At 45.9% G+C, this 288358-nt stretch overlaps 1 protein-coding gene across 1 annotated transcript; it reads left to right on the forward strand.

Moving 5' to 3' along the window:
• The first annotated feature begins 99194 nt into the window (after window positions 1-99194).
• Window positions 99195-221787, forward strand: RLIM (ring finger protein, LIM domain interacting). Its single transcript, XM_063937184.1, has 4 exons — window positions 99195-99311; window positions 204010-204212; window positions 215020-215103; window positions 215767-221787. The coding sequence occupies exons 2-4, from the start codon at window positions 204044-204046 to the stop codon at window positions 217530-217532; spliced, it is 2019 nt and encodes a 672-aa protein (XP_063793254.1). The 5' UTR covers window positions 99195-99311; window positions 204010-204043; the 3' UTR covers window positions 217533-221787.
• Window positions 221788-288358: the final 66571 nt, after the last annotated feature.

Raw genomic sequence — 288358 nt, forward strand, 5'->3', positions numbered from 1 at the left:
GGAGCATGGAGCGCAGCACGACCGCTGCATTGTACCTCCGTTACTGAAGTCTTCTGCCGTCACTGAAGTCTTCTGTTCTTCACATACTCACCCGGCTTCTTTCTTCTAGCTTCTGTGAGGGGGTTGACGGCGCGGCTCCGGGAACAAGCAGCTAGGCTAACCAAGTGATTGAACCCTCTGGAGCTAATGGTGTCCAGTAGCCTAAGAAGCAGAGCCCTTGAACTAAGAAGTAGGTCTGACTTCTCTCCCCTCACTCCCACGATGCAGGGAGCCTGTAGCCACCAGGTCTCCCTGAAAATAAAAAACCTAACATAAAGTCTTTTAGAGAAACTCTGTAGAGCTCCCCTAGTGTGTGTCCAGTCACTCCTGGGCACAGAGTCTAACTGAGGTCTGGAGGAGGGGCATAGAGGGAGGAGCCAGTTCACACCCATTCAAAGTCTTATAGTGTGCCCATGTCTCCTGCGGATCCCGTCTATACCCCATGGTCCTTACGGAGTCCCCAGCATCCTCTAGGACGTATGAGAAAATTTGGGTAGCACTGGTCTACCTGATTTTAGTAGGATGGTCTCACTTTTTGGGCACTGTCCCACCATCCCACCCACAGGCCACAGTGTCCCGCAATGGGGAAACAGCAGAGAGGCTTGGGCAGCACAGCGAGGAGCACGACAGTGACACCAACATGTAGCTAGAATGATTCCGGCACTTCTGTGATATTGGTTATTCTGGTGCTGCGCTAACATTGTGAAAACGGGATCGGTATGAAATACCTCCAGTCATAATCCCGACGGTCGAAATCCCGACAGTAATTGACCAACGGTCAAAATCCTGATAAGGTCAAAATCCCGACAAGGACAAAATCCCGACATTTAAAATACCGCCATGGTCAAAATACCGACATGTAAAATGCCGACAGGTCAAAATACCGACATGCGGTTTTCATTGGTTTTTGTGTGTATGTCGACATATGTCGACATGGACACCATATAAGTACCGTGTCCCCTCGCATGGCTCGCTGCACTCACCATGCTTCGGGCACGGTGCCTTACTGCGTTCGGCACACTATTATATTCCCCCTCCAGGTCCACTGGGATGGTACAGTATGAACAAGTCTGTTTCAATGAAAAAATCATGAAAAACTCATGTCGCATTTTGACCAGTCGGCATTTTACATGTTGGTATTTTAAATGTCGGTATTTTGTCCATGTCAGGATTTTGACCTTGTCGGGATTTTGACTGTCGGTCAATTGCTGTCGGGATTTCGACCGTCGGGATTTTGATTGGAGGTAAATTGACTGCATCCCTTGAAAACAAAAGTATTGGTATGGAAGAATTATGTGATAATGTAATAAAAATAGGGTGTTCTAAAAAACCTGCTGGTTAAAAATAATGGTATCAGCAAATAGGATCTCAGTATAATATGTATGTATACCAGTGACGTGCGGTGAGGTCAGTGGCTGGTGAGGCACTGCAGCCATAATGCCCATCGAGTACCGCCGATGAATCCTATAGCTGCCGAGCCAATGCCGCTACTGCTACATCGCATCGCTTTCGCTGGCACCCCTACACACGGAGCGATGTTCTAAGCAATCTAGTCAGATTGCTTAGAAATGAGCTGAACAGCGCTCCGTGTGTACCCCCCTTAACTTTGATCACACTCTGTGTCACATGGCAAATCCAACCTGCATACCCTGGCTATCACTGCGTGCGCCCTTGTTTTGCTGCGGACTTCTCCCTCCCCCCTCTACCCACCACCAGAGCCCCACAGCAGCGGACTCCCCCCCCCACCTCCCCACCACCAAAGACCCACAGCAGGAGACTTCTCCCCCCCTCCTCTCCCCACCACCAGATACCCACAGCAGCAGACCCCCCCCTCCCCACCCCACCACCAGAGACCCACTGCAGCGGACTCCCCCCTCCCCACCACCAGAGCCCCACAGCAGCGGACTCCCCCCCCCTCCTCTCCCCACCACCAAAGACCCACAGCAGGGGACTTCTCCCCCCCTCCTCTCCCCACCACCAGATACCCACAGCAGCAGACCCCCCCCCCCTCCCCACCACCAGAGACCCACTGCAGCGGACTCCCCCCCTCCCCTCCCTACCACCAGAGACCCACAGCAGCGGACTTCTAAACCCCACCACCACCCCAGGAGTCCCGTGGCAGAGGTCTCCCCCCCCCCCCCCCACCACCGGAGTCCCGCGGCAGAGGTCCTCTCCCCCCCTCCTTACCATTGGAGTCCAGCAGCAGAGGTGTTCTCTCCGCAGTGTGTTCCCCGGAGCACTGGCGCTGGATGTCGGCGGCGGACGTCTCTGTGAGGGAGGGCAGGACCTCCGCTTCTAACCTTGCATGATACGGCTACGGCGGCTTTAAACCCCGGCGGGGGGGGGGAGCGCAGCGGGGAGAGGGGATTATCGGCACCGCTGCTAAGATTGGGGGGCAGGGGGTGGATGTCTGGAGTCAGACTCAGCCAGCCCAGGAATTGGGGGTAGTTTGGTGCCGGACAGCCAGTCCGGCCCTGTCCACTGCCCAATCACATCAGTGTTAGTGACAGGGGCGTGCTTTCATATGTGCTGAAAGCACGCCCCTGTCACAGAGGCACTCAAACTAGTGCCGCTTATGGTTTTTTTTAGAATGGACTTCTACAGCCCGATGTTTGGCCCCGCCCCCCGATTCCGGACCTTACATATTGACAGCAGGAGGCACCGACAGCGGTGCCTCCGAACACATGTAAAATGTTTTTTTTTTACATAATTGAAATAATAGAAAGGATAAAGCAGATACTTATGACACAGAATCTGTGTCATAAGTATCTTCTTTGTATTTTAATCATTAAGGACAGGGGAGGCACTGCCTCCCCTGCCTCCCCTGACTGCACGTCCCTGGTGTATACATGCCACGAGTGATGGACTAATCAAAGTCTTAAAGCTGCTTACTGGTAATATATTATTATTTATTCATTATTTATTAACAGTTTCTTATATGGTGCAACAATTTCCATTGAGCTTTACAATTGGAAACAATGCTAAAACAAAACTGAGTAATAAGTCATAGAGGTAGGAAGGCCCTGCTCGCAAGCTTACAATCTATAGGGAAATAGTGATTGATACACAAGGATAGGTTCATAGTTGTCCACCAGATTGCAAAGGCTCTTGGTGGGCTGCATGATATCACATCACAGCAATGATGAACAATGGTCAGGAGAAAGGGAAACAGGGACGTGCAGTCGGGAGGCAGTGCCTACCCTGTCATACTACTCCAGAGTTTTGACTGTAACAATTAATAGAATGATGCAATCAAGATATTTATAACTTACATATCTTCTTTGCAGTATTCTACTAATTGTCATAGTTTCTGCAGGGGGAGGAGGCAGGGAGAAGCCAGGCAGTGGCAGTGAGCAGCTCCGCCTCCTCTCCGTATGTCAGACTGGAGCTGGGGCGGGGCCGTGCTGCAGCCAATAATGCTGCATCGAAAACGGAGCCTGTGAGGCTCTATCAGATCTGCCTCAGGAGAGGGCGTGGTCTGTGCTCTCACTTCCCTGCCTGGCTGCACAGTCTCAGCAGCCTCTCTCCCCCTGTGCTTCCCTCCCCCTTCTCATGCTGCAGATGGAAAAGCCAATCCTGGAGACAGCCCAGCACTGTTGTCAGTGGGGGAGGACCCAGCAGCAGCAGAGAACCCAGGAGCAGCAGGAACCGAGGACCCAGTATTGGTAGCAGCAGTAACTGAGGATCTGCTGGGAGCCTGTGACAGGAGGCAGCAGTATGTGTTCCCAGTACTCCTGCAGCGCATGGTGTAACCCAGCAGCCAGCTGCCACCAGGTACTCTGCCCATCCTTCACCTCCTCCTCTCACTCCATACAGTGCCCCCCTGTGCCATGTGTTACCCTGTGCCCCCTAGGTCATGTGTTAACCTGTGCTCCCCTTGCCATGTGTTACCCTATGTTACCCTGGGTCATGTGTTATCCTATACACCCCTGTACCCTGTGCCCCCAGTGCAATGTAAAAACTTGTGCCCCCATGTATAATGCATTTCCCTGTGCCATATGTTACTCTGTGCCCCCTATGCCGCGTTAATCTCTGCCCCCTTGCCATGTGTTACCCTATGTTACCCCATGCCAAATCAAAACTGCTACTGCTTACACTCACATGCCGGGGGCCACCCAGCACAGGGTAAGGCAGCCCTGCATGTTAATTGCCGCCCAGCAATGTGATCGCAAATCAATTACGATCGCATCGCAGAAATCGGCAGTTTGTGGAAGCCCTCTGCGCACCGCCACCATGTTTCTTATTGCAGGATTCGCAGGCGATGTAATTGGGCTGCCCCGAAAATGGCCATAACACACCTGCATTTCCTTCTTTCCCTACCCCAACGCTGCGTCACCACCCACCAAACACACGCTGTGGACTTTGCACATGCACAGACAGCCAAAAAACGTCCGTCTTCGATGTTAGCAGTTTTACAACTGCTACTGAATTAGGCCCTGTGATTGCTGCCCATTGCTGTGCTGCTTGCAGATGTGATGGACTATATATAGGGTGGTATATGGAATACATTTGGCTCTGATACTAGCCAGTGCCTCCCCAGCCACTGACCTCACCGCACGTCACTGAAGGGAAAGTGAAGGAAGAGAAAATATGGGGGATATAAATGGATAGGAAAGCTTATGAAGGTTATATGAGCAGTTCTGGAATTTGATAAGCTTGTCAGTATAGGAGAGTTTTCAGGGAACGCATGAAGCTTTGGAGACTAGAGGAGAGTCTTATTGTGCATGGTAGGGCATTCCACAGAGTGGATGCAGCACAAAGAAAGTCCTGTAATCGTGCATGGGAGCAAGTAATGACTGTGGATGAGAGACGTAGATCTTGTGAAGAGCGTTTATGTCGGGTTGGAAGATATTTCGAGATAAGCAAAAAGTGTGGAATGTGAATGTGGAATGCAGTACATAGGAAATATCAGGCACTTCCAGATCTGTGGAACGCACCAAGATGCAGCAAACAAAGAGCCATCCTCTCACCCAAAGTGACATTGCGGGATGTCACTTCCAGGCAATGGAATGCAGGTGGAACACACGCGCTTCAGTAGTATTGCACTTCCGCTTCCGGTCCGGTGATATTGGAGATGAACACTGTTATTTTATTTTCTACACTCCACATATGACTATCTTATAAATACTTTCGTTTTTTAAAGACACTTTCACTATAAAATAACCATTGTAAACATGAGTTATGACTTCATGCAGGAAAGATGACATCACTTCCTGTATCATAATGACTCAGGGTATCTGCCCTGAGACTCCACTCTGCATGCCTTGACAAAGATCTATTTAAGATCGAATACATAGGATTTACCGGTGGGCATATACCGACAGCGGCATCTCCTCCTGCCAGAACGCTGGCAGCGGGGCGAGCACAAAGGGTCCCCTTGCGGGCTCGGTGATCTATTCCCACTCTTTGGGTGTCGTGAATACCCACGATTAGGAATAGTCCTGTTTTGCTGGGATTCCGGCTGGCACTATTGATGGCTGGCAGGATTCAGGCATCGGTATCCCAACCTCCGGGATCCCGACAGCTGGCAAATTGAACAGATCCCGCAGAGGGGAGCCTACTTCTCTTTTTGTGAACATTTACTCTAGCATAGGGATTTTTGGACCACTGGGATCCTGATATTTAAAGGAACGTTCACACTTCCATTTATCAGGTTGTATTTCACCTTCCCTTGGCCCTCTCCCTTGGTGGGGTGATGTAGAGCTCCCAAATTTTTATATGTTTTAACTTTACATTGTTTTCAAGGAGATTCTTTTCTTGTATGCATTCCACTTTTTATGTGGCCCTGGGCAATAAATACCTTTTTTTCTACACTTCGGTGACTCCTGAGATGTTGAAAGACACCCTGATGTGTTTGACCCTACCATCTTAATAGTAAGTTGGGATACGCCTATTGAATTTTCTGATGTTATAAAGATTCCTTGATGTGCATAAATCTATAAACATAATTGTGAGTTGGGATACGCCCATGGCCCATGTCTCCAGCAGTGTCTGGTTGCCAGGCGACCAGGACACTTGCGTACTTCTGTCCCCGGCTGCCAGCTCCATGGAGATCAGGGCATCCTGCTTGTAGCGGGTGAGAAGTTCAGATTATTTCTAATAAATATTTAAAATGCCAGTGTTAATATATGCTGCAGACGCAAGGCACATCTTATTACCATATACGATAAAAGTGCGCTGTACATCGCAAACACTACATCCCTTAAGAGAAAACAAGTACTCGCACACATTGTCTGAGGTCCAACGCTCATAGATGTATATATTTGATATTAAAAGGGTATGCATACAATATAACACATGTACAGTATATATATATGGTTAGAGAGTTACAATTACAAAGGAAGCAGATAGTTACAAAAGAATCCATTACAGCTACAGCCAGCATACTTTACCCTGTCCCTCAATGCACAGTAATCTCCATCTTTGAATCTGCATCAACAGCAACTAAACAGAACAGCAAACAGAAACAGCAACTAACTCTCTAAGTCCTAGAAACTGCCTATATCAAAACAGTGGGAGTTAACAGGTTGTTGGTTTCAGGCTCCTTCCATTGGTACAGGAGAGGGAGGTCTCTCATTCATGATGTGCTATTGGTCAGTTCGTATGCAAGCAACATCCAGCCTTGAAGATGACATCATAGGGATTAGCCATGCTGTCTTCCCATATGCTTTCTCAGAAATGTTCTTTGTTCTAATAAGAGTGACTTTAGATTTCATACATTTAATCATAACTAATCGTTGCAATGTGCTACAACCTAACCACAGCTATCAAACCAACACACTCATTCCCCTGATAATTTTGACACCAAGCATGACATGTTTATCTTGTTCCATTTCATTAATACATATATATGATGTTATACTCTATTATATAATTTAATACATTATAATGTCTGGTGCTTGACATGTTTAATTTATGTGTTGTATGAAATATGTGTCTGTGTGCATCTTTATGGCGTTTCTCAGTGATTGCGCATTTTCCTTATGCTACACCGAGAAGCGCCAATCTGTGTGTAGTTTGTATTGTCTTATTTTTCCAACTGTGACAGTCCACCCTTTGACAGTAGACAATAACTGTCATAACTGTCACACTAAACATAATTACAAAAAAATATTTCAAACACATAATCGGTGACCTAGACACACGTATGTATTCATTTCGCAAATTAGAAATTGACTATATTTGGGGAAGACAGGGAGGAGGACGGGACATCCTCTATATGCACCCAGCGGTCACGGGACCCCTGGTTGGGTGTGGGATGACATTCAACCTATAGAGTATGCTGGGACAGTGCTATGGCCTATGATGTCTGATTTGAATGACATACATGTACCTACATCTTTGTACACTGATGTTCGGATTCGATAGAGGTTTTGCTGGGTAGAGGGAGAAAACACAAACAAATCGTGAAAGACATATAAAATTTTCATGGTATATATTTCTATCACTCCCTGAACATTGTTTCCATTTCTGGATCGTATGCTAGGTCTGTTTCATCATTGAACAAGGGTTATTATTTCAGGTAGTGTCCTTCCTAGATAACATAAACCTTCGGAGTTAAGGGAAAGCCATTCGTAAACTTTTCTTCCACATATATTAATGAGCTCTTTATCTGCTATGTGTGAATAGCCATTGTCTGATTGTTCCTGATTACCTCCCAATTTCCTGATTTCCTGAAATTGGTGAGATCTAAACATACCAGGGATTTATCTATGGTACTGGTGGATCTTAAGACTAGGAGGTCTAGTTATATTATATTCCTTGTCCACCAGTCATCCCCCCTCTTCCATGTCATTCAAGTACCTCAGCTAACTCTAAAGAATATGGCACTAATCCTGCATTATTTGGTCTTAGAGGTACCTGTGAGCACATCCAACATTCCGTTTGGTTTAAGACCTTACCCACTAATGAGTGGTAATCAATCAAGGGATGTCTGTCAAATGCTGCCTTATTGCTAGACTGAAACCTCTGGATGCACTCATCTTCAATTATAGGGTCACAATAACTACAAAATACAGTATTCCTCAGACAATAGCCTATCACGTTACCTCCGAACTCCGTAACTACTAGACCTTTGATTTTCTCTGGCTTTAACAAAGTGATAGGCTGATCCTGGGATCCTATAAAGACATCACTCATTTCTCCAGAACCAGTTCCAGTCCCACACTCGACTCCTCATGAAAACCTCACAAAAATAGAATGTCCTGAAAAAAAAATGTTTGTCAACGGGAAAAAGAAAGATAGAACAAAACAAATCTTGCCCATAGCACATCCATTACAATGACTGGTCTTTCTGTAATCCTTTAGTCCGCTCAGGTAGTGTTCAACAGATCCGCCTCTCAGTCTTCACGGAACAGACTCTTGGGTGATACTTCTGTGATCTCACTCCCTTTACGAGTTCCTTCCGGACTACCGACTTTCCTGCGATGGGAATCATGGACCCAAGTCTCTCTCTCGGCTACTTTCACTGGGATCGTGCTGTCAACAAAACTTGGTACGGTCTTTCCCACCTGTCTATTAGGCAACCTGAGCATAAGAACAATCACACAGTCTCTTGGTTCACAATCAAGACAGTTAGTGGTTGGCATACCAGGAATCAACAGTTTCAAGTTATTTTGTTAAGTTCTCAAATGCTGGCTCATCTCGATAAGGTACTGTACTGTCCCCTCATTGGTGTATTTCTGATCATGGTGCGGATCGATCATGACATGAGGTTGTCTTCCAAAAAAACAAAAAAAAACAAAAAAAAAGAGGGTGATTCGTTAAGTGGGGTTCTGGGAGTGGTTCCGGTGCTACATAACACTAGTGGCAGTGTCTATGACCACAATAGTCAAGTTTCAAGATATCACCTTGCTCCTACTCCTACATACCTACACACAAATTTATGCACAATTTTCTTTGCGGTAAACACAGCAGTATTTGTGGTGGCAGGAAATGCCTCTACCCAGTTTGAGAAAACATAAGTGTACACCAATACATTTTTCAAATTCCTACAGAGTGTTAACTGTACGAAGTCAATCTGTATTACCTGAAAAGGTCCATCTGCAGGAGTATGGGATGGCTCTGTTGGAGCTACCTTACCAAATGTTCTTCCTCATGCAAGTAAGACAGGTCATTGCTTTCCTGCTTGCCTGAGAAGAGAACCCTGGTGCACGCCAGTAAGCTCTTACCAATTTGCACGTACCTTCCCTACCCCAAGTGAGTCAGACCATGTTCTGCCTCAGCTAGGCTTGGGAGATACATCCTGGGGCCACTGGCTTACCTTGTCCATCTCTCCAGAGTCCTGAGGACTCCTGACCATACCCCTTCGCCTTCCAGACCTCATTTTCCTGTAGGGAACACAAATTTGCATCTTAATTTAACTGTTGTGTGTTTGCAAATGTAGAGTACCATGAACATAACTAAAAAAAAAAGAAAAAAACATCTCTAGGGGGAAAAAGGAAAAAAAATAATAATATCAGGTCTGCATTCACCAGACATACTACGAGACCAATTATGTTTGGTCTCGTAGTAAAGGTCTGATTCAGATATTCCATACCATCATGCATATCAGTGTCTATACAAAATTTTCCTTCACCAGTATTCTCATCCTCCACCCTTTGTGCATGACAAAGTACACTGCAGTAATATACTGGTGTCACCGTGCTGATGAGACATACCGGGTTCGGGCAGAACTTTGAAGGACCAATACGGCATGTGGTGTATGAACTGTCAAATCATGTACCAGTACTATGTCCCAGGTATTTGACCCTTTTCCTACACAACTGTAGTTTATCCTTGTGTCCTGTTTGGAAGAGATGAAACAGACTGCTTCGTATCTGCTAGGGACGACTCAAATGAATCAGCGCACAACAACAAGTCATCAACATATTGTATCAGCACCGACCCACTCTCAGGCTGAAAGGACTGTAAACAGTCATGTAGGGCTTGGGAGAAAATACTCAGGCTGTCACTGAAACCTTGGGAGAATCGGGTACATGTATTGTACCCCCTTTGTGAATGCAAAAGATGAAGAGGAAACTGTGAAGAAAAACAGAATAGAGGTTGGTGACAGATAGGATTGTAGAGGTGGAGAGGATTTTATTAGAATGACAACTGGATTGGGCACTATGGGGAATTGATTCTTAAATACTTGGTCTAACCCCCTTCAAGCTTATGCTTGCTGTGTCACTACTGGGACTACCTCAGCCATCAATCCAGTGTCCTGTCCATCCTAAGTTCATAGGGAACCCGTTATCTGTGAGACAATTTCCTCTACCTGTGATGGACATGAATCTAGAACAGTGGAATGCAACATTAGTCTTTGAGGAGTATCTAACATACCTTGTACTTCCTGAGCGGGAGTACAATATATGTATTTCACATTTCAATTTACATAACAAAATCTCTGTCGATTAAGTTAGTCAGGGGCCACTGCTGCTAGGAAAAAAAAAGAAAAGGGTTTAGCATCATAGAGGCCCAATCGTAACTTCTGCAGGTTTTGTCAAATGGTAATGTTGCACTTCTCTTGTTCCTCCCATTTGCCAAATTAGTGTTTACCAGTGATCTTATCCTGACTGAGAATTTTCTAGTACTGCAAAAAAAAAAAAAAAAAAAACAAGCTTCTAGGTCATGCGAAGTATTCAGTCAATCCTTCTCATCCCGTACTAAGGGTCTGTACATGGTCTAACAAAAATTTCCGAGCTTATCTAGACAAGGGCATTCCTAGAAATGGATATTTCTTATGTGGTAATTAAAAGAAATACCCGAGGGTTACCCTATCTCTCTCCGCATTCCTACTGGGAAATACTAATGTGCGGACAGGATATTCTCCATTTATGACGTTACTTTCTTGATTTTTTTAATTTTATTTTTGGGTTTTACTATATATGTACTTGAATGACTCCATACTTACCAGTTCCACTGGTCTCAGCCACTTTCCCTGCAGGCTACAGCTCCTCTTTTACTAGTTGGATACTCCTCTGAGTGCATGAGAAATAGCTGAAACCAGAGTTGGGTCACCTTCTACTCCTAAATAAAACTTTGACATTCATTAGTACATATATAGGTTACATTCATATTTTTCATATTTTTATTATTTTCTATAGTTTGTATGCTGGCTGTAACTGTTTCCACATCCACATATGGTGGTGTACTTGCTTTCTCTTTTTACTTATTTATTGTTGTTATGAGTTCAAACAGTTATGTTTTCGTTCTTGTCTTATATGACTTTGGTTAAACATACTACCTGCAATACCTCAGGATCAAAACCTAGGAAATTATGCCCTATCATCAACAGTCATTTGTACCCATTTGTCACAGAAAGCTTCTGCGTGTGGACCATACTTCCCACACATTTTAAACCGAGCAGACCCTCTTGGCCTTTGTTCTCCAGCCTGAACCCTGGCTGCCGAACGTTTCTCGCTTTTGCACTTGGCTCCCATCGTGGACTTTTGACATGAGCCCCAAATGGACAATACGAGCAAATGGTGAAAGTCCTCTGAGTTCTCTCACCAACTCCTTCTCCGCTGGAATGTACCACGGTCCACTTCTGTAGTGAATGCCGCTTACCCAGTGAGGCACCTACCAGACCCCTCAGCACTGGTAGTATTGAAGTATTAACAGCAATAAATTAATACCACACCATTTTCAATGGCGGTTAAACTGCCTGATCTTTTCGGTATCTATCCGCTGGAATTTTTCTTGGGTGAGAAACAACTTATCAATCACCCTATCCAGTGAATGTCCACCAGGAAGATTTCCTGGGAGAGAGTCAGCAAAAAATTCCTTCTACTTTACACAAATCACATCTGCGTATGCTCTACACAGCGCATATGATGACGCAATTGCGAACAAAGAATGCAAATGATATCACGTTACGCCGCGTATCACACACACAGACGTGCGGTACGTGCGGTCCAATCGCACAGCTTATAGATACTTGTTATCTATACGCCCTACGATCACATGAGTCAAATTCACAAGCTGCGCTCCACAACCGGAGCGTAACACCAAAACCTTAAATCAACCTATAATCTATCACGCTACTCCGCACGTTTTAAAACACACACACTACGTGCCTCAATACTAGCCAATAAGCAAGGTCGCGAGCCTTCATGCCGCCAAGCCTCTGCTAACTCAGCGTCTCCCACGGGATCCCGGTTTTGTCTTGGGGTTCAATACATCCACACCTACTTTCAACTCACACTAATACACAATGTTTTCTGTACAGAAAAATATCACTCCCTTTGATTGGTAGCTTGTCCCAGAGGTAGTACACTAATAACAAGATCTTGAGTAATCTGTCTAAAATCGGATAGTTACTTGTTAATGTATAACTACAAATCTTTTGTCCCACCTTAAAATTTACTTCTATTGTGTGGTTAAAAACCTGCGTTCGCTACTTTACACAACCTTGCGTAAGCACGCAACCATGTGCGTAATCAAGCCATGTGCACGTTCCCGTACACTTACCTCATGTACTTTTCCTACCATACCACGTGTACACCGTGCGTTCGCAACTGAATATTTCACACTTATCTCGATCAATGTAAGCAATGCAACAATTTTATGTTTCTACTGCTTTTGCTTAATACACGATACACCTTTGTTCCCTCACACACGCTGGAGGTCACCCACGAGGATAACTTCCATTGTGTGCTGCCCAAACTTTTAGGTTGGAACTGAGAGTTGTATTTGTTCTACAATTTACCCACTTAAACAAATACACAAAATGTATAACAAATAAACGTGTCCGATTCTATGCAGATCTATAATGACTATTGACTATAATTTAAAAGCTATGATTCAGATTGGATAGCTACCTTGCAGAACATACGCTGATATAAATATCCATCTTAATAATAATATAATATATATATACATATATACACACACATTATTTACTACACTTCTATGAAACCCCTCACCCAGCATATGTATTCATATACACATACTGAATGAGTGTAGTTTCTACAGAGCCTCTAATTTGCATATCAAAAGATGTTCACCTGCTTGTACCAAAGTGGTTGAGCAGGTTCATTAACATTTCAATGCCTATCTTGTAGCAAACAGAGTTAGCAAATCCTGGAGAGAAAAAATAAGATTTTAAACCTACCGGTAAATCTTTTTCTCCTAGTCCGTAGAGGATGCTGGGGACTCCGTAAGGACCATGGGGTATAGACGGGCTCCGCAGGAGACATGGGCACCTAAAATAACTTTCTAGTATGGTGTGCACTGGCTCCTCCCTCTATGCTCCTCCTCCAGACCTCAGTTAGAGAACTGTGCCCAGAGGAGATGGACAATACGAGGAAAGGATTTTGTTAATCTAAGGGCAAGATTCATACCAGCCCACACCAATCATACCATATAACCTGGAATACACATAACCAGTTAACAGTATGAACTAACGACAGTATTGGTCCAAGACCGATTCTAACTGTAACATAACCCTTATGTAAGCAATAACTATATACAAGTCTTGCAGATTTTCTGCACTGGGACGGGCGCCCAGCATCCTCTACGGACTAGGAGAAAAAGATTTACCGGTAGGTTTAAAATCTTATTTTCTCTTACGTCCTAGAGGATGCTGGGGACTCCGTAAGGATCATGGGGTTTATACCAAAGCTCCCAATCGGGCGGGAGAGTGCGGATGACTCTGAAGCACCGACTGAGCAAATGCTAGGTCCTCATCAGCCAGGGTATTAAACATGTAGAATTTAGCAAAAGTGTTTGAACCCGACCAAGTCGCTGCTCGGCAAAGCTGTAATGCCGAGACGTCCCGGGCAGCCACCCAAGACGAGCCCACCTTCCTAGTGGAATGGGCCTTTACTGAATGTGGTAACGGCAATCCAGCCGTAACATAAGCCTGCTGAATCGTGTTACAGATCCAGCGCTCAATAGTCTGCTTCGAAGCAGGTGTGCCAATCTTGTTGGCAGCATACAGGACAAACAATGCTTCTGTTTTCCGAATTCTAGCCGTCCTGGCTACATAATCTTTAAGGCCATGACTACATCCAGGGACCTGGAATCCTCCAAGTCACTCGTAGCCACAGGCACTACTATAGGTTTTTTCATATGAAATGAAGACACCACCTTAGGTAAAAATTGAGGACGAGTCCTCACTTCTGCTCTATCCACATGAAATATCAAGTAAGGGCTCTTGTGAGATAAGGCCGCCAATTCTGACACACGCCTTGCAGATGCCAAGGCTAACAACATGACCACCTTCCAGGTGAGAACTTCAACTCCACCGTTTGAATGGGTTCAAACCAGTGTGATTTAAGGAACTGTAACACCACGTTCAGGTCCCATGGTGCCCCTGGGGGCACAAAATGAGGGAGGATGTGTAGCACTCCCTTTACAAAAATCTGGACTTCTGGAAGAGAAGCCAATTCCTTCTGAAAGAATATTTACAGGGCCGAAATCTGTACTTTAACAGATCCTAACTTTAGGCCCATATCCACTCCTGTCTGTAGGAAGTAGAGAAAAATGACCCAGATGGAAATCTTCCGTAGGAGCATTCTTGGTTTCACACCAAGAGGCATATTTCCGCCAGATACGGTGATAATGTTTTGCCGTCACCTCCTTCCTAGCCTTTATTAGAGTAGGTATGACCTCCTCCGGAATACCCTTCTCAGCTAGACCGCCATGCCGTCAAATGTAACCGCGGTAAGTCTTAGAACAGACAGGGCCCCTGCTGTAACAGGTCCTCTCTCAGAGGAAGAGGCCCAGGATCTTCTGTGAGCATCTCCTGAAGATCTGAGTACCAGTCCGTTCGAGGCCAGTCTGGAACAATGAGAATTGTCTGTACTCTTTTTCGTCTTATGATCCTCAACACTTTTGTGATGAGAGGAAGAAGAGGAAACACATAGACCAACTGGAATACCCATGGTGTTACCAGAGTGTCTACTGCTATTGCCCGAGGGTCCCGGGACCTGGCAGAATACCTCCGTAGCTTCTTGTTGAGGCGTGACGCCATCATGTCTATTTGAGGAACTCCCCCGAGACTCATTATCTCTGCAAAGACTTCTTGATGAAGTCTTCACTCTCCTGGATGGAGATCGTGTCTGCTGAGGAAGTCTGCTCCGGAATGAAGACTGCTGACAGAGCGCTTACATGATTTTCCGCCCAGCGAAGAATCCTGGTGGCTTTCGCCATTGCGACTGTGCTTTTTGTCCCGCCTTGGCGGTTCACATGAGCTACTGCTGTGACATTGTTCGATTTAATCAGAACCGGTAGGTTGCGAAGAAGACCCTCCACTTGTCAAAGGCCATTGTATATGGCCCTTAGTTCCAACACGTTGAAGTGTAGACAGGACTCCTGGTCTGACCACAGTCCCTGAAAATTTCTTCCTAGGGTTACTGCTCCCCATCCTCGGAGGCTCGCGTCCGTGGTTACCAGGATCCAGTCCTGAATGCCGAACCTGCGACCCTCTAGAAGGTGAGCACTTTGCAGCCACCATAGAAGAGACACCCTGGCCCTGGGGGACAGTGTTATTTATTTTATTTTTTTGATAATTGTAGATGGGACCCGGACTATTTGTCCAGAAGATCCCATTGCAACGTCCTTGCATGGAACCTGCCGAAGGGAATGGCCTCGTAAGTTGCCACCATTTTCCCCAGAACCCCAGTGCATTGATGAACTGACACTCTTTTCGGCTTTAGCAGGTCTCGGACCATGTTCTGGAGGTCCTGGACTTTTTCCCACGTGAGGAAAACTTTCTTTTGTTCCATGTCCAGTATCATGCCTAGGAACGTCAGTCGAGTTGTCGGAACCAACTGTGACTTTGGCAGATTGAGAATCCAACTCGGTTGCTGAAGCACTCTCTGAGAGAATGACACGTTCTCCAGTAGTTGTCTTGACCTCGCTTTTATCAGGAGATCGTCCAAGTATGGGATAATCGTTACTCCTTGCTTGCGCAGGATCACCATCATTTTCTGAAACTGATAATGACCATCCTGTACCGCGAATCTCAGGTACTCCTGATGAGAGGGATATATGGGGACATGAAGGTAAGCATCCTTTATGTCCAGTGACACCATAAAATCCCCCCTTCCAGGCAGTCTATCACCGCTCGGAGCGATTCCATCTTGAATTTGAATCTTTTTAAGTACAGGTCTAGGGATTTTAGATTTAAAATGGGCCTGACCGAACCATCCGGCTTCGGGACCACAAATAGGGTTGAATAATACCCTTTTCCCTGTTGGCTCAGGGGAACCCTGATAATCACTCGCTGTTGACACAGCGTTTGAATTGCAGCCAGCACTACTTCCCATTCTGGGGTAGAAGCTGCTAAGGCCGACTTGAAAAATCGACGTGGGGCACCTCTTCGAATTCCAGCTTGTAACCCTCGGAGACTATTTCTATCACCCAAGGGTCCACGTCTGCTGAACCCAGACTTGGCTGAATAGTCAAAGGCGTGCTCTCACCTGTGCGGACTCCCGCAGGGGAGCCCCAGCGTCATGCGGTGGACTTAGCGGAAGCCGGGGAGGACTACTGCTCTTGGGAACTAGCCGCAGCAGGTGTCCTCTTGCCTCTACCCATACCTCTGGCGAAGAAAGAGGAGCCCCGACCTCTTCTGGATCTATGTGACCGAAAGGACTGCATCTGATATTGTGGAGGTTTCTTTTGCTGTTGGGGAAGAAAAGGTAAAATGGTAGATTTACCCGCGGTAGCTGTGGAAACCAGGTCCGCAAGGCCGTCCCCAAACAATACATCACCTTTGTAAGGTAAATCCTCCATATGCCTTTTGATTCTGCATCCCCCGTCCATTGGCGGATCCATAAGGCTCTTCTTGCCGAAATAGCCATAGCATTGGCTCTCGAACCCAGTAATCCAATGTCTCTTTGAGCGTCCCTCATATATAAGACTGCGTCCTTAATATGAGCTAATGTTAACATAATTGTATCCCTATCAAGGGTATCAAGGTCAGCTGACAGGGTATCTGTCCATGCTGCTACTGCACTACATACCCATGCCGACGCAATTGCCGGTCTAAGCAAAGTACCAGTATGTGTGTAAATAGACTTTAATGTAGTCTCCTGCCTGCAGTCCGCAGGGTCCTTGAGGGCCGATGTGTCAGGGGACGGTAGCGCCTCTTGGAAAGGCGTGTTAAGGCTTTGTCCACTGTGAGAGAGGATTCCCAACGTACCCTGTCCTGTGTAGGGAAAGGGTATGCCATAAGAACCCTTTTGGGAATCTGCAGCTTCTTATCTGGAGTTTCCCAAGCTTTTTCACATAACTCATTTAGTTCATGGGAAGGAGGAAAATTCATAACCTGCTTCCTTCCCTTAAACATGTGTATCCTCGTGTCGGGCACCGAGGGCTCATCAGTGATATGTAAAACATCTTTTATTGCAATAATCATGCACTGAATACTTTGTCACCCTGGGGTGCAATCTTGCTTCATCATAGTCGACACTGGAATCAGAGTCCGTGTCGGTATCTGTGTCCCCTATTTGTGAGAAGGGATGTTTCTGAGACCCTGATGGGTCCTGTGAGTCGGTGCCATCCGTAGATTGAACACCTGTCGACACCCTGGACTCCCTTTTATGTAGTGAATCTACACTTGCATTTAACATATGCCACATATCCATCCAATCCTGAGTCGGCACCGCCGACTGTGACACACCACTCATCTGTTCCACGTCCTCTTTGGATAAGCCTTCCGCTTCAGACATGCCGACACGCACGTACCGACACCCCACACACACTGAGATATAACTATAAGGGAGCAATTCTCTAAAGAAGGCCCTTTGGAGAGACAGAGAGAGAGTATGCCAGCACACACCAGCGCCAAACTGACCCAGGAAAACCCAGACAGCGATTTTATATATATATATATATATATATATAATTCTGATTTCCCCCACTCATTGCGCCAATTATGTGCCCCCCTCTCTTTTTTCATCCCTCTGAGCTCTTCAGCAGGGAAGAGTCCGGGGAGCCAGCGTTCTCTGCAGCTTCTGTGGAGCAAATGGCGCTGATTAGTGCTGAGGGGTCAAGCTCCGCCCCCTCCAGCGGCGGGCTTTGGTCCCGTTCTGTATCTGAAAATAATGGCGGGGAATCGTTTATTTACTGCCTCAGCAGCCTAATAACATCCTTTTGTGCCAAAACGAGGTTTATTGCTGCTCAGGGCGCCCCCCCTGCTCCCTGCACCCATCAGTGCCATGTGTGTGTGTGTTATGTGGGAGCAATGGTGCGCAGCTTACTGCTGCGCGCTTACCTCAGGAAGATCTGAAGTCTTCTGCCGCCTGACATCTTCTTTCTTTTCTAATACTCACCCGGCTTCTTTTTTCCGGCATCTGTGAGGAGGAAGGTGGCGCGGCTCCGGGACGAACCCCAAGGTGAGACCTGTGTTCCGACTCCCTTTGGAGCTAATGGTGTCCAGTAGCCTAAGAAGCAGAGCCCTTAAACTCTTAAGAAGTGGGTCTGCTTCTCTCCCCTCAGTCCCACGATGCAGGGAGTCTGTTGCCAGCAGAGCTCCCTGAAAATAAAAAACCTAACAAAATTCTATTCACAGAAAACTCAGGAGAGCTCCCTGTAATGCACCCTATCTCCTCTGGGCACATGATCTAACTGAGGTCTGGAGGAGGGGCATAGAGGGAGGAGCCAGCGCACACCATACTAGAAAGTTCTTTTAGGTGCCCATGTCTCCTGCAGAGCCCATCTATACCCCATGGTCCTTACGGAGTCCCCAGCATCCTCTAGGTCGTAAGAGAAAAATACTTTATATCTGCGTGTAATTCTTACATCAAGTATTCATCTCACTATTAACTCTCACTAGGCCCAATTAAAACACTATTTGTAATTGAGTTTGGCATGGGTTAGTTAAATTCATTGGTAGCTTTTAAATGGTGATGAATTTGTACATATATATTGTTTATTTGTGACAAAGGAAACAGATTGTTTTAAACACACTGAAAGTCAGCTGTTAGCTAGGTGGATAGAGTGACCTTACCTAAAATGGCCACTGCTCCTCTCCCTTATTCCCAAGCCATGTGCTTGGACAAAATGGTGGACACACCATGCGGCAAGAATACCATGCGGCTAGCTCTTTTGTCACAAATAAATCCCAATTTATACAAGCACCGGAAGTTTGCTACTTCAGGCCTAGGTTAGCAGTATGCGAATAGGCCTCAGCATGCTAACACAGCTATTTCATTCCTATGCACCAACTCTTAAATGCTCTTTAAATTTACTTAACAGATAAACAATCCAATCTGAATCAAACACAATATGACTTATTGAACCTTATTTTACAACAGTAAAAATACACTGTAGCATTTCAAATATTGTGCATTTTTTTGTATTGTCCCTTGAATTTCATATCACCACCTTACTGATAACACAAAAAACAAACGGCATGCGGTTCAGCAGCATCAAGATGCATTCATCGTTAGCTGATAGATCACAGCAGTGTCTGTACAGCGCATCATTAAGTACGTGATATCCCATCTGCGAGCCCCCAACTGAGAAGTTCAGATTATTTCTAATAAATATTTAAAATGCCAGCGTTAATATATGCTGCGGACGCAAGGCGCATCTTATTACCATATACGATAAAAGTGGGCTGTATGTTGCAAACACTACAACCCTTAAGAGAAAACAAGTACTCGCACACATTGTCTGAGGTCCAACGCTCATAGATGTATATATTTGATATTAAAAGGGTATGCATACAATATAACACTTGTACAGTATATATATAGTTAGAGAGTTACAATTACACAAGAAGCAGATAGTTACAAAAGAATCCATTACAGCTACAGCCAGCATACTTTACCCTGTCCCTCAATGCACAATAATCTCCATCTTTAAATCTGCCTCAACAGCAACTAAACAGAACAGCAAACAGAAACAGCAACTAACTCTCTAAGTCCTAGAAACTGCCTATATCAAAACAGCGGGAGTTAACAGGTTGTTGGTTTCAGGCTCCTTCCATTGGTACAGGAGAGGGAGGTCTCTCATTCATGATGTGCTATTGGTCAGTTCATATGCAAGCAACGTCAAGCCTTGAAGATGACATCATAGGGATTAGCCATGCTGTCTTCCCATATGCTTTCTCAGAAATGTTCTTTGTTCTAATGTGACTTTAGATTTCATACATTTAATCATAACTAATCGTTGCAATGTGCTACAACTTAACCACAGCTATCAAACCAACACACTCATTCCCCTGATGATTTTGACACCAAGCATGGCATGTTTATCTTGTTCCATTCCATTAATACATATATATGATGTTATACTCTATTATATAATTTAATACATTGTAATGTCTGGTGCTTGACATGTTAAATTTATGTGTTGTATGAAATATGTGTCTGTGTGCATTTTTATGGCATTTCTCAGTGATTGCGCATTTTCCTTATGCTACACTGAGAAGCGCCAATCTGTGTGTTATTTGTATTGTCTTCTTTTTCCGACTTCGACATGGGCAGGGGGAGATAGTGAGTTGCCTAGACGCCAGGTACTCACAGGACGTGCAGAGGGGCAGCTGTTGTTTATTGTAATTAGGGAGACTGGTTCTCAGTCTGCTTGCTGATTGGTCCAAGCTCCCTTTATCTTTCTGGTCTGCCTCTCACTTGGTGCTGGTCATAGTTACTGGCTGCAGCTGGAGCCTTTGTTTCTTGAAACAATCTCAGCCTGTGATTCTTGCCTGGTTTTTCTCCTAAAGACTGTTGCTGCAATTCTGTGCCCTGCTCCGTGTCAGCTGTGCTATCTGTCACCAGTATTGTCACTACTTTTGTTTGTTTTTTGCCCCATCAGTCTGTTGCGTGGATACGTGTCTCCTCTGTGTTTTTGTCCTCCTGAAATCTTTCCGTACCTCTCTAACCTATAGCTCCATCAGTAGGTTTAGAGTCACCTGTGTTTACATCCTCCCTGTCTTCCTAAACACTAAAGCTCTAGTATTCACTTGTCTTGTCCTCATCTGGGACCTACCGGTGTTACTTCTTTGGCTCCTCCTTTAATCTTTGACCTGGTAGTGTTGTTCTCTATCTTTTCATTGTGCCTCTTATCTCTTCTTTGGGGTCAGCCTCCTCACTGGCATTGATTCAGGTCGCTCCGGGTTGAGCTCGTACTACCACCAGTGACATAAGTCCTGGTGGCATCCCAGTACCAGTAGGCATATCACACCTTAAGACAAAAGCGGCTATTATAGGCTAGAAGACCTGCTGGTGAATTCTACAAGTCTCAACCCAGGGTGTACAGGGGTCATTGCCCGGAAGACCATTGGAGAACTTAGACTCTTCAAGAAGATGACCCTTCAGTTGTAACAGCCAGTCCATTCTTGGTGTAATAAAGATACCTGTGCATTCCTTTACTCAATTCATTTTGAGTTTGGATACAACAAACATTAACATACAGATGGAGCCACACTAATCGTGGCTCCGTCTGTGCTGCCTTTGCGATGGAGCTGCATCAGATGAGCGCAGTTCCATCTGTAGGATTTAAAGAAATGTTTACGTGCATGTCATTATACTTACCTTTGTGAATATAGTATGCTACTCATCTACTATCAAATATAAAAGGTGGAGGACTCTAGGAATTCTCACAATACCCATTTCCTTTTGAAATACAGTACTACACTATGGTATTTCTTTTTTATTTCTTTTTTATTTGTTTATTAGGAGATCACAATACATTAAGAAAGCAAATACCAGCATTCACAACCCAGCACAATAAAAGGGACATGTGTAAACTTGAATAGAATAGAACTAATACATTTCTGTATGTAATCCATTTTAACCAATCTGTAAAGAATTAAAGAGAGAAAAAAACAACTTCTGGATGATGCGACTATTTAAGAAAATGTTACACAGAAGAACAAGAGGAGAAAAAAAGGGGGGAGAGGCAGAGAGTGAGAAAAAAGAAAGGAAAAGGATAGGAGAAGGAAAGAGGGTGAGGAAGAAGGAAGAGGACAAGGGGGGGGGGGGGTGGACCCTTGATGAAATGAATTAAGAGATCAGGTGACCCTTTATGTTAAACTTCAACTACTGGGGGTTAAGTATCAGATAGCAAAAGGAGAGCTGATTTGCTGAAGGGAGATCCATGGAGACCATATGGCATTGCATTTTTTTGAAGAGCTATTAAGGATACTCGTCATGCACTTGATGTGGTACACGTACCACATACCGTACATTATAGAATGCATAGAAGGGGCAGCTGATTGCTTCCAGTCCATTGCAATTTGGCAGGTAGTCGCAGAGATCACATAGTGCATCAGTTTATTTTTTTGTTTAGATAATGTTGGAATAACTAGTGGTAGAATAAAATATTTGGGATCGTTTGGAATGGGAATATGCAATAGGATTGCTATAAAATCGAAGACTTCTTTCCATAAACTAGCTACCTTGGGGCAAGACCACCATATGTGCATGAATGGTCCCTCTGAGTTGCACCCTCTCCAAGACCTTTCAGCAGTATCAGGATATATTTTACTAAGTCTGGAGGAGACTATATAATAATTTATAAGTGTTCTTCTTTATTTTGACGCATATAGAGCTAGAAACCGCATTGTCCCATATCTCTGACCACTCTTCTTCAGTGAGATTAGAGTTAAGCTCCATTTCCCAGGCTCTCTCTACACTATGGTATTTCTTACTTTCTGTTTTTCATAAAATCCGTTATATGAGAGGATATGAATCAGGAAGCTTAAAGGTGGAGTTATAGAGATATCAGGTAACAAATATTGGCTGGTAGAAATATCATTAACTCTGTTTTAGAAATATTGAGTTTGAGGTGGTGAGATGACATCCAACTTGAAACAGCAGAAAGGCATTCAGTGACCCGGACCAATACAGATAGAGTCAAACCTGGGGAGGATAGGTAGATTTGTGAATAATGTGCGTACAGGTGATACTGAAATCCAAAAGAGCTGAATAGTAGACCAAGAGATGAGGTATAGATTGAGAAAAGCAAAGACCGAAGACTGAGCCTTGCGGTACTCCAACTGAAAGAGGCAGTGGCGTAAGTTTGTCCCAGTTGCCCGGATGCAAGAAAAATATTGGTGCCCCCCCCCCCCCCACCTATATATCATCCGTAATCCAATAACATGCCGTTTTGAGATCCGAGTAAAACCGAACTCGCTCATCTCTTATTCTAACTATATGAAGCTACTACAAAACCCGTTGCAACTAGGCAGATCTATGTAGGGGTCCAACCACACACTACATAGATCTGCTCAATCACTCACAATGCTGATTATTTCTCTGACAATTAATTTGCAAGTGTCATAACCAGGATTAGAACCCACAATCTTTTACACTGGAGGCATGCACCTTACTGGTGAAGATATCTGCTCTTGCATAGGAAGTATGAGAATTCTAACTACAGTATATGAAGTTACTTGTAATTGTCTGAGAAATAATTTCATATAGTTAGTAATAATACATAATTCTCATGTTTCCTTTATAGGAGCAAATAGCATCATCAGTAAGGTGTCTGCTTCCAGTGTATCTATAATAAAGAGGGTGTGATTTGTAAGGTGCAGTGACTAGTGGGGAAGTCGGCTACGGAAGAGATACCGGCTGCTGTCAATTAACTTAATTGATTAATGTTGGTGAACAAACGGAACAGGAGGAGAGGTGCCCCCCTTCAAAGCAGGAGCCCGGCGGCAGCTGACTCCGTTGCCTCCCAGAGTTCTGCCTCTGGAAAAAGGTAGCAAAGAGGCGGTGCATTCAGAGAAGCGGACAATGAAGGAGCAATTAGATAGGTATGATAGGAAACAAGAAAGGGGGATACAGGTATAACAAGTGCGCCAAAAAAACAATAAATGAGTAATGTACTTAACAGATATATGGTGTTCAAAAGGAGAGAACCTAATACTGATCTGAGAACTTAAACAGGATGCTTGTTGTAATGATATGCAGACCAGTGTCATCTGAGTGTCAAATTATATTTTTATTCAAAATGACGTGATATATGCATCTGCTGCATGCATATAGAAGGTAAAACAAGTGAAAAGAAAAAAGAATATGAATTAATAAAGGGGGGGGGGGGATTTCGGCAGTGTAAAAGGGAAATAGTAACAGGTCTGTTACTGTGGGATTGTTGCAGGAGTAAGGCACACTGCAGTGTAATACACTCAGACAGGTGGCGTCCCACCTCTGTAGTGTCTATTGTTCTGCTAGTATTGTCCAGAGCCTATGCGGGTGTCCGTCAGAAAGTCCAATTATTATGAATATGGTCCAGAAATATGTATGGGGTACCCCTGGAGGGCCGCTGGCAGCACGGGATCTGGTCGTGGCTATTAATCAGGTAATTAGGGCTCCGGACGCACCGTCTCCCTCTGCACCCTGATCAGCCGCGGCGTCGCTCTGGTGAGCGCACCGTGGTTCTCTGGACAGCTGGGAGGCGGTCACCGTCTTGGAGAGGGAGAAAGGAAAATGCTTCTAGCCCTAATGGGCTGTCAGCTGTGCCTTCTCCTCTCCTACAGAGTCCCTTACCTTATCGTCGTAGCTCCGTCTGTCCTCCTCTTGCCAGCAGCCTGCTCCACTCTTCCTCGTCGATGTCGCTCCTGGTGTCCTCTCTTTCCTTCCGGGTCGTTCTGGTCACGTGACCGCAATGCGGTCTCGGTACAGGGGCTGATCTTTTTCACTCGTCCTCGTTTCCTTTCTTTCACCTCCAAGGCTCTGTTGAAAGTCAATGTGCAATGTTGAATGTATTAGTCTGTGAATATCTGTTCCAACGCGTATCGGCCAGTTATGGCCTTCGTCAGGGAATCCTTGTCAGCCATGTTTGATGTGGGCTATTTAAGCCCATCTTAGGGGGAGGTGTCTGTACTTATTGGTTCTATACATGATTAAGGGCAGGAGGGGGGTGGATTGATAGGAGGTGATTGAATCTAAAAAACTCCTTGCACTCAATGGAAAATGAAAATAGATGAAAGTAAAATCGAAGATAAAAGTAAAGGTAAAAATATGACTAATAATAAACAGAAAAATCGAAATAAAGATAAATTAGAATAATAATAATAATAATAATAATAATAATAATAATAATAAAATTAAAATAAAATTAAAATTAAAATTAAAATAGAATCAAAATAATAGTGATAATGATATAGAAACTGTAACTTTAAATAAACGCACACTTTGAAATAGATGTGGGTGTTTCTTTCTCTGATAATGAGCTATTAAATTCTTACAGCTTCTCTCAATGTTGAATCTCTATATTTTGCTTCTTGTTGGTAACCTATTTAGTACGATAAATGTATTAATCATTAACCTACAATCACTGACCTTACTTCGTTGTCTAAATTCAACCCATGGGGTTTTAAAGTTTTGAGTGTGAACATCCATTTTAATTCTTCCTTATTTATCTTCTTTGTGAAGTCTCCCCCTCGCCAATTTTGTTTCACCTTTTTGATCCCTAAAATTCTCATCCCACCTGGATCTTGTCCATGTTTCTCTATAAAGTGGTTGGAGAGGCTGTGAGTTTCTAAGACCTTTCATATGTTCCTTATGTGCTCCGATATTCTGGTCTTAAGGGGTCTCACCGTTCTCCCTATGTACTGTAAATGGCAGGGGCATTCTATTAGGTAAATGACCCCCTTAGTTTGACATGTGATATACTCCTTCCTGAATAACAAAAAGTTCTTGTGTTTTATTTGATTGGAAGCTAGAGATGCCCTTAGTTGTGGCGTAGATAAATTTGCAGTATTGGCAACAGTTGCATTGAAAAAAATCTTTGTTACATTTTTTCCCTAATAGGGTGGTTTGTACTGTCTCTTTTCTATCTAAGTGGCTATGTGTCACTTTAGATTTTAAATCTGGTGCCTTCCTGTATATTACTTTAGGTTTCTTGGAGAGTATGGCCCCTAACTGTTCGTCTTCTAAGAGAATGTGCCAGTGGTTACGTATAATCCTTTCTAAGTTTCTGTTCTTATCACTGTATTGGGTTTGGAAAGTGATTTTCCAATCCTTTAAAGCTTTCGTCTGTTCTTTTTTGTTCTTGTATGTCAAAAGGGTTTCTCTTTCTAACTCTGCAGTTTCCTGTAAATCTTTGTCTAGCAACTCTTCTTTGTATCCCTTATTCATGAACTGTCTCTTCATTTCATTAGCCTGAGTGTGGAAATCTCCTATTTTGGTACAATTTCTCCTAATTCTTTTAAACTGACTTGATGGTACATTTTGTATAGCCAGTTAGGGTGGTGCCCGCTGGTCGTGAGGATGTAACTATTAACATCCACACTTTTTTTTATATGTTTTCATGCAGACATTATTGAAGGTAGGAGACACCTTCACCCTAATTTAGAACCCTGCCCTACCCACCCCTCTGATTTTAAATAGTCCAACACTCTAGCCTTTACATTTGGAATGAGCACACTGAGGTAAGACTCCTACATTTTGTTTAATATGGCAGTCCATAATGGGGGGAATTCTCTGGGGTGCGGGGCTCCCTGTGCCTGCCGTGGCTGGGTGTCCCTGGGGCATCGCAATTTAACACTATTTCATAATTCCATGGCACTTATAGTTTGTTTTATATATATGTAACACCTTCACATAATTTTCTTTTACTCCTCACATTATTCACACATGCAGCAACAGCTGCTCCTACCTCTTTAACCCTATATTTTTATCACTCCTGCGATGCCCTGGGGTTGTCTGGCTGGGTGGCTCTGAGGTGTCCTGCCCCCCGGACCTAAACCCCTATAGTTAGTGTTAGGGACTTACCCAATGAGAGGCTACCTTGATGCGGTGGGTAAGCTCATAGCCCTGGCCAGGAATATGCTAAGTGCCTCTGGTTACTACAGGTTGAGCTAGTGTGAGATAGTGCACCTGCTACCTTTTCCCTTTGTACACTTTACTAAGTCTCAAACAGAGTAGCACCTCACTACCTAATTAAGGTGTGCAAATTATGGCCCTTTTCCCTCTGTAACTGATGTATTCATACATTTTTGAAGGTAGGAGACACCTTTGCCCTAATTTAGCACCCTGCCCCACCCACCCCTCTGATTTTAAATAGTCCAACACTCTAGCCTTTACATTTAAAATGAGCACACTGAGCTAAGACTCCTACATTTTGTTTAATATGGCAGTCCATAATGGGGGGAATTCTCTGGGGTGCGGGGCTCCCTGTGCCTGCCATGGCTGGGTGTCCCTGGGGCATCGCAATTTAACACTATTTCATCATTCCATGGCACTTATAGTTTGTTTTATATATATATGTAACACCTTCACATAATTTTCTTTTACTCCTCACATTATTCACACATGCAGCAACAGCTGCTCCTACCTCTTTAACCCTATATTTTTATCACTCCTGCGATGCCCTGGGGTTGTCTGGCTGGGTGGCTCTGGGGTGTCCTGCCCCCCGGACCTAAACCCCTATAGTTAGTGTTAGGGACTTACCCAATGAGAGGCTACCTTGATGCGGTGGGTAAGCTCATAGCCCTGGCCAGGAATATGCTAAGTGCCTCTGGTTACTACAGGTTGAGCTAGTGTGAGATAATGCACCTGCTACCTTTTCCCTTTGTACACCTTGAAGTAGAATGCAAGATCTTGCGTCTTGATAGTGGCTGGTGGGATGGGTGAGGGAGGGTTGAGAAGTGATTTAAATGTATTTAAAAAGTTATTTGGGGTTAGAGGCTTGAGCAGAGATGAGAGTTTGGAAATATATTTGTTTGGCAGTGTCCAGGGTATTACGATAAGTGTTGTAGACAGTCTTATATGTGGGGAACTCACCTAGAATACGAGATTTAAGACACTGAAGTTCAACTTTTACGTGACAGTTTTTGTAGGTGTCTTGTTAATTTAGAGTGCCATGGTTTACATCTACGCTTATGTTGAGTGTAATAGTTTGCTGAAGCCACGTCATCAAGGGCTATTTCTAGAGTCTGGTTCAGGTGTGATACTGCCGTCTCAGGAGATGTGAATGGGGAAATAGGTAAAAGCGGTTGTTGGGGTGAGGTGGAAAGTTTTTGAAAATTAATTGCAGTAATATTTCTGTGGGTTTGATGAGGATTATAAGGCTTCAGTGACACAGAGTTTGAAGGAATGAAGGAGAGCATGCAGGTGATGAGGTTGTGATCTGAGAGAAGGAAAAGAGTGTTAGTGAATTCAATTGAGCATAGTCTGGTGAATACTAGATAAAGGTAGTGGCCCTCCTGATGAGTAGAGAAGTCAGTCTATTAGGAGAGGCCAAGAGAGGAGATTAGAGAGAGTAGTTTGGAGGCATGAGCTGCATTGGACTGGCTGACTATGGAACCGCCTCCTGTTCATTTATATCGGGACAATGTTTAGAGGCACCCAATTCTCCGCACTCACACCTGTAATTATCTGCCATAAGGCACGTTTTAATGATTTGGATGCTGACGGGAGACATGTGATGTTTATGAGGTTAGCTGTATTTCTAGATTGCTGTGAATAAGGTGAATATGAGTGGGGCAAGTGGTTGGGACCTGTATTTGGTGAAATCTCACCAACTAATAGACATAAGAGAGAGAAATAAATATAGGTGTAGGAGGTTTTTGAATTTTTTATGGTAATAGGTTGTGGATGTTATTATCAAAGCTCATGAGTGTTAATAAGAGGTGAATGGATAATTGAGGCGACAATGTGTACAGTGGGGTGGGTTGCAGGGAGAATGAAGGATGTATTTGCTTTGGAGAAAATATCATGGAGAGCAATGAAGTACAACAATTTGAAGTATATGGTGTGTTTGAGAAAGAAGGTATTTAGGCTAGAGCCTAATGAATTTGCAATTTTTTCAAGTTAAACATTCAAATACTTGTTTACTGGTGTTGTTAAGCTGTTCATATACAACTCTTACAGTTATGAACAAATTGTGTATGTGAATGCACATTGACCAGCACAGCTGACCCTAGATTGCAGGTAATGAAAACTATGACTAATTAATACAGGCTACCAGTGAGATAAATGTTATGCTGATGAAATGTGATAGATTACACTGTATTTGACTATGCACACAAAAGCCCAATATACCTTCATTAACTATGTGTTACTGAGTAAAAATTGAAGTAGAGGTATTAATAACTGAATGCAAAGCATATTACAAATGTTGCTAAGCATAAATTGGTTGTACAGTGATCACAGAGTGAGGATTGCATCGTGATATATACATACATTAGAAATTGCAAAGAAGTTTGTCTGTAGTTGTTTTAGGTGTCTGATGTTTTCTTTCAGTTTACATCTAGTTTAAGTACAAGCTAAGTACGGGTTAAAAACACTTTGATTTCTTCACCCTGCTATTCAGCCATGTATCCCTTAATATGTATACCAAATAACATGTGTTCCCTGATTAAGACCCCACCTATCTACTCATGACCCACTAAGGAGGTGTTACATGTGCTGCCTGCAGCTCTGTTCTGTCTGCTTAATTGCTGTGGCAGATGCATGCGATTAGTGATCTTTGGAGGCTTGGCTGCAGGAGTCTGTTGATTGGCTCCTGTTACCTCTATCTTCTGAATCAGAGATGACAATTAACAGGGAAAAGGGAAATGGGAATACCTTCTGCACAAGTTAAAAGTCAATGTGTTCTTTTAAATATGATGAGAGCCCCAAAAAATACACATACTGTGGTCAGTAGCGGATCTTGCCACGGGCAAGCAGGACTTTTGCCCGGGGCGCCGCCTTCCGGAGGGCGCTGGCGCCATCCAGAGGGTGCCGCACCGTGGCAAGATCCGCCACTGCTGCCCGCTGTGTCCCCCGTCCGCCTCCGCTGCCCGCTGCCCGCTGCCATCCCCGTCCGCCTCCTGTGAAGGGAACTAGACGCTATGCGTCTAGTTTCCCTTTGTGGAGAGGACCTTTTGCTGTGCGGTGCGCGATGACGTCATCGCGCACCGCTCAGCATTCAAGCGGCGCTAGCAATGTACAGGGGGCGTAACTGAACACGCCCCCTGTATTAGGCCACGCCCCTTTTCCTGCCCGGGGCGCAGAGCGCCCTTGAACCGGCCCTGACTGTGGTTACTATACCCAATAATGTGTTGGGGGTTCTGCCACAGACAATGAGATTGAGAACAAGAAAAGGGAATAGAAAAGATTGTCTCTTGGTTGGCGCACAGAGAGAAAAATAAATTAATTAATTTTAATCAATCTAAAATATAACTTTTATTATCAGCCAATAAAAATGATGTGAAATATATGAAAAAGTCTTTTTTATGAAATATGTATTTTTTAATGAAATAAAGAATACTAAATCAAATAAAAAATTATTAAATTATATTCACTGTGTGTGGTTTATTATTTTACTGTATATAGTATAATAAGTGTTTATGAAAACCAGGATCACCACACAATTGTCTCACTCTTCACTATAAGGGTAATCCTTAGTGAGTATGGTTTTATATTCAGGGTCCGACTGGTTCCTGCAACCTTCAAATCACTATATATTAATTATCTATGAGGTGCAGCATATGTCACAGCTTCTCCTTAATAATCTAATTTTCATAACCATAACACATTTAATATTGCTCTAAAAAATTATTGTCATTTGCCCTAAGCATGATGTACCTCAAGCTGTCTTGCTGAATAGTTTAATCTATATATCTAGCTGCAGGGGTACACTTGTCTGCAAAGGCTGTGTGTAGACTTTTGAAGAAGAGATACGTTGTGTCTAGTCAGGTCTAACAGTGTTGTGGTTTTGTTATCTGATACCGCAACACTGTAACCACTGAGGACAAATTACATTTGAGTTTCAATCTCTTGCATAGGTACTCACAAACAAGATAATACAATGTGTTTAAGAACAGTTAATTACATCTCCTGACATTGGCACATTGCAGGAATCATTGTGAATATAGCGATCTCCATAAAAAATATACTGGGGCCAGAATATAATATTATATCATATATTGTTCCATTGAATTAGCCACATATAGCCTCTTAGTATGTGAGTTTTTATCTAAGCAGCTTCTTAAGTATATATTACAATGCTACTGCCAAGTTGATATAAGCGCAGTACTGAAAAAATAATAAAGCTATTATGCTATTGCACATTTATATATAAAAAGCCACCATTGAACTGTATTAATTTGTTGCAAGATTGCAAACGTAATTCACATAGAGCTGCTGACATTTGTGTGACATAACATTCACATGTATCTTCTCAGTGCGCAGCGTACTATGAATATATTTAGCTCCGTATAGATAACAAGAGAATGTAAACCCACTGGTTTTTATCTGGCTAGTATGTATTGTGTTGTCCTCCGTATGGTAAATTGACCTATACTAAGGCCCGTCTGGTCGATGGGTTTCAACACATATGCCGCTCCTTGCGTTAATTAACTCTAACTCGTGTGCAGGGATTCCCTGCATTCAGCGGTCTGTAGCCAGAATCAATTTACACTTATGTCACACACAAAACTATGAGATCACCTGTCCTTATTGTGCCGTCTAGGATCTAATGTTGTTCAGCATGCAGGACACAAACGGACCGGAATATCCACGGACATTTGTTGCTTGTAGCTAAGCCGCTTGAGATCTAGCATGGTTCAGTATGTAAGCTGTCCATATACACATATTAGAACTGTCCTCACGTACTTTAACTAAAACACATAGATACATTTACTAAACGCTTTCTAAATAGCTATCCATTCTATTGTATTGATCCTGGTCCTATTATGTACATTGGTTACTATATCTCAATTGGTTTTACACATTTTTTCACAGTGAAAGTTTATAGCTGGCAAATTCATGCCGCTCTGAAACGACACCCAACGTGCACGTTTCACATCCGCTTCTTTATTCTTATTCTTTATTTCATTAAAAAAGACATATTTCATAAAAAAAGACTTTTTCATATATTTCACATCATTTTTATTGGAGATGACTGCAACAAAGTGTTGAAGCACCAGCAGTCGGGGAGGATCTATTGCAGCAGAAAGAGCGAGGAAAGTGGTGAGACCATATATATTGTCTGGCCAGACTAAAAACAAATTGTGCACTAAATATATTGGACTTCCTAATATATGCCGATTCCAAAAGGAATGACTGGATGCATACTAACTGATTTTATGAAATCATTGCCTCATATGTTGTAACAGTCCTCTAAACAAATTGATACGAATTGGACTTTTTACTTTTATACACATAATCTGGATAAACTAGCAAATTGAAAGGAGAGTGCTGCTACAAATATTGCATTTTATCTTAAGTCTATTAAATAATGACGCTCTTTTAACAACCTGTGCTAAGGGATTGATACTAATCCAACACAGTGTTTCCAAATACATGATTTGATCATAAAGTAGCTAAGGGAGAGGAAAGTGTCATTATAAATGTTACATTTGTGGCTAGATTAGTAACCTGATGTATTAGATTAATGTGTGTGAGAGAGTAAAACTGGCCAGGGGTTATCATTGTATTAATCTTTTTATATACTTTTTAAATAAATTGGTTAATTACCTCAATTCCTGTGTGCTGTAATATTGTTCCATGTTTATCTCCTGAATCTGCCCTGCACTGCTTGCTGGTCATAGAGCTTAGTTGCAGTAGGATCCCTTGTGTCAGGTCCTAGTTCTGTTGGAAAACTGTCTTCCATTCTTTCACATCCCAACCATTGCAGCTTTCATTTTAAAAGTCGGTGCAGCCACCAGGTACACAGGGGTGGCTTGGGGGGGGGGGGGGGGGGGTCAGTTCACACTTCCTCAGCAGCTGCTATTGTCTTCAGCTGCTGGATGGGGTGTCCTGCCGTGCTGACCAATCAGCAGGGATCGGCAGCACGGCAAACACTTGGGGAGAGTGCAGGAAGACAAAGGGACCTTCCGGCCCCTCTGAGAGCAGCAGTAGAGGAAATTTTCTCCTCCCTGCATCCTGTGTGACCAGGTCAGGTAAAGCACTTGCTGGTGTGGTCGCATCTGATGTGACCCTGCCAGACAAATGGTTGATTTCACTTCTCCTTCAATGCTCAGTGTTCATTTTCTTTGGGGATGCAGCCAAAAGTGCTGGGAATGAATCACCCTAATATGTGAAGTCCCCTTACATCAGAAGTTCTTCTAAGTAAGCGTTAGGCTTCTGAAATATTATCTCCTGTATTATTTTTTTCTGCGATTTATATGTACTGTCATTCCTGTTCCTTTGTAATCTTTCTATAATCATACCTTGGATTATTTTGTTTACATTAAAAGATAATTAATTCTAGTAGATTCTCCATGTCTCTTGGTAAATTTTCAAGCCTTTTTAGGCCAAAGCTACTAAGTGAATGTGCAATTAATAAATCTGTATGAAGATAACAGCAAGAGCTTACCTAGTGTGGTATCACTAAAGGAACTTTTGCTGGTAGCAGTTACTGGGTTTTCATTAATCAAACATGCTGGGGTAACCATAAGTCACTGGTGGCAATTTTCAGATTGAAGTATCTGGGAAATCAGCCGGCTAGTCATGAAACTTTTGTCACATCTGTCCGGCCGATTTCCCAGATACTTCAATCACGTCACGGTCTTACTTGTGCGCCACTGACCACTGTCTCATTTTGGCGTGAAAGTCCATTAGCATTGCTGTGCTCTAGACCCTTTCTATGCTGAATGGTAAAGTGATATTGTTGGAGAGTGAGACTTTCCATTATCTCCAGAAACTCTGTTAAGCCATACGAGTGGATTATCAGTGATTATGGTGAAGTCTCTTCCATGCAGATTTGGTTGTAATTTTTGGAGACAATGGCCAAACATATTTTTTCAATAGTGGCATAGCCACTTCTCTGGAGAGTAATTTCTTACTTAGGAAAAAGACAGAATGTTCTTCCCCTCCTCATTGACCTGAGTGCAGCGCCTAACCTGTAGTTCGTAGCATTAGTCTGTACAATAAATCTCCTTTTTAAATCTAGGTCTTGCAGCACAGGGGACTGGGCTAATGCAGACTTTAATGCTACAAAGGCCTTCTCACAGTCCTCTGTCCAGTTAACCACCTGTGGCAATTTCTTTTTTGTCAAATCTGTCAGGGGTTTGGCTAGTGTGCTATAGTGTGGCACAAACGTTCGGTTGTACCCTGCAGTTCCTAAAAAAGACATTACCTGCTTTTAGTCCTAGGAGTAGGCCATGCAGCAATAGCCTCTACTGCTCTAAAATGTGAGAATACAGTCTTTGTTATATGTAGTGAGAATTGTTTTTTTCTAATACCAATACCTTTGTTTTCGCATTATAATCGCAGCATCACTATTGCTTGTATTCTGGTTTAAGGAGAAACATTTGAATGTATTGGAATGGCCTAGTTAAAGCCCAGATCTCAATCCAATTGAGAATCTGTGGTCAGACTTGAAGATTGCTGTTCACAAGCGGAAACCATACAACATGAAGGAGCTGGAGCAGTTTTGCTTTGAGGAATGGGCAAAAATCCCAGTGGCAAGATGTGGCAAGCTCACAGAGACTTATCCAATGTGACTTGCAGCTGTAATTGCCACAAAAGGTGGCTCTACAAAGTACTGACTTTAGGGGGGTGAATAGTTATGCATGCTGAAGTTTTCTGTTATTTTGTCCTATTTGTTGTTTGCTTCACAATGAAAAGAAAAACATCTTCAAAGTTGTAGGCATGTTCTGTGAATGAAATGATGCAAACCTTCAAACAATCCATTTTAATTCTAGGTTGTGAGGCAACAAAACATGAAAAATGCAAACGGGGGTGAATACTTTAGCAAGGCAAGGTATTTAATAATATACACATCTTAAATACATAATTCTGCAATACCAATACCTTTGTATTCACATTATAATCGCAGCATCACTATTGCTTGTATTCTGTTCACTTTTCTTGTAAGAAGACAATGTTGTATCTGCACACACACAATTTCTTATATATAGACTCGGAGTCAAGGCTCCAAGAAAAGATCCCCAATTATGTTATTGATAATTATCATTCAATATGGGGGTGCTACCAACTACAGCTGTGGTAAATGCAATGAAGAAAGAGAAAAAAGGGACTGTATTGTTGATGCACAAAAGGAAGAGTAACCTGGTTGTTACGTCGACTGTATTATATATTCTCAATTGTGACGGTCTTGAATACAGATTTTATTATTGTATTCCAAATAAACCTTACAAGACCAATGCATTCACTGTGTAGCTACAAAAAATGCTGAAAAATATGTTGTATTTATGTTCACCAGACTGTATCATAAATGTGTCCTTATAGCACAAGGTGGCTTAAAGAGTTAGCTTTGGAACATTTATTGCATTCATGCCTATTGATTATTGTCACAAGTGCCACATACCACTCCTCAGATAGAAATTGTATTATTCTATTTCAAATAATCCTTATGATTGTATTCAAGACCGTCACAATTGAGAATATATAATACAGATTAAATAAACATATCTACCTTTAGCCATGGCATTATAGCCAGTGACGTGGAAAAATGATGAATATTTAATTGTTGGAGGAGTTTCTCCTCGCAGAGATATGATCGCTGTGATTAGCTGACCATAACAGCAATCTATCTATCATACACGAATATCGGGGAAGCAAGGGAGATATTTACCCCCTGCTGTGTATTCTATATCAGAACTGTATTTGCTTTGAATTTAACCAAATTTACACATTGTGCTTACTACTAGTTAAATTAAGTTGTCGTAAGTCACTATTGAATTTTGTATGATGCCTGACATGGATGCTCTTTACATCTGCAGGGAATCTCATGAAAGCCACGCATACAATAACTGATATCTCTTGGAGATATACTAATATAACTGACTGATACTGTCTATAGTCACAAACTATTATAGTGAATGTGACATTTCTTAGGCAGGGAAAATTACGTGCATTGTACACCCATATTATTCATCACCATATTAATCCAGTGATATAGAATACATATCCATACAAGAGCCTCATCTAGACAAAGAAGAGTAATAGTTATACTAAACTGTGACAAGTGGCTACTTGGGACCAAGAAGGTTTAATATTATTGAGAAACATATTTATTTACATAGTGTTTACAGCAACCTATTGTATCATTAGTACTATCAGTATTGGTACAAGTGGCTAAGAAGACAATTAGAGATAAATTGCTGACAATTAGATAAACTAACATACTGGCATTAAACGAGAACATTATTATATGTGTTTGGGCATTTGGAATAAACACGCGGACACACTTTTTTAAAATCTTTAATCACATCTATTATTCTTATTACACTCCTTGTATGTCTTGTATATGTCAAAACAATTTTTAACCTCTATGTTTCGCCTATACTCGTATTAGTGAATTTCACATCTTTTTAAATCAATAATAATAAAAGTTAAATTTTATGAATTTCCAGGTCGACGTAACAACCAGGTTACTCTTCCTTTTGTGCATCAACAATACAGTCCCTTTTTTCTCTTTCTTCATTGCACTTTTCTTGTAAGAAAGGTATTTTAGTGAGTGTTCACCAACTTGTTATAAGGGTTCTGCAGCTGGTTTTATTATAGTTTGAATATATTTCCTTTTTTATTCATTGATATGTTTGACCTCATATGGTCCTTCATTAGTGCCTGGACCTGTAGGTTTTTGACTATAGTTATTCTGTTAACTACCATATTACATTGTTAAAGCAATTAAAGCTCTTATTTCACAACATGATCTAATAAATTTCGCTATGGTATTCAAAATGAGTTTCTTTCTTTTCCTCAAACTTCTGTCTTCTCCCACCAGTGCTGTTAGGACAGGACTGTTCCCTCCTTAAAGAACCTGCAGCCCCCAACGGACCACCCACCCATGGACAATTGGTGAGGAGGAATGGGGACAGAAATGAGATAGACATTAGGGACAGAGATTAGTGCGGGAGATAGGAAGGTGATGTGGATAGAGATGAATTACAACGAGAAGGGTATTTGAGTTAAGGAGGACAGAGATGAGCGGTAGGGAGATGTGATTGAGACAGATGACACAGGGTGACTGGGAGGTGAGGTGGTCAGAGATGAGTTGTAGTTGCTCTACAGCAGGGGTGGGGAACCTTTTTTCTATCAAGGACCATTTGGATATTTATAAAATCCTTCGGGGGCCATACAAAAATTCTCAACTTAAAACATTACCCTGCCCCCCAGTAGGTCTGCCCCTTAGAAGTACCTTAGCGCGCCAAAATAAATGGGTGTGGCCAATTAAAATGGGACGTGATACACATATGCCCCCAATAGTGCAGTACCAGATCCACAAATGCCCCCACAGTGCCAGATCCACAAATGCCCCACAGTGCCAGATCCACAATTGCCCCCACAGTGCCAGATCCACAATTGCCCCCACAGTGCCAGATCCACAAATGCCCCCACAGTGCCAGGTATAAAAATGCCCCCACAGTACCAGGTATACAAGTGCCCCCAGAGTGCCAGATGATATACAAGTGCCCCCAGAGTGCCAGATCGCTCACCGCTGCTGCGGGTCCATCAGGCGGCGGCGTGTCCCAGCTGTCGGGTCATGGGAGGGAGGAGAGCGCGGCTATGTCAGGCTGCAGCAGCGTGTAGGACCTCAAACCAGCCGCCAGTTCGTGAGCCAATCAGAGCTCGCAGACCGGCAGCGGCGGCTCCTGATTGGCTGCCGGTCCGCGAGCTCTGATTGGCTCATGAACCGGCGGCTGGTTTGAGATCCTACCCGCGGCTACCGGACATAGGGCAGGGAGGAGAGTGCAACTACTAACAGCTGAGACATGCCGCTGCTGGACTGAGCGGCGGCGTGTCTCGCTGCCAAACTAGCGGGTGGGCCGGAGCAAACAGCTTTGCGGGCCATATACGGCCCGCGGCCGGAGGTTCCCCACCCCTGCTCTACAGTATATTATGTGGGATGGGTGGGTTTTATATCTATCTTTTTATGCAGCAAGTAAATAATCAGTTTTTGAAGTTTATGTGTTGGAAGCAGAAAAAATGGGAAAGCTTAAATATCTGTGTGACTGTGACAAGGACCAAATTGTGAAGGCTTGATGACTGGGTCAGAGCATCTACAAAACATAAGGTCTTATGGGGTTTTCCCAGTATGCAGTGGTTAGAACAACCTACCAAAAGTGGTCCAACAAAGAACAACCGGTAAACCGGCAACAGGGTCATGGATGCCCATGGCTCATTAATGCAGATAGGGAAGGCTAGTCCATCTGAGCCGATCCCACAGAAGAGCTACAGTACTGTAGCACAAATTGCTGGAAAAGTTAATGCTGGATATGTTAGAAAGGTACGTTTGTTTGTGAGTTTCTCCGGCGCTGGACATCACACACACATATATATATATATATATATATATATATATATATAAAACATAAGAACAGAACCAGTCCTCCTGGAAGGCAAATATTTGTGGGAATCAACTCGTTATCATCTAATTTATCTCACTATTTGGATATAAAATTGCAGCCTTATGTCCTACAGTTGAAATTCCATTTGAAAGATTCCTCCAGTGTCCTCCAAAAACTGAGCACTGTTACATGGACAGATGACATGCGATGGCTGACCATCGATGTGCAATCTCTGTATTCTACCATTCCACACAAAAAAGGGTTAGAAACTATTGAAAAAAATCTTCTAGAAGATCTGGGAACAACCAAGTCAAGTAGGGAAGTCAAGTAGACATCAAAAATTTCATTCTTGAACACAATTTTCTTTAATACAATCAGAAGTACTATTTACAAGTGCAAGGAACAGCTATGGGGACGAAATTCGCTCTGGCTTACACCAATCTATATATGGGAGTCTGGGAGGAGTCTTATATATATATATCAATCAAAGTACAAGGATAATATATTATTCTATCAGAGATACATAGATGATCTCCTGTTCATTGTGAGTGGTGATCTTTCTAGTATAGATCAATTTCTCACTTTCATCCATGATAACGAATTTAACTTAAAATTCACTTATCAAATGAACACCACTAGCATTGAGTACTTAGATTTAGTACTGATGGGAAATCCTGGTAACGTGGTACATTTGAGAATATATAATACAGATTAAATAAACATATCTACCTTTAGCCATGGCATTATAGCCAGTGACGTGGAAAAATGATGAATATTTAATTATTGGAGGAGTTTCTCCTCGCAGAGATATGATCGCTGTGATTAGCTGACCATAACAGCAATCTATCTATCATACACGAATATCGGGGAAGCAAGGGAGATATTTACCCCCTGCTGTGTATTATATATTAGAACTGTATTTGCTTTGAATTTAACCAAATTTACACATTGTGCTTACTACTAGTTAAATTAAGTTGTCGTAAGTCACTATTGAATTTTGTATGATGCCTGACATGGATGCTCTTTATATCTGCAGGGAATCTCATGAAAGCCACGCATACAATAACTGAAATCTCTTGGAGATATACTAATATAACTGACTGATACTGTCTATAGTCACAAACTATTATAGTGAATGTGACATTTCTTAGGCAGGGAAAATTATGTGCATTGTACACCCATATTATTCATCACCATATTAATCCAGTGATATAGTATACATATCCATACAAGAGCCTCATCTAGACAAAGAAGAGTAATAGTTATATTAAACTGTGACAAGTGGCTACTTGGGACCAAGAAGGTTTAATATTATTGAGAAACATATTTATTTACATAGTGTTTACAGCAACCTATTGTATCATTAGTACTATCAGTATTGGTACAAGTGGCTAAGAAGACAATTAGAGATAAATTGCTGACAATTAGATAAACTAACAGACTGGCATTAAACGAGAACATTATTATATGTGTTTGGGCATTTGGAATAAACACGCGGACACACTTTTTTTAAATCTTAAATCACATCTATTATTCTTATTGCGCTCCTTGTATGTCTTGTATATGTCAAAACAATTTTTAACCTCTATGTTTCGCCTATACTCGTATTAGTGAATTTCACATCTTTTTAAATCAATAATAATAAAAGTTAAATTTTATGAATTTCCAGGTCGACGTAACAACCAGGTTACTCTTCCTTTTGTGCATCAACAATACAGTCCCTTTTTTCTCTTTCTTCATTGCACTTTTCTTGTAAGAAAGGTATTTTAGTGAGTGTTCACCAACTTGTTATAAGGGTTCTGCAGCTGGTTTTATTATAGTTTGAATATATTTCCTTTTTTATTCATTGATATGTTTGACCTCATATGGTCCTTCATTAGTGCCTGGACCTGTAGGTTTTTGACTATAGTTATTCTGTTAACTACCATATTACATTGTTAAAGCAATTAAAGCTCTTATTTCACAACATGATCTAATAAATTTCGCTATGGTATTCAAAATGAGTTTCTTTCTTTTCCTCAAACTTCTGTCTTCTCCCACCAGTGCTGTTAGGACAGGACTGTTCCCTCCTTAAAGAACCTGCAGCCCCCAACGGACCACCCACCCATGGACAATTGGTGAGGAGGAATGGGGACAGAAATGAGATAGACATTAGGGACAGAGATTAGTGCGGGAGATAGGAAGGTGATGTGGATAGAGATGAATTACAACGAGAAGGGTATTTGAGTTAAGGAGGACAGAGATGAGCGGTAGGGAGATGTGATTGAGACAGATGACACAGGGTGACTGGGAGGTGAGGTGGTCAGAGATGAGTTGTAGTTGCTCTACAGCAGGGGTGGGGAACCTTTTTTCTATCAAGGACCATTTGGATATTTATAAAATCCTTCGGGGGCCATACAAAAATTCTCAACTTAAAACATTACCCTGCCCCCCAGTAGGTCTGCCCCTTAGAAGTACCTTAGCGCGCCAAAATAAATGGGTGTGGCCAATTAAAATGGGACGTGATACACATATGCCCCCAATAGTGCAGTACCAGATCCACAAATGCCCCCACAGTGCCAGATCCACAAATGCCCCACAGTGCCAGATCCACAATTGCCCCCACAGTGCCAGATCCACAATTGCCCCCACAGTGCCAGATCCACAAATGCCCCCACAGTGCCAGGTATAAAAATGCCCCCACAGTACCAGGTATACAAGTGCCCCCAGAGTGCCAGATGATATACAAGTGCCCCCAGAGTGCCAGATCGCTCACCGCTGCTGCGGGTCCATCAGGCGGCGGCGTGTCCTAGCTGTCGGGTCATGGGAGGGAGGAGAGCGCGGCTATGTCAGGCTGCAGCGGCGTGTAGGACCTCAAACCAGCCGCCAGTTCGTAAACCAATCAGAGCTCGCAGACCGGCAGCGGCGGCTCCTGATTGGCTGCCGGTCCGCGAGCTCTGATTGGCTCATGAACCGGCGGCTGGTTTGAGATCCTACCCGCGGCTACCGGACATAGGGCAGGGAGGAGAGTGCAACTACTAACAGCTGAGACATGCCGCTGCTGGACTGAGCGGCGGCGTGTCTCGCTGCCAAACTAGCGGGTGGGCCGGAGCAAACAGCTTTGCGGGCCATATACGGCCCGCGGCCGGAGGTTCCCCACCCCTGCTCTACAGTATATTATGTGGGATGGGTGGGTTTTATATCTATCTTTTTATGCAGCAAGTAAATAATCAGTTTTTGAAGTTTATGTGTTGGAAGCAGAAAAAATGGGAAAGCTTAAATATCTGTGTGACTGTGACAAGGACCAAATTGTGAAGGCTTGATGACTGGGTCAGAGCATCTACAAAACATAAGGTCTTATGGGTTTTCCCAGTATGCAGTGGTTAGAACAACCTACCAAAAGTGGTCCAACAAAGAACAACCGGTAAACCGGCAACAGGGTCATGGATGCCCATGGCTCATTAATGCAGATAGGGAAGGCTAGTCCATCTGAGCCGATCCCACAGAAGAGCTACAGTACTGTAGCACAAATTGCTGGAAAAGTTAATGCTGGATATGTTAGAAAGGTACGTTTGTTTGTGAGTTTCTCCGGCGCTGGACATCACACACATATATATATATATATATATATATATATATATAAAACATAAGAACAGAACCAGTCCTCCTGGAAGGCCAATATTTGTGGGAATCAACTCGTTGTCATCTAATTTATCTCACTATTTGGATATAAAATTGCAGCCTTATGTCCTACAGTTGAAATTCCATTTGAAAGATTCCTCCAGTGTCCTCCAAAAACTGAGCACTGTTACATGGACAGATGACATGCGATGGCTGACCATCGATGTGCAATCTCTGTATTCTACCATTCCACACAAAAAAGGGTTAGAAACTATTGAAAAAAATCTTCTAGAAGATCTGGGAACAACCAAGTCAAGTAGGGAAGTCAAGTAGACAGCAAAAATTTCATTCTTGAACACAATTTTCTTTAATACAATCAGAAGTACTATTTACAAGTGCAAGGAACAGCTATGGGGACGAAATTCGCTCTGGCTTACACCAATCTATATATGGGAGTCTGGGAGGAGTCTTATATATATATCAATCAAAGTACAAGGATAATATATTATTCTATCAGAGATACATAGATGATCTCCTGTTCATTGTGAGTGGTGATCTTTCTAGTATAGATCAATTTCTCACTTTCATCCATGATAACGAATTTAACTTAAAATTCACTTATCAAATGAACACCACTAGCATTGAGTACTTAGATTTAGTACTGATGGGAAATCCTGGTAACGTGGTACATACGAAGACACATTTCAAGGAGGTAGACGCTAACAGCTACATCTCCCAGACCAGCTGTCACTTACTGAGATGGAAAGAACGAGTGCCGTATGCACAATTTCTGCGAATAAGATGCAATTGTACCACCCTAAAGGACTACTGGGAACAATCTTCCATTCTAACAGAAAGATTCCTAGAACGGGGATACAGCAAAGAACTTATTGAAACAGCCAAGAATAAAGCCACTAATAGAGAAAGGGAAACTATGCTAACTTCAAGAATCAAGCCCACTGCCAATAGAAACCAATATTCTCGACCGTTCATCACTCAGTACAACTGTGAGAATCATAGCGTAAGAAAGATAATGGAAAAACATTGGGGGTTACTAAAAAAATATCCCATTTTGGGTCCTGAACTACCCAACAAACCGGAATTCGTATTCCGTAGAGCGAACAATTTGAAAAGTCTCATAGCACCCAGTAGAGTGGGGGAGAAAATCAAGACCATTCCTGATCAAGGCGGATTCATTCCATCTAAAGGGTGTTTCCCATGTTCAAAATGCATATGTTGCAACTATATGGGAAAAAAACCATTTAGTTGTGAGATACATACGGGTAAAACTTATAAGCATAACCATTTAGTAAATTGCAATACAGAGTAAGTGATACATAGGATCACCTGCAGCTGCGGGTTATCATATATAGGGAAAACTAAAAGACAAGTTAAAATTAGAATCCAAAAACACATGAGAAATATCCAAAATAAAGTATTCACTCACAGTTTACCCAAACATTATAGGGACAAACATGGGTCAAAAATAGACAGGAACAATTTTTCATTCACCATTATAGAGCACATACAGGTAGATCCAAAGGGTGGAAACATGGATCTCACACTATCAAAAAAAGAAACTTTTTGGATATATACTTTAGACACTCAGATGCCCAAAGGGCATAACGAAGGTTGTGACATTGTTTCTTTTTTATGAAATCTACCTAAGATTGCTACACTTTGAATATGATTGTATTTAACAACCTTTATTGTAAGCGGATGGACATCTATGTATACACCCAGCCAACAGGATTTTCAGGGTACTAAGGTTCACTATAGAGAAGGTTGCACCCCAGGGGTAGGGGACATCACATGTATTGGCTGTAAGGGAGTATAGAGCATAGGTTAAATATAGTTAATTAAGCACGTAGGTTCATATGAAGCACGTAGATATGTAAAAAGGATATTGTATTATATCATTTGGAATACTTAAATCACCATATTTATTAGTCAATAAATTAAGCAATACATAATTATTAAACACTGAATGGTTTAATTATACTAAAGAAGATTCTTACACATTACTAAATTAAATAAGTTAAATTCATAAAAGTAATATTTGATATTTTTAGAAGTTGTCGAATGGGGTAGGTAATAGGCTAAACCCCAGGGGATAGGTAGAATTAAAACACTTTAAGTAATCAACACCCACCCGTTAAATGATAGAATAGAATATAAACTGCATCATTATTTATTATTGGTATAGATTATATTAAAAAGAATCACCCCTTTTAAATAGGTATTAATAAAATTTAAATAAAAATAGACTAAGGTTATAATTAACAAACACCCGTTAATACAAAAAAGGTACAGGGAGTATAAAGTATTTTTTATTCAATGTTTTGTAATAAGTAGTCACTTATTAAGGTAATCACTAATTATTCTCCACTTATCGAGACCGTTACAGGTTAATGAGAGTTAGTGATCAGTCCCTATACGGCGGTACAGAGCCACATATGCCGCTACATCACTTCCGCCTAATAGATCGGAAGTGAAGGCCAGTGGAACGCATGCCGGGGCCACTGTGGAACACATTAATGTGTCCACAGTATATTATAAAATGTTGAGCCCTTTATTATATAAAATCACCACCATCCACCTCTATATGCAAGTGCACTTAGTCACCAGTACGGCTGTATTGAGCTGTACATGCCGCCACATCACTTCCGCCCATGAAACCGGAAGTGAAGGGGGTGGAACGCACGCCGGGGCCGCAGTGGAATGCATGTAGTTATTAATGCGTCCACGGCCCTAAATAGTTTTGACTCAAACAAACTCCAAAGTTAATATAAAATATTATAAAACGTTCTAATATCTGGATTATAACACATCAAATAAGGGTCAGTCACAGGTTAAATAGGATGTTAGTAAAAATCATCTGGGGGACACACAGGAAATGAGGTATTAGACCATCAGGTATATAAACCCACTAATCCAGAACAATGTTCACTGCTGTTCTGGAGAGCCTGTCATTTTGCAAAGTAAGTTACACTGTTGCCACATTTTTTCACCCATGTGTTTGTATTTATATAAAATGTAACTACTCATCCACACTTAAAGACTGGATACTTGTTAGATAATGTAACCATTTATTTACACTGAAACCATTTATTTACACTGAAAGGCTTGGCTGATACATGAATGCTTGTCCATAAAAAAGCTGATTTGCTGTAACCATTGTTAGAAGAAAAGTATGGTAGTTCCTTTGAGATCTGAGACTAATTACTACATTTATCTACTACCTGCAAATAAATATAATATGGAAAAATGTATATATTGAAAATAAAAATAAGCTTTGAACATTGTGACACACATCTAATAGTTTGAAAAATATTATATGATGTTATTAATTGTTTTATAGGCCTGATCAACACAATTGTGGTTGTAACCGGTAGTGAATACAGCGTTAAAACTCCTCTATTGCATTATCATATTGGTATGTATGATTAATCCTCTTAGAGGAAATAATTTCCCCATTCCTATTCTATAAACAAAATGGGAATATAATGCAATTAGGAAAAATTGTATATGTGGATATTATTTCTGTTATAGGCCCGATCCATTGTGAATACTGGTGAACTCAGCGTCATTGTTTTTGTCATCTGGATTCTCATACTGTCACCTTGAGATATGCACAGTACCCTGTAGTGAAAGCTTTCTGTGAAAATTATGTATATTGTTAACAGTGAATTATTAACATCGTTATTATATGAAAATGGTTAGTGCATGAATATTTAATGAGCATCAAGGAAATATTCCACCTCTCCCCGTTCCATTAAACTTACTGGACAATCATCCCCTTCTATAGCATTGAACATTATAACAGAGCTATTCTTCATTAAATTTACTGAAATGTTCTGGATAACCACCCCCTCTTATAGTATTGAGTAATACAATTAATTTATTGGACAATCATTCCCTCTTATAGTATTGAATAATACAATAAATTTATCATTTATATGATATGGTTCTTTCAGATTTTATTTGTGGGAACAACACTACTGTTAAATCGGTTATTGGCCCCATAGAGCTCTTCCAAAATCTATCGAAAAACAGAATAAATGAAGCGCCTGTGTCTGTATTAAACAAGAATAAATAAATAAATAAATAAATAAATAAATAAATTCTTCTTTTTCTATTTAAAACACAAAACACATGAACCCACGTTCACTTCACTCAAGGGGCTGTATACACCCCTAAACTAAAACAATAATTGATCAACAAAAAAGAGAATAGCGCTCATGGGTTCATAGTGAATACCTCATAATATAATCAGAGACGGTAATTAGATAGAATAAAAAAATTATTAAATATACTGCTAAAAATAAGAATTTACTCACCGGTAATTCTATTTCTCGTAGTCCGTAGTGGATGCTGGGAACTCCGTAAGGACCATGGGGAATAGCGGGCTCCGAAGGAGGCTGGGCACTCTAGAAAGATTTATGACTACCTGGTATGCACTGGCTCCTCCCACTATGACCCTCCTCCAAGCCTCAGTTAGGACACTGTGCCCGGACGAGCTGACATAATAAGGAAGGATTTTGAATCCCGGGTAAGACTCATACCAGCCACACCAATCACACTGTACAACTCGTGATACTATATCCAGTTTGACAGTATGAAAAAACAACTGAGCCTCTCAACAGATGGCTCAACAATAACCCTTTAGTTAACAATAACTATTTACAAGTATTGCAGACAATCCGCACTTGGGATGGGCACCCAGCATCCACTACGGACTACGAGAAATAGAATTACCGGTGAGTAAATTCTTATTTTCTCTGACGTCCTAGTGGATGCTGGGAACTCCGTAAGGACCATGGGGATTATACCAAAGCTCCCAAACGGGCGGGAGAGTGCGGATGACTCTGCAGCACCGAATGAGAGAACTCCAGGTCCTCCTCAGCCAGGGTATCAAATTTGTAGAATTTTGCAAACGTGTTTGCCCCTGACCAAGTAGCTGCTCGGCAAAGTTGTAAAGCCGAGACCCCTCGGGCAGCCGCCCAAGATGAGCCCACTTTCCTTGTGGAATGGGCATTTACAGATTTTGGCTGTGGCAGGCCTGCCACAGAATGTGCAAGCTGAATTGTACTACAAATCCAGCGAGCAATAGTCTGCTTAGAAGCAGGAGCACCCAGCTTGTTGGGTGCATACAGGATAAACAGCGAGTCAGATTTTCTGACTCCAGCTGTCCTGGAAACATATATTTTCAGGGCCCTGACAACGTCTAGCAACTTGGAGTCCTCCAAATCCTTAGTAGCCGCAGGTACCACAATAGGCTGGGTTAGGTGAAACGCTGACACCACCTTAGGTAGAAACTGGGGACGAGTCCTCAATTCTGCCCTATCCATATGGAAAATCAGATAAGGGCTTTTACATGATAAAGCCGCCAATTCTGACACTCGCCTGGCTGAAGCCAAGGCCAATAACATGACCACTTTCCACGTGAGATATTTTAGATCCACGGTTTTTAGTGGCTCAAACCAATGTGATTTTAAGAAACTCAACACCACGTTGAGATCCCAAGGTGCCACAGGGGGCACAAACGGGGGCTGAATATGCAGCACTCCTTTCACAAATGTCTGAACTTCAGGTACTGAAGCTAGTTCTTTTTGAAAGAAAATCGACAGAGCCGAGATCTGTACTTTAATGGAGCCTAGCTTTAGGCCCATATTCACTCCTGCTTGCAGGAAATGCAGAAATCGACCCAGCTAAAATTCCTCTGTTGGGGCCTTTTTTGCCTCGCACCATGCAACATATTTCCGCCATATGCGGTGATAATGCTTTGCCGTAACATCTTTCCTGGCCTTAATAAGCGTAGGAATGACTTCTTCCGGAATACCCTTTTCCTTCAGGATCCGGTGTTCAACCGCCATGCCGTCAAACGCAGCCGCGGTAAGTCTTGGAACAGACAGGGCCCCTGCTGTAGCAGGTCCTGTCTGAGCGGTAGAGGCCACGGGTCCTCTGAGAGCATCTCTTGAAGTTCCGGGTACCACGCTCGTCTTGGCCAATCCGGAACCACGAGAATTGTGTTTACTCCTCGCTTTCTTATTATTCTCAATACCTTTGGTATGAGAGGCAGAGGAGGGAACACATAAACCGACTGGTACACCCACGGTGTCACTAGAGCGTCCACAGCTATCGCCTGAGGGTCCCTTGACCTGGCGCAATATCTTTTTAACTTTTTGTTGAGGCGGGACGCCATCATGTCCACCTGTGGTTTTTCCCAACGGTTTACCAGCATCTGGAAGACTTCTGGATGAAGTCCCCACTCTCCCGGGTGGAGGTCGTGTCTGCTGAGGAAGTCTGCTTCCCAGTTGTCCACTCCCGGAATGAACACTGCTGACAGTGCTAGTACATGATTCTCCGCCCATCGGAGAATTCTTGTGGCTTCTGCCATCGCCATCCTGCTTCTTGTGCCGCCCTGTCGATTTACATGGGCGACTGCCGTGATGTTGTCTGACTGGATCAGCACCGGCTGGTGTAGGAGCAGGGATTTTGCTTGGCTTAGGGCATTGTAGATGGCCCTTAGTTCCAGAATATTTATGTGAAGGGAAGTCTCCTGACTCGACCATAGTCCTTGGAAGTTTCTTCCCTGTGTGACTGCCCCCCAGCCTCGAAGGCTGGCATCCGTGGTCACCAGGACCCAGTCCTGTATGCCGAACCTGCGGCCCTCTAGAAGATGGGCACTCTGCAGCCACCACAGTAGAGACACCCTGGTTCTTGGAGACAGGGTTATTAAGCGATGCATCTGAAGATGCGATCCGGGCCACTGGTCCAACAGGTCCCACTGAAAGATTCTGGCATGGAACCTGCCGAAGGGAATTGCTTCGTAAGAAGCCACCATCTTTCCCAGGACCCGCGTGCAGCGATGCACTGATACCTGTTTTGGTTTCAGGAGGTCTCTGACTAGAGATGACAACTCCCTGGCTTTCTCCTCCGGGAGAAACACTTTTTTCTGGACTGTATCCAGAATCATACCCAGGAACAGTAGCCATGTCGTCGGAACCAGCTGTGACTTTGGGATATTCAGAATCCAGCCGTGCTGGTGCAGCACCTCCTGAGATAGTGCTACTCCCACCAACAACTGTTCCTTGGACCTCGCTTTTATTAGGAGATCGTCCAAGTACGGGATAATTAAAACTCCCTTTTTTCGAAGGAGTATCATCATTTCCGCCATAACCTTGGTAAATACCCTCTGTGCCGTGGACAGTCCAAACGGCAGCGTCTGGAATTGGTAATGGCAATCCTGTACCACAAATCTGAGGTACTCCTGGTGAGGATGGTAAATGGGGACATGCAAGTAAGCATCCTTGATGTCCAGGGATACCATGTAATCCCCCTCGTCCAGGCTTGCAATAACCGCCCTGAGCGATTCCATCTTGAACTTGAATTTTTTTATGTATGTGTTCAAGGATTTAAAATTTAAAATGGGTCTCACCGAACCGTCCGGTTTCGGTACCACAAATAGTGTGGAATAGTAACCCCGGCCTTGTTGAAGTAGGGGTACCTTGATTATCACCTGCTGGGAATACAGCTTGTGAATTGCCGCTAGCACCGCCTCCCTGTCTGAGGGAGCAATCGGCAAGGCAGATTTTAGGAACCGGTGGGGTGGAGACGCCTCGAATTCCAGTTTGTACCCCTGAGATACTATTTGAAGGATCCAGGGATCCACCTGTGAGCGAGCCCACTGATCGCTGAAATTCTTGAGGCGGCCCCCCACCGTACCTGGCTCCGCCTGTGGAGCCCCACCGTCATGCGGCGGACTTGGAAGAAGAAGCGGGGGAAGACTTTTGCTCCTGGGAACCTGCTGTTTGTTGCAGCCTTTTTCCCCTACCTCTGCCCCTGGACAGAAAAGACCCGCCTTTTCCACGCCTGTTTTTCTGGGTCCGAAAGGACTGAACCTGATAAAACGGCGCCTTCTTAGGCTGTGAGGGGACATGGGGTAAAAATGCTGACTTCCCAGACGTTGCTGTGGAAACTAGGTCCGAGAGACCATCCCCAAATAATTCCTCACCCTTATATGGCAACACTTCCATGTGCCTTTTAGAATCTTCATCTCCTGTCCACTGGCGAGTCCATAAGCCTCTCCTAGCAGAAATGGACAATGCACTTACTTTAGATGCCAGTCGGCAGATTTCCCTCTGTGCATCTCTCATATATAAGACTGAGTCTTTGATATGGTCTATGGTTAGCAGGATCGTGTCTCTGTCTAATGTGTCAATATTTTCTGACAGTTTATCTGACCACGCAGCGGCAGCACTGCACATCCAAGCTGACGCAATAGCTGGCCTAAGTATAATGCCTGAGTGTGTATATACAGACTTCAGGATCGCCTCCTGCTTTCTATCAGCAGGTTCCTTGAGGGCGGCCGTATCCGGAGATGGTAGTGCCACCTTTTTAGACAAACGTGTGAGCGCTTTATCCACCTTAGGAGGTGTTTCCCAACGTGACCTATCCTCTGGCGGGAAAGGGAACGCCATTAGTACCTTCTTAGGAATTACCAATTTTTTATCAGGGAAAGCCCACGCTTCTTCACACACTTCATTTAATTCATCTGATGGGGGAAAAACTACGGGTAGTTTTTTCTCCCCAAACATAATACCCTTTTTAGTGGTACCTGTATTTATATCAGAAATGTGTAACACCTCTTTCATTGCCTCAATCATGCAGTGAATGGCCTTAGTGGGCATCAGGTTAGACTCATCGTCGTCGACACTGGTGTCAGTATCAGTGTCGACATCTGGGTCTGCGGTCTGAGGTAGCGGGCGTTTTAGAGCCCCTGATGACCTGTGCGACGCCTGGACAGGCACGAGCTGAGAAGTCGGCTGTCCCACATTTGGCATGTCGTCAAATTTCTTATGTAAGGAGTCTATACGTGCACTCATTTCTTTCCATAAGCTCAACCACTCAGGTGTCTGCCCCGCAGGGGGTGACATCCCTTCTAAAGGCATCTGCTCCGTCTCCACATCATTATCCTCATCAAACATGTCGACACAGCCGTACCGACACACCGCACACACACAGGGAATGCTCCAACAGAGGACAGGACCCACAAAAGCCCTTTGGGGGGACAGAGTGAGAGTATGCCAGCACACACCAGAGCGCTATATAATGCAGGGACTAACTGAGTTATGTCCCCTATAGCTGCTTTTTCTATATAATTGTATACTGCGCCTAAATTTAGTGCCCCCCCCTCTCTTTTTTACCCTTTTCTGTAGTGTAGACTGCAGGGGAGAGCCAGGGAGCTTCCTTCCAGCGGATCTGTGAAGGAGAAATGGCGCCAGTGTGCTGAGGGAGATAGCTCCGCCCCTTTTCCGCGGACTATTCTCCCGCTTTTTCCTATATTCTGGCAGGGGTATTTTCCACATATATAGCCTCTGGGGCTATATATTGTGGTATTTTTGCCAGCCAAGGTGTTATTATTGCTTCTCAGGGCGCCCCCCCCCAGCGCCCTGCACCCTCAGTGACCGGAGTGTGAAGTGTGTGTGAGGAGCAATGGCGCACAGCTGCAGTGCTGTGCGCTACCTTGGTGAAGACTGATGTCTTCTGCCGCCGATTTTCCGGACCTCTTCTTGCTTCTGGCTCTGTAAGGGGGATGGCGGCGCGGCTCCGGGACCGAACACCAAGGACTGGGCCTGCGGTCGATCCCTCTGGAGCTAATGGTGTCCAGTAGCCTAAGAAGCCCAAGCTGGCTGCAAGCAGGCAGGTTCGCTTCTTCTCCCCTTAGTCCCTCGCTGCAGTGAGCCTGTTGCCAGCAGGTCTCACTGAAAATAAAAAACCTAATCTCTATCTTTCTTTCTAAAGGCTCAGGAGAGCCCCTAGTGTGCATCCAACCTCGGCCGGGCACAAAATCTAACTGAGGCTTGGAGGAGGGTCATAGTGGGAGGAGCCAGTGCACACCAGGTAGTCATAAATCTTTCTAGAGTGCCCAGCCTCCTTCGGAGCCCGCTATTCCCCATGGTCCTTACGGAGTTCCCAGCATCCACTAGGACGTCAGAGAAAATGACATCAATGTGTAATTTAACCTATAAATGATTAATACATCTCCTATATATTAGGCCAAGTCTGTGACTCTGTGCCTGGCAATAACGCTGGGCGGAGTCAACGGCCTCTCCCCTGTGCCAGTACAACACTAAGGAGGCGGACACAATCACTGAGGGTGACCACGGAAAAGCCGCCACTGGACGGACGCCCTACCGTGCCCGGTCACACGAGTCGGATTAAGGGGGATGGGCGGGGGGTCACTACCCCGGGACCCCCTAACTTAAGGGGTCCCTCAGCCGGAGCTCTGTCCCCGCTATCAGGAGAGATGCTGCTGGCGGCGGAGGCTGGAGATTGCTTGACCTTGCTGCCCGAGAGGAGGAAGCCGCACGCACAGCCCGCACTACTCCTCCCCCACCAGCCTGGATCCCTCCTACCCCGGCAGCCTGGTGTCCTCTCTCCCTGCTGCCGCGCGGCTCCCGTTGCCTGTGTGACCGGGCCAGGTGAACAGCGCGTGCAGCGCGGGGGGGGGGGAAGGGGTGCTGGAAATCGGCGGGTAGGGGATGGTGCTGGTGATCGGGGGGGGGGGGGGAATCGGCGGGGAGGGGATGGTGCAGGTGATCAGCATGGGGGGGTGTTGGAAATCGGGGGGGGGGGAATGGTGCTGGTGATCAGCAGGGGGGGGTGCTAGAAATCGGGGGGGGGGGGAATGGTGCTGGTGATCGGTGGGGGTGTGTGCTGGAAATCGGCGGGGGGGGAATGGTGCTGGTGATCAGCAGGTGGGGTGTTGGAAATCGGGGGGGGGGAATGGTGCTGGTGATCAGCAGGTAGGGGTGCTGGAAATCGGGGGGGGGGGGGGAATGGTGCTGGTGATCAGCAGGTAGGGGTGCTGGAAATCGGGGGGGGGGGCGGAATGGTGCTGGTGATCGGCAGGGGGGGGCGCACTCCTGTTTTGGGTGCCCTGGGTCACCCCAGGACTTAATCCGGCCACGTATACACCCACACCCCACGCCATGGACCCCTCACTTATGCAACCCCATCACCACCTAACACAGGGGGGCCATGCAGACCAACACGCGCCATTTGCACAATGCCACACCACCCACCCATCCCTGCTCACACAACACTCCCACTGCACGCACCATGCTCCGCTCCGCACACAGCTGCCAGCTCACACACACACTGCAGGCCTGTGGAAACGACAGCCTCCTTTCCCGGCAAGACACAGTCACCCAGACCCCAACTGACACCCGCACCCCACACCACGGAAGCCTCCCTCCGCCAAACCCCGTCACCAGCTACCAAATCCAGCTACTGAGGGGACATGCAGGCCGGGAGCCGCCGTCCGTGCAATGGACCAGCACACACCATGTTAACACTGCCCGTTGCTGCACATGCGCCACTGCATCACACTGCAAGCACCCCGCACCTCACTCTACCTCCGTTAGGTGTATCGCCACACCTGCCCCCAGCCCTGCGGGAGACATGTATGTTCCAAGCCACCACCAGACAACCACACTGCGGGAGAAGGGACACGAGCGCACATTCCACATTCTATACACCTAACGCAGCCAGACACTCACAGACGCCCACCTTCCACTATCACCCATCCCCGTATGTGCAGCAATACCTTATGCCCTAATCCACACTCGCATGTCCCCATCACAAGGGGGGGGGGGGGGGAACAAGTGCAGCCTCATGGTCCCAGCACAGCCCTATCACCACAACACTTTACAGCTCCAGCCAGCAGCCAGAGATATACCATCGCCTATCAGCACACAAACAGTGCAACCTCTTCTCCCTTACACACACACACACACACACACACACACAAACACACACACACACACACACACACTCATCCTCCACACTCCTAACAACACGCACGCACCCTCCCACGCCCTCTGCACACACAAAACACCTTCCCCATCCTTCCTACACCCCCACCCAACAACAACCCCTCCTGCCCCCATCACCCTCACACCACATAAAAAACACAACCCTCACACAGCCAACACTACAAATTACAAACAACCCCACACCCACTCAACCACCTGTCCAACACCCGCCGCAAGCCCATCCCACAACCACAATTACCCCATACCTGCCACCCAACCTCTAAATACACCACCCATCCAACACCCCCTGCACCACAACACAACCTTCCCCATCTGCCTAACCCAGTCACCCCCCCTTGCATGCACACACCACAACCCCAACAAAACCCTCCACCCATCCATTCCATGTGGACCTGCTCCACCCATGCAAACTTCCAACTCCCATCCCCCTGCCACCCACAACTCCATCACACACTACACCTCCTGTCACCACCACCATCCCTCACCCCTACCCAAAACATATACAGTCAGCAGCCCCCTCCACGCACTTGCGCAAGCACCATAAAACACTCCCCACAGCATTTTTGCAACCCCCACAGCAAACTACGTTGCCTTCCCAAACAACACTCCACCACGCACATTCCCTTCAACACCCTCCACAATCCAGCCCAACACCACCCTAAACCAATCACACACCCACCTCCCTCCCTCTACAGCCAACTCATTATCTCAAACCAACAAAACACTAGTTAGCGCACAACACTACCCGCATATCCTACAGCCACAAAGATGCAAATCGCAACTCCAACGTCTACCAAACCAACACACCTCAGCCCCCAACAAACACTGTAACACCACATCTTCTTCTCCTTAGCACACAAAGGAAAAATCCACCCACCCCTCCCCCAAACACACCATGCACGGACCCTCCACACATCCCTGCTCGCACAACACCAGTTCCCCATACTTGCAAAACCACCACCCACCAACTCCACCTTAGCAACCACTAACCCTCACAGCTATTAACACAACCCTTGCACACCCACAACTCCAACACACAACAAAGCCCGCCACTACAATTCAACCACACACCTCAATACCCTACACAACCCACCCCATGTAAACATCCCTCAGCCATGGCACCTTCGTCTATCCTCCCCCTAACCCCTGCACCTCCACCAAGTGGAACACCTCCTCTCCCCTCCCCCAAACATCACCCCTAGCCCAAAGTATACAGTGACTGGACCACATCCACCGTCCAACCTCACTCTGGTCACCAACCAACCACAGCATCTTCGGCCCAGCCAACCGAATCCATGTACACCTTCCCACAACACACTCAGCCACCCACAGTCACTTCACCCCCCTCCACAATGCAGCACAAAATCACCCAAAACCTATCGCATACAACATCTGCCCCTAACCGTAAACCACCTCCACCTCAAACCCCCCCCCCCCCCCCCACCTCCACCTCCACCAAAAAAAACACTCTGAAACTACTATCCTACACCTTGACATTTCTCCGGGGGTTACGGGGGCATAGCCCCTTACGACGGTGTGAAGAGCGCCCGTAGGGCGCGATGAATCACCTAGTCCTATATATTATGCTAAACATTTGCTTGCTGGCTAGCTATATTCAAATTGCAAAGATTAATGTTAAAAGCTTCTCTTATGAGAAATCAGTGCACCGAATGAGCTCTGCTGTTCTCTGACAGTGTTTTGTTACTTAGTATCAGTCAGTGAAAATAACTGTTGCACACTGAAGAATATGGAGATGGAACGGCTCTGAGTACTCGTTACAAGTGTCCATTTACCTCCTATGTAGAGACAGCGGTGTGGTCCTGCCCCCAATACCGAGCGTCCTCGGATATAGTTGTGTGTCCACGGGGGTTGCCTTTTCTGTCACCGGCTGTAGATATCAGATTGCTCCACAGGAGGAAATATAAAGGAATACTTGATGCTGACGATTCATCCAGCGTGTGTAATTCAGCTTGCAGCGGGATGGACAAGTGGCAAAGTCCGATGGAATTCCCGGTCTACTTGGCCGTACATCTCCGTCTTTGCCAATGACACTGCTGCAGCTATGGTTGAGTGGGTGGAGACTGACGCGTTTCGTCACGGAACCATGTGACTTTTTCAAAGTAATACCCCGTCACCCAGAGGGATTGCTTTTAAAGGACTTTAATTAGTGCCTTCAGCTGTGGGACTCACAGGGATTTTTCCATTCAGACAAATTAACATGATTGTTAGTAATTTACCGGCTCTGTGAAATAATCTTTCCTAAGTTACATAGACTCTCCAACATAAAAATTATATATATTTTTTATTGTCTCAATAAAATATATGTACTATATAAACCACTGATAATTAATAAAAATATAATATAAAAAAAATGTATGAATATAAAAAGAAACATACACTCGGAGGATCAAAAGGAGCAGCATAATAGAGTATAGAGATTATATATAAATCTATAAGTAGCGCTACAAATTGGTAACAGATCCCATAGTATACGCATAATCTGGTTTTTACTAAACAAATAAAAGACCCAAAACATATTTTTAGAAAGAACCTTACAGAAAATAAGAACCTTATAAAAAATAAAATACAAAAGTTAAAAAAAAGATAGATAATATACAATATACAGTAATTATTATATCCTAATAGATATCTTAGCTATACTCACACAGACTCATTATATATATATATATATATATATATATATATACAAACGCTCGGCTCCTGCACTCCAGTACACAATAACCTGCTAAGGTGCCTTCCCTGTGGGACCAGCCCACCTAGACATGCAAAACGAATTGAGGCGGCACTCAGAGACTTAGTAGAATGGTGAAGCAGGCATCCGAGCAGGGATGCTATTTTTAATCGTGTTACGTTTCGGGGACGTATCCCCTTCCTCAGACAATGACACAGTGCATAAAACAGGTATATATACAATACATAATTAGTGCAACTTACCCCCCTTCCCCCGCTCGCAGCAGCGTGCATCGCGGTCCACCTGGCTTCCCCGTCCGGCACCTCCGGTCTCTGCGTCACCACAGTCCAGGAAGTGACGTGCGTGGGCCGGCCGGTTGCCACGACGACGCGCCGCAAGCTGTAATACAATAAGATGTACACAAATGTACAACATCTAAATATTAGACACGTATAATGCATATTTTAAAAAAACATTGTGATGAATACCAAAACATGACATACATGGAAGCGCTAATACAAGCTCGAGTATGCCAATCACATAAAAAAGTAACAAACAAAGTGATAACAAACATACATTATACTCCTATAGTGCATACACTGAATAATAGGAGCCTTCGACCTGTAATGTGAGTTTTACATAAAAATTAGTTTTACCTATCGTTTAAATATTAAATATTAAATGTTAACTAATAAATGGACTTGCACGCAATTGCTAAATTTTTTACTGGGAGATCATAAGTAACCAGATCTGAATAAATGTCATACCAGTGTCACCTGTTAACCCTGATAGTCTATTGTTATTCTCAAACACAATAGATGTTTACTTGCCACCCTCAGAAAACCTTTATAAGAAGTTGATGAGTCCTAAGGATTCATTAAGGCCCCTTGGTGACATACAATCTAATTTAAAAATCCATTTGGATTCCAATTGGAGCAATTTCTTACCCCTATCGCCTCCTCTTAAAGAGGCTGGGACATGATCTATTGCCTTATATCTGAGGCTGGCTAGATTGTGTCGCTGAAGGGCAAAATGGCGAGCAACAGGCTGGTCACTCGTACCGGCTATTAATGCTGCCCGTATAGTGGACCTGTGTTGTGTCAGTCTCACTTTGAGCTGGCATTCGGTTTTTCCGACATAGTACAGCCCACAAGGGCATACTATGACGTAAATAACAAACCTTGTGGTGCATGTAAGTGGCCACCTGATTTTAAGCCGCTTGCCAGTTTGTGGATGCGGTATGGTGTCACCGATGAGCATATAAGAGCAAGTTGTACATCCTAGGCATTTAAAACACCCATTTTTTCTACTTAGAAAATTACTCTGTGCCCTGGGTTGACAAAAACCAGTTACATCGGTCTTTACCAACATGTCTTTGATGTTTCTGCTACGGGAGTAACAAGGCATTAACCTATGATTTTGAAAACATTTCAATTCCGGATCTGAAGTGACCATTTGCCAAAGGCCCTTCGCCTGTCTTGCGGTCACCGGACTACTGGTATTATATTCATTGACCCAAGGTGTCATGGCTCTGGTGGTATCTTTGTGTTTCTTCCTTAATTTGTGTGCTGCATTAGCTTTAGCTTTCTCACATGCCTTGTGCAATTCCGCTTTAACATACCCTCTATCACAGAAGTTATTAATCATTTCTCCTAGTTGTAAATCTCTCATGACCACATCAGAATTATTTCTACAGACCCTAATGAACTGTGAATATGGCAGGCTGCGTATAATAGACTTTGGATGGAAACTGTCTGCATGTAAAATTGTGTTCCTGTCAGTAGGTTTTTTGTATAACGAGGTGATTATCTTGCCACCCTTTAGTTGGATAAGCACATCAAGGTAACAAACCTCACTTTTGCTGGCCGTAAGGGTGAGTTTAATAGGGCTACTGGACTGATTTTGTTTATCAATGATCTCAATCAGCAACGCTAGATCTTTATTCCAAATAATTAAGAGATCATCAATGTACCTGTAGTATAAGGACATGGCCCCTGACGTTTCAATATTTTCAAAAAACAGACACCTCTCAACCTCCCACATGTAACAATTGGCGAAAGATGGGGCTACCGGTGAGCCCATCGAGCAGCCGGTCAGTTGTATAAAGAAACACCCGTTAAACAGAAAGAAATTATGCTCCAAAGTAAATGCCAATAATTCCATGAAGAAACCAATGTCAGGACCCTCATATAACTTGTTGCCAGTGATCAAACGTGCCACTGCCGCCAATCCCGCCTGATGCGGAATACAAGTGTACAAGCTGGCGACATCCAGTGTGACCAACGTCGCATCACTGGGAACCTGTTTTAACTCAGCCAATTTCTCAAGCAACATCCCAGAATCTTTAAGATATGTAAATATATGCTGTTGTCAAAGTCAGAAAAATATCTCTATGCACACTACCATATTTGCACCTCACACAGGTCCGTGCTGCGCATGCGTACGCTCTCCCGTACGTGCGCATACTCACAGTCGCGGGCACCCGCAGGCGCATGGTATGCGTATTTACGGTAGAGTTTATGTGGTTGTAGCGTACGACTCAATCATTACATATTTTCACTAATAATGTATTTTGTAGATCATGGTCCCTTTGATAGATTCTGAAAGTTTGGTTAATATAGAATGTTTATGAACAGAGGAATCCCTCTTTGTTTGATACGAAGGGTCAGATAGGAGTAATACAGTGGTGTTTAGTATCCATCGGAAGAATATTTAATTAGAAATATTCCGGTGTTGGTTTGAAGCAGATCAATCGCTCGTGCGAATAGTTATGGACATAAGAAGTTTATGAACATTTACTTTATTTGCACTTTATTACCCATGCGGCGGGAAACCCAGTTTCCCTCCCACCTGAGCAGTTGGAAATAGTCACAGCCCACCTGTATGAATCAACCTATGACCTTTTGTTATAATGCGAAGCCGAATTCCTGTGTCCAATGAACAATGAGATTGTAGGGACCATTGAATTGTATTGTGTGTGGGGCATAAATAGCAGGCCGACCATATCCAACTTCACTCTCTTCAACGGTTCTCATTGCTGATAATCGGGAGCTGGATATCGAGGCGCATGCGATCGTTCCACTTGTGCGTAAGTTCTCTCCGTAATCATATTGTCTTACTGTGAGCCATTTCTCTCTCTCCCTCTCTTCTCGTTCTCTCGTATTTTTCCTTGATTAGACTTGAATAGTATTGTATTGTATTTCCTGCATAGTTATCTGGTTAGTTGGTTTATGTTATATTGTAGTGTATGCTTTGTACTGTGATTCTTTTTGCAAGTATGATAGTCATAATACATAATAGGTTTCGGACCCTAAGCCCAGGTATCTGTGTATTCTTTATAGTGTTAAGTATTCTCTGAGCGTCGGTGACGCTCAAACAGCTTTGTAGTTAATCAGGTTACACAAGGTTGCACTTACACTTTGTCTCTACATTAAGGTTTACTGTGTATTTCATTGTTAAGGGTATAGATATAAAGGTTTAACATTGTGAGCGTCTGCATCGCTGGTGATCTCCTCGTGGTCCCGAGCGTCGCTACGCTATAGCGAATCATTACGCTGGTCAACAGCTAATAGCGTGCCTGCCTGTGATCATTTGGCCGTGAGTGAACGTGACGCCTGTGCGTCTCGATCACGGCTAAGCGATCGATACGCAACTAGCGTACCCTTACGGTACTTCTTACGTAGATAGCGTACAGTGTTCTTAGACCTCATAAGGGGATATATATACGATAAATATTTAGCTTTATCAATTGGCGGCTCGTCCTGTCCTTCACATATCTGCACTAGGTAGATCAGCAGACATTATCCCTCAGCAAAGGGCGGGAGGTTGTCTCGTAGTGCTGACGGGATAAGCGTCTGCTTCGCTTAGATAAAAGAGTGCTGAAGGAATCCGGGAACCGGAGGTAAGAACAAAACGCTAGTGTCTTTTAAAACTGTTTATTTTTCTGTCTTGCGTACACACGCACGCACACATATATATCTGCATTTCCGTTTCATTTTCGTATATCATTCTCCTGTCTGCCAGTTTTATAGTTGATAAAAGTGCTAAAAGAGATTTGCTGTTATTTCATAAGTTTAAGAATAGAGGTGATATAGTTAAAGTATAGACAAACACACAGGTTTGCCTGGGAGATAAGGCAAAATCAGTGTGGTGTGCGGTAGATGATCAGGGATCATCTACATTGATAAAAGTATAAATTGTGTTACGGTGGATCTTTGCTTTGCGTACACGTGTCCCTAACAAAAGACTTGTGTACGCAATCCAAAGGCAGACGCACGCAGCGTATATTACGCAACGGAGCGTCCGGTTACGCCCACGTAGCTCAAGTCACGATAAGTTGATTTTTAACGCAACGCGATAAGTAACGCAAAGCGGTAAATAGCGCAACAGGCGATAAATAACGCAAGTCTATTTTTGGAAATCCAAAATTTAAATTAACAGATCCTGCTCCTAATTGGTAACACAGCTGGGCTAAAGAAAAAATTTCTGCGCAGAAATAGAAATAGAAGCAAAAGTGTACATGTGATGAGTGAGTGTTTTTGTATTACATAAGTTTATATAACTTAGAGGTTGAACCAAAAAAGAAATCGAGTACTCGTGAAGGGACATACGTGTAAGTGACGTGCACGGTGGCTAGGGAGGCATCCTTGGTTAAACATAATATTTGAGCATTAGAGTATAGCGGACCAGTACAGTAACAAGACCAGGAGGTCATAGTAGACCAGCAGGTCCAGGTACAGTAAACAGGGAAGTCCGCTATACAGTTTAGAGGCACAACACCAAAAGAAGGGTTGGTGCAAGACCCATATAGGCCGTACAAGCTCTGGCTGAAGGAATTCGCAGTCGTAAGTTTCGATTCCATTGGTCTTTCCGTACATAAGCTTAGTTGTTTGTGTACTGAACGACTGGACCGCACGTAATTGTGTACAGTAGTTAGTAACCTGACCTAGTACCATTAGAGTAAAGGGGTCACAAACGCTATTTGTACATTCTGACGTGATTTGTGTAATTTTTTATTTTTACGAAGGGAAGTTCGCTGGTCACTCAGGAACTATCTAACAACCCCACCTTTACTGGAAAGAGTAAGTGTTCTGCGGATAACCCTCGCATGTTCCAGTAAACAGAAGGTTTTTATAGGTGCCCTGTGTCGAGTACGCCAGCACCATATCGGTGTGATCAGGTCGTATTGGTCGGCGTGGGCGAGTGAGTGGGGTACTCGGTAAACCGCCACCGTCGGCCTATTGTGAACAATCTGGTTTTCTGTAAGGGTTCGCTGAAGACCTTGATATAGAGATCAGAGGTAGAGCAAGCAACGCCGGCAGAGTTATGGGGGCCAGTTGTTCAGGTAGGGGGCGATCAACCTCGGTTCGGGTTGATTCAGTGGTCCGACCAATTGGGTCGGCCAGGTATATCATGTGTGAGAAATATGGAAGTCACACAGAGGTTTTATGTGATGAATGGGAGAGAATGACGGTACAAGACCGGGAGAAATTCCCAAGAATAGGTAGCTTCAGCCCAGAGGTGTTACAAAATTTAAGGAGGAGGATATGTCTCATAAAATCAACAAAGAGACAAATCAAACATTATGATTATTTGCAGTTATGGCAACAGGAAAGTGAATTACAAAGAGATTTAATTGACTTTTCTGACTCTTATCTTGAGAGGAGAGACATGGCAACAGGGAGGATTGTGGTTGCGGAGAGAAGCACAAGGTTGAACAATAAAAACGCTCTTAGCAACTGTAGTATAGATTATAAGAATAAGTGTAATAAATGTAACAATGATTATTGTAATGTTGTTGAATGTACAACTATTAACCTATGCAAGTTGCACCCCATGTCAAACTTCCCTCAGGAATACAAACAAGAAAGTGAGCCCAGCACAATGTCGGCACCTCTTCCAGAAGCCATCCTACAAGACATCCAGGTGGACACGATCAAATCGGTAAAGGCAATAATCAAACCCCCTAACGGAGGGTCAGGTGAGGTCGTGTCCACAGGTACGTACAATGTTTTATATCACGCACCAACAGATGAACCACATATTGTAAAACCAACACCAGATGATGTAGCTGAGTTCGATCCGGTCAGGGTGATTGCAGTCCCCAATGGGAAGACTGACGATCAGGGAATCATTCCCGTCAAGGACAGTGCAATGCGCTGTCTTTGGTCCCGGACCGAATTGGGATCAATTATGTCTGAATTCCCTGATCCTAGGAAAGATCTAGTAGCCTGCCAAAGATTTATTAAAGAACTAGGAAACTCCACAGAACCCACCAACAAAGATTGGCGGATAGTGCTGAGGGTATGTTTGCCCTCCAGTGTTGACCCTGCGAAATTTATTGCTGATTGTAAATTAGACACGGAGGTACCTTGGACGGAGGAACACAATCAGGAATGTATTAAGCAGATCAACCGACAGTTGGAAGTACATTTCCCAGCCATTGTCGAGTGGAACAAAATTTTCTCCATAAGACAAAACGAAAGGGAAAGTACTTCCAATTATTTCCACCGGGCATTGCAGGACCTGACTAGGTATACGGGTATAGAAAACATTGAAACAAGCACACCGCACAGAGAAGCAGCAGTATATGTGCTAATGAATGGTTTAAAGGATAAATTAAGTACAAGGGTACAGACCACCAACCCAGACTGGAAAGATATCTCGGTGGACGCATTAAGGGAGGTCATCATTAGTCATGATCAGAACATCACCAGATACAGAGAGTCGCTAAGTAACAAATTAATAGCAACAAGTATACAGGCCCTAACCACAAGACCAACTCAACAAAAGCCCCACACCACTGCGAAAAATTCAAATATGAAAGTCTGTTATAACTGCCAGGAGGAAGGTCATTATGCAAGAGATTGCAGGTCTAGAAGCACACACAAGGTATATGCACCCCCTAGACAACAATATAACCAGAATATCCAAGGAAGCAGGGAGGTACAGGGAAAGCGGTTGAGGGTGATGAGCATCCAAGCGTTTGAGGAGGCATCAAATCAGCCAAGACCCCAGTTCACTGACACTTGGAGAAAGCCAAGGGTTTGTTACCATTGTAGAAGAGAAGGGCATTACGCCAGCAACTGTGATAACCCACATAAAGTTAGACCCCCTAGACCAAGAAATGAACAAAATCACAACACACACAATTATAATCAAGGATCATATAGTAAGGATTTTGAGCCACACCCATGATAAGTAGTCAAGAAAGGTGATCATTAGGACTGGAGGTAAGCCTGAGGTAACGGTTAATAAATTGGGAGGTCATTCACTGAAGACACAGGAATGACCAGGTGAAACGTTGTAAATGTATTTGTGAAGAAAAATGTTTTTCTCTCTCTCTCTCTACCCCCATCTTTGACGATTATTGGTAAGAATTCACACATTGCATATCCACTTGGTCCTTGCAGAAGTCTACCAAACCCCAGCATGACCTCCGCCACAATGTATTTCTGGCCAGATATAGACAGTGGAGTAATGCAGGTGCTGGTGGGGAGGGACTGCTCAAGGAGACCATTAGACACGTAGATATGACAGCCTGATAATCTGACAATGTTTTCCTAATGCTGAACAATGTTTAAAAAAAAAAAAATGCTTTGATTCTCTTTTCCTATTGATGGTTAATGTCGAGTTATGTAATATATATATGCATATGAATTGTTCTCTATCTCTTTTGTTTTTTTGTTGTTGTTTTCTCTCTCTTCTCACTCATGTTTTCATGGTTTAAAGATGGTATGTCACCCCTCAGTTGGACCAATGGTAATGCCAGATTTTTGCTCCTTACAGAAAAGATCGCTGATTAGGAAGGAATATTGCATCACCAGAATGTTCATTTGGAAGACTGAAGAGACAGCACCTTTTTGAGATGACAGCAGAACAAGAAGAACAACAAGACGAGAGAACTTATTATCGTAACAAGTTCTCTCCCCCTCAAACTGATTTTCTTATACCCCCATTACAAATTTCTTCTTTTCTCCTCCTGTAAGATGGACTTGCCCCAGGAGACTGTGATATGGATTTTCCTGTCGACCCTGATGTTGACCAGAGCAGTCTGTTCCGGCGAGAGTACCATGGAGGTCGATAGAGGTTCTGGAATGAGTTCTGATGATAAAGATGGAGGCGTAGTTTTCCAAGATCAACCTAACCAACAAGCAAAGGCGAGTATCAGAAAACGATCCGATAGCATTGACCATAGAAGAAATTGTGACGGATTGTTAGCTGAAGAAAATTGTATCTGTAGGCTCTGTAACAATGTCATTGAGGATGGGTGCATTAAGAAATGCCAATCCAGTTTTAATATCCATATGGACCGGCATCCATTGAGTGATTATCACTCCTAAGTGGGTAATGTATTAAACAAAACAGATTGTTGGGTATGCTCTCAAGTACCTCAGGGTCATAGCAAATCAGGGCTAGTACCATTTCCTTTAACGATAGGGGAGGTACTTGAGTTAAATGGTGGGAGACCGGTGGACCGGAGGTTTAATATCTCCAGCCCTCCTAGTTTGAAGCTCCACCAATACCACGTGGATAGGTCCCTATTATGTTTTAACATCTCCAATCCCAGAAAGCCGGGAAATTGGGAAGTATCATGGAGTAACCACACCATGACCTTTTCACATAGAGCAGATAGAATGCCTACAGATACAGAGCTTGTACGCCACATAGCCAGTAGAGGAAAATCTTTCCGGTATAGATACACCTTAGGAAATAGGATTACTAAAGTTGGAGAAGTATCACCAGGATACTGTGCACATATCGTACAACCTGATACGTGCATTAAGCAGATGGAAGAATTAGGGCTAGGAGATTTCACCTGGAAGGTGTGTAATATGGTAATGTCTTTCTCCGTCCCATATGTTCTCCCCGATGATGCATATTTCATATGCGGGAGAAAGGCGTACAAGTGGCTTGCCCCAAACTCTGAAGGATTGTGTTATATTGGAAGAGTATTGCCTGAAGTAATGACTGTAACTCATGATAAAATGAAAGACATACACCGTGGTGCCCAAGCTCCTTATACTCACACTCATTACGAGCACCTCGTTAAAAGACAACTGTCAGAAAGGTTAGAGCATCCGGCCTCTGACCTGATCCATGAATCCACCGGGATTCAGGTTCTGGTGGCGTTAGATTTCACTCGCACCGCTCGAGGAGTGATGAATTATAGATACATTTCCGCACTCGCCAATTTGTTAGATAATATCACTGAAATGTATGATGACACGTTTAGATATACTGGAAGAGAACTTCAGGCTTATAAAACAGAACTGGTACAGCATAGAATGGTTCTTAATTACCTCACAGCAGTGACAGGCGGATATTGTGTTACACTGGCAACACAATACGGCGTGAAGTGTTGCACGTATATCACAAATAGCACCGAGGATCCGGTAGAGGTCATAGACCAAAAGATGGACGATATTCTCCAATTAAAGTGGGAATTTCGCCGAAAACACAATCTCACTCTTGCTGCTGTAGGTAATGAGCTGACTGGTTGGGTGTCATGGTTGAACCCGCGAAATTGGTTCTCCGGTTTGGGAGACTGGGCTCAAGGAGTCATAATGGATGTTGGGAAGTTTCTACTATGTATCTTAGGTGTCGTTATATCGATTGGATTGATATTTAGATGCGGGCAGGCTTTAATGAGGTGCAAACAAAGTACCAGAGTGATGAGTTTGAGGAGTGAGGAAACTGTAATTAACCTGGATTTGATTTACGACCCAACGATAGAAACAATGATGTGATGAAAATGCGATTTCTACGGTCCGTTTCTTTCACCTGTTTTTCTGGTTTTTCTCCAAGATAACAAGACCCCCTTGGACGAGGAAGTTGATGAGACGCTATACAGACAACGGATAGACCAAAGAAGAAGTTTTGACCACTTGAGATATGGACACTTGATGAACTTTGCCATGGATCCCCAGTTTCCCTAGAATTCTTAAAATTACGCTAGCCCAACATTTTTTTGTAAATCTAATGGCATTGACAAAGCTTATTGCTCACGCTTAATGAGCAAAACAGCGCACAGAAGACGACTTTCAACTGATACCGAACAAAACTTCAACCGACAGATGTACATTAACCTGACATAGAATACCACCGCATTTACCGTAATTATGTCTTTTCTTCATTTCTACAACCCTCAGGTAATGACACACATAGTATAGGGAATACAGGCACAGATATCAGCAATCACATATTCCCCCATTCATGTATCATCAACTAAAATGTGCTCCCCATTTTGTTCAAAATCCGAAAAGAGCTCGGTAAGTTTGACAGCCCATCCACAGACCTGTACCACGGGATAAGAAGGAATTCAAATGTATACTTCGCAATACCTCGAAGCTTGATATACAACACGTACGGCACGATGATACATGACCCCCCAAACATGGACTCATACACACATGCTTCTGCTATCTCACTAGGTCATACCCTCTTCCCACCTACTCCTCTCTCCTCCCTTACCCAACCATGGAAATGAATTAACCCCTGACATATATTTTTCTCCTTTTGAAATGTTTTCAGGAAGTGGCAGTTATTATTGACTGCCAAAGGGTGGACTGTCAAAGTCAGAAAAATATCTCTATGCACACTACCATATTTGCACCTCACACAGGTCCGTGCTGCGCATGCGTACGCTCTCCCGTACGTGCGCATACTCACAGTCGCGGGCACCCGCAGGCGTATGGTATGCGTATTTACGGTAGAGTTTATGTGGTTGTAGCGTACGACTCAATCATTACATATTTTCACTAATAATGTATTTTGTAGATCATGGTCCCTTTGATAGATTCTGAAAGTTTGGTTAATATAGAATGTTTATGAACAGAGGAATCCCTCTTTGTTTGATACGAAGGGTCAGATAGGAGTAATACAGTGGTGTTTAGTATCCATCGGAAGAATATTTAATTAGAAATATTCCGGTGTTGGTTTGAAGCAGATCAATCGCTCGTGCGAATAGTTATGGACATAAGAAGTTTATGAACATTTACTTTATTTGCACTTTATTACCCATGCGGCGGGAAACCCAGTTTCCCTCCCACCTGAGCAGTTGGAAATAGTCACAGCCCACCTGTATGAATCAACCTATGACCTTTTGTTATAATGCGAAGCCGAATTCCTGTGTCCAATGAACAATGAGATTGTAGGGACCATTGAATTGTATTGTGTGTGGGGCATAAATAGCAGGCCGACCATATCCAACTTCACTCTCTTCAACGGTTCTCATTGCTGATAATCGGGAGCTGGATATCGAGGCGCATGCGATCGTTCCCCTTGTGCGTAAGTTCTCTCCGTAATCATATTGTCTTACTGTGAGCCATTTCTCTCTCTCCCTCTCTTCTCGTTCTCTCGTATTTTTCCTTGATTAGACTTGAATAGTATTGTATTGTATTTCCTGCATAGTTATCTGGTTAGTTGGTTTATGTTATATTGTAGTGTATGCTTTGTACTGTGATTCTTTTTGCAAGTATGATAGTCATAATACATAATAGGTTTCGGACCCTAAGCCCAGGTATCTGTGTATTCTTTATAGTGTTAAGTATTCTCTGAGCGTCGGTGACGCTCAAACAGCTTTGTAGTTAATCAGGTTACACAAGGTTGCACTTACACTTTGTCTCTACATTAAGGTTTACTGTGTATTTCATTGTTAAGGGTATAGATATAAAGGTTTAACATTGTGAGCGTCTGCATCGCTGGTGATCTCCTCGTGGTCCCGAGCGTCGCTACGCTATAGCGAATCATTACGCTGGTCAACAGCTAATAGCGTGCCTGCCTGTGATCATTTGGCCGTGAGTGAACGTGACGCCTGTGCGTCTCGATCACGGCTAAGCGATCGATACGCAACTAGCGTACCCTTACGGTACTTCTTACGTAGATAGCGTACAGTGTTCTTAGACCTCATAAGGGGATATATATACGATAAATATTTAGCTTTATCACTGTACACACGGTTGTAAATAGAAATCTAGATAAATAGCGATAGGCTCACACAGAGACCCCCGGGCGGAGATGATTGGTCTCCCCGGGGGCCTCTGTGCGCCCTTATGTATCTTGGGTAGTGTGTACAGCAACGGCACCACTGGCCATTTGGTGGTTAATTTGTCGCATACTGTTTGCGAGATAAATCCTTTGCTTACAGCATGCTTCAATATGGTATCCAATTTCGGTTTAAATATGGGGGTGGGATCTTGTTCTAAGGCTCTGTACGTGGTCGTGTCCCTTAATAGTCTTTCACACTCCTCTATATAGACTGTAGTGTCTTGAATAACTATAGATCCCCCCTTGTCAGCTGCCCTTATGATGATGTCCCGCTTATTTTGTAGTTCTCTCAAAGCGAGAGATTCTTCCCTGGACAAGTTATGTCTGGTCAAGCTCACCGGTGTGTTGATTGAATTCTCCATCAACCGGTGAAAGGTTTTTAGGGTAGCATTTGTAGATTGTGGATCAAACTTTGATCGTGTTCCCAGTTTTGCCAGTCTGGGAGGTAGGGACAAAGTAGATGTAGAATCCGTTTGTTTGGAGAAATGTTCTTTAATTTTTAATGACCGTGAAAGCTTGAAAGTGTCGACCTTCCATTTAAATTTATCAGGATAGTTCGTGGGTATAAAGGATAAACCTTTATTCAACAACTGTTGTTCCGGGTTGCTAAGCACATATGAGGACAGGTTGAAGATTAGGTTCTCCTGTTTTTGGGCGGTCTTCCCACTGTTCTGCCGCCGCGTTTGGCCTCCACGCCTCGTGTGCCTCGGCCCCGAGCAGTGGGACCTGCCCGGGTGTCCACCCCTAAAGGGGTTCCCTGTCTGCTTCCCGCTTTGTTGTCACCAGGGTCATCATTTTCACTTGCGGAAGTACTCGAGAAGTGTACACGTTGTGGACGTCTATGCGTATATGCGCCTCTGCCTCTCCTGTTAGACGAAGCTGTCTGATTCAACCACATATATACACGATGTTGTGCATAATCAGCAACAACTTTCTTGTGCTTTTCCCTTTTATACTTCAGTAAATCATTTTTGTAAGCATCAACTTGTACTTGAAGTTTGGCAAGCCAATCAGTGGAGGAATCTGCCTTAATTTTATTCAGATGTTCGCCTTCAAACTGTTTGATGTTATCAGTGGTGAGTTTTAATTCTCTTGTAGCTTCCTCGATTACGAGTAAGATCAAGTCCATCGAACATTTGTTCAGGATTGATATCCATCGCTTGCAGAAAGTTGTATTGTAGCGGCCGATGGTCGGGGTATTGTGGACCCGGAATCCCCTGGGTATCTGTTTTGCCCGATAGTAGTCAGATAGAGTTCTACTATGGTAGAAGAAAATAAGAATTTACTTACCGATAATTCTATTTCTCGGAGTCCGTAGTGGATGCTGGGGTTCCTGAAAGGACCATGGGGAATAGCGGCTCCGCAGGAGACAGGGCACAAAAAAGTAAAGCTTTACTAGGTCAGGTGGTGTGCACTGGCTCCTCCCCCCATGACCCTCCTCCAGACTCCAGTTAGGTACCGTGCCCGGACGAGCATACACAATAAGGGAGGCATTTTGAATCCCGGGTAAGACTCATACCAGCCACACCAATCACACCGTACAACTTGTGATCTAAACCCAGTTAACAGTATGACAACAGAAAGGGCCTCTTAAAGATGGCTCCTTAACAATAACCCGAATTAGTTAACAATAACTATGTACAAGTATTGCAGATAATCCGCACTTGGGATGGGCGCCCAGCATCCACTACGGACTCCGAGAAATAGAATTATCGGTAAGTAAATTCTTATTTTCTCTATCGTCCTAAGTGGATGCTGGGGTTCCTGAAAGGACCATGGGGATTATACCAAAGCTCCCAAACGGGCGGGAGAGTGCGGATGACTCTGCAGCACCGAATGAGAGAACTCCAGGTCCTCCTTTGCCAGGGTATCAAATTTGTAAAATTTTACAAACGTGTTCTCCCCCGACCACGTAGCTGCTCGGCAGAGTTGTAATGCCGAGACCCCTCGGGCAGCCGCCCAAGATGAGCCCACCTTCCTTGTGGAGTGGGCTTTTACAGTTTTAGGCTGTGGCAGGCCTGCCACAGAATGTGCAAGTTGAATTGTGTTACAAATCCAACGAGCAATCGACTGCTTAGAAGCAGGTGCGCCCAACTTGTTGGGTGCATACAATATAAACAGCGAGTCAGATTTTCTGACTCCAGCCGTCCTTGCAATGTATATTTTTAAGGCTCTGACAACGTCCAACAACTTGGAGTCCTCCAAGTCGCTAGTGGCCGCAGGCACCACAATAGGTTGGTTCAGATGAAATGCTGATACCACTTTAGGGAGAAAATGCGGACGAGTCCGCAGTTCTGCCCTATCCGAATGGAAGATTAGATAAGGACTTTTATAAGATAAAGCCGCCAATTCAGATACTCTCCTGGCAGAGGCCAGGGCTAGTAACATAGTCACTTTCAATGTGAGATATTTCAAATCCACCTTTTTCAATGGTTCAAACCAATGGGATTTGAGGAAATCTAAAACTACATTTAGATCCCACGGTGCCACCGGAGGCACCACAGGAGGCTGTATATGCAGTACTCCCTTGACAAAAGTCTGGACCTCAGGGACAGAGGCCAATTCTTTTTGGAAGAATATTGACAGGGCCGAAATTTGAACCTTAATGGATCCCAATTTGAGACCCATAGATAATCCTGATTGCAGGAAATGTAGGAAACGACCCAGTTGGAATTCCTCCGTCGGAACCCTCCGATCCTCGCACCACGCTACATATTTTCGCCAAATGCGGTGATAATGTTTCACGGTGACTTCCTTCCGTGCCTTAATCAAGGTAGGAATGACTTCTTCTGGAATGCCTTTCCCTTTTAGGATCTGGCGTTCAACCGCCATGCCGTCAAACGCAGCCGCGGTAAGTCTTGAAAAAGACAGGGACCCTGCTGTAGCAGGTCCCTTCTCAGAGGTAGAGGCCACGGTTCGTCCGTGAGCATCTCTTGAAGTTCCGGATACCAAGTCCTTCTCGGCCAATCCGGAACCACTAGTATTGTTCTTACTCTTCTTTGCCGTATGATCTTCAATACCTTTGGTATGAGCGGCAGAGGAGGAAACACATACACTGACTGGTACACCCAAGGAGTTACCAGTGCGTCCACAGCTATTGCCTGTGGATCTCTTGACCTGGCGCAATATTTGTCCAGTTTCTTGTTGAGGCGAGACGCCATCATGTCTACAATTGGTCTTTCCCAACGGTCTATTAACATGTTGAAGACTTCTGGATGTAGACCCCACTCTCCCGGATGAAGATCGTGTCTGCTGAGGAAGTCTGCTTCCCAGTTGTCCACGCCCGGGATGAACACTGCTGACAGTGCTATCACGTGATTCTCCGCCCAGCGAAGAATCTTGGCAGCTTCTGCCATTGCACTCCTGCTTCTTGTGCCGCCCTGCCTGTTTACATGGGCGACCGCCGTGATGTTGTCCGACTGAATCAACACCGGCTTTCCTTGCAGGAGAAGTTCCGCCTGGCTTAGAGCATTGTAGATTGCTCTTAGTTCCAGAATGTTTATGTGAAGAGACTTTTCCAGACTCGTCCATACTCCCTGGAAGTTTCTTCCTTGTGTGACTGCTCCCCAGCCTCTCAGGCTGGCGTCCGTGGTCACCAGGATCCAATCCTGAATGCCGAATCTGCGGCCTTCTAATAGGTGAGCCTTCTGCAACCACCACAGAAGTGACACCCTTGTCTTTGGTGACAGGGTTATTCGCAGGTGCATCTGCAGATGCGACCCTGACCATTTGTCCAACAGATCCCTTTGGAATATTCTTGCATGGAATCTGCCGAATGGAATTGCTTCGTAAGAAGCCACCATTTTTCCCAGGACTCTTGTGCATTGATGTACTGACACTTTTCCTGGTTTTAGGAGGTTCCTGACCAGATCGGATAACTCCTTGGCTTTTTCCTCTGGAAGGAAAACCTTTTTCTGAACCGTGTCCAGAATCATTCCTAGGAACAGCAGACGAGTTGTCGGGATTAAATGGGATTTTGGAATATTCAGAATCCACCCGTGTTGTCTTAGCACCTCTTGAGATAGTGCTAAAGCTGTCTCCAGCTGTTCTCTGGACCTTGCCCTTATTAGGAGATCGTCCAAGTATGGGATAACTAATACGCCTTTTCTTCGAAGAAGAATCATCATCTCGGCCATTACCTTGGTAAAGACCCGAGGCGCCGTGGACAATCCGAACGGCAGCGTCTGAAACTGATAGTGACAGTTTTGAACAATGAACCTGAGGTACCCCTGGTGTGCGGGGTAAATCGGAACGTGTAGATACGCATCCTTGATGTCCAAGGATACCATAAAGTCCCCTTCTTCCAGGTTCGCTATCACTGCTCTGAGTGACTCCATCTTGAACTTGAACTTTTTTATGTAGAGGTTCAAGGACTTCAGATTTAGAATAGGCCTTACCGAGCCATCCGGCTTCGGTACCACAAATAGAGTGGAATAATACCCCTTTCCTTGTTGTAATAGGGGTACTTTGACTATCACCTGCTGAGCGTACAGCTTGTGAATGGCTTCCAACACCCTCTCCCTTTCGGAAGAGACGGTTGGTAAGGCAGACTTCAGGAAACGATGAGGAGGATCCGTCTCTAATTCCAACCTGTACCCCTGAGATATTATCTGCAGGATCCAGGGGTCTACCTGCGAGTGAGCCCACTGCGCGCTGTAATTTTTGAGACGGCCCCCCACTGTCCCCGAGTCCGCTTGAGAGGCCCCAGCGTCATGCTGAGGTTTTTGCAGGAGCCGGGGAGGGCTTCTGTTCCTGGGAAGGAGCTGCCTGTTGGTGTCTCTTCCCTCTTCCTCTGCCTCGTGGCAGGTACGACAAGCCCTTTGCTCTCTTATTTTTGTAGGAGCGAAAAGGCTGCGGTTGAAAGGTCGGTGCCTTTCTCTGTTGGGGAGTGACTTGAGGTAAAAAAGTGGATTTCCCGGCAGTAGCCGTGGCCACCAAGTCTGATAGACCAACTCCAAATAACTCCTCCCCTTTATACGGCAAAACCTCCATGTGACGTTTTGAATCCGCATCGCCTGTCCACTGTCGTGTCCATAAGGCTCTTCTGGCTGAAATGGACATAGCACTCACCCGAGATGCCAGTGTGCAAATATCCCTCTGTGCATCACGCATATAGATAAATGCATCCTTTATTTGTTCTAACGACAGTAAAACATTGTCCCTATCTAGGGTATCAATATTTTCAATCAGGGATTCTGACCAAACTACTCCAGCACTGCACATCCAGGCAGTTGCTATAGCTGGTCGTAGTATAACACCTGCATGTGTGTATATATTCTTTTGAATAACTTCCATCTTTCTATCTGATGGATCCTTAAGTGCGGCCGTCTCAGGAGAGGGTAACGCCACTTGTTTGGATAAGCGTGTGAGCGCCTTGTCCACCTTAGGGGGTGTTTCCCAGCGCGCCCTAACCTCTGGCGGGAAAGGGTATAATGCCAATAACTTTTTTGAAATTATCAACTTTTTATCAGGAGCAACCCACGCTTCATCACACACGTCATTTAATTCTTCTGATTCAGGAAAAACTGTTTGTAGTTTTTTCACACCATACATAATACCCTGTTTTACGGTATCTGTAGTATCAGCTAAATGTAACGTCTCCTTCATTGCCAAAATCATATAACGTGTGGCCCTACTGGAAAATACGTTTGAATTTCTACCGTCGTCACTGGAATCAGTGCCCGTGTCTGGGTCTGTGTCGACCGACTGAGGCAAAGGGCGTTTTACAGCCCCTGACGGTGTTTGAGGCGCCTGGACAGGCATTAATTGATTGTCCGGCCGCCTCATGTCCTCAACTGACTGTTTAAGGGAAGATAAACCATCACGTAATTCCACAAATAAAGGCATCCATTCTGGTGTCGACCCCCTGGGGGGTGACATCTGCATATTTGGCAATTGCTCCGCCTCCACACCAATATCGTCCTCATACATGTCGACACCACGTACCGACACACACCGCAAACTCACAGGGAATGCTCTAATGAAGACAGGACCCACTAGCCCTTTTGGGGAGACAGAGGGAGAGTCTGCCAGCACACACCACAAAGCGCTATATATACAAGGGATATCCTTATATTAAGTGCTCCCTTATAGCTGCTTTAATATATATATATATAGCCATTAATGTGCCCCCCCTCTCTGTTTTACCCTGTTTCTGTAGTGCAGTGCAGGGGAGAGACCTGGGAGCCGTTCTGACCAGCGGAGCTGTGACAGAAAATGGCGCCGTGTGCTGAGGAGATAGGCCCCGCCCCTTTTTCGGCGGGTTCTTCTCCCGCTATTTTTCCAGTCAGGCAGGGGTTAAATATCTCCATATAGCCCCTATGGGCTATATGTGAGGTATTTTTAGCCTTGTATAAGGTTTATATTTGCCTCTCAGAGCGCCCCCCCCCAGCGCTCTGCACCCTCAGTGACTGCCCAGTGAAGTGTGCTGAGAGGAAAATGGCGCACAGCTGCAGTGCTGTGCGCTACCTTATGAAGACTGAGGAGTCTTCAGCCGCCGGTTTCCGGACCTCTTCACGCTTCAGCATCTGCAAGGGGGTCGGCGGCGCGGCTCCGGGACCGGACTCCACGGCTGGGCCTGTGTTCGATCCCTCTGGAGCTAATGGTGTCCAGTAGCCAAGCAGCAAATCCACTCTGCATGCAGGTGAGTTTACTACTTTCCCCCTAAGTCCCACGTTGCAGTGATCCTGTTGCCAGCAGGACTCACTGTAAAGAAAAAAACCTAAACTAAACTTTCTCTAAGCAGCTCTTTAGGAGAGCCACCTAGATTGCACCCTTCTCGTTCGGGCACAAAATCTAACTGGAGTCTGGAGGAGGGTCATGGGGGGAGGAGCCAGTGCACACCACCTGACCTAGTAAAGCTTTACTTTTTTGTGCCCTGTCTCCTGCGGAGCCGCTATTCCCCATGGTCCTTTCAGGAACCCCAGCATCCACTTAGGACGATAGAGAAATCTAATTCCCTTTTCTTTAATTTAAATAGCTCACGGTAAATATCCGCGCATGAGTCGACCGGATCATCAGACAGGGTAATATCCTTATGCAGTATTTTCTCTGCGTCGACATCCGAAAAGCTCAAGGTCTCGTAGTTATCGCACTCAATTAAGAATGCAGTATAATCCCCTTCTCCCTCCATGGTAGCCATCACAGCTTATGGCAATGTGCAGAAGTCCTGATTACTCACACAGGTCTAAATGACCACAAATCATCCAGTGCAAACGTGCATAAAGTGCTGTAGTGCTATGTGTCGTAAAAAGATCTGCAGGAGGAAATGAATGCTCCAATGCTGGGTGCCTTGAGCTGGCACGACGAACTTATCCACCGCAGCGGTGCGTGGTGCCCAATATACAAACGCTCGGCTCCGGCACTCCAGTACACAATAACCTGCTAAGGTGCCTTCCCTGTGGGACCAGCCCACCTAGACATGCAAAACGAATTGAGGCGGCACTCAGAGACTTAGTAGAATGGTGAAGCAGGCATCCGAGCAGGGATGCTGTTTTTAATCGTGTTACGTTTCGGGGACGTATCCCCTTCCTCAGACAATGACACAGTGCATAAAACAGGTATATATACAATACATAATTAGTGCAACTTACCCCCCTTCCCCCGCTCGCAGCAGCGTGCATCGCGGTCCACCTGGCTTCCCCGTCCGGCACCTCCGGTCTCTGCGTCACCACAGTCCAGGAAGTGACGTGCGTGGGCCGGCCGGTTGCCACGACGACGCGCCGCAAGCTGTAATACAATAAGACAGTGGTTCCCAATCTGTGTGCCGTGGCACCCTGGGGTGCCTCGGGACACTTGCAGGGTGCCTTGGGTTGGTGGTCCAGAACCAATTTAAAATTCTGCATGGTCAATATAAAAACCAAAACCAGTGTTAATGGCTGCCAATCATAAAATATATTGACAATCAGAAGCACATCTTGTCCCTCACCACATAAGTTACCCTAAGGATGACATATAAAAACAATTTACTTAATTTAATATTTCTTTCTAAATTTTTCAATAAGAAACTATTGGCTTAGGGGTGCCGTGAAAAGAATTCTGATATTCTATGGTGCCGTGATTCAAAAAAGTTTGGGAACCACTGCAATAAGATGTACACAAATGTACAACATCTAAATATTAGACACGTATAATGCATATTTTAAAAAAACATTGTGATGAATACCAAAACATGACATACATGGAAGCGCTAATACAAGCTCGAGTATGCCAATCACATAAAAAAGTAACAAACAAAGTGATAACAAACATACATTATACTCCTATAGTGCATACACTGAATAATAGGAGCCTTCGACCTGTAATGTGAGTTTTACATAAAAATTAGTTTTACCTATCGTTTAAATATTAAATATTAAATGTTAAATATTAAATGTTAACTAATAAATGGACTTGCACGCAATTGCTACATTTTTTACTGGGAGATCATAAGTAACCAGATCTGAATAAATGTCATACCAGTGTCACCTGTTAACCCTGATAGTCTATTGTTATTCTCAAACACAATAGATGTTTACTTGCCACCCTTAGAAAACCTTTATAAGAAGTTGATGAGTCCTAAGGATTCATTAAGGCCCCTTGGTGACATACAATCTAATTTAAAAATCCATTCGCGCTTCCATGTATGTCATGTTTTGGTATTCATCACAATGTTTTCTCTGACGTCCTAGTGGATGCTGGGGACTCCGTCAGGACCATGGGGATTAGCGGCTCCGCAGGAGACAGGGCACAAAAATAAAGCTTTAGGATCAGGTGGTGTGCACTGGCTCCTCCCCCTATGACCCTCCTCCAAGCCTCAGTTAGGTTTTTGTGCCCGTCCGAGCAGGGTGCAATCTAGGTGGCTCTCCTAAAGAGCTGCTTAGAAAAAGTTTTTAGGTTTTTTATTTTACAGTGAGTCCTGCTGGCAACAGGCTCACTGCAACGAGGGACTTAGGGGAGAAGAAGTGAACTCACCTGCGTGCAGGATGGATTGGCTTCTTAGGCTACTGGACACCATTAGCTCCAGAGGGATCAAACACAGGCCCAGCCATGGAGTCCGGTCCCGGAGCCGTGCCGCCGACCCCCTTGCAGATGCCGAAAAGTGAAGAGGTCCAGAAACCGGCGGCAGAAGACTTTTCAGTCTTCATGAGGTAGCGCACAGCACTGCAGCTGTGCGCCATTGTTGTCACACACTTCACACCAGCGGTCACTGAGGGTGCAGGGCGCTGTGGGGGGCGCCCTGGGCAGCAATGAAATACCTATACTGGCTAAAAGATACATCACATATAGCCCCTGGGGCTATATGGATGTATTTAACCCCTGCCTGGTCTCAGAAAAACGGGAGAAGAAGCCCGCCGAAAAGGGGGCGGGGCCTATTCTCCTCAGCACACAGCGCCATTTTCCCTCACAGAAATGCTGGTGGGAAGGCTCCCAGGCTCTCCCCTGCACTGCACTACAGAAACAGGGTTAAAACAGAGAGGGGGGGCACTTATTTGGCGATATGATTATATATATTAAGATGCTATAAGGGAAAAACACTTATATAAAGGTTGTCCCTGTATAATTATAGCGTTTTGGTGTGTGCTGGCAAACTCTCCCTCTGTCTCTCCAAAGGGCTAGTGGGGTCCTGTCCTCTATCAGAGCATTCCCTGTGTGTGTGCTGTGTGTCGGTACGTGTGTGTCGACATGTATGAGGACGATGTTGGTGAGGAGGCGGAGCAATTGCCTGTAATGGTGATGTCACTCTCTAGGGAGTCGACACCGGAATGGATGGCTTATTTAAGGAATTACGTGATAATGTCAACACGCTGCAAGGTCGGTTGACGACATGAGACGGCCGGCAAACCAATTAGTACCTGTCCAGGCGTCTCAAACACCGTCAGGGGCGTTAAAACGTCTTTTTACCTCAGTCGGTCGACACAGACACGGACACTGACTCCAGTGTCGACGGTGAAGAAACAAACGTATTTTTCTTTTAGGGCCACACGTTACTTGTTAAGGGCAATGAAGGAGGTGTTACATATTTCTGATACTACAAGTACCACAAAAAAGGGTATTTTGTGGAGTGTGAAAAAACTACCTGTAGTTTTTCCTGAATCAGATAAATTAAATGAAGTGTGTGATGATGCGTGGGTTTCCCCCGATAGAAAATTATTGGCGGTATACCCTTTCCCGCCAGAAGTTAGGGCGCGTTGGGAAACACCCCTTAGGGTGGATAAGGCGCTCACACGCTTATCAAAACAAGTGGCGGTACCGTCTCCAGATAGGGCCGCCCTCAAGGAGCCAGCTGATAGGAGGCTGAAAAATATCCTAAAAAGTATATACACACATACTGGTGTTATACTGCGACCAGCGATCGCCTCAGCCTGGATGTGCAGCGCTGGGGTGGCTTGGTCGGATTCCCTGACTGAAAATATTGATACCCTTGACAGGGACAGTATTTTATTGACTATAGAGCATTTAAAGGATGCATTTCTATATATGCGAGATGCACAGAGGGATATTTGCACTCTGGCATCAAGAGTAAGTGTGATGTCCATATCTGCCAGAAGTTGTTTATGGACACGACAGTGGTCAGGTGATGCAGATTCCAAACGGCACATGGAAGTATTGCCGTATAAAGGAGAAAAAGACAACGTCTTTTCAGCCTCAGTCCTTTCGTCCCCATAAGGGCAAGCGGTCAAAAGGCCAGTCATATCTGCCATGGGATAGAGGAAAGGGAAGAAGACTGCAGCAGGCAGCCCATTCCCAGGAACAGAAGCCCTCCACCGCTTCTGCCAAGTCCTCAGCATGACGCTGGGGCCGAACAAGCGGACTCAGGTGCGGTGGGGGGTCGTCTCAAGAGTTTCAGCACGCAGTGGGCTCACTCGCAAGTGGACCCCTGGATCCTACATGTAGTATCCCAGGGGTACAGATTGGAAGTTCGAGACGTCTCCCCCTCGCAGGTTCCTGAAGTCTGCTTTACCAACGTCTCCCTCCGACAGGGAGGCAGTAGTGGAAACAATTCACAAGCTGTATTCCCAGCAGGTGATAATCAAAGTACCCCTCCTACAAAAAGGAAAGGGGTATTATTCCACACTATATTGTGGTACTGAAGCCAGACGGCTCGGTGAGACCTATTCTAAATCTGAAATATTTGAACACTTACATAAAAAGGTTCAAATCAAGATGGAGTCACTCAGAGCAGTGATAGCGAACCAGGAAAAAGGGGACTATATGGTGTCCCGGGACAGATGCTTACCTCCATGTCCCAATTTGCCCTTCTCACCAAGGGTACCTCAGGTTCGTGGTACAGAACTGTCACTATCAGTTTCAGACGCTGCCGGTTGGATTGTCCACGGCACCCCGGGTCCTTACCAAGGTAATGGCCGAAATGATGATTCTTCTTCAAAGAAAATGGACGATCTCCTGATAAGGGCAAGGTCCAGAGAACAGTTGGAGGTCGGAGTAGCACTATCTCAAGTAGTTCTACGACAGCACGGGTGGATTCTAAATATTCCAAAACCGCAGCTGTTTCCGACGACACGTCTGCTGTTCCTAGGGATGATTCTGGACACAGTCCAGAAAAAGGTGTTTCTCCCGGAGAAGAAAGCCAGGGAGTTATCCGAGCTAGTCGGGAACCTCCTAAAACCAGGAAAAGTGTCAGTGCATCATTGCACAAGGGTCCTGGGAAAAATGGTGACTTCTTACGAAGCGATTCCATTCGGCAGATTTCACGCAAGAACTTTTCAGTGGGATCTGCTGGACAAATGGTCCGGATCGCATCTGCAGATGCATCAGCGGATAACCTTATCGCCACGGACAAGGGTGTCTCTTCTGTGGTGGTTGCAGAGTGCTCATCTGTTAGAGGGCCGCAGATTCGGCATACAGGACTGGGTCCTGGTGACCACGGATGCCAGTCTGAGAGGCTGGGGAGCGGTCACACAGGGAAGAAACTTCCAGGGAGTATGGTCAAGCCTGGAGATGTCTCTTCACATAAATATACTGGAGCTAAGAGCGATTTACAATGCTCTAAGCCTGGCAAAACCCCTGCTTCAGGGTCAGCCGGTGTTGATCCAGTCGGACAACATCACGGCAGTCGCCCACGTAAACAGACAGGGCGGCACAAGAAGCAGGAGAGCAATGGCAGAAGCTGCAAGGATTCTTCGCTGGGCGGAAGATCATGTGATAGCACTGTCAGCAGTGTTCATTCCGGGAGTGGACAACTGGGAAGCAGACTTCCTCAGCAGACACGATCTACACCCGGGAGAGTGGGGACTTCATTCAGAAGTCTTCCACATGATTGTGAACCGTTGGGAAAAACCAAAGGTGGATATGATGGCGTCTCGCCTCAACAAAAAACTGGACAGGTATTGCGCCAGGTCAAGAGACCCTCAGGCAATAGCTGTGGACGCTCTGGTAACACCGTGGGTGTTCCAGTCAGTGTATGTGTTTCCTCCTCTGCCTCTCATACCAAAAGTACTGAGAATTATATGGCAAAGGGGAGTAAGAACGATACTCGTGGCTCCGGATTGGCCAAGAAGAACTTGGTACCCGGAACTTCAGGAGATGCTCACGGAAGATCCGTGGCCTCTACCTCTAAGACGGGACCTGCTTCAGCAGGGACCGTGTCTATTCCAAGACTTACCGTGGCTGCGTTTGACGGCAAGGCGGTTGAACGCCGAATTCTAAGGGAAAAAGGCATTCCGGAAGAGGTCATTCCTACACTGGTCAAAGCCAGGAAGGAGGTGACTGCACAACATTATCACCGCATTTGGAGAAAATATGTTGCGTGGTGTGAGGCCAGGAAGGCCCCCACGGAGGAATTTCAATTGGGTCGATTCCTACATTTCCTGCAAACAGGATTGTCTATGGGCCTCAAATTGGGGTCCATTAAGGTTCAAATTTCGGCCCTGTCGATTTTCTTCCAGAAAGAATTGGCTTCAGTTCCTGAAGTCCAGACTTTTGTAAAAGGAGTACTACATATACAGCCCCCGGTTGTGCCCCCAGTGGCTCCGTGGGACCTTAATGTAGTTTTGGATTTTCTCAAATCCCATTGGTTTGAGCCACTCAAATCGGTGGATTTGAAATATCTTACATGGAAAGTAGCCATGCTACTGGCCCTGGCTTCAGCCAGGAGAGTGTCAGAATTGGCGGCTTTATCGTATAGAAGCCCATATCTGATTTTCCATTCGGACAGGGCAGAACTGCGGACGCGTCCTCAGTTTCTGCCTAAGGTGGTGTCAGCGTTTCACCTGAACCAGCCTATTGTGGTGCCTGCGGCTACTAGCGATTTGGAGGATTCCAAGTTGCTGGACGTTGTCAGGGCATTGAAAATATATATTTCAAGGACGGCTGGAGTCAGAAAATCTGACTCGCTGTTTATACTGTATGCACCCAACAAGCTGGGTGCTCCTGCTTCTAAGCAGACGATTGCTCGTTGGATTTGTAGCACAATTCAACTTGCACATTCTGTGGCAGGCCTGCCACAGCCTAAATCTGTCAAGGCCCATTCCACAAGGAAGGTGGGCTCATCCTGGGCGGCTGCCCGAGGGGTTTCGGCATTACAACTCTGCCGAGCAGCTACGTGGTCGGGGGAGAACACGTTTGTAAAATTCTACAAATTTGATACCCTGGCTAAAGAGGACCTGGAGTTCTCTCATTCGGTGCTGCAGAGTCATCCGCACTCTCCCGCCCGTTTGGGAGCTTTGGTATAATTCCCATGGTCCTGACGGAGTCCCCAGCATCCACTAGGACGTCAGAGAAAATAAGATTTTACTTACCGATAAATCTATTTCTCGTAGTCCGTAGTGGATGCTGGGCGCCCATCCCAAGTGCGGATTGTCTGCAATACTTGTACATAGTTATTGTTACAAAAAAATCGGGTTGTTATTGTTGTGAGCTGTCTGTTCAGAGGCTCCTACGTTTGTCATACTGTTAACTGGGTTCAGATCACAAGTTGTACGGTGTGATTGGTGTGGCTGGTATGAGTCTTACCCGGGATTCAAAATCCTTCCTTATTGTGTACGCTCGTCCGGGCACAGTATCCTAACTGAGGCTTGGAGGAGGGTCATAGGGGGAGGAGCCAGTGCACACCACCTGATCCTAAAGCTTTATTTTTGTGCCCTGTCTCCTGCGGAGCCGCTAATCCCCATGGTCCTGACGGAGTCCCCAGCATCCACTACGGACTACGAGAAATAGATTTATCGGTAAGTAAAATCTTATTTTTTTAAAATATGCATTATACGTGTCTAATATTTAGATGTTGTACATTTGTGTACATCTTATTGTATTACAGCTTGCGGCGCGTCGTCGTGGCAACCGGCCAGCCCACGCACGTCACTTCCTGGACTGTGGTGACGCAGAGACCGGAGGTGCGGACGGGGAAGCCAGGTGGACCGCGATGCACGCTGCTTCGAGCGGGGGAAGGGGGGTAAGTTGCACTAATTATGTATTGTATAAAAACTCACCACTGATAACATCAAACAGTTTGAAGGCGAACATCTGAATAAAATTAAGGCAGATTCCTCCACTGATTGGCTTGCCAAACTTCAAGTACAAGTTGATGCTTACAAAAATGATTTACTGAAGTATAAAAGGGAAAAGCACAAGAAAGTTGTTGCTGATTATGCACAACATCGTGTATATATGTGGTTGAATCAGACAGCTTCGTCTAACAGGAGAGGCAGAGGCGCATATACGCATAGACGTCCACAACGTGTACACTTCTCGAGTACTTCCGCAAGTGAAAATGATGACCCTGGTGACAACAAAGCGGGAAGCAGACATGGAACCCCTTTAGGGGTGGACACCCGGGCAGGTCCCACTGCTCGGGGCCGAGGCACACGAGGCGTGGAGGCCAAACGCGGCGGCAGAACAGTGGGAAGACCGCCCAAAAACAGGAGAACCTAATCTTCAACCTGTCCTCATATGTGCTTAGCAACCCGGAACAACAGTTGTTGAATAAAGGTTTATCCTTTATACCCACGAACTATCCTGATAAATTTAAATGGAAGGTCGACACTTTCAAGCTTTCACGGTCATTAAAAATTAAAGAACATTTCTCCAAACAAACGGATTCTACATCTACTTTGTCCCTACCTCCCAGACTGGCAAAACTGGGAACACGATCAAAGTTTGATCCACAATCTACAAATGCTACCCTAAAAACCTTTCACCGGTTGATGGAGAATTCAATCAACACACCGGTGAGCTTGACCAGACATAACTTGTCCAGGGAAGAATCTCTCGCTTTGAGAGAACTACAAAATAAGCGGGACATCATCATAAGGGCAGCTGACAAGGGGGGATCTATAGTTATTCAAGACACTACAGTCTATATAGAGGAGTGTGAAAGACTATTAAGGGACACGACCACGTACAGAGCCTTGGAACAAGATCCCACCCCCATATTTAAACCGAAATTGGATACCATATTGAAGCATGCTGTAAGCAAAGGATTTATCTCGCAAACAGTATGCGACAAATTAACCACCAAATGGCCAGTGGTGCCGTTGCTGTACACACTACCCAAGATACATAAGGACGCACAGAGGCCCCCGGGGAGACCAATCATCTCCGCCCGGGGGTCTCTGTGTGAGCCTATCGCTATTTATCTAGATTTCTATTTACAACCGTGTGTACAGCATATATTTACATATCTTAAAGATTCTGGGATGTTGCTTGAGAAATTGGCTGAGTTAAAACAGGTTCCCAGTGATGCGACGTTGGTCACACTGGATGTCGCCAGCTTGTACACTTGTATTCCGCATCAGGCGGGATTGGCGGCAGTGGCACGTTTGATCACTGGCAACAAGTTATATGAGGGTCCTGACATTGGTTTCTTCATGGAATTATTGGCATTTACTTTGGAGCATAATTTCTTTCTGTTTAACGGGTGTTTCTTTATACAACTGACCGGCTGCTCGATGGGCTCACCGGTAGCCCCCTCTTTCGCCAATTGTTACATGTGGGAGGTTGAGAGGTGTCTGTTTTTTGAAAAGATTGAAACGTCAGGGGCCATGTCCTTATACTACAGGTACATTGATGATCTCTTAATTATTTGGAATAAAGATCTAGCGTTGCTGATTGAGATCATTGATAAACAAAATCAGTCCAGTAGCCCTATTAAACTCACCCTTACGGCCAGCAAAAGTGAGGTTTGTTACCTTGATGTGCTTATCCAACTAAAGGGTGGCAAGATAATCACCTCGTTATACAAAAAACCTACTGACAGGAACACAATTTTACATGCAGACAGTTTCCATCCAAAGTCTATTATACGCAGCCTGCCATATTTACAGTTCATTAGGGTCTGTAGAAATAATTCTGATGTGGTCATGAGAGTTTTACAACTAGGAGAAATGATTAATAACTTCTGTGATAGAGGGTATGTTAAAGCGGAATTGCACAAGGCATGTGAGAAAGCTAAAGCTAATGCAGCACACAAATTAAGGAAGAAACACAAAGATACCACCAGAGCCATGACACCTTGGGTCAATGAATATAATACCAGTAGTCCGGTGACCGCAAGACAGGCGAAGGGCCTTTGGCAAATGGTCACTTCAGATCCGGAATTGAAATGTTTTCAAAATCATAGGTTAATGCCTTGTTACTCCCGTAGCAGAAACATCAAAGACATGTTGGTAAAGACCGATGTAACTGGTTTTTGTCAACCCAGGGCACAGAGTAATTTTCTAAGTAGAAAAAATGGGTGTTTTAAATGCCTAGGATGTACAACTTGCTCTTATATGCTCATCGGTGACACCATACCGCATCCACAAACTGGCAAGCGGCTTAAAATCAGGTGGCCACTTACATGCACCACAAGGTTCGTTATTTACGTCATAGTATGCCCTTGTGGGCTGTACTATGTCGGAAAAACCGAATACCAGCTCAAAGTGAGACTGACACAACACAGGTCCACTATACGGGCAGCATTAATAGCCGGTACGAGTGACCAGCCTGTTGCTCGCCATTTTGCCCTTCAGCGACACAATCTAGCCAGCCTCAGATATAAGGCAATAGATCATGTCCCAGCCTCTCTAAGTGGAGGCGATAGGGGTAAGAAATTGCTCCAATTGGAATCCAAATGGATTTTTAAATTAGATTGTATGTCACCAAGGGGCCTTAATGAATCCTTAGGACTCATCAACTTCTTATAAAGGTTTTCTGAGGGTGGCAAGTAAACATCTATTGTGTTTTTGAGAATAACAATAGACTATCAGGGTTAACAGGTGACACTGGTATGACATTTATTCAGATCTGGTTACTTATGATCTCCCAGTAAAAAATGTAGCAATTGCGTGCAAGTCCATTTATTAGTTAACATTTAATATTTAACATTTAATATTTAATATTTAAACGATAGGTAAAACTAATTTTTATGTAAAACTCACATTACAGGTCGAAGGCTCCTATTATTCAGTGTATGCACTATAGGAGTATAATGTATGTTTGTTATCACTTTGTTTGTTACTTTTTTATGTGATTGGCATACTCGAGCTTGTATTAGCGCTTCCATGTATGTCATGTTTTGGTATTCATCACAATGTTTTTTTAAAATATGCATTATACGTGTCTAATATTTAGATGTTGTACATTTGTGTACATCTTATTGTATTACAGCTTGCGGCGCGTCGTCGTGGCAACCGGCCGGCCCACGCACGTCACTTCCTGGACTGTGGTGACGCAGAGACCGGAGGTGCCGGACGGGGAAGCCAGGTGGACCGCGATGCACGCTACTGCGAGCGGGGGAAGGGGGGTAAGTTGCACTAATTATGTATTGTATATATACCTGTTTTATGCACTGTGTCATTGTCTGAGGAAGGGGATACGTCCCCGAAACGTAACACGATTAAAAACAGCATCCCTGCTCGGATGCCTGCTTCACCATTCTACTAAGTCTCTGAGTGCCGCCTCAATTCGTTTTGCATATATATATATATATATATATATATATATATATGTATATATATATATATATATGTATATATATATATATATATATATATATATATGTGTATATATATATATATATATATATATGTAAATGAATAGCTATGGATTAGGATAACGAAAATTTGGAATCAGTATCAATTTATTTTTAATTTTAACGAGAAAGCTAGGTATGTGAGATTCTAAAGATCTATTTCTATGGACTCATTTAATCCCTCAGGAACCGGGGTCTTCAATTTATGTATCCAGTAGTTTTCTCTTATGTCACGATCCGGGTATCTGGACGCCATTTCTTACCCATCAGATGCCTCCTAAGGCTGGCTCAGCGCTCCAGGACCGGATCCCATCTGTTATCCTAATGTTCACATTCCTGCATCCTCTCCTGTCTCTCTGAGACGCTGTCACAGTAACGCCTTATTACATCTGGCATGGCGTCTCCCGCGGCCTCCGCCGCCGTCCCTGAGCTTCTGCATGCAGAGTGTCAGAGTGGCGATTACGTCAGCCGCGGCCTCCGCTGTGTCCGCGTGGTTGGATGTGCACTTGTCAGCCTGGCGTCTCCTGTCTCCAGTGGCCGGCGCCGCCATTACTGTTTTCATTACCACATGGATTACAAACCAAACTTCCCTCCAAGTGTCTGCATGGGCGCAGCCATCTTGGATTCTGTCAGCTGATCATTTCCTCCAATCTGTTGTCAGTATTGTTAATCTGCATAATTGCCTAGCCAATCCCTTCCTTGCTGCAGGTATAAATACACTGTGCCTGAGCAAGGAAGGCGTCAGTGCTTTGGTTGTCAAACCTAGTTCCTGTTTGTCTCTCTCCTGTGATTGTCTTCCAGGTTCCAGCTCCTGTCTCAAGACTTCCACCATAGAGACCCGCACCAGCATTCCACCTGCGGTGTAGCCTGACTCTCCAATCCATTGTGGATTCATCTGTTTCCAGCTACAACATTACCTGCTTCCAGCTCAGCTTCCAGCAGAGTACAGCTTCCCTTAAAGGGCCGGTGTCCTTTCTACACTTTACCACTCTCCACCGGTATTATTATTTCTCCGCTCTCAAGTTCTACATTTCAGTTCATATTTCATCGCTCCCAAGTTCATTTATTATTTAACTGGTTCCAGCCAGTATCCACTCCGTGCTAACAACAGTCTGGTTCCAGCCAGTATCCACAGCAGCTGTTTTATCTTCAGCAACCCAGCTTTTCCTGGAACACCAGCTGGCACAATCCTGGGTTATCTCCATTGCTACAGTCGGGCCTGGTAAGGACTTTCCATCTAGAAGATCATAAGAACTATCTCACACTACCAGTGCCCTGTGGCTCCTGCCATCCTGTAGTACCCAGGAACTGTATTTATTCTTTACTGACTTTTACGTTTTCTTTTACTGCTGCTGTGTTGCGGAGTTGTCATAATAAACATCATTGACTTTTATCCAAGTTGTCATGGTCACGCCTTCGGGCAGTTATTATTTATGTTACTTACATGTCCAGGGGTCTGATACAACCTCCCAGGTTCCGGTACATCTCAGCCCCTACAACTGAGGCTGCCTCCCGTCAGCTCAGGCCCTCAGTTGTGACAGTAAGCACTGACCTAATGAATCCAGCCGGAGACCAGGATCAAGCGGCCAGGCCGATGCAAGAACTGGCAGCCCGACTAGAACATCAGGAGGCTGCACAGGGCCACATCATCCGCTGTCTCCAGGATCTCTCTACTCGGCTGGATGGGATTCAGACAACTCTCCGTGGATCAGGCGCGTCTGGTGCGTCAACCACAGTGACTCCAGCTATAACCCCACCCACCTTACCCATTTCTGCTCCACGTCTTCATCTTCCAACGCCAGCAAAATTTGACGGATCTCCAAGATTCTGCAGGGGATTTCTCAACCAGTGTGAGATTCAGTTTGAGCTACAACCTGGCAATTTTCCCAGTGACCGTACAAAAATTGCCTACATTATTTCTCTTCTCAGTGGCTCAGCCCTTGATTGGGCATCACCGTTATGGGAGAGGTCCGACACCCTGCTATCTTCCTACACTGCCTTCGTGTCAACATTCAGGCGCATCTTCGACGAGCCAGGCCGGGTAACCTCAGCTTCATCCGAGATTCTCCGTTTACGCCAGGGGTCACGTACTGTAGGACAATATCTGATACAGTTCCAGATCCTGGCGTCCGAACTGGCATGGAACGACGAGGCCCTGTATGCTGCATTCTGGCATGGCTTATCTGAGCGTATTAAAGATGAGTTAGCTACCAGAGACTTACCTTCTAAGTTAGATGAGCTAATCTCACTCTGCACGAAAGTTGATTTACGTTTCAGAGAGAGAGCAACTGAGCGTGGAAGATCATCTGCTCCAAAATCTTCTGCTCCTCCTCCTCGTCAACTGTCACCATCTAAAGATGAGCCCATGCAACTTGGCCGTTCCCGTTTAACTCCTGCTGAGCGCCGAAGACGTCTCTCCGAGTTTCTCTGTCTCTATTGTGCAGCTCCGTCTCACACCATTAATGCCTGTCCCAAACGTCCGGGAAACTCCAAATCCTAGCTCGCCAAGGAGAGGGCCGGCTAGGAGTAATGATCTCCTCTCCATCTTCTCAAGATTGTAATCTCCCAGTCTCGCTTCAAGTTGCTCAACGTTATCGGAACGTCATTGCCCTCCTTGATTCCGGAGCAGCTGGGAACTTTATTACCGAAGCCTATGTTAAACGGTGGTCCCTACCCACCGAGAGACTTCCTTCGTCCATTTCTTTAACTGCCGTGGATGGCAGCAAAATTTTTGATGCAGTTATTTCTTTAAGGACTCTACCAGTTCGTCTGAGAGTGGGAGTTCTTCATTCCGAACTTATTTCTTTTTTAGTGATTCCAAGAGCCACACATCCTGTGGTCCTGGGCCTTCCATGGCTCCGTCTTCACAATCCTACAATTGATTGGACGACTACGCAAATCCTGGCATGGGGTTCCTCCTGTGCTGAGACATGTTTGTTTAAAGTATTGCCTGTCTGTTCTTCCTCCCCCAGGTCGTCTGATGTTCCACCTCCTCCATATCAAGATTTCACGGATGTGTTCAGTAAAGCTTCTGCTGATATCCTTCCTCCTCATAGAGAATGGGACTGTCCGATTGATCTCGTTCCAGGGAAGGTTCCACCTCGAGGCCGAACTTATCCGTTGTCTCTGCCTGAGACGCATTCTATGGAGGAATATATTAAAGAGAACCTAGCAAAGGGGTTCATTCGACCTTCTTCTTCTCCAGCCGGCGCAGGCTTCTTTTTTGTAAAAAAGAAAGATGGTGGTCTGCGGCCGTGCATCGACTACAGAGGTTTGAACGACATTACCATCAAGAACCGTTATCCTTTACCCCTGATTACTGAGCTCTTTGACAGAGTTAGCGGAGCTACCATCTTTACAAAGCAGGACTTGCGAGGTGCATACAATCTCATCCGGATCCGTGAGGGTGACGAGTGGAAGACCGCCTTTAACACCCGTGACGGACATTATGAGTACCTCGTCATGCCCTTCGGATTGAGCAATGCTCCAGCTGTCTTCCAGCATTTTGTCAATGAGATCTTCAGAGACATTCTATACCGTCATGTCGTGGTCTATCTAGACGATATCCTCATTTTTGCCAACGATTTAGAGGAACATCGTTTTTGGGTTAAAGAGGTTCTGTCCCGTCTCCGTGTCAATCATCTCTATTGCAAATTAGAAAAATGCGTCTTTGAAGTCAAGTCCATTCCGTTTCTAGGGTACATTGTGTCCGGTTCCGGACTAGAGATGGATCCTGAGAAACTACAAGCAATCCAAAATTGGCCGGTACCCTTAACCCTCAAAGGGATCCAGAGGTTCTTAGGGTTCGCCAACTATTACCGAAAGTTTATACGAGACTTTTCCACCATTGTGGCGCCTATTACTGCTTTCACTAAGAAGGGTGCTAACCCGTCCAAGTGGTCTGAAGAAGCCATGCAAGCATTTCATCTTTTAAAACAAAGGTTCATCTCTGCGCCTGTTCTGAAACAGCCTGACATCGACTCTCCTTTCATCTTAGAGGTGGATGCCTCCTCCGTTGGAGTAGGAGCGGTGTTATCTCAGAGGGCTAAAGATGGCCATTTACACCCTTGCAGTTTCTTCTCCCGGAAGTTCTCCCCAGCTGAGCGCAACTATGCCATTGGCGACCAGGAGTTGCTAGCCATCAAGCTCGCTCTAGAAGAGTGGAGGTATCTGTTGGAGGGAGCTTCTCATTCAATCACCATACTTACAGACCACAAGAACCTTTTATACCTGAAGGGCGCACAATGTCTCAACCCTCGTCAGGCCAGATGGGCACTTTTCTTTTCCAGGTTCGACTTTAAACTCCAGTTCTGTCCGGGCTCTCAGAATCGCAAGGCCGATGCCCTTTCCCGCTCATGGGAGCAAGAAAATGAGTCAGAGTCTTCAGACAAGCATCCTATTATAAATCCGTTGGCATTCTCCACGGTAGGGATGGACTCTACGCCCCCATCAGGGAAAAGTTTTGTGAAGCCGATGCTAAGGAAGAAGCTCATGCATTGGGCCCATGCTTCCCGTTTTGCCGGACATACAGGTATCCAAAAAACCCTGGAGTTTATCTCTAGGTCCTATTGGTGGCCAACTCTGAAAAAGGACGTCTTGGAGTTTATTGCATCTTGCCCGAAGTGTGCCCAACATAAAGTATCCCGCCAGTCGCCTGCGGGGCAACTGGTTCCACTATCCGTTCCCCGTCGACCATGGACCCACTTGTCGATTGATTTCATTACAGACTTACCCATGTGCAACAAGTTCAATACCATCTGGGTGGTAGTTGACCGGTTCACCAAGATGGCACACTTCATTCCTCTCACCGGTCTTCCGTCAGCTTCCAAGTTGGCTCAAGTATTCATACAAGAGATCTTCCGACTCCACGGTCTTCCTGAAGAAATTATCTCAGATCGAGGAGTTCAATTCACAGCCAAATTCTGGCGGAGTTTATGTCAAGTCCTTCAAGTCAAGCTAAAGTTTTCCACGGCTTACCATCCTCAGACCAATGGTCAAACCAAGAGGGTGAATCAGGACTTGGAGGCCTTCCTCCGCATCTATGTGTCCTCCTCTCAAGATGACTGGGTTCAATTACTTCCCTGGGCCGAGTTCTGTTATAATAACCAGTATCATTCTTCATCTGCTTCAACACCATACTTCACTAACTTTGGATTCCACCCTAAAGTCCCTGAGTTCCAACCGCTTCCAGCAACTTCTGTTCCCGCAGTGGATATCACCTTGCATCAGTTTGCCAATATCTGGAAGAGCGTACGATCAGCTCTGCTCAAGGCATCGTTCAGGTACAAGAAGTTTGCGGATAAGAAGCGTCGAGCAGTTCCTGCTCTCAAGGTGGGTGATCGGGTATGGTTATCCACGAAGAATCTGAGGTTAAGAGTTCCCAGTATGAAGTTTGCACCTCGCTATATCGGTCCTTTCAAGATTGAACAAGTCATCAATCCTGTTGCTTACAGACTTCAGTTGCCTCCCTTCTTAAAAATACCCAGGACATTCCATGTTTCCCTGTTGAAACCGCTGATCTTGAATCGGTTTCATTCCTCACTTCCTCCAACTCCGAAAGTCCAAACTCAACGAGGCGTTGAGTATGAAGTGGCCAAGATCCTGGACTCACGTCACCGTTACGGTCAACTACAGTATCTTATTGACTGGAAGGGTTACGGCCCTGAGGAACGTTCATGGACCAATGCTTCTGATGTCCATGCTCCTGCCTTGGTCCGGAGATTCCATTCCAAGTTTCCTCAAAAGCCAAAGAAGTGTCCTGGGGCCACTCCTAAAGGGGGGGGTGCTGTCACGATCCGGGTATCTGGACGCCATTTCTTACCCATCAGATGCCTCCTAAGGCTGGCTCAGCGCTCCAGGACCGGATCCCATCTGTTATCCTAATGTTCACATTCCTGCATCCTCTCCTGTCTCTCTGAGACGCTGTCACAGTAACGCCTTATTACATCTGGCATGGCGTCTCCCACGGCCTCCGCCGCCGTCCCTGAGCTTCTGCATGCAGAGTGTCAGAGTGGCGATTACGTCAGCCGCGGCCTCCGCTGTGTCCGCGTGGTTGGATGTGCACTTGTCAGCCTGGCGTCTCCTGTCTCCAGTGGCCGGCGCCGCCATTACTGTTTTCATTACCACATGGATTACAAACCAAACTTCCCTCCAAGTGTCTGCATGGGCGCAGCCATCTTGGATTCTGTCAGCTGATCATTTCCTCCAATCTGTTGTCAGTATTGTTAATCTGCATAATTGCCTAGCCAATCCCTTCCTTGCTGCAGGTATAAATACACTGTGCCTGAGCAAGGAAGGCGTCAGTGCTTTGGTTGTCAAACCTAGTTCCTGTTTGTCTCTCTCCTGTGATTGTCTTCCAGGTTCCAGCTCCTGTCTCAAGACTTCCACCATAGAGACCCGCACCAGCATTCCACCTGCGGTGTAGCCTGACTCTCCAATCCATTGTGGATTCATCTGTTTCCAGCTACAACATTACCTGCTTCCAGCTCAGCTTCCAGCAGAGTACAGCTTCCCTTAAAGGGCCGGTGTCCTTTCTACACTTTACCACTCTCCACCGGTATTATTATTTCTCCGCTCTCAAGTTCTACATTTCAGTTCATATTTCATCGCTCCCAAGTTCATTTATTATTTAACTGGTTCCAGCCAGTATCCACTCCGTGCTAACAACAGTCCGGTTCCAGCCAGTATCCACAGCAGCTGTTTTATCTTCAGCAACCCAGCTTTTCCTGGAACACCAGCTGGCACAATCCTGGGTTATCTCCATTGCTACAGTCGGGCCTGGTAAGGACTTTCCATCTAGAAGATCATAAGAACTATCTCACACTACCAGTGCCCTGTGGCTCCTGCCATCCTGTAGTACCCAGGAACTGTATTTATTCTTTACTGACTTTTACGTTTTCTTTTACTGCTGCTGTGTTGCGGAGTTGTCATAATAAACATCATTGACTTTTATCCAAGTTGTCGTGGTCACGCCTTCGGGCAGTTATTATTTATGTTACTTACATGTCCAGGGGTCTGATACAACCTCCCAGGTTCCGGTACATCTCAGCCCCTACAACTGAGGCTGCCTCCCGTCAGCTCAGGCCCTCAGTTGTGACATCTTATACACAATTTTTTATATCTATCCCCACCCCTCTTGGTGGGATAGATATGTTCTACGCCTATCAGTGTAATGTCCTTAGCATTTTTAGCATGGTGTTCTAAAAAGTGTCTGGAAACACTGTGGAACAGAAAACCCTCTCAATGTTCCTCTTGTGTTCCAGAAACCTAACCCTTAATTTGCGCGTTGTCCTACCAACGTAAATAAGACCACAAGTGCAGACCATAATATAGACAAGATATGTGCTATTACAATTAATAAATGATTTAATAACAAATTTCTCATGGGTAGATGATTCAAAGGTATGTGTGTTGTTTTTGATAAAGGAACATGTAATGCATTTCCCTTGTCCACATCTGTAGCAACCCGTAGGTTTGGATGGGAGCCACTGTGTCGACTGATGTTGATTTCCAAATTCGCCTGCTCTTTTGTCAATGAAAAGACTAGGTGAAATGTATTGTTGTAAACTCTCTGATTTCTTAAAAATCACAGATGGTGCATCCCCAAATTCAGTTCTAAGTACTTTGTCTGAAAGAAGGATGGGAAAATTATTAAACATTATTTTCTTTACTTTTTTGCTGCATTATTATATTTACAGATAAAATGCGGATTATCTTTTTTAAAAGATGAATTTTTTGTTTTATGCACCAGAATATCATCCCTACTTAGTTTATTAACCCTCTCTGTTGCTGAATCAATGAGGGATTTCGGGTACCCTCTCTTTAGCAATGATGAGGTGAGTTCATGAGCTTGAGATTCATAATCAGTATAATTACTACAGTTACGTCGTAAACGACGCAGTTGTCCATACGGGATATTATTTACCCAGGGTTTGAAATGCATACTATTGTAATGTAGAAAGCTCTATCCATAAGGGATGGAAATATTGTGACAAAAACATTTAGGAAAAAGGTAGATAATTATAACTTTCTGCATTACAATAGTATGCAACAGAGAGGGTTAATAAACTAAGTAGGGATGTTATTCTGGTGCATAAAACGAAAAATTCATCTTTTAAAAAAGATAATCCGCATTTTATCTGTAAATATAATAATGCGGCAAAACAGTAAAGAAAATAATGTTTAATAATTTTCCCATCCTTCTTTCAGACAAAGTACTTAGAACTGAATTTGGGGATGCACCATCTGTGATTTTTAAGAAATCAGAGAGTTTACAACAATACATTTCACCTAGTCTTTTCATTGACAAAAGAGCAGGCGAATTTGGAAATCAACATCAGTCGACACAGTGGCTCCCATTCAAACCTATGGGTTGCTACAGATGTGGACAAGGGAAATGCATTACATGTTCCTTTATCAAAAACAACACACATACCTTTGAATCATCTACCCATGAGAAATTTGTTATTAAATCATTTATTAATTGTAATAGCACATATCTTGTCTATATTATGGTCTGCACTTGTGGTCTTATTTATGTTGGTAGGACAACGCGCAAATTAAGGGTTAGGTTTCTGGAACACAAGAGGAACATTGAGAAGGGTTTTCTGTTCCACAGTGTTTCCAGACACTTTTTAGAACACCATGCTAAAAATGCTAAGGACATTACACTGATAGGCGTAGAACATATCTATCACCAAGAGGGGTGGGGATAGATATAAAAAATTGTGTATAAGAGAAAACTACTGGATACATAAATTGAAGACCCTGGTTCCTGAGGGATTAAATGAGTCCATAGAAATAGATCTTTAGAACCTCACATACCTAGCTTTCTCGTTAAAATTAAATTAAAATTAAAAATAAATTGATGTTTCCAATTTTTCGTTATCCTAATCCATAGCTATTCATTTACATATATATATAATGAGTCTGTGTGAGTATAGCTAAGATATCTATTAGGATATAATAATTACTGTATATTGTATATTATTGTTACACACACCAGTGCTAACGGGAGTATACCGGTGTATGAACAGAGAGGGAAGCGAAGCAAACGAACTCACAGACAGTATAACATAACATACACAGGAGGTGATGGAATAACTAATAAACACAAAGTGAACGGAGAAGCCCAAAGGCTCAGGAATTGGGTGTCTCCCTAGTGTCAGGAATGCTCAGATGGAATAGAGCGGACAATGAAGCGAGGTGTAGTGATATAACATGTGGAGCACCTGAAATGATGTTGCTAAGAGCAACAGAAAAAACCCCAAAGGGTTACCAACGGGTGTGGGAATAAACTCCTTGGTCAGAGATAGATATATAGACACAAGGAGAGTATCCACAATCCTAACCCCCACTTGCAGGGCACAGGTTCAGCTTACTGCCACTAAACTGACACCTGGACGCCCTGCACAGTGAGGGAGGATTAAGCAAGCAGGTCTGAGAGTACAGCCGCAAACCTGCTGGGTTCACAGAATAGCAAAAGAACCCCAGCAGGTCAAACAACTGACTCCAGTCTTACTGCTAGGTCCGGATTGGCAGAATGAAATACCGAATCCCAAGGCCTATTCGCAGTAAGCAACAAGTAAATACAAAGTCACACAGTACTAGCAAACTCTCTGGAACTGACTAACAAACAAAGATTCAGCAGCATTTGCCTAGCCTGAGAGGATGGTTTATATAGCAGGTGCTGTCCACGCCCCACTCAGACCTCACAGACTGAGCACAAAACCAGCGCTGGATTCCCTGCCGTGCACAGAGCCTGTAACCACTACACAGTAAAAACCCGGACCGGAGTATCAGCTGCGCTCAGGTTACTTCGCTAACACTTGCCTCCCGGTTGCCATGGCGACGTGGCAGCACAGAGCAGGAGATCCTAACACTGGTGGGTGCCGCTCCGGACTTCCCCCCCCCCACGGCATTATTGTGTTCTCTCACCTCCCCTGTCCTGGATATAGACTGCTCACCTGGGCGGCCCATAGACTGTTCACCTGGGCGGCCCAGGTAAGTAGTCTATATCCAGGACAGGGGAGGTGAGAGAACACTATAATGCCGTGGAGGGGGGAAAGTCCGGAGCGGCACCCACCAGTCAGTCTCTGCGCACGCCTATGCATGTGTAATGTATATTAGCAGCGCAGCGTTGCCTCCGGCAGGGAGGGATCCGGGCGCAGCGCTACTAATATCCAGTATACTACACTACAGCGGGTAGCGCTGCAGTGTAGGCTGCCAATCAGTGTGGGTGCGGATGGTGCGCTCTCAGAGACACTGCGCTCTGTGCAATAACCCATCCGCACACACCTAGTTACGGCTCTGGCTGCAAGTGTCGTCCTGATTTTGTTGTTACACATCTACACTCTGCCTGCCTAATGTGTAAAAAGGGGGACTCTGCCTGCCTGATGTGCTAAAAGGGAACTCTACCTGTCTAATGTGTGACAGGGAACTCTAACTGCAGTACTGTGTAAAAGGACACTCTACTTGCCGTACTGTATAAAAGGGGACTCTGCCTGCTGTACTCTGTAAAAGGGGACTCTACCTGGCATAATGTGTGATAAGGACTCTACCTGGAGTGATGTGTAAAATCGGGCTCTACCTGGTATGATGTGTGTAAGTGGCACGCTACTGTGCGGCGTAATATAGAGATGTGCCCGGTGGGCACATTAGAGGTGCTGTCCCTGGCTGTGGACAGCGCTGGGGCAGCTTGTCTGTCCCCAGCGCTGGGTGTGCGGCGGCGGGTGTCTGGTGCAGGGATCGGATGTTTCCCTGCACCAGGCTGGCGGCGGCGGGTAGCGGCGGCGGCGCTTTAAACTTGGCGCCGTTCTGCCCGACAATCAGAAGCGCCGCCCGCGGCTTTTCGAATCCGGCGCCGTCCGCGAGCCAATCGCGGCTCGCGGGGCGCCGGCCAATCAGAAGCAGGCGTGGCGAGCCAATCGGCGCTCGCCGCGTCACAGGCCCCGCCGTCTGACATCAGACGCCGGGCGGGAGCCGAAGGAGAAGACCGCGCGGGGGAGCGCGGAGCAAGGAGAGGACGCCGGGCGGGAGCCGAGGACGGAGGGCGCGTGGAAGAGCTCTGAAGAGTTCCGGTGGCCGCGGAAGACGCCAGAAGACTCCAGGCTCCGGGAAGATGTCCAGCGGCGGCTGGACGCGGCGAGGCGACGGCGGTGCCGCTGGCCAGGATGGGCCAGCGGCCGAAGAGTGAAGGGGAGCGCCGGAGAGGCCACCAGGGGTGGGAAGGAAGAGAGCTGACGAAGCTCCCCCCTGGTGCCTCTCCCACCGGGTCAGGTAGGCCCTTATCAGGTGCCCTTGTACCCTCTCTCTCCTCCCTAGACCACTGGGTGTTCGGGCATTAGGCCCGTGGGCAGAGTCAGGCCCTTCCGGCCTGCGGGCACCTTTAGTCGGGCCCTCCAGGTCCGTGACCATGCGCAGTTGGGGTTCCACCCGGCCCGTGGCCCTGCTAAGGGTTTGGGGGGTCATCAGGTTGGTGGTTTGGGCGTTAGGCCCAAGCCACCCAAATGGCGCGGTAGGCGGGCATTAGGCCCGAGCAGCAATCCAGGCAATAGGCCTGTGGGGGCATTAGAGGGCATTAGGCCCTAGTCCAGTTGGCGGCCACTAGGAACATAAGGTGACCCTGGGCACTAGGCCCAGGTCACCCAATGGGCAACAAGTTAGGCGGGCGCTAGGCCCGTGGGTGAAGTCAGGCCTCCGGCCTGTGCGCAGTCAGCGGGCGCTAGGCCCAGTGAGTAAGTGCCCCCCAAGGTGAATAAAGGTGGCACTGGGCACTAGGCCCGGGCCACCCTGAAGTGTTCAGGTGGGCAGGCTGTGTGGCGCCCACCCTCTTCCAGCGGTAGGTAGGGATTTAAAGGGACAGCACCGTGGGATCTTGTAATCCGATATTGCAGGGCAAAGTGTCTGTTTGTTTTAAGTTTGTGCATAGTTGTGTTGCACCACCCACACGAGCTAGTTTGAGGGCTCTGTTTATTTAGCTAGTGTAGCGGACGCACATTAGGGTAGTTCTTGGCCCTGCACGGCTGTTTTCTCTTTACCTCCTTACAGGGACCTGTAAGTGGAGAAGACCGGAGTGCAAGACTTGTAACGGTGAGTAGCATCTGTGTACGTTTGTCCCTTGTCTGTCCCCGAGCGACGGAATAGGGATTGCTCACGGACGTGAGAATCCCCTTCATCACACTACGCGCGAGAGTGCGAGTGTGTGAAACCTGGGTGGCTGAGGCTTTGTGCCAGTGATGACCTTTCACCCAACCGGTGACGGTCGCCGTCACCCCTGGGGTATCCCCTTTTCCGGTGGAAGAAGGGTTGTTACCCCCCTTAAGGTAAACTATTTTCTCCTCAGCTCGGTCGTCGGTCAGCTCCGAGAGGGAATCGCCGTGTCCGGATCCGACTGAAGATTGCCAGGTCCGTTGAAGGTTCCGGTACCTGAAGGTGAGAGAGCGACGTCTGGCGAGTACCGAAGCTACACCTGCACGGCAGCAGGCACCACCACACGCACCGCCGCACCTCTTACAGTAATTTGAATAATGGAGACTTCTATACAGTAGTTCTATATAGGTTCATGTTAGCAGCTTTTATTGCATTCCTTAGGTGTAAGTGCAATGCATTCTATATAACCTCAGACATACCTACTGTAAATCCTACACACAATAACAAAGCATCTATTACTGTACTGTGTATATCAGCTGTCTTCTATGAGCAGTCGCCAAGGCTATAGGAACACAGCACAGCTATATTGTACAGTTTTCACTAGATGGCGCAGTGTTATTCGTCGCTATTAATCTAGTGCCACAACCAATATGGCGATCGGACGTTGGCCTGACAAAAATGCTGCGGTAATCACGCGTTCTATCGCGTTACTTTATTATCTTACTTCTCTGAAGCCACGCCCCCTCCTCTCACTTCCGGACTGCCTTCGTAACAATGGAGAAGATGGCGGAGTAAGGAGAGGTCTGGGCGGAGGAGCCGGAATACAGCGGACAACAGAGCTAGCGAGCTCTCTTCACGGTATGTGGCCGCGGAAAATACACTGGGGAGGGAGCGGGCGCCCCACAGGCCCTGTGCTGAGCAGCGGGAGGGCGCAGAGCATGGCTGCCGTGCGGTGTGAAGTTGCGGGTTAGAAACTACGAGAGGCCGAGGCTTTTCCCGAGTAGGTTAGGCCTGGTCTGTCCAGAGCAGGATTCCGGCCAGCTCAGCAGTCGGGAGCGTTATTACAGTGGGGAGCTGTCCGGATAACGTGTCCGCTTCCCGGCGTGCGGTGTCTGGGACGCTGCTTATATAACCATTATTATTGCTGCCTCCCTGTGCCCGCAGTATTCCGTGTGTGCCCGAATTATACCCCTCCGTCTCTCCCCTGAGCCTGCCCCCCACCTGCACCGGGAGCGATTGTCACAGAAGCGTCGGCAACAGGGATGTCTATGCAGACATCTAGCTGTTATAGTGTATACCTAATAAGCTCTGATGTGTGTGTGTGTGTGTGTATATATATATATATATATATATATATATATATATATATATATATATATATATATATATAGTGTGTGTGTGTGTATATATATATATATATATATATTTCTTCCCCCAGGTAATCTCGTATGATTGTAGTGGTGTATGTACTTGGTCCAAACATCATTATAGTGGAGGGATGAGATGCTCACGTTAGTGCTGGGGATGGCCTACTCCTGTTGTGGCCACATAGTAATGACTGTGCAGTATGTTTCCTAAGCAACAGCGGTGTTCCATTAGCAAGCAGCACTGTGACGTCAAACAGCGTGTGTGATGGTATAAGATGGAATGCAGGAAATACAGCAGCGCCTGCTCCTTGCGTGCTCCTGCTGTGTGTGAGGAATCAGGTCTGCCATGGCATGACATTACGCAATGCAAGTAGCCTTTGCATAGTATTTGGATTGCGTAAGGTTGGTTGTGCTACATTATTCCCTACTAATTCATTTATTTCTGTTTTTATTTACATGTACGATTCCTTCTATTTTATAACTCCTGTATATAGATTTATATGTAATGTGTCCGACCTACAACTTTGCTAAAAGTATGTACCAATTCACTCTCTGTTTCTATTAAATGTATTTCCCGAATAGTCAGATATTTTCAGGAAAATGAAGAATGAATCGGTGCTGCTTTTATTGTTTTTAAGTGTTTAACTGGAGGAAACTATGTGAATTACTTGCAACTATGTAATTGTTTGTGTACAAACGCCTCACACATCTGCCATTGTAAAAAGATTCCATAAAATAATTAAAAGTACACCACCCAATATTAGAATTACTAAGTAAAGCCACACGTGTTTAGACTGTTATCTCTCCCCACTGACTAGGATATGATTAAATATTTCACACAGTGGGCCTGAATCAGTGATGGATGCTACTGCATCTGTAATACTGGGTGCTGTAGGAACATAGGTAGCGATAATATGCGAATGTCAATCTTCCCTTAATGTTCCTGCGTGTGATGGAGAGTACTGGTGCTGAAACGCCCATTTTTAGTGTCCGTGGACAGTGCAACTATGTCGGAGGTTCTGAGCACTCCACTGTCTGCATGACAGCCTATATGGGCTGCTCAGCGTTTCCTTCTCGAATTTGCATTTGGGAACTCCGCCACATTCACTGATATACCCGTGACATGTCCATGAGACTGTTTTTTTTTTTTGTAAACTCTTCAGGACACCGCTTATCGGTGTGTGCCGCAAGCGCTCGGAGTCTACTCTGTACACAACAGTAGTGTCTGGGGAACATGTGCGCCGTAGGGGTTTCCAGGACTTTTCACACGTGTGCAATAGCAAGTAATCACTTAACTGTGCAAACATTGGCATTGCGTACACCTCTGAATTAGGCTTGGGAAAATTGTGGTAATTTTATTTTGGGGGGGGCGGTAAACTGATATTAGCTGTAAAGAAGGGGTAAGTGTTTTAGTGCTTGCCTAGCTCATCGATGATTTTTAAGACCACCATTTTCAGTGATAACATCTATAAATTCATTTTTTTTTTTTTTCTCTTTTTCCATCTTTCCTGTTCACTGGGATATGTAAGAGGAAAGTGTAACATCTGCTTACATGAGAGTCATATGATGTGTGTTTACACTGTTGTCACTTTCTCATCACAGCGTTCTCCGTCTTCTGAATTTAATTTTTTCTTGTACTCCTGTATGACGCTCAGGGTGAACTCAATTGTTTCTTTTTTTTTTTTTTTGTGTCCGAAGCTCCCGTCCAGTGATGGCAGCAATTCAAATGTTTGTGCTGCTAGGCGTGAGTGCTGTGGGAACCTCAGCTTATTGCTTATCGCTACCAAATGCACCAGGATTAGCTGCGTAAGCACATGCAAACTACTGGGAGTGCTGCTGTTTTGGTGCCCATATGGCAGTTAAGTTTCCCAAAAGCCTGACTTTAGACTGATTTTAGCTCGCTCCCAGGTGCACAAACGATTGACTAGCTCCTGCCACATATGCCGTGAAAAAACATTTGACTTTCCCCTTTATTGTTTATGAAGTTTTCCCTAAAGCAGCAAAGTCCACCTAATATACTTCAATTAAATGCAATGAGGGGCGGCTGCGTACATTGCTGATATTTACTATAGCACTACATGGGGTTATGATGTAGAACAAGCGATGTGGTTATGAACGTTCCCACACTGATCTGACGACTGCTGGCTGGGTGCCGAAGGTCAACTGGCTGTTGCCCCTTTGATGCCTAAAGTGGTGTTCGTTTACAGCTATTCAAAGTACCCCAATATTGAAGTAAAGTTATGCTAAAACCATTTTTGTTTTTTTCCGTTCGTGATTTTAAAAATATTCCATCTAATGAGTATATTTTAAAATATTGTATTCATTATTAATAATCTTAAATTATATTTAACATCCCACAAGTACGAGAGGTGTGCAATAAGTTTCTTATTTACAAACAAGTGAACATTACATTTTTCAAATATTTTCTAGAGGAGTCTATGTAATTTTGCATGCGCTCAAACCACTTTGTGAAGCAGCTGGACCAGTCCGAAGCAGGCATGTCGTCTTCATGCTGGATGAAGGTCTCCGCTGCAGCTTCCGTTGACTCAAAACGAATCCCACGCATCTTGCTCTTGATTTGTGGGAACACAAAGAAGTCGCAGGGGGCCAGGGCTGGACTGTGCAGCGGATGGCCAAGTTACTGGATGTGTTCATGGACCAGAAAATTCACCACTTTGCTGGAATTCTGAGCAGATGCATTGTCGTGATGGAGAACGGCATCTGGAAATAGCTTCCGGCACTTGCGGCAGGCATTGGTTTGCTGTCACCCAGTGACTGTGTGCTGCTGCGTGAGCGCTGAGGTAGCTTCATGACCAGTCTTGGCCACAAAAATGGCTAACATCTGCTTGGCCACACTGTATTCACATCAGAACCTCTGTGGCGGCGCTTCTCCAAATGAAGTCCACTGGGCCGATCAATTTTTCTCTTTTATCTCTGGGCCGAAACTGTAGATCCAGAATTCATCACCACTGATAATCTCTCAGACAGAGTTAGAGCGACCTCCATTAAACCTGGCCAGCATGTTGTGGTACCAAGTCACTCGAGCCTCCTTCTGCTCTCGAGTCAGCTGATGGGGCACCCACAGTGCAGAAACCTTGCTAAGGTTTTTGTGGCGTATCAAGCTGATGGATCCTGCCGAGATGCCTATCTCCTTCTCTAACTAGGCCATGGTCACTCTGGCGTCCACATCAACTATGGCCCACACAGCAGCAATAGTGTTCTCTGTGGTGGCGGACACAGGTTGGCCACAGTGCTCCGGGTCTTCCGGAGACTGTCTCCTGTGCTGAAATTCTGCAAACCACTCAAACACAGTGGTTCAGAACAGTGCTTCTTCCCCAAAAGCATCTCGCAGTTGGTCAAATCCCTCCTGCTGTTGCAGCCCATTCTTGTAGCCGTAGAAGATCATGGCTCTCCAGTGGCCTCTGTCGATCTCTGTAATGAGTTTGCGAAGGAAGTGAACCTTTACAAATCAGTACAGCAGCAAAACAATTTAACCAATAACGCACGGTCTCTTAAATTTAATGTCATTTTGAATTTAAGACAAAATAAAAGGTTGTAAGGATGTTGTTTACTGTAAATAGTGATATGATGCAAGGGAGAAACGCCCCCCTGCTGGTGATTTTTCAAACTCTTTTTTTTTTTCTTCTGTAACCTCATTATGACGTACTGAACATTAGGAGCCATTCAGATAAGTAGTATTTGGTGTAGACTGCTTGGAATAGGTGAACTTTAAATATTATTACCTTTGGCTCAATTAAATTCGGTAGGATGTTGCTGTTTTCAGGAGTTTTGGGAACGTCTGTCACCAAAACAAAGTCCCACTAATTCAATTCCTGGAGATGTCGCCCTGTAGTTGGAGAAGTTTTTACAATTCCTGACAATTGTTATCTATAGCTTATAAGGGCCAGACCAATTCAATTAAATCTCGGTTGTGGTGAGAGTTCTAATTCCTGATAATTTTATTCTAAATCTCTCCATTTTTTTTTTCTCTCATCCCCAAAGGGGTGAGAGTTTACAAATTTTTGTTTTGAATTTAATACTAAGCTATTAGAAATGCTGTAAATAAGTCTAATTTTTCAATCCAACATGTTTATATTCTCACTGGCTAGTTTAGCAAGTGGTATGTCCCTCCCCCATCTCAGTTGTTTCAACTAACCTATCTTGCTGCAGTAGAGGGTTTCATCTGAAGAGGGAGGACAGCATGAACCTGAGTGGAATTTGAAGAGGATGCGGATCAAATCTTATCGTATACGATTACACAACAGCGATTCTGTTTTGTGCCGCGGCGGGGCAGTTATGTCAGAGAATGCTGGTTCTCCCGACAAAACAGCAGGTTTAAGTTGCGAGAACCGGCATTCAACTTATGGTGCACTAAATTGATTAGCTAGGAGTTCCCTCCTGGCACTATTCAATCTGTGCTGCATTGAATTTACCCCATAGAAACACAATTTACTTAATTTAATATTTTCTGAATTTTTAAAAGAAACTTCTGGACTTGCTGTGCCGTGAAAAAAATTCTGATACTCTAAAAAGGTTTGGAAACCACTGCACTACACTACTAAATTAAATAAAACACTACACTACTGCTGCTACTCTACACTGCTCACACTACTGCTGCGAATCTGTACTCCCTTCCCCACCTAAAATACACTACCTCTCATCCAATACACTACTTCACTCCCTCTCCCCTGCATACGGTTCCGATATGAAAGATAGATAGTGTCTAGTTAGACAGTCAATAGATAGACACCATATGTTAGACAGACATTAGGTCGACAGGGTCAAAAGGTCGACATGAAAATGGTAGACACCATGTTTTTTGCGTTTTTTTGGTTTGTGTGGATAGTTTTGTCATCTGGGACCCCCAATTGTAGGAAGGCATACCCTCGCGGGGCTCGCTTCGCTCGCCACGCTTCGGGCACGGTGGCTCGCTGCGCTCGCCACAAGGTTTATAACCAACTCTATGCCGACATGGATAAAGTATGAAATAATCCAAAAACATGTTACATTTAATAAAAAACATTTGTCTATCTTTTTTATGTCGACCTTTTGACCCTGTCGCCCTTTTGATCCTGTCGACCTAATGTCTGTCTAATATATGGTGTCTATCTATTGAGTGTCTAACTAGACACTGTCTATCTATCAAACGGATAGGATGCATACTGCCGTCACTACCCTGCACCCCCATCCCCACAAACCGTATACTACAGCCACTACCCTGCACCACCCCTGCCCACACTTAGTACACTAGGCCGGGCAATCGGTTGATCAGCAGCTCACGTTACCATATTAGTACCCTACTCTAAGACCAGAGACCCCTATTTACTATATGAGAACATTTGCACAGAGGCAATTCCCAAATTGAAAAATGCAAACATGTGCATTGAAAAATGTACTTCAGGTCAAGATTTTTGTAACTTTGGAAGTAATTTGGAGTTGGGTGTACACCCATTTGCATAGTGAAATAGTCACGTTTGACCTTCGCATGCCTATCTCTCAACCAACACCCCCCTCCCCACACACAGTACACTATCACCTTGCATCCCCCTCCCCGCAAAAACTACTGCAGCTACCCTGCACACACTACTTCTCACTGTGTACACCCTCCCCGGCATACTACCGCCGCTATCCTGCACCCTATCCCCACACACATTGCCGTAAACTACCACTGCTACTGCCGTTACTCTACACCCACCTCCTCACACACACTAAACTACCACCACTACCCTGCACACTGCACCACCCACACAGTACACTATCCCACTCACATCCACCCTTTCTCCTGCCTGACAACCCCCACTCACATCCTCACCTATCAATTTTCCTCCCAGCACCTTCTCACAACCATCACGCAAACACTACAACTTTTGCCCGGCACCACGCTCCCCGCACACGCTACACCACCACCGCTACCCTGCACCACCCACACAATACACTACCCCACTCACATCCACCCCTTCTCCCTGACATCCACCCTTTCTTCTCCCCACCCACCAATTTTCCTCCCAGCTCCCTCTCCTAACCATCACCAGCAGACCTTTTGGTGGACTGCAGCGCCTGCGGACCTGATGGGGTACTGCAGTGCCAGTGGACCTGATAGGGGGCTGCAAAGGGGATTTTTGTGTGAACCATAGCTTGCTTTGGGCAACCCAGACAGCAGCAGCCTCCTTGCCCAGCGGTAAAAGTGTGTGTGTGTACCCAGAGCCACAGCTGCCGGCTGCTGCTGGGAGATGCTGAGCTGCACGCTCTGTGCATAGTAACAGGTAGAGTGTCCGGGGAGACGCTTTCTTTTGCGGATGGCCACCGCTTCTTCCCGGGAGGAAGAAAGGAGCAGGAAGGCTAATCTCCGCTTTTCCCTTCCCGGGAACCAATTATAGGGTGACCTGTTTTACATATCACGCCCAGAATTTAATTAGGGATAAAACAAGTCAAGCAAGGCTATTGAACGCCCGCAAATATTCTAAATTGGGGGAAATAACTGTACATCAGTCAGAATAGAATTGGCCCTAATGAGTAGATAGTATAGCATTGTAGATTTGTGGTGCGTCATTGTGATTTGGAACCTGATAAGAGTATGGCCAATGTAGTCTAAAACTGTAACAGCATACAAACTAGTGAACTGTTTTACTGTGAGGTGAAGCTATATGAGGGCTTAGAAGTAATTAGTGGGTGCTTCAAGCTTACTGCAACAATGGATCAAACAAATGAAATATTCAGGCCAAATGTCTGAACTGTTGCGTGTGCATTGCGGTGCATGTGCTGCTATGACCTGATCGTCTGCTGTGCAAAAATGCACAGCAGCGATCAGATCTGAATTACCCCCTAAATGCGGAAAAAAACAAGTACATTTTTACTGGAACGACACCTGTGCAGCTAAACCTAGATGAACAAGTGGATACCTTTTTTAAATACCTGGGTTCAACTATCAATGGTCAACAGATAACCGCTACAAGTGACATCACGAGTCATAGGTTGTGCCACAGCTGCCTTTGCATCTCTGAAAAAAGGCCTCTGGGACCAACAGGACATTACCATTGCCACAAAAATTAGGGTATTCAACATATCAGTTAGAACAATATTACTTTATGGTTCATAACAATGGAAATCCTTAAAAACGACCTAACAAAGCTGGAATGTTTCCAAATGAGGTGCTTACAAATATACTACAAGTAAAACTAACAGACCAAAGAAATTAAAACCTCCGAAAACAATGCAAAGATCAACCCACAGTTGAATCCTATATTAAAAGACAGCGTTTACAATGATTCAGACATGTCTGCAGAATGGAGCCTAAAAGCATACCATACCAGTGCCTAAATACTGTAACACATGCCCGGAGGGATGGAAAATAGTGAGTGATACGCCAAAGAAAACCTGTCCAAAGTTGATTCCTCAAGACCTTCAACCATTGCACTTCCATATTGATGATGCCAAGCAAGCCGCCCTAAACCAATCCCAGTTGCGTGTGATTATTAGAGATTCCCTGAGTTTGGCTGTTACGGTGCCAGCAAGATTACCCTACTGGTACCAATTACAATTAAGTCACATTATAAAGCGATGATTGATATTTTTCCACACTTCCACAGAACAATATACTGCTTCCCACTGCTGCTACCATTCCTTTCAGGTCAGTACCAAAATGGTTGTGGCTTCTTCTCCCAAATCTTGCCTTATATGATGCACAGGAGTTTGCAAAGTCAGGAATTTGAAGACAAACTCTCACTGAATAGAATTGACCCCCTTGTATATCTATATGCTTGGCCAAAGGTGACTTAATTTGTACCTCAGTCTATTTGATTTAACCACCTGTGCTGAGCCATGGATATCCTTAAAGCCTGAACTGTTAACCCTGTTTGGGAACCCTTTGACCTCAGTCACTCCCAAAAGTTGATTGTGCTGCAGTCTTGTTTTTTGTACATTGACTACCTGCTTTCTCCAGCGACCTCTTGGCCCCTTTGGATATTAAGCATACCACAATGTAGATAGTGAAGTGCCTAACATTCCACAATAATATGCTTGATACCATTCCAGTGGCACCAATAATCCTATCTTAGTAAACCGACAATTAATACATTCTCCCTACCAGAAGATGATTATAAAATCGCCTGTCATCCCCTCAAGGTATTTGGTAAAACTCAACTTCTCTAGCAGCATCAATCTCTGCTTGTAGCAAAAAAACAAGGGAGATACTAACAGTGCAGCACCATTAAAAAACATTTATTTAAAACCTAAAAAACTGTTACAGACCAGCAAAGATATAATGCACATCAGTATAAATATAATAGAGTTCCTGCTAGGATGCGGAGATGGGGTGCCGGGGTAGTGCATTTGCGTGGGCGGCCAGGGAGGGTGGTTCGGTTCCATTGGCGTCACTATTGGGATGTGCAGTAGTTGTCGGCATCACTGATGGAAACGTCCCCATGCTCTCCCTGTAATGTAAATAGACGACCTGCGCATGGCATCTATTCACACGGCTGCAGAAAAAGGCAGTGGGCAAGCTGTTTTAGTAGGGTGCCGCTAAAGGGGCAGGACACATTTTTGCTATTTCAAAATTGAACAGGGCGTGGCGCCCTGCTAAAACAGTTAGTGTGAACACCAATATAAAAGTATGCTTCCTTTTTCATCAGTTAGTGAATGTGCATACCAGATGGAGAGGTATATTGAATCACAAAGTCCCAGACACAGTGATATATTCCGATGGCGTCCTCCTGTCTTTGGTATTAGCGCTCCGCCGACTGACCCTCTTCTGTCTATGTTTCGATTTATCTTATGAAGCAGTACAAGAAGTGTATGAAAATCAATTGAAAATGAAAAGGCACTTTTGTAGATACTTTCTCCATTTTTAGCACCAGAAACTGGAAATGGCATACGGTTTAACTTCGAAGTATGGTGGTCATTATGCGAATCAACTGTATGGGAATTTATTGGAAATGGGTATCTTCAAGTTAGTTATTAACTGGTCTGCGGTCCGTTTGCAGAAGAGGATGGGTAGCTTGTGTTCCACAAATAAGATAATGAACTTGTTTTATTTTGCATTTCATTGGCATTTATTTACGAAGTCAATCAATCATATGGTTTGCCAAACAAAATAAAATGTATATGTATGTGTGTGTGTGTGTGTGTGTGTGTATATATATATATATATATATATAAGTATAAATGGCAAAAAATTCTCCCAAGCACAGAGTAGGATTTAAAATGTGCATCTTGTTGTACAGGAAAACATTTAGGTTCAAAATCTGCATATAAGCCTCTTGGTATAGGCTTTTTACATTTTGTGTGTGTATTCCAGAGCCCTATTTCTCCATGTGTTAAGACACCTGTCCAGTACTCCAATGCTCTTAATTCCTGTTTTACGACAATTATGATAGTACTTAAAGGGGGCGATTCAGTTGTACCACACGCTCCATGCTGAGCATCTATACTAATGGGTGTGAGTCGAAGCGGTCTTATTGTTGCTCTCTTGAGACACCCATTAGGATTTAACGTGAGTGACGGTGTGCAGCTAAACCCTTCTAAAGTAATCACTTGGGTGTCTAAAGTCGGGGTTTGGGCGCCCAAACTACGGACTTTTCACGCAGTTTTTTTTTCTTGCACTTCTGAAGACTGCGAGAAAAAATGTCTACGCACTAATGAGCGTTTGATTGGAGCAACAATGGAATAGCTCCGATAGACGCTCCTTCGTATAGTTGCCCAGCAGCGGTCATGCAGCACAGTTGATTGCCCCCCAAAGAGAAATTAACTGTAATCGGTCATTAAGCTTTTTGTTATATGATAGATGATATAGAGATGCAAATTTTTAGAGGTCTGGTTGTTTTACTGATGTAAAAAAAAAAGATCGCATTCCAGGGCATAGACCACATTCTTTGAATCGATAAAATGATTCACCTTTTCCATTCACCATAAATGTCATAATTTTTCTTTGTGGAATTTGAATGACCAGGCCTGGGGAATCCCCCTTAACCAGTTTTAATGTTGACTCCATATATTTACGTATGGATTTAAATCGGTCCGCTTCCTATGTTTTTTTTTTTTTTTCTCCCACTGATCACGCTAGGGGTGAGATTCAAATCTCCTCCCCCTATTGCGCCTGCTGGCAGTATTGTAATGTTGCTGCGGTCAGGCTCGACAAGTTCATTACAGCTCGGGTAGCGAGCTGAAATGCACATAAAGAGACCCGTTTGAATGCCCAAACTGTTTTTTTTTTTTCACGCTGTCGCTCATTACTTGAGTAGGGTTTAGGCTTTGCACGCCTAAACTCGAGTGTAATGGGCGCGATTAGTGGGGGCATTTGTATCGCCTTGCATTCTCCTGTCACTTTAGATCAGGCATGTCCAAACTGCGGCCCTCCAGCTGTTGTGAAACTACATATCCCAGCATGCCCTGACAGTTTTTCTGTCAGAGAATGCTAAATCTGTGTCAGAGCATGCTGGGATGTGTAGTTTCTCAACAGCTGGAGGCCCGCACTTTGGACATGCTTTAGATGATGGAAGATCGGGGTGCAATAACATTTTAATCCCCCCCCCCTTTCCCCTATATGTATGTTGGGGCAATTCAGATTTTTTGGGGGGAGCCCAAAGTAATATATGTGCATCAGATCAATTCAGTTGTTGCACTAATCTGGTCCCCATTTACTTTTAAGCAGGTAGTCCTGACTAAAATAGTGCCCGCAAAGTACCTGAGAGTTCACACATTTCTGCTCACCACTTCAAGAGGCTGCGAGCAGTAATGGCAATGGAAATGAACCCACCCGAACAACAGAATTGCATTGCCGCTATTGGGTGCCATCCAGTGGGCGGCACCTAAACCACAGTTGAATCGCTTATGTCTATTTTGTCTGTATGTGTATATTTATATTCTGGCGTCTGTCTCATGACTGCCGGGATCTTGTCCGCTGGCATTACATTCCATACCCGATTGGAGGATCCTGGTGTAAAAGATGGGAGAAAGAAAATCATCCAGACAACCTGCACACGACTCGTATAGTCTACGTATAATGGGGTTCTTTAGCCCGCAATATTCTGGGGATTTGTACCTCCAATATTACCATTTATACCACCAGTGTAGTAACAGCATAGGTAGCGCCATCTTTCTTACACCACCACCTTTTGTCTGTTAGTTTTACAAAGATCACAGGGATAGATCCTAGGTGCTAAAGGAGTAGCCGCCACCTGTTAAGGTCCCAAATTACCTACCAATCCATTTGCAGTTAGGAAAGGTGTTTCTTGACTTTATGGGCCCGGACCAAAGCATATGACAAGGACTGGCACAATACAGAAGTGCCTTCCATGTAGGAAGCGCCTCTCAAGTTCTTCGGGGTGAGGCGGGAACGGCCTTTTGATATCGTCACTAACACTAATATACTGCATACCTGTGTGTATGTAGCAAATACAATAGAGGGGATTTTGTCATATTTTGATAAAAATATTTAAGCTTACAGTCCACGTTAAAGGACCTCACTTTTCTGCAAGTCCCTACCCTAGCATGTATGCTCAGCACACCATTACATTGCAGTTACATGTACTCACCTCCCAGATATAGAGGGGAACATCAATACAGGGCTGTCCTGTGAGCCACACCCAACTCAGCCTATTATATCCTTCAGAGAAAGCTGCCATGATAGCACAAGGCAACATTTTTTGAAATATAACAAAGGAAATCTGCCCGTGCTCGGTGTTACCCATATTGTACATGGTAGCAGCGGTATCTGTTTGGATGGTCGACCATGTTATGGTCGACAGTCATTAGGTCGACCACTATTAGTCGACATTGACATGGTCGACATGGATATGTCGCCATATGAAAATGGTCGACACGTGAAAAGGTCGACATTAATTTTTTTTAAAGAAAATATATTTATTTTGGGGAACTTTTCCATACTCTACGATCCACTTGGACTACGATTGGGAATGGTAATCTGTGCCGAGCGCAGCGAGGCACCTTGCCCGAAGCATGGCGAGCGAAGCGGCACACTAATTGGGGTTCCCCGTCACTTTTACGCAGAAAACGACACCAAAAAAATGTAAAAAACCCCTCATGTTGACCTTTTCATGTGTCGACCATGCCAATGTCGACCAATAGTGGTCGACCTAATGACTGTTGACCATAACATGGTCGACCATTCATACCTGAACCTAGTGTTCACTCTAGGATTTTTTTAGGGCAGGGTGCTGAGCATTGAAGAGGGCACATTTTTATTTTGAAGGGCACATTTTTGATGTGACGCTTTGCGCACAAAGCATAGCGCATATGTTTATAGTTTTTGTACATACATTTTGCCCTTAGTAAATCATATACCCATGCATACATATGACACCTAACATCTGTACTGAGAAACATACTGTACATGTCCAGTCTTCTTGAAAGATCGGCTGTAGCATATACATAAGTAGATAATTATAAATGTCTTTTCCAGTGCTGAAGTAGTTATAATGCATATGTGTTATAAAACAGAAAAATTAAACAATGGGTTAAAATATATAGGGAAAAAATAAGTCTGTTCTACTAGGGAAATATTGTAAGCAGTACATGCTCACTGATTACCCTGTTCTTTCCCTCTTTATCAGAGTGCTGTGTTATTTACAGTGCCTCCTCTGCCATCCAGTTGACTGAGGATAGAAATTGTGTTCCAATTTCAGAGGTGGGCAAGGAGTAGACGACAACATTGTAACACGCACTCTGACTGTTGCATTCTGTATACAAGGGGGCAATTTATGGTCCTGCAGGGTGCACTGAAAAAGGGCAGGGTGCTTTTTCACATTTCAAAAATGGGCAGGGTGCAGCACCCTGCTGAAACAGCCTAGATGGAACACTACTGAACCGGTAGCAGCTGCATGCCAATATTTATGCCCTATGTGTACATAACAGACTTTTGCTATCTGCGCTACTGATAATATACTGCATACCTGTGTGTACGTAGCAAATAAAATAGTGGGGATTCTGTCATACAGTACCAGCAAAAGTTTGGACACACCTTCTCATTCAATGGTTTTTATTTATTTTAATTATTTTCTACATTGTTGATTAATACTGAAGATATCAAAACTATAAAAGAACACATATGGGATTATGTTATAAACAAAAAAGTGTTAAATATAAAACATTTTGATTTGTTTTAGATTCCTCAAAGTAGCCCCTTTTGCTTTGATGAACGCTTTGCACACTCTTGGCATTCTCTCAAACAGCTTCATGAGGTAGTCTTCTGGAATGCTTCTCCAACAGTCTTGAAGGAGTTCCTAGAGGTGCTGAGCACTTGTTGGCTGCTTTTCCTTCACTCTGCAGTCCAACTCATCCCAAACCATCTCAATTTAGGTCGGGTGATTGTGGAGGTCAGGTCATCTGACGCAGCACTCGATCACTTTCCTTCTTGATCAAGTAGCCTTTACATAGCATGGAGGTGTGTTTGGGATCATTGTCTTGTTGAAAAACAAATTATGGTCCCAGTAAGCGCAATCCGGATGGGATGACATGGCGCTGCAGAATCCTGTGGTAGCCATGCTGGTTAAGTGTGCCTTGAAATTTTAATAAATCACCAGCATAGCACCATCACGCCCACCTCCTCCATGCTTCACAGTGGGAACCACACATGCAGAAACCATCCGCTCACCTCTGCATCTCACAAAGACATGGTGGTTGGAACCAAAAATCTCAAATATGGACTCATCAGACCAAAGTACAAATTTCCACTGGTCTAATGTCCATTACTTGTGTTTCATGGCCCAAACAATTCTCCTCTTGTTCATCCTTAGTAGTAGCTTCTGCGCAGCAATTCGACCATGAAGGCCTGATTCACGCAGTCTCCTCTGAACAGTTGATGTTGAGATTTGTCTGCTACTTGAACTCTGTGAAGAATTTATGTGGGCTCTAATCTGAGGTGCTGTTAAGTAGCGGTTTCTGAGGCTGGTCACGCTAATGAACTTATACTCTGCAGCAGAGGTTACTCTTGGTCTTACTTTCCTGGGGTGGTCCTCATGAGAGCGAGTTTCATCATAGCGTTTAGTTTTTGCAGCTGCACTTGAGGATACATTAAAAATTCTTGATATTTTCCGTATCGACTGACCTTCATGTCTTAAAGTAATGATGGACTGTCGCTTCTCTTTGCTGAGTTGAGTGGTTCGTACCATAATATGGATTACACTGGTAGTCAAATAGGGGTGTCCACTGTGTACTAACCCTACCTCTGCACAACACAACTGATGGTCTCAAACACATTAAGAAGGCAAGTAATTCCACAGATTGACTCTTGACAAGGCACACCTATTGACGCTGATTGAGAAAATGCCAAGAGTGTGCAAAGCTATCATCAAAGCAAAAGGGGGCTACTTTGAGGAATCTAAAATATAAAACATATTGATTTGTTTAACACTTTTTTGTTTACCACATAATTCCATATGTGTTCTTTCATAGTTTTGATGTCTTCAGTATTAATCTACAATGTAGAATATAATTAAAATAAAAACCATTGAATGAGAAGGTGTGTCCAAACTTTTGACTGGTACTGTCTTTTAATCAAAACATTTAAGCTTGCAGACCACGTCAAGGGTCCCCAATTTTCTGCAAGCAGTGTTTGCAAAAACGCGCTCTAGCGCATATTTTACCCTATAATTGATGGTGGGGACCCGAAAATAAAAAAAACTCTGGGACCCTCAGGACACGCTCTGACCAATCAGCAGCGCTGTCCTGGCTGTCAGTCAGATTCATTCCATAAACTACAGAGGAAGGGGAGGAGACCATGGAGAATGAGATCTCCCTCCCCTCACACTCTGCTCTGCACGGTAGCCGGATCATCCGGCCTGTTGTGCGTTGCTGGGGGCGGTCACCTCCGGTCACAGGATGAGACGGTAGCGTTCCGGAGTGAGCTGACAGGCTCACACAGCAAGGAGCAAGCTGAGTGAAGGACTGAGGTGGCCGTTCACAACCCAGCCCCCAGGAGGTGGGCCGCACATCAGTGACCATTGAATCAAGAGCAAGGTATTCCCGCTCAGTGTCACTGGCGCCTGCATCCCTCACTAGCAGACACCACACTAATCGGAAAGAGACAGCAGGGGAGAGCTCCACATACTGGCGTGCGGACTCAGGAGGTGACTGAGCAGACTCTGAGGCACAGAATGGGAGAGAAGAGGCTGTGCTGGCAAAAGTAATGGTACTGTATTCACCACAGTCCCTTAATTCAAACCTCCAGTTATGCGTGCATGTACAGTACTAATAGATTGATGGCTGTGCAGCCCTGTGGTTGTCACCCCCCACTTCACACTGTACACCGTATTACTGTATTACCGTATTAGGAGTGGCAGAGAAAGTAATATTATGGAGCATGCAGATAGGACTACATCTGGTCCAGCCAGGTTGGGTCGGGAGTCACTGAAGATGCCGGCAGTCTAAATACTAACCCCGGAATCCCGATATTATTTTAATCCTGACAGATGCTCAACAGGAATGGAACCCTAACTATCCCCTCCCACAGCCTAAGCTAACCCTCCCCTTCCACAGCCTAACCCACTTCTCGTAACCTAACCCTCCCCTCCAGCAGCCTTAAGGCCCATACACACTTGACGATAAAATGAACGATGTCGTTCATTTCAGCCCTCATGAACGACGTCGTTCATTATATCGTCAAGTGTGTATGCATCCAACGACCAACGATGCGCGGCCCCGCAGGACGTTAACGTCCATCGTTCATCTGTGGAGCATGTATGCTCAATTTCCACTATGGTCGTTACCGACCAGAGACGACGTTGAATGTGTATGGTGTGAAAGACCAACGACCAAGCCACTGTTCACCAGCTCATTATTTTAATAAACTGTTCAGCTTGGATGCTTTAACGATGAATGGTCTATGGTCTTTGGTCTTTCATCTTTCGTCTTTGGTCGTTGGTAGTGTGTATGCTCATGTGGTTTGCTCAGCTGTTCAAGGGAAGTTCAAGGGAAGTCGTTAACGACGGTCGTTAACGATGTGTGCATCGTCAAGTGTGTATGGGCCTTTAGCCTCCGTCCCCGCAGCCTATCCCTTCCCTCCCCGGCATATTTAAGCTTGGGATCTTGGCGGTCGGCATTCTGACCGCCGGAATCATGAATGCCGGCATGCCGACTGTATCCTGGTCCAGCCAGCTTGATGATTCTGTCACTAGCAAGTACTAGATACTGTTGATAGCAATGCATTAGGGTACATGTAGTTTTGTGCCAGCGCAGGCTGCACAAAACTGGGACTGTGCAGATACACATACAGACACGGCTAAGATTCAAAGATTCCCCCTACAAAGATTTCACAGTGACCATAAGAAACAAATTTCATGTGCTGTGCATATATTACCTTCACTATAGATATTATTCCAAACAATACTCCACATTTACTCTGTGGCAATAAATCATATTTGAACAATGGCCTAAAAAATTACTAAGACGGTGATATTACTGGGGAAAGCCGCGGTGCCTGTTGGTAATCTACAGGAACCAGAGGACTGAGTGTGGAGGAAGCTGTTTGCGGGGATCATGCCCATGTTAGATTCCAGTGGTAGGTCGCAGGACAGCAGGCGGCTGGGGGTGGTACAGTGTAAGGCTGACATGGGCAAGAACAGTACAGTCCGGCTGGGGAATAGCTGGTGACCGCTTCTGCTGGACCAGGCCTGCCCTTTCATCCCCCTCTAACCTGATTCTTTCTGTTCCTACCCCTCCACCTTGTCACTGGCAATTCTAATTTGCTCTCTTCCTTCTCAACCCTGCCTGCGCCCTCATTCTACCCTTTTGGAGCTCCATAGGACAGAGGAGCTGGGAAGTTATCTGGAGGGATGATCCTAATGGTAATGTGTAGTGATTTAGTGTAGCATATAGGGAGGGGGATATAGTATAGTGATCTAGTGCAGCACATAGGGGCAAATGTAGTGCAGTGTATAGAGGAGGATGTAGTGCAGAAAAGTAGTGTACCTTATAGGGGAACTGTAGTGCAGTGATGTATGTAGGGAGGAATGTAGCACAGCAACGCTGTGTAGTGGGGAACATGTTGCTGTGGATGCAGCATGTCAGTTAGACAATGGGTGCATTTCGGGGCACATAAGGAGCATGTGGGGTAAACGCCTCTGTGGAGTGAGCAAAGCCACGGGCACTCAGTGCAGCCACGTCTAATTTTGCTTTAGCATAGGTGGGGAAGGCATGTCAGTGGGGGACCCAAAGCACAGTTTTTGCACTTGGGCCCACCACTCACTAGTTCCACCACTGTACAGTATATACTGTATCTGCAGTGTAACTATAGATAGGGAAGTCTGAGGACATGTGGGGGATCTGATGGGCATTGCAGGTGTATGTAGAGTGATCTAATGCCAGGGCACGTGGCGAGGCTGAGGTATATTAAAAGGTCATGTAGAGAGGTCTGATGGCCATTTAAAAGATTTAACCAAAATAAATTATGATAGAACCCAAAAAGAATGAAGTGGGACCCCAAATGTTATAAATGATGGGTCCCTGGGACCCACATCATTTTTGTCCCAGCGCGATCACTGTGTAAGTCCCTACCACTCTCCCCTAGCATCGCACCGAAATGGAAGCGGCCACCAGTGATCTTCTTGACTTGTTCCTTCTGCGCTCTCTTTACGGTGTGTGGGCAGCCTCGGTTGACAGTTTTCTTTCGGTATGGAAGACACCGGTCACACTGCCACCAGTGGGATTTTAGCACCTCCTCTTCCTCATAAGGGGGGTACACACAGATAGATCCGTGCTTAAATATCTAAGTAATCTGACTAGATTGCTTTGAAATTAAGCACAGATCTCTCTGTGTGCGCCCAAAGCGATAGCGTCGCTATCGCTGTCTGTAGATTTGGCATGCATGCATTCCAAATCTAGTAGATTGCTCACTTCACTGCTCTGTGAAGTGAACGGCCACGCTGTCCCCCCCCTTCCACTTAACACACATCTGCCCCGTGTGTATGGGGCTATAGAAGTTGAGGTAGATCTTAACAGATAGTAGAAATAAAATAAAGCATAATCCCAGAAGCTAGCCTTTCCTCTCCTCCCAGGTATTGCTGGCTGGTGTGTCAGTCTCCCCTCTCCTCCCGCACAGTGCTGGCCGGTGTGTCGGCCTCCCTTCTCCTCCCACTCATGTTGGCCTTTCCTCTCTCCCACATAAATGGCCCCTTTAATGACTGATTATATGGTTACAGTAACATTAGCCAGTGATTGCGCTGAGCCCAAAGAAAAGTGGGTCCCGGGGACCCCTCACATTTAAAAATTGGGATCCTACCTGTCCTTTTCTGGTTCCCATCGGAATGAAGGTTCTTATTAATCTTATTAATGATTCAAATATAAAAACACAGACTTGATTTGGACACTGTATAAGTGTTGCAAGGGGGAAGAGGGGGGTGACAATGCTGCTGGGCTGTGTAGCATACAGGAAACTGTGCACCAGAGCTGTAACTAGACATTTTGGTGCCCTTTGGCAGAAAGTGAATTTGTGCTTCCCCCCCCCCCCCCTATATTCGAAAGAATGGACTTTTGCGCGCACCAGAATTGTAGGGGCGTAGCTTCGTGGGGAAGGGGCATGGTCACATAATAGTGCCAATTCACATTATACCTCACAGTGGTGCCGCTTACACACTATGCACCAGGTAGAACCTTCTATCCACATTGTGCCAGGTAGAACCTCCTATCCATATTGCACCAGGCAGAGCACGGTATACACTTTGCTCCAGGCAGAGCACGGTATACACTTTGCTCCAGGCAGAGCACGGTATACACTTTGCTCCAGGCAGAGCACGGTATACACTTTGCTCCAGGCGGAGTGCAGGGCAAGGGGGGGGGCAATTATACGCACAGGTGAAAGGGGGAGGGAGGGCAGTTCTTACATCCCACCAGTACTACCCAGCTCCTCTGTCCTGTGGAGATCCAACAGGGTATCATGGAAGAGGGGAGCGGGTGATAGGGTGGAGGGTAAGAAGTGGGTGAGTCTAGTCCTCGGAATGAGAGGAGCCAATTTCAATACAGAGCGGTAGGTTAGAGGGAATGACCGCGGCGAGTCTGGTCCTGCAGGAGCTTCCCTCTACTATTCTCCAGCCTGCCCATGTCACCCTCATGATGTATCACCTGCAGCCGCCTCTTGTCCCGCCACTTACCACTGGCATCTTCCTGCTTCCTCCGCAGTCTGGCTCCTGTAGCTCACCAGAGGGGCACCGTGGATTTCCTCATGTCACCAGCCTGCCTGTGGAGGTCACACCCCCAGCTACAAAATACACAGCAGGTTTATTCTTGTCATGGGCGCGCGACATGCCTATGCCCTGCTCCCTACTCGTCCTTCCCCCAGAGAGAGCAGAGCATGGTGGCCCCTGCAGTGCCGTAGCTAGCGCAGTGCTGGGCCCGGGTCCGTAGTCAGCCTCATCATGTCTTCCCCTCATAGGAGCTGCAGGCACAGGAAGTGATTGCCATTACCTCCTCCCTGAGGTACTTAGCGGCTCCTGGGTGCAGTATCCGGAACTTTCGGTGCAGACTGTGAGGGGAGGGGATGCGGGAGAACACTCTCCATCGTCTCATCCCCTTCCAAGTTCCTCCCCAGTCCCTCTGCTGTCGTGGAGACTGAATAAAACTGAAGAACATCACAGGACAGCGCTGCTGGTCAGGGCGCATCCTGTGGGACCCTGCTTTTTTTTTTTTTTTTTTGAGTCCCCACCATCAATTCAAGGGTAAAATACGCACCATAACGCGTTTTTGCGATCACCGATTTAGTGCCGGTCAGGTTGTTGATACGCTCCATCTCCTTTACAAATTCCTCCCGATGCGCATAGGTGTCCCGTATCCCTAACACATACAGGTATGCATGGATCATCTCATGCAGCAGACTTACCATGATTGCATAGTTTAGGTAGGATTTGTGGAACTACACATACCAGCAAGTTGTATTGCATCTGCTGATTATCTCAAATGAATACCATGATTGCATAGTTTAGGTACATTGAAAGAGTTTTGTATTGTATTTTTTCCCTTTGTAAAGATTTAGTTGCATTCACATGGCAATTTTTCCTATTTAAAGTCTAGTATAAGGCTGGTAGCCGTCGGCTGGTAGTGCTTCCATAGAAGTGCTGACATAAAAGTGTTGTTATAAAATAAGCGTTATACCTGCGTTAAACCGAAGGGAAACCTCAACACACCAACACTACCACAAATGGACTGCCTTAATGCCTCAAAAGTATGTAATTCATCTTATGCATATTATCATTTTTTTTTTTCATCCTATGAAAAGGCATCCCCAACTGCTCACTACATGTATGTAATGATTTGTTTGTAATTGTCATTGCATGTGTGGGGAAGTTGCTCAGTGAAACAGTTTATTATTGCATGCTGACTGGTGTTTACCTCCTTTGATTATTTGGCCATTTGTGGTCAGGTGTACTATATCTTTATATTTAGTGAGGTGTAGTCGTGGTGTAAAGGACAGAGTGTGATTACTGATTAGTAAAATAAAACAAATACCAAACACTGAGCAACATCACCAAGCAGGTAATTTCAACTTTAAGCTTGTAATTTATTTGTACTTTCTCGACATATCTACTAGTAACAGATGCATAGGCAAAATTCTTAAAGCTATGTGTGCAAATGCTAGGAGCTTAGGAGACAAAATTCCAGAGCTAATTGCAATAATGACAAGGGATAACCTGGATATTGTGGCAATTACAGAGGCATGGTGCAATGAGAATCATGACTGGGACACAATTTATTTAGGAAGCATAGAAGGAGGGGTAGCAATGCTTGTGAAAAAAAAGCATAAATGCTACTTTAATACAAAATATTGAAGACAAAAGTGAGGCCCTTTGGGTCACCACAGAAACCGGGGAGAAGGATATTATTCACATTGGGGTGATCTATAGACCACCAGGCCAGGGGCAGGATTTGGACAGGAACCTATTGTTGGACATCACTAAAATGGCTTTAAAGGGAGAAGCCATAATCATGGGAGACTTTAATTTACCTGATGTAAATTATGAGGGGTCTTTTGTAAGTTCAGCTACAAGTGGCATATCTCTAAATTCCTTACAGGGAGCATCTCTCAAGCAATTGGTGAGGGAGCCCACTTGCAAAGACTCAGTATTAGAGGTGAGGGGATCAAACGTTCGCCGCCACAGGGGATCGCTCACCCCAGCAGCATGCCGCCAACCCCTTACAGAGCCAGAAGACGGTGGTAAGTTAGTCATCGGCCCCCCTGGCAAGCGGGGAGCCGGTGTGAAGATGGCGGCAACAGGGTAGGGAGCGCAGTACTAACTGCGCTCCGGGGCTCAGCTGTACATGGTGCGATGCTGTGATCCAGCGTCTACACTGTCCAACAAGCCTGTCAGGGTCCCAGGATCGCTGCCAGCACAATTCCTCAGGCCAGTATAAACTACAGGAGAGTGGGAAGCAGCGCCAGGAAAGGGGGCAGAGCTTCTCCTCAGAGCGGACCCAACAGCGTTCAGCGCTATTTTCCTGCCTGCAGAAGCGTTGACAGGGAGAGCTGTTCCTCCAAGTCAACTCTAGCGATCTTGTACGGTACCAGGGGGTTGTAGAAGGGAGGGGGAGGCTGTGTAAAATCTGTGTAGTCTTTTAAAGTACACAGACAGCGCTGGTAGTGTCATTAGTTCTACCTTAAAAAGCGCTGTGTGTGGGTTGGCTCCAATCTCTGTGGCATACTTGGATGGGGGGTGGGTGGACCTATGTCTGACATTTCCCTGTGTATATGTGTGTGTGTGTGTGTTTACTATCTCACATAGTCATGTCTAGGGACTCTGTGTCATATGCTGCAGAAGATGTTTCCTCTCAGGAGGGATCCATTCCATGTTCACAGGATTGTAATGCTTTGTCTCAGATCCCTATTGTTGAAGCTAATACTGAGACTGAAACTCAGGTGTTGAAGTCTATGGCAGTTTGGTCAGGCTCTGTCCCTATTCCTGCAAAATCTCCTAGCATGTTCCCACAGAAACGTGCACTTGCCCAAATCATACAAGATGACACGGATACCGATTCTGATACTGCAGACGGCGATGGGGAGGTGCTGAGGGGGGCGGCATCCCTTGCTAATGGGGTGCAGCTCATGATTGAGGCCATTAGAGGTGTGTTAAATATTAATGACACCACACCTGAGCAGGTTGAGGAGGCTTACTTCACTGACAATAAGAAAGCCTCGCTAACCTTCCCTGCGTTTAAAGAATTAAACGCTATATTTGAAAATCCTGGAAGAACCCGGAGAAAAAATTCCAGATCCCAAAAAGGGTTCTGATTGCTTTTCCCTTAGGAAGATAGGAAAAAAATGGGAAAACCCACCCATTGGGGACCCATCTGTCTCCAGACTGTCTAAAAAGGTGGTTTTACCTGTCCCTGGATCTACCGCGTTAAAAGAACAGTCTGATCGTAAAATTGACACTACGCTCAAATCCATTTACACTGCTTCAGGAGTGGCGTTAAGGCCCACTATTGCCTGTGCATGGATTTCTAAAGCCACAGTAAAGTGGTCAGGCACATTACTAGAGGATTTTGAATGGATAGAAGTGACATTGAATTGTTTTCACGTAACATACAGGATTCTTTGGGTTTCATGGGGGACTCCATGAAGGACCTGGGGACGCTGACGGCACGGATATCTTCCATGTCTGTCTCAACCCGCAGGGGACTCTGGCTACGCCAATGGTCTGCAGACGCGGAATCCAGGAAAAGTGTGGAGAACCTACTCTACACAGGTCAGGCTTTATTTGGGGAAGCGTTGAATGCGTGGATTTCCACGGCAACCGTGGGTTTGTCACCGTTCCTTCCCTATGCTACACCTTCTACGAAGAAACCATTTTCTTCAGCTGTGCTGCAGTCCTTTCAGCCCGATAAGGCAAAGAAGTCCAAGCCTCCTACCACTTTCTTTAGAGGTGGTCGGGCAAAATCCCAAAAGCCTGCACCCGCAGGCTCCCAGGACCAGAGACCTGCTTCTGGTTCCTCAAAATCCTCAGCATAACTGTGGACATTAAAGCCTGGAGGACGAGCTGGTGGGTGCGAGACTCAGACGTTTCAGACACGTCTTGGTGTCGTCTGGCCTGGATCCCTGGGCACAGGATATTGTGTCCCAGGATTACAGACTGGAGTTTCCAGAACTCCCGCCTCACCGATTCTTCAAATCAGGCTTGCCAGCTTTGCTGACAGACAGGGATATCCTATAGGAAGCCATCCTACAATTGGAAAAGTCACAGGTCATTGTCCCAGTTCCACCTCATATGCAAAACAAGGATTATTATTATTATCAGTTTCTTATATAGCGCAGCATATTCCATTGCGCTTTACAATTAGAACAGTTATAGAACAAAACTGGGCAAAGACAGACAGACATAGAGGTAGGAAGGCCCTGCTCGCAAGCTTACGATCTATAGGGAAATAGGCATTGATACACAAGGATAGATGCTACCTGTTACATAATGGTTCCCCAGATTGCTAGGTTCTTAATGGATTGTATGATATGATCACCCAGCAATGTTGGAAGACAAAATGTGAGGTTATGTGGACTGTACAGAGGGGATGTAACTGGATAGGGAAGCATTGACGGTTATGTGTGTGGGTCTGGAATTTGGCAGGCTTGTCTGAAGAGATAAGTTTTCAGGGAACGTTTAAAGGTTTGGAGACTAGAGGAGAGTCTTATTGTGCGTGGGAGGGCATCCCACAGAGTGGGTGAAGCCCAGGTAAAGTCCTGTAATTTTGAGTGGGAACAGGTAATACATGTGGATGAGAGACGCAGATCTTGTGCAGAGCGGAGAGGTCTGGTAAGGAGATATTTTGAGATGAGTGAGGAGATGTATGATGGTGCAGTTTGGTTAATAGCCTTGTATGTAAGTAAAAGTATTTTATATTTGACACGGTAGAATACCGGTAACCAATGGAGGGACCGACAGAGCGTATCAGCAGATGAAGAACGTCTGGCGAGGAAGATTAGCTTCGCAGCTGCATTTAAAATGGATTGAAGTGGTGAGAGCCTATGTTTGGGAAGACCAGTAAGGAGACTATTACAATAATCAATGCGGAAGATGATGAGTGCATGGATTAGAGTTTTTGCAGTGTATTGTGTAAGATAAGGGTGTATTTTGGATATGTTTTTAAGGTGCATGTAACATGATTTAGAGACAGATTGTATGTGGAACAAAGGACAGTTCAGAGTCGAGGGTGACACCTAGGCAGCGAGCTTGTGGAGTAGGGTGGATAGTTGCATTGTCAACAGTTATGGAGATATCCGGTTGGTAACTACTCTTAGCTGGTGGGAAAATAATTCTATTTTGGAAATGTTGAGTTTGAGGTGGCGAGATGACATCCAAGATGGAATGGCAGACAGGCATCCAGTGACACGAGCCAATACAGATGGTGACAAATCTGGGGAGGATAGGTAGATTTGAGTATCATCAGCGTACAAATGATACTGAAATCCGATGGAGCTGATTAGTTTACCAAGAGAGGAGGTATAGATTGAGAAAAGCAGAGGACCGAAGACTGAGCCTTCTTGCGGTACTCCAACTGTTAGAGGTAGAGAAGAGGAGGTAGAATAAGAGAAGTGAACACTGAAAGAGCGATTAGATAAGTAGGATGAGAACCAAGTAAGGGCTGTGTCCTGAAGACCTAGGGATTGTAGTGCTTGCATGAGAAGAGTGGTCAACAGTGTCAAAAGCAGCAGAGAGATCTAGAAGAATAAGTAATGTGTAATGGCCTTTTGATCTAGCAGTGACTAGATCATTCACTACTTTGGTCATTGCTGTCTCTGTGGAGTGTTGGGCACGAAAGCCTTACTGAAGTGGGTCCAATAAGTTGTGGGAGTTAAGAAAGTGTGTAAGGCGAGTGTAGGCAAGTCTCTCAAGTAGCTTGGAGGGACTGGGTAGCTGTGGAATTTCCAGTATTGACCATTTTTTAATCCCGATACCTGGGATTGAAAAACTGGCCCGGGATTGACCACCATAGCTAACACTGCCATTCAGAAAATGAAATTTAATAGGAATTGATGGGAGGGCTATTCCTTTTAGAGAGAGGGAGACGGAAAGATAGTCAACTGTGGCAGCTGCTCATCCAAAGTGCACATTTGGTAGTCTTTTAAATACGGACTGCCATAGTACTATCTACTCAAAAACCATTGGATTACATACAGTAGCTGGGACCACTTTACAGATGATAAAGAAAAAGAACTTTTGATTCTGAGAACTGAAGATTCAAATGAAGTAACCAATGATCCTGGAACCTCAGTCTGCTACCATCATGAAAAGCTTGTGCTGCTAAGATATAAAGAATTTCAGAAAACATGTTGTCCTTTCTTGTCTCACAAAAAAGGAGCCAGAAAAAGCTTAAAAGTTATATCGCTTCATGCTGTTATTAAGCCAGGATAGAAACTTCGTCCAAAATGCAGAATTCAACTGTCACACTGTAAAGAACAAGTAGACATAGATATGCCAACTAGAGATGAGCGGGTTCGGTTCGTCGAGATCCGAACTTCACCTATTTTACACGGGTCCGAGGCAGCCTTATATCTTCCCGCCTTGCTCGGTTAACCCGAACGGGGCCGAACGTCGTCATCCCGCTGTCGGATTCTCGCGAGATTCGTATTCTATATAAAGAGCCGTGCGTCGCCGCCATTTTCACTCGTGCATTGGAGATTGAACGGAGAGGACGTGGCTACGTTCTCTCCCTGAAAAGCTCCATATCTGTGCTCAGTGTGCTGCAAATATCTGTGCTCAGTGTGCTGCAAATATCTGTGCTCAGTGTGCTGCAAATATCTGTGCTCAGTGTGCTGCAAATATCTACGTTCTCTGCCTGAAAAGCTCCATATCTCTGCTCAGTGTGCTGCAAATATCTCTGCTCAGTGTGCTGCAAATATCTCTGCTCAGTGTGCTGCAAATATCTGTGCTCAGTGTGCTGCAAATATCTACGTTCTCTGCCTGAAAAGCTCCATATCTGTGCTCAGTGTGCTGCAAATATCTCTGCTCAGTGTGCTTTATTTTGGTGACCAACAGTATATAGTTGTACAGTACAGTAGGCCATTGCTGTATCTTGCAGCTTTGTGTCACTGCAAGTATCCATTCCATATCTGTGCTGCATTTTTGTGAGCAGTATATATAGTAGTACAGTGCAGCATTTTGGTGACCAACAGTATATAGTTGTACAGTAGGCCATTGCTATTGATATAATAATATTACTGGCATATACCGTATATACTCGAGTATAAGTCGACCCGAATATAAGCCGAGGCACCTAATTTTACCACAAAAACCTGGGAAAACTCATTGACTCGAGTATAAGCCTAGGGTGGGAAATGCAGCTCTAGCCGTACACAGCCCTCATACTGCCAGATGTGCCCCCACGCTGCCAGATGTGCCCCCACGCTGCCAGATGTGCCCCCACGCTGCCAGATGTGCCCCCACAGTGCCAGGAAGGGTACTTACCCTCCATCGCTCCCGCGTTGTCTTCTGAAGGAGGGACACGGAGGGCACAGCGCGCGGCTCTCCTGTGTCCCTCCTCCGTCTCCGGCGGCGTGTGTGTGTTAAATGAAGTGCCGGTTCGTGAGCCAATCAGAGCTCACGAACGGGCAGTTCATTTAACACACACACACGTCGCCGGAGATGCAGGAGGGACACAAAAGAGCCGCACGCTGTGCCCTCCGTGCCCCTCCTTCCACTGACTCGAGTATAAGCCGAGGGGGCTTTTTCAGCACAAAAAAACGTGCTGAAAAAGTCGGCTTACACTCTAGTATATACGGTAATTCCACACATTAAAAAATGGAGAACAAAAATGTGGAGGGTGAAATAGGGAAAGATCAAGATCCACTTCCACCTAGTGCTGAAGCTGCTGCCACTAGTCATGGCAGACACGATTCAATGCCATCAACGTCGTCTACCAAGGCCGATGGCCAATGTCATAGTAGAGAGTATGTAAAATCCAAAAAACTAAAGTTCAGTAAAATGACCCAAAAATCTAAATTAAAAGCGTCTGAGGAGAAGCGTAAACTTGCCAATATGCCATTTACGACACGGAATGGCAAGGAACGGCTGAGGCCCTGGCCTATGTTCATGGCTAGTGGCTCAGCTTCACATGAGGATGGAATCACTCATCCTCCCGCTAGAAAACTGAAAAGAGTTAAGATGGCAAAAGCACAGCAAACAACTGTGCGTTCTTCTAAATCACAAATCCCCAAGGAGAGTCCAATTGTGTCGGTTGCGATGCCTGACCTTCCCAACACTGGACGGGAAGAGGTGGCTCCTTCCACCATTTGCACGCCCCCTGGAAGTGCTGGAAGGAGCACCCACAGTCCAGTTCCTGATAGTCAAATTGAAGATGTCACTGTTGAAGTACACCAGGATGAGGATATGGGTGTTGCTGGCGCTGAGGAGGAAATTGACAAGGAGGATTCTGATGGTGAGGTGGTTTGTTTAAGTCAGGCACCCGGGGAGACACCTGTTGTCCGTGGGATGAATATGGCCATTGACATGCCTGGTCAAATGACAAAAAAAAAATCACCTCTTTGGTGTGGAATTATTTTAACAGAAATGCGGACAACAGGTGTCAAGCCGTGTGTTGCCTTTGTCAAGCTGTAATAAGTAGGGGTAAGGACGTTAACCACCTAGGAACATCCTCCCTTATACGTCACCTGGACTGCATTCATCAGAAGTCATTGACAAGTTCAAAAACTTTGGGTGACAGCGGAAGCAGTCCACTGACAACTAAATCCCTTCCTCTTGTACACAAGCTCCTGCAAACCACACCACCAACTCCCTCAGTGTCAATTTCCTCCTTAGACAGGAAAGCCAATAGTCCTGCAGGCCATGTCACTGTCAAGTCTGACGAGTCCTCTCCTGCCTGGGATTCCTCCGATGGATCCTTGAGTGTAACGTCTACTGCTGCTGGCGCTGCTGTTGTTGCTGCTGGGAGTCGATTATCATCCCAGAGGGGAAGTCAGAAGACCACTTGTACTACTTCCAGTAAGCAATTGACTGTCCAACAGTCCTTTGCAAGGAAGATGAAATATCACAGCAGTCATCCTGTTGCAAAGCAGATAACTCAGGCCTTGGATGCTGTGTTATTGTTAGACGTGCGTCCGGTATCCGGCGTTAGTTCACAGGGACTTAGAGAATTTCTTGAGGTAGTGTGTCCCCGGTACCAAATACCATCTAGGTTCCACTTCTCTCGGCAGGCGATAGCGAGATTTTACCAATTAATATCAGTGATTTATAATGAATTATTAATTACAGTGATCTCGCCAAATTATTCCAGTGATTTTTTTGTCATTTTCTTCCAGTGATTTGGACCAATAATACCATTGATTAGAACGAATAATTCCTGTGATATTGAGGTGTTTGTGTCGCTTAGCTTAGCCGTCCAGCGACCACAGTGCACCTCTTTTTCTCTTTTCTTTGCATCATGTGCTGTTTGGGGCCAATCTTTTTAAGTGCCATCCAGTCTGACACTGCAGTGCCACTCCTAGATGGGCCAGGTTTTGTTTTGTGTTTTCGCTTAGCTTAGTCATCCAGCGACCTCGGTGCAAATTTTAGGACTAAAAATAATATTGTGAGGTGTTCAGAATAGACTGGAAATTATGGTTATTGAGGTTAATAATACTATAGGATCAAAATTACCCCCAAATTCTATGATTTAAGCTGTTTCTGAGGGGTTTTTGAAAAAAAGCACCAGAATCCGACAAAAAATTTTCAGGGAGGTTTTGCCAAAACGCGTCCGAATCCAAAACACAAAACCCGAAAAATTTCCGGTGCACATCTCTAAATTGCCAACAGAAGAAGTTGGATCCCCACTGGAGGGTGTAACTGAAGCTGCACAAACAGATGAGCTGAATGAAAGCATTACAAAGCTTGGATGTTCACCAGTGAAATTGTGAGGGGTAAAGCAGGGGTGGGGAACCTTTGGCCCTCCAGCTGTTGTTGAACTACACATACCAGCATACCTTGCTACAGTTTTGCTATTTGGCCAAGCTAAAACTGTTGCAGGGCATACTGGGATGTGTAGTTCAACAGGTGGAGGGCCGAAAGTTCCCCATCTTTGGGGTAAAGAGAAGGCACATGGAGACATAAGCTAAAAGATAGAGAGCCGGCAAGTACAGCCATTCAAGAAAAGCTTACTGAAATGTCTCTTCCTAGCACATCACTAGAATCACCCCAGAAAGTAAGCAAATGTTTAGGTTGTGATGATTTACAGAGTCTGATATATGAATTAAAGCAATAGTGTGAAGAGGTGCTACAACAAGAAGTAATAAAAATATTAACTCTGGCACCAAACGGCTGGACAATTAAGCAGACTGCATAAGAATTTAATTTCACAGAATACATGGTAAAACAATCAAGAAAACGTAAAGAAACCATGATATACTGGTAGAACCTTAAAAATATAGAGCGAACGCCCTTCCTATACTAGTGTTCACTCTAGGCTGTTTTAGCAGGGCGCCGCGCCCTGCCCGTTTTTTTAACAGGCAAAACCCGCCCTGCCCCTTTTGCGGCGCCCTGCTAGAACAGCCGCCCGCTCCCTGCCCTCCCGGCGTGTATAGATGCCGTGCGCATGCGCGCGGCATCCATTCACGCATTGGGAGAGGGCTGGGGGAAGCCCAGCACCGACGGAGGTGCTGGGCACGCCCCCAACAGTGACGTCGCCGGCCACAGAAGCTCTCTATAGTAGCGTCTGTGGGCCGCACCGCCCCCTAAAATGACGGAGGAGTGGCCACGCCCCTAATTTGCGTGGCCGCGCCCCCATTTTGGACGCGCGCGCGGCTTCGTCGCGCGCGCGCTCGTGTGCCCCCGGGGTCCGGCGCCCTGCCCCTTTTCACTCCTAGGGTGAACACTACCTATACACATCGTTCATCAGGTACAGCAGTTTTGCGAAGATAATGAGAATTCCCGTATGTGCTCTGGAAAGAGTTTTTTTTTCTGGAAAAGTTCCAGGAGGAAAAAGGATTCACAAACAGAAAAGGCTACTCCTATTAAACTTGAAACCGCTTTATCTTGCTCTCAAAGACCGTTTTCCAGAGATTCAAGTTGGATTGTCTAAGTTTTGTTCTTTACGACCTACGTGGTGTTACTGTTGCTCAAATTGGTATGCCATTCTGTGTGTGTTTGTGAAACTCACAATTTATTGGTTGCTGCTCTACCACTAAAGATGGACTACAAAGACCTAACTGAAATCCTTGTTTGTTCTTCAGTCTCAAAAACTTGTATGCTTTGTCGATGTGACAAATGCACAGGTCTGGAAGCACTTCAGAAAATAGTTGAAAACTTTTTCATGTTGGTGATATAGATGATGACACCAGTGTTTATAAGAAGTGGGTCCACACTGACCAAAGTAAAATGGTTGCAGTCACTAGTAATGTGGAACAATTCCGTGACATTATTTGTAGTGCTGTTGATAATGCAACAGCCCATCTGTATACAGCAAAGTCGCAGGCTAAATACCTTATTCATTCGTTTGTGAGGATTAGGGAGGCCAATCTCGGGATTGGTGGGATCCCGGGATTCTGGCCCAAAAACGCCGGAATTCACGGGATTTGGTGGCGCATGCGCAGATTTGCCAGGCAGCGCTGAGCACTATAGCACAGCGCTGCCCGGCTGTCAGCGAGGTATTTACAGCAGCTATGGACACACATAGTGACCGCGCCGGCGGCATTTCAAATGCAGCGCCGGCCGCCAGCCAATCAGGGAAGCGGCATTAGCTGCCACGGCTCCTGATTGGCTGACGGACTGCCATTTCCGACTGGCTGGCAGCCAGCGCTACATTTGAAATGCCGCCGGCGCGGTCACTGTGTTTGTCCATGGCTGCTGCCCGCCTAATAGTAAGAGTATTAAGTAATATTTAAGTATCGCTGATGCTACCTTCTGTACACCCACCCACTCCCCCTCACTGCTCCGGACATCCTCCCTCCCTGCTCGGTACACCCACCCTCCCTTCCTGCTCCTTACATCCATTCTTCTGTGCTGCTCCCTATATCCTCCCTGCTCCCTACACCCACCCTCCCGTTGCTCCCTACATGCTCCCTACACCCACACCTTGCTGTCCTCCACATCCACTCTCCCTGCTCCCTACACTGATCCGTACTGCAATCCCGGGATTGAGCATTTTTCAATCCCGAATCCCGGGATTGGCTTCCCTAGTCAGGTTGCAATTCAGAGATTCCACTGGGACACTTCACAAGCAACAATCCACCCATTTGTTGTATATTTTAGGTAAGATGATTGTGACACTTTAAACTGTGTGAACCTGTGCGTTATTAGCAATACCCATGACCATATAGCCATAATTGTGCATGCCTTTGTTACGGTAGTTATGAAACGCTAAACTATTACCAAAATTGGAGTATGTTCACTACTTTGGTGATGGTGCTAGTGCACAATATGAAAACTTAAATACAGGTTTTTTTAACTTGTGCTACCATAAGGATGACGTCAACATTCAAGCAGAATGGAATTTTTTTGCCACATCTCATGGTAAGAGTCCATGTCATGGCGTTGGAGGGACAGTTAAACATCTAGCCACATGCACCAGTCTGTAAGCAGTGGAAACCCATCACATCTTTACACCTTTTGGACCTGTATAGCTGGGCAAATGAAAATGTACATGGCAATAAAGCTGCATAGCAGTCTAGAAACAGCAAAGACTGTGGCAGGAACATGCACTCATCACAGATTTCGGCCTATTAATAATGATGAGCTGCACATATATCGTTTGTCATTGGATGACATGAAGACAGCAGGAACCAGAGTTACTGTAGTGTCACTATGACCACAGTCAAAAAATGTATACAAAAGTGATCCCCAAATATGGAAACGTACATAGCAGCAGTTTATGATAACATCTGGTTCATTGGGTATATCATTCAATGTAATGAGGAGGAACAAGAAAGAAACAAAACCAATCAACAAATGTGCTGTCCTGGCCTTCAAGAGATAAATGTTTTGATCCTTTTATTCACCTCCCCTGTGTAACCGAAGTGCCTACTATCCAAGGAAGTAGTGGAAGGCAGTATACACTGTCTGCTGACACTTAAAGGAAAATTACAGAACGTTACAACAGGTTCTTAACAAGGGAAAAATAACGAGATTGTTGACTCAACTTCAGTTATGGACTAAAGTTACTGTATGTTAAAGGTTTTAAATGTCATTGCTTCTTGTGTTAATTATGTATTTGGTACAACAGTTAATCAAACATCAACTTCATTATTTCTCTAACGTCCTAGTGGATGCTGGGGACTCCGTAAGCACCATGGGGAATAGCGGCTCCGCAGGAGACTGGGCACAGCTAAGAAAGAATTAGGACTACCTGGTGTGCACTGGCTCCTCCCACTATGACCCTCCTCCAGACTTCAGTTAGAATCCTGTGCCCGGCTGAGCTGGATGCACACTAGGGGCTCTCCTGAGCTCCTAGAAAGAAAGTATATGTTAGGTTTTTTATTTTACAGTGAGATCTGCTGGCAACAGACTCACTGCAGCGAGGGACTAAGGGGAGAAGAAGCGAACCTACCTAACTGGTGGTAGCTTGGGCTTCTTAGGCTACTGGACACCATTAGCTCCAGAGGGATCGACCGCATGGAACCGGCCATTGGTGTTCGGTCCCGGAGCCGCGCCGCCGGCCCCCTTACAGAGCCAGAAGCAAGAAGAATCCGGAAAATCGGCGGCAGAAGACATCAGTCTTCACCAAGGTAGCGCACAGCACTGCAGCTGTGCGCCATTGCTCCTCATACACACTTCACACTCCGGTCACTGAGGGTGCAGGGCGCTGGGGGGGGGGCGCCCTGAGAAGCAATAAATACACCTTGGCTGGCAAATATATCACAATATATAGCCCCAGAGGCTATATATGTGATAAATACCCCTGCCAGAATCCATAAAGCGGGAGAAAAGTCTGCCGAAAAAGGGGCGGAGCTATCTCCCTCAGCACACTGGCGCCATTTCTCCCTCACAGCTCCGCTGGAAGGAAGCTCCCTGGCTCTCCCCTGCAGTCTACACTACAGAAAAGGGTAAAAAAGAGAGGGGGGGGGTGCTAAATTTAGGCGCAAAATACATATATAGCAGCTATAAGGGGATATAATTTAGTTAATCCCTGTATTATATAGCGCTCTGGTGTGTGCTGGCATACTCTCTCTCTGTCTTCCCAAAGGGCTTTGTGGGGTCCTGTCTTCTGTCAGAGCATTCCCTGTGTGTGTGCGGTGTGTCGGTACGGCTGTGTCGACATGTTTGATGAGGAGACTTATGTGGAGGAGGAGCAGGTGCCTATAAATGTGTTGTCACCCCCTGCTGGGCAGACACCGGAGTGGATGGACTTGTGGAAGGAATTACGCGAAAGTGTCGACTCCTTACATAAAAAATTTGACGACATGCCAAATGTGGGGCAGCCGGCTTCTCAGCCCGTGCCTGCCCAGACGTCTCAAAAGTCATCAGGGGCTCTAAAACGCCCGCTACCTCAGGTGGCAGACACAGATGTCGACACGGATACTGATACCAGTGTCGACGACGAAGAGACTAATGTAATGTCCAATAGGGCCACTCGTTATATGATTGAGGCAATGAAAAATGTTTTACACATTTCTGAAGTGACCCCAGGTACCACAAAAAAGGGTATTATGTTTGGGGAGAAAAAACTACCAGTAGTTTTTCCCCCTTCTGAAGAATTGAATGACGTGTGTGAACTAGCGTGGGCTTCCCCTGATAAAAAATTTGTAATTTCAAAAAAATTACTAATGGCGTACCCTTTCCCGCCAGAGGATAGGTCACGTTGGGAAACACCCCCTAAGGTGGATAAAGCACTTACGCGCTTATCAAAAAAGGTGGCACTGCCGTCCCAAGATACGGCCGCCCTAAAGGAACCTGCTGACAGGAAGCAGGAGGCTCTCCAAAAAGCTATATATATATATATATATATATATATATATATATATATATATATACACATACACATATACACACACACACTGGTATTATACTGAGACCAGCTATTGCCTCAGCATGGATGTGCAGTGCGGCAGCTGCATGGTCAGACTCCCTGTCAGAGAACATTGACACCCTAGACAGGGACACTATATTGCTAAACGTAGAGCATATTAAAGACGCTGTCTTTTACATAAGAGATGCACAGAGGGATATTTGCCGGCTGGCATCAAAAATAAGTGCACTGTCCATTTGTGCCAGGAGAGGGTTATGGACCCGGCAGTGGACAGGGGATGCAGATTCCAAAAGGCACATGGAAGTTTTGCCTTATAAGGGTGAGGAGTTGTTCGGGGATGGTCTTTCAGACTTAGTGTCCACAGCAACAGCTGGGAAGTCAGCTTTTTTGCCTCACGTCCCCTCACAACCAAAGAGAGCGCCGTATTATCAGGTGCAGTCCTTTCGCCCCCAAAAGAACAGACGGGGTAGAGGCGCGTCCTTTCTGCCCAGAGGCAGAGGTAGGGGAAAAAAGCTGCAGCATACAGCCACTTCCCAGGAACAAAAGTCCTCCCCCGCTTCTTCTGCTAAGCCCGCCGCATGACGCTGGGGCTCAGCAGGCGGAGCCAGGTACGGTGGGGGGCCGTCTCAAAAACTTCAGCAATCAGTGGGCTCGCTCACAGGTAGATCCCTGGATCCTTCAAGTGGTATCTCAGGGGTACAGGCTGGAATTCGAGACACCCCCCCCCCCCCCCCCGGCCGTTTCCTCAAATCTGCCTTACCACCGACTCCTTCAGAAAGGGAGGCTGTGTTAGAGGCAATTCACAAGCTGTATTACCAGCAGGTGATAGTCAAGGTGCCCCTACTTCAACAAGGACGGGGTTACTATTCCACAATGTTTGTGGTACCGAAACCAGACGGTTCGGTGAGACCCATTTTAAATTTGAAATCCTTGAACACATATTTAAGAAAATTCAAGTTCAAGATGGAATAGCTCAGGGCGGTTATTGCAAGCCTGGAAGAGGGAGATTACATGGTATCTCTGGACATCAAGGATGCTTACCTGCATGTCCCCATTTACCATCCTCACCAGGAATACCTCAGATTTGTGGTACAGGATTGTCATTACCAATTCCAGACGTTGCCGTTCGGCCTGTCCACGGCACCGAGGGTATTTACTAAGGTAATGGCCGAAATGATGATACTCCTTCGGAAAAAGGGAGTTTTAATTGTCCCATACTTGGACGATCTCCTGATAAGGGCCAGGTCCAGAGAGCAGTTGTTGGTCGGCGTAGCATTATCTCAGGAGATGCTACACCAGCACGGTTGGATTCTGAATATTCCAAAGTCTCAGCTGGTTCCGGCGACACGTATACTGTTCCTAGGGATGATTCTGGACACGGTCCAGAAAAAAGTGTTTCTCCCGGAGGAGAAAGCCGAGGAGCTGTCGTCTCTAGTGAGAGGCCTCCTGAAACCAAAACAGGTGTCGGTGCATCATTGCACGCGAGTCCTGGGAAAGATGGTAGCTTCCTACGAAGCGATTCCATTCGGCAGGTTCCATGCCAGAACTTTTCAGTGGGACCTGTTGGACCAATGGTCCGGATCGCATCTTCAAATGCATCGGTTGATAACCCTGTCTCCAAAGACCAGGGTGTCTCTGCTGTGGTGGCTGCAGAGTGCTCACCTCAGAGAGGGCCGCAGATTCGGCATACAGGAGTGGGTCCTGGTGACCACGGATGCCAGCCTTCGGGGCTGGGGGGCAGTCACTCGGGGAAGAAACTTCCAAGGACTTTGGTCGAGTCAGGAGACTTCCCTACACATAAATGTTCTGTAACTGAGGGCCATTTACAATGCCCTAAGTCAAGCAAAGCCCCTGCTTCAAAACCAGCCGGTTCTGATCCAGTCGGACAACATCACGGCTGTCACCCATGTAAATCGACAGGGCGGCACAAGAAGCAGGACGGCGATGGCAGAAGCCACAAGGATTCTCCGATGGGCGGAAAATCACGTGTTAGCACTGTCAGCAGTGTTCATTCCGGGAGTGGACAACTGGGAAGCAGACTTCCTCAGCAGGCACGACCTCCACCCGGGAGTGTGGGGACTTCATCCAGAAGTCTTCCAACTGATTGTAAACAATTGGGAAAGGCCACAGGTGGACATGATGGCGTCCCGCTTAAACAAAAAGCTGGAAAAATATTGTGCCAGGTCAAGAGACCCTCAGGCGATAGCTGTGGACGCTCTAGTGACACCGTGGGTGTACCGGTCGGTTTATGTGTTCCCTCCTCTTCCTCTCATACCCAAGGTACTGAGGATAATAAGGAGAAGAGGCGTAAGAACTATACTCATTGTTCCGGATTGGCCAAGAAGAGCTTGGTACCCGGAACTTCAAGAAATTATCTCAGAGGACCCATGGCCTCTGCCGCTCAGACAGGACCTGCTGCTGCAGGGGCCCTGTCTGTTCCAAGACTTACCGCGGCTGCGTTTGACGGCATGGCGGTTGAACGCCGGATCCTAAAAGAAAAGGGTATTCCGGAGGAAGTCATTCCTACGCTTATTAAAGCTAGAAAAGATGTAACCGTACAACATTATCACCGCATATGGCGAAAATATGTTGCGTGGTGTGAGGCCAGGAAGGCCCCAACGGAGGAATTCCAGCTAGGTCGATTTCTGCACTTCCTACAGTCAGGGGTGACTATGGGCCTAAAATTGGGTTCCATTAAGGTCCAGATTTCGGCTCTGTCGATTTTCTTCCAAAAAGAACTGGCTTCACTGCCTGAAGTTCAGACATTTGTCAAGGGAGTGCTGCATATTCAGCCTCCTTTTGTGCCCCCAGTGGCACCGTGGGACCTCAACGTGGTGTTGGGTTTCCTAAAGTCACATTGGTTTGAGCCACTCAAAACCGTGGATTAAAAATATCTCACGTGGAAAGTGGTCATGCTTTTGGCCTTGGCTTCGGCAAGGCGGGTGTCAGAATTGGCGGCTTTGTCATGTAAAAGCCCCTATTTGATTTTCTATATGGATAGGGCAGAATTGAGGACTCGTCCCCAGTTTCTTCTGACAATGCTAAATTCCTTTGTCGTATAAACAACCCTTTATGAAGCTAAGAACACTGTACGCTGTTTACTTAAGAAGTACCGTAATGGTACGCTAGTTGCGTAACGATCGCTCAGCCGTAGGCGAGACGCTCAGGCGTCACGTTCGCTCACGGCCCAGGGATCACAGGACACGTTATTGGTTATGTCTAGGGGAATGATTCGCTATGGCGTAGCTTACGCTCGAGACCACGAGGAGGTCACCAGCGATGCAGACGCTCACAACACTATACCTTTATGATAAAACCTTATACCAATGAAATACACTGAATACCTTAATGTGAGTACAGGGTGTGAGTGCAACCTTGTGTAACCTGACTAACTACAAAGCTGCTTGAGCGTCACCGACGCTCAAGTGAACACTTATCACTATAGAAAATACACAGATACTGGTTTAGGTTCCAAGGCCTATTAACTGTATTATGTCTAATATACTTGTAAAAGGGGATAACAGTACATATGATACACTACAATATAACAGAGACTTCCTAACCACAGAACTAAACAATAAATACAAAAAGACAATACTACACTGACCTAAATGCAATACAATACAATACTATCTAATACAATACAATACTAGCCTAGTCTAGGGGAGATATGAGAGAACAGAACAGAGAGAGAGAGAGAGAGAGAGAGGGAGAGATGAGATGAGAGAAATTGGCTCACAGAAAGACAATGATAACGGAGAGAAACTTACGCACAAAGGGTATGATCGCCTGCGCCTCGATATCCAGCTCCCGGCTATCAGCAGATAACCGTTGATGAGAGAGTGAGAGCTGGATGTGGTCGGCCTGCCTATTTATGCCCCACACACAATGCAATCTCCTGGTCCTACAATCCCATTGGCCGAAGGAATTCGGCCCCGTATCATAACAAAAGGTCATAGGGTGATTCATACAGGTGGGCTGTGACGATTTCCAACAGCTCAGGTGGGTGGGAAACTGGGTTTCCCGCCGCATACCTGAGTATGTGTAATTAATAGAAATGGACATAAACTTCTTATGTCCATAACTATTCGCACGAGCGATTAATACGCTCCAAACCAACACCGGAATATTGCTAATTAAATACTCTTCCGATGGGTACCAAACACTGCTGTATGATTCCTGTTAGACCCTTCGTACGATATAAAGAGGGATTCCTCAGCTCTGGGACATTGTATTTTAACCAAACTTTCAGAATCTATCAAAGGGACCATGATCTATAAACTACATTAATTGTGAACATTTGTAACGAATGAGTCGCACGCTACGACTACATAAACTCTACCGTAAATACGCATACCGCGCCTGCGAGTGCACGTTATTGCGGGTATGCGCATCCACGGGAGAGCGCACGCACGCGCAGCGCGGACCAGTGTGCGGTGCAAATATGGCAACGTGCATTGAGACATTTTTCTGACTTTGACAGTCCACCCTTTGGCAGTCAATAATAACTGCCACAAAACATTTAAGGAGAAAAATGTAAGTCAGGGGTTAATTGATTTCCATGGTTGGGTAGGGGAGGAGAGAGGAGAAGGTGTGAAGAGGGTATGACCTAGTGAGATAGCAGAAGCATGTGTGTATGAATCCACGTTTGGGGGGTCATGTATCATCGTGCCGTACGTGTTGTAAATCAAGCTTCGAGGTATTGCGAAGTATACATTTGAATTCCTTCTTATCCTGTGGTACAGGTCTGTGGATGGGCTGTCAAACTCTACCGAGCTCATTTCGGCTGTGGTTGTAACAAAATGGGGATGCACATTTTAGTTGATGATACATGAATGGGGGAGGTATGTGGTTGCTGCTATCTGTGCCTGTATTCCCTATCGTCTATGTGTGTCGTTACCTGGGGGTTGCAGAGATGAAGATAAAGAACACTTACGAAAAATGCAATGATATTCTATGTCAGGGAAATGTACATCTGTCGTTGAAGTTGTTTTCGGTATCTGTTGAGAGTCGTCTTCTTTGCGCTGTATTGCTCCTTAGGCATGAGCAAATAGCTTTGTCTGAGCCATCAGATTTACAAAACTGTTGGGCTAGCGTGAGTTTAAAGATACTAGGGAAACTGGGGATCCATGGCAAAGTTCATCAAGTGTCCATATTTAAAGTTGTCAAATCTTCTTCTTTGGTCAATCCGTTGTCTGTATACATCTCGTCTCGTCAGCTTCCTCGTCCAAGGGGGTCTTTGTATCTGGGAGAAAAGCAGAAAAACAGGTGAAAGAAACGGACCGTATAATCGCATTTTCATCACATTCTGGTTTCTATCATTGGGTCATAAATCAAATCCAGGTTAATTACAGTTTCCTCACTCCTCAAGCTCATCACTTTTGTACTTTGTTTGCACCTCATTAAAGCCTGCCCGCATCTAAATATCAATCCAATCGATATAACGACACCCAAGATACATAGTAGAAACTTTCCAACATCCATAATGACTCCTTGAGCCCAGTCTCCTAAACCGGAGAACCAATTTCGCGGGTTCAACCATGACACCCAACCAGTCAGCTCATTACCTACAGCAGCAAGGGTGAGATTGTGTTTTTGACGAAATTCCCACTTTAGTTGGAGAATATCGTCCATCTTTTGGTCTATGACCTCTACCGGATCCTCGGTGCTATTTGTGATATACGTGCAACACTTTATGCCGTACTGTGTTGCCAATGTAACACAATATCCGCCTGTTACTGCTGTAAGATAATTAAGAACCATCCTATGCTGAACTAGTTCTGTTTTGTAAGCTTGAAGTTCTCTTCCAGTGTATCTAAACGTGTCATCATACATTTCAGTGATATTATCTAACAAATTGGCGAGTGCGGAAATGTATCTATAATTCATCACACCTCGAGCGGTGCGAGTGAAATCTAACGCTACCAGAACCTGAATCCCGGTGGATTCATGGATAAGATCAGAGGCCGGATGCTCTAACCTTTCTGACAGTTGTCTTTTAACTCGGTGCTCGTAATGAGTGTGAGTATAAGGAGCTTGGGCACCACGATGTATGTCCTTCATTTTGTCATGTGTAACAGTCATCACTTCGGGCAATACTTTTCCAATATAACACAATCCTTCAGAGTTTGGGGCAAGCCACTTGTACGCCTTTCTCCCGCATATGAAATATGCATCATCGGGGAGAACATATGGGACGGAGAAGGACATGACCATGTTACAAACCTTCCAGGTGAAATCTCATGACCCTAATTCTTCCATCTGCCTAATGCACGTATCGGTTTGTACGATATGTGCACAGTATCCTGGTGATACCTCTCCAACTCTAGTAAACCTATTTCCTAAGGTATATCGATACCGGAAAGATTTTCCTCTACTGGCTATGTGGCGTACGAGCTCTGTATCTGTAGGCATTCTATCTGCTCTGTGTGAAAAGGTCATGGTAAGGTTGCTCCATGACACTTCCCAATTTCCCGGTTTTCTGGGATTGGAGATGTTAAAACATATGAGGGACCTATCCACATGGTATTGGTGGAGCTTCAAACTAGGAGGGCTGGAGATGTTAAACCTCCGGTCCACCGGTCTCCCACCACTTAGCTCAAGTACCTCCCCTAACGTTAAAGGAAATGGTACTAGCCCTGATTTACTGTGACCCTGAGGTACTTGAGAGCATACCCAACAATCTGTTTGGTTTAACACGTTACCCACTAAGGAGTGATAGTCACTCAATGGATGCCGGTCTATATGGATATTAAAACTAGGTTGGCATTTCTTTATGCATCCATCTTCAACCAGATTATCACAGAGCCTACAGATACAATTTTCTTCAGCTAACAATCCATCACAATTTCTTCTATCGGATCGTTTTCTGATACTCGCCTTTGCTTGTTGGTTTGGTTGATCTTGGAAAACTACGCCTCCATCATCATAATCGGAACCCATTCCAGAACCTCTTTCGACCTCTATGGTACTCTCGCCGGAACAGACTGCTCTGGTCAACATCATGGTTAACATAAAAATCCGGATCACAGTCTCTTGGGGCAAGTCCATCTTTGAGGAGGAAATAGAGAAGAATGAGAAGGGGGAAAAAGAAATTTTAAGGGAGAGGGGATGGGAAGTGGAGAAAACAATAAAAGGGAGAGGGGAGTCGACAGCTGCTTTCGGTCTTCAAGGCTCAGGTGCCGCCTCAGTCCTCCTGGAACAGACACTCTAGTGATACAACCTCTACCGTCTGTTCCTTATCACGGGACTTCTCTGGATCAGCAACCTTCTTGCAGTGGGATGAATGGACCCAAGTCTCTCTCTCAGCAACCTTCAATGCTGTGGTGCTAGTCAATAAGACCTGGTATGGTCCTTCCCATCTATCAATAAGACAACCTGAGCGTAGAAAATTTCGTATCATTACATAATCCCCAGGTTCAATGTCATGACAATTACTATCTGGTAAATCAGGAATCACCAACTTCAGATTATCATTTTGATTCCTCAACTGTTTACTCATGTTAATTAAGTATTTTACAGTTACTTCATTGTTACATTTCAAATCATCCTGAGGGTTAATCATGACATGCGGTTGTCGACCAAACAAGATTTCAAAAGGAGACAGATTAAGAGGGGACCTGGGAGTGGTTCTGATGCTATACAAAACAATGGGTAAAGCTTCTGGCCACGTCAATCCTGTCTCTGCCATTACTTTACTCAATTTATTTTTAATAGTGCTGTTCACTCTTTCGACCTTCGCACTCGCCTGTGGACGGTACGGAGTGTGCAGCTTGCTATCAATTCCCATCAACTTACACATTCCTTGAAAGACATCACCTGTAAAATGGGTACCCCTATCACTTTCAATGATTCTAGGGATACCATATCTACATACAAATTCCTGCACAATTTTCTTAGCTGTAAACATAGCGGTATTTGTAGCTGCTGGAAAAGCCTCGACCCAATTCGAGAAAACATCTATACAAACAAGTACATATTTCAAATTTCGACATGGGGGTAATTGAATGAAGTCAATTTGTATTACCTGGAAAGGGCCGCCGGCAGGTGGGATATGGGATGGTTCTGTAGGTATTGCTTTTCCAATATTCTTTCTCAGACAGGTAAGGCATGACATTGCTCTTTTACTCGCATGAGAGGAGAATCCTGGGGCGCACCAGTATGCTCTTACCAATTTGCACATCCCCTCCTTGCCTAGATGAGTCAGCCCGTGAGCTGCTTCAGCCAGACATGGAAGGTATGCCCTGGGGGCCACTGGTTTACCATGTCCATCCGTCCAGAGCCCTGAGGACTCCTGGCCATATCCCTTTGCCCTCCAGACTGCTCTTTCCTGTGTGGAACACAAATTCTGCATCTCACACAACTTCTGTGTGTTGATGGTATTAAATACCATCAACTGTGTGGTGTCTGTCCGTGTGGGGGTAGCAGCTGCAAGCTTTGCGGCTTCGTCTGCTCGGCTGTTACCAAGGGATACTGGGTCTTGACTATATGTATGTGCTTTACATTTGATAACAGCCACTCTGTCGGGTTCCTGTATCGCTGTTAGAAGCCTTTTTATGTGAGCTGCATGCGCTATCGGTGTACCAGCTGCCGTCATGAAATTTCTGAGACGCCATAGCGCTCCGAAATCATGTACTACCCCGAACGCGTATCTAGAATCGGTGTAGATATTGGCAGACTTACCCTTAGCCAATTCACATGCTCTGGTTAGGGCGACCAGTTCAGCAACCTGGGCTGAGTGAGGTGGGCCTAGCGGTTCCGCTTCTATGGTGTCTTGGTCATCTACGACTGCGTATCCAGTACACAAGTCTCCCGAGTCTGACTGTCTGTGACAACTACCGTCCATGTAGAACGTGAGTTCTGCATCTTCTAGTGGATTGTCACTGATGTCAGGCCTTGCGGTAAAATTTTGGGTCAAATATTCCATACAATCATGTGCATCTTCCTTTGCATTAAATCCTCCTTCCCCATCACTCTCACCTCCCACCCTTTGTGTCTGACCAGGCACACCTGGGAGAAATGTTGCAGGGTTTAATGCACTGCATCTCCTTATGGTGATGTTTACGGGGGCCATTAATGCCAATTCCCATCTTGTAAACCTTGCTGATGAGACGTGTCTGGTTTGGGCAGAATTCAATAAGGCAGATACCGCATGCGGTGTATGGATTGTGAGGTTGTGGCCTAGCACGACATCTTCGCTTTTTGTCACTAGCAATGCTATCGCCGCAACGCTACGCAAGCATGTGGGGAGGGATCGCGCTACCGTGTCTAGCTGAGCGCTGTAGTATGCAATTGGCCTGCTGGCATCACCGTGTTTTTGTGTTAGTACACCTGCTGCGCACCCAGCACTTTCTGTTCCGTATAGTTCAAAGGGTTTCCCATAGTCTGGCATACCTAGTGCTGGTGCCTGCGTTAGACACTGTTTGAGTCTCTCAAATGCTGTTTCGGATTCGTCTGTATGCGAAATCCGATCAGGTTTGTTTGAGGAGACCATTTCCTGCAAAGGTAGCGCCAATATGGAAAACCCTGGGATCCAATTACGGCAATACCCACACATTCCTAAAAACGTCCTGATCTGTTGCTGGGTTTGTGGCAGTGTCATGTCTCTAATGGCTTGGATTCTATCAGCGGTCAGGTGTCTCAGTCCTTGTGTTAGACAGTGTCCCAAGTATTTTACCTTAGCTTGGCATAATTGCAACTTGTCTTTGGAGACCTTGTGACCTGTGTCTGAAAGATGAAACAGGAGCTGTTTCGTATCCTTCAGGGATGCCTCCAATGAATCAGAACACAGTAGTAGATCATCCACGTACTGTATCAACACTGATCCACTTTCCGGTTGGAAAGACTGTAAACAATCATGCAAAGCCTGAGAAAATATACTTGGACTATCTATGAAACCTTGGGGTAACCGAGTCCACGTGTATTGGACTCCTCTGTATGTGAATGCAAACAAATATTGGCTGTCAGGGTGCAGAGGTACCGAAAAGAAAGCGGAGCAGAGGTCAATAACAGTGAAAAATTTGGCAGTGGGAGGAATTTGCATTAGGATGACAGCTGGATTAGGCACTACGGGGAACTGACTCTCAACTATTTTGTTAATCCCCCTTAGATCCTGCACTAGCCTGTAACCCCTCCCCCCACTCTTTTTAACAGGGAAGATGGGACTATTTGCTGTGCTGGACGTTCTTACTAGAATGCCCTGTTGTAGCAAGCGCTCTATTACGGGAAAAACTCCTAACTCCACCTCTGGCTTCAGAGGATACTGTGGGATTTTTGGAGCTATCCTACCATCTTTTACTTGCACAACTACTGGAGCTACGTTTGCCATTAATCCAGTGTCCTGTCCATCTTTTGTCCAAAGCGACTCTGGTATCTGAGATGTCATCTCTTCTACTTGGGATGGATTCCTATTTGTCATAATGGAATGTGACATTAATTTTGATGGGGAGTCTAACATGTCTCGTACTTCCTGAGCGTGATTCTCAGGGATGTCCAAGAATACACCTTCAGGAGTACAATAAATGACGCAACCCATTTTACATAGTAAGTCTCTTCCCAGGAGATTAGTTGGTGCAGATGCAGCCAGCAAAAAGGAATGCTTGGTATGCAAAGGCCCTATTGTAATCTCGGCTGGTTTGCTAACCGGGTAGTGCTGGACTACTCCTGTTACTCCCATGGCTGGAATTGTCCTACCAGTGGTTCTCATGCCCACTGTCGAATTTATCACTGACTTGGCCGCCCCTGTGTCTACAAGAAAGTTTAAAGTTTTACCAGCTACATTGATTGCAATCTCTGGTTCGCTTCCAAGACTGGCAATCAACTTAACTGGCTGCAGATTACAGGTATGGCCACACCCCTATTGGGTATGCTGACCTCCCTGAATCCCATTGGCAGCAACTACTTGTGGGGGAGTTAGCTGGGAACTACCAGAGGCATGCCAATCTCTGTTCGGGGGATATCTTTTTGTTTCCCCTGTATGTGGCTCAAAACTCCGCCTCTGTGGACCCTGCTCCCAATGTCGTGTGTTGTGTTGTTGTCTAGGGGGTTGAAAAGATCTTTGTACATTCTTTGTTCTACATTCTCGTGCAAAGTGTCCCGGTCTGTTACAAGAAAAACATGTTATTACACTTGCCTTACCCACAGGATTCGGTGGTACATACGCAGGCTGCCTTGTGGTCAGCGCCTGTATACTTACGGACATCAACTTATCACTTTGCGACTCCCTGTGCCTAGTGATATTTCTGTCGTGATCAATAGCAGCCTCTCTCAAGGTGGACACTGACAGACCTCGCCAACATGGCTGCGTGGTCTGTACCCTAGCTTTTAATGTTTCTTTCAAACCATCCATCAGTACAGATACTGCTACTTCTCGATGGTTTGGGTTGGTCTTAATGTCTTCTATACCAGTGTACTTTGCCATTTCTAATAGTGCCCGGTGAAAATATTCTGTTGCCGTTTCGGACTCCTTTTGCTTAATGGAAAATATTTTATTCCATTTAACAACGGCTGGGAAATACTCTTTTAGCTGTAAATTTATCCTTTTTACATTATCCTTGTTGTACACGTCTGTAAGCGGTACATCTTTATCCAATGCACAATCAGCTAAAAACTGAGTTGCATCAACATTGGAAGGTAAACAAGCTCTTAGCAGTATCTGCCAATCCTTGTTGTTGGGTTCTACCGTGTTACCTAAATCCCTGATGTATTTTTGGCTAGCAACTAAATCCTTCCTGGGGTCAGGAAATTCGGACACTATTGTTCTTAATTCCATTCTGGAAAATGGAGTGTACATGGCAATGTTCCTTATGGGAGTGGCTCCAGAGACATCTGTTTTTCCATTGGGGACTGCTATTACCCTTACAGGAGCAATTCTAACAGCCTCTTCCTGTGTAGATTCTACAGCTTGTTGTGGTACAATTGTTTCAGTGTAGTGCATGGTGCCGTACTTACCCGTTGACACGACCTCACCTATCCCTCCGCTAGGGGCTTTCACTAATCTCGTGGGTGTCGCTGTGCCTACTGTGGTCTCTGCTATGGTGGCTGCAAGAGAGAGAGCTGAAATTGTTGCTGAATCGTCTTCTTGATCACACTCCTGAGGAAGGTTCAAAACAGGGTACATCTTGCACGGGTTAATACTTGCATGAGTTATTTGGTTAACATCATTAACATTTACAGTGTTACTAAGAGTTTGTGTTTTACAACCCAGTGCGTTTCTCTCCGCAATCAACTTCTCTCCTGCAATGTATGGTGGGGGAGGAGCTGTGGCAATCAACTTCCTGACTGCCCCAGATCCTGCCGCCAGAGCCAAACCTCTCTGTATCTCACCTTCCTGGTGCCATAACTGTAAATAATCATGATGCTGAATTCGTCTCTTTGCTGATTTTACGAGACATATCCTCCTCCTTAAATTTTGTAACACTTCTGGACTGAAGCTACCTATTCTTGGGAATTTGTCCCTGTCTTGTACAGTCATTCTCTCCCATTCATCACATAAAGATTCGGTGTGAATTCCATATTTTTCACACATTACATATCGTGCCGACCCAACTGGTCGGTTCACAGAATCAACCTGAACCAGGGTTGATCGCCCCCTACCTGAGCAACTGGCCCCCATAGTCTGCAGGTGTTGCTTAGTCCTCCTTGGATCTCTGTATCAAGGTTTTCAGCAAGCCTTTTCAGACAACCAAATTACTCCACAGTAGGCCGGCGGTGGCGGTTTACCGAGTACCCCACTCACTCGCCCACCTCGACCAATACGACCTGATCACACCGACGTGGTGCTGGCGTACTCGATACAGGGCCCCTATGGAACCTTCAGTTTACTGGAACATATGAGGGTTACCCGCAGGACACTTACTCTTTCCAGTAAAGGTGGGGTTGTTAGATAGTTCCTGAGTGACCAGCGAACTTCCCTTCCAAAAATAAAAAATTACACAAATCACGTCAGAATGTACAAATAGCGTTTGTGACCACTTTACTCTAATGGTATTAGGTCAGATCACTAACTACTGCACACAATTACGTGCGGTCCAATCGTTCAGTACACGAGCACTACTTGTCATGTACTGAAAGACCAATGGAATCGATGTTTCCGGCCGCGATTCCTTCAGCAAGAGCTTATGGCCTATATGGGTTCTGCACCAACACCCCAGGCGTTGTGCCACTGGACTTTTATAGCGGACCTTTTACCTTACGACCTCCTGGTCTTGTTACCTTATGACCTCCTGGTCTTGTTACCTTATGGTCCGCTATACTCTAATGCTCAAATATTATTTAACCAGGGATGCCTCCCTAGCCACCGTATATGTCACTTACACGTATGTCCCTTGACGAGTACCCGGCTTTCCTTTTGGTTCCACCTTAAAGTTATATAAACTTTTGTATACAAAACACACTCACTCAACACATGTACACTTTGTTTCTATATCTATTTCTGCGCAGAAATTGTCTTCAGGCCAAGAGTGTTACCAATTAGGAGCAGGATCTGTTAAACTAAATTTCAGATTTTCTAAAAATAGATTTGCGTTATTTACCGCTTCGCGTTATCTACCGCTGTGCGTTACTTATCGCCTTGCGCTAATTATCGCTTTGCGCTAATTCAACTTTTTCGTGACTTGAGCTACGTGAGCGTAACCGGACGCTACGTTGCGTAATGTACGCTGCGTGCGTCTGCCTTTTGGATTGCGTACGCTAGTCTTTGTTAGCGACACGTGTACGCAATGCAAAGGATCCACCGTAACACAATATATTTATTTATCAATGTAGGTGATCCCTGATCATCTACCGCAATCCACACTGACTGCCTTGTATCTCAGACAAACCGTGTGTTTGTTCTATACTTTAACTATCACCTCTACTATTAAATAACAGCAAATCTCTTTTTAGCACTTTCTATCAACTATAAAATTTGGCAAACAGGAATAGTGATATACGAAAAAATGAAATACACAAGTGAAAAGAAATGCAGGTATGTATGCGTACGCAAGACAAAAGAAAAATAAACAGTTTTAAAAAGACACAAGCGTTTTGTTCTTACTTCCGGTTACCGGGTTCCTTCAGCACCCTTTATCTAAGCGAAGCAGACGCTTATCCCGTCAGCACTGTGAGACAACCTCCCACCCTTTGCTGGAGGGATAATGTCTGCTGATCTACCTAGTGCAGATGTGAGAAGTATAGGACGAGCCCGCAATTGACAATGCTAAATTCCTTTGTCGTATAAACAACCCTTTATGAAGCTAAGAACACTGTACGCTGTTTACTTAAGAAGTACCGTAATGGTACGCTAGTTGCGTAACGATCGCTCAGCCGTAGGCGAGACGCTCAGGCGTCACGTTCGCTCACGGCCCAGGGATCACAGGACACGTTATTGGTTATGTCTAGGGGAATGATTCGCTATGGCGTAGCTTACGCTCGAGACCACGAGGAGGTCACCAGCGATGCAGACGCTCACAACACTATACCTTTATGATAAAACCTTATACCAATGAAATACACTGAATACCTTAATGTGAGTACAGGGTGTGAGTGCAACCTTGTGTAACCTGACTAACTACAAAGCTGCTTGAGCGTCACCGACGCTCAAGTGAACACTTATCACTATAGAAAATACACAGATACTGGTTTAGGTTCCAAGGCCTATTAACTGTATTATGTCTAATATACTTGTAAAAGGGGATAACAGTACATATGATACACTACAATATAACAGAGACTTCCTAACCACAGAACTAAACAATAAATACAAAAAGACAATACTACACTGACCTAAATGCAATACAATACAATACTATCTAATACAATACAATACTAGCCTAGTCTAGGGGAGATATGAGAGAACAGAACAGAGAGAGAGAGAGAGAGAGAGAGGGAGAGATGAGATGAGAGAAATTGGCTCACAGAAAGACAATGATAACGGAGAGAAACTTACGCACAAAGGGTATGATCGCCTGCGCCTCGATATCCAGCTCCCGGCTATCAGCAGATAACCGTTGATGAGAGAGTGAGAGCTGGATGTGGTCGGCCTGCCTATTTATGCCCCACACACAATGCAATCTCCTGGTCCTACAATCCCATTGTCCATTGGCCGAAGGAATTCGGCCCCGTATCATAACAAAAGGTCATAGGGTGATTCATACAGGTGGGCTGTGACGATTTCCAACAGCTCAGGTGGGTGGGAAACTGGGTTTCCCGCCGCATACCTGAGTATGTGTAATTAATAGAAATGGACATAAACTTCTTATGTCCATAACTATTCGCACGAGCGATTAATACGCTCCAAACCAACACCGGAATATTGCTAATTAAATACTCTTCCGATGGGTACCAAACACTGCTGTATGATTCCTGTTAGACCCTTCGTACGATATAAAGAGGGATTCCTCAGCTCTGGGACATTGTATTTTAACCAAACTTTCAGAATCTATCAAAGGGACCATGATCTATAAACTACATTAATTGTGAACATTTGTAACGAATGAGTCGCACGCTACGACTACATAAACTCTACCGTAAATACGCATACCGCGCCTGCGAGTGCACGTTATTGCGGGTATGCGCATCCACGGGAGAGCGCACGCACGCGCAGCGCGGACCAGTGTGCGGTGCAAATATGGCAACGTGCATTGAGACATTTTTCTGACTTTGACACTTCCTAAGGTGGTATCAGCTTTTCACTTGAACCAACCTATCGTGGTGCCTGCGGCTACTAGGGACTTGGAGGACTCCAAGTTACTGGACGTAGTCAGGGCCTTGAAAATTTATGTTTCCAGGACGGCTGGAGTCGGAAAGACAGACTCGCTATTTATCCTGTATGCACCAAACAAGATGGGTGCTCCTGCTTCAAAGCAGACTATTGCTCGCTGGATTTGTAGCACAATTCAGCTTGCGCATTCTGTGGCTGGCCTGCCACAGCCTAAATCTGTAAAAGCCCATTCCACGAGGAAAGTGGGCTCTTCTTGGGCGGCTGCCCGAGGGGTCTCGGCTTTACAACTTTGCCGAGCTGCTACTTGGTCAGGGGCAAACACGTTTGCAAAATTCTACAAATTTGATACCCTGGCTGAGGAGGACCTTGAGTTCTCTCATTCGGTGCTGCAGAGTCATCCGCACTCTCCCGCCGTTTGGGAGCTTTGGTATAATCCCCATGGTCCTTACGGAGTCCCCAGCATCCACTAGGACGTTAGAGAAAATAAGATTTTACTCACCGGTAAATCTATTTCTCGTAGTCCGTAGTGGATGCTGGGCGCCCGTCCCAAGTGCGGACTGTCTGCAATACTTGTATATAGTTATTGTTAACTAAAAGGGTTATTGTTGAGCCATCTGTTGAGAGGCTCTGTTATGTTCATACTGTTAACTGGGTATAATATCACGAGTTATACGGTGTGATTGGTGTGGCTGGTATGAGTCTTACCCGGGATTCAAAATCCTTTCCTTATTGTGTCAGCTCTTCCGGGCACAGTATCCTTACTGAAGTCTGGAGGAGGGTCATAGTGGGAGGAGCCAGTGCACACCAGGTAGTCCTAATTCTTTCTTAGCTGTGCCCAGTCTCCTGCGGAGCCGCTATTCCCCATGGTCCTTACGGAGTCCCCAGCATCCACTACGGACTACGAGAAATAGATTTACCGGTGAGTAAAATCTTATTTTTTTTTTCTCTGCACTATTAAACAGAGTACAATGCTGATTTTTTTTTTTTTTGTGGTAGTAATGTATACCTTTTTTTAAGCAACCCAAAAGAAAAGGGATCCTTAATGTCGATGGAACCTAGCGTTTTTAAAGACAAAATAAACATCCTTGGATATAGTGAGCCTTATACCAAATAGGAAATCCTGTGGTGTGTACGACTATCTTTTTGTGTAGGTATGTGCAGACAGTACAACACCTTTTTACTTTGAATATCGCAAGGGTGTTGCCATTTTGTATGCTGTGTCAGGAACTGGTAGTAGATTCAGAAATATGATAACCTTCAAGCAAGGACATAGAACGTGGACAGCAGAAGCAGCTCGCACTACTCTGTCCTTTCAGTCCTTGGTGGACGGCTCTTCCCCGCTCTCATTGTACCCATCACTACCCACTGTAGCATATGGGGCAACAGTAGAAAGGGAATCTGTTTCCACACACCAGGGACTCTTTTTACCCTCTATCTCCTATCTGGTGCATTTCCAAAATGTTATTAATTTTTATGTGTCAGATGAAATTTATAACAGTCAGCTGTAATAATTATATGAGTTAGCTATAAGAAAATCACAATTGTATAGCTACTGATTAATATCACATATCACCACATAAATGAATCCAGCCCATAGAGTGGCTATAAATGTGGGGATTTGACACCCTGACAGGGGTCTAATTACATCTTTTTGGAAATTTGATTGGCCATCCCATCCTCGGGTGTGTCTGTGTCAAATAGTCCTGGTTTTTAGGACAACAAAAGAGGTCTATGTATGTCTTAATACCATCTATGGTTATCTTATGCACTGGGGTTATTGTACCTATGTTTATACACAATGGGGTATATTTACTAAGGTCCCGATTTTGACCGAGATGCCGTTTTTTCTTCAAAGTGTCATCTCGGTAATTTACTAAGCAAAAATCACGGCAGTGATGAGGGCATTCGTAATATTTTGGAAGTCCTAGGAAAAAAATCACGAATCAATACACCATCGGTCAAATACGCCTGCAATTTGGTAGAAATTGTGAATTTACTAAAAAGTGCAAATCACAAACACTGCCGACAATAGCCAAACACTGCCGTGCAGAAATACAAATCGTAAAAAAGTGCTAAAAAAAAACAGACCTGCTTTTTTATCCCGTGTTTGGATAGGCATGCAGGGATCCATGAGATCCGTGCATGTTTATCAGTGGGAAGGGGATGGGAAAGTGTTAATTTTATGAAAAAAAATTGCGTGGGGTCCCCCCTCCTAAGCCAAACCAGCCTCGGGCTCTTTGAGCCGGTCCTGGTTGCAAAAATATGGGAAAAAAATTGACAGGGGTTCCCCAATATTTAAGCAACCAGCACCGGGCTCTGCGCCTGGTCCTGGTTCCAAAAATACGGGGGACAAAAAGCGTAGGGGTCCCCCGTATTTTTGAAACCAGCACCGGGCTCCACTAGCTGGACAGATAATGCCACAGCCGGGGGTCACTTTTATACAGCGCCCTGCGGCCGTGGCATTAAATACCCAACTAGTCACCCCTAGCCGGGGTACCCTGGAGGAGTGGGAACCCCTTCAATCAAGGGGTCCCCCCCCCCTCCAGCCACCCAAGGGCCAGGGGTGAAGCCCGAGGCTGTCCCCCCCCCATCCAATGGGCTGCGGATGGGAGGCTGATAGCCTTTGTTGTAAGTTATGAATATTGTTTTTAGTAGCAGTACTACAAGTCCCAGCAAGCCTCCCCCGCAAGCTGATACTTGGAGAACCACAAGTACCAGCATGCGGCGGAAAAATACCCCAATAAAGACATAACACACACACCTTGAAAGTATAATTTTAATGCATACATACACACCACCATATACACATACTTACCTTATGTTCACACGAGGGTCGGTCCTCTTCTCCATGTAGAATCCATGGTGTACCTGTTGAAAAAATTATACTCACCAAATCCAGTGTAGAGGGCTCCTCGGGTAATCCATTTGTAATCCACGTACTTGTAAAAATAAAAAAACGGACACCCGACCACGAACTGAAAGGGGCCCCATGTTTTCACATGGGACCCCTTTCCCCGAATGCCAGGAACCCCCTCTGACTTAAGTCTAAGAGGGTTCCATCAGCCAATCAGGGAGCGCAACGTTGTGGCACCCTCCTGATCGGCTGTGTGCTCCTGTACTGTATGACAGGCGGCACACGGCAGTGTTACAATGTAGCGCCTGTGCGCTCCATTATAACCAATGGTGGGAACTTTGTGGTCAGCGGTGAGGTTACTTTCGGTCACCCGCTGACCACAAAGTTCCCACCATTGGTTATAATGGAGCGCATAGGCGCTACATTGTAACACTGCCGTGTGCCGCCTGTCAGACAGTACAGGAGCACACAGCCGATCAGGAGGGTGCCACAACGTGGCGCTCCCTGATTGGCTGATGGAACCCTCTTAGACTTAAGTCAGAGGGGGTTCCTGGCATTCGGGGAAAGGGGTCCCATGTGAAAACATGGGGCCCCTTTCAGTTCGTGGTCGGGTGTCCGTTTTTTTATTTTTACAAGTACGTGGATTACAAATGGATTACCCGAGGAGCCCTCTACACTGGATTTGGTGAGTAGAATTTTTTCAACAGGTACACCACGGATTCTACATGGAGAAGAGGACCGACCCTCGTGTGAACATAAGGTAAGTATGTGTATATGGTGGTGTGTATGTATGCATTAAAGTTATACTTTCAAGGTGTGTGTGTTATGTCTTTATTGGGGTATTTTTTTAGTAGTAGTACTACAGGTACCAGCGGGCCCGGTTTTCCGCCGCATGCTGGTACTTGTGGTTTTCCAAGTACCAGCTTGCGGGGGAGGCTTGCTGGGACTTGTAGTACTGCTACTAAAAACAATATTCATAACTTACAACAAAGGCTATCAGCCTCCCATCCGCAGCCCATTGGATGGGGGGGGACAGCCTCGGGCTTCACCCCTGGCCCTTGGGTGGCTGGAGGGGGGGGGGACCCCTTGATTGAAGGGGTTCCCACTCTTCCAGGGTACCCTGGCCAGGGGTGACTTGTTGGGTATTTAATGCCACGGCCGCAGGGCGCTGTATAAAAGTTACCCCCGGCTGTGGCATTATCTGTCCAGCTAGTGGAGCCCGGTGCTGGTTTCAAAAATACGGGGGACCCCTACGCTTTTTGTCCCCCGTATTTTTGGAACCAGGACCAGGCGCAGAGCCTGGTGCTGGTTGCTTAAATATGGGGGAACCCCTGTCAATTTTTTTCACATATTTTTGCAACCAGGGCCGGCTCAAAGAGCCCGAGGCTGGTTTGGCTTAGGAGGGGGGACCCCACGCAATTTTTTTTTTAAGTTTAAACCTTTTTTATTTCTCTATCGTCCTAGTGGATGCTGGGGTTCCTGAAAGGACCATGGGGAATAGCGGCTCCGCAGGAGACAGGGCACAAAAAGTAAAGCTTTAGGATCAGGTGGTGTGCACTGGCTCCTCCCCCTATGACCCTCCTCCAAGCCAGTTAGATTTTTGTGCCCGGCCGAGAAGGGTGCAATCTAGGTGGCTCTCCTAAAGAGCTGCTTAGGAAAGTTTAGCTTAGGTTTTTTATTTTACGGTGAGTCCTGCTGGCAACAGGATCACTGCAACGAGGGACTTAGGGGAGAAGAAGTGAACTCACCTGCGTGCAGGATGGATTGGCTTCTTGGCTACTGGACATCAGCTCCAGAGGGACGATCACAGGTACAGCCTGGATGGTCACCGGAGCCTTGCCGCCGGCCCCCTTGCAGATGCTGAAGTAAGAAGAGGTCCAGAATCGGCGGCAGAAGACTCCTCAGTCTTCTAAAGGTAGCGCACAGCACTGCAGCTGTGCGCCATTTTCCTCTCAGCACACTTCACACGGCAGTCACTGAGGGTGCAGGGCGCTGGGAGGGGGGCGCCCTGGGAGGCAAATGAATACCTATTTTGGCTAAAAATACCTCACATATAGCCTCCGGAGGCTATATGGAGATATTTAACCCCTGCCAGAATCCGTTAAGAGCGGGAGACGAGGCCGCCGAAAAAGGGGCGGGGCCTATCTCCTCAGCACACAGCGCCATTTTCCCTCACAGAAAGGCTGGAGGGAAGGCTCCCAGGCTCTCCCCTGCACTGCACTACAGAAACAGGGTTAAAACAGAGAGGGGGGGCACTAATTTGGCGATATGCTTATATATATATTAAGATGCTATAAGGGAAAACACTTATATAAGGTTGTCCCTATATAATTATAGCGTTTTTGGTGTGTGCTGGCAAACTCTCCCTCTGTCTCTCCAAAGGGCTAGTGGGTCCTGTCCTCTATCAGAGCATTCCCTGTGTGTGTGCTGTGTGTCGGTACGTGTGTGTCGACAGGTAGGAGGACGATGTTGGTGAGGAGGCGGAGCAATTGCCTGTAATGGTGATGTCACTCTCTAGGGAGTCGACACCGGAATGGATGGCTTATTTAGGAAATTACGTGATAATGTCAACACGCTGCAAGGTCGGTTGACGACATGAGACGGCCGACAAACAATTAGTACGGTCCAGACGTCTCAAAAACACCGTCAAGGGTTTTAAAACGCCCGTTTACTTTAGTCGGTCGACACAGACACAGACAGGGACACTGAATCCAGTGTCGACGGTGAATAAACAAACGTATTCCTTATTAGGGCCACACGTTAAAGGCAATGAAGGAGGTGTTACGTATTTCTGATACTACAAGTACCACAAAAGAGGGTATTATGTGGGATGTGAAAAAACTACCATAGTTTTTCCTGAATCAGATAAATTAAATAAAGTGTGTGATGATGCGTGGGTTCCCCCCGATAGAAAATTATGGGTGGTATACCCTTTCCCGCCAGAAGTTAGGGCGCGTTGGGAAACACCCTTTAAGGTGGATAAGGCGCTCACACGCTTATCAAAACAAGTGGCGGTACCGTCTATAGATAGGGCCGTCCTCAAGGACCAGCTGACAAGGCTGGAAAATATAATAAAAAGTATATACACACATACTGGTGTTATACTGCGGCCAGCGATCGCCTCAGCCTGGATGTGCAGAGCTAGGGTGGCTTGGTCGGATTCCCTGACTAAAAATATTGATACCCTTGACAGGGACAGTATTTTATTGACTATAGAGCATTTCTATATATGCGAGATGCACAGAGGGATATTTGCACTCTGGCATCATGAATAAACGCGATGTCCATAACTGCCAGAAGATGTTATGGACACGACAGTGGTCAGGTGATGCAGATTCCAAACGGCACAGTATGGCCGTATACAGGAAGAGGACTTGTTTGGGGTCGGTCCATCGGACCTGGTGGTCACGGCAACTGCTGGAAAATCCACCGTTTTTTACCCTAAGTCACATCTCTGCAGAAAAAGACACCGTCTTTTCAGCCTCAGTCCTCTCGTCCCTATAAGAACATATCTGCCCAGGGATAGAGGAAAGGGAAGAAGACTGCAGCAGGCAGCCCATTCCCAGGAACAGAAGCGTTCCACCGCGTCTGACAAGTTCTCAGCATGGCGCTGAGACCGTACAGGACCCCTGGATCCTACAAGTAGTATCCCGGGGGTACAGATGGGAATGTCGAGACGTTTCCCCTTCGCAGGCTCCTGAAGTCTGCTTTACCAAGTCTCCCTCCGACAAGGAGGTAGTATGGGAAAAAATTCACAAGCTGTATTCCCAGCAGGTGATAATTAAATTACCCCTCCTACTACAGAAAAGGGGTATTATTCCACACTATATTGTGGTACTGAAGCCAGAAGGCTAGGTGAGACTTATTCTAAAAATTTTTTTTTGAACACTTACAAAGGTTCAAATTAAGATGAAGTCACTCAGAGCAGTGATAACGAACCAGGAATAAGGGGACTATATAGTGTCCCGGGACATCAGGGATGCTTACCTCTATGTCCCAAATTTGCCCTTCTCACTAAGGGTACCTCAGGTTCGTGGTGCAGAACTGTCACTATCAGTTTCAGACGCTGCCGTTTGGATTGTCCACGGCACCCTGGGGTCTTTACCAAGGTAATGGCCGAATTGATGATTCTTCTTCGAAGAAAAGGCGTCTTAATTATCCCTTACTTGGACGATCTCCTGATAGGGGCATAGTCCAGGGAACAGTTGGAGGTCGGAGTAGCACTATCTCGGATACTGCTACAATCAGCACGGGTGGATTCTAAATATTCCAAAATCGCAGCTGATCCCGACGACACGTCTGCTGTGCCTAGGGATGATTCTGGACACAGTCCAGAAAAAGGTGTTTCTCCCGGAAGAGAAAGCCAGGGAGTTATCCGAGCAAGTCAGGAACCTCCTAAAAACAGTGCATCATTGCACAAGGGTCCTGGTAAAAATGGTGGCTTCCTACGAAGCAATTCCATTCGGCAGATTTCACGTAAGAACTTTTCAGTGGGATCTGCTGGACAAATGGTCCGGATCGCATCTTCAGATGCATCAGCGGATAACCCAATATCCAAGGACAAGGGTGTCTCTCCTGTGGTGGTTATAGAGTGCTCATCTTCTAGAGGGCAGCAGATTCGGCATTCAGGATTGGATGCTGGTAACCACGGAGCCCAGCCTGAGAGGCTGGGGAGCAGTCACACAAGGAAAAAATTTCCAGGGAGTGTGATCAAGTATGGAGACTTTTCTCCACATAAATATACTGGAGCTAAGGGTAAATTTATAATGCTCTAAGCTTAGCAAGACCTCTGCTTCAAGGTCAGCCGGTATTGATCCAGTGGGAAAAACATCACGGCAGTCGCCCACGTAAACAGACAGGGCGACACAAGAAGCAGGAGGGCAATGGCAGAAACTGCAAGGACTTTTCGCTGGGCGGAAAATCATGTGATAACACTGTCAGCAGTTTTTCATCCCGGGAATGGAAACTGGGAAGCAGACTTCCTCAGCACGACCTCCACCCGGGAGAGTGGAAACTTCATTGAGACGTTTTTTCCACATGATTGTAAACCGTTGGGAAATACCAAAGGTGGACATGATGGCGTCCCGTCTGAACAAAAAACGGGACAGGTATTGCGCCAGGTCAAGAGACCCTCAGGCAATAGATGTGGACGTTCTGGTAACACCGTGGGTGTACCAGTCGGTGTATGTGTTCCCTCCTCTGCTTCTCATACCTAAGGTGCTGAGAATTATAAGACGTAGAGGAGTAAGAACTATACTCATGGCTCCGGATTGGCCAAGAAGGACTTGGTACCCGGAACTTCAAGAGATGCTTACAGAGGTCTTATGGCCTCTGCCGCTAAGAAGGGACTTGCTTCAGCAAGTACCATGTCTGTTCCAAGACTTACCGCAGCTGCGTTTGTCGGCATGGCGATGGAAAGCCGGATCCTAAGGGAAAAAAGGCATTCCGGAAGAGGTCATTCCTACCCTGGTCAAAGCCAGAAAGGAGGTGACCGCACAACATTATCACCACGTGTGGCGAAAATATGTTGCGTGGTGTGAGGCCAGGAAGGCCCCACAAAGAAATTTCAACTCGGTCGTTTCCTGCATTTCCTGCAAACAGGAGTGTCTATGGGCCTCAAATTGGGGTCCATTAAGGTTCAAATTCGGCCCTGTAAATTTTCTTCCAGAAAGAATTGGTTTCAGTTCCTGAAGTCCAGAAGTTTGTCAAGGGAGTATTGCATATACAAACCCCTTTTTTTTTGTGCCTCCAGTGGCACTGTGGGATCTCAACGTAGTTCTGGGATTCCTCAAATCACATTGGTTTAAAACCAGTCAAATATGTGGATTTGAAGCATCTCACATAAAAAGTGACCATGCTCTTGGCCCTGGCCTGGACCAGGCGAGTGTCAAATTGGTGGTTTTTTCTCAAAAAAGACCATATCTGTTTGTCCATTCGGACAGGGCAGAGCTGCGGACTCGTCCCCAGTTCTCTCCCTAAGGTGGTGTCAGTGTTTCACCTGAACCAGCTTATTGTGGTGCCTTGCACCTACTAGGGACTTGGAGGACTCCAAGTTGCTAGGAGTTGTCAGGGCCCTGAAAATATGTTCCAGGACAGCTGGAGTCAGAAAATCTGACTCGCTGTTTATACTGTATGCACCCGACAAGTTGGGTGCGCCTGCTTCTAAGCAGGCGATTGCTCGTTGGATTTGTAACACAATTCAACTTGCACATTCTGAGGCAGGCCTGCCACAGTCTAAATCGGTTAAGGCCCATTCCACAAGGAAGGTGGGCTCATCTTGGGCGGCTGCCCGAGAGGTCTCGGCATTACAACTCTGCCGAGCAGCTACGTGGTCAGGGGAGAACACGTTTGTAAAATTCTACAAATTTGATATCCTGGCAAAAGAGGACCTGGAGTTCTCTCATTCGGTGCTGCAGAGTCATCCGCACTCTCCCGCCCGTTTGGGAGCTTTGGTATAATCCCCATGGTCCTTTCAGGAACCCCAGCATCCACTAGGACGATAGAGAAAATAAGAATTTACTTACCGATAATTCTATTTCTCGGAGTCCGTAGTGGATGCTGGGCGCCCATCCCAAGTGCGGATTATCTGCAATACTTGTACATAGTTACAAAAATCGGGTTATTGTTGTGAGCCATCTTTTTAGAGGCTCCGCTGTTATCATACTGTTAACTGGGTTTAGATCACAAGTTGTACGGTGTGATTGGTGTGGCTGGTATGAGTCTTACCCGGGATTCAAAATTCCTCCCTTATTGTGTACGCTCGTCCGGGCACAGTACCTAACTGGCTTGGAGGAGGGTCATAGGGGGAGGAGCCAGTGCACACCACCTGATCCTAAAGCTTTACTTTTTGTGCCCTGTCTCCTGCGGAGCCGCTATTCCCCATGGTCCTTTCAGGAACCCCAGCATCCACTACGGACTCCGAGAAATAGAATTATCGGTAAGTAAATTCGTATTTTTTTTTTACAAGTTGAACAATGAAGCCCAGCACGGATCTCTCAGATCCGGCCGAGATTCATTGTATTAAAGTCGGCAGTGTTTTACAAGTCACTCACGTAAAACACTGCCTAAAAAAACGAATGACATCGACATCGGAAAAACCGAAAATGCAGAATACGGCAGCTTAGTAAATTAGTCGTAATCAATTCAAAAAGTTGCATATTTACACTTTCGATGTCATTCGTGATTGAACTTTGACCTCAAACGGGAAAATACTATTCTTAGTAAATTTACCCCAATGTATCTTTTTGAGACAAGTTTCTAACTCAAAGGTAGCAGAAATGTAATCATTACGGAGTGGAGTATCAGTTATCTTTCGCTTACTAATTAAGCATATATCGATTCCTCCTTTTTAGAGGAGTGAGATCAGTCAACTGTGTCCACCTATACCCAATAAATTAATTCTATTTGTGATTTTGTATACATGGTTCACAGTAGTAATAACCATTTGAAATATTTATTATTTCGTCTGCAATTTTCCCTCACTTACAGTTTTCATGAATGTAATCACAAGAGACAGAGGGGTACATTTACTAAGCAGTGATAAGAGCGGAGAAGTGAGACAGTGGAGAAGTTGTCGATGGCAATCAATCAGCACTGAAGTAACATCTATAATTTGCATACTATAAAATGATACAGAGCAGCTAATTGGTTGATGGGGAAATTTCTCCACTGGCTCACTTCTCCGCTCTTATCACTGCTTAGTAAATGTTCCCCAGTGTATCTATTATCTGATCTCTTGTATGAATTGTTATGTCAGCCATATATTTGTTGCGAGCTGGTGGACTTAACTTTGTATCAACTTACATCTGCACTGTTACTGCAGTCTTGAACAGTAGACTGGTGTAAAAGATGGCTTTATGTTACAATACTTTCACACTATCCTCTTAGGTACAATCTAGGATCAAGAACATTACTTAATTAGCAGGGTTTTTCCCTTTTTTTTTCTCCTTTTCTCTCTCAATGTTTTGAAACTATGTTAAAACCGTTACTATATATATATATATATATATATATATATATATATATATATATATATATATATATATATACTGAGGGTTAATGATACATAGTTGTGCAAGCCTCGTTTGAGAGCAATTAGTGTCCTAAGAATCATAGAGACTACTAATGTACTGAGTCTCCTTAATAAAAATTCCTTGAATTAATAGCCTATCAGCAATAATAGTTTTGAAGTAATAATTCACTTAGCTTAAATAATTTTTTGTTTTCTCTGACGTCCTAGTGGATGCTGGGAACTCCGTAAGGACCATGGGGAATAGCGGGCTCCGAAGGAGACTGGGCACTCTAAGAAAGAATTAGGACTACCTGGTGTGCACTGGCTCCTCCCTCTATGCCCCTCCTCCAGACCTCAGTTAGAATCTGTGCCCGGCTTGAGCTGGATGCACACTAGGGGCTCTCCTGAGCTTCTAGAAAAGAAAGTATATTTAGGTTTTTTATTTTCAGTGAGATCTGCTGGCAACAGACTCACTGCTACGAGGGACTTAGGGGAGAGAAGCGAACCTACCTGCTTGCAGCTAGCTTGGGCTTCTAGGCTACTGGACACCATTAGCTCCAGAGGGATCGAACACAGGCCCAGCCTCGGTCGTCCGGTCCCGGAGCCGCGCCGCCGTCCCCCTTGCAGAGCCAGAAGCAAGAAGAACGTCCAGGAAATCGGCGGCTGAAGACTCCGGTCTTCATTAAGGTAGCGCACAGCACTGCAGCTGTGCGCCATTGCTCCCCATGCACACCTCACACTCCGGTCACTGATGGGTGCAGGGTGCTGGGGGGGGGGGATACTCTCTTTGCTGCACACTACGGTACAGGACACTTACAGCTGCGGTCAGACGGGGGTGTAGCATAGCGCCGGGATATCATCATACTGGCGCCCTCCCTCCGTCTGTTCCCCTAAGTGTGCTCATTGCAACAATTGACGGAGGAAACACTGCATGTTGGCGTGCCAGCCACTATAATCCTCATGTTGCTAATAAACTGACTAACAAAAGGAGACAAGTGCAATACGGGCTAATTATTTCAAGACCCCACAGCAACTAATACTAATCATTATAATGATCATTGTCATTATGGACTAATGCAACATTGGAGACACGAGTGAGAAAGTTAATGATTTAGTTATATTATGTTTACAATTTTGATATATTAAATTGCATATTATTGATTTTTAATAAATTATAAAAAATTGTTTTGATCGAAGCGTTTCCTGATATATATTTATTTATATCCTCCATCTATATTCAAAACAGTTGTTGGTATTCCAGCAGTACCACATTTGGGAGCAGCTTCAATCTTAATAATATAATTATCATAACGAGTAGGTTAATTGACTATACAAGCGCTAGGAGATTGTGTGTGTGTGTGTGTGTGTGTATATATGTATATATATATATATATATATGTATGTATATGTATATGTATATATATATATATATATATATATATATATACATATACATATACATACAGGTTGAGTATCCCTTATCCAAAATGCTTGGGACCAGAAGTATTTTGGATATCGGATTTTTCCGTATTTTGGAATAATTGCATACCATAATGAGATATCATGGTGATGGGACCTAAATCTAAGCACAGAATGCATTTATGTTACATATACACCTTATACACACAGCCTGAAGGTCATTTTAGCCAATATTTTTTGTAACTTTGTGTATTACACAAAGTGTGTCTACATTCACACAATTAATTTATGTTTCATATACACCTTATACACACAGCCTGAAGGTCATTTAATACAATATTTTTAATAACTTTGTGTATTAAACAAAGTTTGTGCACATTGAGCCATCAAAAAACAAAGGTTTCACTATCTCACTCTCGGTCCAAAAAGTCCGTATTTCGGAATATTCCGTATTTCGGAATATTTGGATATGGGATAATCAACCTGTATATATGTGTTTGTGTGTATGTATGTGTATATATATATATATATATATCTGCTATAGGGTAAAATCACTCATTATAGTGTACATCCCTGTGATATAGCGCTGTGGTGTGTGCTGGCATACTCTCTCTCTGTCTCCCCAAAGGACTTTGTGGGGTCCTGTCCTCAGTCAGAGCATTCCCTGTGTGTGTGCGGAGTGTCGGTACGGCTGTGTCGACATGTTTGATGAGGAGGCTTATGTTAAGGCGGAGCAGGTGCCGATAAATGTGATGTCACCCCCTGCGGGGTCGACACCTGAGTGGATGGATATGTGGAAGGAATTACGTGACAGTGTCAACTCCTTACATAAGAGGTTTGATGACATAGCAGATGTGGGACAGCCGGCTTCTCAGTCCGTGCCTGCCCAGGCGTCTCAAAAGCCATCAGGGGCTCAAAAACGGCCGCTACCTCAGATGGCAGACACAGATGGTCAGATTCCCTGTCTGATAACATTGATACCCTTGACAGGGACACTATATTGCTAACTGTAGAGCATATTAAAGACGTAGTCTTATACATGAGAGATGCACAGAGGGATATTTGCCAACTGGCATCTAGAATAAATGCAATGTCCATTTCTGCCAGGAGAGTATTATGGACTCGGCAGTGGACAGGTGATGCGGATTCTAAAAGGCACATGGAGGTTTTGCCTTACAAGGGTGAGGAATTGTTTGGGGATGGTCTCTCGGACCTCGTTTCCACAGCGACGGCTGGGAAGTCGACATTTTTACCCCATGTTCCCTCACAGCCAAAGAAAGCACCGTATTATCAGGTACAGTCCTTTCGGCCCCAGAAAGGCAAGCGGGTTAAAGGCGCGTCCTTTCTGCCCAGAGGCAGAGGTAGGGGGAAAAAAGCTGCACCAAACAGCAAGTTCCCAGGAACAAAAGTCCTCTCCCGCTTCCTCTAAGTCCACCGCATGACGCTGGGGCTCCACAGGTGGAGCCAGGTGCGGTGGGTGCCCGTCTCCGGAACTTCAGCGACCAGTGGGTTCGCTCACGGGTGGATCCCTGGATTCTACAAGTGGTATCTCAGGGGTACAAGCTGGAGTTCGAGACATCTCCCCCTCGCCGTTTCCTCAAATCAGCCTTGCCAACTACTCCCGCAGACAGGGAGGCGGTGCTGGAGGCGATTCACAAGCTGTACTCCCAGCAGGTGATAACCAAAGTACCCCTCCTTCAACAGGGACAGGGTTACTATTCCACAATGTTTGTGGTACCGAAACCGGACGGTTCGGTGAGACCCATTTTAAATTTGAAATCCTTGAACACTTACATAAGAAGGTTAAAGTTCAAAATGGAATCGCTCAGGGTGGTTATTGCAAGCCTGGACGAAGGGGATTACATGGTATCACTGGTCATCAAGGATGCTTACCTGCATGTCCCCATTTACCCTCCTCACCAGGAGTACCTCAGATTTGTGGTACAGGACTGTCATTACCAATTCCAGACGTTGCCGTTTGGTCTGTCCACGGCACCGAGGGTATTTACCAAGGTAATGGCCGAAATGATGATACTCCTTCGAAAAAAGGGAGTTATAATTATCCCGTACTTGGACGATCTCCTTATAAAGGCGAGGTCCAGGGAACAGTTGTTGATCGGAGTAGCACTAGCTCGGGAAGTGCTACAACAGCACGGCTGGATCCTGAATATTCCAAAGTCGCAGCTGGTTCCTACAACGCGTCTGCTGTTCCTGGGGATGGTTCTGGACACAGAACAGAAAAAGGTGTTTCTCCCGGAGGAGAAGGCCAAGGAGTTGTCATCTCTAGTCAGAGACCTCCTAAAACCAAAACAGGTGTCGGTGCACCACTGCACGCGAGTCCTGGGAAAGATGGTAGCTTCTTACGAAGCAATTCCATTCGGAAGGTTCCATGCAAGGATCTTTCAGTGGGATCTGTTGGACAAGTGGTCCGGATCGCATCTTCAGATGCATCGGCTGATAACCCTGTCTCCAAGGACCAGGGTGTCGCTGTTGTGGTGGCTGCAGAGTGCTCATCTTCTAGAGGGCCGCAGATTCGGCATACAGGACTGGGTCCTGGTAACCACGGATGCCAGCCTTCGAGGTTGGGGGGCAGTCACACAGGGAAGAAACTTCCAAGGACTATGGACGAGTCAGGAGACTTCCCTACACATAAATATTCTGGAACTAAGGGCCATTTACAATGCCCTAAGTCAGGCAAGACCCCTGCTTCAACACCAGCCGGTGCTGATCCAGTCAGACAACATCACGGCGGTCGCCCATGTAAACCGTCAGGGCGGCACAAGAAGCAGGATGGCGATGGCAGAAGCCACAAGGATTCTCCGATGGGCGGAAAATCATGTGTTAGCACTGTCAGCAGTGTTCATTCCGGGAGTGGACAACTGGGAAGCAGACTTCCTCAGCAGGCACGACCTCCACCTGGGAGAGTGGGGACTTCATCCAGAAGTCTTCCAAATGATTGTACACCGTTGGGAAAGGCCACAGGTGGACATGATGGCGTCCCGCCTCAAAATTTCAGCTCGGTCGATTTCTGCACTTCCTACAGTCAGGAGTGACTATGGGCCTAAAATTGGGTTCCATTAAGGTCCAGATCTCGGCTCTGTCGATTTTCTTCCAAAATGAACTGGCTTCACTGCCTGAAGTTCAGACTTTTTTGTTAAAGGAGTGCTGCATATTCAGCCCCCTTTTGTGCCTCCAGTGGCACTGTGGGATCTCAACGTGGTGTTGGATTTCCTAAAGTCGCATTGGTTTGAGCCACTTAAAACCGTGGAGCTAAAATACCTAACGTGGAAAGTGGTCATGCTGTTGGCCTTGGCGTCGGCCAGGCGTGTATCAGAATTGGCGGCTTTGTCATGTAAAAGCCCTTATCTGATTTTTCATATGGATAGGGCGGAATTGAGGACTCGTTCCCAATTCCTTCCTAAGGTGGTTTCAGCTTTTCATGTGAACCAACCTATTGTGGTGCCTGCGGCTACTCGGGACTTGGAGGATTCCAAGTTACTGGACGTAGTCAGGGCCCTCAAAATATGTTTCCAGGACGGCTGGAGTCAGGAAAACTGACTCGCTATTTATCCTGTATGCACCCAACAAGCTGGGTGCTCCTGCTTCTAAGCAGACTATTGCTCGCTGGATCTGTAGCACGATTCAACTTGCACATTCTGCGGCTTGACTGCCGCATCCTAAATCTGTAAAAGCCCATTCCACGAGGAAAGTGGCTCTTCTTGGGCGGCTGTCCGAGGGGTCTCGGCTTTACAACTTTGCCGAGCTGCTACTTGGTCGGGTTCAAACACTTTTGCAAAATTCTACAAGTTTGATACCCTGGCTGAGGAGGACCTTGAGTTTGCTCATTCGGTGCTGCAGAGTCATCCGCACTCTCCCGCCCGTTTGGGAGCTTTGGTATAATCCCCATGGTCCTTACGGAGTTCCCAGCATCCACTAGGACGTCAGAGAAAATAAGAATTTACTCACCGGTAATTCTATTTCTCGTAGTCCGTAGTGGATGCTGGGCGCCAATCCCAAGTGCGGATTGTCTGCAATACTTGTATATAGTTATTGCCTAACTAAAGGGTTATTGTTATGAGCCATCTGTTCGTGAGGCTCAGTTGTTGTTCATACTGTTAACTGGATATAGTATCACGAGTTGTACGGTGTGATTGGTGTGGCTGGTATGAGTCTTACCCGGGATTCCAAATCCCTTCCTTATTGTGTCAGCTCTTCCGGGCAGTTTCCCTAACTGAGGTCTGGAGGAGGGGCATAGAGGGAGGAGCCAGTGCACACCAGGTAGTCCTAATTCTTTCTTAGAGTGCCCAGTCTCCTTCGGAGCCCGCTATTCCCCATGGTCCTTACGGAGTTCCCAGCATCCACTACGGACTACGAGAAATAGAATTACCGGTGAGTAAATTCTTATTTTTTCTATCTTTTTATATTTGTATTTTCTTATTTCTCTTGCCCTAACCATATTGTAGAATCGTATATCATCTTGGTATTCTGATTTCAGGGCAATAATTTCATTATTCTGCACTCTCAGGCTATCAGATGATTTGCTCTGCCTGGTTATAGAGATTTATTTTAAAAGATTGAATAAAAGTTATGCTTTAATACTGTATCGATATTTCAAAAGAGTGCGCCACACACTAAGCCTTTCTTTTAGTGATAAGCCCACTAGTGGTTTACACTAATAACGTCTAGAAAAACCCTTCAAGCAAGCACCAGATTAAATCTGTTTTCATTTACTTTTTCAGCGTTTGTTTATAGAAAGAGCGAGCTATCATTCATACGTAGGGTTAATAGATGCATACAAGGACAGGTTGGTTTTGCCTTCTAAATTATCACTGTAAAACATCAGGCAGACTCGCTGGAATCTTTCCAATGCCTGTAAGTTGCAGGCTATTGCATTTCTCCTATAGCTGGTAATCAATTTTTATCACAGGGATGTAGCTTGTGGAGCCATTGGATTTCTGGCTCTGTCAACCCACAACTAGCGTAGGGTGCATACAAGAATACCTAGCTCCCCTGGCCTATTCGTGGCGTTACTGGGTCTGGCACTTAACCCTGGAGATGCAGTATACCGCTGCTAATCCCAGTGCATTAGTCGCGGTAAGGAACATAGACAATAAAGATATAGACAACTGAATAGCTCCAGGCACCCAGGAGATTGGATGTAATCATGTCACCGGCTGTCGGAATCCTGACCGCTACAAATGCCGACCGTTGGCATGCCGACTAACAGGAGCTATTCCCTGTGGCAAGCCATTGCGCTCACCCCCCCCCCTCCCCCCCCCCTTTGCTGGCATTCTAGCGGCCGGGATCACAGTGTCTGTATACTGACCGCCGGGTTCCCTAGCCGCCGGCAAACCATACCGAACCCCAGGAGATGTCTCTGCAATGCTAATAAAATTGCCAAGCCTTTGTTCATAATGCCTGCATGTGCAAGAGTGGTTCAGTAAATTAGATTTACATTGCGTAACTTTATTCACTTCGTACATATACGTATAATCAATATTAGGACCTTGATACAGATTATTATTCTCTATATACTTCCCACGCTTATTAAGCATTTGTTCCACCGGTACACCAAGGCAGCAATCCTGGCATAGAAGAAATCAGTGTCAAGCGCCTGAAGCTAGGACATGACTGCTTGCTGAACTTCACCCTCTGTTGCAAATTAACTTCCAGAGACTTTCTCCGTGTTTCAAAAAGATGGAAATCACTCTGGCCAAGGGCTGTAGGAAGGATGGTCCAGTTCTCCCAATGGTAGCGCTGTAACAACTCACGCTTGCGGTTGGCTGAATGTGGCCTGGCGTTAACCTACACCACTACGACGCCTAGGGAGGCCAATCCCAGGATTGTGGTCGACGGGATCCCGGGATTTAGGCCAAAAAAGTGCAGGGATTGAATCCCGGTATTGGAAGCTCCAATCCTGGGGATTGTGGGATTTATCTGCCCATTGATTCTTTTAATGCCAGGCAGCGTTGACCATTCTCAGTTCGCTCAGACGCTGCCCGTGACATGTCAGAGGTCACGCTGCGCAGTGTGAAGCCACCTGTGAGCCCTCCCACCCACAATGGTGAATCTGAAGCCAGCTGCCTGCGCCGCCCAGACCACACATTGCCGCCCGAAAGCCCAATTCCCACCCATGATGGTGAGTATTTGTGTGGGCTGGGTTGGGGTGGGCAGGTCTTCAACCTAATCCCGGGAATCCCGGGATTGACCTTTTTTAAATCCTGATACCCGGGATTGAAAAAAAAAAGGCCTGATATTGACCTCCGTATGATGTGCTTCCATGTCATGGATGCTTGTTTTATCTTTGTCACATGATGCACCCACATTTCATTGCCAGTAACAATACACTGCAGGAACTGCACTCCCTCATAGTACCGTGTCTAGTGCACGAGAGACAATACCATCTTATTGGTTTTGTGAACTTCTTTGAGTTGCTTTGGTACTCAGCGTGAATGTTCTTTCTTGTATCCCAGTTGCTTGTGAATGATGTTGTGCACAGTACCCACTGAGATGTTAAGTTTGTCAGCAATATCACAAACTTGAATGAGTCTGTACTCCTGAATTAGACCTTCACTACAGAACAAAGTGTCATCTGTAGTGGACGTGCTTAGCCGGATCACTGTTCCTCTTGAACCTCTGTCCTGCCATTATCAAAGGCAGTGCACCAAAGTGCAATCTAATGGCCGTAAGGGGCAGCAGTGGACTTCCTGCTCTGGCCTGGCGGGAATAAGATTGACATAGAGAACAATACACACGTGAGATATCTTGTTACCTTTACTTATTGAACTACCTCATACATACCTGGAGAGCAAGTTTAGGTAAATTTCTCTTACGTCCCAGAGGATGCTGGGGTCCACATTAGTACCATGGGGTATAGATGGGTCCACCAGGAACCATTGGCACTTTAAGAGTTTGAGAGTGTGGGCTGGCTCCTCCCTCTATACCCCTCCTACCAGACTCAATTTAGAAAATGTGCCCGGAGGAGCCGGTCACAGCTAGGGGAACTCTCCTGGGCTTTTCTAGTAAAAGTTGTTTTTAGAGAGTATTTTTTTACAGGAGGCTGTTGGCAACAGCCTCCGTGCAGCGAGGGACTAAGCAGGTACAGCAGTGTCCGCCCTGCGGGGTCTGAGCCACTGTCTCCGCTGACTGGACACTGAGCTCCAGAGGGGTCGGATCGTTCTCCGCCACAGGGGACCGTTCGCCCCAGCAGCATGCTGCCAACCCCTTACAGAGCTGAAGAGTGGTGAGTGAGACACCGACCCCCCTAGCAAGCGGGGGGCTGGTGTGAAGATGGTGGCAACGGGGAATACTGCGCTCCTTTTGAAGGTTCAGAGGCACATGGTGCGGCGCTGTGAGGGGCGCCTTGGGCCAGCGATTACCCCCACACTGGTCCACAAGTCTGTCTGTGTCCTCGGATCTCAGCCAGCACGTTTTACCTCAGGCCAGTATAATTCTTGAAGAGCGGGAAGACAGCGCCATTAAGGGGGCTGAGCTTCTCAGAGCGGACCCATCCGCGTTCCAGCGCCATTTTCCTGCCTGCACAACGCTGGATGGAAGAACAGGTCCCTCCACAGCAACTCCAGCTATCAGTACACGGTACCAGGGGGTTGTAGAAGGGAGGGGAGGCTGTAAAAAGACTGTCTCTCCTGTTAAGGGACACAGTCTGCGCTGACAAGGGGTCTCCCTTTGCTGTAAGCGCTGTGTTTGGGTTGGCTCCGATCTCTGTGTCTCTTGCCGTTCTTGGGGGGGAAACTCTGTCTGCCCCACGTGTGTGTGTGTGTGTGTGTGTGTGGAGTGTTTGGTGGTCTCCTTTAGCTATGTCCAGGGACACTGTGTCATATGCTGCGAAGGATTTATCCTCCCAGGATGAATCCCATTCCATGTAATCAGGATAGCACTGGTTTAGCACAGATCCCAGCAAGGGAACCAGAGTGGTTTTCCTCTATCAAATCTTGGATTTCTCAGATTTCTGACAGGGTTGCAAGTAATGAATCTGCAACCCAGGTATTACAGAGCTCTATGGCAGTATGGCCCGGTTCTGATACTTCGGGACGCCCCGCTATGTACCCCCACAAATGTGCGCTTGTGCATGTCACACAAGACGACACGGATACCGATTATGACACTACAGATGGTGATGGGGATGTGTTGCGGGGGTCCACATCTCTTGCAAAGGGGGTGCAATTGTTGATAGAGGCTATCAAGGATGTGTTAAATGTTAATGATACCACACCTGAGCAGGTTGAGGAGGCTTTTTTCACTGAAAATAAAAAAGCCTTTCTAACCTTCCCTGCATCAAAGAAATTGAATGCTATATTTGAAAAAGCAAGGGAAAACCCTGAGAAAAATTTCCAGGTCCCTAAAAGGGTACAGGTGGCATTTCCTTTCCCTGAGGAGGATAGGAAAAAATGGGAAAACCCACCGATTGTTGACGCATCTGTGTCCAGACTCTTAAAGAAGGTGGTTTTACCTGTTCCAGGATCTACCGCCTTAAATGAGTTGGCAGATAGAAAAATTGATAACACGCTTAAATCAATGTACACTGCTTCAGGGGCCATATTACGTCCCACTATTGCTACTGCATGGATTGCTACCTTACTTGAGGATTTGGATACGATGGATAGGGATGACATTGCTTTGTATTTATGCAACATACATGATTCTGCAGGTTTTATGGTAGAATCCATGAAAGACCTGGGTTCCATGGCTGCGGGAATATCTTCCATGTCTGTTTCAGCTCGTCGGGGACCGTGGCTGCGCCAGTGGTCGGCCGACGCGGAATCCAGAAGAAGTGTGGAGTCCCTACCCTATACAGGTCAGGCTCTCTTTGGGTAAGCTCTAGACGCGTGGATGTCCACTGCTACAGCGGGTAAGTCACCATTTCTTCCCTCAGCAGCACCTGCTCCGAAGAAATCCTTCTCTTCAGCTGCAGCGCAGTCCTTTTGGCCTAACATGCCTAGAAAGGCCAGACCGTCCAATACCTTCTTTAGGGGAGGTCGGGTTAAGTCCAAAAAACCTGCCGCTGCAGGTTCCCAGGAACAAAAGCCTACTTCGGGTACGCCAAAGTCCTCCGCATGACGGTGGACTGCACGCCCCGGTGGTGGGTCCAGTGGGAGCGAGACTCAGACACTTCAGTCATGTCTGGGTGTCGTCCGGCCTGGATCCCTGGGTGATAGATATTGTGTCTCAAGGATACAGGCTTTTTCAAGTCGGGCTTACCAACTCTGTTGGAGGACAGCACTGTACTACAAGACGCTGTCAAAAAGCTGGTGGAGGCACAGGTCATTGGGCCAGTGCCACCTCACATGCTGACCAAAGGTTACTATTCGAACCTTTTCGTGGTACCGAAACCGGATGGTTTGGTCAGGCCCATTCTGAACCTAAAATGATTGAACCCCTTTCTAAAGGAGTTCAAGATGGAGTCTCTCAGGGCGGTGATATCAGGTCTGGAAGAAGGGGAATTCCTGGTATCACTGGATATCAAGGATGCGTACTGCCACATTCCGATCTGGCTGCCGCATCAGGCTTATCACCGTTTCTCAATGCTGGACTGTGTTTACCAAGGGGATGGCGGAAATTATGATTCTCCTCCGCAAGCAGGGTGTGAACATCATTCCATATCTGGACGATCTGCTGATAAAGACATCGTCCAAGGAGAAGCTACTGCAGTCCATTGTTCTCTCAACACGACTGCTCCAGAGTCACGGTTGAATTCTGAACCTTCCAAAGTCACATTTGGAACCAACCCAGAGATTGTCATTTCAGGGAATGATCCTGGATACGGAAGTGCAGAGGGTGTTTCTTCCACAGGAAATGGCGTTGGTGATACAAGCTATGGTCCGGGATGTCCTGAAACCACCCCGGGTGTCAGTTCATCAATGCATTCGCCTATTGGGAAAGATGGTGGCCTCTTACGAGGCTCTCCAGTACGGGAGGTTCCACGCTCGGACCTTCCAACTGGATCTCCTGGACAAGTGGTTGGGATCTCACCTCCACATGCACCACAGAATTTGTCTGTCACCAAAGGCCAGTGTTTCACGCCTCTGGTGGCTCCAATTGCCTCACCTTCTGGAGGGACGCAGGTTCGGGATTCAGTACTGGGTCCTTCTAACCACGGATGCGAGCCTTCGGGGCTGGGGATCAGTCACTCAAGGAGTAACGTCAAGGACGGTGGTCAAGCCTGGAGGCCGGCCTGCCCATCCATCAACATCCTGGAAGTAAGAGCAGTCTACAACGGTCTTCTTCAGGCGTCCCTCTTCTGAGAAATCGGGCCATTCAAGTGCAGTCGGACAACGTAACAACAGTGGCTTACATAAACCGTCAAGGCGGAACGAAGAGCAGAGCGGCAATGTCAGAGGTGACAAGACTGCTCCTCTGGACAGAAAAACACGCGTTAGCCATCTTCATTCCGGGAGTAGACAACTGGGAAGCAGACTTCCTCAGCAGACACGATCTCCATCCAGGAGAGTGGGGACTCCATCCGGAGATGTTCATGGAAATAACAGATCTTTGGGGCTTACCCCAAATAGACATACATGATGGCCTCTCGTCTCAACAAGAAGCTTCGGCGTTATTGTTCCAGGTGGAGGGACCCACAGGCAGTGGCAGTGGACGCCCTGGTGTCTCCGTGGGTGTTTCAGTCAGTGTACATGGTTTCCACCACTCCCACTCATCCCAAGAATCCTAAAGCTCATAAGGAGAACAAGGGTTCAAGCGATCCTCATTGCCCCAGACTGGCCAAGAAGGGCTTGGCACGCGGACCTTCTGAATCTGCTGTAAGAGGAGCCGTGGCCACTTCCTCTTTAGGAGGACCTGCTGCAGCAGGGGCCGTTTCGCCTATCAAGGCTTACCGTGGCTGCGTTTGACGGCATGGAAGTTGAGCGCCTGATTCTTGCTCAGGCATTCCAAAGAAGGTTATTCCTACCCTCATACAGGCTAGGAAAGGGGTATTGTCTAAACATTACCATCGTATTTGGAAGAAATATGTCTCTTTGTGCGAGTCCAAGAAGTTTCCTACCATGGAGTTTCTATTGGGACGTTTCCTCCTCTTCCTGCAAGCAGGAGTGGGTATGGGTCTGAGGTTGGGATCTGTGAAGGTCCAGGTTTCAGCCCTATCTATTTTCTTTCAGAAACAATTGGCTGCCCTCCCTGAGGTTCAGACCTTTTTGAAGGGAGTTCTGCATATCCAACTTCCCTTTGTACCGCCTATGGCGCTTTGAGACCTTAACGTGGTGTTGCAGTTCCTCCAGTCGGATTGGTTTGAGCCTCTACAGGAGGTAGAGGTCAAATTTCTTACATGGAAGGCGGTCACTTTGTTGGCCTTAGCTTCTGCTAGACGTGTGTCCGAGCTGGTGTCTTTATCCTGTAAAAGCCCTTACTTGATCTTCCATGAAGATAGAGCTGAGCTCCGGACTTGTCAGCAGTTTCTTCCAAAGGTTGTGTCGGCATTTCATATCAACCAACCTATTGTGGTGCCAGTGGCTACTGACTCCTCAATTACATCAAAGTCCTTGGATGTCGTAAGGGCTCTGAAGATATATGTGAAGAGAACTTCTCGTCACAGAAAGTCGGACTCTGTTTGTCCTATATGATCCCAAGAAAATTGGGTGTCCTGCTTCTAAGCAGATGATCTCTCGCTGGATCAGATTCACTATCCAGCACGATTATTCTACGGCAGGACTGCCGTGTCCAAAATCTGTTAAGGCCCACTCTACTCGTAAGGTGGGGTCTTCCTGGGTGGCTGACCGGGGTGTCTCAGCAGTACAACTTTGCCAAGCTGCAATTTGGTCTGGGTCGAACACGTTTGCAAAGTTTTACAAGTTCGATACTTTGGCCTCTGATCTGAAGTTCAGTCAATCAGTTCTGCAGGAGCCTCCGCGCTCTCCCTCCCGTTCTGGGAGCTTTGGTACATCCCCATGGTACTAATGTGGACCCCAGCATCCTCTATGACGTAAGCGAAAATAGGATTTTGGTACCTACCGGTTAATCCTTTTCACGTAGTCCGTAGAGGATGCTGGGCGCCCGCAAATGTTATTTGGTTCAGTACCACTTCATTTTAGTTGAGTACTGCATTGTTACTTGGTAAGTAATGTTTCAGCTGTTGCTGAGTTGTTCAAGCTAGTTGGCTTGACGTGCCTTTTATGTGTGAGCAGGTATGAATCTCACCACTATCTGTGTATAATCCTCTCGAAGTATGTTGTCTCCTCGGGCACAGTTCATAAACGGAGTCTGGTAGGAGGGGCATAGAGGGAGGAGCCAGCCCACACTCTCAAACTCTTAGTGCTAATGCCTCCTGGTGGACCCGTCTATACCCCATGGTACTAATGTGGACCCCAGCATCCTCTACGGACTACGAGAAAAGGATTTACCGGTAGGTACCAAAATCCTATTTCCCTCCAGAGGTGGTAGCCAAATCCACAAGATAGAAAGGTTAAAAAAAAAAAAAAATAAATAGATTTTAATTACCTAGTGGATACTGGGGTCCACTTTAGTACCATGGGTATAGACGGGTCAACTAGGAGCCATGGGCACTTTAAGAAATTAATAGTGTGGGCTGGCTCCTCCCTCTATGCCCCTCCTACCAGACTCAGTCTAGAAACTGTGCCCGAGGAGACGGACATACTTCGAAATATGGATTTAACTGAACAGTGGTGAGATTCGAACCAGCACACACAAACAAGTGGAAAGCCAAGCTAACCCATCTGGAATAGGAACAGCAACTGCTGAACCAATAACAATACTTAACCAAGTAACAGTGCAGAAACGAAGCATCGGGCGGGCGCCCAGTATCCTCTACGAGAAAATAATTTACCGGTAGGTAATTAAAATCCTATTTTCTCTTACGTCCTAGAGGATACTGGGGTCCACATTAGTACCACGGGGATGTACCAAAGCTCCCAAACCGGGTGGGAAAGTGTTGAGGTTCGTGCAGAACTGATTGACCAAACTGAAGGTCCTCAGAGACCAAAGTATCGAACTTGGCAAACGTATTCCAACCAGACCAAGTAGCTACTTGGCAGAGCTGTAAAGCTGAGACACCCCGGGCAGCCGCCCAGGAAGAACACACCGACCTAGTAGAGTGAGCTTGAACTTTAGGAACCGGCAATCCTGCCCATAAATAAGCCTGCCGGATAGTAAGCCTGATCCAGCGAGCAATAGACTGCTTTGAAGCAGGCCACCCAATTCTTGGGATCATAGAGAACAAACAGCGAGTCAGATTTTCTATGACGAGCCGTCCTCTTCACGTAGATCCTCAAAGCCCTCACCACATATACGGATTTAGAGGAAGCAGAGGTGTCCATAAACACCGAAACCACAATAGGTTGGTTGATTTGAAACACAGACACCATCATAGGAAGAAATAGCTGTCGAGTTCTCAGTTCAGCTCTATCTTCATGAAAAATCAAATAGAGGCTTTTGTGAGACAACGCCCCCAGTTCTGACACATGCCTTGCGGAAGCCAAGGCCAACAGTAACAGTCTTCCACGTAAGAAATTTAACGTCATCCTCCTGTAAAGGTTCAAACCAGTCCGATTGCAGAAAACGCAGCACCACGTCAAGATTCCAAGGTGCCGTGGGAGGCACAAAGGGCAGTTGGTTGTGTAGAACACCCTTCAAGAACGTCTGAACCTCAGGAAGGGAATCCAATTGTTTCTGGAAGAAAATAGACGATGCCAAAATCTGGACTTTCAAGGAGCCCAAACGTAAGCCCACATCCACACCTGACTGTAGAAAAAGGAGAAAACGTCCCAGTTGAAATTCCAGTGCAGAAAATGTCCTATTTTCACACCATGAGACCTATTTTTTCCAAATACGGTGGTAATGTTTAGACGTTACCCCTTTCCTAGCTTGGATTAGGGTCGGAATAACCTTGTTCAGAATGCCCTTCCAGGCTAAAATCAAACGTAGCCGCGGTAAGTCTTGATAGACGAACGGCCCCTGTTGCAGAAGATCCTCTTGCAGAGGTAGAGGCCACGGATCCTCCATGAGCAACCCCAGTAGATCCGCGTACCAGGCCCTTATCGGCCAATCGGAAGCAATGAGAATTGCATGAACCTTTTCCATTTTTATTCTTATGAGAATTCTTGGGATCAGTGGCAGAGGTCGGAACACGTAAATCTGGAAAAGCCATGGAGTCACCAGAGCGTCAACCGCCACTGCTTGTGGGCCCCTCGACCTGGAACAATAGCGATTTAGCTCATTGTTGAGACGAGAGGCCATCAGGTCTATCTGCGGAATTCCCCACCGACGTGTTAAGGACTCGAACACCTGTGGGTGAAGGCCCCACTCTCCTGGGTGGAGGTCGTGCCTGCTGAGGAAGTCCGCTTCCCAGTTGTCTACTCCTGGAATGAAGATTGCCGACATTGCCACCGCGTATCTCTCTGCCCAGAGGAGAATTTTTGTTACCTCTGACATCGCAGCTCTGCTCTTCGTTCCTCCCTGTCTGTTTAAGCCGTCGCGTTGTCCGACTGAACCTGAATGGCTTGATCTTGAAGATGTGACGCCTGAAGAAGGGCATTGTATATGGCCCTTAGTTCCAGAATGTTTATCGGAAGAATGGCCTCCTGACTTGACCATTTTCCTTGGAACTGTTCCCCCTGGGTGACTGCTTCCCAACCTCTGAGGCTTGCGTCGGTAGTTTGTAGAATCCAATTTAGAATCCCGAACCTCCGGCCTTTGGTCAGGTGAGATGTCTGAAGCCACCACAGAAATGAAATTCTGGCTTTTGGTGACAGACTTAACCTTTGTTACATGTGAAGATGCGATCCGGACCACTGGTCCAATAGATCCAGCTGGAAGGGCCTTGCGTGAAATCTTCAGTACTGTAGTGCCTCGTAAGAGGCCACCATCTTTCCTAGGAGGTGAATGCAAAGATGTACCGATATCCAGGACGGTTTTAGGATGTCCCGCACCATGTACTGGATCACCAATGCCTCTTCCATTTGAAGGTACACCTTCTGTGCCTCTGTATCCAGAATCATCCCCAAAAACGGAAGCCTCCGATTTGGTTCCAGGTGTGTATTCGGCAGGTTCAGAATCCACCCGTGATCCTGGAGTAAACGAGTCGACAGGGCAATGCAGTGCATCAGCCTCTCTCTGGACGGCGCCTTTATCAGCAGGTCGTCCAGGTACGGTATTATGTTCACTCCCTGCATGCGGAGGAGAAACATTTCTGCCATTACCTTGGTGAACACCCTCGGTGCCGTGGAGAGGCCAAATGGCAGGGCCTGGAACTGGTAGTGACAGTCCTGTAACGCAAACCGTAGGTAAGCCTGGTGAGGCGGCCAGATTGGAACATGAAGGTACGCATCCTTGATGTCCAGAGACACCAGGAACTCCCCTTCCTCCAGACCTGAGATCACTGCTCTGAGAGACTCCATCTTGAATTTGAACACCCGTAAGTATGGGTTCAGTGACTTGAGTTTTAAAATGGGCCTTACCGAACAGTCCTGTTTCGGTACTACAAATAGGTTGGAATAATAACCCTTTTTGTGTAGGTGAAGAGGAACTGGAACAATGACTGGAGTCTGTACCAGTTTTTGAATTGCTGCCTGTAAGGTCAAACTTGCTTCTGGAGAAGCTGGTAAGCCTGATTTGAAGAATCTGGGAGGTGGGAGTTCCAGAAATTCCAGTCGGTATCCCTGGGCGATAAAATCTTTTACCCAGGGATCTTGGCAGGAAGCTGCCCATATGTGACTGAGATAAATCAACTGGGCTCCCACCTGCCTGTCATCCAGGCAGTGTGAAGAGGGTTTGTAGGAAGCAGACCCGGAAGCCTGATCCTGAGTACCTGCAGCTGTGGTTTTCTGGATTTACCTCTATTCCCTTTGAAGGTGGTAGCAGACCCTTGGATTTGCCTTTAAACTTCGCTGTACGAAAGGACTGCAGTGTTTGGGCCGAGTAGGTTTTCCTAGCTGGTGCTGCTGCGGAAGGAAGGTAGACTTAGCCACAGTAGTTTTGGCTATCCACGTATCCAGTTCATCACCAAACAGAGCCTCACCCGTGAATGGCAGGCCTTCCACGCTTCGCCTGGAATCCGCCGTCCACTGGCGCAGCTACAGGCCCCTGCATGCAGATACTGCCATGGCAGTGGTGCATTCGTTGAGTAGACCAATTTCTTTAATGGCTTCAACCATAAAGTTTGCAGAATCCTGGATATGCTGTAGGAGTAAAACAACATCATCCCTTGGTAAGGAATCTAAATCATCAATTAGAATACCTGACCACTTGGCAATAGCCTTAGTGATCCATGCGCAAGCTATAGTGGGTCTCTGAGCCAACTCAGCCGAAGTGTACAAAGATTTGAGAGTGGTCTCTATCTTGCGGTCAGCCGCGTCTTTCAAAGATGCCGCCCCAGGAACTGGTAAGACTAGGGAGGCCAATCCTGGGATTGGCGGGATCCCGGGATTTATGCCCAAAAACGGCTGGGATTCAGTCCCAGGATTGGAAGCTCCAATCCCGGGGATTGAGGGATCAGCATTGAGCGTCCTCAAGACGCTGCCCGGCTCCCCCTGTGCAGCGTGACCTGTGACTGTGAGTTCACGCTGCACTGTCGGCAGCCGCAGAGCCGGAAGGTACGGCGGTATTCACCAGCCGCCTCCTCCCGGCTGCCCCTTCACTCACCCGCCGCCGCCTCCTCCTGGCTCCTCTGCACTCACCCACCGCCTCCCAGCTCCCCTACACTCACCCGCCGCCGCCTCCTCACCCGCTACCCGGCTGTGCAGGTTTGTACTTGTTTTTATGTTTGCGGGGCAGGAGAGGGGCGGGGCGTGGGGGATGGCCGGACACGGTTGAAAGCCAATCCCAGGTATTCCCCGGGAATCCCGGGATTGACCATTTTTCAATCCCGATACCGTGATTGAAAAAATGGCCCGGGTTTGGCCTCCCTAGGTAAGACTACCTTAGGTGATAACCTGGATACAAACGCATCCACTATCGGTGGGTTTTCCCACTTCTTCCTATCCTCTGCAGGAAAAGGAAAGGAAGAAATCAATCTCTTAGGGATTTGAAACATCTTATCAGGGTTTACTCATTTTTCTTCAAAGAGGACATTTAATTCCTTTGAAGCGGGGAAAGTAGTAGAGGGTGTTTTCTTTGTATTAAAGTAAGATTCCTCCTCAGCCTTGTCAGAGATGTGTAACACGGTTCTGACAGCCTCAATGAGGGCCTGAATTCCCTGTGACAGGACGGCATCACCCTCACTCGCATCTATCTCGCCCTCCTCATGATCTGACGTATCGTTTTTGTGGGCAAATGTCAGGAGTTTGGGGTGCAGGTATGGGAGCTGAATCTCTATGCATCATGTCATCCATAGACTGCTTCAAGAATTGTTTCCTTTTTATTATATGACCGCTTTGTGGAAATATTTGAAATCATCCCTTTAATAGAAGCTAACCACAGGTGTTCAGCCCCACTGGACTGGGAGTGCACACTATCCTGAGTACTGGATAGTGAGTCCCCAGGAGATGATAGACATTCAGCTGTGCAAGAAAAGCAGTCCCTGGACATGGTAAGGGACACCCACACCACAATGGGGAACACAGTATATATAGGAAAAGTCAGAGAGAAACAGAGCTTGGAGCCAGCCACACAGCGTCCCTGTCAGCAGTAGTAAAGCTGGGCCGCAATATATATATTATATAGTGTAGTGTAAAAATACCCAAACTGCTCCCCCCATCATCCTTCACTAAGACCTCCCCGGTACCACAGTGGAGCGTAGGGTCTTGTCAGAGGAGTTGCGCGCCTTCAGCAGTGCTTTCACCCAGAGCTGCAGAGGAAATGGCGCCGGAGAGCCGCTTGAACCGCTCAGTGTGAAGCCCCACCCCCTAAAATGGCCAGCGTCTTCCCGCACTTCAGAGATTATACTGGTCCTGAGGAATCGTTTTACAGCGCTGACTAGATGCCTGGACACTGTTAGCACTATGTGTGAGCCAGTATGGGTAACATAGAGATTCAGGTCGCCCCTCACAGCGGGACCGGAGCGTAGCTTGCTGAGAGCTGCACTCCTACCCTAGTGCCGGCGACCCGCTTACTGGGGCGCCGGCGCTGTACTCCCCACTCTTCTTACTTCAGGCTTTGTTAGGGGGTGGTGACGTTGCTGCGGGAGGGTACGCTGCACAGTGGTGTGGCTTGCGAATAGCTCCCTCAGGAGCTCAGTGTCCTGCCAGCATGAGAAACGGGACCATTAACTCTCTAGGAAGTTGGGCCGTTCTCCCTCCTAAGTCCCACGAAGCAGTCAGGCTGTTGCCTAAACAGTTCTGACTGAAAATAACAAAGAAAATAAATGTAGAAAACTCTTCAGGAGCTCTCCAAAGTGTGACCGGCTCCTCTGGGCACATTTTCTAAACTGAATCTGGTAGGAGGGGCATAGAGGGAGGAGCCAGCCCACACTATTAATTTCTTAAAGTGCCCATGGCTCCTAGTGGACCCGTCTATACCCATGGTACTAATGTGGAACCCAGTATCCTCTAGGATGTTAGAGAAATATGCAATGCACAGTGCATGCCAGCAGCAAAGACTAGAGTGCTATTTTGAAAATTGTATTTTGTGCAGCCAAATGACCATAAGAGGGTACCCACCTAGATAACTTCTGCCTCCATGTTAGACTAGCACTTTTGCAACCACAGTATACTTGCCAGTTCTGGCAGCCCTGTATAGCAGCCAACATCACCGCCTCTTACTCCTCTTAGAGTTTTCACAGTACTGACATAGAGTACTTTCTATACACTGCTGCATGCTACTAAAATCACTTTTGTATGTTCACCATCTTTTATTTAATCGGCAGCTGTTCATTGACAATGATAGTACTTTTATGGTGATGGTGGATTGAGTGACAACAACTGCTTTTTGTACAATGGCTATTTTCTTCATGCAGCCATTGTGTTGCTCACCAGCCTTCTTTAAGTGCGAGCAGCGGATGAGGAGTACTTAACGTGTCAGCAGTAGTACGGCAGTTTGAGTTCATGTTCAGTTGCAGATACTAGGCTGTGTGCATCTAATACCCAGGCAGCGCTTAATAATACATATGACACCAGTGACTAGATGAATAATATATAAAAAAAAAAAAATTCAGTAACATTTTTATTAGAAGTTGGCAGAATATATATAGACAGAATACAACCCCACAATAAAAGTCACAACGCGAGGAGGCAACAGCAAGCGCAAATGGACATAATACAATAGTGAAGAGTCCATACATATGGGTAAATATAACAATACACATTGAAACATTTAAGTTTTAAAAATATAAAGGTGTAAATAACCAATAAAGGAGTATTGGCCATAGACAGTTCAGGACAGCCTAACACTTAAATACAGTATTGAAGTAAGCATATAGTAAGGTCAAGAAACCATAGTAAAGACATGAAAACAAGAAAAGAAAAAAAAAATTATATATAAGAGTAGGTGGCTTCGGCGGACATGGAGTAGCACACAGGCTGTGTGTCTCTCCAGCTACCTCATCCTGAATTCCCATCCTGTGTCCCCCCCTGGGCCTGCAGACTGCCCCAATACCTGGGAGACAGTGTGGAGGTGCCCCTGTGCCGCTCTGGGACCCGTCTGACATCTATCCGCTGCAGCAGGCCGATTTCGTTGTGCGGGGCCCGTGGCCCGCTGGATCACGTGGGACGCCGCCATCCTGATTGCCCGTGCTGAGAGCATGCACTCAGCTCCCGCCTTGTGCGCTGCCTGTACCTGAGTCCGCGGCTTCCCCTCTGCCGCGGTAGACTGTGGTGGGCGCTTCTCCTCCCTTGCTCCCGTCTGTGCCTGGGAGCATCTCCGAGGGGCCCCCGGCCGCGGCGCTGTCATGTGACGTGCCGCCGCTCTCCTCGCTCCAGGCGGCCCCAACCTGTACTCTCCGGCTCCTGCACTATCCTCCTGTACTCTACTGCTGGGGATGAGGTGCGCGGCACGGCTGTACAATATAAGTGCCTGTGCCCGCCCCACATTATAAGTGCTGCTCTGCCCAGCTCAGCTCTACACAGGGAAGGGGAGCCGTGCTGTATTAACCCCTGGAGTATCCCACAGGGCATATCTGTCCAAAATCAACGCTGCATGTGTCCCTTATGCTGTGGAGTATCCTGTTGTGATTTCTCATTCCGGGCTGGCAGAGGCTGATTCTTCTGATATACTATATGTTCCCGTGGTCGTTCACTGGACAGTTTTGATATACTATATTTAGCCGTAGGCTGCGACTGGACAATTCTGGTATACTACACTATATTATTCATTGGCTGCCCCTGGACAGTTTTTGCTATATTATTCACTATACTTCCTCGCTCCCTGCTATCCACTCGGCTATAATGGTCAAACCGCATCAGTCTGCCGAGGCTGCGGCGAAGTTAGAAAAATTTGCCGTAAATCCTCCGACACGGTCCCAACAGGGGGGGAGGTACAGTCGACTTCAGCACCGCCTTCTCCTTCGGCTAGCTCCTCATCTGTGGAGGCCACCGATGCTGCTTTGTAAAAGGTGCTGGATGCGGTCACGGCCAATGAAGCCCGCTTGGCCGACAGGATCGGTCAGGTCCAGATGGACTTATCTCTAATACATCAAGACCTTCAGCGGGAGCGAGAGAGGGTCGGTGAAGTTGAAACGCGCATCTCCACGCTGGAAGACACGGTTATGCCTCTCGGTAGACGCAGTTCTGCTCTGGAGTCTCAAATGATGGAGGTACATAAAAAGATGACGGATATGGAGGGGAGATTTCGACGAAATAATGTCCGTTTCATCGGACTTCCGGAGAAAGAGGAGGGTGCCTCCCCTGAAAAATTTCTTGAACGTTGGCTGCTGGATACGTTTGGAGCGGAGGAGTTTACCTCACACTTTGCAGTGGAGCGTGCCCATAGGATCCCGATGCGTCCACTACCTCCAGGGGCACCTCCCCGTACGTTTATTGCCAAACTCCTTCATTATCGGGATAGAGATGTGATTCTGAGACTGGCCCGCACTAAGGGTCCCCTTAAGTGGAACGGTTCTCCAATTTCAGTTTTTCCCGATTTTGCGATCGACGTCCAGAAGGATAAAGCTCAGTTTGTCCCTGTGAAACGCAGGCTGCGTGAACTGAATATCCCCTATGCCATGCTCTTTCCATCTAAACTGCGGGTAGTTTCGGACGGAGAAACAAAATTCTTCATGACCCCTCGTGAAGCATCAGTGTGGCTGGACAGACTCTTTCCGGCACGGCAGGCATTAGCCGCTGATTGAACTCATGCATTTGATTTCTCGACTTGCAAGTATACGGTTTCTTTTATGCCTGCTATGTTATTTTTGTATTGTCTCGGCAGGGATGTATAGCTATTTGTGGATATATTCTTCATGACTCCCCGCGAGATGTCAGTTTGGCTGGATGTACGCTTTCTGGCTTGGGGGGGGGGGGGGGGGGGGTTAGCCGCTGATTGAACTTTTGTATGTGATTTTTCTACTAGTCAATATGCTATTATTTTGTGTTGTGCTGCTATGTTGCGCACGTAGGGGCTCTCTGTGGCTCTTATGGGCCTTCACTGGGAATGGGTAGCTCTGCGGAGACGGGAGACTGTTAGATGCTACTTCTATACTGTCCTTAGGCCTTATAATCTCTGTGTTTGTCCTGTCATAAAGTCTTTAAGGGGTAAACGGTTATTTAGTTGGGGTGGGTGTAGTGGTCTAGGGGGGGGGGATTTGATTTGAGTTTAGCTGGGAGTTTCTCCTGTCTCAAGGTCATTAAATTCTTGGCCTTTTTGGATTTAGGAATTTGGCCTTGTTTGGTATTGGAGTATGTTAAGGTGTTCTCTGCCATAGCTCTTATTGTTAGTATTTAGGGTATATTGTTGTTAGGGATCCAGGTATGCTGCTAGTTTTAGGTGGTCTACAGGGTGGGGGTTCTTTTAGACTGTTATTATTGATTTGTTTTTAGTTTTCGCTGTGCAATGTGCTCGTTTCCGCTAGGTCTATGTCGCAACTATCTACGGGCGTATCTTTTTTGATAGTCACTTGGGCCGGCCGGCCGCGGGTGCTCTGTAATATTACAACAATGCTTTGCTATGGCTTTGGTTAAGTTTCTGTCGTGGAATGTGCGGGGGATCAATGACCAAATTAAGCGCTCCCTGGTGCTTCGACAGATTAAGCTTTACGCCTCGGATATAATTTGCCTGATGGAAACCCACTTACTGGGTACTAAGATTATGTCCCTTAAAATACCTTGGCTGGGCTTACCATTCTATGCATACTGCAGCGTCCCGGGTAGTGTCGATCCTAATTAGGAAGTCTGTTCCCTTTGCGCTTGATTCTGTGCAAACGGATCAATGGGGTAGATATGTATTTCTCAAGTGCAAAATCTACTCTGTCCCCCTATTATTGCTGGCTGTGTATGTGCCCCCTCCATATTCGCATGACGTCCTTAAAAAGGCGTCTGCCTTTATGGCTGCATCCCCTTGGGTAGCTGTTATCTGTAGGGGTGACTTCAACAACGTTTTAAACCATGAGTTGGATAGGTTGTCCACGGCATCCTCCAACCCACAGCCCAAGCGTTCCCCATTTGCAGACACTGTTTTGGAGCTGACTTTGGTTGACCCCTGGAGATTGAAGTATCCTGATTTGAGGCAGTACTCATGTTTTTCACACTCTCTCACTCTCTAGGATAGATTTGGCTCTTCTGTCCCGGGAGCTTTTGCCCAAGGTTCAAAATGTCAGATATGAGACTAGGGGTATTTCGGATCACTCCCCTATATCGTTACATATTGACTTAAACTGTCAGCGAGGCCAAGCAGTGTGGAAATTCAATCCCTTTTGGCTGACTCATATGGGTGAGGGATCTGACTTGGAAGCTAGCTGGTTAGAATTCTTTGCCATGCATGAAGACACCTCGGATGTGTCTTTGCTGTGGGACACTTTTAAGGCCTTTGTAAGAGGAACATTGATTAAACGGGTGGGGAGTCTTAAATCCTCCTTTAGAAAACGTGAATCTGAATTGGAGGCCCGGGTAAGTTGCTTCAGAGATGACGTATGTGCGCGATGGCTTAGATGCCTCTAAGTTGGTGTGGCTCCATGCGCAGGATGAATGGAAGGAATACCTGTGGGGGAAAACCCAGCACAGACTCCTCTTCTCCTCGCATGTCCAATATGCTACTGGTGATAGACCAGGTTCTTATTTGGCCAATCTTGCAAGGGGTGACCGCTCCTCTCATACTGTAGTGGAGGTTTTAGATTCGGCTGGGTCTGTACTGGACCGCACCCCCCAGATCGTGGCGGAATTTGTCTCATACTATCAGGCACTCTATAGTTCTAAATTGTCCTGTTCCCCACTAGAACTGTGTGACTACTTGTATGGAATCCACTTGCCCCGTATCTCCAGTGAAGCCAGGGCTCTTCTCGACGCTCCTTTGTCGTTGGAGGAGATTGAGATTGCGATCTCTGCCTCACCCGATGGTAAGGCCCCTGTATAGGAAGCATACAAAAAATTTTGCCTCTCAGTTGCTTATGTTATTCAATGAAATCTTTGCCCAAGGCGCGCTTCCCCCGTCTATGGCGGAGGCTTTGATTATAGTGATTCCCAAGCCAGATAAGGACCCCAGGAGGGTTGAATCATACCGTCCTATTTCCCTGCTGCCCACGGACATTAAAATCCTAGCCAAGGTTCTGGCTTCCAGACTTAACCGGGTTATCTCCCAAATTATTCACCCTGACCAAACGGGCTTCATGCCTGGCAAGTCCACTGCTGTGAATTTGAGACGCCTGTTCACTTATTTTCAGGTTTCTCGGATGAGGACTGCTCTGCCGTTATAGCCTCTTTAGATGCCGCAAAGGCTTTTGATTCGGTGGAGTGGGCCTTCCTCTGGGAGGCTATGAGTAGGTTTGGCGTGGGCCCCAACATTATTGGCTGTTAAATTATTGTATTTTCTGCCCATGGCCAGAGTCTCTGTGAATGGGTTTGTTTCGGACTCCTTCCCCCTGTCCAGGGGAACAAGACAGGGCTGCCCTCTGTCTCCGCCTCTGTTTGTTTGCCATTGCTATTGAGCCATTGGCATGTTTGATTAGAGCAAATCCAGATATTGTGGGCATTAGGGTTGGCGCAAGAGAGGACAGGATAGCGTTATACGCTGATGACCTTGCTCTTTGTGGACGATTACGTCTCATCCTTACTTAAACTCGTTGACTTGATAACCGACTACGGACGCTTCTCCGGGCTCAAAATTAACTGGGATAAATCCACCATTACTCCACTTAGAGGCCCGGTCTCTGTGGCCCCAGTGATTCACACCCCCCTTAAATGGGTAGATTCTTTCAAGTACCTGGGCATATGGGTATCGAATGACCCTTGTACCTATGTTTCCCTTAATATCATGGCGCAGATGGTGTATCTCCGCTCGAGGGTCGAAGTTTGGGGGACTCTGCCCCTGACTGTTACTGGTAGGGTCAATTTGGTAAAAATGGTATACTTGCCTAAACTCCTTTATGTATGTATATGTGTGTGTGTGTGTGTGTATGTATATGTGTATATATATATATATATATATATATATATATATATAATTTTTATTTCTCTAACGTCCTAGTGGATGCTGGGGACTCCGTAAGGACCATGGGGAATAGCGGCTCCGCAGGAGACTGGGCACAGCTAAGAAAGAATTAGGACTACCTGGTGTGCACTGGCTCCTCCCACCATGACCCTCCTCCAGACTTCAGTTAGAATCCTGTGCCCGGCTGAGCTGGATGCACACTAGGGGCTCTCCTGAGCTCCTAGAAAGAAAGTATATGTTAGGTTTTTTATTTTACAGTGAGATCTGCTGGCAACAGACTCACTGCAGCGAGGGACTAAGGGGAGAAGAAGCGAACCTACCTAACTGGTGGTAGCTTGGGCTTCTTAGGCTACTGGACACCATTAGCTCCAGAGGGATCGACCGCATGGAACCGGCCATTGGTGTTCGGTCCCGGAGCCGCGCCGCCGGCCCCCTTACAGAGCCAGAAGCAAGAAGAAATCCGGAAAATCGGCAGCAGAAGACATCAGTCTTCACCAAGGTAGCGCACAGCACTGCAGCTGCGCGCCATTGCTCCTCATACACACTTCACACTCCGGTCACTGAGGGTGCAGGGCGCTGGGGGGGGGGCGCCCTGAGAAGCAATAAATACACCTTGGCTGGCAAATATATCACAATATATAGCCCCAGAGGCTATATATGTGATAAATACCCCTGCCAGAATCCATAAAAAAGCGGGAGAAAAGTCCGCGAAAAAGGGGCGGAGCTATCTCCCTCAGCACACTGGCGCCATTTTCTCTTCACAGTGCAGCTGGAAGACAGCTCCCCAGGCTCTCCCCTGTAGTTTTCAGGCTCAAAGGGTTAAAAAGAGAGGGGGGGGCACTAAATTTAGGTGCAATATTGTTTATACAAGCAGCTATTGGGGGAAAAATCACTCAGTTATAGTGTTAATCCCTGCATTATATAGCGCTCTGGTGTGTGCTGGCATACTCTCTCTCTGTCTCCCCAAAGAACTTTGTGGGGTCCTGTCCTCAGTCAGAGCATTCCCTGTGTGTGTGCGGTGTGTCGGTACGGCTGTGTCGACATGTGGGATGAGGAAGGTTACGTGGAGGTGGAGCAGAGGCCGATAAATGGGATGTCGTCCCCTGTGGGGCCGACACCAGAGTGGATGGATAGGTGGAAGGTATTAAACGACAATGTCAAATCCTTACAAGGCTGGATGACGTAAAACAGCTGTGGGACAGCCGGCTTCTCAGCCCGCGCCTGCCCAGGCGTCTCAAAGGCCATCAGGGGCTCAAAAAAGCGCCCGTTACCTCAGATGGCAGACACAGATGTCGACACGGAGTCTGACTCCAGTGTCGACGAGATTGAGACATATACACAATCCACTAGGAACATCCGTTACATGATCTCGGCAATAAAAAATGTGTTACGCATTTCTGACATGAACCCAAGTACCACATAAAAGGGGTTTTATTTTTGGGGAGAAAAAGCAGCCAGTGTTTTGTTCCCCCATCAGATGAATGAATGAAGTGTGTAAAGTAGCGTGGGTTCCCCCAATAAGAAACTGGTAATTTCTAAAAAGTTACTGATGGCGTACCCTTTCCCACCAGAGGATAGGTCACGTTGGGAGATATCCCTTAGGGTGGATAAGGCGCTCAACGTTTGTCAAAAAAGGTGGCACTGCCGTCTTAGGATACAGCCACCTTGAAGGAGCCTGCTGATAAAAAGCAGGAGACTATCCTGAAGTCTGTATATACACACTCAGGTTATATACTGAGACCTGCAATTGCCTCAGCATAAATAGTGCTGCTGCAGCGTGGTCTGATACCCTGTTATAAGGCACATGGAGATTCTGCCTTATAAGGGTGAGGAATTGTTGGGGATGGTCTCTGGGACCTTGTATCCACAGCAACAGCTGGGAAGAAATTTTTTTTTACCTCAGGTTTCCTCACAGCCTAAGAGAGCACCGTATTTTCCTTTCGGCTTCAGAAAAGCAAGCGGATCAAAGGCGCTTCCTTTCTGCACAGAGACAAGGGAAGAAGGAAAAAGCTGCACCAGCAGCCAGTTCCCAGGATCAAAAATCTTCCCCCGCTTCCTCGGAGTCCACCGCTTGACGTTGGGGCTCCACAGGTGGAGACAGGTGCGGTAGGGGCGCGTCTCGGGAACTTCAGGGACCAGTGGGTTTGCCCACAGGTGGATCCCTAGGTTCTGCAAATAGTATCACAGGGATACAGGCTGGAGTTCGAGGCGACTCCCCCTCGCCGTTACCTCACCTCAGCCTTGCCTGCTGCCCTCGGAGAAAGGTAGTACTGGAGGCAGTTCACAAGCTGCACTTCCAGCAGGTGAAATCTAGGTACCCCTCCTTCAACAAGGCCGGGGTTACTATTCCAAAATGTTGTGGTACCAAAACCAGACGGTTCGGTGAAACCCATTCTAAAATTGAAAGCCTTGAACACTTATATACGAAGTTCAAGTTCGAAATGGAATCGCTCAGGGCGATTATTGCAAGCCTGGATTGTATCATGGACATCAAGGATGCTTACCTGCATGTCCCTATTTACCCTTTTCACCAGGAGTACCTCAAAATTGTGGTACAGGATTGTCATTACCAATTCCAGACGTTGCCGTTGGTCTGTCCCCGGCACCGAGGTATTTACCAAGGTAATGGCCGAAATAATTATCCCGTACTTGGACGATCTCCTTATAAAGGCGAGGTCCAGGGAGCAGTTGTTCGGCTGAGTAGCACTATCTCGGGAAGTGCTACAACAGCACGGCTGAATTCTGAATATTCCAAAGTCGCAGCTGGTTCCTACGACGCGTCTACTGTTCCTGAGTATGGTTCTGGACACAGAACAGGATAAAAAAGGTTTCTCCCGGAGGAGAAGTCCAAGGAGTTGTCGTCTCTAGACAGAGACCTCCTAATACGTATACAGGTGTCGGTGCATCAATGCACGCGAGCCCTGGGAAGGATGGTAGCTTCTTACGAAGAAATTCCATTCGCCAGGTCCCATTCAAGGATTTTCCAGTGGGATCTGTTGGACATGTGGTCCGGGTCGCATCTTCAGATGCATCGGCGGATAACCCTGTCTCCAAGGGCCAGGGTGTCGTTGTTGGGGTGGCTGCAGAGTGCTCATCTTCTAGGGGGCCGCAGATTCGGCATACAGGACTGGGTCCTGGTGACCACGGATGCCAGCCTTCGAGGCTGGGGGGCAGTCACACAGGGAAGAAACTTCCAAGGCTATGGAAAAGTCAGGAGACTTCCCTACACATAAATATTCTGGAACTAAGGGCCATTTACAATGCCCTAAGTCAGGCTAGACCCTGCTTCAACACCGGCCGGTGCTGATCCAGTCAGACAACATCACGGCGGTCGCTCATGTACACGACAGGGCGGCACAAGAAGCAGGATGGCGATGGCAGAAGCCACAAGGATTCTCCGATGGGCGGAAAATCATGTGTTAGCACTGTCAGCAGTGTTCATTCCCGGAGTGGACAACTGAGAAGCAGACTTTCTCAGAAGACACGAGACACGGGAGAGTGGGGACTTCATCCAGAAGTCTTCCAAATGATTGTACACCGTTGGGAAAGGCCACAGGTGGACATGATGGCGTCCCGCCTCAACTAAAAGTTACAAAGATATTGCGCCAGGTCAAAGACCCTCAGGCGATAGCTGTGGACGCTCTGGTAACACCGTGGGTGTACCAGTCGTGTATGTGTTCCCTTCTCTGCCTCTCTTACCCAGGGTAATGAGAATAATAAGAAGGAGAGGAGTAAGAACTATACTCATTGTTCCGGGTTGGCCAAGAAGAGCTTGGTAACCAGAACTCCAAGAAATGATCTCAGAGGACCTATGGCCTCTGCCGCTCAGACAGGACCTGCTGCAGCAGGGGGCCTGTCTGTTTCAAGACGTACCGCGGCTGCGTTGACGGCATGGCGGTTGAACGCCGGATCCTGAAGGAAAAGGGAATTCCGGAGGAAGTTATCCCTACGCTATTTAAAGCTAGGAAAGAAGTGAACGCTAACCATTATCACCGCATATGGCGGAAATATGTTGCGTACTGTGAGGCCAGGAAGGCCCCAAAGGAGAAATTTCAGCTAGGTCGATTTCTGCACTTCCTACAGTCAGAGGTGACTATGGGCCTACAATTGGGTTCCATTAAGGTCCAGATTTCGGCTCTATCGATTTTCTTCCAAAATGGAACTGGCTTCACTGCCTGAAGTTCAGACATTTGTCAAGGGAGTGCTGCATATTCAGCCTCCTTGTGTGCCTCCAGTGGCACCGTGGTACCTCAACGTGGTGTTGGGTTTCCTAAAGTCACATTGGTTTGAGCCACTCAAAACCGTGGATTTAAAATATCTCACGTGGAAAGTGGTCATGCTTTTGGCCTTGGCTTCGGCAAGGCGGGTGTCAGAATTGGCGGCTTTGTCATGCAAAAGCCCCTATTTGATTTTCCATATGGATAGGGCAGAATTGAGGACTAGTCCCCAGTTTCTTCCTAAGGTGGTATCAGCTTTTCACTTGAACCAACCTATCGTGGTGCCTGCGGCTACTAGGGACTTGGAGGACTCCAAGTTACTGGACGTAGTCAGGGCCTTGAAAATTTATGTTTCCAGGACGGCTGGAGTCAGGAAGACTGACTCGCTATTTATCCTGTATGCACCAAACAAGATGGGTGCTCCTGCTTCAAAGCAGACTATTGCTCGCTGGATTTGTAGCACAATTCTGCTTGCGCATTCTGTGGCTGGCCTGCCGCAGCCTAAATCTGTAAAAGCCCATTCCACGAGGAAAGTGGGCTCTTCTTGGGCGGCTGCCCGAGGGGTCTCGGCTTTACAACTTTGCCGAGCTGCTACTTGGTCAGGGGCAAACACGTTTGCAAAATTCTACAAATTTGATACCCTGGCTGAGGAGGACCTTGAGTTCTCTCATTCGGTGCTGCAGTCATCCGCACTCTCCCGCCCGTTTGGGAGCTTTGGTATAATCCCCATGGTCCTTACCGGAGTCCCCAGCATCCACTAGGACGTTAGAGAAAATAAGATTTTACTCACCGGTAAATCTATTTCTCGTAGTCCGTAGTGGATGCTGGGCGCCCGTCCCAAGTGCGGACTGTCTGCAATACTTGTATATAGTTATTGTTAACTAAAAGGGTTATGGTTGAGCCATCTGTTGAGAGGCTCTGTTATGTTCATACTGTTAACTGGGTATAATATCACGAGTTATACGGTGTGATTGGTGTGGCTGGTATGAGTCTTACCCGGGATTCAAAATCCTTTCCTTATTGTGTCAGCTCTTCCGGGCACAGTATCCTTACTGAAGTCTGGAGGAGGGTCATGGTGGGAGGAGCCAGTGCACACCAGGTAGTCCTAATTCTTTCTTAGCTGTGCCCAGTCTCCTGCGGAGCCGCTATTCCCCATGGTCCTTACGGAGTACCCAGCATCCACTACGGACTACGAGAAATAGATTTATCGGTGAGTAAAATCTTATATATATATATATATATATATATATATATATATATATATATATACTTGAAGACATATTGACAGTTTGCTCTCTTCTTTAATTTGGGCCAGTCGGAGAGCGCGGTTGAGACTTGACGTTCTGTCCAGACCGAGAGTGCTAGGAGGCATAGCTCTCCCTATGTTTCGATTTTATTACTATGCTGCGCAGTTGGCACATATATGGGATTGGGTGAATACCCCAGATGCTCACACTATACACTCCCAAATGCTTTTACAGGCCTACCCTGACGGCTCTCCATTACAGATGCTAATATGTGGGAACCCTAACTTGTCCAAGATCCCTATAATAAAACAGGCCGTCCTCATATGGAAACAGTTTACATGTTAACATATTGGACCAAGGTATTGACCCAGAAACTCCTCTGGACAATGCCTTTGGCTTCCCAGAATTGGCTTCGCTGCAGACTGGGGAGGTGGGGGGTGACATCCCTGGGACACTTGTATAACGATGGTATACTGAAATCCTTCCTGCAACTTCAACAGGATTACAGTGTACCCTCGTCTCATTTCTACCGATAACTGCAACTGAGACATGCGCTTAATGCACAATTTCCCGATACTCCTCCAATGATTGCTGACTCCCCGGTCAAGTCTCTCCTGCAGTCCCTGGGAAACGGACATCTGGTGTCCCAACATTTATACAACCATGCTTCGATCTCATTACTCTGACCTGTTATCCCTTCTCAGGAATAAGTGGGAATCTGACTTGGGTGCCATCTCTGAGATTTGGGAGGGTGATCTGTGTTCTCCACGATTATCCACTACCACCACTAGATATCAACAAATCCAACTGTTTATAATACACAGAGTATATATGACCCCAGTGCGTTTGCGACATATAGGGGGTACTCACTCCTCCAGATGTCCTAAGTGCGATAGTCTGGATGCGGACTTTTGGCACATTATCTGGCTATGCCCCAAGGTAGCCGTATTCTGGTCGGGTGTTATTGACGCCCTGGTGTCAACGGGTATTCCCTCGTCTGTATGCTCCCCGACGACGTGTCTTATCTGCTGTGGAGGAGGATGCCCTGGATCCCCCTGCCAGAAGATATGTAATTAATCTATGTGGCCTGGCCAAGGTGTGTATCGCCAGGCTTTGGCTAGCCAAAGATGCGCCCACAATGCGATCCTGGGTCTCACTTGTAAATGATACGGCCTCTCATGAGAAAAATATATACTTAGCTAGAAAAGCGGGGGGGGGGGGGGATATCAGGACCTGTGGGGTAGATGGCTTGAGTCTCCGCGCTTTATGACCCAGAGTGTCTGAGTACCCACTACTGAGGGCTCCGTGTCTGGAAAGGTGGGAGATGAGACACGTACCGGGGGGTGAGAGTGGGAGTGTGTTTCTAGACCTGCATCGGGTGAGCTGCCTCTCTTTATTTATGATGTCCCCTGGCGCCCGCGGTCGGCCATCCCTTTGCCAATATTGCTGTGTTGTGTGATTTGCTCAATGATTGTTGTGTTACCATAGACGACTCTATACAATATACATTGTTCTATATGGTCCATGCTAATATGTGATACTAGTTCTAATTCATAATATCTGTCTCGAAATTAAGCCTGCACATGCTTTACTGTACTAACTGGTCACTACTAGAAATGGGAATCTGCGTATTCCCTGGGTTGGGGATTTGTTCTGGTTTGTTTTATTGTATTTTTGTTTCATTGAAAAACGGAAAATCAATAAAAAAAAAAGTATTGAATTAAAAAAAATACACATATATATATATATATATATATATATATATATATATATAACCAAAGAGTAGTGCGTCAGACATACCAATAGTTTCCTAAACGGGTGGGCAGAAAGAATAAATAAAGAATGGGGATGGTATTAATAAGAGAAGAGTATTAGAGAGACAAAAGGGATACACATTAGACGCAGACAGGAAAGGTGAGAGACAGTATAATTAACGTACCTGGACTGTAAGGCATAAGTACAAGACATAGTAAGGGTTACGTTTCAAAGTATAGGCTTCAACTAGAATTAGCAAAAGTCAGGAGGTGGAATCAGGTTATCTGTTTAAGAACCAAGATGTAGACTCATAGTTTGTATACAGTATGTCTTTGCGATTCATCAGGTAAAATGTAAATATAGCATCCCTGCTTTTTATTAAATCTGATAACACCTTTCTCGATATCATGGAGGGTAGCTCTTCTCCCAAAATAAATAATGCGGAGGAGCATATTTTTAGCTTCCGTCAGAGAAGGGGAAGTACGTTTTATCCAGTATTTTAAAACTAGTTTCTTTGCCACTGCAAGTATGACATTCAAAACTGGCAGCAGGATCTTTTTTATCAGGACTCAAATTCCAAGGTGTGAAGTCATGTAGCAAAAAGGCTAAGTGGTGTTTAACCAATGATAGGGAAAATATCTGGTTGAGAAAACCAACAATTTTGTGCCAAAATATAGCAACCTTAACATATTGCCAGAAACGATGGAAAAAGGTAGCGCCATACGTAGTACATTTCAGGCAACGTCCAGAATCACTGGGCAACATGTGTTTATGCTAAGCTTGCGACACGTAAGCCCTATGTATCATTTTAAAATAAACCTCCTGTAGGGAGGCGGAGTGGAGGTGTTTGTATATTATTTGAGTGTGTGCCAAAATCTCATCCACAGATGGAAAACTCAAAATACTGTATCAAAGTTCCAAACAAGCAAAGAGTGCTGCCACATCCTGGTTTTATGGTCAACCTTGAGATCAGAATAGTAAACTTTCAATCAGTATAAATCAGTGGTTCTCAAACTCTGTCCTCAGGACCCCACATGGTTCATGTTTTCCATGTCACCCAGCAGGTGCACTGTGTATGACCAACTTAAAAATCTACAGGTGACCTGCACATCCACATGAACCGTGTGGGGTCCTGAGGACAGAGTTTGAGAACCTGTGGTATAGATTATTACGTGTAAATAAGAGGAACTATGGGATTGGGTGTTTACCTTGATGACCTAGCCTCTGGCAATGTTGAAATGAAAGGACGAGCCTGGAGACGCACAGAAAATTGTTTGTCATGCAAATGAAATTTATCTTTTAGTTTCGAGAAGGACATCAGTGTCCCCTTTGTCAAAAACATCTCGAATAGAAGCAATGCCAATTCCCTCCATGCCCTGAAGCCTGATTTGTTTAGACCAGGCCTAAAAGCCGGGTTACCCCAAAAAGTAAATTGTGAAGTGCCCTGGTTCCTTTCCAATTTCTTATTTGTAAACCACCAAGCATTATAAGATTCCTTAAATAAAATGTTGGACTATATGTTGTCGGGTATATCTTTTCTTGAGGAATGTAGTAATGCACAAGGGGAATAGGGAGCCATCAACTCCACCTCTAAGTCAAAATTCACAAAATTGAAACTACCCCAGAACCAGTCAATGATGTATCGGAAAGAGGCGGACCTACTGACCTGCCAGGTCCGGGATATTAAGACCACCAGCTGAGCGTGGAAATTGTAATTTGGGATAGGCTATCTTAGGTTTTTTACCAGCCCAAAGAAATTTGGAAAAAAGAGAATTAACTCGTTGAATGCCTTTTTTCAAAAGGCCTGAGGGAAGCATTTGTAATAAATATGAGAGCTTAGGGAAAGCTATACTTTTATTGACAGCTGCTCTACCAGTCAGTGAAAGGGGCAAGATGAATAATATTTAATACAAATTTGTAAACCTCCCAGGGGGGTATGTACAGTAGTGACCAAAATTGTGGAAACCTTTTTGAAAATGTGCGTTTTTGAAGTTTAACAGCCTATAGCACTAATCTATTTCTCTTACGTTCTAGAGGATGCTGGGGACTCCGTAAGGACCATGGGGTATAGACGGGCTCCGCAGGAGACATGGGCACTATAAAGAACTTTAGAAAGGGTGTGCACTGGCTCCTCCCTCTATGCCCCTCCTCCAGACCTCAGTTAGATCCTGTGCCCAGATGAGATAGGGTGCACTACAGGGGAGCTCTCCTGAGTTTCTCTGAAAAATAATTTTGTTAGGTTTTTTATTTTCAGGGAGCACTGCTGGCAACAGGCTCCCTGCATCGTGGGACTGAGGAGAGAGATAAGCAGACCTACTTCAGTGATAGACTCTGCTTCTTAGGCTACTTGACACCATTAGCTCCAGAGGGAGTCGGAACGCGGGTCTCCCCCCGCTGTTCGTCCCAGAGCCGCGCCGCCGTCCTCCTCGCAGAGCCGGAAGATAGAAGCCGGGTGAGTATAAGAAGAAAAGAAGACTTTAAGGTGGCAGAAGACTTCGGATTTTCACTGAGGTTACCGCTGCGCGCCATTGCTCCCACACACACTAGCGGACACTGATGAGCGCAGGGGGGGGCGCCCTGGGCAGCAATAAAACCTCTGTTTCTGGCATAGACACTGCGGAGGCAGTAATTCTTTAAACCCCCGCCAGTTTGAGATATTTTGAGCAGGACCGAAGCCCACCGCCGGATGGGGCGGAGCTTGGTCTCTCAGCACTAACCAGCGCCATTTTCTGCACAGAGATCTGCAGAGAAGCTGGCTCCACGGGCTCTCCCCTGCTGAACACGGTGACACAGGGCTGAAAAGAGGAGGGGGAGCACTTGTAAGGCGGCGCAGTGAGTGTATTACACAGTAATATAATATAAAAGCACTATTATCTGGGACATTATTTTCCAGTGTCAGTTGGCGCTGGGTGTGTGCTGGCATACTCTCTCTCTGTCTCTCCAAAGGGCATTATTGAGGAACTGTCTCCTTATAACTATATCCCTGTGGGGGTGTCGGTACGAGTTTGTCGGCATGTCTGATGCGGAAGGCTCAGCTAAGGAGGAGGTGGAGCAGATGATTGTGGTGTCCTGATTGGATGGACATGTGGAATGTTTTAAATGCAAATGTGACCTTATTACATAAGTGATTGGACAAAGCAGAGTCTAGGGAAAAAGCAGGGAGTCAATCCACGGCTTCGGCTGGGTCACCGGGCCCTTCTGGGTCTCTAAAACGTCCCCTATCCCAAATAGCAGACACTGATACCGACACGGACTCTGACTCCAGTGTCGACTACGATGAAGCGAGGTTACACCCAAGGGTGGCAAAAAGTATTCATTATATGATTGTTGCAATAAAAGAAGTTTTGCATATCACAGATGACCCCTCTGTCCCCGACACGAGGGTGCGCATGTATAAGGAAAAGAAACCTGAGGTAACCTTTCCCCCATCTCATGAGCTGAACGAGTTATTTGAAAAAGCTTTGGAAACTACAGACAAAAAACTGCAGATTCCCAAGAGGATTCTTATGGCATATCCTTTCCCTGCACAGGACAGGGTATGTTGGGAATCCTCTCCCAGGGTGGACAAGGCTTTAACGTGCCTGTCCAAGAAGGTGGCGCTACCGTCTCCGGACACGGCAGCCCTCAAGGATCCTGCTGATCGCAGAGAGGAAACTACTTTAAAACCTATTTATGCGCATACGGGTGCTTTACTCAGACCAGCAATTGCATCGGCATGGGTGTGTAGCGCAGTTGCAGCTTGGACAGATACCTTGTCAGCTGACCTTGATACCCTAGAAAAGGGATACCATTTTATTGACCTTAGATCACATTAAAGACGCAGTTTTATATATGAGGGACGCTCAAAGAGATGTTTGGCTGCTAGGTTCAAGAGCCAACACCATGGCGATTTCTGCTAGGTGAGCCCTGTGGACCCGCCAATGGACGGGTGATGCCGACTTAAAGAAGCATATGGAGGTTTTGCCATACAAAGGTGAAGTTTTATTTGGGGAAGGTCTCGCGGACCTGGTTGCCACAACTACCGCGGGTAAATCTACCTTTTTGCCTTTTGTTTCCCCACAGCAAAAGAAAACTCCACAATATCAGATGCAGTCCTTTCGATCACATAAGTCCAGAAGAGGTCGGGGCTCATCTTTCCTCGCCAGAGGTGAGGGAAGAGAGCACCTGCTCCAGCTAGTTCCCAGGAGCAGAAGTCCTCCCCGGCTTCTACTAAATCCACCGCATGACGCTGGGGCTCCACTGAGAGAGTCCGCACCGATGGGGGCACGTCTTCGACTCTTCAGCCAGGTCTGGGTTCTGTCAGACGTGGATCTTTGGGCGATGGATATCGTATCCCAAGGCTACAAACTGGAATTCGAAGAGGTGCCCCCTCGCCGATTTTTCAAGTCGGCCTTGCCAACTTCTTCCCCAGAGAGGGAAGTAGTATTAGCTGCAATTCAAAAGCTGTGTCAACAGCAGGTGATTGTCAAGGTTCCCCTAGTCCAACAGGGGAAAGGGTACTATTCGACCCTGTTCGTGGTACCGAAGCCGGATGGTTCGGTCAGACCCATTTTAAATCTAAAATCCCTAAACCTGTACTTGAAAAAGTTCACATTCAAGATGGACTCGCTCCGGACGGTGATCTCCAGTCTGGAAGGGGGGGGATTTTATGGTGTCACTCGACATAAAGGATGCATACCTTCATGTCCCCATATATCCTCCTCATCAGGCGTACCTGAGATTCGCTGTACGGGACTGTCATTACCAGTTTCAGACGTTGCCGTTTGGGCTTTCCACGGCCCCGAGGATTTTCACCAAGGTATGGCGGAGATGATGGTGCTCCTGTGCAGGCAGGGAGTCACAATTTTCCCATACTTGGACGATCTCCTGATAAAAGCAAGATCGGGAGATCAATTGCAGAAGAGCGTGTCGCTCTCCCTGAGGGGGCTACAACAACTCGTTTGGATTCTCAATCTGCCAAAGTCACAATTGATTCCAACGACTAGACTATCATTCCTAGGCATGATTCTGGACACGGAACAGAAGAGGGTCTTTCTCCCGATGGAGAAAGCACAGGACCTCCAGAACATGGTCAGAGACTTGCTAAAACCAAAAAGAGTGTCTGTTCATCAATGTACTCGAGTTCTGGGAAAAATGGTGGCAGCCTACGAGGCCATATCCTTCGGCAGGTTTCATGCAAGGATGTTTCAGTGGGACCTCCTGGACAAGTGGTCTGGGTCCCATTTACTAATACATCAGAAGATAAGCCTGTCCCCACGGGCCAGGGTGTGTCTCCTGTGGTGGCTGCAAAGTGCTCACCTTCTAGAGCAGGGCTGGCCAAACCAGTCCTCGAGATCTACCAACAGTACACATTTTCCAGACCACCTAGCTGGTGCACAGGTGTAGTCATTACTAATTAAGATGTGCTGCATTCATTCCTAACTGACAATTCTACAGATCTCCAGGAGGCCTGGAAAACATGAACTGTTGGTAGATCTCGAGGACCGGTTTGGCCAGCCCTGTTCTAGAGGGTCGCAGGTTCGGCATTCAAAACTGGATTCTGGTGACCACCGACGCGAGCCTCCCAGGATGGGGAGCAGTCACACAAGGAAGTAATTTTCAGGGGCTATGGTCAAGCCAGGAAGTTTGTCTACACATCAACGTACTGGAATTGAGGGCCATATACAACGACCTACGACAAGCGGAGAACCTTCTTCGCGACCTACCGGTTCTGATTCAATCAGACAACGTCACAGCCGTGGCTCATGTAAACCGCCAAGGCGGGACAAAGAGCAGAGTGGCGATGGCGGAAACCACCAGGATTCTTCACTGGGCGGAAAATCACCTAAGCGCTCTGTCAGCGGTCTTCATTCCGGGAGTGGACAACTGGGAAGCAGACTTCCTCAGCAGACACGATCTCCATCCAGGAGAGTGGGGACTTCATCAGGACGTTTTTACAGAGATAACAAGTCTTTGGGGAATTCCTCACATAGACATGATGGCGTCACGCCTCAACAAGAAGCTTCGGAGGTATTGTGCCAGGTCAAGGGACCCTCAGGCAGTAGCGGTGGACGCCCTGGTAACACCGTGGGTGTTTCTGTCAGTCTATGTGTTCCCCCCTCCTCCTCTCATCTCAAAAATATTGAGAATCCTAAGACAAAAAAAGAGTGAAACAATCCTCATTGTTCCAGATTGGCCTCGAAGGGCCTTGTATTCAGATCTTCAGGAGATGCTCACAGAAGATCCATGGCCTCTTCCTCTCAGGGAGGACCTGTTCCAACAGGGGCCCTGCGTGTTCCAAGACTTACCGCGATTACGTTTGACGGCATGGCGGTTGAACACCGAATACTGGCTGGGAAAGGCATTCCGGAGGAAGTCATCCCTACTCTGATAAAGGCTAGGAAGGAGGTGACGGCAAAACATTATCACCGTATCTGGAGGAAATATGTTTCTTGGCGTGAAGCCAAGAATGCTCCTACGGAAGATTTCCATCTGGGCCGTTTTCTCCACTTTCTACAGACAGTGGATATGGGCCTAAAATTAGGCTCCAGTAAGGTACAGATTTCGGCCCTGTCTGTTTTCTTTCAGAAGGAATTGGCTTCTCTCCCAGAAGTCCAAACTTTTGTAAAGGGAGTGCTGCACATCCAGCCTCCTTTTGTGCCCCCAGTGGCACCTTGGGACCTTAACGTGGTATTACGGTTCCTGAAGTCTCACTGGTTTGAACCTCTTCAAACGGTTGAATTGAAATTTCTCACTTGGAAGGTGGTCATGATGTTGGCCTTGGCATCTGCAAGGCGGGTGTCCGAATTGGCGGCCTTGTCTCACAAGAGCCCCTATTTGACCTTCCATGTGGATAGAGCAGAGTTGAGGACTCGTCCTCAGTTTTTGCCTAAGGTGGTTTCTTCATTTTATATGAACCAACCTATTGTGGTGCCTGTGGCTACGGGGGACTTGGAGGATTCCAAGTCCCTGGATGTAGTCAGGGCCTTAAAAATCTATGTAGCCAGGACGGCTCGGGTTATGAAAACAGAAGCACTGTTTATCCTGTATGCAGCCAACAAAGTTGGCGCTCCTGCTTTGAAGCAGACTATTGCTCGCTGGATCTGTAACACGATTCAGCAGGCTCATTCTACGGCAGGATTGCCGTTAACAAATTCGGTAAAGGCCCATTCCACTAGGAAGGTGGCCTCTTCTTGGGCGGCTGCCCGAGGCGTCTCGGCTTTACAACTTTGCCGAGCGGCTTCCTGGTCAGGTTCAAACACTTTTGCAAAGTTCTATAAATTTGATACCCTGGCTGATGGGGACCTTGCGCTTGCTCAGTCTGTGCTGCAGAGTCATCCGCACTCTCCTGCCCGGTCTGGAGCTTTGGTATAAACCCCATGGTCCTTACGGAGTCCCCTGCATCCTCTAGGACAGCATCCTCTACCGGTAAATCTTTCTCCTAGTCCGTAGAGGATGCTGGGCGCCCGTCCCAGTGCGGACAAAATTTGCAAGGCTTGTATATAGTTGTTGCTTTCATAAGGGTTATGTTACAGTTGAGATCAGTCGCTGACTGATACGGTTTTGTTCATACTGTTAACTGGTTGCGTATATTCCAGGTTGTACGGTGTGGATGGTGTGGGCTGGTATGAATCTTGCCCTTAGATTAACAAAATCCTTTCCTCGTATTGTCCATCTCCTCTGGGCACAGTTTCTCTAACTGAGGTCTGTAGGAGAGGCATAGAGGGAGGAGCCAGTGCACACCCATTCTAAAGTTCTTTATAGTGCCCATGTCTCCTGCGGAGCCCATCTATACCCCATGGTCTTTACGGAGTCCCCAGCATCCTCTACGGACTAGGAGAAAAAGATTTACCGGTAGGTTTAAAATCTTATTTTTACAATTATACCAAAAAGCATAGATCATTACAACAGCAATTTAAATTGGAACATAATACAATGATTTGTATAACACAATTTTACATTTTGAAAAAAGTTATACGTACTGAACTGTGGGAAAGTGCATTTCTTTGTTTCACATAATATTCATTAGTACTTTGTTGGGAAGCCTTTGCTGCAATTACATACCTCCCAACATTGGTGGCCAGTGGATCGGTGCCTTTGGCGTGCCAAAAGCACACCCAAGTCAGAAAAGGGATGGAGTCTAGGGACACTGTGGGGGTGTGCCCAGCACTCTCCGAGATGCAGAGCTGCCCCCAGGATCTCTCTGCACTGAGTAAAGATGCTGTGCGCATGCGATAAACCAGTGATAAATGCAAGGTGATAAACGCACCAGCCAATCGGCTCCTAACTGTTAATTTACATATTGGAGCTGATTGGCTGGTGCGTTTATCACCTTGCACTTGTCACAGGTTTATTACTTCCTTATGCCTTCTCCAGGTTAATACATCTGCCCCAAAGTCTCCTTATCTTTATTTGGCTATAACTTTTTATGTAATTAAGATAATTCATTGCGGTGAACTGCATTATATCTTATAAAAATTATCTTTCTAGTGTTATATATCTTCAAAATAATGCAGTTATATGCAATTAATCCCTAAAAACCTGACATTTTCCAAAAGGTTTCCATAATTTTGGCAACTACTGTATATAAAAATTTCATTTAACAGACATATAAAAATAACATGGTGTATTCACAGAATAAATTCAAGGAATACAGAATTAAATAAAGTGAGACAGCCTATTCGCTGAATGAATAGAACATAAAATGCACTAGGTGTCCAGTGGTATTGGATATATTACCGCTTGGTCAGCCATCCATAGGGAAACCGTGGCGGCACTCCGATTTAATACAGTCTGCAAGATCAGCTGGTATGTCACCTGAGTGAATTAATTTTAGCCAGATATAAATGTGTGATCTCATCGCTGAGCTCATAAGTGGCTTAGTAGCCTCCAAATGAAATCCTTGGTGTGCTGTAATCAGCCCTACGGCTGGAAGCAGTTGTATGGCAATGGGAAACGTAATGGGTGGTGAGAGCGCTAGCATGTATGAGCACTTCCGTCTTAAGCTGATGACCACCGGAGGCTAGGATGCGGAGGGGTGCTTTGCCTGGGGGTATCCCATTAGTTGTTGTGGCCGTGAAGGTTGGTTGCCTTAGGGGAGTTAGCTGCTCATTAATGTGGCCACCTGGGTTGGGGGAGGGGGGGGGGGGTGATGCTTCGTCGTGTGGCTATCATGGTTGGTTTACTTGGGGTGTTGCTGCAAAATAATGTCGTAGTGTGTGTGTGGGGGGGGGGGGGGAGGGGTGTGGCCTGATTGCTACACTTTCATCCCAACTCCTACATTTTGGAAAAATTTGTCAAGTCCTGGCGTATTGTTATCTGGGGGCATTGTAATGGGGCATATAACAATCACATTGGAGAGTTGTTGCACTCTAAATGCATTGGGGGCCCTACAAATTGTTGACGTAGAGCCCAAATAGTTCTAGATTACCACTATTTCTGGCACAGTAAGGATGACATTTTTTTTATTTTTTTTTTAACTTGGCTCTGTGGATTCCTTGTTGGTTCTCGCCAGACAACTTTATTGTGGAGAGATTGCCTCCAGCTAAACCACACTTTTTCAACAGTCTTGAAACACCTGCATTCCAAAGTGTTCATACTACTGTTTGCATATTTCCAGTGATTACATTGCTGACACATAAATGATGCAGATCATCAAGAATTAGCAGATTCATCTTTTATGGTGCTGTTCAATTTGAGCTATGTGTGCAGTGCTATAATATAAATATCTGAGCCTCGTTGGTGGCTTTTGTATCCTACATTTTACATATAATTTACTATGCAGAGTATTTTATTTTGTAAATCACAATGGTTTTACAAGCTTTTCTTGTTGTACGGTATGCTTCAATTTAGACGATCATTTTACAGATCAGGAGCCTTATTAGATTTAGGATATTAATGCATTGACCAGTGTAATTTCATGTGCGAGAACTGTCCTTCAAAAAATGTTTCCCTTGTACCAGTGTTACAGGGACATAATTCCATTTTCTGTATGTCCCTCATCTAATATATAAAGACTAGTATAACACAAGTATGTTGTGGTTGTTCTAAGTTGTAAGTGCATGAAGCTCCTTAATAGTATAATGGTAGACATTGGTTATGAGTTTATAAAATGACATTCAGGTTGATGATACAGAATTGAAGGGATGCTTTTCATTTTGATCAGCCGTCTGTAGCTGTATGATTATAGCAACATCCTTCAGGCTACTTACCTTTCTTTAGCTAGTCTATCACCTGCCATATAATACACATTTACAATTACCCACGGTCTTACTATTGTTTAAAGTGGCTTTTTACAAAAAAAATAATTTTTAAATCTGCAGTTTTGCGTATAATAATGTAACCATTTAATTTTCATAAAGTTCTACTTTATAAACATTTAAAGGGCTTATTTTTATTAAGGTCAAGGTTCTGTTGAAGTTTCCTGTGAAGTTTCTGTGCGCATATCCGGTAATTACAGTACATAAAATATAGCTTAGTTTTAAGATATGAGCAGAAATAAGCAATGTTGGTTGCCATGAACACAATCTTACAATGGGACCTCATGCTTAATTGAATTGGCCCCTAAAAATCCATCCATGTTGCAATGTTTTCTGTTCTTACCATTGTATATCTTTTGACACTGCTTGTTTCTCAGTTAGACAGGTTCATCTTTACATTCATCAGTCAACATGGAGAGTTCAGATGCTACTGGGAAAGGAAGTGCTGAACAGTCAGATTCTCAACGCCAAAGTCAGATGGACCGGCTGGATCGAGAGGAGGCTTTCTATCAATTTGTGAATGACCTCAATGAAGAGGATTACCGTCTCATGAGAGATAATAACTTATTAGGAACTCCAGGTATGCATTTCAAGCATAGTCTTCAATACAATGTTGGTTGTTCTGCATGGTGACATTACAGCAAGGTATAAAATGGTTATTCCCCACCCTAAACTTTTATACCATTGCGTCGTTGAGTTCGCTCTGCCTGATTGCACCAATAGAATTCAGATTCAATACTTTGTATGGTAAACAGTAAAAGTAACCTGTCTTCGCCATGCAATTCATAAGTGAACCTGAAACAAAGACATGTTTATATGCAGCGATAAAACTGCCTCCCATCTTCATATAGAACAGTGCTTCCCAAACTCAGCCCTCGTATCACCATAACAGTGAAGTACTTCACAGTATCCATGCTTTAGTGATTTTACGTTAACCCACTGTGCTACATTACTAATGAAGTCAACTGCGCTCAAACATAGATATCTTTAAAACCAGGACTGATAGGGTTCTTGAGGACCAAGTTTGGGAAACTGATAGTGTATTGTCCCCCTACAACCACAGTGCTGCAAAGCTTTCAGAATTCGGAAACTTGGTATGTGTTCCATATAGTCCTATTTGCCATTAGAGAGCCACATTGGAGTGCGTTTCTGCACAATAGTAAACAGCACAGTTAGTGTTTCTTGATAAAGAATGTCTACCAATTGTAATATCGCCCAGTTATAGCAAAGATCATTTTGGGCATGCAAAGGCTGTCATTTTAAAATCTGTGAGGTATTGTTGTAATGTATTTAGGTTTGTGTAGGTGCGGAAGCCATATTTAAGGTGAGGGCAGCCTAACCCCCTTCCCCCACCGGCAGTCTCTCCACTAGCAGCGCTGAGCACCCGGCTCAGATGCTACCTAGCAGTGCAGCATTGCCTCCTTCCCCCACTTGAAATGCCCCCTGACCACCTCCCCCAAATACATAAATTGAAGCTGGACAGGTCAATCCCGGGATCCTGGAAATCCCGGGATCGAGATTTTTCAATCCCAATACCCAGGATTGGCCTCCCTAATTGCCATAATGCATATTGGGGTTTATTCAGGTTTGTTAGCAAACCAAAAAAGCATGCTAATGGGTAAAACCATGTTACACTGCAGGTGGGGTAGATGTAACCTGCAGAGAGATTTAGGTTTGGCTGCACCAATGGTCTGCGGACGCGGAATCCAGGAAAAGTGTGGAGAGCCTACCATATACAGGTCAGGCTCTGTTTGGGGAGACACTGGATGCGTGGATTGCCACAGCTACCGCGGGTAAGTCTCCTTTTCTCCCCTCAGCTGCATCGGCTACGAAGACTCCTTTTACTCCCGCCACGTCACAGTCCTTTCGGCCCGCGAGACCTAGAAAGAACAAGCCTACTTCAGAGGTGGTCGTGCTAAAGCCAAAATGCCTGCTCCCGTAGGTTCCCAGGACCGGAAGCCTTCTTCTGGTGCCTCAAAGTCCTCAGCGTGACGGTGGACCGCACAGCCTGGAGGAGGGTCAGGTGGGAGCAAGGGTCTTCACCAAGGTGATGGCAGAGATGATGGTACTCCTCCGCAAGCAGGGGGTGAACATAATTCCGTATCTGGACGATCTGCTGTTCAAGGCATCGTCCAGACAGAAGTTGTTAAGATCCATTGCTCTCACGACACATCTGCTCAAGGAGCACAGTTGGATCCTGAACCTTCCAAAGTCTCATCTGGAGCCGACAAGGAGGCTGTCTTTCCTGGGGATGATCCTCGACACGGAGGTGCAGAGGGTGTTTCTACCGGTGGAGAAAGCGTTGGTGATTCAAACAATGGTCCGGGATGTCTTGAAGTCTGCCCGGGTATCAGTTCATCAGTGCATCCGCCTTCTGGGGAAGATGGTTGCCTCCTTCGAGGCTCTGCAGTACGGAAGGTTTCATGCTCGATCCTTTCAGCTGGATCTCTTGGACCAGTGGTCGGGATCTCGCCTACATATTCACCAGATACGTCTGTCACCGAAAGCCAGGATTTCGCTCCCCTGGTGGCTACAACTACCACACCTTCTGGAGGGCTGAAGGTTTGGAGTTCAGGACTGGATCCTTCTAACCACGGTTGCAAGTCTTAAGAGGTTGGAGAGCAGTCACTCAGGGGGAAACCTTCCAAGGAAGGTGGTCAAGTCAAGAATCCCTTCTCCCGATAAACATCCTGGAGCCAAGAGCCGTATACAACGGCCTTCTTCAAGCAGCACACCTTCTGCAGGATCGGGCTGTTCAGGTGCAGTCGGACAACGTGATCACAGTGGCCTACATAAATCGACAAGGCGGAACAAAGAGCAGGGCTGCAATGTCAGAGGTGAGAAGAATCCTCCTTTGGGCAGAAAGGCACGCGGTGGCGATGTCCGCAATCTTCATTCCGGGAGTAGACAACTGGGAAGCGGACTTCCTCAGCAGACACGATCTCCATCCAGGAGAGTGGGGCCTCCACCCGGAGGTGTTCGAGGAGGTTACCGGTTGGTGGGGGGTTCCTCACATAGACATGATGGCCTCCCGCCTCAACAAGAAGCTGCGGAGGTACTGTTCCAGGTCGAGAGACCCGCAGGCAGTGGCAGTGGATGCACTGGTAACTCCGTGGGTGTTCACTTCAGTGTATGTGTTCCCTCCACTTCCTCTAATTCCAAAAGTTCTTCAACTTATAAAAAGGACAAAGGTTCTGGCAATCCTCATTGCCCCCGGACTGGCCAAGGAGGGCTTAGTACGCGGATCTCCTGGATCTACTGCTGGAAGATCCAAGGCTCCCTCCTCTTCGAGAGGATCTTCTACTGCAGGGGCCGTTTGCTTATCAAGACTTACCACGGCTACGTTTGACGGCATGGCGGTTGAGCGCCAGATCTTAGCTCGCAAGGCTATTCCGAGCGAGGTTATTCCTACCCTTATACAGGCTAGGAAGGGGGTAACGTCTGAACATTACCATCGCATTTGGAAAAAATGTGTCTTGGTGTGAATCTAAGAAATTTCCTGCAGTGGAGTTTCAACTTGGACGTTTTCTCCTTTTCCTGCAAGCAGGTGTGGATATGGGCCTGAGAGTGAGCTCCATCAAGGTCCAGATCTCAGCTTTATCTATTTTCTTCCAAAAACAATTGGCTGTCCTCCCTGAGGTTCAGAACTTTTTGAAAGGGGTTCTGCACATCCAGCCTCCCTTTGTGGTGCCTACGTCGCCCAGGGATCTTGATGTGGTATTGCAGTTCCTGCAATCGGATTGGTTTGAGCGTCTACAGGAGTCTGAAATCAAATTTCTCACGTGAAAGGCGGTCACTTTGTGTGCCTTGGCTTCTGCCCGACGCGTGTCAGAATTGGGGGCTTTGTCCTGTAAAAGTCCCTATCTGGTCTTCCATGAAGTTAGGGCGGAACTCAGGACTCATCCACAGTTCCTTCCTAAGGTTGTGTCGGCTTTTCATATCAACCAACCTATTGTGGTGCCAGTGGCTACTGACTCCTTAATTGCTTCAAAGGCCTTGGATGTTGTGAGGGCTTTGAAGATTTATGTGAAGAGGATGGCTCGTCCTAGAAAATCTGACTCTGTTTGTCCTCTATGATCCCCAAAAAATTTGGTGTCCTGCTTCTAAACAGTCGATTTCACGCTGGATCAGATTCACTATCCAGCATGCAGATTCTACGGATATGATTGCTGTGTCCAAAATCTGTTAAGGCCCACTCTACTCGTAAGGTGGGCTCTTCCTTGGCGGCTGCCTGGGGTGTCTCGACTATGCAGCTTTGCCAAACAGCTACTTGGTCTGGGTCGAACACGTTTGCTAAGTTTTACAAGTTCGATACTTTGGCCTCTGATGACCTCAAGTTTGGTCAAGCAGTTTTGCAGGAGCCTCCGCGCTCTCCTTCCTATTCTGGGAGCTTTGGTACTTCCCCATGGTACTAATATGGACCCTAGCATCCTCTAGGATGTAAGAGAAAATAGGATTTTAATTACCTACCGGTAAATCCTTTTCTCGTAGTCCGTAGAGGATGCTGGGCGAGCGCTTCGTTTTCCTGCTGTGGTTATTTAGTTCAGTACTGCCTGGTTCCTAGGTAAGTTCTGCGTTCATTACTGTTTCAGCTGTTTCTGAGTTTTCCGGCATGTTGGCCGGATTTGCCTGGTTGTGTGAACTAGTATGAATCGCGCCACTATCTGTGTGTTTCCTTCGCTTGAAGTATGTCGTCTCCTCAGGCACAGTTTCTAGACTGAGTCTGGTAGGAGGGGCATAGAGAGAGGAGCCAGCCCACACTCTTAAAGTGCCAATGGCTTCTGGTGGACCCGTCTATACCCCATGGTACTAATATGGACCCCAGCATCCTCTACGGACTACGAGAAAAGGATTTACTGGTAGGTAATTAAAATCCTTTTTCTCTGACGTCCTAGTGGATGCTGGGAACTCCGAAAGGACCATGGGGAATAGCGGCTCCGCAGGAGACTGGGCACAAAAGTAAAAGCTTTAGGACTACCTGGTGTGCACTGGCTCCTCCCCCTATGACCCTCCTCCAAGCCTCAGTTAGATTTTTGTGCCCGAACGAGAAGGGTGCACACTAGGTGGCTCTCCTGAGCTGCTTAGTGAAAAAGTTTAAGTATAGGTTTTTTATTTTCAGTGAATCCTGCTGGCAACAGGTTCACTGCACAGAGGGACTAAGGGGAGAAGAAGCGAACTCACCTGCGTGCAGAGTGGATTGGGCTTCTTAGGCTACTGGACATTAGCTCCAGAGGGACGATCACAGGCCCAGCCATGGATGGGTCCCAGAGCCGCGCCGCCGGCCCCCTTACAGAGCCAGAAGACAGAAGAGGTCCGGGAAATCGGCGGCAGAAGACGTCCTGTCTTCAATAAGGTAGCGCACAGCACCGCAGCTGTGCGCCATTGCTCTCAGCACACTTCACACTCCGGTCACTGAGGGTGCAGGGCGCTGGGGGGGGGGGCGCCCTGAGACGCAATAAAAACACCTTAGATGGCAAAAAATACATCACATATAGCTCATGGGCTATATGGATGCATTTAACCCCTGCCAGTTTTTCCTTAAAAAAGCGGGAGAAAGGCCGCCGAGAAGGGGGCGGAGCCTATCTCCTCAGCACACAAGCGCCATTTTCCCTCACAGCTCCGCTGGAAGGACGTCTCCCTGACTCTCCCCTGCAGTCCTGCACTACAGAAACAGGGTAAAACAAGAGAGGGGGGGCACTAATTTGGCAGATAAATCAATACAGCAGCTATATAAGGGAAAAACACTTATATAAGGTTATCCCTGTATATATATAGCGCTCTGGTGTGTGCTGGCAAACTCTCCCTCTGTCTCCCCAAAGGGCTAGTGGGGTCCTGTCCTCTATCAGAGCATTCCCTGTGTGTGTGCTGTGTGTCGGTACGTTGTGTCGACATGTATGAGGAGGAAAATGGTATGGAGGCGGAGCAATTGCCTGTAATAGTGATGTCACCCCCTAGGGAGTCGACACCTGACTGGATGGTCTTATGGAAGGAATTACGTGATAGCGTCAGCACTTTACAAAAGACTGTTGACGACATGAGACAGCCGGCAAATCAGTTATTACCTGTACAGGCGTCTCAAACACCGTCAGGGGCTCTAAAGCGCCCATTACCTCAGATGGTCGACACAGACCCAGACACGGACACTGACTCCAGTGTCGACGGTGAGGAAACAAACGTATTTTCCAGTAGGGCCACACGTTACATGATCACGGCAATGAAGGAGGTTTTGAACATTTCTGATACTACAAGTACCACAAAAAAGGGTATTATGTGGGGTGTGAAAAAACTACCCGTAGTTTTTCCTGAATCAGATGAATTAAATGAGGTGTGTGATGAAGCGTGGGTTTCCCCCGATAAAAAACTGCTAATTTCTAAAAAATTATTGGCATTATACCCTTTCCCGCCAGAGGTTAGGGCGCGTTGGGAAACACCCCCTAGGGTAGATAAGGCGCTCACACGCTTATCAAAACAAGTGGCGTTACCGTCTCCTGATACGGCCGCCCTCAAGGAACCAGCTGATAGGAAGCTGGAAAATATCCTAAAAAGTATATACACACATACTGGTATTATACTGCGACCAGCAATCGCCTCAGCCTGGATGTGCAGTGCTGGGGTGGCTTGGTCGGATTCCCTGACTGAAAATATTGATACCCTGGACAGGGACAGTATATTATTGACTATAGAGCATTTAAAGGATGCATTTCTATATATGCGAGATGCACAGAGGGATATTTGCACTCTGGCATCAAAAGTAAGTGCGCTGTCCATTTCTGCCAGAAGAGGGTTATGGACGCGACAGTGGTCAGGTGATGCGGATTCCAAACGGCATATGGAAGTATTGCCGTATAAAGGGGAGGAGTTATTTGGGGTCGGTCTATCGGACCTGGTGGCCACGGCAACGGCTGGGAAATCCACCTTTTTACCCCAGGTCACCTCTCAGCAGAAAAAGACACCGTCTTTTCAGGCTCAGTCCTTTCGTCCCCATAAGGGCAAGCGGGCAAAAGGCCACTCATATCTGCCCCGGGGCAGAGGAAGGGGAAAAAGACTGCAGCAGGCAGCCTCTTCCCAGGAACAGAAGCCCTCCCCCGCTTCTGCTAAGTCCTCAGCATGATGCTGGGGCCTTACAAGCGGACTCAGGCACGGTGGGGGCCCGTCTCAAGAATTTCAGCGCGCAGTGGGTTCACTCGCAAGTGGACCCCTGGATCCTGCAGGTAGTATCTCAGGGGTACAAATTGGAATTTGAGACGTCTCCCCCCTCGTCGGTTCCTGAAGTCTGCTTTACCAAAGTCTCCCTCCGACAGGGAGGCGGTATTGGAAGCCATTCACAAGCTGTATTCCCAGCAGGTGATAATCAAGGTACAACAGGGAAAGGGGTATTATTCCACGCTGTTTGTGGTACCGAAGCCGGACGGCTCGGTGAGACCTATTTTAAATCTGAAATCCTTGAACACTTGCATACAAAGGTTCAAATTCAAGATGGAGTCGCTCAGAGCAGTGATAGCGAACCTGGAAGAAGGGGACTATATGGTGTCTCTGGACATCAAGGATGCTTACCTCCATGTCCCAATTTGCCCTTCTCACCAAGGGTACCTCAGGTTTGTGGTACAGAATTGTCACTATCAGTTTCAGACGCTGCCGTTTGGATTGTCCACGGCACCCCGGGTCTTTACCAAGGTAATGGCCGAAATGATGATTCTTCTTCGAAGAAAAGGCGTCTTAATTATCCCTTACTTGGACGATCTCCTGATAAGGGCAAGGTCCAGGGAACAGTTAGAGGTCGGAGTAGCACTATCTCAAGTAGTACTACGACAGCACGGGTGGATTCTAAATATTCCAAAATCGCAGCTGATTCCGACGACACGTCTGCTGTTCCTAGCGATGATTATGGACACAGTCCAGAAAAAGGTGTTTCTCCCGGAGGAGAAAGCCAGGGAGTTATCCGAGCTAGTCAGGAACCTCCTAAAACCAGGCCAAGTGTCAGTGCATCAATGCACAAGGGTCCTGGGAAAAATGGTGGCTTCTTACGAAGCGATTCTATTCGGCAGATTCCACGCAAGAACTTTTCAGTGGGATCTGCTGGACAAATGGTCCGGATCGCATCTTCAGATGCATCAGCGGATAACCCTGTCTCCAAGGACAAGGGTGTCTCTCCTGTGGTGGTTGCAGAGTGCTCATCTTCTAGAGCAGGCCTGGCCAACCTGTGGCTCTCCAGCTGTTGTGAAACTACAAGTCCCATCATGCCTTGCCACAGTTTTGCTATTAGGGAATGCTAAAACTGTGGCAGGGCATGCTGGGATGTGTAGTTTCACTACATCTGGAGAGCCACAGGTTGGCCAGGCCTGTTCTAGAGGGCCGCAGATTCGGCATTCAGGACTGGGTCCTGGTGACCACGGATGCCAGCCTGAGAGGCTGGGGAGCAGTCACACAGGGAAGAAATTTCCAGGGCTTGTGGTCAAGCATGGAAACGTCATTTCACATAAATATCCTGGAACTAAGGGCCATTTACAATGCCCTAAGTCAAGCAAGGCCTCTGCTTCAGGGTCAGCCGGTGCTGATCCAGTCGAACAACATCACGGCAGTCGCCCACGTAAACAGACAGGGCGGCACAAGAAGCAGGAGGGCAATGGCAGAAGTTGCAAGGATTCTTCGCTGGGCGGAAAATCATGTGATAGCACTGTCAGCAGTATTCATTCCGGGAGTGGACAACTGGGAAGCAGACTTCCTCAGCAGACACGACCTCCACCCGGGTGAGTGGGGACTTCACCCAGAAGTCTTCCACATGATTGTGAACCGTTGGGAAAAACCAAAGGTGGACATGATGGCGTCCCGCCTCAACAAAAAACTAGACAGATATTGCGCCAGGTCAAGGGACCCTCAGGCAATAGCTGTGGACGCTCTGGTAACACCGTGGGTGTACCAGTCAGTGTATGTGTTCCCTCCTCTGCCTCTCATACCCAAGGTACTGAGAATCATAAGAAGGAGAGGAGTAAGGACCATACTCGTGGCTCCGGATTGGCCAAGAAGGACTTGGTACCCGGAACTTCAAGAGATGCTCACGGAGGACCCGTGGCCTCTACCTCTAAGAAAGGACCTGCTCCAGCAGGGACCCTGTTTGTTCCAAGACTTACCGCGGCTGCGTTTGACGGCATGGCGGTTGAACGCCGGATCCTGAAGGAAAAAGGCATTCCGGATGAAGTCATCCCTACCCTGATCAAAGCCAGGAAGGATGTAACTGTGCAACATTATCACCGTATTTGGCGTAAATATGTTGCGTGGTGTGAGGCCAGGAAGGCCCCTACAGAGGAATTTCAACTGGGTCGTTTCCTGCATTTCCTGCAAACAGGACTGTCTATGGGCCTAAAATTAGGGTCCATTAAGGTTCAAATTTCGGCCCTGTCGATTTTCTTCCAGAAAGAACTAGCTTCAGTTCCTGAAGTTCAGACGTTTGTCAAGGGGGTACTGCATATACAGCCTCCTTTTGTGCCTCCAGTGGCACCTTGGGATCTCAATGTAGTTTTGGGGTTCCTAAAATCACATTGGTTTGAACCACTCACCACTGTGGACTTAAAATATCTCACATGGAAAGTGGTAATGCTGTTAGCCCTGGCTTCAGCCAGGCGTGTCTCAGAATTGGCGGCTTTATCCTATAAAAGCCCTTACCTAATTTTTAATACGGACAGGGCAGAATTGAGGACTCGTCCTCAATTTCTCCCTAAGGTGGTTTCAGCGTTTCACTTAAACCAGCCTATTGTGGTACCTGCGGCTACTAGGGACTTGGAGGACTCCAAGTTGCTGGACGTAGTCAGGGCCCTGAAAATATGTTTCCAGGACGGCTAGAGTCAGAAAATCTGACTCGCTGTTTATCCTGTATGCACCCAACAAGCTGGGTGCTCCTGCTTCTAAGCAGACTATTGCTCGTTGGATTTGTAGTACAATTCAGCTTGCACATTCTGTGGCAGGCCTGCCACAGCCAAAATCTGTAAAAGCCCATTCCTCAAGGAAAGTGGGCTCATCTTGGGCGGCTGCCCGAGGGGTCTCGGCTTTACAACTTTGCCGAGCAGCTACTTGGTCAGGGGCAAACACGTTTGCTAAATTCTACAAATTTGATACCCTGGCTGAGGAGGACCTGGAGTTCTCTCATTCGGTGCTGCAGAGTCATCCGCACTCTCCCGCCCGTTTGGGAGCTTTGGTATAATCCCCATGGTCCTTTCGGAGTTCCCAGCATCCACTAGAACGTCAGAGAAAATAAGAATTTACTTACCGATAATTCTATTTCTCATAGTCCGTAGTGGATGCTGGGCGCCCATCCCAAGTGCGGATTGTCTGCAATACTTGTACATAGTTATTGTTACAAAAATCGGGTTATTATTGTTGTGAGCCATCTTTTCAGAGGCTCCTCTGTTATCATGCTGTTAACTGGGTTCAGATCACAAGTTGTACGGTGTGATTGGTGTGGCTGGTATGAGTCTTACCGGGATTCAAAATCCTTCCTTATTGTGTACGCTCGTCCGGGCACAGTATCCTAACTGAGGCTTGGAGGAGGGTCATAGGGGGAGGAGCCAGTGCACACCAGGTAGTCCTAAAGCTTTTACTTTTGTGCCCAGTCTCCTGCGGAGCCGCTATTCCCCATTGTCCTTTCGGAGTTCCCAGCATCCACTACGGACTATGAGAAATAGAATTATCGGTAAGTAAATTCTTATTTTTTACCTCCAACTGGATCGGTCAAATGGTGAACATTTCACATACTCAAAGCATTTCTATAAACGCTCTTTGAAATTTGAGAAACTAGTGGAGAGATTGAGGAGTTGGACTCTTAAAGGCATTATGATGGGTCTACTGTAGTGGGGTTCCATGGGTATTTCTTATATATAAATCAAAGGCAATTAAATGTCTTGTGTTTTTTTGTATCATTACAGTGCATTGTTTAGATATTTTGAAATTGATCTCAGAGTTCTGTAACTTGTATTAAAGTGCAGGGCTATGGAACACCTTAATGCAGGGGTTCCTAAACTTTTCACAGCGCCCTGGAGTATCATAATGGTTTTTTCACAGCACCCCTAGGCCAAAAGTTTCTTATTGAGAAAAACAATATTAAAAGAAATAAATTGTGCTTATAGGTCATCCTTCGGTTCAGGTATGTGGTGAGGGACAGGATTCACTTCTGTTTGTCCACATATTTAATGATTGAAAGCCGAAAACACTGGTTTTGTCTATTACATTGACCATAAATAATTTGAATTGGTCTGGGACCTCCAACCCAGGGCACCCCTGCAAGTACCACACAGTTTGGGAACCACTGCCTTAGTACATTATCCAGTGCTATATTTGAATATGTAGATTTGCCTCCCCTATATATTAACTATTTCACATCTAATTCCTTGTTTTAGGGGAAATAACTAAAGAGGAATTGCTAAGAAGGTTACAGCAAATCAAAGAAGGACCGCCTCAACCAAACACTGATGAAAACAGAGGTACTTGTATGACGGTCATTTAACCACTTACAAACAAATACAATTTCTAAAAAGATCCCCAAGATTTTTTTTTTATCAAAATAGTAAATAAACATTCACTATAATTTTTTTTTCTTTTTTAACAGAGATGCTGATTTGTTCAAGATATTGAATGACGTTTAATATCTGATTACCCAGTCTGATAAAAAAAAGCAACATAATATAATAATTTTATTTATGCGTGTGTTAACACTGTGTTTTTTTTTTTTTTTTGGGGGGTGGGGGGGGGGGGACTGTATAAAGCTATTTCTTGCAGTAGTTCACAGTCCTGCGAGAAGAACAGTCCCCAGCATGGTGTGGGTGATCCTGAGGATCACCCATCTCGGCTGCTGCTGTTCTGCCTGGGAGAGGATGGGGGAGAGACGCAATGGCTATATTAGGGAGCCTAGTGCAGAATGTGGGTGATCCTGTTAGGTCTACAGGAACCTGCTGTTCTACAGAAGGGGGGTGATCCTAAAAGGCCACCCAGACTGAGTTTAGGCTGCAGGAAGAAAATCATTGTTTGTATAGTTTATCTTTATTATAGGAATTTGCTTTTGTAATTACTGTACTAAATGTTCCGATTCTAATGAGAATTTTCTTTAAATTTTTTTTTACCATATTAAACAAAACTCTCTCGTTTAGTTTCTACAGGAGATGCTACAGAAGACTCTTCAAATGGTGATTCTATAATTGACTGGTTAAATTCAGTCCGACAGACTGGAAATACAACAAGGAGTGGACAGCGAGGAAACCAGTCATGGAGGGCAGTAAGCAGAACAAATCCAAATAGCGGCGATTTTAGGTTTAGTCTGGAAATAAACGTGAATCGCAGTGCTGCTAATCAAAATCTGCCATCAGCTGAACAGTCATCAGAAACCCCTGGGGTTGAAGATATGGAAGTTAGTAGTCAGGGTGAAGTTGAACCTGAACCTGACCCTGAACCTGAAACAGAGGCTGAACCTGAAATTCCAGCCCCAGTGGCAGCACCAATTGCAACCCCAGTTTCAGCTCCGGTAGTAATCCCAGTGGCTGCCCCGGTTGCAGTTCCAGTTGTGGCCCCAGTTGCTGCCCCATTGGTAACCCCATTGGTAGCACCAGAAGAAGTAACTGTAGAGGAGACTACTCCTCCAAGAGGTCAAAGGAGGGCAAGAAGCAGAAGTCCAGACCAACGAAGGATCCGAGCAAGGACTGATAGAAGCAGATCACCCCTGAATCGAGCTGTTGAGCAACCTGCTCGAAGGGCTCAACATAACTCATCACAAACTGTTGAAGCGTCCACTGTTGAAGAAGCAGAGGGTAGCTCCAGAACCAGACAGCTTGTGACTGCATACCTGAGCAATGCTTCAGTTGAGACAGAGGGCAGCTCTAGAACTAGACAGCATGTAACATCCAGACAGCAAGCACTTGTTACAGAACCTCAGAATCCAAGTGCGGTGCTGTCAAATCCAGAGACCAGAACCTCTTCCCAACCCCCTCCAACAGAGACTCAAGACACTGTAGAACCCACAGGAACGGGTCAGAGACCGCCAACTATAGTGTTAGATCTTCAAGTTAGGCGAGTGCGTCCTGGAGAATATCGCCAGAGAGACAGTATAGCAAACAGAACCCGTTCTCGCTCTCAGACACCCAACAACACAGTTACTTATGAGAGTGAACGGGGTGGATTCAGACGCACTTTCTCACGATCAGAGCGTGCTGGTGTTAGGACATATGTCAGCACCATCAGAATCCCAATTCGTAGGATACTGAACACTGGCCTAAGTGAGACCACCTCAGTTGCTATCCAGACGATGCTGAGGCAGATTATGACTGGTTTTGGGGAGCTTAGCTATTTCATGTATAGTGATAATGATGCAGAGCCTGGTACTCCGGCAACTACCCCTCCTCCAGTAGCAGTGGGAGGTGAAACTCCAACTATTGAAACAGCAAGTGTCAGTCCTCCAGCTCCAGCGCAAGCTCCAGTGCCAGTCCCAGTGCCAGAGCCAGTAGAACCTCCCATACCTACTGTGGAACCTGAGGAACCAAACCAGGAAATTGTTTCAACTTCTGGGACAAGAAGGGAAGTACGAAATAACAGAGGATCTGTTACCTTTGAAGAAAGTGGATCTCTTCCATTTCTCAGACTGGCTCAATTTTTCCTACTCAATGAGGATGATGATGATCAGCCAAGGGGACTCACCAAAGAACAAATCGACAACCTCTCCACCCGAAATTATGGTGAAAATGATGCCCTGAAAACATGTAGTGTGTGCATAACGGAATATGCAGAAGGGAACAAGCTGCGTAAGCTACCCTGTTCTCATGAGTACCATGTCCACTGTATCGATCGTTGGCTTTCTGAAAATTCTACCTGTCCTATCTGTCGCCGAGCTGTTCTGATATCTGGCAATAGAGAAAGTGTTGTGTAAACAAATTAATACAAACTGTATACTAAGCAGCCGCCACTTCTAGGCTGGGCAGAGGAATAAAATAAAATGCTTTTTATGGCCACTTTTTGAGTGGTGCTTTAAACTAGGGTTTTGGCTTGGAGTGAGTTGTCCTGTTGAAACATTTGTAATTTTCTTCCCTCACAAAATCTTGATGTTTCAAAACAACAAGAAATACAGTCCATTAAAGTACCTGCTAATTTCTCCACCATGCAAACATCTAACTTGCAAGGACGACATTTCTTACACCTCTGCTGGAGCAGAAAATTTAACTTTTTCAGTGCTGGAAAGATTTCTGTGAAGACCCTTTCAGTATGAAAAGGGTTACTAGACTTTGCAAGTTGGATCATTGCGAGCATCACTTACTTGTTTTAAGTAACAGTTTAATTACAGGAAAAGCCTTATAAATGCAGTAGTACATTTTTATGCTAATGTTTTCGAAAGGGTTTTTTTTTTAATGAGAATATTTGATTTCTATAATATTTAGTACCAATCTCTGGCCATATGACAGCATTACCAGTATAGCACATGTAAATAAGTAATTACCCTTTAATTGCTCATATTGTGCTTTCCTGGATTGTAATTGCATTATGCATGCGTTTAACCTACACCATACTTATTCTCATAAGCTAGAAGAACTATTTGGTTCCCCACCAACCCCACCAATTGCTGTACAAATGAAGCTTTTAGCTTCACTTGTTTTAAAGTTAGTGTTATCATTTAAGAGCATAATTAGCGTTGAATCATTTTTTTTCTTTATGGATGTTTGCTCGCATTTTGAATACATTCTTTATTAGTATTGCAAATGATCTAGCCAATATATAACTTTCATTTGCAGCCCGCAGCAGTGAGCAATGCAAATGAACAGAATACCCTGCAAGAGTTTTGGGTTCTTTTTTTAATTGAACGGTCAGTTCAGTATTTGTGGTCTTGGCATACTTCAAGAACGTAACATCAGAAAACAAAATTGACACACAAATTGACCAACAGGAGCTACCTTTGTGCTAAGCACTTACAAGTTTATTGAGATGGTTGTGTGTCCTATTCCACATAGTGTGTTGTTAGTTTATAACGGTAGTTTGTTTAAAACAAGTTACATTATTATTTTAACATTATAAAGTCGGGGTTTTTTTTTTAAGAGTGTGACAATGTATTGAACTATTAATGTCCCTCAAAATTCTAAAGCACCCAGTAATTATTTTGCTTAAAAAAATGATCTTAAACCAAATTGAGTCCTTTGATTTTAATATGGGCTAATATGTCAGAGCAATTTCTTCCGATGAACAGTTTAGGGTCTTCCTGCTCTGTAGCATATAAAACTGAATGCATCTGTGCCTTGCATTCGAGATGTTCTATGTGTGGCCGTGAATATTTCACTTGGATAAGAAATACATACATAACACAGAATAGCTTTATTGAACAATTCTGATTTTTATTTTGTTGGGCAAGGGGATGCACACAAATATTACTTTTATTTTTTTGTATACTGTTACTTAATATCCCATGGGATTGTGTAGTATTTACTACATGTTGAGAAGGTAAAGAATTTCCTTCCAGCACTGAAGGGGTGAAATTGCCACAAATTTATTAAAATGTCCACGTTTATTTGATAAACAAGGACAAACCTATAAGATCTGCAAACTCACGTTAGGATTTGTGTATATAAAGACACTTTTCTCATTCTGTATGTCTGAAGGCCATATTAACGGCATACTGTAGAAATTGCTGATTTAGTATAAATTTGGAATATTTATCTTGTTGTGAAATAACAAATGTCTATGCTTGTTGAAATAAAAATGAAAAATCACTTTCTTTAAAATGTATAGCTTTTTGTAGCAGCAGCAGCAGCTCCATACTCCTGCCACTGCACCGTTGTACTTAATGTGTAGCAGACAATCTGTCTGACATGACGCTCGCTCATCAGTCACATATACACCTAGCTGCCAGTTTAAGAACTGCGTTTGCAATTGTCTTATCGTGAAACAGGGGGTCTAGTTCATGTTTTAATATGTGAAATAAAATTGCGGCTGCTAACCTGAAATGGGAATAAATGTTTTAAAACAAACCATAACAGAAAAATGTTTCTATTTCTTGTCAAGCGCTGAATCTGGTAACATCAGTATTTCAAATATGTATCAACTACCCCGTAATCCATTATATTCTTCACTTATTGTATGCCTCTTTTGGGATTCATGTTTTCCCCTTGCATAGTTAAATGGTATAGTACCCATTTATAATGCAAACATGAACATTATTGGGATTAATACAATGTTTAAATTATGACCGCATGCAGCTTTCATCCAATACTGCAAATAAATGGTTTACATTATGGTTATTCTAAGGTTCTAGTTTTTCTGAACCCCACCCACAGGTCAAATTCTGATATACATTTTGCAAAAATGGATGTTTAGAGTGAATTAAAGGCATTCTTGGGGTGAATAAATGAGTTTGGTTTGCCTGAGCATAATTTCAAGGTACAGATTGTTAGTAAGATATTATTTGTTTGAGTAGTAAATTATGATTTTTCTCTTTACCAGTGAGCCTGATTATGGAACTCATTGACCACTGCAGCATATGAAAATAATACAATATTTGTCCATGTACTTTAAAAAATGTAAGTCACCTGCTTTGCTTGCTGTGGTCTGCTTCTCATCGGGTGAAAATGTTTAGTTTTGTATGCCACAAAACCTACAATTTATGTTTACAGTCTCCCAAGCTCCTGCGTGTGTCCTTATGATCAATGTAGACATTTCATAACATGTTTAATTGCAGCATGAGGCAACACCACTGGGAGACTTTTGTAAAGTTATAATTGTTAATATTTATGGTAGCTTTGTGATATTAGTATTGAGTATGCCAAATCCTTTGTCTATTTCTTCAGGAACCTTGTAAATTACATACTTGCAAACTATATACAGCTGGCAGATAAATTAGTTGTGTCCAGGTAAATAAAGTACTCTTTAGATTTCTAAAATTTTGAGATAAAGAACTGCCTATTATCCCACCCCTTCCCCTTTCCAATCCCCGTGCTCTCACAAAAGCAGTTATAAACTTATCCTTTGTGTACTGTAAGTCGCCACTTCTCAGCGTGTCTAACGCCAACATTTAAAATGACAATCCTGTTATAATCAAAATGCTACATGTTTTGACTTTAACCTGATTGACGCTTCTCGTCTCGGAATTGAAAAAGGCAGTTTGCAAATGCTACAGTACAGTAAATTTCGCTCTGTGTTCATTTTTTTATGTATTCTCTGCTATTGGCTTGCTCCAGTTATCTCATTTACAGCAAGGACTTCTACAGAGGTATGGGTTCTTTAGGCTGCATGATTTTTGTTTTTCATCCCCCTCAGCCAAAAGCAGGAAACCCTTAAAAGTGCACTAATTATTTGTGTTCAACAAGCTAGCTAACCTAAACTAGTACCTACACACCTTCAAATAGAATAGAGGTGTCTGAAGCTGCTTGTGTTCTGGAGGGTACAATGTTACTTTATAATCAGATTGTCATTGCATTCTGCAGAAATAATAGATGGTAAGGCTCATGTATAAATATTCTCATTTCACTCTGCAGTAGTAAATGATGGACATCCTGATAGCATCATTTGTCTTTGTTCATTGGCTTTAAATAGTGTCATGCTTGAATGTTTAATCAGGTTTTAAGACATTTTACTATATTGCTATATTCTCAAAATTATTTTCTTGGTTCATTATATTCTCAATCTGGGGAATTTTATTTTTATAGACCAGACATTCCAAAGTAATGATGACCTTGGTGAGATTGGACAAGTGTTCTGTACCATTTGAAATGTCTAATCTACTCTCAAAATCTACTCAAAATATAGTGAATGGTCAGTTCTCATATAGCTTCTGTCTTGCCGACCATAAGATTGCTTATACAGTAATATGGTATTCAGACTCTCCAAAATACAAATTTAAACTGTCTGCACGATAAGAATGTGGAATATTTGAGTGATACAGAAATTCCCATATTCAAGTTAAGCATGCAGGGTGTTTGGGAAACTATACAATTTGGATGTCTGTTTCCAATGAGAATGAATGTTCCAATAGTTAAATGAGTTAAACCAGTCAATAGTGTTTGCAAATATTGTATACGACCAGTTCATATTTTCCAGATTCAACTCTTGTAAAACATGATGGAGCTAGCCATTTAGATCACTTGCCATGAGTCTTTATGGCTTTGCATTGTCTTCTAAAAAATAAAATAACTGTTAATGAAAGACTTGTTGAGTGATAATTTGTTAAATGTAAGTTAAATGCCAATAAACACTTCTGTCAATTGCTAAAGGACAGGCATGTCAAACTCAAAATCCCAACCGGGCCAAATAATCAAGGTCTAAAGCCCGGTACACACGTGGCGATTTTAGCCTAAAAATGAAAGATAATTTTTAGGCTTATATCGTCCATTGTGTATGGGAGTATTATTGGTGAACGATGGGCGCTCCCACGCGTCGTTCAGTGATTACCGATATTGAGCTGAAATGCAGCTCAACCCGTGAATGTCGGCGGTGGTGTCACTGATTGTTATCGTTGAACGATAACGTTCAGTGTGTACGCACTATATCGTTGAACGATATTTCCTGTAGTTCAACGCCGGCATTTCAGCATCACCTAGTGTGTAAACGGCTTAAGTTTTGTGTGGGCCGCAAGAAAAAGAAAATTCTTATGCAATTATTGAAAGGTTCATTAGAAACACCAACAATAAAGTACATATATACTATATATGTTTGTTATCTCAGTAGGGGACCCACAAATTTGAGATGTTTGGATAAGGGATGCTCAACCTGTATAATCAAAGAGATGTCAAGTATCAGGAAGAAAACAACTGTAACAGTGTTAGCTGGGAGCTGTTATTCCCCCTCATATATCATTGTTCGGTACCCTCTCCTGTATGATACATATCAGTGTGAGCTAAGTAAATTGTGTCACTTCCAGCACCCCTCTATCCCTCCAGTCCAGCCACATGCCCCCTGGTATTCCCTCTTGCGCCTTGTTTTCCCTTCCAGCCACAAGCCCCCTGTGCCAGCCTCCTCCAATTTACCTTTTGTTGGGAAGTGTTTTTCTGTCTAGATTCTAGAAGAATCCTCCTGCAATTAGGGCAGCTGTGTACACAGGGCAGTTGTGCGCACGCACATACAGTGCATGACCGCTTCAGTGCTGATGGGCCGGAGCAGGCTGGATGCGGCAGGGAGCAGAGCTTTGTAAAGACAGCTGGGCATGCGCAGCAGCTCCAACCACCTCCCCCGTGGGCATTTCCCCATCTCTGTCACTATCTTCTCGCTCATGTGCAAAACGGTGAATGCTGCCCGATCGGAGATGAGCTCCGAACAAATCAGACAGGCCAACAGTAACTTATCTGGTGGTGGTGGGCCGCTTTCCATTGTTTTAAAAGTAAACTTGGGCCGCAAAAGTATGCGTTGTGGGCTGCGAGTTTGACACGTCTGCTATAGGACATCAACAGTATATGAAGTTTTGTAAAAACTAGTGAGAATGTGAGAGGCAGAGGCATTACCTGTGGGATGCTCAATAATCTAATGACTAGTATTTAGGCAAAAACTAGTCTTTTATACTTGTGCAAAGGACATATTGGTCTTCTCCAACTTTGATGCTCATGCAACACCCCGAAATCACTGAGTTACTAGTATGAAGTGCATGGGTAGACTGTTTACCACCTAGCAAATACCTTCCTCTACACTGGTTATTTTATGGAAAATTAGCAACAAGTGGTCCCCATCATCCAGGTTTTAGAGCAGATTATTTTTCAGGTGTGGACACGGGTGATGTGATATGGAAGTTGTGCTGTACAAATAGCACCAGACAATCTCTATTTTAAAATGTGCGCTTTATTAAAGGACTCCTCCAGCATGTATCTTGGTTGCAAAACATCATAGGAATAATATCTACATCTTCTCGAATTCTAAACAGTACTTTTAATTCGGACAATGAAAAAAAAAAATAATTAAAAAAAAAAAAATATATATATATATATAAGTCCAGAAAAGAACGGCACTGGAGACGGTCACATGCAGTGAAAAAAGATGTATTTTAAACAGGCTACAGCTGTTTCAGGGCTTCTGCCCTTTCCTCAGGCCAAATACATAGAGACAAACACACATAGAACACTTACCCCGTTAAATACCCACCGGAGCACACCCGCCGCCGCGTCTCCTCCACGCCGTCCTGCTTCCGGGTATAGAGCTGCCAGGTCATTTCCGCCCAGCACGTAGCTCGTCGCCATGGTAACCCGGCGCTTGCTAGTCACTCAGGCGCAGCCGCTCTGTCTCGGAAAGCCACAGACCGCTCCCCCTCGTAGTCAGGCACTGGATGGATGCAGACTTCAAGGGTGCTCCCTAAATTAAAGATACATACACAAACATTACACCAAAGTGCAAAATAAAAACAGTAAAAAAGCATGCATTATTTACATGGCACTTTCTAAGATATACAAATCCATATATAATGAAACCACATCGGTACTGGCTGATGCAAATCTACATAGTACAGAAGAGCACCGACTAGCTATAACAATGCCACAACCTTCACCCAGAGAAACCTCTAGGTAGTGTTGTGGAGTAATACAATGACCCAGGGACACCACTGGGTCAGAAAAAGATGAATCAAAAAGGGTGTGGGTGGAAACTAAAGCAACCCCCAGTCACGTGTTTCTAAATGAACACGTTCCAATTAACTTTTTCATTGAGGCCCCGTGGCCAAAAGGTATCCAACCTCATGATCCACCGGGTCTCTTTCTCCAAAAGAATCCTAGCCCTATCTCCACCTCTCAGAGTCGGTGGGACATGTTCTATGCCAAAATATTTTAAAGAATTGATGGTATGCTGAGCTGATAAAAAATGTCGGGCCACCGGCTGATCTACCGGTTTGCCCTCCAATATCAATTTAATGGCTGAACGATGAGCCGCCATGCGTTCACCGAGTTTTCTTATGGTCTGCCCAATGTAGAACAAGCCACATGGGCAGACTATAGCATAGACAACATACGATGTGGTACATGTAATCACCTGTCTGATATTAAATGTTACGTTACGTGTTGGATGTTTAAAATCTTTACAGGCAATCATGTGTTTACACGTAGCACATTTAGGACACCGATAGCAGCCAGGGGATTTTTTATGGATGACTACTTCATCCAACCTCTTCATTCCTGAAATATCTGTTCTTACAACAAGATCACAGAGATTGGCCCCCCTCCTAAATGCTGTGATAGGTTTTAATCCTTTAAAGGATGGCAAATCCGGGTCAGACGCCACAATTGGCCAGAGGGCATGCGTGGCCCTGCGAACAATAGGGCTAGCAGTTGAGAAATCACTCGGCCACGGCAACAGATTCCTAGATGCTTTCGATTTTGGATGTAATAGATCATTTCTGGACATTAGCAGTACCCTATCCTTCTGCTTCTGTAACAAAGACCCATTGTATCCCCTGGCAAGAAATTTCAAAATCATATTATTTAATAATTCAGGGACTTTGTCTCTGTCACTTGTGATGCGTGCCACCCGCATCATTTGTGACAGTGGAAGCCCCTTCTTCAAGGGTTCAGGGTAATGACTGGAGGCCATCAGCAATGTGTTCCGGTCAGTGGGTTTGGAAAAGATCTCCGTGGAAATCACCCCATCATTCACCATGATTTTCACATCGAGGAACGTAACTTCCTTTTCATTGCATGTGTAGGTGAATTTGATCGGTGATGGCAAGGCGTTGATCTCCGCCATCAAATCCACGAAGGCCTCTTTCCCACCATCCCACAGCAGGAAGACATCGTCGATGTACCTAGTATACATTAGGATATTTGTGGATACCCCCAGGTCCAGGAAGAACATTTTGTGTTCTTCCGCGAACATAAACACATTACCATACGAGGGTGCGACCGATGATCCCATCGCGCACCCTCGTAGCTGTAAATAGAACTCACTGTCGAACAGGAAATAATTCCTGTACAACGTGAGCTCCAAAAGAGTCAGAAACAACCTATGGTCAAATGCAGTTGTGGCTAAGTGTTTCTCAAGAAAACTCTGCATAGCCCTCATCCCCTCAGCATGGGGAATGGATGTGTAAAGGCTACGAACATCTAAACAGCACATAAGAGTGCCTTGGGCCAAGTTCCGTATTTCATGTAATTAAAGGATAAATGAGTTGGTGTCCTTAAGAAATGTTCTCTGTGCAGGTAACAACGGCTGAAGGATGCTGTCCAAAAGTTGTGACACTGGTTGATACAATGAGTCTCTAGCCGATATGATCGGCCTCCCCGGGGGGCTGGTTTGATTTTTGTGGAGCTTAGGTATTGTGTATAACAACGGGCTTTTTGGATGCATCACACAAAGGGCCTTGTGGACTTTAGCTGGTAACTGTCCCTCATCTCTTGCTTTGTCTAGAATGGAAAAAAGTTCCTGTTGATATTCCAAAACAGGATTACCCCGTAGTTTACAATAAACTCCTTCCTCCCCCAGTTGTGTCAGAGCCTCTTGGCGATAGTATTCGATATCTAAGATAACGATGGCCCCGCCCTTATCGGCGGGCCAAATCACAATGTCATCATACGATCGTAATTGAGAGAGTGCTTGTCTCTCCACCAAAGACAGGTTCCTTTTGATTTTAGCCGGAGCCGCCACATATTTATTAATGGAATCATCCATCAGCCTGCCAAAGGTCTTGATGGACGAATTCAGTGACACTGGGTCAAAGTTCGACCTGGATTTCTTCTGTAAAAAGGAATCAAAGATGGAGATGGTGCTCTGTTCCTGTGGATTATTCTGAAAAAACTCCTTCAATCGGAGTTTCCTAGTAAATCTGTGGAGATCCCTGGACCAGGCAAATGAGTCATGCAAGTTGGTAGGCACGAAACGCAGTCCTTTGCTAAGGACACCAGTTTCTTCAGATGTAAGCACTATTTTAGACAAATTGAAGACTAATTGTAAGTCTTCCCTTGTGCCGCCCTTCTGACCCCTTATGTTCTGGCCACCCCGACGGGTGGCAGTGCGTCGGTCTGCGCCCCACCATCTCGTGGGCCCCGTCCTAAAGGGGTACCTCCAGACGCTTCATCGGTATCAGAGAAGATAAAGTCGCTGTCACTGCTGGACTTCGTGTTTTTATTACTTTGTTTCTGTCTCTGCCAGGGGCGACGTCTTTGAGGCGGCCTACTTTTGTCTTGAGTATCCATGCCAGCCAGCCATCGGTAGACCTTATTGTCCTCATAATCTTGGTCTACCGTCATCTTTTTATTGCGTTTGAACTTTAATAACTCACGGCGATACTGGTCACATTGGGTTTTAAGTTTCCCCATCCAATCCTGTGATTCATCTTGTTGTAAAATTTTTACATTGTCCTTTTCAAATGCGGTGATCTTGTGTCTAGTGATCTCAAGTTCTCTGTTGGTTTCCTCTATCACAAGAACCATGAGGTCAAAAGCACAGCGATTCAGTATGCCAATCCATTTCCTTACAAAGTCGGGATTGTGCCGCCCTATGGGTACCATGGCCCCGGGTGAAATCTTTGGTTTTACACAGCAACAAGTTGACAGAATTCTACCTAAAGAAAGCATCCCAGCAACAGATTCAGTGATGAGAGCAGATGATTGCCTATTTCAGCTGATGAAGTACAAACGTCGGGAAATTGATTTTCTATTACATGGAATATCACTCTGAGTACTACAAAGAACATAAGATCCCACGTGGGTTCCGTGTTCGGAATGTGCCCACAATAGGGCGGCACAATCCCGACTTTGTAAGGAAATGGATTGGCATACTGAATCGCTGTGCTTTTGACCTCATGGTTCTTGTGATAGAGGAAACCAACAGAGAACTTGAGATCACTAGACACAAGATCACCGCATTTGAAAAGGACAATTTAAAAATTTTACAACAAGATGAATCACAGGATTGGATGGGGAAACTTAAAACCCAATGTGACCAGTATCGCCGTGAGTTATTAAAGTTCAAACGCAGTAAAAAGATGACTGTAGACCAAGATTATGAGGACAATAAGGTCTACCGATGGCTGGCTGGCATGGATACTCAAGACAAAAGTAGGCCGCCTCAAAGACGTCGCCCCTGGCAGAGACAGAAACAAAGTAATAAAAACACGAAGTCCAGCAGTGACAGCGACTTTATCTTCTCTGATACCGATGAAGCGTCTGGAGGTACCCCTTTAGGACGGGGCCCACGAGATGGTGGGGCGCAGACCGACGCACTGCCACCCGTCGGGGTGGCCAGAACAAAAGGGGTCAGAAGGGCGGCACAAGGGAAGACTTACAATTAGTCTTCAATTTGTCTAAAAGAGTGCTTACATCTGAAGAAACTGGTGTCCTTAGCAAAGGACTGCGTTTCGTGCCTACCAACTTGCATGACTCATTTGCCTGGTCCAGGGATCTCCACAGATTTACTAGGAAACTCCGATTGAAGGAGTTTTTTCAGAATAATCCACAGGAACAGAGCACCATCTCCATCTTTGATTCCTTTTTACAGAAGAAATCCAGGTCGAACTTTGACCCAGTGTCACTGAATTCGTCCATCAAGACCTTTGGCAGGCTGATGGATGATTCCATTAATAAATATGTGGCGGCTCCGGCTAAAATCAAAAGGAACCTGTCTTTGGTGGAGAGACCAGCACTCTCTCAATTACGATCGTATGATGACATTGTGATTCGGCCCGCCGATAAGGGCGGGGCCATCGTTATCTTAGATATCGAATACTATCGCCAAGAGGCTCTGACACAACTGGGGGAGGAAGGAGTTTATTGTAAACTACGGGGTAATCCTGTTTTGGAATATCAACAGGAACTTTTTTCCATTCTAGACAAAGCGAGAGATGAGGGACAGTTACCAGCTAAAGTCCACAAGGCCCTTTGTGTGATGCATCCAAAAAGCCCGTTATACACAATACCTAAGCTCCACAAAAATCAAACCAGCCCCCCGGGGAGGCCGATCATATCGGCTAGAGACTCATTGTATCAACCAGTGTCACAACTTTTGGACAGCATCCTTCAGCCGTTGTTACCTGCACAGAGAACATTTCTTAAGGACACCAACTCATTTATCCTTAAATTACATAAAATACGGAACTTGGCCCCAGGCACTCTTATGTGCTGTTTAGATGTTCGTAGCCTTTACACATCCATTCCCCATGCTGAGGGGATGAGGGCTATGCAGAGTTTTCTTGAGAAACACTTAGCCACAACTGCATTTGACCATAGGTTGTTTCTGACTCTTTTGGAGCTCACGTTGTACAGGAATTATTTCCTGTTCGACGGTGAGTTCTATTTACAGCTACGAGGGTGCGCGATGGGATCATCGGTCGCACCCTCGTATGGTAATGTGTTTATGTTCGCGGAAGAACACAAAATGTTCTTCCTGGACCCGGGGGTATCCACAAATATCCTAATGTATACTAGGTACATCGACGATGTCTTCCTGCTGTGGGATGGTGGGAAAGAGGCCTTCGTGGATTTGATGGCGGAGATCAACGCCTTGCCATCACCGATCAAATTCACCTACACATGCAATGAAAAGGAAGTTACGTTCCTCGATGTGAAAATCATGGTGAATGATGGGGTGATTTCCACGGAGATCTTTTCCAAACCCACTGACCGGAACACATTGCTGATGGCCTTCAGTCATCACCCTGAACCCTTGAAGAAGGGGCTTCCACTGTCACAAATGATGCGGGTGGCACGCATCACAAGTGACAGAGACAAAGTCCCTGAATTATTAAATAATATGATTTTGAAATTTCTTGCCAGGGGATACAATGGGTCTTTGTTACAGAAGCAGAAGGATAGGGTACTGCTAATGTCCAGAAATGACATCCAAAATCGAAAGCATCTAGGAATCTGTTGCCGTGGCCGAGTGATTTCTCAACTGCTAGCCCTATTGTTCGCAGGGCCACGCATGCCCTCTGGCCAATTGTGGCGTCTGACCCGGATTTGCCATCCTTTAAAGGATTAAAACCTATCACAGCATTTAGGAGGGGGGCCAATCTCCGTGATCTTGTTGTAAGAACAGATATTTCAGGAATGAAGAGGTTGGATGAAGTAGTCATCCATAAAAAATCCCCTGGCTGCTATCGGTGTCCTAAATGTGCTACGTGTAAACACATGATTGCCTGTAAAGATTTTAAACATCCAACACGTATTTAATATCAGACAGGTGATTACATGTAGCACATCGTATGTTGTCTATGCTATAGTCTGCCCATGTGGCTTGTTCTACATTGGGCAGACCATAAGAAAACTCAGTGAACGCATGGCGGCTCATCGTTCAGCCATTAAATTGATATTGGAGGGCAAACCGGTAGATCAGCCGGTGGCCCGACATTTTTTATCAGCTCAGCATACCATCAATTCTTTAAAATATTTTGGCATAGAACATGTCCCACCGACTCTGAGAGGTGGAGATAGGGCTAGGATTCTTTTGGAGAAAGAGACCCGGTGGATCATGAGGTTGAGGCCCCGTGGCCAAAAGGTATCCAATGAAAAAGTTAATTGGAACGTGTTCATTTAGAAACACGTGACTGGGGGTTGCTTTAGTTTCCACCCACACCCTTTTTGATTCATCTTTTTCTGACCCAGTGGTGTCCCTGGGTCATTGTATTACTCCACAACACTACCTAGAGGTTTCTCTGGGTGAAGGTTGTGGCATTGTTATAGCTAGTCGGTGCTCTTCTGTACTATGTAGATTTGCATCAGCCAGTACCGATGTGGTTTCATTATATATGGATTTGTATATCTTAGAAAGTGCCATGTAAATAATGCATGCTTTTTTACTGTTTTTATTTTGCACTTTGGTGTAATGTTTGTGTATGTATCTTTAATTTAGGGAGCACCCTTGAAGTCTGCATCCATCCAGTGCCTGACTACGAGGGGGAGCGGTCTGTGGCTTTCCGAGACAGAGCGGCTGCGCCTGAGTGACTAGCAAGCGCCGGGTTACCATGGCGACGAGCTACGTGCTGGGCGGAAATGACCTGGCGGCTCTATACCCGGAAGCAGGACGGCGTGGAGGAGACGCGGCGGCGGGTGTGCTCCGGTGGGTATTTAACGAGGTAAGTGTTCTATGTGTGTTTGTCTCTTTATGTATTTGGCCTGAGGAAAGGGCAGAAGCCCTGAAACAGCTGTAGCCTGTTTAAAATACATCTTTTTTCTCTGACGTCCTAGTGGATGCTGGGGACTCCGTAAGGACCATGGGGAATAGCGGCTCCGCAGGAGACTGTGCACAAAAGTCAAGCTTTAGGACTACCTGGTGTGCACTGGCTCCTCCCCCTATGACCCTCCTCCAAGCCTCCATTAGATTTTTGTGCCCGAACGAGAAGGGTGCACACTAGGTGGCTCTCCTGAGCTGCTTAGTGAAAAGTTTAGTTTTAGGTTTTTTATTTTCAGTGAGACCTGCTGGCAACAGGCTCACTGCATCGAGGGACTAAGGGGAGAAGAAGCGAACTCACCTGCGTGCAGAGTGGATTGGGCTTCTTAGGCTACTGGACACCATTAGCTCCAGAGGGATCGAACACAAGCCCAGCCATGGAGTCCGGTCCCAGAGCCGCGCCGCCGGCCCCCTTACAGAGCCAGAAGCAAGAAGAGGTCCGGAAAATCGGCGGCAGAAGACATCCTGTCTTCACCAAGGTAGCGCACAGCACTGCAGCTGTGCGCCATTGCTCCTCAGCACACTTCGGTCACTGAGGGTGCAGGGCGCTAGGGGGGGGGGGCGCCCTGAGCAGCAATAAAAACACCTTGGCTGGCGAAAATACATCACATATAGCCCCCAGGGCTATATGGATGAATTTTAACCCCTGCCAGAATCCATAAAAAAGCAGGAGAAAAGTCTGCGAAAAAGGGGCGGAGCCTATCTCCTCAGCACACTGGCGCCATTTTCCCTCACAGCTCCGTTGGAGGGAAGCTCCCCTGACTCTCCCCTGCAGTCACTACAGAAAGGGTTAAAAAAGAGAGGGGGGCACTAATTAGGCGCAGTATTAACAATACAGCAGCTATAAGGGGAAAAACACTTATATAAGGTTATCCCTGTATATATATAGCGCTCTGGTGTGTGCTGGCAAACTCTCCCTCTGTCTCCCCAAAGGGCTAGTGGGGTCCTGTCCTCTATCAGAGCATTCCCTGTGTGTGTGCGGTGTGTCGGTACGTTTGTGTCGACATGTATGGAGGAAAATGAGGAGGAAAATGATGTGGAGGCGGAGCAAATTGCCTGTAATAGGGATGTCACCCCCTAGGGGGTCGACACCTGAGTGGGTGAACTGTTGGAAGGAATTAACAGTGTCAGCTCTTTACAAAAGACAGTGGTTGACATGAGACAGCCGGCTACTCAGCTTGTGCCTGTCCAGACGTCTCATAGGCCGTCAGGGGCTCTAAAGCGCCCGTTACCTCAGATGGCAGATACAGACGCCGACACGGATACTGACTCCAGTGTCGACGGTGAAGAGACAAATGTGACTTCCAGTAGGGCCACACGTTACATGATTGAGGCAATGAAAAATGTTTTACACATTTCTGATAATACGAGTACCACCAAAAGGGGTATTATGTTCGGTGAGGAAAAACTACCTGTAGTTTTCCTGAATCTGAGAAATTAAATGAGGTGTGTGATGAAGCGTGGGTTTCCCCCGATAAAAAAGTTATTGGCATTATATCCTTTCCCGCCAGAGGTTAGGGTGCGTTGGGAAACACCCCCTAGGGTGGATAAAGCGCTCACACGCTTGTCAAAACAAGGGCTCTACCCTCTCCTGAGATGGCCACCCTTAAGGATCCTGCTGATAGAAAGCAGGAGGGTATCCTAAAATGTATTTACACACATACTGGTGTTATACTGCGACCAGCAATCGCCTCAGCCTGGATGTGCAGTGCTGGTTTGGCGTGGTCGGATTCCCTGACTGAAAATATTGATACCCTAGATAGGGACAGTATATTATTGCCTATAGAGCATTTAAAAGATGCATTTCTATATATGCGTGATGCACAGCGGAATATTTGCCGACTGGCATCAAGAGTAAGTGCGTTGTCGATTTCTGCCAGAAGAGGGTTATGGACACGACAGTGGTCAGGTGATGCGGATTCCAAACGGCATATGGAAGTATTGCCTTATAAAGGGGAGGAGTAATTTGGGGTCGGTCTTTCAGACCTGGTGGCCACGGCAACAGCTGGGAAATCCACGTTTTTACCCCAGGTCGCCTCTCAACATAAGAAGACGCCGTATTATCAGGCGCAGTCCTTTCGTTCCCATAAGGACAAGCGGGCAAAAGGTTTCTCATTTCTGCCCCGTGACAGAGGGAGAGGAAAAAGGCTGCAGAAATCAGCCAGTTCCCAGGAACAGAAGCCCTCTCCCGCCTCTGCCAAGCCCTCAGCATGACGCTGGGGCTTTACAAGCGGACTCAGGCACGGTGGGGGCCCGTCTCAAGAATTTCAGCGCGCAGTGGGCTCACTCGCAAGTAGACCCCTGGATCCTTCAGGTGGTATCTCAGGGGTACAAATTGGAATTCGAGACGTCTCCCCCTCGCCGTTTCCTAAAGTCGGCTTTACCGACGTCTCCCTCCGACAGGGAGGCAGTTTTGGAAGCCATTCACAAGCTGTATTCCCAGCAGGTGATAATCAAGGTACCCCTCCTGCAACAGGGAAAGGGGTATTATTCCACACTGTTGTGGTACCGAAGCCGGACGGCTCGGTGAGACCGATTTTAAATCTAAAATCTTTGAACACTTACATACAGAAGTTCAAATTCAAGATGGAGTCACTCAGAGCAGTGATTGCGAACCTGGAAGAAGGGGACTACATGGTGTCTCGGGACATCAAGGATGCTTACCTTCATGTCCCAATTTACCCTTCTCACCAAGGGTACCTCAGGTTTGTGGTACAGAACTGTCACTATCAGTTTCAGACGCTGCCGTTTGGATGGTCCACGGCACCCCGGGTCTTTACCAAGGTAATGGCCGAAATGATGATACTCCTTCGAAGGAAGGGAGTTTTAGTTATCCCTTACTTGGACGATCTCCTGATAAGGGTAAGATCCAGAGAACAGTTGGAGGTCGGTGTAGCACTATCTCAGGTAGTGTTGCGGCAGCACGGTTGGATTCTCAATATTCCAAAATCGCAGCTGGTTCCGACGACTCGTCTTCTGTTCCTAGGGATGATCCTGGACACAGTCCAGAAAAAGGTGTTTCTCCCGGAGGAGAAAGCCAGGGAGTTATCCGAGCTAGTCAGGAACCTCCTAAAACCGAGCCAAGTCTCAGTGCATCAATGCACAAGGGTTCTGGGAAAAATGGTGGCTTCCTACGAAGCAATCCCATACGGCAGATTCCACGCAAGAATTTTCCAGTGGGACCTGCTGGACAAATGGTCCGGGTCGCATCTTCAGATGCATCAGCGGATAACCCTGTCACCAAGGACAAGGGTGTCCCTCCTGTGGTGGTTGCAGAGTGCTCATCTTCTAGAGGGCCGCAGATTCGGCATTCAGGACTGGGTCCTGGTGACCACGGATGCCAGCCTGCGAGGCTGGGGAGCAGTCACACAGGGAAGGAATTTCCAGGGCTTATGGTCAAGCCTGGAGACATCACTTCACATAAATATCCTGAAGCTAAGGGCCATTTACAATGCTCTAAGCTTAGCAAGACCTCTGCTTCAAGGTCAGCCGGTGTTGATCCAGTCGGACAACATCACGGCAGTCACCCACGTAAACAGACAGGGTGGCACAAGAAGCAGGAGGGCAATGGCAGAAGCTGCAAGGATTCTTCGCTGGGCGGAAAATCATGTGATAGCACTGTCAGCAGTATTCATTCCGGGAGTGGACAACTGGGAAGCAGACTTCCTCAGCAGACACGACCTCCACCCAGGAGAGTGGGGACTTCACCCAGAAGTCTTCCACATGATTATAAACCGTTGGGAAAAACTCGACAGGTATTGCGCCAGGTCAAGGGACCATCAGGCAATAGCTGTAGACGCTCTGGTAACCGTCGGTGTACCAGTCAGTGTATGTGTTCCCTCCTCTGCCTCTCATACCCAAGGTACTGAGAATTATAAGATGGAGAGGAGTAAGCACTATATTCGTGGCTCCGGATTGGCCAAGAAGGACTTGGTAACCGGAACTTCAAGAGATGCTCACGGAGGATCCGTGGCCTCTACCTCTAAGAAGGGACCTGCTCCAGCAAGGACCCTGTCTGTTCCAAGACTTACCGCGGCTGCGTTTGACGGCATGGCGGTTGAACGCCGGATCCTGAAGGAAAAAGGCATTCCGGATGAAGTCATCCCTATCCTGATCAAAGCCAGGAAGGATGTAACCGCAAAACATTATCACCGCATTTGGCGAAAATATGTTGCGTGGTGCGAGGCCAGTAAGGCCCGACGGAGGAAATTCAACTGGGTCGATTCCTACATTTCCTGCAAACAGGAGTGTCTATGGGCCTGAAATTGGGGTCCATTAAGGTTCAAATTTCGGCCCTGTCAATTTTCTTCCAAAAAGAACTAGCTTCAGTCCCTGAAGTTCAGACGTTTGTAAAAGGGGTACTGCATATACAGCCTCCTTTTGTGCCTCCAGTGGCACCTTGGGATCTCAATGTAGTTTTTGGGTTCCAAAAGTCACATTGGTTTGAACCACTTAAATCTGTGGAGTTAAAATATCTCACATGGGAAGTGGTCATGCTGTTGGCCCTGGCCTGGGCCAGGCGCGTGTCAGAATTGGCGGCTTTATCCTGTAAAAGCCCTTATCTGATTTTCCATTCGGACAGGGCGGAATTGAGGACTCGTCCTCAGTTTCTCCCTAAGGTGGTTTCAGCGTTTCACCTGAACCAACCTATTGTGGTGCCTGCGGCTACTAGGGACTTGGAGGACTCCAAGTTGCTAGACGTTGTCAGGGCCCTGAAAATATATGTTTCCGGGACGGCTGGAGTCAGAAAATCTGACTCTCTGTTTATCCTGTGTGCACCCAACAAGCTGGGTGCTCCTGCTTCTAAGCAGACTATTGCTCGTTGGATTTGTAGTACAATTCAGCTTGCACAGTCTGTGGCAGGCCTGCCACAGCCAAAAATCTGTAAATGCCCACTCCACAAGGAAGGTGGGCTCATCTTGGGCGGCTGCCCGAGGGGTCTCGGCTTTACAACTTTGCTGAGCAGCTACTTGGTCAGGAGCAAATACGTTTGTAAAATTCTACAAATTTGATACCCTGGCTGAGGAGGACCTGGAGTTCTCTCATTTGGTGCTGCAGAGTCATCCGCACTCTCCCGCCCGTTTGGGAGCTTTGGTATAATCCCCATGGTCCTTACGGAGTCCCCAGCATCCACTAGGACGTCAGAGAAAATAAGAATTTACTTACCGATAATTCTATTTCTCGTAGTCCGTAGTGGATGCTGGGCGCCCATCCCAAGTGCGGATTGTCTGCAATACTTGTACATAGTTATTGTTACCAAAAATCGGGTTATTGCTGTAGTGAGCCATCTTTTCTAGAGGCTCCTCTGTTATCATGCTGTTAACTGGGTTTAGATCACAAGTTATACGGTGTGATTGGTGTGGCTGGTATGAGTCTTACCCGGGATTCAAAATCCTTCCTTATTGTGTACGCTCGTCCGGGCACAGTATCCTAACTGAGGCTTGGAGGAGGGTCATAGGGGGAGGAGCCAGTGCACACCAGGTAGTCCTAAAGCTTTACTTTTGTGCCCAGTCTCCTGCGGAGCCGCTATTCCCCATGGTCCTTACGGAGTCCCCAGCATCCACTACGGACTACGAGAAATAGAATTATCGGTAAGTAAATTCTTATTTTCACTGCATGTGACAGTCTCCAGTGCCGTTCTTTTCTGGACTTACATTATGATTTTTTGAACTGGCACGGAGCAAGCTGTTTTAAGAGCCTGGGAGTGCCGACTGCTTTGCAAGTATATATATATATAGCAACTGTTAACCGGCACTCTCACTTCCTCCATCAGCTGCCGCGGTGCCCATTATGTATACATGCAGTCCGTTCCAGATATGGCACTCTGCGGTCTCTTATAGGGAATAACTACAGCTCACAACCAAGCTTGCATCAGCGACGTTTCGGCTTTAATAGCCTTTGTCAAGCATTACAACCATCACAAAGTAATAATCAATAAAGTGCAGTTAAATACCTTTACCTCTCACCATGCCGCCACGGACTCCCTCCCGCATCCGGCCGCGTCACTCAGTCTTCCGGGTACACCGTCCTATTTCCACCGCCTCCAATCACAGCGCGTTACCATGGAGACCAGCGGTCGTTGACGGAAACGCTGGTTCTCCTGTTCTGCCCGCAGCGATCGTGTGTGTGTGACACAGGACAGTATACCTGGATCTGTGGATGTCCCGTTCACCAGCGGGATCAGGAGATCCATGGGGTCTGGAGAGTAATAAAAACACCAATAAACAAAGTGACACCTAAACAAAAGAATAAAAACATATATATATATATATATATATATATATATATATATATATATATATATATATATATATATACACCCACACACACACAAAAGGGGGAATACCCTATGGCGCTAGGTGAATAACGAGCTGCACCTCAAGAAGAACCTCCTGTTAGATGAGGTTCAGAGAAACAAATATACAGATCTGAGGGCGCTATCAAAAAGTACTGTTCATCATTTTAACAATTAAAAACAATTCTCTTAAAACAATTTTGGTATTTATTGTCAGCACAGTATGTGACATCAACATGCACATATAGAAATACAATTACAAATCGGTGACCCATTGAATGACAAAGTTTAACAATATGTGGCATAGATGGAATTGATGCTTGAATTTGCCTTTACCAGCATGTAGCATGGATGGATATATAATCACAAAAGGACAAAAGACCCCCTTGTATTAGCCAGGTACCCTTGCGTATACTAGGAATTTGTTTTCAGTTTACAGTGCAATAGTCAGGGAGGAACACGTAGACAAGGGGGTGGGGGGAGGAATATATGCAGTATACAGATTAAGTAAAGTATACAGTGTTCGTTCCAATCAGAGGATCGGAGTAGAGCGACTGGACAGTCAGCCCAGCGATTTGTCAGGAGTTCAGCAGGTGGACTGCTTGAGGAAAGAAGCTTTTGAGGCTCCTGGTGGGAATGGCCCTGTATCTTTTCCCGGATGGCAGCAGGTTGAGCTCACCATAGCCCGGGTGATGCGGATCGTTGACTATCATAGTCGCCCGTTTTTTTGGCTCCGGATCAGAACAGGTCATGGACAACTCCGATGATCTTCTCAGCAGACCTTACCACTCTTTGAAGCCTGCGTTTGTCTCGCTGGCGGAGCTATACCAGACGATAATCGAGGCACACAGGACAGATTCTACAATTGCGGAGTAGAAGAGGAGCAGGAGATTCTGTAGGATGTTAAACTTCTTAAGTTGCCTTAGGAAGAACAGCTTCTGCTGCGCCTTTCCGATGGTGGCATTTGCATTTGGTCCCCACTTGAGGTCTCTAGAGATCGTAGTCCTCAGGAACTTGAAGGAGTCCACTAGCAGCACCGTACTATCGGCTATGATTAGTGGTGGTGCTTCAGCTGGTTTCTTCCTAAAGTCTACTACCATCTTGACGGTTTAAGTGGGTCAAAACCCACTTAAGATTTTATATATATATATATATATATTATATGTATACACACATTATAGTATAATGTATACACACACACACATATATATATATGTGTGTGTGTGTATTTCTCCAGCAGGGTCCACAGGTTATTCACAGGATAACAATGGGATATGATGAAGCGACAGCGGGTTTACACCAATCTGTCAAAGCTTTTCTGGCCTCCCATCATGCAACGGGCCCATCCATATATCCCCGCATCCTTGCTCAGGCAAATCAGTTTTTTGGTTGGTGCAGGAGCCGGACCATGGGCAGAGGGCTGCTGGTTTTTAGCAGCCCTAAGCTTTCTTATTTTATTTTTATCGTTTTACTATTGATGACTCACTTGGGGGCTGTACTCGATTCAGGTCTTCAGAGAGTAAGTTTACCTCTGAACAAGATATCCAAGGTCCAGTCAAGGATTCAGGACTTGTTACAAAGTCAAACTGTATTCATTCACGCAGCAATGCGAGTGATGGGTTTGATGGTGTCAACATTCGACATTGTGGAGTATGCACAATTCCACTCAAGGCCTCTGCAGCGTCTGATTCTTGTCAAATGGAATGGGTTGCATCAGACGATAAAAACACAGACCATGTCTCTTACAATAGAAGTAAGAAGGTCATTAGCCTGGTGGCTACATCTGGACAAGGGGAGACCCCTTTGGATATCAGATTGGGAAATTCTGACGCCAGTCTCCAGGGCTGGGGAGCAGTGTCAGGGCAATGGACCAGGGAAGAAAGTTGCCTGCCAATAAACATATTGGAACTTCGGGCCATATACATGGCACTGATTCAGGCAAAGGCCATTCTTCGGGGAAAATCAGTCCAGATCCGCTTGGACAATGCGACGACGGTAGCGTACCTCAACCATCAGGGAGTAACTCGCAGCCGAAAAGTAATGAAGGAGGTAAGTAACATAATAAAGTGGGCAGCACTTCATTTTCCAGCCTTGTCTGCAGTGTTCATTCCGGGAGTCCTAAACCGGGAAGCGGACTTTCTCAGTCGACACGCCATTCAGGCAAGCGAATGGTCTCTACACCTGGAGGTCTTCCAGACTCTAGTTGACAAGTGGTGGTTGCCAGAGAGAGATCTCATGGCGTCCAGTCTGAACAACAAAGTTCTTGCATACGGGTCAAGAACAAAGGATCCTAGAGCGATCTTTGTAGATGCCCTGTCGGTGAGATGGGACTTTTATCTGGCTTATGTGTTTCCTCCAATCACACTTACACAGGGTGGTGAGAAAGATAAAGCAAGGGAAAGGTGCCGTGATACTAATAGCTCCGGCTTGGCCCAGAAGACATTGGTACACAGATCTGCAGAGGATGTCGATTGATGATTCACTTTTGCTCCCTCAACGTCCAGATCTACTTATGCAAGGTCCTTGTTATCACAGCCATCTGGATCGACTGTCTTTGAAACTTCTATCCTGAAGTCAAGAGGATTCTCACAACAGGTCATTGAAACTATGCTCAGAGCAAGGAAACCTTCCTCAGCTCGCATTTATCACCGAATATGGCAAACCTATATTCATTGGTGCAGTGAACGGAAAATGGACACTAAGTCTTTCAGAGTTTCCAGGGTCTAAACATTCCTTCAGGCAGGAATGGATAAAGGTTTTGAAGGTGGCTTCCTTGAGAGTGCAATTGTCAGCATTGACTGGTTCCAAAAGAAAATTGCCAATTTACAGGATGTGCGTATTTTTTTCCAGGAAATGCTGCGCATTCAACCTCCTTTTGTTCCTCCTACAGTGCCTTGGGACTTAAGTCTAGTCCTGAAAGCCCTTTAAGTTGCCCTGTTTGAACCTCTTAATAAAGTGGATCTTAAATGGTTGACAGCTAAAGTTCTCTTTCTACTGGCTATGGCGTCAGCTAGAAGTGTTTCAGATTTAGGGGCATTTTGTCGTTCCTCATTTCTGATTTCTCTGACGTCCTAGTGGATGCTGGGGACTCCGTCAGGACCATGGGGAATAGCGGCTCCGCAGGAGACAGGGCACAAAATTTAAAAGTTTGACCACTAGGTGGTGTGTACTGGCTCCTCCCCCTATGACCCTCCTCCAAGCCTCAGTTAGGTTTTTGTGCCCGTCCGAGCAGGGTGCAATCTAGGTGGCTCTCATAAAGAGCTGCTTAGAGTAAAAGTTTTGATAGTTTTATTATTTTCAGTGAGTCCTGCTGGCAACAGGCTCACTGCAACGAGGGACCTAGGGGAGAAGAAGTGAACTCACCTGCGTGCAGGATGGATTTCCTTCTTAGGCTACTGGACACTAGCTCCAGAGGGACGATCACAGGTACAGCCTGGATGGGTCACCGGAGCCGCGCCGCCGACCCCCTTGCAGATGCCGAAGTAAGAAGAGGTCCAGAAACCGGCGGCTGAAGGCTTTTCAGTCTTCATGAGGTAGCGCACAGCACTGCAGCTGTGCGCCATTGCGCTCAGGCACACTTCACACCGGCGGTCACTGAGGGTGCAGGGCGCTGGGGGGGGGCGCCCTGGGCAGCAATGTTAATACCTTTCTGGCTAAAAAGAATACATCACATATAGTCCATGAGGCTATATGGATGTATTTCACCCCTGCCAGGTCTCAGAAAAACCGGGAGAAGAGCCCGCCGGAATAGGGGGCGGGGCCTATCTCCTCAGCACACAGCGCCATTTTCCTACACAGCTCCGCTGCTAGGAAGGCTCCCAGGCTCTCCCCTGCACTGCACTACAGAAACAGGGTAAAAAAACAGAGAGGGGGGGCATTTTTTGGCGATATTATATATATTTAAGCAGCTATAAGGAAACAACACTTATATAAGGTTGTTCCTATATAATTATAGCGCTTTGGTGTGTGCTGGCAAACTCTCCCTCTGTCTCCCCAAAGGGCTAGTGGGGTCCTGTCTTCTATCAGAGCATTCCCTGTGTGTCTGCTGTGTGTCGGTACGTGTGTGTCGACATGTATGAGGACGATGTTGGTGTGGAGGCGGAGCAATTGCCGGTAATGGTGATGTCACCCCCTAGGGAGTCGACACCGGAATGGATGGCTTTGTTTATGGAATTACGTGATAATGTCAGCACGCTGCAAAAGTCGGTTGACATGAGACGACCGGCAAACCAGTTAGTACCTGTACAGGCGTCTCAAACACCGTCAGGGGCTGTAAAACGCCCTTTGCCTCAGTCGGTCGACACAGACCCAGACACGGACACCGAATCTAGTGTCGACGGTGAAGAAACGAACGTATTTTCCAGTAGGGCCACACGTTATATGATCACGGCAATGAAGGAGGCTTTGCATATCTCTGATACTGCAAGTACCACAAAAAGGGGTATTATGTGGGGTCTGAAAAAACTACCTGTAGTTTTTCCTGAATCAGAGGAATTGACTGACGTGTGTGATGAAGCGTGGGTTACCCCTGATAAAAAACTGCTAATTTCAAAGAAGTTATTGGCGTTATACCCTTTCCCGCCAGAGGTTAGGGCGCGCTGGGAAACACCCCCTAGGGTGGACAAGGCGCTCACACGTTTATCCAAACAAGTGGCGTTACCGTCTCCTGATACGGCCGCCCTCAAGGATCCAGCTGATAGGAGGCTGGAAAATACTCTAAAAAGTATATACACACATACTGGTGTTATACTGCGACCAGCAATCGCCTCAACCTGGATGTGCAGTGCTGGGGTGGCTTGGTCGGATTCCCTGACTGAAAATATTGATACCCTGGATAGGGACAGTATTTTATTGACTATAGAGCAATTAAAGGATGCATTCCTTTATATGCGAGATGCACAGAGGGATATCTGCACTCTGGCATCAAGAGTAAGTGCGATGTCCATATCTGCCAGAAGAAGTCTATGGACACGACAGTGGTCAGGCGATGCGGATTCCAAACGGCATATGGAAGTATTGCCGTATAAAGGGGAGGAATTATTTGGGGTCGGTCTATCGGATTTGGTAGCCACGGCAACAGCCGGGAAGTCCACCTTTTTACCTCAAGTCCCCTCCCAGCAGAAAAAGACGCAGTCTTTTCAGCCGCAGTCCTTTCGTTCCTATAAGAACAAGCGAGCAAAAGGACATTCATATTTGCCCCGAGGCAAAGGAAAGGGTAAGAGACTGCAGCAAGCCGCCCCTTCCCAGGAGCAGAAGTGCTCCCCGGCTTCTGCAAAGGCCTCAGCATGACGCTCGGACCTTACAAGCGGACTCAGGGGCGGTGGGGGGTCGCCTCAAGAATTTCAGCGCACAGTGGGCTCACTCGCAGGTGGACCCCTGGATCCTGCAGGTAGTATCTCAGGGTTACAGGTTGGAATTCGAGAAGTCTCCCCCTCGCCGGTTCCTAAAATCTGCTTTGCCAACGTCTCCCTCAGACAGGGCGACGGTATTGGAAGCCATTCACAAGCTGTATTCTCAGCAGGTGATAATCAAGGTACCCCTTCTACAACAGGGAAAGGGGTATTACTCCACGCTATTTGTGGTACCGAAGCCGGACGGCTCGGTAAGACCTATTCTAAATCTGAAATCTCTGAACCTGTACATACAAAAATTCAAGTTCAAGATGGAGTCACTCAGAGCAGTGATAGCGAATCTGGAAGAAGGGGATTTTATGGTGTCCTTGGACATCAAGGATGCTTACCTTCATGTCCCAATTTGCCCTTCACACCAAGGGTACCTCAGGTTCGTGGTACAAAACTGTCATTATCAGTTTCAGACGCTGCCGTTTGGATTGTCCACGGCACCCAGGGTCTTTACCAAGGTAATGGCCGAAATGATGATCCTTCTTCGAAGAGAAGGCGTATTAATTATCCCTTACTTGGACGATCTCCTGATAAGGGCAAGATCCAGAGAACAGCTGGAGGTCGGAGTAGCACTAACTCAAGTAGTGCTCCAACAGCACGGGTGGATTCTGAATTTTCCAAAATCCCAACTGATCCCGACGACACGTCTGCTGTTCCTAGGGATGATTCTGGACACTGTTCAGAAAAAGGTATTTCTTCCGGAGGAGAAAGCCAGGGAGTTATCCGAACTCGTCAGGAACCTCCTAAAACCAGGGACAGTGTCTGTGCATCAATGCACAAGAGTCCTGGGAAAAATGGTGGCTTCTTACGAAGCGATTCCATTCGGCAGATTCCATGCACGAATTTTTCAGTGGGATCTGCTAGACAAATGGTCCGGATCGCATTTGCAGATGCATCAGCGGATAAAATTGTCGACAAGGACAAGGGTCTCTCTGCTATGGTGGTTGCAGAGTGCTCATCTGTTAGAGGGCCGCAGATTCGGCATACAGAACTGGGTCCTAGTGACCACGGATGCCAGCCTGAGAGCCTGGGGAGCGGTCACACAAGGAAGAAACTTCCAGGGCGTGTGGTCAAGCCTGGAAACGTCTCTTCACATAAATATACTGGAACTAAGAGCAATCTACAATGCTCTAAGCCTGGCAAACCCTCTGCTTCAGGGTCAGCCGGTGTTGATCCAGTCGGACAACATCACGGCAGTCGCCCACGTAAACAGACAGGGCGGCACAAGAAGCAGGAGGGCAATGGCAGAGGCTGCAAGGATTCTTCGCTGGGCGGAAAATCATGTGATAGCACTGTCGCAGAAGTCTTCCACATGATTGTAGTCCATTGGGAAAGACCAATGGTGGACATGATGGCGTCCCGCCTCAACAAAAAACTGGACAGGTATTGCGCCAGGTCAAGAGACCCTCAGGCAATAGCTGTGGACGCTCTGGTAACACCATGGGTGTACCAGTCAGTGTATGTGTTTCCTCCTCTGCCTCTCATACCCAAGGTACTGAGAATTATACGGCAAAGGGGAGTAAGAACGATACTAGTGGCTCCGGACTGGCCAAGAAGGACTTGGTACCCGGAACTTCAGGAGATGCTCACGGAAGATCCGTGGCCTCTACCTCTAAGAAGGGATCTGCTTCAGCAGGGACCGTGTCTATTCCAAGACTTACCGCGGCTGCGTTTGACGGCATGGCGGTTGAACGCCGGATCCTAAGGAAAAAAGGCATTCCGGAAGAGGTCATCCCTACCCTGGTCAAAGCCAGGAAGGAGGTGACTGCACAACATTATCACCGCATTTGGAGAAAATATGTTGCATGGTGTGAGGCCAGGAAGGCCCCGACAGAGGAATTTCAACTGGGTCGATTCCTACATTTCCTGCAAACAGGATTATCTATGGGCCTCAAATTAGGGTCCATTAAGGTTCAAATTTCGGCCCTGTCGATTTTCTTCCAGAAAGAATTGGCTTCAGTTCCTGAAGTCCAGACTTTTGTAAAAGGAGTACTACATATACAGCCCCCGGTTGTGCCCCCAGTGGCACCGTGGGATCTCAATGTAGTTTTGGATTTTCTCAAATCCCATTGGTTTGAGCCACTCAAATCGGTAGATTTGAAATATCTTACATGGAAAGTAACCATGCTACTGGCCCTGGCTTCAGCCAGGAGAGTGTCGGAATTGGCGGCTTTATCGTATAAAAGCCCATATCTGATTTTCCATTCGGACAGGGCAGAATTGAGGACGCGTCCTCATTTTCTGCCTAAGGTGGTATCAGCGTTTCACCTGAACCAGCCTATTGTGGTGCCTGCGGCTACTAGCGATTTGGAGGATTCCAAGTTGCTGGACGTTGTCAGAGCATTGAAAATATATATTTCAAGGACGGCTGGAGTCAGAAAATCTGACTCGCTGTTTATACTGTATGCACCCAACAAGCTGGGTGCTCCTGCTTCTAAGCAGACGATTGCTCGTTGGATTTGTAGCACAATTCAACTGGCACATTCTGTGGCAGGCCTGCCACAGCCTAAATCTGTCAATGCCCACTCCACAAGGAAGGTGGGCTCATCTTGGGCGGCTGCCCGAGGGGTCTCGGCATTACAACTCTGCCGAGCAGCTACGTGGTCAGGGGAGAACACGTTTGTAAAATTCTACAAATTTGATACCCTGGCTAAGGAGGACCTGGAGTTCTCTCATTCGGTGCTGCAGAGTCATCCGCACTCTCCCGCCCGTTTGGGAGCTTTGGTATAATCCCCATGGTCCTGACGGAGTCCCCAGCATCCACTAGGACGTCAGAGAAAATAAGAATTTACTCACCGGTAATTCTATTTCTCGTAGTCCGTAGTGGATGCTGGGCGCCCATCCCAAGTGCGGATTGTCTGCAATACTTGTACATAGTTATTGTTACAAAAAAATCGGGTTGTTTATTGTTGTGAGCCATCTTTTCAGAGGCTCCTACGTTATCATACTGTTAACTGGGTTCAGATCACAAGTTGTACGGTGTGATTGGTGTGGCTGGTATGAGTCTTACCCGGGATTCAAAATCCTTCCTTATTGTGTACGCTCGTCCGGGCACAGTATCCTAACTGAGGCTTGGAGGAGGGTCATAGGGGGAGGAGCCAGTACACACCACCTAGTGGTCAAACTTTTTTAAATTTTGTGCCCTGTCTCCTGCGGAGCCGCTATTCCCCATGGTCCTGACGGAGTCCCCAGCATCCACTACGAGAAATAGAATTACCGGTGAGTAAATTCTTATTTCTCTAACGTCCTAGTGGATGCTGGGGACTCCTTCAGGACCATGGGGAATAGCGGCTCCGCAGGAGACAGGGCACAAAAGCAAGCTTTTAGGATCACATGGTGTGTACTGGCTCCTCCCCCCATGACCCCCCTCCAAGCCACAGTTAGGTTTTTGTGCCCGGCCGAGAAGGGTGCAATCTAGGTGGCTCTCTTAAAGAGTTGCTTAGAAAAAGTTTTTAGGTTCTTTATTTTCAGTGAGTCCTGCTGGCAACAGGCTCACTGCATCGAGGGACTTAGGGGAGAGATTTTCAACTCACCTGCGTGCAGGATGGATTGGATTCTTAGGCTACTGGACATAGCTCCAGAGGGAGTCGGAACACAGGGCTCGCCCTGGGGTTCGTCCCGGAGCCGCGCCGCCGACCCCCCTTGCAGATGCTGAAGATGAAGAGGTCCGGAACCAGGCGGCAGAAGACTCTCAGTCTTCATCAGGTAGCGCACAGCACTGCAGCTGTGCGCCATTGTTGTCAGCACACTTCACACAGCGGTCACGGAGGGTGCAGGGCGCTGGGGGGGGGCGCCCTGGGCAGCAATGTATAATACCTGTATGGCGAAAAATACATCACATATAGCCCTTGAGGCTATATGGATGTATTTAACCCCTGCCAGATATCTAAAACTCCGGAGAAGAAGCCCGCCGAAAAGGGGGCGGGGCCTATTCTCCTCAGCACACAGCGCCATTTTCCCTCACAGAAAGGCTGGTGGGAAGGCTCCCATGATCTCCCCTGCACTGCACTACAGAAACAGGGTTAAAACAGAGAGGGGGGGCACTGATTTGGCGATATGTATATATATTAAAATGCTATAAAAGGAACACTTATATAAAGGTTGTCCCTGGATAATTATAGCGTTTTGGTGTGTGCTGGCAAACTCTCCCTCTGTCTCCCCAAAGGGCTAGTGGGTCCTGTCCTCTATCAGAGCATTCCCTATGTGTGTGCTGTATGTCTGTACGTGTGTGTCGACATGTATGAGGAAAATATTGGTGAGGAGGCGGAGCAAATTGCCTGTAATGGTGATGTCACTCTCTAGGGAGTCGACACCGGAATGGATGGCTTATTTATGGAAATTACGTGACAATGTCAACACGCTGCAAGCCGGTTGACGACATGAGAGGGCCGGCGAACAAATTAGTATCTGTCCAGGCGTCTCAAACACCGTCAGGGGCTGTAAAATGCCCATTTACCTCAGTCGGTCGACACAGACCCAGACACGGACACTGATTTCAGTGTCGACGGTGAAGAAACAAACGTATTTTCTTTTAGGGCCACACGTTAAGGGCAATGAAGGAGGTGTTACATATTTCTGATACTCCAAGTACCACAAAAAAGGGTATGATGTGTGAGGTGAAAAAACTACCTGTAGTTTTTCCTGAATCAGATAAATTAAATGAAGTGTGTGATGATGCGTGGGTTTCCCCCGATAGAAAATTATTGGCGGTATACCCTTTCCCGCCAGAAGTTAAGGCGCGGTGGGAAACACCCCTCAGGGTGGATAAGGCGCTCACACGCTTATCAGAACAAGTGGCGGTACCATCTACGGATAGGGCCGTACTTAAGGAGCCAGCTGATAGGAGGCTGAAAAATATCCTAAAAAGTATACACACACATGCTGGTGTTATACTGCGACTAGCGATCGCCTCAGCCTGGATGTGCAGAGCTGAGGTGGCTTGGTCAGATTCCCTGACTAAAAATATTGATACCTTTGACAGGGACAGTATTTTATTGACTATAGAGCATTTAAAGGATCCATTTCTATATATGCGAGATGCGCAGAGGGATATTTGCACTCTGGCATCAAGAGTAAATGCGATGTCCATATCTGCAAGAAGATGTTTATGGACACGACAGTGGTCAGGTGATGCAGATTCCAAACGGCACAAAGATGTATTGCCGTATAAAGGGGAGGAGTTATTTGGGGTCGGTCCATGGGACCTGGTGGCCAGGGCAACTGCTGGAAAATCCACCGTTTTTTACCCTAAGTCACATCTCTGCAGAAAAAGACACCGTCTTTTCAGCCTCAGTCCTTTCGTCCCTATAAGAGTCATATCTGCCCAGGGATAGAGGAAAGGGAAGAAGACTGCAGCAGGCAGCCCATTCCCAGGAACAGGAGCCCTCCACCGCTTCTACCAAGTTCTCAGCATGACGCTGGGACCGTACAGGACCCCTGGATCCTACAAGTAGTATCCAAGGGGTACAGATTGGAATGTCGAGAGGTTTCCCCCCTCGCAGGTTCCTGTAGTCTGCTGTACCAATGTCTCCCTCCGACAGGGAGGCAGTATTGAAAACAACTCACAAGCTGTATTCCCAGCAGGTGATAATAAAATTACCCCTCCGACAACAAGGAAAGGGGTATTACTCCACACTATATGGTGGTACTGAAGGCTAGGTGAGACCTATTCTAAATCTGAAAAATTTGAACACTTGCAAGGGTTCAAATCCAGATGGAGTCACTCAGAGCAGTGATAGCAAAGAACAAGGGGACTATATGGTGTCCCGGGACATCAGGGATGCTTACCTCCATGTCCCAAAATTTGCCTTTTCTCACCAAGGGTACCTCAGGTTCGTGGTACAGAACTGTCACTATCAGTTTCAAGACGATGCCGTTGGATTGTCCAAGGCACCCCGGGTCCTTACCAAGGTAATTACCGAAAGGAGGATTCGTCTTCAAAGAAAATGGACGACCTCCTGATAAGAACAAGGTCCAGAGAACAGTTGGAGGTCGGAGTAGCACTATCTCAAGTAGTTCTACGACAGCACGGGTGGATTCTAAATATTCCAAAACCGCAGTTGTTCCGACAACACGTCTGCTGGTCCTAGGGATGATTCTGGACACAGTCCAGGAAAAGGTGTTTCTCCCAGAGGAGAAAGCCAGGGAGTTATCCGAGCTAATCGGGATCCTCCTAAAACCAGGAAAAGTGTCAGTGCATCATTGCACAAGAGTCCTGGTAAAAATGGTGGCTTATTACGAAGTGCTTCCATTCGGCAGATTTCACGCAAGAACTCTTCAGTGGGATCTGCTGGACAAATGGTCCGGATCGCATCTTCAGATGCATCAGCGGATAACCCTATATCCAAGGACAAGGGTGTCTCTCCTGTGGTGATTACAGAGTGCTCATCTTCTAGAGGGCCGCAGATTCGGCATTCAGGATTGGATGCTGGTGACCACGGAGGCCAGCCTGAGAGGCTGGGGAGCAGTCACACAAGGAGTGTGATCAAGTCTGGAGAATTCTCTCCACATAAATATACTGGAGCTAAGAGCAAATTTATAATGCTCTAAGCTTAGCAAGACCTCTGCTTCAAGGTCAGCCGGTATTGATCCAGTGGGATAACATCACGGCAGTCGCCCACGTAAACAGAAAGGGCGGCACAAGAAGCAGGAGGGCAGTGGCAAAACTGCAAGGATTTTTCGCTAGGCGGAAAATCATGTGATAGCACTGTCAGCAGTGTTCATTCCGGGAGTGGACGACTGGGAAGCAGACTTCCTCAGCAGGCACGACCTCCACCCGGGAGAGTGGGAACTTCATCGGGAAGTTTTCCGCATGATTGTGAACCGTTGGGAAAGACCAAAGGTGGATATGATGGCGTCCCGCCCGAACAAAAAATGGGACAGGTATTGCGCCAGGTCACGAGACCTTCAGGCGATAGCTGTGGACGTCCTGGTAACACCGTGGGTGTAACAGTCGGTGTATGTGTTCCCTCCTCTGCTTCTCATAACCAAGGTATTGAGAATTATAAGACATAGAGGAGTAAGAACTATACTCGTGGCTCCGGATTGGCCAAGAGGGACTTGGTAACCGGAACTTCAAGAGATGCTCACAGAGGACTAATGGCCTCGGGAGCTAAGAAGGGATTTGCTTTCAGCAAGTACCATGTCTGTTCCAAGAGGAACCGTGGCATCGGCCTTTAAGAAAGGACCTGCTCCAGCAGGGACCTTGTCTGTTCCAAGACTTACCGCGACTGCGTTTGACGGCATGGCGGTTTGAACGCCGGATCCTAAGGGAAAAGGCATTCCGGAAGAGGTCATACCTACCCTGGTCAAAGCCAGGAAGGAGGTGACCGCACAACGTTATTACCACATGTGGTAAAAATATGTTGCGTGGGTGAGGCCAGGAAGGCCCCACGAAAAAATTTCAACTAGGTCGATTTCTGCACTTCCTGCAAACAGGAGTGTCTATGAGCCTCAAATTGGGGTCCATTAAGGTTCAAGTTTCGGCCCTATAGATTTTCTTCCAGAAAGAATTGGCTTCAGTTCCTGAAGTCCAGACGTTTGTCAAGGGAGTATTGCATATACAGCCCTTGTGTGCCTCCAGTGGCACCGTGGGATCTCAACGTAGTGTTGGGATTCCTCAAATCATATTGGTTTGAACCACTCAAATCTGTGGATTTGAAATATCTCACATGGAAAGTGACCATGCTGTTGGCCCTGGCCTCGGCCAGGCGATTGTCAAAATTGGCGGCTTTGTCTTACAAAAGCCCATATTTGATTTTCCATTCGGACAGGGCAGAACTGCGGACTTGTCCCCAGTTTCTTCCTAAGGTGGTGTCAGCGTTTCACCTGAAACAACCTATTGTGGTGCCTGCGGCTACTAGGGACTTGGAGGACTCCAAGTTGCTAGACGTTGTCAGGGCCCTGAAAATATATATATATATATATATATATATATAATTCCAGGACGGCTGGAGTCAGAAAGTCTGACTTGCTGTTTATATTGTAGGCACCCAAAAAGCTGGGTGCTCCTGCTTCTAAGCAGACTATTGCTCGTTGGATTTGTAGTACAATTCAGCTTGCACATTCTGTGGCAGGCCTGCCACAGCCAAAATCTGTAAATGCCCATTCCACAAGGAAGGTGGGCTCATCTTGGGCGGCTGCCCGAGGGGTCTCGGCTTTACAACTTTGCCGAGCAGCTACTTGGTCAGGGGCAAACACGTTTGCAAAATTCTACAAATTTGATACCTTGGCTGAGGAGGACCTGGAGTTCTCTCATTCGGTGCTGCAGAGTCATCCGCACTCTCCCGCCCGTTTGGGAGCTTTGGTATAATCCCCATGGTCCTGACGGAGTCCCCAGCATCCACTAGGACGTTAGAGAAAATAAGATTTTACTTACCGATAAATCTATTTCTCATAGTCCGTAGTGGATGCTGGGCGCCCATCCCAAGTGCGGATTGTCTGCATTACTTGTACATAGTTATTGTTACAAAAAATCGGGTTATTATTGTTGTGAGCCATCTTTTTTAGAGGCTACTTCATTGTTATCATACTGTTAACTGGGTTCACATCACAAGTTGTACGGTGTGATTGGTGTGGCTGGTATGAGTCTTACCCGGGATTCAAGATCCTTCCTTATTGTGTACGCTCGTCCGGGCACAGTACCTAACTGAGGCTTGGAGGGGGTTCATGGGGGGAGGAGCCAGTACACACCATGTGATCCTAAAAGCTTGCTTTTGTGCCCTGTCTCCTGCGGAGCCGCTATTCCCCATGGTCCTGACGGAGTCCCCAGCATCCACTACGGACTATGAGAAATAGATTTATCGGTAAGTAAAATCTTTTTTTTTTTTATCCAGATAAAGCAGATCACAGAACTAGATCTGGGTATCTTCCGAAGGTGTTGTCTAAATTCCACCTTAATGAAGAAATTGTAGTCCCGGCTTTCTAGGTACCGGGCCTTTCTGCGGGAGATTTATCGCTGGACGTGGTCCGTGTGTTAAGGATCTACGTGGATCGTACCAGTGCCATCAGAAAGACAGATTCTCTCTTCATTCTCTACGGATTTCACAAGAGAGGATGGCTTGTTGATAAGCAGACACTGGCAAGATGGCTTCGGATGACGATTTCAGAAGCATATTCTCAGGCTGATCTCCCTGTTCCGGCTAATGTCTCTGCTCACTCTACTCGTAAGGTAGGTCCATCATGGGCAGCACAACGTGGTGCTTCAGCAGAACAGATATATAAGGCAGCCACATGGTCTTCCATTAACACATTCATTAGACTTTATGCCTTGAATACCTCTGCCTCTCATGACACTGAATTCAGGTGAAGGATTCTGTCCACAATCAGGAGCGTCCCCACCACTAAATTGCTTTGGGAAATCCCATTGTTATCCTGTGGATAACCTGTGGACCCTGCCGGAGAAATATACGTTATGGTAAGAACTTACCGTTGATGAAGGTATAACACAGGATCCACAGGGATCCCACCCTGACGCACCTGATTTGAGGATCCTTTTACTCGCTAACCTCTTCCTTTTTCGCCTGATTAGAGCAAGGAGGCGGGGATATATGGACAGGCCTGTTACATGCTGGGAGGCCGGAAAAGCTTTGACCGACTGGTGCAAATCCGCTGTCGCTTCATCATATTCCATTGCTATCCTGTGGACTTAGGATAAATACCGTTATCAACGGTAAGTTCTTACCATAATGTGTATGTGTGTGTGTGTATATATATATATATATATATATATATATATATATATATTTATTTCTTTTTGCTAGTTCCTGTCATTCCAGACATATTCCCAATTTTATTATTAGGCCTCACTGATCTTCAGTTACAGGCACCAGGCATCTATTCGTCTCATACGCCATTACTACACTCCACAAGTGCTACTTGGAGCTGCTTCCACTCTGCAGCTCTCATCACAAGGCTTTATATGTCTCCCTGTTATTTAAACCACCCTGCTTCATTTTTACTATATTGCAGATGTGCTCTTTTATTTATCATAACACTCACATCTGCAGCACACAGTGGGGCTTTTCTTATGCCTTAGCTCTACATCACGTAGGGTTGCACTCCCTATTTTCGGGCTTCAATATCCTAATCAGGTTAGCTACGTTGCCTTTACGGTGACCCCTTCCCTTATTGGCTGCTAGCAGACTTTGTATTTGGAGACTACTCTCCTTAATTATAATTAGGGGATCCTGCACCTCCCCTTAACTGGGCTCATGCAACCTTTTTATGGGCAATTCTATCTTCATACAGTATATAGGCAGTTTTTGCTGCTTGATATGGTAATACTCCCTCACAACATAATTGGGGATGACTCCAACAGTTTAGGGCACTGGGGGACCCCAGGAACTCCTCCATGGGGCCCCAACTTAGATTCTCCCTGATGGGAATCACGCTCTCTCTCTCTCTCTCTCTCTCTCTCTCTCTCTGACATGGGAAATAATACAGTGCTTGTAATTCTCCACAATGACAGATTTCACAATCATGTAATTTAGTGTGTCCAGTCGTGGGATTTCTGTTATTTTTAATACACAGCTAGATATACACGCTCTCTCTCTCTCTCTCTCTCTCTCTGTTTTTTATATAGACAAAAATATTTGGCCACACTTAAGGTAAGGTGTTTGAATCCGACACATTGCCACATGTGTACAAAATCAACACCTAGCCATGTAATTTCCTTTTCTCCTGCAGGGCCCACAGGATAACATTGGGATATGAGGTAGCGACAGCGGATTGGCACCAAACGATCAAAGCTTTCGACCTCCCAGAATGCAACAGGCCCGTCCCTATATCCCCGCCTCCTGGCCCAGGCAATTCAGTATTTTGTTTGGTGCGGCAGAAGTCGGACTATGGTCAATGGGCTGCTGTTTTTAGCAGCCATAAGCTTTTTATATTTTATTATAGTCTTACTATATTTTTTGAGCGATCTTTCTAAAAAGCGTCTTATACGTACCTTAGAAAGAGTCGCTCCAACAACTCCCCACCGGGTCGCGACAACGCTTACCCACAAGAACAGTGCTGTTTCGGCGGGGGTGTCTGTGTAGGATGTACTAGCAAGTCCAGCAGACGTTACCAGGCTGTGGCCGGAGCACGGGGAGAAGGTAAGTCATTGGTTCCACTTAGATGGGGAAATGCGAGACAGCCGCACTGTTTTGGGATGGAGACTACCAAACAGTTGCTGACGTGGCTGCAACCTCAGATGCACCAGCTCTAGGCCTCAGGGATCATAGCTCCAGTGGGGAGTAAGACACTCCCTTGGTCGCCCCTCCCCCCGTTTCATGACCAGTTTCCTCTGAGTTTCCCACCATGAACTGAGTTCCCGCTTCCGTCTGAGACGCTGTGTATCTAAACGGACCCAGTCTCAGCATAGGCAGTTGTATGACTGTTGCGTCGGTGTTCACTTAAGCGTCTGTGTTCACTGTAGGTTCACGTTGCGATTGTGTACACTAATAGTGTCTGGGTCCACTCAGCGTTCACGAACGTCTTCCTGTATCCCACTCTGGAGCCAGGTGATACAGCACTAAGGGCCTAATTCAGACCTAATCGTATCCGTGTAAAATTTTGCACAGCCACGGTCAGTTAGTCAGACATGCGGGGAGATGCCCAGCACAGGCTAGTCTGCCCCGCATGTCTGCCCCCCCCCCCCCCCTGCACAAGTACAAAAGCATCGCACAGCAGCGATGCTTTTGTACTTGACGAGTAGCTCCCTACTGTCTGGGTTCGCAGCGGCTGCATGTGATGTCACGCAGCCGCCTCTGTCCGCCCCCTGCATGGTCCGGGCACGCCTGCGTTGCCCAGACCATGCCCCTAAAATGGCGGTCAAATGCCGCCGTCCCGCCCAGCAAACGCCTCTGACTGTCAATCGGGCAGAGGCGATCGCAGGACTGAGATTGCCATCGGCTGTCTGGCAGAGCTGGCGCACTGCGGCGCATGCGCAGTTCAGACCTGATCGGCTGCTATACGAAAACGCATAGCAGTGATCAGGTCTGAATTAGGCCCTAAGTCTCTATATACCTTTGGTACGAATAGTTGGGTAAGTGCCTGATGCATGAGTTTGTAAACTATTGCTGTTTTCTTTCGCTGTGCGACTGAATACGTTTAAACTCCTATATAAGGTAATGCAGTAATATGTTTCTCCTACATACTTGAAATGTATCTGTAGTTGATTTTGCTCATATTGCTTATTATACTAATGTATAACCTGTGACTGATTGCTAGTGTGATTGCTGACTTTACTATTTTCTGTCAGTTTCAGTGGATTCCGATCCTTAATGCTGGTGCAGAGCAGGGAGTGATCGGATTGTATGTCACTTTAACAAATTTTAACATGATTGCAGTCACATTTTGTGTAGTTAACATTGTAAAGGTGTGTGATTTACTTATGTGTAAGAGAGGCAAGGGTGAGGAGGATACACTTCACAGCAGCACCAACACTCATGTCATGTTTTTCTTGCAAAGCTGTGTTAACCTCTCAGGATCTGGTTAAAAATGGATTATGTGCAAATTGCTTTAGCTTTCACCAAAGCCTTTTGAATGATCCGAGACAGGCAGGTTCAGGTTGTACCCCCATGGGCTACTTTTGCACAGACTTTATCCAGTATAGCTGACGGATAATGCCAGCTCCTATACCAGCGATAGGTAACCCTATTAACCCTTACATGCAACATTCCACCTGGGGGTTATCACATCCAGTACAGGAATCAGCAGCCTCTCAACAAAAACAGGCAGAAAGGCCGGTGGTAAGTAAATCACATAAATATGATACATCTTCACAGTCTACACCTGTTTCAGATGAGGAATCGTCGGAGGATGAGTACTCATCGCACTGTGGGTCTGCATACAGAGACGAGTAAGGCCTCAGCTCAGTGGACATTCCTGAGCTAATTAGTGCAATGGAAGCTATTCTATCCTTAGAGGAGGCAGAAGAGCCTTCGTTAAAATCTAAGCCACCTGTGTTTTAAACGTCCCAAAATAGTTAGGACTGATTTTCGTGGGACAGAACAGCTGACGGAAATTATACAAGAGGCTTGGGTTACATCCAGTAATAAGTTTAGAATTCCAAGGAAATGGAATTCCCATTATCCTCTTCCGTCTGTGGACTGTTTAAAAAGGGAGGTGGCTCCCAAAGTAGATACGCATGCTATCCGATTGGTGCAAAAATCTACATTACCTCTGACTTCAACATCATTTAAGTGATGTCACAGATAGGAAAATAGATGGTTTTCTTAAAACCATTTTCTCCTTGTCTGGGGCAATCATAAAACCAGCCATGGCTACGGATTGGATGGCAAAAGCAGTGGCAGCCTGGGCTGATGCATTGGAGGATGACTTTTCAATGGCATCTAGAGAGCAAAAATCCCATATTGCGCATATCAAGCGAAAACGCCCGCAATTAAATACCCATGGTCGAATTATACAGTTTTTTCGGCTAGCCGAAATTGAATACCCCACATAATAGAGAAGCTTATACACGTTACGCCACACAGTAGAGAGCCTTATACACGGTACGCCACACGGTAGAGAGGCTTATACACGTTACGCCACACAGTAGAGAGGCTTATACACGTTACGCCACACAGTAGAGAGGCTTATACACGTTGCGCCACACAGTAGAGAAGCTTATACACGGTACGCCACACAGTAGAGAGGCTTATACACGTTACGCCACACAGTAGAGAGGCTTATACACGTTACGCCACACAGTAGAGAGGCTTATACACGTTGCGCCACACAGTAGAGAGGCTTATACACGGTACGCCACACAGTAGAGAGGCTTATACACGTTGCGCCACACAGTAGAGAGGCTTATACACGGTACGCCACACAGTAGAGAGGCTTATACACGTTACGCCACACAGTAGAGAGGCTTATACACGTTACACCACACAGTAGAGAGGCTTATACACGATGCACCACACAGTAGAGAGGCTTATACACGGTACGCCACACAGTAGAGAGGCTTATACACGGTACCCCACACAGTAGAGAGGCTTATACACAGTACGCCACACAGTAGAGAGCCTTACACATGGTACGCCACACAGTAGAGAGGCTTATACACGGTACGCCACACAGTAGAGAGCCTTATACATGGTACGCCACACAGTAGAGCGACGCACACGTCAACATTTACAACCAGGAATGTGAGACAGATACAGATGAAGACAGCCTTATCGTTGCCGCGATGTGTTGGAACTGGCGTACACATCACAGCAAGCTGCAGTGAACGCCGTGCTGTGGCTAGTCGCTGCCTCCGTTCACTCCATAGATGTCTATGGCTTGCATGCGTACACACACACGCGCGCTTCATAGACATGGGCACACTAGTCGCGCCATCCATGCCGTGATGCGAACTCATCGCGGGTTGGATGAGTGTGGCTACATCTATAGATATGGATATACACACACACACACACACACACATAGTAAAACATACGCAAAGCAAGACACATATACACAGACACATCCACAGAAAACACACACACAACACATAAATACAGCTAAACACACATAGGAAAATACATATACAGTATATACACAGAAACACACACACCCATAGCTAAACACACACACACAGCTAAACAGACATAGCAAAATACACATCCAGTATATACAGACACACACACACACCCATAGCTAAACACACACACACAGCTATACAGACATAGCAAAATACATATACAGTATATACAGAAACACACGCACACAGCAAAACAGACATAGGAAAATACACATAGAGTATACACTGAAACACACACACACACACCCATAGCTAAACACACACATTGCCAGCAAAATACAAACTCTTTACTTTACATATGTTTTCATTTTCCACAAGTTGCACACTTTCCACCTCCTAGGCTAGCTCTGGCTCCGGCAAGGCTCCTCACTGTGCAGGGGCTGAGTGCACTGACGTGACGTCTCCTCAGTCCTAGTGTATACACACACTGCTGCCGCCGTGACTCCCCTCTCCCTCCCTCCCTCTCCCCCCCTGTCCAGTATGCAGTGACTCAGTCCAGGAAGCTGAGAGCTGCAGCCGAGATGAAGGGTGATGTGATCACCCTTCTCACATCACTGGTGCCGGGGACAGCAAACAGGCTTCTTCAGTTAGGACCCGCAGCAGCAGCTCAGCGGTGGCAGCGTGTAATGAGTCAGTCTGACTCATTATACTGCTGCCGGCTATGGGCCCCTTTACAGCGATGGGCCCCAGTGCACTGCACCGCTTGCACTGGCGGAAGTTCCGCCCATGACGTTTCACTTTTTTTGTCGAATTGGCATGGGAGAAAACAGACCCCAAAAAACGGGCGAAAATGCCTGCAAATTCGTCAAAACACATGGCTCACCAGGAAATTCACAGATCCACGTGGTTTTCGTTAGTGCTGGATTTTTTGACCCGTTGAAAAATCCTGCACATGCATTGAATAGGGGGAATGTCATTCGCCCTAAAAATGACCAATAATTGACGATTTTTAGACTGGATGAAAAATCCGGCAATAATTGAATACCCCCCTATGTGTTGTAACATGTATAAGCTTCTCTACTGTGTAGCGCACCCTGTATTTGGATCTCTACTGTGTGGCGCACCCTGTGTAAGGCTCTCTACTGTGTGGCGAACCCTGTATAAGGCTCTCTACTGTGTGACGTACCGTGTATAAGCTTCTCTACTGTGTGGTGCAACGTGTATAAGGCGCTCTACTGTGTGGCGCAACGTGTATAAGGCGCTCTACTGTGTGGCGCAACGTGTATAAGGCTCTCTTCTGTGTGGTGTACTGTGTATAAGCTTCTCTACTGTGTGGCGTACTGTGTATAAGGCTCTCTTCTGTGTGGTGTCCGTGTATAAGGCTCTCTACTGTGTGGCATACTGTGTATAAGGCTCTCTACTGTGAATTGGGAGTACTACTGTGTGGCGACACCCCTTGTTAGTGAGATAAAACACCGTATTTTGGGCGACGCCATTTCCCTGTTTTTAATATGGGAGGGGGCCCAATGCATATTGTTGCACCTGGGCCCACCATTCTCTAGTTCCGCCACTGTGTGTGTGTGTATATGTATACATACATACAGTCAAAAGGTTGACTAAATAAAACTTATATGGCGATAAGGCTAAAAACATGAAAGTTGGAATTACAAAATTGTCAAACTAAATATGCAGTTGCCCACATCAAATGTGTTTTGAGGTGTTCCAGAAATATTTGCAATGGTCATGATTAATGCAATCCATACATCAGACCGTCTATTCCGTGACACCGATCAAAAACCGCAATCTGTGGACTACAATCTATTTCAGTATTGGTGAACATAAACTGTTCTAAATTCCTGACTCATCGTTCCTGATCATGTATTGGTCGGAATCTGCAAATCGAATATTTACAAGATGTTAGTTTCCCCCCGATTCCCCACACAGGCATCGGGAGACCAGGGAATTTCCCACGATAAGCCCCTTTTCACAGGTGGCATAGGTCCAGTTTTAGACCAACTGTCTGACTATTGAAGCGGTTACTTAGAAAATGAGTTTATTTTGATTACTCCTTCAGATTTGTAGCCATCATTTATTAGCACCTGCTGTCTGATATCACGACTACCTTATAGCCCCCTTAGGGGTTGATGTATCAAGCAGTGAATGCGTTGCCCGTATCAACCAATCCTAATTGCGGCAGCATTTATTAAGTACACTAAAAAATAATAGCTATTAGTTGCTATGGGCAACTTCTCCACTCTTTTCACTCCTTGATAAATCAATCCCATAATACCTAACCCAGAAGTCAGCTTTGATCACACATTTTAAAAAAAAAATCACACAATAGAAATAAGAGTAAAGTGGAACTTTTTCCTAAAGGTTTTAGTAAATGTAGTGGTTGTGTATGTATTACAATTAATGTCCTCAGAACACAGGGATCTGTTTATATAAATCTGGGTGCACTGGTGAGCACAGTGAATTAATTTAGGGATGGAGTTTTGATATGTTAAAAACAAAAACAAATGACGAGTACAATAAACTACTGTCATACAGATAAGGCATAAAGTTGGAATAATTTTTTTTTTGTGGATTTGAAAAATTAGACATTAAGTGCTATTCTAAGCACGATGTTCATCTCAGAGCTATATAATTGAATTGGTGTCCTTAGCCATTGTAAAATGATGCACATAATTGTATGGTATGGTTGGGAACTAAAATGAATATTAAACTCACTCTGTGCAAATGCTAATTCTCCTCTAATTGCCTTTTAGTACATACTGGTGATACAAAAGTGTGAACAGGGCATGAAACAATCTTTTTTCACATTACTTTAGTCAAAATGATATTGATAAATATGCCTGTAAGTATGAAGTCTAGCTTTCCTACGAAAAGCTATTGAAAAACAGAAACCCCACCAGGATTAACTATTCTTTATTGAATGTAACAGGGAAACCCAGGGCCAAATTAACAATTGGACGGATGGAGCTACAGCTCCATGCCTGCACAAAGAAATCGTCCCAACATCATGACAGTATGGTGCGGACCAGCTGCCTAGATGGCCACACGGTCGTCCATGCATTATGGATATTACATGTTCTTTCTAGTTTTCTCACAAAATTACCTTTTTCTATTTTCATGTATTGGGATACTGTGAGTCTGATCTTTTTGGTGTTGTGCATGCCTATGTGCAGAGCTGGCCCGAACCAATATGATGCCCTAGGCAAGTTTTTGGCATGTGCCCCCTAGCAACGAATTTTTTTGCCGAAATTCGGGTTCCTTTTTGCCGAAAATGCATGTTATTTCCGTTGCTATATGGCTTAGATGCACAAGCAGCTTCAGGTGATTAAAATGATATGTGGCATGCCTATATTCTGTGTGTGACTGTGGTTGTATCTGCATACAAAATGCTACGTTACAGTGATTTCCAGGAATACACAGTAATGTAGCATTTTCTATGCAGATACGGTCACAGTCACACACGCAATATAGGCATGCCGCATATCATTTTAATCAGCAGAAGCTGCTTGTGCCCCAAGGCATGCCAAATGCCCTAGGCATTTGCCTAGTTTGCCTATGCCTAGGGCCGGCTCTGCCTATGTGGCACTGGTCACAGCTCCTTTCTTTCTCCGTATAGGCCGTTCAAAATGTTCAGAACCAGGCCCATGTGCTGCTCAGTGTGACCCTAGGAAAACCAGAAGGCAGGTGCCTGTTTTAAGCTACATGCCTAGTCAATACATGCAGTTTGATAGTTTAAATGTGTACTACTAGCTTTATAGGCAACAAGATACAAATAATATATTTAATAGTTGTGTATAGATGGATCTGCCTACTTGAGCATGCAATCTAAGGTGTGGGGCACATTTGATACATAAGATTGCAGACAATTCTAGCTGCTGGTTGGAAAAGTGATTGTATCTGATGCAGTGTTTTCCAAATACGTTCCTCAAGGCACCCCACAGTCCAGGTTTTAGGGATATCCATGCTGGTGCACAGATGGTATAATCAAACTAATTCAGCTACTAATTAAGTCACCTGTGCCTACGCATGGATAACCTTAATACCAGGACTGTGTTTGGGAACTACTGGTCTAATGTAAGGCAGCAACACTATCACCCTTGTAATAAAACAGGTCCCAATTGAGGTTTACTTTAATTTAGCTATTTGAACTCCATCCCATGGCAATGAATGATGTGGCCGGTATTCACCCTGCCATCATTACCCTGCTCCTCATGTGTATGGGGCAGGCTAATGGTTCTCCGCTAATGCTACTGGTGGCACGTGCTGCACTTGATTACCCCTGGTAGCTGCAGTGCTCCCTAGGCTAAACCCAGTGTGCTGTGCGGGTTCGGTATGGATGCCTGGCGGACGGGATGCTTGCTGTCAGTATCCCAACAGCGGCATTCTGCCTGCCAGAATGCTGGCAGCAGGGCGAGTACTAAGAGTCCCCTTGCGGGCGAGCACCACGCTTCTGGCTAGGTGGCTTGCTGTGCTCGCCACAGGATCTATTCCCCCTCTATGGGTGTTGTGGACACCCACGATTGGGAATAGCCCTCTTGCTCAGGGATTCCAGCTGGCGACATTGTGTGGTATCGGAATTCCAGCGTCGGTATCCTGACAGCCGGTATATTAAACACATCCCTGCTGTCCACGCGGGGGGATCGTCACACAGATTTTATATAAATATTTATGTATTGTTTGTGTCCATGCTTAGAGCTGCTGCATATGTAAAATATAGAAATATAATAGTGTATGGGTGCATTTATTTGTGTGCACATAACATGTATTTAGATTACAAATGTGTAAATGTACTTTAAAAGGTGTGTGAAGCACTGCAACCAGGAAAAGCTACATACTGGGCTGCTGTGCTAGGATAAACAAAGCTGAAATTATATATAACAAATGTTGAACTATATTTTTACATTAAAATATTAAAATTGCATTCACATCCGGCTGTAGGCTGCATCAGCTGACTCCAAGTGAAAAATTTACTAAAGATAGATTTCTCTAACGTCCTAGAGGATGCTGGGACTCCGTAAAGCACCATGGGGATAGACTGGCTCCGCAGGAGACATGGGCACTTTAAGAAAGACTTTGACTCTGGGTGTGCACTGGCTCCTCCCTCTATGCCACTTCTCCAGTTTGATACTGTGCCCAGTGGAGACTGGGTGCATTTCAGGAGCTCTCCTGAGTTTCCTGTAAGAAAGTATTTTTGTTAGGTTTTTTATTTTCAGGGAGCCTGCTGGCAACAGACTCCCTGCATCGAGGGACTGAGGAGTTTCTTAGGCTGCTGGACACCATTAGCTCCAGAGGGATCAGTACGCAGGTCTCACCCTCGCCGTCCGTCCCAGAGCCGCACCGCCGTCCTCCTCACAGAGCCGGAAGAAAGAAGCCTGGTGAGTATGTGAGGAAAAGACCCATCTGAGGCGGCAGAAGACACTTGCATCTTCACTGAGGTAACGCACAGCACTGCAGCTGTGCGCCATTGCTCCCCTTCACCTCACACACTCCGGTCACTGTAAGGGTGCAGGGCGCAGGGGTGGCGCCCTGGACAGCAATATAAACCTCTCTTATGGCACAGATGTATATATACATGTACAGCTGGGCACTGTACATGTATAAAAAGAGCCCCCGCCATGTATTGAAAAAATTGAGCGGGACAGAAGCCCGCCGCCAAGGGGGCGGGGCTTCTCCCTCAGCACTCACCAGCGCCATTTCTCGAACGTCCTTGAGGATGCTGGGACTCTGTAAGGACCATGGGGAATAGACGGGCTCCGCAGGAGATAGGGCACTCTAAGAAAGCTTTGGATTCTGGGTGTGCACTAGCTCCTCCCTCTATGCCCCTCCTCCAGACCTCAGTTTTACACTGTGCCCAGAGCGAGATAGGTGCACTGCAGGGAGCTCCCTGAGTTCTCTGCCTAGAAAGCATTTTTGTTTGGATTTTTTCTACATTTTTACAGGGAGCACTGCTGGCAACAGGCTCCCTGCATCGAGGGACTGAGGAGAGAGGGGCAGACCTTCTTGTCTAAGATAGGCTCTGCTTCCTCGGCTACTGGACACCATTAGCTCCAGAGGGGGTGAACACAGGTTCTTACTGGGCGTCCACCCACAGAGCCGCGCCGCCGTTCTCCTCACAGAGCCAGAAGAAACGAAGTCAGAACACGTCTCAGGCGGCAAAAGCCTTCAGAGCTTCACTGAGGTAACGCACAGCACCGCAGCTGTGCGTCATTGTTCCCATACACCTCACATACTCCGGTCACTGTAAGGGCGCAGGGGGGGGGGCGCCCTGGGCAGCAATATAACACCTCTCTTATGGCAAAAAGTATTTATACATGTACAGGTGGGCACTGTACATGTATATAAAAGAGCCCCCGCCATATTTTAGTAAGTTTGAGCGGGACAGAAGCCCGCCGCCGAGGGGGCGGGGCTTCTCCCTCAGCACTCACCAGCACCATTTTCTCTCCACAGCACCGCTGTGAGGAAGCTCCCCGGACTCTCCCCTGCTTGACACACGGTGAAGAGGCTTTTAAAGTAGAGGGGGGGGGGCACATATTTGGCGATTATACATTACAGCAGCGCTACTGGGTAAACATTCTGTGTTTTTTCCTGGGTTATATAGCGCTGGGGTGTGTGCTGGCATTCTCTCTCTCTGTCTCTCCAAAGGGCCTGGGGGGGGAACCTGTCTTCAGATAAGAGATTCCCTGTGTGTGTGGAGTGTGTCGGTATGTGTGTGTGTCGACATGTCTGCAGTAAAAGGCTCTCCTAAGGAAGAGATGGAGCAAATCTGTGTGGGTGCGTGGTGTCTCCATTGACAACGCAGACACCTGATTGGATATGTGAAATTAAGTGCTAAAATGAACGAATTACAAAAGATTAGAGAACAGACAGGGAATCTACCCATGTCTGCCCCTATGTCACAGAGACCTTCAGAGTCTCACAACGCTCACTATCCAAAATAATAGACATCGACACGGAGTCTGACTCCAGTGTCGACTACGTTAATGCAAAGTACAGCCAAGACTGGCAGAAAAGTATTCAACATATGATTATTGTAATAAAAGATGTTTTGCATATCACTGATGACTCATCTGTCCCTGACACGAGGGTACACATGTTTAAGGGGAAGAAAGCTGAGGTAAATTTCTCTCCTCTCATGAAGAAAAAGAGCGGGAATCTCCAGACGAGAGACTGCAGCTTCCCCAAAAGAATTCTCAGGGAGTATCCTTTCCCTAATGGGGCCAGGATACGATAGGAATCTTCCCCTAGGGTGTACAAGGCATTGACACGTTTAACCAAAAAGGTAGCGCTGACTTAACAGCTATACTCAGGGATCCTGCAGATAGCATGCAGTTAAAGTACTTTGAAGTCCATTTACACACATTCTGGTACACTACTCAGACCGGCGATTGTGTCGGCATGGGTTTATAGCGCGGTAGCAGCGTAGTCAGATACCTTATCAGCGGAGGTTGAAACTCTAGATAAGGATGACATATTATTGTCCCTAGTATGTGTGTGTATGTATGTATGTATATATATATATATATATATATATATATATATGACATGCCCAAAGAGACGTTAGTCTACTGGGTTCTAGAGTCAACGCTATGTCGATTTCTGCTAGACTTGTCCTGTGGAACATGCAATGGACAAGTGATGCCGACTAAAAGAGGCATATGGAGGGTTTACCTCACAAGGCTGAGGAATTGTGTGAAGAAGGGCTCTCGGACCTGGTCTCCACAGCTATAGCTGGTAATTCTGATCTTTTGCCTTATATTCCCTCACAGACTAAGAAAGCACGACGTTATCAAATGCAGTCCTTTCGGTCGCAGAATAACAAAAAAAGTATGAGGAGTGTCCTTTCTTACCAGAGGTAGGGCACGGGGCACAGCTAGTTCCCAGGAACAGAAGTCCTCCCCGGCCTCTACTACATCCACCGCAGGATGCGGGAGCTCCGCTAAGGGAGTCCATCCCAGGGGGAGCATGTCTTCGACTGTTCAGCCACATCTGAGTTCACTCACAGGTGGATCCCGGGGCAATAAAAATTGTTCTCAGGGTTACAAAGGAATTCGAAAGGTGCCTCCTCGCCGGTTTTTCCTTATCGGACCTACCGGTTTCTCCCCCAGAAGGGGAGTTATATTCAATACAATTCACACATTGTATCTCCAACAGGTAGTGCTCAAGGTTCTCCTCCTGCAACAAGGAAGGGGCTATTACTTAACCTTGGCTGTAGTTCCGAATACGTACAGTTCGGTCAGACCTATTTAAAATTAAAACCTTTGAACCTATACTAGAAAAGGTTCAAAATTAAAGTGGAATCGCTCAGAGCGATCATGGCCAGCCTGGAAAGGGGGGATTTGATGGTGTATCTAGACATAAAGGCTGCATACCTTCATGTTCCCATTTATCCCCACCCCATCAGGCGTACCTGACAATTGCGGTACAGTATTGTCATTACCAATTTCAGGGTAATTGGCAGAAATTATGGTGCTCCTACGCAAGCAAGGAGTCACAGTTATCCCATACTTGGACGATCTCCTATGAAGCGAGATCAAAAGAGCAGTTGTTGAACAGCGTGTCACTTTCGCTGAAGGTGTCACAGCAACACTGCTAGTTTCTTTTTCATCCACTAGGGGTCACTGGAGTACTCTTGGGATATGGACGGCTTCCACCGGAAGAAGGCACTGAATAAATTAATTTTTGAGACTACTCCTCCCCTCCATATCCTGCAGCACTTCAGTGTTTTTTCTGTGCTCGACACAGTTAGAAGGCATAGTGGAGCTCATCCACAAAGTATTGGAATTTTTTTCTAAGTTTTTTTTTTCTTCAATTTCCACGTCCTTTCCCCCCTTCTAACAGGCGTGGGTCAGGGACAGTGGAAGCGGCTGAGTAGCCGTGAGTGTCGGACCTCTCTGTAAAGAGCTCCCTCACTCCACTTGCAGGCTGCCTGCAGGAAAGCTGGACGGAGCTTGGATGAAGGCCCCGTCATAGACTTTTGTCACGGTCCAGGTATGTTGGGTTGGGGCGGTCAGCGCTTGCTGCCGCTCCACTGTTGGGGATTGTTGGGTACTCACCGCTGCCCGGAGCGCGTGTACATGGGCCGCTTCACGGTCCATGCGGCGCGCTCTCACTCTCCGGCTCCCAGCATCCTAAGAGACCGCTGCTCCCTGCGCAGCAGCAGCGCTGCTTGGCTACACAGACACGCCGTCATGCTGTGTGTGGCGGGCGGGAGCACGTGTGCATAGGCCGCTCCACGGCTCTATGCAGCACGCTCTCTGCTTCCGCCATCCGCCCGCAGCAGCCGAGGAGTTCCGTTGTCCGGGGTCTACAGGCAGGCCGCTCACACGGCCCTTTGCAAAAACTTCCACAGGCCCAGACCCGGTGCTGTACACGGAGGTCGTGGGAGTGGGGGGGGGAGACTTTAACAGTATTTGGCAGTGCAAGAAATGCTTAATATGTTTAAATGTTCTCCTGTCTGTTCCAGGTTTCCTATTTTTACATCTCGGCTAAGAGTGGTACTAGAGGAATTTTGGGGTCAGTTTTCGTATTTCTGGCAGGCACTGCACTTGCCTAGATATATACCAGGAACTTTGGTGTTATTACTGAGTCGTGCAGTCTGTCTGTGTGGAGTTTGTATTGTCTGTCTTCATAATGAGTAAGACACCAGCAAAATCTAAGAAACATTTGTCATGTCATGTCTGTAAGAGTGTGTTGCCTGATGGATCCACCACATGTACAGCATGTGTTGTTAATACAGCCATAAATACGATTTCCATTCCAGAAGTAAAGGCATCTCAGGACCCGCCATGGGCTTTACTTGCAGATGTATTAGTTGGTTTACAATCAGAACTGGCCGCCTCTCGTGAAGAAAGAGAGGCGGCAAGATCTGAGTTTAAGATGAGACCATTTGAGTTACCTGGGGAGTCTCAAACTGGTCATAAGTCCACCTTGAGTGGAAAAGATAAGTTTCCTTTTCCTACTAATTTTCCTGTCTCTGGGATACTAGACCTCACTGAACAGGAGTACGAGGAGGGCGAAATAGAACAACAGTCAGAAGGTGACGACTTTGACAGCCCAGGTATTGACAATCTCATCAGAGCAGTTCGTCAGTCGCTGGAGTTTACGGAAACTGAGGAGCCACTGACGAATGATGAGGTAGTCTTTACTAAACGACAGAGATCTCCGATGTGTTCCCCTATCTCGGAATCTCTTAATAAAATGTTACTGGAGTCACGGAAAAATCCGGACAAACGGTTTTCTATTCCTCGTAGATTTAAATCGAGTTACCCGTTTCCAGAGGCCATGACAGCTACATGGGAGAACCCACCTTTGGTGGATTCATCCGTATCTAAACTTACGAGGAAGTTAACCATACCAGTCCCAACTGCTACTACGCTTAAAGACCCTGCAGATCGTAAAATAGAGGCTATGCTAAGGTCCATGTACACAGCAACTGGAGTGCTGTTAAGACCTGGGTTGGTTGGCATTTGGGTTACTAAAGCTTTAATGGTATGGATAAAAGAGCTCAAGTCGGCTCTGCAAGATGATCATCTTATACTTCTCGCGGATCAAATCTGGGAAGCTGCTGAATATCTATGTACAGCTTCTACTGACGTCTGTCAGCTTACTTCTCGCCTGTCCTCATCGCTAGTCACAGTACGACGAGCACTTTGGCTGCGTTCGTGGCAGGCGGAGACGGAGGTTAAAAAAGGTATAGAGGCATTGCCTTATGATGGCGAGAAACTTTTTGGTCCTGAATTGGACAAATGGATTTCTGAGGCTACTGGAGGGAAGTCTGTTTTTCTTCCATCGCCTACAACTATACCTAAACGGAAATATTCTGGTCCGGCGTTCAAATCCTTTAGAACTCAGCCCTTTCGTGGGCAGGGAGGAGCAGTCACGCCGGGCAGAAGAGGTCGGGGACGTAGTGCCCGACAATCCAATGCACGTCGTCAAGACACCAAGACCACTAACAAACCAGTGGCATGACGGGCTCCCAGCCCATCTCGGATCTCCAATTGTGGGAGCACGCCTTCAGAGCTTTCAGGGGGCGTGGCTGCAGACGTCCACAGATGGGTGGATCCGCAATTTAGTATTAGAGGGTTACAAAATAGAGTTCGATTATCTTCCGACAGGAAGATTTTTCACGACAGGACTGCCTGTGTCGGACGACAAGAAAGCAGTTCTGCAGGTTGCCATTCAGTCTCTGCTGAATGCTGCAGTGATAATTCCGGTCCCTGTGCAGGAACAGGGGCAGGGTTATTATTCCAGTCTGTTTCTGGTACCAAAACCAGATGGCTCAGTCAGGCCAATATTGAACCTAAAAGGTCTCAATCATTACGTCACTTACCACAGATTCAAGATGGAATCTCTCAGGTCAGTAATTGCAGGGTTAGAGCCACAGGAATTCATGATTGCACTAGATCTCAAGGATGCGTATTTGCACATTCCGATTTGGCCACCTCACCAGAGTTTCTTAAGGTTTGCGATAAGACGAGACCATTACCAATTTCAGGCTCTACCGTTTGGCCTCTCATCAGCGCCTCGGGTATTCACCAAGGTAATGTCCGTGATGACAGCTCATCTCAGGTCCCTAGGGGTAATAATTGTTCCGTATTTAGACGATCTACTCATAAAGGCTCCGTCTCAACAATTGCTTCTCCAACATGCCTTACTAACGTACAATGTACTAGTTCAGCACGGTTGGATAGTCAGTTTAAAGAAATCACATCTAATTCCGTGTCAACGACTTCAATTCCTAGGGATGATTCTCGATACAGTAAAACAAAGGGTTTACCTGCCACAACAGAAAGTACAGGGCATTCGTCATCTGGTGCAATTAGTGCTCAAGCCACGCACAGTCTCAGTACATTTGTGCATTCGCCTTCTAGGCACAATGGTGGCGGCTTTCGAAGCACTTCAGTTCGGAAGATTTCACTCACGTCCGTTTCAACTGGAGGTGTTAGCACAGTGGTCGGGATCACATCTGCAGCTGCACCACAGGGTGAGGTTGTCACCACAAGTCAGGGTGTCTCTTCTCTGGTGGTTAAAAATACACAATCTATCTGCAGGGAGACGATTCGGCGTCGCGAATTGGATAATTCTGACAACAGACGCAAGTCTCAGAGGTTGGGGAGCTGTAGTTCAGAGTTATCGGCTCCAGGGCCTCTGGGCGGATCACGAAAGATCGCTATCCATAAATGTTCTGGAACTCAGGGCGATTTACAATGCTCTAAGACAAGCGGTGTACATGTTTCGTTTTCAGACTGTTCAGGTGCAGTCAGACAACGCGACGGCAGTCGCATATATAAACAAACAAGGAGGAACGAGAAGCCGCATGGCTATGCGGGAAGTAGCTCGGATCCTCAGATGGGCCGAATATCACCAGGTGATATTATCGGCAGTGTTCATTCCTGGAGTGGACAACTGGGAGGCAGATTTTCTCAGTCGTCGGGATTTTCATCCAGGAGAGTGGGCATTGAATCCAGAAGTATTTCAGATGTTGATCCAGAAGTGGGGTTACCCTCAGGTGGATCTAATGGCATCCCGCCACAATCATCAGGTGTCAAGATATGTGTCCAGAACAAGAGATCCAGGGGCAGTGGCGGTGGATGCTCTCACAGCCACGTGGCCATACAGCCTTGTGTATCTGTTTCCACCGTTTCCGCTGCTCCCGTTGGTGCTAAAACGGATCAAGAGAGGGTTCGTCACAGTCATTCTAATAGCGCCTCATTGGCCTCGGAGGGCTTGGTTCTCGGATCTCCTCAGGTTACTCGCAGACGATCCGTGGCCACTCCCACTACGTCCGGACCTGTTACAACAGGGTCCGTTCCTTTACCCCGATTTAGCGCGGCTGCGTTTGACGGGGTGGCTGTTGAAAAGGCCATCTTAAGGAAAGAGGGCATTCCTGAGTCTGTTATACCAACCATGGTACGAGCTAGGAAGCCGGTTACGGCAGCTCATTATTATAGAATTTGGCGTACTTATATAGGTTGGTGTGAAGCTCGGAAATTTCCGACATCGTCTTTTAAATTATCCCGTCTTTTGTTATTTTTACAAATGGGGTTAGATGGAGGACTACGTCTTTCCACACTAAAGGTGCAGGTATCTGCGTTGTCAATTTATTTTCAAAGGAAATTGGCCTCGTTGCAGTCAATACATACGTTTCTACAGGGTGTAAAGAGGATACAGCCTCCTTTCATTCCACCTACAGCACCATGGGACTTGAATCTGGTTTTAGATTTCTTACAGTCCGATTACTTTGAACCCTTACAACAAGTGGATATTAAATTTCTCACTTGGAAAACGATTTTTCTTTTAGCCTTAGCTTCGGCTAAGCGTGTTTCAGATTTGGGTGCCTTGTCATGCAAGTCACCGTATTTAATTTTTCATGATGACAGAGCGGAACTTCGGACGAATCCCGCTTTTCTACCAAAGGTAGTGTCGTCTTTTCACATCAATCAACCAATAGTAGTTCCTGTGTTAACAGGAGATTCTGGAACGTTGGATGTGGTTCGCGCATTGCGCATCTATGTTTCCCGAACGTCTACTGTGCGTAAGACAGATACGTTGTTTGTTCTCTATGACGCAGCTAAGAGGGGTTGGCCAGCCTCTAAGCAGACCTTATCCAGATGGATCAAACTGACTATACGTCAGGCTTACCTTTATGCTAAGTTACAGCCACCTACTTCAGTAACAGCTCATTCCACACGTTCTGTGGGGACGTCATGGGCAGCGAGTCGTGGGGCTTCTACGACACAGCTTTGCCGTGCGGCTACTTGGTCGTCAGTGCACACGTTTGTGCGCTTTTACAAGTTTGATACGTTCGCGGCAGCAGCATCTAGCTTTGGCCGTTTAGTGTTACAGGTGCCAAACAGCTCTCCCGCCACGGAGGAGACTTTGGTACATCCCAAGAGTACTCCAGTGACCCCTAGTGGATGAAAAAGAAAATAGGATTTTGGTACCTACCAGGTAAATCCTTTTCTTTGAATCCATAGGGGGCACTGGACGCCCACCCAGAGCAGTTTACCTGTTTTAGGAGTCCAGTGGTTCTTATGGTAACACACTTTCACGACTGGTTTAAATTTAACAAGGGTTAATCAGTTATGGTGTCAACTGTTTAGTTGTCTGTTACGTTGTGTCAACTTTATTGTTGTCTGTGAGACTATATGTAATTCTCCTTTTGTCAATCTCTCTATCGATCCTGTTCGGCTCAGTAAAAAACACTGAAGTGCTGCAGGATATGGAGGGGAGGAGTAGTCTCAAAAATTAATTTATTCAGTGCCTTCTTCCGGTGGAAGCCGTCCATATCCCAAGAGTACTCCAGTGCCCCCTATGGATTCAAAGAAAAGGATTTACCTGGTAGGTACCAAAATCCTATTTTTTCAATACCTGGAAGTCACAGTTGGTTCCTATGACTAGTCTGCCCTTCTTGGGTATGATTCTGGATACGGACCAGAAAGGGGTTTACCTTCAGATAGAGAAGGCCCAGGAACTCATGACTCTGGTCAGGAACTTTTTGAAACCAAGACAGGTGTCGGCATCGCTGCACCCGAGTCCGGGGAAAATCATTCCCTTCGGCAGGTTCCATGCGAGGTCTTTCAAATGGGACCTACTGGACAAGTGGTCCGGGTCACATCTACAGATTCATCAGTTGATCACCCTCTCCCCCAGGGCATCTCTCCTGTGGTGGCTGCAAGATGCTCACCTTCTATAGGGCCGCAGGTTCGGCATTCAGGACTGGATCCTGGTGACCACGGACGCGAGCCTCCGAGGTTGGGGAGCAGTCACACAGGGAAAAATAAAATGTCCAAGGTCTTTGGTCAAGTCAAGAGACTTGTCTTCACTTCTTGGAACTAAGGGCCATATACAACGCCCTACGTCAGGCGGAGACCAACCGGTTCTGATCCAGTCGGACAACGTCACCGCAGTAGCTCATGTAAACCGCCAAGGCGGCACAAGGAGCAGAGTGGCGATGGTGGAAGCCACCAGAATTCTTCGCTGGGCGGAGAATCATGTAAGCGCACTGTCAGCAGTGTTCATTCCGGGAGTGGACGACTGGGAAGCAGACTTCCTCAGCAGACACGACCTACGTCCTGGAGAGTGGGGACTTCATCAGGAAGTCTTAGCACAGATTGCAATTCGGTGGAGACTGCCACTGATGGCCTCAACACAAAGCCGCAGAGTTATTGCGCCAGGTCAGGAGACCCTCAGGCAGTAAGCTGTGGACGCCCTAGTGACACCGTGGGTGTTCCGGTCAGTTTCTGTGTTTACTCCTCTTCCTCTCGTACCCATGGTGTTGAGGATAATAAGAAAAAGAGGAGTGAGACCAATTATCATTGTTCCAGATTGGACACGGAGGACCTGGTATCCAGATCTGCAGGAAATGCTCACAGAGAATCCATGGCCTCTTCGTCTAAGACAGGACTTGCTGCAGCAGGGGCCCTGTCTGTTCCCAGACTTACTGCGGCTGCGTTTGACGGCATGGCGGTTCAACGCAGGATCCTAGCGGTAATGGGTATTCTGGAGGAGGTCATTCCGACCCTAATTAAGGCTAGGAAGGAAGTGACATTGAAACATTATCACCAAATATGACGAAAATATGTTTCCTGGTGTGAGGCCAGGAATGCTCCTACGGAGGAATTCCTTTTGGGCCGTCTGCTTCACTTCCTTCAAACTGGAGTGAACTTGGGCCTAAAATTAGGATCGATAAAGGTTCAAATTTCGGCCTTATCCATTTTCTTCCAAAAAGATTTGGCTTCTCTTCCTGCAGTACAAACGTTTGTGTAAGGAGTACGGCATTTTTAGCCTCCTTTTGTACCGCCGGTGGCGCCTTGGGACCTTAACGTGGTGTTACGGTTCCTTAAGTCTCATTGGTTTGAACCACTTAAGTCAGTGGTGTTGAAATATTTCACCTGGAAGGTGGTCATGTTGTTAGCCTCGGCTTCGGCTAGGCGAGTTTCGGAATTGGAGGCTTTTATTACTAAAAGCCCTATCTGATTGTCCATATGGATAGAGCGAAATTGTGGACCCGTCCTCAATTCCTGCCAAAGGTGGTCTCATCCTTTCATATGAACCAACCTATTGTCTTGCCTGTGGCTACGCGTGACTTGGAGGATTCCGAGTCCCTTGATGTGGTCAGGGCTTTGAAAATTTACGTGGCCAGAACGGCTAGGATCAGAAGAACAGAAGCACTGTTTGTCCTGTATGCAGCCAACAAGGTTGGCGACCCTGCTTCAAAGCAGACTATTGCTCGTTGGATCTGTCACACGATTCAGCAGGCGCATACCTTTGCAAAGTTCTATAAGTTTGATACCCTGGCTGAGGAGGACCTCCTGTTTGCTCAATCGGTGCTGCAGAGTCATCCGCACTCTCCCGCCCGTTTGGGAGCTTTGGTATAATCCCCATGGTCCTTACGGAGTCCCAGCATCCTCTAGGACGTTAGAGAAAATAAGATTTTAAACCTACCGGTAAATCTTTTTCTCGTAGTCCGTAGAGGATGCTGGGCGCCCGTCCCAAGTGCGGACTACTTCTGCAAGACTTGTATATAGTTATTGCTTACATAAGGGTTATGTTATAGTTTCATCGGTTTTGGGCCGATGATATGTTGTTCTTTATACTGTTAACTAAATAGTGTATCACAAGTTATACGGTGTGGCTGGTATGAATCTTGCCCTTGGATTACAAAAATCCTTTCCTTGTACTGTCCGTCTCCTCTGGGCACAGTTTCTCTAACTGAGGTCTGGAGGAGGGGCATAGAGGGAGGCGCCAGTGCACACCCAGAGTCAAAGTCTTTCTTAAAGTGCCCATGTCTCCTGCGGAGCCCGTCTATCCCCATGGTCCTTACGGAGTCCCAGCATCCTCTACGGACTACGAGAAAAAGATTTACCGGTAGGTTTAAAATCTTATTTTTTGATTGATGCTTTTCATCGATTTTTAAATTGAATTAAAATAGACTTTTAATAAACCTCCCCCATGGTCCACAGCTGCCTTCAGTTAGCTGTTGGATGGGCTCTGTCTTGCATCTCCTGAATCAGCGATCTCAGGAGATCCATGGCAAGCTGGGGTTTACAGACAGCTAATTGCTACAATTGAGCTCCAAAGCGCTCTAACTTTGTAGCAGGGTGACTTTCCTAAGGGACTGCCTGCTTTTATTTATTTTTTTTGGGCCAGGGAATAATATTTGGAAATAAGTTATAGAGGGAGATAAAATAATACTCCATTTTTTAGATTTATAGGCAATGGAGGTGTGGCCATTTCCCTAGGTATTCGCACACACAGAAGTGAAGACCTCCTATCAGGGCCGGCTCCAGGCCTACTAGCACGCTGAGCGAGAAAATATGGATGGTGAAAAGTGGACGTGGCCTCGAAACTTCATATTGTCAAACTAAATAAATGTATTTTCACACCCCCTCTACACACACAATTAGCAGCCTTACACATAGCCACAGTAGTGTTCCTTACACGTCTCCAGTATAGTGCCAAATACACATAATGACCCCAGTAGTGCATATGCCCCCCAGCAGTGCCAGATGCACATGATATGCCCCCCAGCAGTGCCAGATGCACATGATATGCCCCCCAGCAGTGCCAGATGCACATGATATGCCCCCCAGCAGTGCCAGTTAGGGGTAATGATAGAAATTAGGTTGGAGGGGCAGGAGTGACTTTATATGCAATGGTGAGAAGTTTAAACTGCTAGAACAGTCGCAGTGCACCATATGAGAAAACTCTTAGGGCAGGGCTTCGAGTCGGTGCTCATTGCACACACTGCTCAGGACAGGAGGATACAGTCTGGATGCACAGTGCTCTGCTGTTCGCCGCCGGCGCCGACCACTACCTGGCTTGTGACGCAGCACAGCAGCCAGCAGAACTGGTCTGGTGAGTCCAGTCGTGACACTGGATTGTGCGGGAAGGGATAACAGCACTGCAGCAGTGTCAGTCCCACGGCCCGCCTCGTAGCCTCTGTCTTCAGTCCTAGCAGTGGCTGTGCCGACGAGAGGGAGTGCTGTGGGCGGGCCAAAGCTAAACTATGTGCGTGCTGTGTGGCACCAGACGCCGCACAATGCGCACCTAGTTTAGCTTTGGCCCGCCCACAGCATTCCCCCCTCGTCATCGCACAGCCACTGCTAGGAGGCGGGAGGTAGGATGGATGCTGCTGCAGGGACCTGGCTTCAGGCTCCAATGTGGCGGCGAGAGCTAGCGGTGCCTATTAAGTGTGGCGCCCTGTTCAGCCGCTCTACTGGAATGTGCCTGGAGCTGGCCCTGCCTCCTATTGTCCATTAGGGACTCTGGGGCAGATGTATTAACCTGGAGAAGGCATAAGGAAGTGATAAACCAGTGATAAGTGCAAGGTGATAAACGCACCAGCCAATCAGCTCCAATATGTAAATTAACAGGAGCTGATTGGCTGGTGCATTTATCACCTTACACTTATCACTGGTTTATCACTTCCTTATGCCTCTCCAGGTTAATACATCTGCCCCAGTGTTCTATGTCCAAGCTGCATGCACATAGCTTAATTTGTTAAAGAAAGCAGGGCGAGTTTCTCTAATCTCTAATACTGCTTACCTGCAGTATTGTGTATTCGGACTAAATAAAAAGGGTTTCTGTGAGTGCAGAAATGTGTACATCCTTGGAACAGCTAGAGAGTGCACTACTGATTATATACAGTATACTGTTTATACTATAATTTTCAGGACACACATTTGGAGATAACATCTGCTTCCTGTAAGACGTTCAAAGCAGAATGTAAGTTGCTCATATCAATTTGACAATATACTCCAGGTGCTTGAAAGGCAGGGGTAATTCTAAGCAAGAGACAGAATGGGGAATTAAGCCCATGACTTGAGAAACCATATTTAATAGAAAATCAGAGGGCTTAGTTACATATATTTGCAAATATATGGCAAGCCACCAGGCCCCAACAAAGCTACTCAGATTGCTGGTGGTCATAATACTATATCGAAGTCTGGGGCGCAGTACCCCACAAGCTGGCACAGGCTAGCCACCCCAGGGTAGCACACATGTGAATGTGAGAGGGTAAAATGTTAGTATGTGTTAATAAAAGGAACACAAAATCTACATACAAAAAGTTATACACTAGTGAAGGTGTAAGTAAAAGACCTAAAGGATTAATGAAAGTGATAAAGGGGTGCTAAATAAATATTAGTGTGCTACCCCATCGCAACCCGGCCACTCCAATCCAGGGGGAGCCGCACACTAGACCCATCCTCAGTACTAGTAAGTGGATATGACAAAGCGCTTGGATTATGTGTAAGTGCAAAAAATAAATATAGCCATATAAGATAAATGGCTATATTATTATCAAAACAACAGTATAAAAAATGTGCAATACCTATAAATTAAAAAAGGGTTAGTTAGAAACAAAAGATTCTGATGTTTACAGCCCTTTTGTATAGTGACTGAGATCACCAAACGGTGTTTAAGGATTGCAGGGGTTCCGTTGTTTTGCCGTACAGGCAGGTCCGCATATAGGTAGTCCCGAATGCCTGACTCTCCCTATACTACCAACCTTGTAGGTGGTGACGTCCGTCCTCCTCCGGCTGGTTCCCCCGCTCCGACTTGTTCCTTTCTCCGGCCGCCGCTCACTTGCGCTGTTTGGCGCTCAGCGAGTCCTTGCTACCCCGATCTGTGAGCAGGCTGCAAAAACGGCTTCCAGAGGGTCAGCTGCGTGCTGGTGAGAGGAAGCAAATAAGTGTCTTTTGGAGTCCGTTTCCCAGTCTTTTCTCCGACGCGTTTCAGGCACAAAGCCCTTAGTCATGGATAGCCCAGGTTCAGCCCATTTGGTAATTTATACTAAAAAAACTTTATTGACAACAACTTTCCAGAGCAATCTCCCAGGAAGTTTAAAAAAGCGGCATGCACATGGCTGTAATATTAACCCACAGGTATTGCACTCCATGTTAGAAATATGTGAAAATAGGTATAAAGAATTTATTAAAAATGGAATATGTGTATTTTTTGCAGAGGAACATTTTTTTTCTCTCAATAAAAAATAAATAAAATGAAAAATAAAAATTAATAAAAAATAGTAAAAAGAAGAAAATGTTTATTTAAGGAACACATTTAATTCGATGTCCACATTAAACCCAACGGCTGCAATGTTTGTAAGGTGAAAATCCATTCTGTTTCTTTTTGAGGGTGTCTGAAATATTTCCTCCTCTCCAATGCTGTTGAATTTTTTGAATTCCTATGAATTTTAGTCCTTTTGGGTTTTTATCATGATAATCTGAAAAGTGCTTTGATACACTGTGTGTTAGAAGTCCTTTTCTAATATTATATACGTGTTCCATTATCCTAATTTTTAATTTTCTTTTTGTTTGGCCAATATATTGCTTGTGACAGGGGCATTCCAGCAGGTAAATGACCCCCTCCGTATTGCAGGTGATGGTATCTTTGATTTTAAATATTTTCTTCGTATTTTGTGACATAAATTCATCTATCGGGGCGGTGGAGGAGATTCTCATTATTTTGCAAGCATTGCAGTTCAAACAAAAATGATGTCCTCCATTTCTTGTTCTTATTTCTCTCAACTCCTCCAATGGTAAATAACTTCTGGTGAGTTCTTGTTTCAAATTTTTTGCCCGCCTATAAATAATTTTTGGTTTCTCAGGGATCAGATCTTTCAACTGAGTGTCTAGTTGAAGTATGTGCCAATGTTTTTGTAAAATGGATTCAACAAGATTATGCTGACTACTGTATTGAGTAATAAATGCCGTTTGGAAATCCTTTTATTTCTTGTTTTTGTCTGTATTGAATGAGTTCAGTCCTTTCTAACTTGGAAAATGTTTCTATCTCTTGGCTCAGTACTACTAATAATAGTAACAGCCCTTCTGGGTCATGGTGGATTGCCATATATTTGCAAATATATGTAACCAAGACCTCTGGATTTTGATTATATATAGTTTTTCAAGTCATGTTACCAATATAGTTTGGTGTGCTGGGGGACACTGGGGGTTAATTCCCCATTATATCTCTTGCTTTAAGACGTTGGCATCTACTTGCATGCTGTGACCACCAGAATACTGCAAAACACTTCTGTTCTCCGGCTGTTCGGGTTGAGTCCAGTGTCTCAAAGCTCAAGCCCTATGCCAGCTACCCAGTGCAGACTGGTCCATAGTGGCAGATGTATCAAGCAGTGCATGTTAAAGTTAAGAAGTGCAACCAATCAGCTTCAAGGTAGTGTTTATCTTGAGCCTCAATGTACTGTTTATCCATAGTAGGCAATAATATGCAAAAGATGATTGGTTTCTATGGGCAACTTCTCCACATTTCGACCCTTTACACTGCATGATAGTTCTCCCCCCATAGTGAGAGACCATTCAGAATTATCTGACACAAACCAGGAAGTATTGCAGTAACGTGACTATGCATACACAAAAAGAAACCGTTTCAGGTGTTGGTGTAGGAGCTTAGTGGTGGTAACAAGTTACTCACCCACAATGCAGTGGTAGTTATCAGTAATAGGTGGTGATTGACTGAGAGAGGGAATCCCTAGGAGTGGGAATGACCCTGTAATAACCTGACAAATGAGGTCATCTCTCTCTGGGTTGAATGGATGGTCTGTTAATAGCAAAGTAGTCTCTTTGGTAGCTGCCATGGGTTTACTATTTGTGATACATTTTGTGTAACAACTTGAACTCCCCATCTCTAGTTGTAATGATATAAAGCAAATGTTTCAAAAGGGTTGTTTAGAACGATTCCTTTTCAGAACATTTGTAGCTGTGTGAGCTTTTCATATTGTTTCTGGCATAAAAAAGGTCATACTATTTAGGAGAAGTATGCCATCTAGATGCCAATTGTGGGAACTGGAGACCTGAGAGGAGCTGCAAAAGTCCACAAAGAATATACTGTATGTTCCTACATGATCTGACCAGATTAATGAGCACCTATAATTGAGTCTAGGCGGAAGTATGTATGCTGTGAGGGAAAAAACACCTATATATTCCTGAGTTTTTAAGGCGCTAAGAGGCAGAGAAGTTACATTGTTTAAGAAAGTTACTGTAGTAAGAGTTCCAGAATCACCAAGAGGGCCCTTCACAGTTTCATTATGGTGTGGTGGGGGAGGTTTTATCTAAGAGAGCCTTGAGGATGGTATTAAAATTTCCATCAATGAGTTTGCTTATTGCATCTGAAAATGGAGTGATCATTCTTTCTTACTTCTGTTCTCCATATAAAACAATTACAAGTCCTCACTCCTATAGAAGTGCTATGGGTATAAATAAGCCCTTCAATGCAGGTAGTTGGTTCTAAGTAGTTGATAGCTACAGGTACTACTTTGACTTTGGGGGGGGGGGGGGGGGGGGGGAGGAGGAGTATTAAGAAGTTAATGAAAATGTAAAGTTTTGAGAACTTTACATAACATTCCCTTCACTAAATGTATTGCTAGTGATGAGGAAAAGGGTATGCTGGTTTCTGGACTGCATACATTTTACGTCTGACCACATGGCTGAACTGGACTCCAAAACCCTGAGAGGTATGCCTATGCATCAAGAACCTGGCATTTAACTTAATATTTTCTGTCTTCGGCACAGCTATTTTATTAGACTGTTAGTGACCATGTAGATAGTAAGAAATTTAATTGGGTGCAAATGGTAGTTTACCTGTGAGGAAGACAGAGGAATTTAAGACACGATATAGGGGAATATTTAATTGTTTGAAAAGTCAGTTGGGTGTCTGTTTTTTCCTGTTTAATAGACAGGAAAAAACAGACACCCAAACCACTTTTCAAACGTTTGAATTCCCCCCCTAAGTGTTCACATAAGGCATATTAGAACTGAAAGTAAAACAATGCACACGTTCATTGTTTGAAGTAGCACTAGATTTCACATTTTTTGGAATCTGTTGTAAATTATTACTAGAAACAGAGATTTATTTTTTAGTTGCAGAAAGGATGATGAGAACTTACCTGTGGGAAATGCTGGAATCAAGCACCTAAATAATGAGTTGAGATAGCGCACATTTATTTAAGCAGTGCTTTTTTCCTGTTCCAATATCATGACAATAGAACGTAAAGCATTCCTGGGAGAGTAACATGAATGTGAGTGAGAGGATGATGATGCTGATGAAAACTAGCTAGAGATTTGATTATTTAGGCTAGAATTCTTGTACAGTAAGGGGTTCATCAGAATCGGCTTTATTGGCCAGGTGTACTCACGTACACTAGGAATTCTTTGTGGTACAATGCATTTACGAAGAATCAGGTTTGCATTCTTGTGCGAGTTTAGCCCGTTTTAGAAACTGAGTGTAAAAACACAATTCTATAAGAAAAACACAGCCAAATACGCAAATAGATGTAAATACACCATTGAACTAACTTGCAAGTACTTTCCATAGATAAGTACAGAACACACAGATTTACCAAGAATCGTGTTTACGAACACGGGCAAACTCGATCCAAAATAGAAGTTTCAAATAGACTAACTCAGCAGCAGTATGTTTGTGTGTGTGTATACTTTACTGTATTAGCTATACCTTTTAGGGTCTACTACGTTATGCTGGTGCTCGGGATCCCGGCACTCAGCATACTGGCTTCGGGATGCCGGCAGCGGGGTGAGCGCCAGTGACGTGCAGTGGGGTGAGACAGAGCCTTCCTGTCATACGTACGTTTGTACCAGAGTTTTGACTGTATAAAGTATATGAAAAATACAAAGAATATGTTTGAAATGTCTTCTTTGCATTATTCTAATCATTTTTATAGCCAAAACTCTGGAGTAAAAAGTCTATGGCTGCCTCGCCTGCTTATCTTTTCCGCACATCTCTGATCAAAACTCACCACATTTCCAGGAGTTTATACTGCTGTACCTGTGTACAGAGGCAGAACTCTGGGAGGCAACGGAGTCATCTGCCGCCGGGCTCCTGCTCTGAAGGGGGGCACCTCTCCTCCCATTCTGTGACACCATTGAATTAAGTTAATTGATAGCTGTCGCTGTCTTTTCAGTGGCCGACTTCATCACTGGTCCCTGCACCTTACAAATCACAACCTCTTTATTATACTGAATATACACATTTTACAAGTATCACACCCAGGATTAGAACCACAACCTATTACACTGAAAGCAGACACCTTACTGATGAAGCTATTTGCTCCTGTATAGGAAATATGAGAATTTTAATTATATGAAGATACTTCTCTGCCAATTACACGTAACTTCATATAGTTAGAAGTCTCATGCTTCCTCTACAGGAGCAAATAACTCCATCAGTAAAGTGTCTGCTGTTAGTGTAACAGGTCATGGGTTCTAATCCTGGGTATGACTACTAAGAAACGTGTGATTTAAAATAAAAGACAATTAAATGTATAAATACAGTATATTAATTTTTTTCAGAACACTCCATATATATATATATATATATATATACACACACACACACACACACACACACACACACACACACACACACACACACACACACACACACACATATATATTTATATACACGCATGCATGCATACATACATACATACATACATACATTTATCTTAATATAGGAAATAGGGGGGCACCAATATTTATCTTTCCTCCGGGCAACTGTGACGAACTTACGCCCCTGCCTGTGTATAATGGCCAGATGTGCCCTTTGGCTCATATTTTGTGTGTAAATCTGGCTCTGATGCTAGCTAGTGCCTCCTTAGCCTTTTAGCTCACCACATGTCCCTGGTGAGTGCAAAAGAGCCCCTTATGGGCACGGTGGCGTGCTATGCTGGCAATTTTAAATGTGAACCTACATTTATATATTCTGTATGTGTAGCTACAATACTTGTTCTCAACTGGTTGTAATTACTATATACCTTTTTTTAGTTTGCTTAATATACACAATTTATCACACCTAAGTTTGTCACACAATCACACAAAAGATTTTTTACATTTTTATCAAACCGTTTTTCTTCTGCAGGGTCTACAGGTTATCCACAGGATAAACTTGGGATATGAGGAAGCGACAGCGGATTTGCACCAAACGGTCAAAGCTTTCGACCTCCCAGCATGCAACGGGCCCGCCCATATATCCCCACCTCCTGGCTCAGGCAAATCAGTTTTTTGTTTGGTGCGGCAGGAGCCAGACCATGGTCAAGAGGGCTGCTGTTTTTTTTAGCAGCCATAAGCTTTCTTATTTAACTTTTATAGTCTAATAATGTCGATATTATCTTAGACCGAAAAGCTATACCTCTAGATACACTATTACCGTGGAGCCGCTATGGCCGCTAGACTGGATACACGTGCTACGCACTTTGTACGCTATTTGCGTACAGCGTCCCGCACGTGGTACGTACTTGGGGTACACATGTCGCGCTGAGTGTACAGAGTACACACAGCGTGCGCACACACAATTGATAACCTTTAAACCTTGTTAATGATACAATGCAATGATATGATTATACTTTAAACCCTTAGCAGCAAAGTACTGCAACGATGTTATACCTTAAACCTTAAGTAGCGCTGACGGTATAAAGTACCCGCAGTGCATACACCTTATCCATGCCTATACACCTTATACAGATAAATACACTCTAAGACCCTTGCAGGAAAGTGAAGACACAACACTGATTTGTAGTTGAAACCACAGGGTTCTAAGGCCACCGTGGATTAATTCCAAAAGTTAAACAGTACAAATCATACACTACAGGCTAACAAGATAAATCTAAACAGAATAATGGCTACAGAGAATGTACATACGTGAGAATGTTCGCAAGCGCAACCCGGCCGGTCCTCCGCTAGTCAGATAGAAAGCGTTCAGAGTCTTCTGACCGGCCAGGCAACAATGGGCTTTTTATACGCAACATGCATACACAATACAATGGTCACTGTAATCTCATTGTCCATTGGACACAGGGATGTATCTTTACATTACAGAAGAGGTCATAGGTGGATTTGAAAAGGTGGGCTATGTCTTTCTCAACTGCTCTTGTGGGTGTCTCCTCTGGATTCCCCCCGCATACATAATATACAGTAAATACAGTTTAAACCTATATTCTGCTTCTGCATCTAACTATCCACAGGAACATGTGAGCTTCCTCAAACCAACACCAGAATGTTTCCCTTAAAATACCGTACAGCTGGATACCAAACACCACCTCGTAACCTTGTTCTGTCCCCTCCTATCCTGTAAAGGTGAATCCCTTTGTTCTGTTACCATTTTAAACAGCTATTTCTTTCTGATGTGGTGCAGGGGGCTGTGTGTACAATGTGCACTATTTGGGTTAAATATGAAATGTTCTGATAACCCTCTATGCGCTCACAAACTCCGCCGTAAATACCCATATCACTCGCATGATCGCCGGAGCGATCCTACGCAAATTGCGGATATGTGCACGCATGGCAGACTGAGTGCACGAGCAGCGGGCATGTGCATGGGGTTAGTACAAGGCATATGCATTACAATATTTTTCGACTTTGACAAGTCTTACTATTTTTCTTGAGTGATCTTTCTAAAAGCGTCTTATATGTACCTTAGAAAGAGTCGCGACAGCGCTTACCCACGAGTACAGTGCTGTTTCAGCGAGCGTCTGTGTCGGATATACTAGCAGTTCCAGCAGACGTTACCAGGCTGTGGCCGGAGCACGGGGAGAAGGTAAGGCATCGGTTCCACTTAGAGGGGGAACGCGGACACAGCCGCACTGTTTCAGGAGGAGACTACCACCTAGGGTGCACCAGTGCTAGGCCTTAGGGATCATAGGCTCCAGGGGTAGTATGAGGCCGCGATCCCTAGGGTTGATGTCCGCATTGGAGAGTCGGACGCTCTCCTGGTCGCTCCTCCCCCCAGTTCATGACCAGTTTCCTCTGAGTCTCTCGCCATGAACTGTTTTCCCGCTTTCGTCTGGGATGCTGTGTATCCAGCATAGGCGGCTGTGTGACTGGTGCGTCAGTGTTCACTTGGGCGTCTGTTCACTGTAGGTTCACGGAGCGATTGTGTACACTATTAGCGCCTGGATCCAGTCAGCGTTCACTAACGTATTGATCGGTCCTGGAAATGGGGTAAGTCTTCCTGTATCCCTGTAATAGAAAAAGTACAACCTCACTTTCTGCGCTCCAAATGTCCCCTTGATTGTATGGTTCTTGCCACGATATTAGTTTCACATGGAACAAAAAAAACATAAATCACAATATAGTGTAGTATAGTCTATATGAAATAGTTCTTCCCATGTGTGGGGCGGAAGAATGAGTGATGGAAAAAAATCCCAGAGAGAATTCCAACGTCCACCTTCTTATAGGATCACCCAAAGTGATGTCATGCCAACGAAACAAAGAATTCGTACATGTATGCTTACTTGTATAAGCGAGGTAGAAAACACATAAAGGTTTCTTTAGGGGTGTGGACTTTCGTCTTTGACCAATAGACTCAGAATGAGTATCACTCGTGTACGTGGATGAAAAAATTGAAAGGGAGCCAATTAGGGCAAAGCTTAACCCCTTTATTTAAGAATAAAATACACATAAACGACCAGCCATACCATGGAAGAAAACTTGAGATGGAACCAGCTGACAAATATGACCCGGGTATCAATATGTCATAGGTTTTCCCTCATGTGTATGTGTTATGCACACCAGTGCCTGCAGGAATGTACTGGTGTCTGAACAGAGAGGGATGCAAAACAAATGAACTAACAGACAGACTGGGAAATATGACATCACGTACACAGAAAGTGATAGGGTAACAAAACCAACACAAAGTGAACAGAGAAGCCCAGAGGCTAAGAAACTGGGTGTCTCCCTAGTATTACAAATGCTAAGATGGAAAAAGCAAGTTGTTGTGTTTTAATACGTAGAGAACCCGAAATGCTGTTGCTAAGGGCAACAGCAAAACCCTAAAGGGTTACCAACGGGTGTGGCAGCAAACTCCTTGGTCAGAGATGGAATAGTAGGCACAAGAAGAGTCTCCACAATCCTAATTCTCACTTGCAGGGCCCAGGTTCAGATTACTGCCACTAAACTGACACATGGACGCCCTGCACAGTGAGAGAGGATTAAGCATGCAGGTCTGAAAGTACAGCCACAAACCTGCTGGGTTCACAGAATAGCAAAAGAACCTCAGCAGGCTAAACGACTGACTCCAGTCTTACTGCTAGGTCTGGATTGGCAGAGTGTAGTACCAAATCCCCAGGCCTATTTGCAGTAAGCAATAACAAATACAAAGCTACACAGTACTGGCTAATTTTCAGGAACTGACTAACCAACAAAGATTCAGCAGCATCTGCTTAATCTGAGAAGAGGCCTTATAAAGCAGGTGCTGTCCACGCCCCACTCAGACCTCACAGACTGTGAGCACAAAAACCAGCACCGGATCCCCTGCCTGTAACCACTGCACAGCAAAAGACCCGAACCGGAGTATCAGCTGCGCTCAGGTTACTCCGCTAGCACTTGTCTCCCGGTTGCCATGATGACGTGGCAGCACAGGGCAGGAGACCCTAACAGTACCCCCCCTCTGACGAGGGGTCAAAGAACCCCTACCACCGGGTTTATCGGGGAACTGCGAGAAGAAAGAGCGTATCAGTCTGGGGGCATGAAGATCACAACTGCGCACCCACGACCGCTCCTCCGGGCCATACCCCTTCCAGTGCACCAAAAATGACAGCCGACCCCGAACCATCTTGGAGTCAAGAATCCTTTCAACAACAAACTCCCTCTGGCCACGTATCAGAAGAGGGGAAGGTCTTCCTCTGGAAGAAGGATTACTAATCGCCCGTTTTAAAAGGGAACAATGAAATGTTTTATTGATACCCAAAGAACGGGGCAGATCTAACTGAAATGCCACTGGATTGATAACCCTGGTGATCTTATAAGGGCCGATGAACCGGGGGCCTAACTTATGAGATGGCTGTCTCAACTTCAAATTCTTGGTAGACAACCAGACGAAGTCTCCTAATTTGAAGCTGCAGGGTCTTTTCCGCTTATCAAAAACCCTTTTGGTCACTAATGACATAGACACAAGGGCTTTCTTCACTTTCCTCCAAATACCTCTAAGGACCGAAACGACAGAGGAACCACCAGGCGTGGAGTCCAGGGGGTCAAAAGAATTGGCCTTAGGATGATGCCCATACACACAAAGGAAGGGAGATATCCCTGTAGCAGAGTGAGCCGCGTTGTTATAGGCAAACTCCGCCATGGACAGATGAGCAACCCAGTCAGTCTGACACTTGGAGACATAACACCTGAGGAACTGCTCCAAGGACTGGTTCACCCTTTCAGTCTGCCCATTAGACTGCGGATGGTAGCCTGACGACAAGCTGACAGAAATCTGGAGATCGGAACAAAATGCCCTCCAGAATTTGGCCACAAACTGGGATCCGCGGTCAGAGACCACATCAAGTGGCAACCCGTGGAGACGCACAACATGCAGCATAAATAATTCAGACAGGCGTCTGGCCGATGGCAGCCCAACCAGTGGAACGAAGTGCGCCATCTTCGAAAACCTGTCAACGACAACCCAGATGGCTGTCATCCCCGAGGATTTGGGCAAGTCCACCACAAAATCCATTGAAATGTGGGTCCATGGCTTAGATGGAATAGAGAGTGGATGTAATGGGCCAACAGGAACCCCTCTAGGAGTCTTATTTCGGGCACAGATGTCACATGCCCGAACCCACTGATCCACATCCTTAGCCACCGAGGGCCACCACACCGCCCTAGATAGCAACTCCCGAGTTCTGGCAATACCCGGGTGACCTGCCGACTTCTTGGCATGGAATTCCAGGAACACTCGCTGTCTTAACCTAGGAGGCACAAACAAAAGACCTACCGGAAGGTCTGGAGGAGCCTGCTCCTGTGCTCTAAGGACTAATGACAAGAGGTCCTGGGTAATGCCCACTTTAATACATGATGGGGACACAATGGGCAACGGCTCCTCGGTGGTCTCTTGGATTGGAGCAAAACTCCGCGAGAGCGCATCAGCCTTGATGTTTTTTGACCCAGGGCGATATGTTATCAAAAAATTAAAGCGAGCAAAAAACAAAGCCCATCGTGCCTGCCTGGCATTGAGACGCTTCGCTGACTCTAAATATGCCAAATTCTTATGGTCGGTGAGAATTGAGACCACAAACTTAGCCCCCTCAAGCCAGTGTCTCCACTCCTCGAGTGCATCCTTAATAGCCAACAATTCCCGGTTACCCACGTCATAATTCATCTCGGCAGGCGAAAATTTACGGGAAAGGTAAGCACAGGGATGAAGGCGATTATCAGACACTCCCATCTGAGAAAGCACTGCCCCAATACCCATCTCAGAGGCATCCACCTCCACCACAAAAGGACGCTCTGGATCTTGGTGTCGCAGCACCTTGGCCGAAACAAATGCCCTTTTGAGACGGGCAAAAGCCGCTTTAGCCTCACAAGACCAGTGAGCAACATCCACCCCTTTCTTAGTGAGTGCCACCAAGGGCGCCACTATAGACGAAAATCCAGCGATAAATCGTCTATAAAAATTCGCAAAGCCCAGGAAACGCTGAAGCGCCTTCAAACTAGTGGGCTGCACCCAATCCAGGACTGCCTGTACCTTGGAACCCTCCATTTGGAAACCTTCTGGGGAGATAATATATCCTAGAAATGCGATTTGCTGAACTTCAAATTCGCACTTCTCCAGCTTCGCCCCAAGCCGGTGGTCTCTGAGTTTCTGGAGGACTAAGCGTACATGCTTCCGATGTTCCTCCAGGGAATGGGAGAAGATTAGGATGTCATCTAAGTATACGACTAAGAATCTATCCAAATATTCCCTGAGCACATCGTTCATGAAATCCTGGAAGACTGCCGGGGCATTACAGAGCCCAAAAGGCATCACCAAATATTCATAATGCCCTGAGTGGGTATTAAAGGCAGTCTTCCATTCATCCCCCTCTCTTATTCGGATTAGATTGTACGCACCGCGTAGGTCAATCTTAGAAAAAATGGTGGCAGTACGAAGCTGGTCAAACAAGACCGAAATGAGAGGCAGTGGGTATGAGTTTTTAATCGTGATACGGTTCAATTCCCTGAAGTCGATGCAGGGTCGCAATGAACCGTCCTTTTTACCCACGAAGAAGAACCCCGACCCAACTGGAGACTGTGAAGGTCTGATAAATCCTTTAGCCAAGTTCTCCTGAATGTACTCTGCCATAGCCTGAGTCTCAGGACGTGACAGGGAGTACAACCTGCTCTTGGGAAGCTTAGCATTCGGCAACAAATTAATGGCACAGTCATAGGGGCGATGGGGAGGTAGTACCTCTGCAACTTTTTTGGAGAACACGTCCGCAAAATCTGCATAACACCCTGGCAATCCTGGCAAACTTAGCTGCGAGAGCCTGACTGGAAGGCTCAAGCAACTCCTGAAACAATCAGTACCCCAACTAAGAATCTCCCCAGAGACCCAGTCAAATTGAGGATTGTGGGCCCTTAATCAGGGTAACCCCAACACCAATGGGGCAAAAGTACAGACAGTCACATAAAAGGACAATTTTTCAGAGTGTGTGGCTCCAATAAACAAAGAAATCTGGCTAGTGCAAGAGGTAATTTTAC

This window comes from Pseudophryne corroboree, chromosome 8 (genome assembly GCF_028390025.1).
Source record: "Pseudophryne corroboree isolate aPseCor3 chromosome 8, aPseCor3.hap2, whole genome shotgun sequence".
NCBI lineage: Eukaryota > Metazoa > Chordata > Amphibia > Anura > Myobatrachidae > Pseudophryne > Pseudophryne corroboree.

Bases quoted from the DNA above. Each gene is read 5' to 3' on its own strand.
- RLIM (XM_063937184.1), top strand. From the start codon at position 204,044: ATGGAGAGTTCAGATGCTACTGGGAAAGGAAGTGCTGAACAGTCAGAT. The intron at 204,213-215,019 runs GTATGCATTTCA...TCCTTGTTTTAG, and splicing joins TAACTTATTAGGAACTCCAG to GGGAAATAACTAAAGAGGAA. The intron at 215,104-215,766 runs GTACTTGTATGA...TCTCTCGTTTAG, and splicing joins AAACACTGATGAAAACAGAG to TTTCTACAGGAGATGCTACA.